The sequence below is a fragment of the Lagopus muta genome, chromosome 28 (assembly GCF_023343835.1).
Source record: "Lagopus muta isolate bLagMut1 chromosome 28, bLagMut1 primary, whole genome shotgun sequence".
NCBI classification, from domain to species: Eukaryota; Metazoa; Chordata; class Aves; order Galliformes; family Phasianidae; genus Lagopus; species Lagopus muta.
Window position 1 is genome coordinate 9,853 of NC_064460.1, and position 243,793 is coordinate 253,645.

A 243,793-nucleotide genomic window follows, 5' to 3' on the forward strand; every position below is an offset into this window, starting at 1 on the left:
GATCCTCACAGTGTGAGAAACAGGTAGGAAAGCTCCCTGTCACTCCAATCTCCTGCAGGAGCTCATAAACATGAATCAGATGTGAAAAAAAAGGACAGCAGAACCCTCCAAATTCCTGGCGTGCCGTGAAGGGCTGTGTGTTACACTGGAGTGAGAAAAGAAACCAACCAACACAATTTTATTGAGTTTCAGACTGAACCAAGAGAACAAGGCTGCGTGCTGCTGCTTAATGCCTATTCCCCAGTTATTCTCTTATGAACAGTAACTCAAACATGATTTTTTCTTTTTGTTTTCCTCCAAGAAAGCAGCTTGCTGTCCCTTCCACAAAGCTGATTCACCTGAGCGCACACGGGGCATCTCAGTGTGCATGGCCACATTCTGGTGGCGACGTGGACACTGAGACTTGATTTATGCTTAGAAAGTCCTGTGTTTGTTAGGCAGAAGCTAACTGCTTGCAGCTGGGAGCCTGCTGAACCAGTGCAGTGTTCAGGAAGGAGCAGCTCAAACGTTCCTCCTGCTCTGCAAGACCTGGAGATGTTTCTTCCATCTTTGCTTTATTCCTCCTTCATGCAAAGGCAAAACTGGAGCTGTCAAGATCATCTAGGGAACAGTATGAGGACTAACAGATTTGGGTGTGAGTCTAACCAATCTAGGACCAGAGTTTAGAGACAGGTTGTTCATTTGGTGCTCATTTATTGTCAATATCTACCCGCCCCTTTGTAACCAGGAGTTACTTTGTGGAGCCCTTTTAATTGACGTGCATAAAAGCAGTGATGATGGAGGCACATTTGAAATGCTGAGCACGACGACCGGTTGATTGCTGTGTCCCACTCTGTAACCTCACCCTCTATGACCTCCTTTATTTTTTCCCCAATTGCTTTTAGACCCAAAACACCCCAGAACATATTAGGAACGTTCTCGATACGGGGTTTCGCTTTCATGTAATTTCCTTTTGTGTTTCTTCAGCATGTTCTCACATTTATTCCTCCAATTTGTTCTCCAGCTCATCTTTCTTGTGTTATTCTTCATTTATACTGCAGAGTTATTAGGGACAAATTCAGCTCACCCCATAAGCAATTATGGTGAATGTAAGAAGCCCCAAAAGCTGGAAGAGCTCTTAAAAGCCCAGCACTATTCAGCCACCTGTCCTTATCAATACATTCCTCTCTCCTGCCACAGCTGGTGACAGCTAACAGTAAGAGGTGCAAGCAGTCACAGGTGATAAGGAGTTTTCTCCCTCTTGAAAAATGCTTTTTGTTTAACTGATTTTCATAATATTTGCATTAAGATCCAGGTGCAGCACACATACATAGATTTAGCGAATCAGCACGGTGCAAGATGTTTGAAAATCATTTATTTTTTTGGCCCAGGAATGACGTGCGAGCTAGAATCTCATAGCAATGTACATTAATTAAAGCCAGAAATGCTTAAAAACGAGAGCTGGCAACGCAAAGTAGGAAACAACGCGGTAATTCTTTAACCACAACTGTTGTGGATGTTTGAGTTGAGACTGATGTTTCTTTTCCTAGAATTGTGGTGCTAAGCAGTAAGGGCAATGCACCATGATCCTATTTCCAGCAAGTTATCAATTCCCTTCACTTGACATTCTGTTCAGTGCTCAGTCTTAAACATTCACAGGCTTACCGGACTCAAACCCTCCTGCATCCAATGGGAAGAAATGAGAACCTCCACGACCTGAGCAGTAGGTAAAAAAAGTAGAAAGTAGATCAGTTAAGTGTCTGCATTACCTGGATGGACCTCAGAGAGATGGAATGTTTGCACCACGCGAGACATCAGTTCCAAAGTCAAAGGATACAAAGGAAAGAAGTGGGCAAAAAAAATCCTTGCTGCTAACTGTGAAATAAATCGCTTTTTGTTTCTGAGTTCACACCCAATCAATGGATCCTTGCTGAGAAATGATAAAGGAAGGGAGGTGAAAGAAAGGTGCCTGATGTCCCTGTGAACTGGGGCAGCTGTGACTTCTATGTCCCTGACAGGATTATTGGCTGCTACAACCAACAAGAACTTAAACACCCATCCTGTGTCAGTGGGCATCATCACCACCATCCTCTTTAAGCACTGAGCCAGTGCCACGTCTCCTTTTATGCAGAGGCTGAGTCTGTGCTATGATTTTATATTCAGCTGATGGACCAAAATTCAACCCAAGCCGCAGAGTCCATGCAGGGAACAGAAGAGCCTCAGCAACTGAGAATTCTAGACACTGAAAGCCTTTTAGGTAATGTAGGCATGTCTACTGAAGATCTCAAAAGACACAGCAACACGTGTAACCATTAACATCCCTTACCTCTGGACTCAGATTGATAAGGAGATTAATAATTCATCTTCTCGTGAGATAAAGCACACTGAATATGGCAGCACTTCAGAGCGTGCTCTAAAGACTGGCTGCAAGCAAATCACCGGGTGGTGGATCTCTGCGTTAGCAGCAGGTACAGAAGGTCAAGAGCTTTTTTGATAAACGATCCCTGAGCTGCTTTTGGGTTTCATTGTAGGTGTTTGGACCGCAGTCTGGCCATGACACAATCCAAACCTTTGCTTTTGCTCTCTGTTCATCCACGCTGTGCAACAACTGCCCTGACCTGGGGGACCGAGAGCAGCAAAATTCTGCCTGAAGATTAAGGACACGCTCAATGCTGCTAGCAGGCAACTTACAGCACCTTTCGTCAAAAGCCAGCTGGAAGATGGATCCAACACAAGGGGAATCCTGCCCCACAGATCTCAAGCCCTTCCCAAGCTGAGTGGAAACACTCGGCCTGTCTTCATCGTCCAGCACAGAGCAAAGCAACCGCGGCAAGCAGCCGATGTTCTTTGCAGCTCATCAGCCCTCTGCGCTCACACACCTCCATGCTTTTGGTCCCTCACACTGGAGATGTGCAGCTTCGGCTCTTTTAAATGCTGCTTCAAGCCCAGCTCCACGCAAGCAAAGCATCACAGAGAAATGCATCTTTCTGAAGGAGCGGTCGGGTGAATCTTGTGTGGGAGGAAAGTTCTCATTTCTAAACAGACGAGGCGTTGCTGTGTGCACGAAGCTGTAGTCTGGCCAGGCCAGAGAGCGCTAAGAAAGGGTGAGGCAAAAATAGCACAGGCTGATTCTGAGCATGCAGGAAGTTCATCACTCACCACAGAGTGAGTTCCCAGCACGTGGCAACGTTCTGTGTGCCTCCAGATTGCGTGTAGCCCTCTGTTGGTCGTCTCTGTGGGCTGATGCAGGGCCAGAGCTCCCGGTGGCTGAGTTCCTCCATTCTCAGAGCAGACAGCAGAACTGCAGCCGTGGTCCTGCTCTGCCCCTTGACTTCACCATCAGCCCTACATCCAAGCAGGGACACGTTCTCAATTGTGAGCCCAGAGAAAACGTTTTGTGGGGCAGAGGAGTGGGGAGAGGCGCTAGTTTACTTCTACTGCAAGGAATGAAACTGCAGTGCTGTTTCCTTGCGGTGACAACGGCAGCGATAGTGAGTGCAAAGAAGTTTTCTGCTGTTGGAGTTCTGCAGGTGATGGAGAGCTGCACTCAAGGCTTTGGGTTGTTTGCAGGCTTCTCACTGCTGGGATGCTCCCTGGAGGGTGAGATTGGGCTGAGAATGCAGTCTAAAGAGTAAAGGAGCAGTGGGGATATGTGTAAAGCACAGAAGAGATGCCCTGCCTGGCGCAGAGAGGTTGTATTTGAAGGGATCTTGTAAACAAGATGGACAGTGATTGATTACACAGTTTGGCAGTGGCAGGACCAAGAGAAAGGTTTTAAAATAGATGTGGGGTGATTAATGTCAGACGCTGGGAAGACATTCTTGATTCAGTGTGTGTTGAGGCACTGGCTGCCCGGAGAAGCAGTGCGTGCCCCATCTCTGGAGGTTCTCAAGGATGGAACGTAAGATTCTATGATTCTATCTAGGTATAGATAACTGTATTATCTTTAAGGTCCCTTCCAAATCAAACCTTTCTCTTTTATGACTCTGTGAAAGACCAGGGGTGGTCAGCAGTCTGGAAGAGACAGAGCAAGGAGGACAGCTGACCTAAAGAGACCAAAGTGACACTGCATGCAGAATGAGGCCATGATCAGCAAGGAGATGTGGGGAAAAGAGGGAGAAGGGAGAAGTTTCCTCCCTTCAGGAAACAGGAAACGCGGACCATGCTGAGGGCTCTACGTGTCCTGAAATAAAAGCGGTGTCTCTGCTGACGCAGTAGATGCACCATAGGCTGCATCACAGCCTCTCGCTGTGAATAACTCTCCATCAGCCGCAGAAGCACCACAGGACACGTCCGAGGCTCACAAGACAAACCTGTGACCATCTGCACCCAGCTCACAGCAAAGCAGGCGCCGGGAGAAGAGATCTCCAAAAGATGTGGGTGCAGATGGGATGGGCAACGCCGTGTCCTCGTGTCTCTGCCCTCCTGCTGCTGGTGCTTGGTGAGCTGGGGAGCAGGGAGCCCTGCCTGGAGCAGGAAACCCACCAGTAATATTCTTGGAGTGGTGCTGAGGGTGAAGATGAGTAGGAACGTGTGTGTAGGCATGTATGAATAATCTGAGAATGAGGAATGCTGTCTGAATTTGAATTTGAGGAGATTGCATCCGGAACTGAAAACACATCTGGACTGGGCTTAGATATGCTGAGAAGGAGATGGAGGAGAGGCAGTATGCAAAAACACAGATGAGATTGCTCCTACTCCGCAATGGGGACATGGGCAGGGACACGTGGGTGAGCAGGACAGTGTCCCTCTAACCAAAACCCTCTCTGTCTCATGGTGCAGGTACTGGTGGGAGCACACAGAACATCTGCAGCTCCGGGACTGATGGTGAGTGTGAGAATGGGTCCAGAAAATGAAAACATCGTGGGGGAGGAGATGGAAAGAGAGAAAGGAATCTTTCCCAATGAATTCCCAGTGTCCACCCCTGGAGTGCTGGTTGTCCATGCCTTGGGATACAAGGTGTTTTTCAACTACTGATGCTGGTGGAATCCCTGTGCCATCTCTCCAGGTGTTTTCCAGGCTCCTGTCCTGTACCTTAACGCAACCAGCGCTCAGGAAGGGGACGTTGTCCTGGCTCAGTGTGTTCTTCAGGACCAGTTTCCTGCTACCCCGAATTGTCTTCTGCAAGGATGGGTTGGAGGTGTACAGCATGAAAGCCCAGGAGGGCAGGGTCATCAACTCCATGCTGCTGAGCATCACTGAGAGAAGCAGTGGGACTTACAAGTGTTTGTACGAGCACAGGAATGAGAAAAACTGGCCGAGGAGCTCCGTCCTCAGTGCTCCCCGGGACCTGCGTGTCACAGGTGGGACATGAGATCAGGGCGGTGGGGACACAGGTGGGACTGAACATCCCATGTGCAGCAAGAGATGTCATAGAGTGGGGTTGGTTCTGGAAGGATTCCCTTCTCCATCCCACGCTGCAGAAATGGGGCTCTGCAGTGCCCAGGAAAAGAAAGGACAGATAGGGGGTGGCCATGGAGCCTTTGGAGAGGGGTAAGGATGCTTCAAGGACTGTTGCAATATCTTTATGAGCGTATGGAAGGGAAATTGGAGCGATTTCCAGGAGTGAAATCGTTCCTTACTGTGTGAGGAAGAAGATGATGCTGCGGCCATGGTGTGGGGATGGCCAGGTGTCGGTGTGCTTTGGGGTCTGGGTGCCCCCACCTTCAACAAAGCCACCAAAAAGAGCCTTTAGATGACGGCAGGAGGGGAAAAACACAGGATGCAGTCTGGTAAATTTGATGCTGCCATCCCATCTAGGCAGGGCAACATACTAGTCCTTTCTTATCCCCAAGGGCAAGGAAAGAAGAGGGCTGTGCTGCAGTGTCATACAATGCACAGCTGCATCTCTGCCATGCATTTCTTGATCCATCATAGTTTCCATAATCGATACCCATGTGGGAGAGAACCTGCATCGTTCCACGTGTCTCAGGGGCAGAGCTGGCTGAGCGGACTCCTGCCCACGGCTGCAAGCTGTGCCCCTAACAATGCATTCAGGGGCTGTGTTCATGCAGAGGTGAGAGTTCAGGGGAGATACTCAGCCCATCCATTTGTGCCAACAGGCCACGTGTCCGGCTCCACGGAAGGGACAGCAACTGCTGGTGAGGCTTTCCCCTTTACTCCTGCAGTCCCCATGCATCCCAATCTTCCCTCTCACTCTCCTTTGTCCCCATTTTGTCACTGCGTCCCCAACACGCCCCAGTGTCCACATCACTCCCTTCGGACTCAACTGCACTCCATCAACCCCAAGCTCTCTGTCCCCACGCCTCCAATCTGTCCCCAGACCCCAACAACCAGCAGGCCTCCGCAGTCACTGCGGTGGCATTGGTGACTGTCATCCTCCTCCTGTCTGCAGCGGCCTTCTGGACCGTCAAGAAAGGTGAGGGCTTGTGGGAGCTGTGAGGGATCCACGAGGCTGTCACAGCTCTGATGTGGGACATTTCTTCTTGCAGGTACCTGCAGGGAGAGATGCCGAAGGTGAGCAGTAATGGCCTGGTCAGGGCTGGGGGATTCAGGTGCAGCTGGGACCCTGCGCAGGGCAGCATGATCTGCGGGTTCCCCCAGGATAAGATGGGATTTCCATCCTGCTGAGGAAGAGAGCATTTCCTCATGGGAATATTTCCAACAGAACATGGGCACCTGGTGGATGAGAGATTGCCGTGGGTTTGGATCGAACGCAGTGCCCTAGGAGGCATCATTTAGTGAATATCCCACAGCAAACACACAGCCCAAATCCATTTCCCTTTCCTCTCCAGGCAGCAGCACGTTCCCAGCCAGCAGATGGAAGCCACTGACTATGGAGAACTACACTGTGAGTGCTGGGCACCCCTTTTCCATGGGGATCCCCTTCCCATGAGCTCCCATTTGCGATCCCACCAGTTCCTTTCATGATGGGACTCGCAAAACTATTCATCAAGGGAGAATTTCCCCGTGCTGCTTTCATCCCAGTGCTTGTGCTGACAAATCCCGCATGCATGGTGGATCTCTCAGTTCAGACTCTGCTGTTCACCTTCTTCATTTTCTCCTCCCTGTGGTGTTTGTTTCAAGCCCAGCCCAAGGCTCAGCCCCACACTGGAGGATGCTTACAGAGACAGGGGTGGGGAAGTATCTCAGAGGTGGCTCTGCAAGTGCAGGCAGCAGCAAAAGGGAGGATGCTGTGGTTGGGGGCAGGGGATGTAACCCCACCACGCGTGCACCTTGCTCTGCTTGCAGCTCGAATTTCATTGCAGAGCAGCAGGCTGAGATGTAAAGAGAGAAAATGCCTCCACCAATGGGAAAATGCCCCAAAGCCCATCATCTCTGCTCCTGCGTATCTTCCTGCACAGAGTGGGCAAACGGGGCTGGGCAGTCAGAGCAGAACCCATCATCTGCTGCCCAAACCAATGGTGGTTCTCCCCTGTTCCCATATTGGTTCTGAGCAAGCACTCACGGTGTATTTTTTCCCCCACAGATGCCACCGTTGTCCACTATCAAAGGGACAAGGTGAGTTGGAGTCCTTCCCCCTGGAATTGAAGTGATACGCTCCTCAGACACGTCATGGTATTGTTTGTACACCTCCTCATGCATCTCCTGCTCTTATGTTCCTTCTGCTTGCAGAAAAATGGCAAATCACGAGATACTTTTTCCAGCCACACATCACACTCTCCTCTCTGACTTCTGCAAACACCTCCCCCTGTTGTGTAGAACTGCAGCCCCTTGTTGCTGCTGCCAGAATTGCGCGGTTCCTCCTCGGAAGCTCCAGAAATGGTTCTATTGGAGGAGTTGGAAGAACATTTCTGAGAGTTGGAAAGAAAGCAAAGGGGGAAAATCTTGCCAACAATTATGAAGAAGAGGCAATCAAGCAAGGAAACTCTGCCCCAGATGTGCTCTTATTTTTGCTAGCTGTCTCCTGCCTGCTTCCTCCTGCATGCGTGGCTCCTGGTGCACCTGGAGTCTCCTCGTTCAGGGCCTGCAGGCTGTAGCTGCAGTAATTGGGCTTTCCTTTCCCCTCCAGCCTCCTGTGAAGCAGATAAATGACAGCAGAGCCCTGTAGGCTACAGCATGGCAAGGGCACTGGGACTGGGTCACGGCCACTGTGTTTCCTTGCACAGGGCTCCTGGGGTGTAACGTGGGGCAGAGAGTATTTATGGGCTTTGCTCTCATGTTACATCTGGCAGAATAAGATTTATGACTTGCTTATGTACATAATGCCTGCAATGTTAATAAAACATCAGAGATACACCAGAGTGGGACATAATGATGTGTCATGCAAATCCACAAGCTGCACTTTGCTGCATCATCAATCTCAACCACAGTCTTGAATCAGAGGAATCACGGAGTGATGAGCTGTGGTTATGCATTACTGCTGTGGCTTCAGGTGGAAGAAGCTCTGAAGATGCCCAGGCTGGCTGTGTTTTGGTACCTGCAATGAACCTGAAGCGCAAGGATTCTGTCACAGCCCTGTGCACAGAATGTCGCTCTCAGGGTGCATTCAGAGAGAATTACACCAGATTCGACTGGGAAGACTAAGGGAATCTTCTGTGCCTCTGTGTCACAGACTGGCTTTGTCCTGTCACCGTGTCTGTGACTGATTAAACAGCAGAACAGAAGTGAAAATGAAAGCAGAAGCAGCAGCGGGCTGCGCACCCACCTGTGGTCTGATTCTGTATGCTTTGAAGCTGAGTGTTTGTTTGTGAAAGGCTCCGTGAGGTTTTGGGGTTTCCTCATCTCTTGGGCAATGTCATGGCAGTTACAGGACTTTACATGGAGCACAAATTCCTCAAAACGACATTGAAATTTGCTCACACGGGGCCAGATGAGCCTTATGTGTTCACAGGTGTGTGCATCAGGGCTCATCAGACTCAAACCCTCCTCATCTAACGAGGAGAAATGAGCACCTCTGAGACCTGAGCTGAGGCAGGTCAGTGAAGGTGCAGTATTGCATCTCAGAAGGATGAACGTTTCCAGCATGGGAGGCGCAAGGGCAAAAGCCAACGAACACAAAGGCGATGAAGTGGGCAGATGTTTAGAACAATCTTTACTTCCTGACTGTGAAATGAATGACTTCTTGTTTCCTAATGCACACCCAACCAATGGATCGTTGCTCAGAGATCTTACAGAATCACAGAATTGTAGGGGTTGGAAGGGACCTCCATGATCATCGAGTCCAACCCCCTGCCAAAGCAGTTCCCTACAGCAGGTCGCACAGGTCGGCATCCAGGCAGGTCTTGGACATCTCCAGAGCAGGAGACTCCACCACCTCCCTGGGCAGCCTGTTCCAGTGCTCCTCACCTCACTGTACAGCAGTTCCTTCGCACATTGCTGCAGAACTTCCTATGCTGCAGTTTCCGGCCGTTTCCTCTTGTCCTGTCTCCACTCACCATTGAAAACAGTCCGGCCTCGCCATTCTGCCCCCCACACCTTAGATACTGATAGACCTGGATCAGGTCTCCTCTCAGTCTTCTTTTCTCCAGGCTGAACAGACCCAGTTCACTCAGCCTTTCCTCATAGCAGAGATGCTCCAGGCCCTTCACCATCTTCGTGGCCCTCCGCTGGACTCTTCCCAAGAGATCCCTGTCTGTTTTGTACTGGGGAGCCCAGAACTGGACGCAGTGCTCCAGATGAGGCCTTACCAGGGCAGAGCAAAGGGGGAGGATCACCTCCCTCGACCTGCTGGCCACGCTCTTTGCAATGCAGCCCAGGATGCCCTTGGCCCTCTTGGCCACAAGGGCACACTGCTGGCTCACGGCCGACCTGTCGTCCACCAGGACACCCAGGTGCCTCTCTACAGAGCTCCTCTCCAGCAGCTCATCCCCCAACCTGTACTGGTGCATGCAATTATTCCTCCCCAGATGCAAGACTCTACACTTGCTTTTGTTGAACCTCATCCGGTTTCTTACTGCCCAGCTCTCCAGCCTGTCCAGGTCTTGCTGAATGGCAGCACGGCCTTCAGGCTGTCAGCCAATCCTCCCAACTTTGTATCATCAGCAAACTTGCTGAGGGTGGCCACTATCCTCTCATCAAGGTCATTGATGAAGATGTTGAACAAGAGCGGACCCAGCACCGACCCCTGAGGAACACCGCTGGTTACAGGCCTCCAACCGGACTCTGCACCACCAACATCGACCCTCTGTGCTCTGCCACTCAGCCAGTTCTCAACCCACCTCACTGTCCACTCATCTGTCCCACGCTTCCTCAGCTTTGTTATAAGGACGTCATGGGGGACAGTATCAAATGCCTTGCTGAAATCAAGGTAGACTACATCCACTGCTCTCCCCCCATCCACCCAGCCAGAGACAACATCATAGAAGGCCACCAGGTTGGTCAAGCACGACCTCCCCATGGTGAACCCATGCTGACTGCTCCTTATCACCTCCTTTTCTTCCAGTTGTCTGGAGATGGCATCCAGCACAAGCTGTTCCATCACCTTTCCAGGGACAGAGGTGAGGCTGACTGGCCTGTAATCACCTGGGTCTTCCTTCTTGCCCTTTTTGAAGACTGCAGTGACATTGGCTCTCCTCCAGTCTTCAGGCACCTCCCCCGTCCTCCAACACCTCCCAAAGACGACCTAAAGCGGCTCAGCAATCACCTCTGCCAGCTCCCTCAGCTCCCGTGGATGCATCCCATCGGGTCCCATGGATTGGTGAACATTGGTGCTGCCTCGGTGCTCCTGGACCACCTCTTCCCTGACAGAAGGGAGGTCTTCCATTCCCCAGACCCTCTCACTCACCTCCAGGGTCTCGGATTCCCAAAGGGGAGCTTTCTCACTGAAGACAGAAGCAAGACAGAATACAAGAAGGTATTGGAGACAAAACCATGAAAGGTATCTGGAGGACCTCCAAACTGTGCTTTGATGCCCTGCTGCTGCCCTCTGGCAGGACAGTTATTATCACCAACCATCTCCATCCTATGTCAGTGCGCTGTTCATGGGCACCAACATCTCCAGCAGCATCTTCTTCTTTGCGCTGAGCGAGTGACTCACGTTCTTTGAAGTAAAATCCATGTTAAAATTTTGCATTCTGCTGATGAATCAAAATTTGGCCCCATCTGCAGAATCCATCCGTGAAAAGACTCAGCAACTGAAATTCTAGACGTTGTGTGAAACTGTAAGCCTTGTGGATAAGTCAGGCAGGTTTGGTAAGGAAGATCTCAAAAGACACAGCAACACTTGCTACCAATTAACATTCCTTATCTCTGGACTAAGGTTGATAAGGAGATGAATAATTCCTTTCGTCTTGAGATGGAGTCTGGCCAGGCCAGAGAGCACTAAGAAAGAGGGATGCAAAAATAGCACAGGCTGATTGTGAGCACGCAGGAGGTTCATTGCTCAGCACAGAGTGAGTTCTCAGCACACGGCAATGTTTTGTGGACCTACAGATTGCACCTATCCCTCTGTTGGGGGAATCAGCCTCTGCCCAGGACTTAACCTCCTTGTCTCCTCCATGTCTTACCTGCCATAGGAGGGAAGCATCCTTGTGTTGCAATTAGATGCAAAGGGTTCTTTGGTGTTACAGAGAGGAAGAGTTGGATGTCCACGGCCTATAATCAACACTGAGCCTTATTTCAGAACTAAAAATCTATTTCAGCTATTGTCCATTAGGAAAGGACTCCACATCTTAAGTCTGTAGATCAAAGGGAGTGAACTCTGAACAGTGGAACTGAAATGAAGACCGAAATATTAAAGATTAACTCCTGGTACAGCTCTGCCTGAAGGTCAGCTGCTGTTTTATTGTAATGCCAGTACTTTCTTGTCAAGGTGCATTGTAAATGGAGACTCTTTGTCCTTGGGTCTTGGCAGATATCACTGAGAGAACTTGGTTTGAAACAGGGGTGACTTTGAAGATCATGCCTTTGAATGCAGGTGCTCTTGGATTTTCATTGGACTCACCTCTTAATATTACCTCTCACAACCGTTTCTTCTTTGAAATGTGATGCAGCAAGCACTGTTACATGGGTTGATAGTGACAGGACAAGGGAGAATGGCTTTAATGGTTTTAAATGGTTTTAACACAGGGGAGATTCAGGTTAGATATTAGGAGGAAGTTTTTCACACAGAGGGTGGTGAGGCACTGGAACAGGTTGCCCAAGGAGGCTGTGGATGCCCCAACCCTGCAGGCATTCAAGGCCAGGCTGGATGTGGCTCTGGGCAGCCTGGGCTGCTGGTTGGCGACCCTGCACATAGCAGGGGGTTGAAGCTTTTCAACACAGGCCGTTCTATGATTCTATGAAGTTTTTTTAGCCTGCCTTAGAAACAAAACTGAATTTTCTTCAAGAAAGAGAAGAGAAGAAGGAGGAAGAAAAAGGCTGTCCTTGGTGTCAGGGAGTACTCAAAAGTAATACAACATAGCCCGACAGGCTGCATCCACCAGGTCTGAGGGAGCTGGTTGATGTCATTGAAAGACCACTCTCAGTTATCTTTGGAAGCTCATAGCAGTTTGGAGAGAAGGAAGAGAGCAAACATCAACTCCAACTTCAAGGAAGGCAGAAGGAAGACTCAGGTAACTACAGGCCAAACCTTTTCATCACAGGCCCTGGAAAGGAGCTGGAGAAACCCCTCTCCCAAACAGAACAAGAATGTAATTGAGTGCAGTCAGCATGGCTCTGTGAAGGGCGAATCATGCCTTATTAATCTGAAAGGCTTCTACACAAACTTGGTCGATGATAAGAAAGCAGAGGGAGCTGTTCACCTGCTCTTGGTGATAGGCTTTTGATCCTGTCTCCTGTATTATCCTCGTGGAGATACTGAGTGGAACATTCAGTGAAGTGGAAATCAGTTGAACAGCCAGGCTGTGTTGGATTTTCATGCCCGTATAAAGGGGAGAGGATGACTTTCATGTGGAGCAGGTTGATCTTAAAGGACTGCAGCCACTGGAAAGGACCCACAGTGTGGGGAGAGGACCCACAGCAGGGAAAAGTGTGAGGAAGAAGGAGCAGAAGATAATAATTTGCTCATTCCCTGTGTCCTGTGCCACTCAGTGAGGAGTGGGGTTGGGAGTAAAAGGGTGAAACTGAGCCCAAGAAGGGCAGCAGAAGTAAGAAAAGTGTTGGTTCAATTTTGTCTCTGGTTCTCACCACTCGTATCTGTTTTAATTTGTGACAAATTGAATTTTCACCGGAGTGAATCTGCTTTATCTGCTGTGACAACTGCTAAGTGAAGATGCAAAGGGTTCTTTGGTGTTACAGAGAGGAAGAGTTGGATGTCCACGGCCTATAATCAACACTGAGCCTTATTTCAGAATTAAAAATCTATTTCAGCTATTGTCAATTAGGAAAGGACTCCACATCTTAAGTCTCTTGCCTTTATCTCAATTCATGACCTTTTTCATCTTCTTTTCTGTGTCTTGTTGAGGAGGGAGGAGTGGAAAACAGCTGGGTGGGCATCTGGACAAGACAACAAACTGGGAAGAATGTCTTTCACACCAGAATTGTCCTGTTGCCACTTAGATATACCTGGAAAGGCAAATGGGAAACTGATAAAGCTCAGAAAGAGGAGGAACAAAGTCCAACCAACGGGGAAGAACGGCCACAGATGGCAGCACCACCTTCTTTCATGTGATCCACAACTGCCTTTCTTTCAGTGCCATGTGCTGTTTATATTTAACTGTGCAGTCAGAGTTCCAGATGAATTTATGAGTTCACCGGTTTCTGTACAGGTAAATTCTCATATATCCATTTCTTTTTTTTTTTTCAATTTCCTTCTGATCTGCATCTTCAAATTATGCTTCCATTCGTTGGCTTCTGTGGATGAGACTCCTATTTTTAAAATAGTTGTATTTGGTTTAAAGGCGGGACTCATCTGTCCGAATGACTCCACCTGTGGTTCAGCTGACATTTGGGATGCTCGGCCTTTGTCTTGAGACCTGGTGCTAAATTCCTTCAGCAGGTGACTGTACTGCCACCCCAAAATGCAGCAAATGTCGCATGCACGTCTGTGTAAAAGTCACAGGATGGGGTTAGGAAGGGAGGGAGGATAAATACTATGGATAAAAGCTCATTGGATGAGATGAGGACAAGAAATGAATGCGTTCATTATTGTTACTACTGGCACTGGCTCAGTATAGGGGGGATTAGTGTAGTTTATTGGTAATTAATTGATAGAAGACTGGAGAAAAGTGAACTAAAGCAAACTAAAACCACCTTCCCCCCATCCACCCAATTCTGCCTCGTCCCCTCAAGCAGCACAGAGGAGTAGGGCAAATATGGTGGGGCAAAACACTTAGAGGAAAAAGCCAAGCGAGCTGACCGAAGGTTTGTCACCATACATTGTGCACAGCAATAAAAGCTCAGAGAAAGGAGGAAAGTGAAAGAGTTGATGGTTAAAGAAAAATAAACATGCGCTGAGCAAGGCGTCAGCTACTCAGGTGCAAACATCCTGCCAGCAGGAAAGATCAAGCAATGGTATAGAATCAATGGCTATGTTTTCATCATGTGGTTTTGTTTTGGCCACTGCTTGCTCTAAATTACCTTTCAGGTCAGATTTAAAAGCTCTGCAAGAAACATTGTGGCAGATGAACAGTCCTGAGATGAGTTGTTTCTTCTGTGTTCTGCTTCTGCTCCAGATGGCTCGTGCAGGTAAATGCCTCCTCCCTGTAATATCTGAGAGCTTCTCCTAAACAATCAATCAATCAAACAAACAAATGCATTTTAAGCAGTGCAGCCTTTTGCATTCCTGTATCCAGGCGCTAGGGGATGCTCTCCAGTTCTGGAAGTGGTTCATGGCTTCCAGCTGCGTTGGAAATATCCAAAGAATTTTCTAGGACCGTTTCTCTGATGAAGCAGATTTTTTATTCGCCGTTGCAAGCAGGAGAGCCCCGAGAAAACAACGGTTCCATCTTGTATCCCTATTGCCTGACGCTGAGCTCTTTCTGCCCTGGTTCCTCATTGGCTGAGTGCTGCAGGTTCACACTCTTTCTCGACTCTTCTCTAATCATACAAACACCGGGTAGATGCGGTAGACACAAATCTTTGCTTCTCAAGCACACGCGTCTTAATTGGTTAATTGACTTCTAACAGTTGCAAGCATTTTGGTGATGACTTTTCTGATTACAGCTTTACAACAGAAACACAGAGTCTTTTAATTCTTTAACCCCCCCTCTAACATTGGTTCCCCTTCACACTGGGTCGTTCTGGTCGTTCATCCATCCTTGCATAGAGATAAGGAGGATAGAGGGGAGCATCTTGGAGTCTGCCTATGGCATTCTAGCATTTCCACAAAGCGAGACAGTTCTGCTCTGCGTAAAGGCCCTGACTCTCGACAGTCTGTTAAATATGTTGTATTTCCACCAGTCTAATGAGCAGCCTTACATGTTTCCTATTTCAGGATACTGTGCTCATATCGTTTAGAACCTTCAGATTATTTGCAGCATGGTGTGAAAGCATCCATCAAGCAATTTAGTGATTACATTTCTAAAATATGTTACTAATATGTATGGTATTCTTACTTTCTACATCAGCTATTTCTAAGGGCACGTTACGGCTTAATTCTTTATTATTCATACGTTACTGATGAATTCTTATGTTAATTCTTAATTCTTTAGATCAAAGATTGTCCTTTTTAATGTTCAATGCAGAAACAACACTTTCATTTCCCACAGCTGTCATTTCCTTCTCCTGGAAATGAAGAGTTCAACCCCCCTCTTCTCCTCACTCTACCTCTACCTCTACTCTACTCTACCTCTCCTTCTACCTCACTCTACCTCTAACTCTACCTCTGTTTAATTCATCCCAGCTCCACCATTCCAGCTCTCATTAACAACAGTTTCATTTTTGTATAGCAGAGCAAAAGAAAACACAGATTCAAAGGAAGGATTGGATAAGTTCCTATCAGCAAAATCTATCCAATGCTTCTGTAGACAAACGTGACTCGGGAGGTCCGTGCTTCACTGGAAGACAGGAGAGAACAGTGTGGGAATGCAACCAACCACCTGCTTGCTCTGCTCTTATCTCCTTGTGGAGTCACCCTACACTGCCTGCACTGGGAGGCTGAATTTGGTTGCCTAAACCATTTAATGCCATGTGAGGCCCCCTCCTTTTCTGCAGAAGGACGCGGGAGTCCTGTGGGTTTTGACTGAATCCTGCTTTGAAATCACAGCTGAATGCTTCAATGTAGGCTTCTAAATTCAAGAGTCTAACTTTTTTCTTTTTTTTCCTGCTAGAAACCCTTGATGTATCCAAATTGATTGAAGCGAACCACAACCTCCTCATAGGTGTCACTGCTTTAGTCTCCGTTCTCCTTCTCATGGCCATCATCATTGCGTTCTACTATTGCTTCTGTCCAGGTACGGGCATTTTCTCCCAGCATCTGCAGCTTGTATGTGCTCCAAGTTCTGCTGCCCTCATTCCATCCTTATTTACACGGCATCCAGGTGGAGATGTGAAGAGTGAAGCACCCAGACCATACCTTGCCCAAGTGTGAGGAGTAACTGCAGATGTTTGGAATCATTGATCATTCTCCCCTATCCTTCCTTATCACTGTTGGGTTCAGCTCATCCACGTGGTCCAGAGCCATAAAACCTGGCTCTGATCTTGGCAATGCTGGTCATCTCCGAGGTGCTGACCTTCACGCTCCTCCCTCTGCACCAAAATGTGCTTGTTATTTTTTTTTAATGGCTTCAGCTTCCTAATGAGAGGGAAAAGGAGCGAGAAGAGAGTACAACTACATCGATTTCCATTCAGTAACACCTATTTGATTTGTTTGAATCAAGCTGTCCAAACCCAAAACTTCCAGACACCAATATTTTATGGGAAGTTTAACATTTAAGCTTTCACTTCCACTGTGGAGTTTTCATGCTCTCTCTTTCTTTTCTTTTTTGTTTTCTTTTTCTTCTTTTTTTTCTTCAGTTAATCGTTCAAAGGATCCTGAAGGAGATCCTGAAAGAGGTAAAGCGTAGGTTAGAGTAAATGCTGATGATTACAGATGTCTTCGTTGGTACTTGATTGTGCATCTGTTTGGAGTATGCATTTCGGAGCTGCTATGGGACCATAGGGTGCGACCCAAATGTGATTCCCAGATGCTGTAAGTAATGAATTAAATTGAGAGCACGAGAGATTTTGCAAGTTTTGAGGTGCCTTGTCTAATTTCAGACCGAAATACAGGGTCATCACCGATATCCAAGACTCATTTGCAGGAATGCAAACACAAATGTCATTTCAGGTGTCTTAAGATACTGTTTGCCTTCTAAGAAGATCTGTGCAGCTGTCTGTGTGCCCCTGGCACACCTAAGCCTCTGAATATCTTTGTAAGGGAAAGTGAATCCAGGCCCACACACCCATTTGCCATCAAAGGGCAGCTCAAGGAGGCAGCTCTTCTCTCCCAGGGCAGATCAAAAGAAAGGGGAAGAGGGAAGATGGATTCTGGGAGCTTTCGTTGGTGCTAAGTCGAATTTGAATGAATGCTCTGTCTTAGCAGTCAAAAAGGACTGAACCCCGTGGGTTCCTTCCAGCTCAGGATATTCTATGATTCTATAAATCACTCGTGGAGCTGAGAATCCATCCTGGGTGTTCAACTGAAACGAGCACATTGAATTTTTCAACTAATATTTTTTTGTTTGGATGGGCACAGGAACAAGAACACCAACCTCTGCTCTTCTTTATTTCCTCTCTAGGGTCACTCATTCCTGACAATTCTGAAGGTAAGAGTTATGGTGCACAGAGTAGTAAAAAAATAATGTCTATGCCTTATTCGACTGCACCGTATTCAACCTCTAATGCAGGATCTCAGAAGCCAGTTTGTAAGACTGCGTGTGTCTTCCATTCAAGTTAATATTGGCATGAATCTCCACGGCTCTGCCATCTGCCGGATCTGCTGTGAGAGCAACACCACTGTAAAGGTGGTGAAAGAGTGATTTTTGTCAACTACCTCTATTTGCAAGCAGTCACAAAGGAATTTTAGGAAAAGCACTTTTCTGTTTTCTTTTTTCCTTTTTCTTTTTTCTTTTTTCTTTTTTCCTTTTTCTTTTTTTCTTTTTTCTTTTATCTTTTTTCTTTTTTCTTTTTCCTTTATTCCTTTTTTCTTTTTTTCTATTTCCTTCTTTCTCTTTCCTCTTTCCTTTTTCCTCTTTTCTCGTTTTTCTTTTTTTCTTTTTTCTTCTTTTTTTTTCTTTTCCCTCCCTTCCTCCCTTCCTCCCTTCCTCCCTTCCTCCCTTCCTTCCTTCCTTCCTTCCTTCCTTCCTTCCTTCCTTCCTTCCTTCCTTCCTTCCTTCCTTCCTTCCTTCCTTCCTTCCTTCCTTCCTTCCTTCCTTCCTTCCTTCCTTCCTTCCTCCCTCCCTCCCTCCCTCCCTCCCTCCCTCCCTCCCTCCCTCCCTCCCTCCCTCCCTCCCTCCCTCCCTCCCTTCCTTCCTTCCTTCCTTCCTTCCTTCCTTCCTTCCTTCCTTCCTTCCTTCCTTCCTTCCTTCCTTCCTTCCTTCCTTCCTTCCTTCCTTCCTTCCTTCCTTCCTTCCTTCCTTCCTTCCTTCCTTCCTTCCTTCCTTCCTTCCTTCCTTCCTTCCTTCCTTCGTAACCCAGGGGCTTTGCACTGACTGAAAGTGCTTTTGATCTTTTGCAGGAAATACCCCTGCAGAGGAAGGTAAGTTTGTACAATCTCTGTGCAGATGTGTGCTAACAAAATAATGTGCAGTCAATGTTTCTAATATCGACACCTCGCAGCTCAGAAAGATGTTGGAGGGGCAAAAAGGAATCTTGTGCAGCACCTAGGCAGACAGGCGCATCAACCAGCCAGACTTTTAATCCTTTCTTTCTGAGTATTCCTCCCAAGTCCACCTCAACAACTCCCTTCTATCATCAGAAAGTCTGGGAAGAAAACACTCTAACTCAAATGCAGTGTCAAAAAGCAGGCATTCCTTTTAATTCAGGACACATACCGGGCAACTTGGCAGATAAAGCATGCTTGAAACTCTTGGAGTTCAGGTTCAACATTTAAACAGTAAAGACATGCAACATTTTTACCAGAAATGATGTACATATTCATTATTTTTTCAAGAGCTTTTTAATGTATGCTGGTGTCTCTTTGGGCATACGTGGTGCATCTCATGGTGCTGTATGACCACCTACTTCCTTATTTCCGCTTTAGATTCTTCACAGTGAATTTTGGACTACCTTCAGCTTTTTTCCCCCATTTGGCAAATTTCCAGTTTGTTGCGCCATAATGAACAACTTTTTATCTTGCTACACCATAACTCAAAACAAATTTACATGAAACACCCGGTGGATACAAGGGAGCTCCCAGTACATACTATTGGGATAGATAAAAAGTGGTCGTTGTGGCTTCAGTGAAGCAAGGATCACGCAAAACAATTCACATACCAAGCAAAGCTAAACTGGAAAATCTTAGAACAAGCACACATGAAGTCCTTTTGGCAAACTAATTTATCTGTTCTTAAACAAATGTGTGTAGTTTGGTTGGTTTTCTTTTTTGCTAAACAAGCCTAAATGAAAGGGGAAAAAAATCCTGTAAAAATGTCCTAGAAGAGAAGGAATTCAGACAAAACACCATTGTAGACAACTCAGGAGGACATTGCTGGCTTCTGGGTTCATTCTACAGGCAGAATCTTCCCTTTCTCCCCTTTAGGGACACATCTCAGGTGAGACAGCACTTGGCTGTACAGAGTACTTCCCCATGAAACTTAGAAATCCCTATAGAGTAATTCCCTTTTTCTTTTCCTTTCACATTCTTGGTTCCTGCACATGTGCTGCTGACACTGTAATTATCACAGGTGATCCAAACGAATCTGTGATCTGTTGCTGAAATAAACAGCATGATTCGTTACACTAGCCATGAGAGCTCTCATGGAATAGAACAAGGCTCCTTAAGAGTGGCCATGTGAGTCCACTCAGACACGACTGGACTTACAGCACAGACTTGAATAACTACCCCTTAATGCAAAAGTGGGTTGCCTGAGTCCATTACACAGTTGAATGGTTTTAATTAAAAGTCTGAATAAACAAGTCAAAGACCAGGAAGAATAGCCAAGTAATCTGGACATGATAATGACTCGCCAGAATTATTTTCCAGCTGCAAACCCTTCCTTCCCCACAAGGATGGGACTATGAAGGGGCTGCTCAAGCAATCAGGTTCACATGCGTTGTCCTCAACATCTGGAGCGCCTGACTCTTGGAGGTTGAGGAGTCAGCATTCATTGTTTGCAGTAGGGGGAACTGGAGGAGAAAACAAAAATGATCCAGTGAGCCTCTGGGACCTCTATCTTCAGGGGAAGATTGGTCAAATTACTTCAGGGTTTCAAAGCTTTTAACATTTCCCCCAAAGAAAGCAAGCAACAGACATGTAGGAGCCCACAGGTACAGGCCCTTGGAGCTGTCATGGACATGAAGTCTCTCATGGGCAAATCCAGGTGACTCTCTCACTCTTCACATGGTTTCTTTTACTTTTCCATTTCTCCATCCATTCTCTTAATAGTTGTAATACCTTACAACAACACAATTCTGCAACTCCTTTTCTCAGTATTTCCAATTGTCTCATCCAAACCTTGTTTCATTTTATCCAGTGAAGGCTTATGCCATTGACTTCAGCTCATTCAGGCTTATTCCTGTGACTCCAGCTCAGCTGCCTGATCTCTAAGATCATGGCATTGCCATTTCAGGAGAATTTGGACGGAGAAGTGCACCATTTTCCTGTCTTTTCTCCTGTCTGCTTACCTGCTTTGTCCTGAGCTCTCCAGGAAGCTGCAGAAGGAAAAGAGACAGAAGGGTTTTGTGAATCTCATGCACAGTTGGGTAATTGTAAGCCTGTCTTCTGCTTCCTTCTGATGTGCAGTTATTGCCATCACTGTGATTTTATCCATGGCGTGATGTTACCTAAAGCAGCAGTACATATTCCAAGAAAACAAAGATTTTAAACCACTTACCCAACTCAGTTTCTAGTGCATCTGAAAGAAGAAGATATTGTCATTATTTTGGAACATATTCTAGTTACTAACACCAGTAATCATTGTAGAGAGTCTTCTCAGTTTTACTTTTCGACTCTGGACAAACCCAGACCTCAACACAAGCCCTCAACACAAGCCCAGTCATGAGAAAAGTTTCAGGAAACTCTCTTTCAAGCGAATTTTCAGCAAATAAATGAGCATTTCAGAGACTTTAAGGAAGACTCTGCTAGCTGGTAGCTTCTGATGTAGAACTATAATCATAGATTAGAGTTATGCCTCATCCATTCTTAAGAAAGAAGATTGTGTTCATACTTACATTAAAGTATCAGAAAGAGAGAAGCTTAAACAACCTTTAGCAAATTGTTTAAAATGCTGCATGCAGAATTCCAAAATGTACTCCCACTTATCTAGACGAGAAAGAAGCCATTTTAATCCAGGGCTGAAACCATTCCCTGGGGAATGTAAAGGGCAAACAGCCACCTCGATACTCATGCAGACCTCACATTTGTGAGCACACAGCATTGTTTCAACCAGGCTTTCATTCCTTACCTGAATGGCATGAACCAAATGATCCATTTTAAATACAGCTTGTATTGCAGAACTGAAGAATCTTTGTCACTTTGCAGTTGTCTTGCATTCCCTGAACACAAGTGCTTTCATTTTCCCTACTTATACAGATAGTGGACTTCAGTGGCTTGCTCACTGAAGTTGACAAATATGAAAGACTGAACTTCAACCCTAGGAAATTACTGCCCTTTGGTCCAAAGGATTGCAGGAGATACCTGAAGGTTTGATTTTCCTACACACCTGGGTCCAACGTGCAGCAACACGTTTGTGTTTCAACCACTTTCATACCTTTGCAGAACAATTCATATGCTATTATGATTTTCTGGCAATTACTGCATTAAAATGGAAAACAGCATCAACAGGAGACAGAGAAACCAGAATCAGTAGTTGCCTAAGTCCGTTATCCTTGAGAATGATTTGTAATCAGAAATATGAATATAGAAGTCAGAGACCAAGTAGGAAATTGAAGTAAGCTAGAAACGCAATGATTTAATTACACCAGATTTATTCAAATCCTGGTTGTAGCCCTGCCTCATTAATTCCCTTGTGATAGCAGAAATCCTTGACCTTCCCTGGGAACAACTCTTTTCATAGACCTTACAGAAATTTTTTGTTTCTGAACTCTACCGCTAGATCTGATTTGGTTAAAAACGATCAGAGTAGCTTAAAAAGCCAGAAAGGTGAAGGAGACTGGAACGCTTTATGTTCAGAATCCTGATTTCCACAGCCATGCTTTTGCTTAAGGAATAAATGCATAAATAAATAAATGAAAGCAAACAAACCAACAGAAAAAAGAAAACAAAAAAAAAATCCAGTAAAATCAGAATCACCGAAGTCCAAAAATGAGTAAACTTCCAATGTGGTTGTTTTCAGATCTTGAATGGAACATAAAAAGTATTACATGAGAAAACACACTTCCAAGATCTAGGCATGTCAACAAAGAGAGCTCAACATTCAAATATGTGATAGGAAAAACAAAATAAAACATACTAATAACAATATACCTAACAATCTGTTCATTATATACTTGTAAGTCTTATTGCAGCGCTTTCTGGCTAAATGCTGGTTGAAGAGAGAGCTGGTTTGCACAGGGGAATGAGGAGGAATATCTCTACCTTGTTTGCCCCAGTGTATGGAAATGGATCGGGAGGCAAGATGATATTTTTGTCTTTCAGCATGAATTCTGACATTTACATTTTTCCCAATCAGTCTGGTCAAGCCTCTCTATCCTATTGGACGTCAAAAATGCAATCACAAGTTTCCCTGGTAATAAAGATATAAGGACAAAGGTTCAAAACTACCATATCCCTTACATAAGTCTTAAGGTTCGTTCTATTCAGGTAAGAAATTATATTTTTTCTACAACCATAAGGAAAATCTCCTGCATTTACAATGATACTGGAATTAATTGCTGTAGATTTAATGGAATGCACTGACAGACATGAACCTGCTTGCTGTAGCTGCATTGTTATTCGGGTGGGAATGCCTCCCTCTGACTTGATTTTTATCAGTTACTGGAAATGTGAGAAAAAGAAAACCACACAGAAAGGTGGAGGAGAGCAGGAAATGTTTTGTCTCCAATTAGTGAGATTTAAAGACATGACACCACTTAATCTTTACTGAGTACATGATGAGTGTGGATTAGTTCAGCAATGACTTTGAAAACCAAGTTCTTTGCAGGAAGTTGGAAAGAGTTACCTTTGTTAAATCACAAGTTTCTCCTTAAAATGCTCATGGAAGTCAACGGGGAGATTGGTATAGGAACACTTTGCTTAGGAAGTTATCCATGAAGGTGGTTCCGTTTTGTTTTGTTTTTCATTAAGAGAGAAAGAAGAGAAAGAGCTTTTTGCTACAAACAAAAGATAAAATAATGTTAACTTCTCACTGATTGAAAATATAGCCAAGGAAGGTAATGGAGTTTCTGGAAGACAAAGGTAAGCATGGACAACTGAACAGAGCAGACAAAGATCATATTGCTTTTGAATGATTTACAATAGGTAGCTAAATTTGATAGATCTGTTAAGACAGATGCTCTGCAAGTGTCATTGCCTTTGACTGCATGCAACACAATGTCTTCATCTTTGTTCATACTTTTCCTCATTATATTACATGTGCATTTATGCCTGTTATTTTACACTGAACACACGCAGAGACCAAAGGAGTCCCACAGGAATTTCACCTGGAAGATTTACTTTCGGTCGTGTTGATGATTAAGAAACCTGGATAATGTTGGGTTTCCCGTCTTGGATGTTGACACCTTTTCAAGTTCTGGCTTTTCAACACTTATCATGCTTGATTACAGGTAAAATAGTTCAATTTTAAATATATTTCATTTTAATTGTGCCTAGGTTGACATAAAAGAAATAAATAATGAGCACACAATTTATTTCTTTTTTACTTGGTTAACTTCTAACTAAAAACACCAAGAATGGCCCTTGTACAATCTGATATCTGACAAGGTAGTCAAGACTGGAAGATAACATCAGCCAGTAGGGGACTTACAGACTTTCAATCAGGGAATGGAAGCCAGGTGGAATTCAGCTCTAGACTTCTAGATGTAGCCAACCATGTCATGCCTGAGAGTATGGGCTCAGCTCAGAGATTTAGCTGTTTATCTTCAGCTCTCTAGAGGCAGATGTCTACATAAAAGCTCAGTGTACAGGATTCCACTCAATTACCCAAATTCTGCGTACTGCAGGCTTTTCTTCTTTGAGCATGGATGCTCCAAAAGAGAACAGCGTAATGGAATGGAATAATGCCAGTGCTTCTGTGTAAAGTTTATTGATCCTGAAGAAAGTACACAGGAGAAAGTTGATATTCATCTATTAAATAGAGAGGTACTCATATTGTTGGGGTGAGCCAGCTGGTTCAATCACTAGCAAGCTCTTATCACTGGGAATGGATGGCTGGTACAGTGTCCATCCTGGGATGGACTGAAGTGCAGGCTGAGGCACTTTACTTGTGTTATCAAGCTAACACAAGATCTTTCTCTGGGCTAGTCACCAATTCAGGCTGTGATCTGTGTTTTTACACATAGCCAGCATGTATCCTGAAGTCACTTCTACCAGTCCTGATGTCTGAGGTCATGAAATGCAAGTGTTCAAGAAACTCTACTGTGTTCAGTGAACAAACTCACTCTTGACTGTAGAATGAATGGAACAATTAGCTAGAGCTTAATTGACAAGGTATTCAATTAAATGATTGACATGGAGGTGGCAGATCAGATGCACACACTATCACTTTCTAAAGGATACCAGGTACCACCATCTGAAAAACTGCATCCCACCTTCATTTTTTCTGTCCTATAGATCCTGCATCCTGTGTTGGATCTTTGACAGACTTTGTCAGTTTTCATCTTTTTTTTCATGATGTCTCAGTTTCCACTTAACGGTCGTGAACTTTCTTAAGCTCGTCTTCAGAAAATTGAGGAATGGGAATATTGTTCATCTAAGCACCCTGCCATGCTGTTTTCTACTTCTGTTCTAGATTTCTCTTCTGTTGATAGTGATATTAGGTCAATTTACTGACTGATGTAGTGCCAAGTAAAATATGATATGGACAAATGAAAACAGCTGTCATTTTTACTCTCCACAGGTCAGTTTATTAGCTCTTCTCGTCGTAGTTCCATCACTGGAGTCATTGGAGAAGGGGTCATTTTGCCTTGTTATGTGGTAGCAGAGAACATTCCTGAGATATTCTCTGTCCAGTGGATATTTAATGGACAGTCTGAAAAAATAACAGTGAGCACATACCATGGAAAAAATAAAAATGAAAAGCAAGATGAGAGATATCAGGGCAGAATAGAACTCTTCCACAGTGAATTTAAAACTGGAAACATGTCTCTGCATTTGAAGAATATCAGAAGTTCTGACAAAGGATTGTATACCTGTGTGGTCTCTTTCAATGATGAGCACCATGATGAGCTGATCGAACTGCAAGTAGCAGGTTAGTGGCTCTTCTCTCACATTATTCAGAAATGGAGATGAACAGAAGCATGTATGTCCACCACTGACAGAGAAATGTAATTTTAATGTAATTTGATTGATAAATTTTCTCCATGGAAGAATGTTTGACTTGTGTTCGCTTTCTCTAAATAAATGCCTGTCTCTGACTATGTGAGGACAGATTTATCTTGAGATACCAAACACCAAGCATCTTTATGTGATCTGGTTGTACAATCTCCTTTCAGGTTCAACGGAAGCCTAGACAGCAAGTTTAGAAAGCTCTGTTATTATTCAGCTAAATCTAGGTTTCTACTCTGCAATCAACCATTATTGAACCTATTGTCCAGTCTCTCTCTATGATGATGTCAATTGGGATATCAATCAATTTGTTTCATCCCAGTACCTCACTGCTTCCCTTGCCCATATCAGGAAAACAAAGCAGTGGACAATGCTCCTATTTATTTTTATTTCAGTATATTAATAGGTACCATCTTCATAGGTAGCTCTTATTAATGTGGTTGGCTTAGAATTGGGCACATTTCTCCTTTCTTTCTCTGCTACACTGGATCCAATTTTCCTTAAATCACAGAATAGCAGAATGGCGGGGGTTGGAAGGGACTTGATGGATCATGGATCTCCAACCCCCCTGCCACATGCAGACCCACCAGCTTCCCCATTTAATGCTAGACCAGGCTGCCCAGGGCCCCATCCAATCTGCCCTCAAATACCTCTAGAGATGGGGCATCCACAGCCTCTCTGGGCAGCTGTTCCAGCACCTCACTGCTTTCTCTGTAAAGAACTTCTCCCTGACGTGCAACCTAAGTCATCCTTCCCTCAACTTAAAACCATTTCCCCTTGTCCTGCTGCTGTCTACCCTTTCAAAGAGCTGATTCCCCTCCTGTTTGTGAATGGGCATAGTGGCTTCTAAAAATTACAGCCAGATTCTCCTGAAGATGTTTTCATAGTTAATTCCAGAGGAGGCAAAGATTTAATATCTATGTAGCACTGTAATTTAGTCATCTGAGTCCGTGAATATAAACAATATGATGTTATTTTTATTTTTTTCTCTATGTCAGTACAAATTTTACTTGAAATACCTAACCTGAGGCTCTAATAAATTCTGTTTTCATGGACAGATTGCACTAGTTGTTCACAGGCTTCCTGTAATTCACCAATTTTCTTCATATTATGAGGTTTTTATATTTTTCACCAAATACGGGGAGATTCCACTGGCAACATTATAAGAATATAAACTTACAAGTATGTTTTCTCCTTAGCTAAAGGTGGTGTGCCTTCCATTTTCCTGAGGAGTCCCAGGAAAGAGGGCATTGGCCTCACCTGCCATGCAGATGGGTGGTTTCCTAAACCTGAAGTGATTTGGTTGGATGGCCAAGGACAGATCAGGAAGGAACTATCAACCACAAAAGTTTTGATGATGCCTTCAGGCCTGTACAGTGTCCTGAGTTCCATGAACCTAATACCAGGATCTGACATGGAAGTCTCCTGCAGGGTAGTTAACAATGTCCTGAAGACAATGAGCGAATCCCGAGTGCTGATTTCAGGTGAGTGAGCAGAGTCATCTACTTGTGAGATCAAAAAGATAGGAAAAATGGTGTGGGTCCCATTTTTATGTCACGAGCTGGCCCAAAAATATAGTCCCAGAACCACTGTTGGACAAAAGGTCTCGAGAGCTGCAATCTTCTGCAACCTTTATTTCTAGTTTATTACACAGTCTTTGTGGCATCCAATTTTCTCCTTCAAAAAAAAAAAAAGACTCAGATATTAACAAAACTTCGTGTTCCCTGGTTCACATTGAGAGATGTCAGTGGACAGCGCTGAATTAAAATGAATTAAAAATCCAACTGTATGTACGTTTGAAAATGACATTTTTCCTTAGTTATGGCTTCACATTCTACAGGATTTTATTACCTAGACCATTACCAGAACATTTGATAAGATTTGCACAGATGGGCTTCACAGAGCATAGCTGAAAACAAAAGCAAAAAAAAAGAAGGAAGTGTTCAGGAGAGGTGATAGTTTCAATATCTCACAAATATTTTTATTCCAGTTTTTAACCTTCACTCTTATTAATACATACCTTACTTTTTAATCATTGTAGGGTGGACCATCTTATGTTTTCCTGTGCTTTGTAGCACTTCACACATCTTTCTTTGTTGGGTAAATAGACAGGCATTAGGTAGATTCAAGCAAGACTCACAGGGCTGGAACCCAAAAAGAACTACAAAGGCAATGTGCAGTCTGGAATGGGAACCAGAGTGAAGGGTAGTGCTCTTGAAGAAGTGTGCAAGTAAACTCCCTTTCAGGATGGCATGAAGAAATCCCAGAAAATTGAATGTGGAGAGACTTAGGAAGAGACAATAAGAAAGAGAGAAAGAAAGAGAGGAAGAGAGGAAGAGAGGAAGAGGGAAAGAAAGACAGAAAGAGAAGAAGAGAGGAACAGAGAACAGAGAAGAGAGGAAGAGAGGAAGAGAGAAAGAAAGAGAGAAAGAAAGGAAGAAAGAGAGGAAGAAAGAGAGAAAGAAGGAAAGAGAGAGAAAGAAGGAGAGAAGGAAAGAAAGAAGGAAAGAAAGAAGGAAAGAAGGAAAGAAGGGAAAGAAGGAAGGGAGGAAGGAAGGAAGGGAGGAAGGGAGGGAGGGAGGGAGGGAGGAAGGGAGGGAGGAAGGGAGGGGAGGAAGGGAGGGGAGGAAGGGGAGGAAGGGAGGAAGGGAGGAAGGGAGGAAGGGAGGAAGGGAGGAAGGGAGGAAGGGAGGAAGGGAGGAAGGGAGGAAGGGAGGAAGGGAGGAAGGGAGGAAGGGAGGAAGGGAGGAAGGAAGGAAGGAAGGAAGGAAGGAAGGAAGGAAGGAAGGAAGGAAGGAAGGAAGGAAGGAAGGAAGGAAGGAAGGAAGGAAGGAAGGAAGGAAGGAAGGAAGGAAGGAAGGAAGGAAGGAAGGAAGGAAGGAAGGAAGGAAGGAAATACTGAGTCTTGCTCAGTACTGATGACTTCTTCCTTCTTTAAATCTCCTGCTTTGTAGTCAGTTCAGTATGAAATGCGACACACTTGTGGGGAAAAAAGAATTCCTTCAGATTTATGAACTACTCGAAGCTTTCTCCACATCTCAAATTTGGTACCCACAGAAAGACTCTCCCTGAATTACTGCTCCCTTTGTACCAGATATCTTCTTCAGCAATTTTATTAGGAAAATCAAAGAAAAATACAAGCTCACCATCTCCTTGACTACATCCTGAGTTACAGTTGCTTTTATTTAACTCATTAATATAATACAACACCTTTTTGTTCATTTTTGTAGATATTTTCTTCCCCTCCATTTCAAAATGGCCGGTTGCCTACCTGGTAATTTTATGTGCCATCGCAGTCCTAATTTGTGTTGTATTTTTTAAGCTAAAACGTAAGTATTTCTTCATACATTCTTTCAAATAGTGCACAGAAGTATCATATTGAAATTCATGATTGCAACAAAAGCTTACAATCAAAATGACCAGTGATTATTTCATGAGTGAATTCAAGAAATTGAACAATAAAAGAGTGGGGAAGTGCATGGGCTGAACAAGTGGTAAGACACATTGCGTGTCCTTACCTCAGACAACGTTAGATCTGATAAGGATTGCTCTATGAGCTCAACTACATGTCTGAGAACCTCTCTGTATTCATTAGGGACACAATTCCAGAGAGTTACCCATGTCACTAGAGAGAAATCAGAGAAATGATCGCTCTCAGTGTTACTCTTCAAAAGTCATTTTGTTCTTTTTTGTTTGTTTCGTTGTTGTTAACCAGGTAACCACAGGAAAACAATTAATGCAGGTAAGAGACGATGAAGATGAAGAATATGACACTTTGTAAAGCATATGGATTATTTATATTTAAATAAAGGAAATATTGATGGACTATTTAGTAATTGTTATAGACAAATATCTTAGTTTTTCACTTTAGTTCTGCACCACTCAGTGTAAAAACATCTTGCATGAGCTTTTTTCCATACGTATTTTATAAACAGTCTGCTCCTGCTTTCATTAAGCCCTAGTCATTCCTGTATGTGGACTGACATTTGACTAACATTTTCTATCATTCCTAGTTAAACTGCCTATCTAATCATGCATAATTAAGGCATCAGAAGCATTCCTCAGATTCTTTAATAACTAGACAGTGATGAGGTCTTTCCTCAGGCTCCTCTTCTCTAAATAAACAAAGTGACTTCAGCAGCTCTTCATACATCTTCCCTTTTGTGTGTGTAACTCTATTAGAAGTGATATCCCCCTTGGTCTGGAAAAGTAGAGCTAACCAGGAGCCTTAGAAAATATACCAGGTTAAATTAAATTTAACTTTTAACCCCACTTATTTCTATTTACACTTAAAATTCACTATTGCAGAATAAGCGGCGTACACAAGAGTAGCTAACACAATGATCTGCTTGTCTCTGTTTTTTAGTACAATTGAAGAAAACGATGGAAGAAGGTAAAATCCCTTTGCATTTGTAATGACGTTAAGTTGTTCCAGTGCCTCAGCAAATCTCCTATAAAAAACTTCTTCCCTATATCCAGCCTAAATGTCTCTCTTCAGGTTTGAAATGATTTTTCCTTGTTCTGTCACAGCAGACCATGCTAAAGAATCTGTCCAGGTCTTTTTGATAGCCTCCTTTAGATGCTGACATGCCACTCTCAGCTCTCCTAAGAGCCTTCTCTTCTCCAGGCTGCACAGCTCCAGCTCTGTCTGTCCTTGTAGGGAGGTGTTCAATGTACCAGCAGCACAAATAAGTTGTCTTTCCACCTTGCTCAAGTTTTATCAGTTATCTACCTCTAATACAGTTAAAATACTGTGATCCATTCACGGGTGAATTATTTGGTTTCCTCTGGATTTACACCTGCTCGAAGCAGTTGACAGTGCAGTGAAAGTAGCCAAGCTCCAAGGACGCCCAAGGACACCATGCTATGTGATTTTGCAGTTTGCATATTGGTATTTTTGAGCCATTCTGCCACGGGATACATTGGTGTCTGTGTATTGTCTCTTCCAGAACATGAACAACTGAAGTTGATGTTAGGTAAGATGGTTTTGCTGTTCATTAAATACGATGCCTTTGCACTAAAGATGGAGAATTGTCTGATTTTTTGTTTGTTTGTTTGTCAGTTGGTTTTGATGTGATTGATTACTAGTCTTGATAGTGCTTTTTAATTTGAACAAGGGATTTAAATGAATTGGATTATTCTCATGTGAAAATATCCAAAGGTAATAAGGAAAGGCTAAGCACTGTAGATTCTGTGTCCTAGTTGTAAAGCAGAATAACATTAAGAGTGTTTTTTCAGAATATTTACTCAACTTTAACAGTGAAACTTTATGGAAAGTCCATACATATAAAACATAATAGTCCACTTAGTAAGTTCATATCCAATAACTATCACATTTATGTGTGTTTTTTTCCTTTCTTTCTGTCTGCTGAACTGATTAGAACAAGAGAAAGCCAAAAATCGAAGAGGTAAATCTCATTTTCTTCAATAATTGAGGATGGATGCAGTTTAGGCACAATGGAATAAATTGCTTTATTTAATTATCTTGGTTTTAGTTTAAATGACTTCTTGGATGTGTTAGTAGAGATGATTAGATGGTAGAAAATTGATGATATTTACCTCTCTACCTTCAAATGGAGTGTATGCTCTGCCTGTTATCAGAATCACAGACTTGTAGGGGTTGGAAGGGACCTCCAGAAGGAAAGAACAGGCATGTAACTATTATGTTATTTTCACAAATGCTTCTTGTTCTTGTTGCTGTTGTTTTCCTTGAGTTCTTGTATCACTTATTTATGTTCTTATTTTTCAGAAAAATCCAAACTCAAAGGCCGCTTTGGTAAGAAAACACACTTTATATACACCTTACAATCCCATCAAGCATAGAAACAATAATAAAATTCTTCAGATGAGTTTGTCAGTGCCATCCCAGATTGTGAAATGGAACAAATATGGTGAAACATCCATCTACAAGGTTCTGGTTTTTTCTTTAAAAAAAATAATCTCACCATGGTTGCTGTCCTGATGCTTTACTGTATGACTAGCCTAAACTACTTTTTCTTGGCCACAAGTTTTCCAGGCCTAACTTCACAATAAAGATCTGGATACCATTGATTTCTAATGGATTTTATCCTATAAAAGGACTGCACTAATGGAGATGAGCCTCTCTCACTGATATGGAGAAAGCTTTGAGTAGTTCACTACTGCTGAAACTCACCACCCATCGCCTCACTGTGCTCACAAACACTGTTTGGTCTCCATAAACATTCAGGGAGCATCAATGAATGTCAATAGGGTGCAATTATTTCTTCATGGAGGAATTCAATTACACACCCTTGCTTCATACGCGTTTCTGCGTCAGATGCCAATTTGTCAGAGTGCCCCTCTGCTGCCATCTGTCACATGGCAACAAAATGTAATGAATTATTGGCAAGAAGGTTCTACTTCCATTGCCATCTCACCAACACACGCCTCTGACATGGTCAGCCAACAGAATAAAGTAGTAGACATTACCTTCAGAGCAATCCTCACAAAATACATATTATATATAAACTTATCTTCATACTGCATGCACTTGTTTTTCACTTTATTTCATCTTTTTGCACCTGACTCCACAGGCTTAGGGGACAGCAGGTCTTTTATTCAGTCTCTGAACCAGTTGCCACAAAAAATATTTAGAGCTGCTTCAGTCAAATTGGTGACATTACAGTTAGAAACTGCACTGGAATGACATGCCAAGGTTTTAGTAGCAGGGAGTGCTGCAAGATAGACAACAGTTTCTTCCAGTCAGCTAGAACAGCCTGCTGACTTGAATCTGCTACAGAAAGCTCATGAAAACAAGTAGATGGAGCACTCTGCAGCATTGTAGCATTAATGCATTTCCTGGAGAGAAAAAAAGTCAGTTCCAAACTCTTCTGGTGAAGCAGCAGTCAAGAAATCTTGCCCAAATCTCTTCTTATGAAAGGCTCCCACCACTAGGCTTTTAGGCAGAATCAGATTTATTCTGATATAATTTTGGCCTTCTGTCTTCTGGAGAATATATTTCAGGATTGTGTGAAAATCCAGAGCCTATTAGGGAGCTTGTTTTGGATTCAACTGCTTCCAGAACGCCCACAGAAATAACCTGGCCACTCAGCACAAAGTAGAAGAACCCTTCTAAGGATGACCCAGACCTGTCTTATCTTCTCAGGAAGTCAGGCATCCTTATCATGAGAGCAGTTAAAAGACACATCCAGACCAGACTTGGAGTACAAGAACATATCTTTCTGAGAGCAAAAAGAAGCCCAGAGATAAAACTAGAATTTTCCTTGAATAATCCCATCTAAGCTGTCCTTCAGATGTCCCTCACCTGCTTTACTAAAGGGTTTTTCAAGACATATCTGAGGAAATGCTGTGTAAATGCAGACCTGATGGAGTCTGGAGGACAACTTTGTGCCCCTCCCTTTGGAGCACTGATGCTGGTATGTAAATAGCATGAATAAAAATGTTCCTCACTACGGCTTCCAGAATTCTCTCCTATTTCATGCCCTAGGGTTGTTCTGTTTTGTAAAACTATAATGAAAATATAAAAAGAAACAAGTGTTATTGACTGAAATATCTTTCCCTTGCAGGTAAACTGAAAGCTGAGCTGGGTAAGTCATTAAAAATGATAACAAGATGAAGAATTGTGGAGTTAAGAGGACCTAAGCCAAAACTGATAGAGAATCAGAGGTGACAAGAATTGTATGGGGGTAATTTTTGCAGTACATTCGTTTCAGAAGTCTGCAATTGCCAATGGAATAATAAAACCCTATCATCTCTTTCCTTTCTGCAGATTTCTGGGAAGCCCAGAGCTATGCAGGTAAAACTGAAAGGAAGGAGTGTACAAAAAAATTCTTTGACCAAGTTCCCTTGAAATGACAATGCTGTGATCTTAGAAATTGAACATCTGAGCTGGAGTCATAGGAGCAGGCCTTCACCTGGCTTGGTTAGAAGGCAATGAGGCTTGTGACTATTGTATTATTTAATTTTATATTGTATGGAGAGGGAGGGAATCACCTGGAATTGCCCACAAGAGAGAACACCATGGCTATGACAACTCCAAGGTCCTGTTAGTTTGTATGAGATTGATTCCTGCCCTGTTAGGGGGAAAGGTTTCAATTCCTTGTCAAATCATGCCAGGACTGCTCAGATCCTCAAATGCTTCAACCCACCTCACCCTGAACATAGAGGTCCCTGAAGCACTGTTATCTCATTTTCCCCTCCAGTTCCCATTACTGTGAATCCTGAATGCCAACTCCTTGAGATCCAAGTGCCAGGAGCTCCAAGTGTTGAGGACATTGCATGTGAACCTGCTGACCTGAGCAGCCCCTCCACAATCCCTGTCCTGGTGGCAAAGGAAGGGTTTGCATCTGGGAAACACTACTGGGAAGTGGATGTGGGCCAGCAGCAGGACTGGATGCTGGGGGTCATAAGGCAGAAAGGGAAACGAGAAGAGCAAGAGACACTTGGTAGGGAGGACTACTGGGCTCTGCAGAAATCCAGGGGAGACATTTTCTCTATCAAGGGAAACATCAGTTTTGAGAAGGAGGAGATGAATGACTCAGTGATTGGTGTGCTTCTGGACTTGGAGGAAGCACAGATAAACTTTTACGAAGCTCATCAGATGTCCACCATGGTAAAAATATCTATAAGTCTCGGAAAGGAACCTACAGAAATGTTTTTCCCATTTTTATCCAAAGGAGGAGAGGCAGACGCACCTGTTATCCACCCAGTATTAACCCCCGTGCCTTTGGAGCCACTGTAAAATGAGATGTTGAATAAAGAGTCTTATAGAATCCAAGTGGGGTTTTTTTGTTGTTGCTTTTTTGTTTGTTTGTTTGTTTGTTTTTAACTGCAATTTTTGTTTGTTTATTTGTTTTGTATTTTAAGTGGTCAGGGCAGAGGGGAGGAGAGGTAACATCATCTTAGGATGTCATAAAATAAGGAAAGTAGGATTCAAGGAAAAAAAAAACATGGGAAGAAAAGACAAATGGGGCAAAAATTCAGCATTGCAAAGTAGAAAAAAAAATCAGTTTGAAGTGAAATAGCTTTTATCTTACTTCTCAACTAAAAGAATACAAACAGTTTCTGACTTTGGTTGAGAGTATTCTCGAGATTGGGTGTGAATTCCAAGTCATGTATAAACCACCACAAAAAAACAAAGCACCATGGTAAGTCTGTCCAGGCAAAGAAAATAGAAGACTGGAAGATAGCCAATGTCACTTCAGTCTTCAAAAAGTGCAAGAACGATTATCTAAGATACTACAGGGCAGCCAACTTCACCTCCATCCCTGGAAAAGGGATGGAACAACTTGTTTTGAATGTCATCTCCAAGTAATTGGAAGATAAGAAGGTTATCAGGAGAAGCCAACATGGATTCACCAAGGGGAAATCATGTTCCACCAACCTGGTGGCCTTCTATGATGCCATCACTGGATGATAGATGGGAGAAGAACAGTAAATGTTGTGTACCTTGACTTCAGCAATTGACTGTGTGTCACACAACATCCTTGTAATGAAGGTAGCATGGAATAGATGAGTAGATGTTGAGGTGGACAGAGAACTGGCTGAGTGGCAGAGTTCAGAGGGCTGTGATCAGTGGCACAGAGTATTGTTGGAAGTCTGTAACTAGCAGTTCTCCAGGGGTAAGTGCTGGATCTGGGCTTTTTCAGTATCTTCATCAATGGCCTGGATGAAGGGATAGAGTTGACCCTCAGCAAGCTTGCTGATGACACAAAGCTGAGAGGAGTGGCTGACACACCTGAAGGCTGTGCTACCATTCAACAGGACCTGAATGGACTGGAAACTCTATTCTTCTTCACTGTTGTTAGGAGGAGGAGGGTTCGCAGCAGTAGGAACACTGCCTGCCTGCCAGCTCCCCTCCACTACCTGTATGCAGGGTGGGGTGATGTGATCCATGTGGAGCCTAAACTGGCTGCCTAGATCTCAGGGCCGATAGGAACTGGGATCACCAATCAATCTCCCTCTCACATTTCCCTCCTCATCCCCTCCACCTTCTCCTTCAGGTCAACCACAAGGCTGAGTGAGTCATTTACCTGGTTGTATCTAACACAAGTGCTGTCTCCATTGTCTAACACTGCAAAGGCCAGGTTCTGGCACTTCACTGCAGCCAGAGACATGTGCACTAGGGTGTTGTTTCAGTACCTCAGTCTGAGTTCCCACATTTTTCTTAGCAGCAGCCTTCCCATGTATGCATAGGACCTAGACAGGTCTTAGTCTCCACACTTTTCCTGGCAATAGCCTTCCACCAGGGTGCAGCCCCAGCAAACCAGCAGACTCACTAGCAAGGCTAATCGCCCTGGCAATGCTCATCTCACATCAGCCACTCTGGTGAGAACTGCTGGGCTGCTCTGTTATCTCAGGGTTCCCTGGATGAAAGAGCCGACCAAACCCCCCTGTACCTCATGATCAGTCACTGCTGTTCTGGCCAGGACAGTTCTGAAGCAGCAAACCTCAGCAATCAAGGTACATCTGTGTCTTTCTGTCACTCTGTATCCTGGTATGAATTTCATGATCAGGCTTTGAATAGCATCCTCAGAATGTATGCCAACAAGACAAATAAAAAGCTCACTTTGCTGAAGCTTATGATTGTGTTCGTCTTCAAGGGCATCACGTTGTGTAGGTGATAAAATACAGCAGCCTCCTATGTGATCCATCAGTGATTTGATTGTGAAATAAATCCATAAACTGTTTCAACTCTAAGGGTTTACTGCCTCTATGTAACCCCAGATCCATACTGTATGACAAGTAACCACATTATGCCCTACCTATTTAAAAACTGACCCCTTTTTTTTGTGTGTTTGAGTTTTTCTGGGATATTCTTGTTCACCCATGCAGGGCTTGTGGACTTCCCTGCTCTGGGTATCTCCCCAGCTTCAGTCAGTCTGTAAACCCCTTGGAAGTTTGAGACATAAGCAAACGTAAGTGGAAAATAGTAAGACGTGGGCAAATAACAGAAAGGAAATTATTTATTTCTATTTAAACTGTGGTTACACTGAATTACAGGGTAGGATTTTTCACACTTGGATTTATGTAGATACTCATAGGCACTAACCAGAACTTACAATATGAAAGAAGAACACTTTTTTTTTTCTGTTTGATGTAATATATCTCCTAATTCTCCCAAAAGTTGTGCTATTCATTTGTCAGAAACTTTCACTGAATGCTTCTTGTGATCTTCCTTCACATACTGTTTGGTTCTCCAATTGCTATTACGATTTTACATGTTTTCATTTCATTTCATACTTGGGATGGTCTGAGTAGGAAAAGACCTTTAAAGATTGTCCTCTAAACTCTGTGCCGTGGGAAAGGACAACTTTACCTTAAAGCAGGTTGTTCAGTCTCATCAAACATGATTTAGAACAATTCAATTGACAGAATTTAGACTACTGTATAAAATAGGTAAAGAATTACTGAAATACAAGCTTCCAATTTCATGGAACTGCTGGGACTTTTTGAGAATCCCTTCTGAGAAAGACACTCCATAAAAGTTCAGAAAGGAGAGCCTTCACTGACTGATTGTGAGCAATTGTAATTAGAAGGAAGTCTGGAGTGGTCTACAGTGCCCAGAGTGAAGCAGGAAGTTTTGGCACCTTGATTCTGGTAAGTGGAATATGTCAATCATCACTGGTTGGGAATTGAAGGACATTGAAACACTACAAAGCCCCTCATCCATGCTTCAGGTTTTCTACTGGAATAAGGGGATAGGAACGACTTCCATACCATTTTTAAAGGATTGTTGGACTAGACAGTTGTGGCTTTAGTAGGAAAAATAGCAAAATCCTAATAATTCTCTATTTGGTATCTGTGGATAAAATTTATCAGACCTTTTAGACCCTTAGGAATGACAGACTAACCCTTGCTATGCTTTAATGCCTCTGGAGAGGAACAGGAACTTCAACCACAAACTGATCTTCATACCTACAGAAATGGCATGGAAGATACATATGAATTGAACTGAAGAAAAGCAGCATGATGTGACTGATGCAGATTTGACTATATGAGTCTGATGTGATCTGCTTTTGGACATCTCCTGGATACTGGATTTAGTTCCATGTGACTGAGGTGGGAAAAAACAGCCAGGGGCTATCAAATTGAAATCTTGCACTTCCTGCTCTGAAAAGACATTTCAGTTCCGCACACGAGTCTTTAATAAAACTCATGTTTTATAAGGAGTTCACAAGGATACTGAGTGCTATACTCCATTTATCAATGTGATTTCTAGCGCTTCTTTCTGCTGTCTCACAGCAGGAATAGCAAGCAGTGCTGAAAAATTCTGGTACCAACAACCTAGCCAGATTCCACTGGGAAACACAAAGGTGGGGATTTTTTGACAACATATCAGTCTCATTTCATAATCTGTATTTAATCATACATTCAATCATCATCATCATCAAACCCTTGCACGATTTTCAATGGCTCAGTATCAAGTGCTGAGACACCAGAACCTGTTGAGAAGAAGGGAATGAATTTCCTTTCCAGTCTGCTATCACCAATACTGGTAAAAGTGTACAAAGCTGATTTCTTTTTGGCATTATAAAATGAGAGCTTGTTGGCAGAGATGTCCAGGAAGATCCCAATCTTCTGTGGTCTACCACTCACTGTCACACGAGTCCAAGGATCCGTGTGGGCCCAATACTCTTTCCCATCTGTTAACCCTATGACCCAGAAGCCATTCTTTGGGGACAGGTTCACAGTCCCTTTACGAGCCACAGACTCAGAAGCAACACCCAAGATCCAGTTTCTTCTCTTTCCAACATCCACTTCCCAGTATTTTCTTCCGGATGTGTATCCTTTCTTTGCCAACACAAAAATGTTGGAATCAAATCTCTCCTCCTTGCTGGGTACCTGTCTGATCACACCGGTATCATTCACGCTCTTCCCATCTTCAGACACTTCCAGTCTGGGGTGAGCCGTGTCAGCATTCAGGGTGACATCAACTGCAATGATCAAGTCATGTTGTAAGTAGCAAGAAAACACAAGGTCTGGTTTACTAAGGCTTTCTTTACTTTGTCCTTACTCACATCTTACTTTCCCTCTACTCAGGGTGCAGTCAGTAGCTAATTGCCTCAGGGTATCCTAGCTTCTCCCCTCTCATTCTCCCAGGACCCTTCATTCCCACAATTGAAGTATGTGATGAAGTGCCTGGCGGACAGAAGACCCTACAGAGGTATCTGGACCAGCTGATTGCTGGGCTGAGGCGAATAGGATGAAGTTCAACAACCCCGAGTGCCAGCTTCTGCACTTGGGCCACAACAATCCTAGGCAACACTACAGGCTTGAAGCAAAGCGTATGGAAGACTGTGTAGAGGAAACAGAATGGGGGTATTTTTTGACAGTCAGCTGAACGTGAGCCAGCACTGTGCCCAGGTGGCCAAGAAGGCCAATGGCATCCTGACTTATATCAGAAATAGTGTTGCCAGCAAGAGCAAGGAGTGATCATCCCTCTGTACTCAGAGCTGGTGAAGCTCTACCTTATGGACTGTGTTGAGTTTTGGGCCTCTCACTGCGAGAGAGACATCAAAGCCCTGTGGCATATCCATAGAAAAACAATGAAGCTTTTCTATGGGGTCTGGAGCACAAGTCCTAAGAGGAGTGGCTGAGGGAAGTGGAATTATTTAGTCTGAAGAAGAGGAGGCTCAGGGAAGACCTTATCTCTCTCTACAACTACCTGAAAGGGGGGTTGCGGTGAGGTGGGGGTTGAGCTCTACTCCCATGTAACTAGCAATAGGACTAGAGGGAATGGCCTAATGCTGTGTCAGGGGAGATTCAGGTTTGACTCTGTGAACATCTCCTCTGAAAGAATGGTCAGGTGCTGAAACAGGTTGCCCAGGTAGGTGGTAGAGTCACCCATCATGGAAGCACTCAAGTGTTTACACGTTCTACTGAAGGACATGGTTTAGTGGAAGCAATTGGTGATAGGTAGATGGATGGACCGGATGATCTTAGAAGTGTTTTCCAACCTTGGTGATTCTACAATTCGATGATTCTATGATACTTGGCCTGCTATTGAAACCATGATGCCCACCCAGGGTGCATGAACTGCAAGGCATTCTAACAGGGATCATTTGAAGAAAGCATTCAGCATCAAGAAAGACTTTGTGGGCTCAAACACGTCTTTGAATTTCTCTTGACCACACTCAGATGATTTGTGGGTTAGAATTTAAGAGTGATTTTCACTGGCGCTATAACAAGGAAATATTTCTTCCCTCCTCTCACCCAGCTAACCTCTGCACGTTATAATCACTGGACAGGCCTCTAGCAAGGTGCAATACTGTGAAATAATCCCCTCTCACTCCAAAGAGGGCAAAGAGAGGAGTGTGTTACAGTGGCCAATGCAAGCAGCCACTATTGGCTACACACAGCTAAAATGCCTCCTGCCAAGCATACATAAGGTCTTTGGCAGTGCACGAGAAAGAAAAGAGTTATCAGACATTCCTTCCTCTGAGCATGTTGTCTTCCATACAACTCTGCACCTGGGCTGGATTTGTATTTCAGAGGCGCAGCCAGGCTCTGAGAATTCGTGTCCATCATTTCCTTTCTGCTTACCTTTGTAGCGCTGCATTTTGAAAAAACCTGTGAGAAGAAATTAAAGCAGACAGTTAGTGGATTTCTCAAGGCATGATGGCCTCAAGTATAATGAGACACAGTCTGAGCTGCTGACTGAAAGTGCAGTGCTCTCCTACATGACATGTTAGTTCTGTAGTTGGGTAAGCGTGTCAATCCGCCATAGAAGGTGAAGTCTCAGGCCATTGGGAGGCTTGGTCTTCCACAGCAAAACTGTAACCAAGCTTAAATTCAAGGTAGGAATAACTAAAGGTAAGAAAAACAAGGTCATACTTGTGGCATGGAAGGAAAGGGTACAGAACAAGGGACATGATTTGCAGAGTTATCTCAATTTGTCCTGAATGCAGACGATCATATTTAGGAATGCCAGGAGCACAGACTCTTCCTAACTAAATCATACTTGCAGCTGAAGCTTCCTCAATGAAACACTTATCCTACCATCCCTTAAAATCTGCTGCTTGTCCACTGTTGCTTCTGGCTTTTGATTCCTCTCAGAACGTGCCCCCACGCAGAAGAAAAGAGGAATAAAATCTAAGCACCATTTTCTAATTACCTGCCTTATGTGGCACCCAGACCCACTCCACCTGCTACACACACATGCTTTTATCAACTCTCAGGTCTCAATGTGACTCAGGGTGAGAAACCTCATTCATATTTAGATCTTATGCTTCTAGACCAAGAGGCCTGAAAGACAACTGTAGACACACATTCACTGACCACAGGCAGGATCAATAACCAATTCTGGAGAGACAAGAATAATTCCTTATGTGTGTATTTTTGCTTCTTGGCACTTGGCACAGAGTGCTTGCATTAGATTCCTGGGAAGTCTCTGGAGGATAAAAAGCTGCTGTGAGATCGGCTGAGGCTCTCATTCTTTTTCCCTTAAGAAGTATTTGCTGAAGGAATGAAGGATTGGCCAGACCACTGATTTTTGCAGACTCCATTTTGCAATGGAGAGTCTGCCAGGAAAGAAAGGTGACTCTCCAGCATCAGACTTTCCAGATTTGTTCAAGATAAACCATCTAGATGGCGACCCGATAGCAACTCTGACTACATGTAATAGAACTTCACTATACAGAGTATGCTACTCATCGTCGTCAAACCCCTGCACTATTTTCTTTTGTCAATCTTCTTGTGATCTTTTAAGGGAGGAATTTTTGAATAGAAGAAAGAAGACAAGAAGTTCACGGCAGGGAAGAAGGGATAGGGAACAAGGAGATGAAGTTTTTAGAGGGCAGCCTCTCAGGTTTCTCACACAACAAGAGCAGAGGAGTTCTTGCTGAAATGCTCTTCCTGATGATGGACCACCCTGGGCCATCTGCAGGTAGTGTTATTCTCCAGTCATCAGTAGGGATTTGTGTCTCCTCATAGCAAAGGAAATTTTATCAGTGTAACACTTGTCTTAGAATGCCCTAAAATCTGCTTGTTGTCCACACTCAATTCCAGCTTCTGATTCTTCTAAGGATGTGTACCATAATAAATAGAGGAACAGTTATCCATTACTCTGACCCAGGCAATGTTCATCATCCCTTCTCCTCCCCATCACATCTCCTAGCACACACAGTTCTCTCAAAGTGTTGTTTCTGTTGGAGGTGACAGGTAGCTGAGACAGGTAGTTTCTAATTGCAATTAATGATTCAGATTGGATATAAAACAGAAGTTATTTTGCAATAAGGGTAATGAAAAACAGGAACAGGTTGCAAAAAGAGGTGGCATTTTTTGTGGACATTCAAAATCAGGCTTTACTGAGCACTGAGCAATCTGATGGAGTAGGAGGTATTCTTCCTCTTTGCAGAGCCTTCCTGGGTGAGTTATCCAGAGTTTCTCTGGACAGCCTGTGCCAATGCCTCACTATCTTGTGAGTAACAATTTTCCACCTAACACCAAATCTAGATCTCCCCTCCTTTAATTTAAACCAACCTCCTTGTCCGATCACTACTGGGCTGTGTGAAATGTAGGACACCATTTTGTGAGCTCTCATTCATTACTGAATGAACTTCAGTTCAGAAAGGAGAAATACATCTCAAAGGAATGAATACCAGAATCACAGGGTTTGGAAAGAACCTCTAGAGGTTATCAAGACCACCCCCTGCCAAAGCAGGTAACCTACAGCAGGTTGCAGAGGTAGGTCACCAGAAGGGTCTTGAATATCTCCGCAGAAGGAGACTCCATAACCTCACTGGGCATCCTGTTCCAGTGCTCCATCATCCTAACCATGAAGAAGTTCTTCTGCATGTTAGTACAGAACTTCATATGTTCCAGTTTTAGGCTGTTACTTCTCATGCTGTCATTACACACCATCAAGAAGAGCCTGGCCTCATCCATTTACCTCCACCATCCCTTCTGATATTTATAAACATTTATCAGATCCCCTCTAAGTCTTTTTTTCCCCAGGCTGAACAGACCCTGGTGTTCTTCACCAGTTGAGTGTGGTGTTCTTCAAAGTGGAGATGCTTCAGGCCCTTTATCATCTTGGCAAGACCATGGACAGAAAGGGGGCACTCCTCTTACAGTGATGAACCTCCCAGGGTAGAAAGGCTTCCCGAGGGAATACTTGTCCTATGACAAAGCCGTCAAGCGCTTTGCCAGTCTCTCCTATAGTCTCTCACTGAGCTCCTGCCAGCAAGGGAATCTCAGAGTCTTCAGCAAAGAGCAAAAGGAGTGCTATGTCATCGCCTTGGGTTGTTGTAAGAGGCCAAATAAAATATACAGCACACAGAAAAAAGCATGATGAAAACTCAGATTGCACAGTAGATTCAGTCCTGTTGAACAGTTTTACCATCTGTGGAGATGAAAGCCTGCTTAAGGATGGCCGTGCTCATTGGACTGGTACTTCAGAAAGAACAGTGTTTCCTCAGACCCAGAACCCTTAGACCTTTCACTCTTCTGCCCTCTAGGTAGCATCTGAGGACATTTCAGCATCTGAAGGATAGCAGACCCCAATAGAAAAAAGGGACATTCTATACCAGATGGCATCTTGCTCGGCTAAGGTAAAGAAGGAGGAATGGCAGATGTTCCTGCTTATGAATGAATGGAGAAGGAATGGCAGATTCCACGTTCCTGCTTACGATCTTTGCCTGCCCACATTAAATTAATAAAGAATTCAGGCCTTTTTTTTTTTTTCCTGGAAATGCCTAAAATCTGTCTGCCAGTGGGAAGTAGACAATTAATTCCTGATTTTCTTTGTTGTGTGTGCCCACTGTTCACCTGTTAAATTCCCTTCTCTCAAACATGATGTTTCCTCTTCTTTACCATTCCAGTTCTCCCTCCCATCTCTTTAGAGGAGACTGACTGAGGGTTTATGTGCTCATAGGAGATCCAACACAGGGAGATGAAAGCCCGCTTGGGGGTGGCCATGCTCACCTCCAGGGTTCTCCACATCCAACAGATTCTCTTCAGACTCAGACCTTTTGGGTGTATTCCATGCTTTTGGTACTCTTTCCTCCAGGTCTGCTCTGAGCATCTGAAGGCCCTCCTTTGTGGACACATGCATGCTCTCCAAACCTTTCTGCAGGGCTTGCACATTCTCAGAGATACTCTGAAGGGTAGTCCAGGTGTCGGTCGGTTCCTTCATGGGTGGGATTGCATGCTGGGTCGTTATCAGTTCTCTCTGCAACACAGCCAGTTTCTGGCTCAGAATCTTCTCCATTTCCTCCCTCATGGATTCCACGACCTCTGAGGTGCTCATCTCCACTGTCCTTCCTGTGAAGAAAGAAACGAATCACTGGAAACTAACACTGCCTCTTGTCGTCTGAGGAATATTCTGTACAAGCAGGAAGTACCTTTTCCTGTAAGAAATGTCAAGGAAAGCAATCTTTCTGTTTTAGTTCCTAAGTGGACATTCACGAGAATATGCTGAAGCCCAAAATATGGCCTTCAGAAGCTCTTTTCAGCAGTATGGGGACACTGTAGATTGCAAGAATGTGTAGAGGGAGAGGAATCCATTTCAGGTCTTCTGTTCCTTATCCAGTGGAGGAGATGAGGGGAAACCAAGTGCCTGAGCCAGAGTTCCTTCTCTCCGCCTCCATCAAGACCAATCTGTCTCTCATGCGTACTGCTAAAGGAAGGAAATCCTATCACATGGTCCTAGGCACACCTGCCTGTACCTAGGCAACTCTGGATGGAAGAGGACAGAAGTGAGAACAAAATTCCTCCTCTGCTGCATTGATTTCGATTGATTTAGTGCCAGAGAGATGAGAAAAGGGCACGGGCCTTGAGATTCTGTCTGAAGACTTTACAGAGTCTGTCCAGGCAGAACAGATGCTAAGAATTGCCCTATGCCATCTCCTCAAGCCACAGTCTGTGTACTGTGGGATAGAAGCCTCTTTACTGATTAGCAGTATGAGTTTTGAAAGGGAGAGATTGTAGCAAGTTAAATAGGCTGCAGATGCGAAAGCCCCATCAGGGTCCTTCACAGTGTGTAAGGAGCACTGAGAGCTCCTCAAACACTCTCTGTCGTCCAGAAGAAGGAGAGATGAAGGACTGTTACCACCCGCAGACTTGTCACCTGCATGGAGATTTCTCAGAGAAAAAGCACACAGGAAAAGGGCTGGCAGCCCTCTGCTATCACTGAGAAAATGCTTTGGGCTCGCTCACTGTCTCAAACTTTGAGTTTAGGGAGATTGTCCATGTTATGATGGATGTATCACTCATTTTCCTCAAAGAGATTTTAATGGTTCTATGTATGAAGTCTGTGATGCAAAGAGATGTTTAAGTTCTTCTGAGCAGTGCTTACACATATGCAACAGCCTTTCTGGTGGCATGATGATCCTACGGTGTTTGCCTCCCTGCATTAAAACTATGCACAATTTAGCCCTGCCTTCGTGGAAACACCTGAAATCTGCTTGCCAGTGTGAAGTAGACAAAGAATTCCTGATTTTCATTGTCGTGTGTGCCCTCTGTTCACTTCACCTGTTAGGCCAGTTTCTTGCTCAGAATCTTCTCCATCTCTGCCCTCGTGGATTCTTGGCCCCATGAGGTGTTTGTCCTTCCTTTCAAAGAAAAGAAGAGAGACTGGAAGCTGACACTGCCTCCTGCCATTTGAGGCCTTGTCTCTCAGAGAAGGTAGTGCATTTCATGTCAGGGGAAGAAATCTTTCAGTTTTAGTTCCTTAGCAGACATTCCCTACAGTGTGCTTAAGAGCAAACATGGCCTTCAGATGCTCTTTTCACAGAAAGGAAACTCTGTAGAGGGCAAGAATGTGTAGAAAGGCAGGAATCCATTAGTGTTCCTATTCTCTGCTCTGTTCTTTCTCTAGTGGAAGAGGGGAAACAAAGCTTCTGAAGCTTCCTTCTCGCCCTCTCCATCTAGACTGATCTGTCCCTTGTGTTTATTGCTCCATGGAACTGAATCCTTCCTTGCAGTTCAAGGCACACCAGCTCTGGATGGAAGAGGACAGAAGTGACAACAAAATTCCACCTCCACTGTATTGATTTGAATTGATTGAGTGCCAGAGGGATCAGGAAAGGGTACAGGCCCTCAGATTCTGCCTCAAGATTTTGCAGAGTCTGTCAGGGCCGAACAGAGGGCAGGAATTGTCCTGTGCCATGTCTACAAGCCATAATCTGTGCCATGTCCACAAGTCATAATCTCATATCACTGTGGCATAGAAGGCTCTTTGTTGGTTAGCAATTATGAGTGGTGAAAGGGAGAGATTGTAGCAGGTTCCATAGGCTGGAGAAGCGAGAGCCCCAGCAGGGTCCTTCACAGTGTGTAAGGAGCATTGAGAGCTCCTCAAAGACTCTCTGCCTTCCAAGAGGAGGAGAGATGAAGAATTGTTACCACCTGCAGTCTTGTCACCTGCATGGAAGTGGGGAAACCAAGTTTCTGACCTGAAGTTCCCTCCCTTCACTTCTCCCTCTACATCTTTTATTCTCCCTTGCTAATTTCCCAGCATTGCTCTCCCTAACTTACAACTCCCAGCCTCCTGTCATTGTTTTTCCACCAGACAACAGTGATAAAGCCAGACTGTTAACAGCATGAAAAGGCTGCTCCTTTTTCCTCTTGTCAGCTGAGGACCTGTAGGTCTTCCACCAGCTAGAGGATTTTTAGAAGTAATGATCATGTCTCCCCTGCCTTCTTGTGCAAACCAGAATCCATCCATACATAGAGTAGGTTGCATCTGACACCAGTGAGCTGTGACCCTCGTAAAGGAGTGGGGAGGTGGTGGAACATCACCCCAGATGCAGTGTGTACTGTGCAGAGGAGAAAATGGGATCTGCCAGACTCTGGGGTGCCTTTGGCTCCCAACCACAAGCAATACACTGCTAGAGAACAATGTGTCTGACACCAGAGAGCTGTGTTCCTCTGACCACAAGTGTTTCCCTCAGGAGGCCATGCCTTCTGACTGGGACCAGGAGGGATTCTCCCCACATCTTGCTCACACCCCTCAGGGCTCACTCTGATACAGCCCTCCTGAGACATTCCAAGTGATGACCAGGAGCAGGAGAACTGGGATCCAGCATACTAATCCTGGGAACCAGTGGCTAAACCTGGGTTGCAGATCCACCATGGTGGGCAAAGAACTTCTTTCAGTTACCTCCTGGTTACCTCTTTCCAGAATTACTGGATTTTCACTCCCCTTGCTCTGCTTGGAGAAGTTTGCTTGGACTCTCCTATGTGAATCCACGCTGCTTTCCTTCTGGGATGATTTCTCAGGCACGTGGTTTAAGGCTGAAAAAGAAAACGACAGCAGCATGGTAAACATTTAACAACAGTGTCTGACTGTTCTGACTTGGTCCATTCCACTTCCCTCTCTGTGTTCATTCTGTTTCCTGAAGGTCTGAGAATGAGCAAGCATCTGTGGAGTGCTTCAATTCAAATCTGTGGCTGTGGTTAAACTACAACAGCAGGCCACCAGGAAAGAGCAGGGGCAGGAAAGGGGCACGTCCTACATGCCAGGAAGGAAGAGATTCAGCACAGTCTCAGCTGCCCGGTCAACCCTGGCACAGATCACTACTGGCCTGCCTGGCACACCTCTGTGTTATTCTCCTTTCTTCAAGTCATTTGCACCCAGATGTTGCACAGGACAAAGACCTGAAAGGAAGCCTTTGCAAGACGCAATGACTGTCTGGTACGAGAACAAATCACTATCCCTCTTTTCCATAGGTCACACCTCCTGGAAGTAGAGCTTGTCCTTCCCTCTGGGGTTCCCTATTGCTTAGTGCTCCTTCTCTTAGGATCCCTCAGCCACTCACGGATCACGGAGTCACAGAATTGCAAGGGTTGGAAGGGACCTCTAGGAATCATGGAGTCCAACCACCCTGCTAAATCAGGTTCCCTATTGTAGGTCACTCAGGTGGGTGCCCAGATGACTCTTGAAGATCTCCAAGGAAGAAGACACCACCTCCTCTCTGGGAAGCTTGTACCAGCGCTGGCTGTAAAGAAGTTCTCACTGCAAAGAAGTTCTTCCTCCATCTATTTGTGTGGCACTTCCTATTTGCCACGCTTAGCCACTGCTCCTTGTCCTATCAGTACACACCACTGAAGAGTCAGACAGACCTCATCCAATTGCCTCCCACACTGCAGATATTTCTAAACTTTGATCACACCCCCTCTCAGTCTTCTCTAGGCTGAAAGTCCCAGGTCTCTCAGTCTTTCCTTGTACGAGAGATGCTCCAGGTACTTTTATGATCTTCGTGGCCCTCTGGCTGGACTCTATCTAAGAGATCCCTGGTTGTTTTTCTTTTGAACTGCAGAGCCCAGAATTTGACACAGTACTCCAGATGTGGGCTCACCAAGGCAGAGTAGAGGGAGAGGATCACCTGGCTCACTCTGCCAGCCACTCTCTTTTAATGTACACCAGGATACCCTTGGTCTCCTTGGCCACCTCTGCTGGTTTGTGGCCAACTTGCTGTCGACCAGGACTCCCAGGTCCATCTACACAAAGCTCCTCTCCAGCAGGTCATCCCCTAACCTGTACTGAGGCATGCAGTCATTTCTCCCCACTTGCTTTTGTTGAACCTCATTGTGTCTCTCTCCAGCCTGCACTCCCATCCCACCCAGGAGACCTGCTGAATGGCAGCACGGCCTTGTGTTGTGTCAGCCACTCCTCCCAGCCTTCCTTCTCTCATCAGCAAGCTGCTGAGGCTTAACCATCTCTTCACCCAGGTCATTGATGAAGGTGTTGAACAAGACTCACAGACCCAACACTAACCCCTGGGGAACACTGCTAGCTACAGCAGCATCTGAGCCACTGATCACAGCCCTCTGAACTCTGCCACTCAGTCCGTTCTCAATCCACCTCACTGTCCACTCATGTATCCTGCACTTCCTAAGTTTCATTACAAGGATGTTGTTAAAGAAGCAGTCAGGCGCCTCGCTGAAGTCAAGGTACACAGCATTCTCTACTCTGCCCTTATCTACCAAGCCAGTGATGACATAACAGAAAGCTCCCCGGTTGGTGGAGCACGATTTCCCCTTGGTGAGTCTGCACTGACTACTCCCGACAACCTTCTTCTCTTCCAATTACTTGGAGCTGGCTTCCAGAACAAGTTGTTCCATCACCTTCCCAGGGAAGGATGTGAGGCAGACTGGCCTGTAGCATCCCAGCTCTTCTCCAGTCGCTTGACCATTCCTGACAGATTGATAGATGCAGCTGACTGAACAGAAATCCAGGATGGGGGAGCAATGTGAGCTTGGACCTGCTGGTAGGGAAGGATCAGCCTGGCCTCTCCAAGAACTGCTGCTTCATGGCATTCAAATGAGCCCTTATTCATGACCACAGTCCATGGGTTCCGGAGGCACTGCTGAGCCCTGTTCCAGCTCTCAGCCCTGAGAGTGAAGCCAGTTCATAAACACACCCTGGAGAGAACTGCAGATGCCTGAGCTCTATGATCCCACAGAGCTGGGAGATTTAGCATAGGGTTGGAAGAGATGTGGCCAAAGAGATGGAAACCTTTTGATTAGCCTTGACAAAGTTGCAAGTCGTTGCTGACACTTCTGGAAAAGATGTCCTTGCTGAGTAAGATCTGGATGAGAAGTGTGATCTGTGGGGCTACATGGCTGGAGTAGGATGTGCCTGACAGCAGAGAACAGCGCCTCTCTGACCCAGTGCATCTCTCTTAGAAAGCCATGCTTTCTGCTTGAGACCAGGAGGGGGGCCTTACCACGTCTTGCTGAGAGGGACAGGTCCCTCAGGGTTTGTTTCCTTGCATTCTCATAAATCCCACCCAAGATGTTCTGTGGTATGAAAACAGGCTACAGAAATGTGATCCAGCATACTTACCTGGAGGCTCGAACACCTTCTTCAGATCTTGGATCCCTTGAGGCTGTATCTGGGTTTCTGGATCTTAAGTTCAAGTGAAAGAGAAAAAAAAAGAGCAAATGTAAGAAAGTTGTTTTCACTCAAGACACCCATAAATATATTAAATAGTTCTTGCAGTATAAGGCGTCATGCGGACACTTCAAGAAATATTTGCTGCTGTGAAACAAAGACCTCACCACCGTACTGTGAGGTTTGAACCTGGATTGGAACCCCAGTAATGCTGTCCTGTGCTGTCAATCTCCATGAGCTGCCATGCAGTCCAAGCGCCACAGTGCATGAACCATCCTGGGAAGGGATCACAAGCCTTGCTCTGCCCCTTCCATTCCTCCCAATGCATGAAGTGATTGCTCTGCTCCTGCCCTTCTCCTCCCTACAACACAGCTCTCCCTCTCACTTTGGTGGGATCTGAGGAAGTCAGTTGTGTTTTTCAGGCCTTGGCTTGGGCTATGGGCTTTTGCCTTTTCCAGCAAATAGTGCAAGTGCTTGGTTTGGGAAGGAGCTCAGGAGATCTTCAGTGGATTCTCCTGGTGAAAGGAGGATGTATCCTGACTTCTGAGCACCTAGCTTAAGGCTTTCTCCAATGTGGTGCTAAACACTGTTAAGATTGGTAGTTTGGTGTCACTGCATCAGTGGACAATGGAAGAGCCTCTGATGTCATCTGTTTTGAATTCAGTAAGGCCTTTGGCGTGGTACTCCACAATAACTTTCTCTCCAAATTGGAATGATATGGATTTGATGGGTGGACAGTTCGATAGAGAAAGAGCTGGGTGCAGGATCGAGTCCCAAGAGTGGTGGTCAGTGGCTCAGCGTCTGGATGGATGTGGGGTGATAGGTGGTGTCCCCCAGAGGCCGGTGCTGATACTCTTCATCAGTGACATCAGCAGTGGGGTAATGCACACCTCAGCAAGTCTGCTGACGACACCAAGCTGTGAGGTGCAGTTGACACACCAGAGGGACAGGAAGCCATTTTGAGGAACCTAGACAGTCTTGCACCTGAGTCATCCCCCAATATAAACTAGGGGATGAAAGGATTGAGTGCTTCCCTGCTGAAACAGACCCTGGGGTACTGGTTTATGGGAAGCTGGATAAGGACCAGCAAAGTGCCCTTGCAGCCCAGAAAGTCAGCTGTATCCTGGGCTGCATCAAAAGAAGCGTGGCCATCAGGTCTGGAGAGGTAAACCGGCCCCTCTACTATGCACTGGTGAGGCCTCCCCTGGCGTACTGCATCCAGATGTGGAATCCCCAATACGAGACAGTCAAGGACCTGTTGGAGCATATCCAGGGAAAAGGCCACAGAAATGATGGAATGGAACGGAACACCTCTCCTACGAGGTCGGGCTAAAAGAGCTGGGCTGTGCAGCCTGGAGAGGAGCACTGGAGAGGTGCAGCCTGCAAGATGCCCTGATAGTGGCCTGTCAGTATTTAAAGGGAAGCTTAAAGGGAAGAAAGCAACAGACTCTTCAGCAGGGTCTGTGGTGATAGAACAAGGGGAAATGGTGTCAAGCTCAAAGAGGGTAGACACAGGTTAGACAGAAGGACAAAATCTTTTACAGTGAGGATGATGAGGCACTGGAACAGTTTGCCCAGAGGTGTATTTAAAGCCCTGCCCCTGGAGACTTTTATGATGAGGCTGGATAAGGCTCTGGGCAGTCTGATCTGGCTGTGGTGTCTCTGTTTGTTGCAGGGGAGTTGGACTAGATTGCTTTCAGCGGTCCCTACCAACTCTATAGATTCTATTGTTCTAAGTGAGAAGAGGTCAGATCTCCATCACGCAGTCCTATTGCATATGGGAAAGTCCACAGCCATCCAAGTGCTAAGTCAGCACCAAGCCGAGATGGAAGGAGATGGAAGGAGATGGAAGGAGATGGAAGGAGATGGAAGGAGATGGAAGGGGATGGAAGGGGATGGAAGGAGATGGAAGGGGATGGAAGGGGATGGAAGGGGATGGAAGGGGATGGAAGGGGATGGAAGGGGATGGAAGGGGATGTAAGGGGAACTCCAACCCAGACGAGGAAATTGCACGTGCTTGTGGTAGGAAAACTGTGGGGAGGCGGTGGAACATCACCCCATATGCAGTGTGTACTGTGCGGAGGAGAAAATGGGATCTGCCAGACTCTGGGGGAAGTCTGAGAACCAGTGCCTTTGGCTCACAACCACAAGCAAAACACTGCCAGAATAGGATGTGTCTGACACCAGAGAGCTGTGTTCCTCTGACCACAAGTGTTTCCCTCAGGAGGCCATGCCTTCTGACTGGGACCAGGAGGGATTCTCCCCACATCTTGCTCTCACCCCTCAGGGCTCACTCTGATACAATCCTCCTGAGACATTCCAAGTGATGACCAGGAGCAGGAGAACTGGGATCCAGCATACTAATCCCGGGAACCAGTGGCTAAACCTGGGTTGCACATCCCCCATGGTGGGCACAGGACTTCTTTCAGTTGCCTCCCGGTTACCTCTTTCCAGAATTACTGGATCTGCATTGCCTTTGCTTGGCTTAGAGAAACTTGCTTGGACTCTCCTATGTGAATCCACGCTGCTTTCCTTCCGGGATGATTTCTCAGGCACGTGGTTTAAGGCTGAAAAAGAAAACAACAGCAGCATGGTCAACGTTTAACAACAACAGTGCCTGACTTTCCTGACTTGGTCCATTCCTTGAATTTGAAGGGTGGGCTGTTTGATAGAGAAAGAACTGGGTGCAGGATCGAGTCCCAAGAGTGGTGGTCAGTGGCTCAGTGTCTGGATGGATGTGGGGTGATATAAGATGCCCCCCAGAAGTCGGTGCTGGGGGCTGATACTCTTTAATATTTTTGTCACTGACATTGATGGTGAGGTCCTGTGCATCTCAGCAAGCTCGTCCTCAGCACAGGGGAGGCATAGATCTTTTGGAGTGCAATCAGGGAAGAGACATAAAAATGATTGAGTGGAATGGAGTAGAAGACATCTAGAGGGCAGGCTGAAAGAGCTGGGGCTGTGCAGCCTGGAGAACACTGCGAGGTGACCAGATAGTGGCTTTTCAGTATCTAAAGGGGAGCTACAGGAAAGAAGGGGACAGACTTTTTATCAAGGCCCTGTGGTAATAGAAGAAGGAGAAATGGTTTCAAGCTCAAAGAGGGTAGATTTAGGTTGGATAGAAGGAAAAAATCTTTTACAGTGAGGCTGGGTAAGGCCCTCCATAACCTGATCCAGCTGTGGTGCCCCTGTTCATTGCAGGGGAATTGGACTAGTTGGCCTTCAGAGGTCCCTTCCTACTCTGAGGATTCTGTTATTCTAAGTGAGAAGAGTTTAGGTCTCTATCACACAGTCCTATTGCAGAGGAGAAAGTCCACAGCCATCCAAGTGCTAAGCCAGCACCAATTCCAACTCCTGATGGAAGGAGAATGAGGAGAACTCCAACCCAGATGAGGAAATTACATGTGCACGTGATGGGAATGCAGCCAGGAGGTGGTGATACATCAGCCCAACTGCAGTGTGTACAGTGAGGGACTGCCAGACTCTGATGGCAGGAGGTGAGACAATTCCCAAACTGCAAAGAGTGCCCCACAGAGGGGGAATGTGGCAGTGAGTTGAGTAGTAGGGCCAACCCTGAGGTGAGGGTCCAACATTGCGTGCACAGTTCTTCTCCCAGCCCCAGTTACCTCTTTCCAGAATTACTGGATCTTCATTCCCCTTGCTCTGCTTGGAGAAGTTTGCTGGGACTCTCTTTGATGAATCCACTCTGCTTCCCTTCTGTGGGGGTTTCTCTGGCCCATGGGTTAAGGCTGAAAACGCGAGCAACAAGGCAACCATTTTACAACAACCATGCTTGAGTTTTCTGACTTAGTCCATTCCGTTTCTCTACCTGCATTCATTTTCCCTGAAGCAGGTTTGAGAGTGAGCAAGCATCTGTGGTCTGCTCCAATTCTAATCTGTGGCTGTAGTTAAACCACAACAGCAGGCCACCTGGAAAGAGCAGGGGCAGGAAAAGAGCACGTCCTACGTGCCAGGAAGGATGGGATTCCGCACAGACTCAGTTCTGTCCAGGCACAGATCACTACTGGTCTGGCCTGGCAAATATCTGTATGATTCACTCTTCTCCAGGTCACGATGTGCCCTCTGGGACATCTACACTTAATTGTTCTGCAGGACAAAGACCCGCAGAAGCAGTTTGCAAGAAGCAGTGTAGGGGGCAATGAGAACAAAGGAAAGTCATTATTTCCCATGGGCCACATCTCCTGGATGTAGAGCTTCTCCTTCCCTCCTGGGCATTCCCTATTACTTAATGCTCCTTTCCTGAGGATCCCTCAACCACTTGTGGACCACAGAGTCACAGAATTGCAGGGGTTGGAAGGGACATCTATAGATTGTGGAGTCCAGCCTCCCTGCTAAATCAGATTCCCTACAGTAGGCCACACACGTCGGTGTCCAATCAGTTTTGAACATCTCCAAAGACTCCACCACCTCTCTGTTTGCTGGAACACTGCAAAGAAGTTCTCACTATAAAGTTTGTCCTCTGTATATTGGTGTGGAACTGCCTATATTCCTTTTTTTAACCACTTCTCCTTTTCTGATAAGAGCACAGAATTCCAAATGTGGCCTCACCAGGGCAGAGCAGAGGGGAGGAACACGTCACTCACTCTACTGCCCACATGGAGTTGACTGTTCAGAACTCCAGGATGGAGGAGCAATATGAGCTGAGACCTGATATTAAGGAAGAATCAGCCTGGTCTGTCCAAGAACAGTTGCTTCACGGCATTGAAAGCAGCCCTTATGCACAGCTCCCCTCCTGGCTTGCTTTGCAGGGCCCTGCTCCAGCTCCCAGAACTGAGAGTTAAGCCAGTTCATAAACACACACTGCACAGGACTGAGGATGCCTGAGATCTTTGGTCCCACAGAGCTGCAGGACTTAGCGTACAGCTAAGTCATACTCAGAGGGACAGACCCCTCAGGGCACATTTCACTGCACTCTCACACGTAACAGCCAACATGATCTGTGATATGATAATAGGCTACATAAATACGATCCAGCACACTTACCCGGAGGCTCAAATTTCTTCCTTAATTCTACCACACTGCAAGAATTTTGCTGGGATTCTGGATCTTCATGTTCAAATGAAAGATGCAGAAAAGAGGAAATGTAAGAAAGCTTTTCTCAGTGAAGAACCACATGAACATGCTGAGCAGCTTCTGTGAAATAACGCGTCATGTAGGCAGCCCAGGGGGAAGGTGGTTTGCTCTTCACTGCCACTACAGTTTTTCCAGTGGGGAGAGGATAATGGGATACATCAGACTCTGGGCAGAGGGTGTGATCCACATCTCAAACTGCAGAGAAAGCTCCACAGAGACGGGATGCGGCTGTGTGGTGACAAGGGCCAACCCTGGGCTGAGTGTCCTGCATGGGGGGCAGAAGTCCTCTCTCAGCTATAATTACCTCTTTCCTGAGTTTCTGGAATTCCTTTTCCGTTTCTCAGTTTGGAGAATCTTCCCTCGTTTCTGTTATGTGAATCCATTCTACTTTTGTTCTGAGCGCCACGCTCCGGTACGTTGCCGAAAGCTGGAAAAAGCAATCAGGGTTTTAATCAACAGTCATAGGAAAAGCAATTTGTACCCATAGCTATTGGATCAGGGATGCCTCCAAGGGGATCATAAACTCTTCCTAAGGCTTCATTTCCTTTCCAGTAGGGAACACAGCAAATACATTCTGTGAAAGTCCGATGTTGGTCTGGTCTCACTGAATTGAGTGCAGACTCCTTTGTGTCACTGCTTTGGTGTGAAATACAGAACATGTATTAACAGTTCCAGTGACAGAATGAATGCCTTTTTTAAAGCTTCAGGCTTCTTATGCCATTAAAGAGTTTAGATTGTACAGTGTGATCTTAGAAGCCTCTTTTCCTCATGAGACTCTTCTTATTTATGCATCTTTAGCTTGTTAATGTCTGGTTCCTGGTCTCCGCATTGCAAAGACAAAAGATTACTTCAAAAATGTGTATTTGTGACATAGACTACCAAAACTACGTTTGGCAACAAGCACTCTTTGCATACTGTCATTATCCATAAGAATTATACCGACTCTCCGTGTTGACCTTACCACTCTCATGTATCGTTATAGCAGACGCAGAGAGAGGAAGTTCTGCAATGCAAAATGAATAAATTAAGAAATATGGAAACAAGAAAGAATATGAGTAGAAAAACCACCTTGCAGACAGCGCGTTGAATACATCAGAGAATTTCCAGGGGCATTTTTCCCACGCTGTACGTAGAATTCTTGCCAGTGCCATCATAGCATCTTTAACATAGTCACCCACTCACACTGAAACCTATTGAAATTAATTGCAGTGCTAATTACTTCATTCTAATTGGGTGAAATTAAGACACGGCGTTGCTAGGACTGGGAGATTCATCCTCTGTGCTGCCCTTCCCTATGATTTTCTTAGCATGATTTTGCTTGGCTGTTGTTCTCTGTGCTTCTGCCTTACTCTCTTGGGACACAGGTGTCCTGCTGTACACCCAGGGGAGGGCAGTCACATCCCCCATAGCTGAAGTGACCTGGGATGATGCTTCTGTGAGCAGAAGAGGGGCAAGAGGTGAGAGGAAGGCCTTAGATGCGCCCCTGAAGTCATGGGCTTTTCATAGTATCCCAGGTTCTCTTTCTCTTACATCGCATCTAAACACACAAGAAACTCCGCTCTTACCTGGCTCCCAAGACATCTCCTGCTTTCTGCTTTCTCCAATCCTTTTCTAAAAGGCCAGTCTGCAAGACAAGAGAGAAATATCTTTCAGAACCTCGTGGTTGCCACGGGCCGGGAGAGCAGCAGGCAGAGTCAATGGGATGACCAGATGCTGGTCACTACCACACTTTGGGGGCAGTGCAGCTGTCTGATTATCCTCACACTCACACAAATGGTCAAAATGCCAAACACTTCCGGCATCTGCAGGATGCAGCAGGAGGCGCCTGACACCTGCCACTCTTTTCCACCGAGGCAGAGAATGAAGTCATATTTCTGCCTTTCCCTTCAAACTAATTCCAGTTCTGGAAGTGATCCTGAGCAAGCTATTTTCAAAGGACTGTAGCTTGTAGGCCTGGACTGGCATCACCAAGCCAATCTATCCAGTTTCCCCTCCTCTGCTAATCAGGAAGGAAAAAAGGACAACAAAGCTCCTCATCGACACAAAGAGAGGAAAATTACTTTTCAATTCACGTCGTGGGCAATACAGATTCGGTTTAGAAGAAAAGCCCAAGAGCAGGCAAGAGAGACTTTGGACTACTGGGGCAGTTGGTTAGCGTATCTGAGGCACAGGTAGTGCTTTCTTCTATCCTTGCATCATCTTAGTTGACCTCCTCTCGACCCATTCCAATATCTTTCTTGTGCTTGGGGCCCCAGGCCAGGTTGCAGAACTCCAGATGGGGCCTCACAAGACCTGAGTAGAGGGAGAAAATCACCTTCCTCTCCCTTCTGGCCACCCTTTTTGTAATGCAGCCCAGAACACAGTTGGACTTCTGGGCTGCAAGCACACACTGCTGGCTCTCTGGCTTATGTCCAGCTTCTCATCCATCAGGACCCCAAATCCTTCTCCATAGGGGTTTAACACAATTAAAGAAAGCTGCATTCCTTTAGACTACATTCCTCCTTTTTCTTTTTTTTCTTTTTTTGGTCCATTCATGGTCAGAAAGGAACAACAGGTCGCATAAAACACTCGGCCTCTTGAGGGATTTTTCTTTTTCCTGGCCACACAGTGATGCGTTCTTAAAGAATAATGCTGGATTTATATAAGGGTACAGTAACTCACCTTGAAAGAGTTCTCACCTCAGTGGTGTTTCTTCTCAGCTGAGCTGGCTTTCACTTGAACTAAAACAATGCAGTTACAGGAAGCATATGGTGTCGTTGGACTTTGTGCAGTTACAGGAAGCTCATTAAAGCTGCTCAGATGTCAGCCCTCGACCCTTTCACTGCCAGGCAGAAAAAATTTTATCACACTGGGCAAGTCTTGTTCCAAATGTAATTCTTGCTTGAGCGTTGTGCCTCTTTTTAAGGAATGCCTGCTTGTACTGTGAGGAAGAACATTTGCAGGACATACAGGATGTGCAGGTGGAGTTATCACAGATATGCCTCTGGCATGGATAACATATGAATGGCTCCTACACAGTGCGGGTTGATCCCTAAGAGAAAAAACAGCTGTAATTGCAGGAATAGTTCACCCCACTGATATCACATAGGACAGAGATCACTTCCTTGGAAAGTCCTTGAGCAGACACTGAAAAAAGCACAAACGAGCTTCGCAGAAGGAGAAAAAACCATCATTTATTCCCTTTTCATAGCGTAGAATCACTGAACCACCAAAGATGGTAAGGACCTCCAAGATCATCCGCTCCAAACTTCCACCTACCGCCAATATTCCCCCATGTTCTGTCCCTTCACAGAACATCTAAGCATTTCTTGAATGCTAAGCATTTCTTGAATGCTTCCTTGGGTGGTGACTGCCACCTTTGTGGGCAGCCCATTCCATTTTAATTGGAATGTCTGCCACAGAAGCTAAGAGAATTTATTTCACAACTCCTTGGGGTCACAGTAATTCTGTATTCCTAGCTGTACTCTCTACCCCGTACAAACACTTTGCTCACTAAACAGATGCGTGTAGGGCAAAAAGCAAAAGCATTTGTTGTTTAATATTGCAGAGTACCTGCTATAAAATAGGGCAGTCTGACTTTATATGCTCAGGAGGTGTTTGTTTTCTCACTTCTGCAAAGAGAGTACAGCACAATCCTGTACACGTGCCTTTTGAATGGTTGTTAGAAATAATGAAGTCTTGAAACTACAGTTTCATACCAAGTATCTGCAGCATAATGCTATTGGGGATGGGAGGGAGGTCTTGTTGGGAGCTGCAGGGTCAAGTATCACAGAATCACAGAATTGTAGGGGTTGGAAGGGACCTCCAGAGCTCATCGTGTCCAACCCCCTGCCAAAGCCGTTCCCTACAGCAGGTCGCACAGGTCGGCATCCAGGCAGGTCTTGAACATCTCCAGAACAGGAGACTCCACCACCTCCCTGGGCAGCCTGTTCCAGCGCTTCGTCACCTCACTGTACAGCCGTTCCTTTGCACATTGCTGCAGAACTTCCTATGCTGCAGTTTCCAGCCGTTTCCCCTTGTTCTGTCTCCACTCACCACTGAAAAGAGTCCGGCCTCGCCATTCTGCCCCCCACACCTCAGATACTGATAGACCTGGATCAGGTCCCCTCTCAGTCTTCTTTTCTCAAGGCTGAACAGACCCAGTTCACTCAGCCTTTCTTCATAGCAGAGATGCTCCAGGCCCTTCACCATCTTGGTGGCCCTCCGCTGGACTCTTCCCAAGGGATCCCTGTCTGTTTTGTGCTGGGGAGCCCAGAACTGGACGCAGTGCTCCAGATGAGGCCTCAGCAGGGCAGAGCAGAGGGGGAGGATCACCTCCATCGACCTGCTGGCCACGCTCTTTTTAATGCACCCCAGGATGCCATTGGCCTTTTTGGCCACAAGGGCACCCTGCTGGCTCACGGCCGACCTGTCGTCCACCAGGACACCCAGGTGCCTCTCTGCAGAGCTCCCCTCCAGCAGCTCATCCCCCAGCCTGTACTGGTGCATGCTGGTCAAATGGTCAAGTAGTAGACCAGAAAACTTCCTTCACACACTCCAGATGTTTCCTGCAGTGTGTACTTGAACAGTTGCCCTTCATCCTATATGGGAACATTTTTATGAGCCTCATCACTAGTAATTAAGGCCGAAGTCCGCAGTGCTTAATGCTGCCTGCATTATTTAGTTATCTGTGTATATTGGGAAGAGAAATCTGAAACCAAGAAGCAAAACTGAAGCTGGCAGTGATCACTGCAGGGACAGGTTTACTTCTGTATGTTTTCTTTCTTCTCATTTAATTAAGCAACGTTGGTGAGTTTTGTCTGGCAAGAAATAATGACTGGGTGTTTGATTTGAAGAATGGCAAGCAGCTGACTGTGCTCAGGAGGTGAAGAAACAGCCTGGCAGTGTAACTCATGTGGGAGCTGGTGGACAGGGCAGCTTGCTTCATTTGAAGTACTGACTCTGACAGTGAGTTACGTGCCACTGGTCACCCAAACATCATTGAAAACATTGCCAGAAATCTCAAGAGGTCTCCGTGTTTGGACTGAGTTGGCCTTTTAGTTCAGCTAGGCTGCAGGACAGTGGGTGTAGAAAGCTTTATTCAGCTAGTTCACTCTATGCTGAAAAGAAGTGCCTGGAAGTAATGAGGCTTATCAATCTCTGACAGCATTTTCTACACCAGGAGGAGGACCATGACAAAGGGAATGGGTGAGCTCTGAGTTCAGGGTGTGATTTCTCTACCCAGATGTACATCAGTTCTAAGATGACATCAAAGCACTCTTTGCATACTGCTGACTGTATGTTCTACACGTCTACTGATGAGGTGGGACCAGAGAAACACAGTTTTCAGGTTTGCTCCAAGGTGGATAGAACCAGTCTTAGGAAATCCAGGTCTTTTCCCAGTTGCATTTGAACTGTCAGCAAAAAAACATCCCTATAAATTTTCTTTATTGCTGTGCTCTAAACTGTGTTAGAAGAAAAGATGAGAAAATGAAGAAAGAAAATGATGGCCAGGTATCTTTAAGAAGTGTAACATTTTTTGCATCTATTCTTTTGCTGTTTTCATCTGCAGTAGGAGAGGCCTGAATGTCCTGCGCTTGAAGCTTGCACCACACTTGACAAAGTAACATTAGGCAGTCAGAACATCCTTTCTGCAAGTGTTTTGCCTATGAAATAGAAAGATAAAGAATCAGAAATCATTAATCAGTTAAAATCTAAAGAAAGAAATTAAAAACTAGTGAGCAATTGTTCTTTGTATGTCTCTGACCAAACACCCCAAGGAGTGAATACCATTTTCCCATACCAAGAATGAGTGGAAGTCTTATAAATTGTACAAGTTATTTTGTTGGGGGTTGCTTTAGTGGATTGCTGCCTTTTGTGATGGCATCTTGGTCAAAGCCTGGTTTGGTCATTCCCAAGATGCTTATTATCCCACTAGCTGTGTAGGATGAGTTCCCTGAAGTGAAGGTGCATAATGTCACCGCTCTGCTTCTATCAGTGCAAGCCCTCTTCTGGTTCTACAAGAGCCCAGGCAAGCCACCTTTAGTTCACTCTCACCCTTTGGCAGCAGAACTAAGATTTCTTTGAGCTTTCAGGATGACCTTCACACCCCACACTACTTTAAACCCAGGCCAAGTTGTGTTCTTCCTCTTTTTATCCCTGCAAACATGCACAATTTTCGGCTATCTCCTCTGGCTGTTTGTCCCTGGTTCTACCTTCCATGTGTTTTTTTTCCCCATCTGAGCTCAGTCCGGCTTGCCCCATTTTGTCTCCTTCTGCCCATTTCTGTGCAGGTAATTTTGTGTTATCCTTGTCCTTCGTAGAGGTTCCTCCTATTGGATTGCTAACTTTTCTGGGACACTTCACCCTTCCTGCCAGTCTTCCATGTGATCCTACTTAGCAATCACTATTAGAAAGGATTACCAGTGCCTGGTACTCATTAATATCTTCTGCTTTAGGTAATCACAATAGCTTCTGATCAAATGGTTGATAGTTGGGATTAGATTCAGTTATGAGGACAAGAAGAATTTATTGGATCAGAGGTTTGTAGGTATCCAACATCTCCCTGGATCAGAACTCCAGATCCTTTTTCAGATTTGGAAACACAAATCAAGGCAGTTGTCAATGTTCTGACTTCCCTCACATGAAATCTTGAGTATGGACTTGAAAAGCAAGAACTGCTTGAATCTGATCTGCTCTACAGCATGCAGAAAGTGAATCAAACGAACTAGATGAACTAGCTGAAAATCAGCTGAAATGTCCCCTGGAAAGGAGATTTCCTGTGCTGGAAATTATCTATAAATTAAGCTTTTCTGTAGGAAATTGTGTGGCTAGAAAAGTTAGAGAATGTATCTTCAGTAATTTTATCTCGTGACCCAGAGAAGAATTTTTGACAGGAAACAGACAACTTTTGAGTTAAAATGGAGAGCACTGGTGTTCAATACTATGGAGTGTGAGGTCAAATTGGGTGAAATTGGGATTACACCGATCAGTCAACAAGGCTGCGTATCGATTGGCTGTGTAGCGTCCTGGCACTTGTATTGCTAGATCATATTTATCAATATGAAATCACTCTGATCTGCTTTCCTGTACATGACAGTTCTTTTTCTCCACTATGAAGTGAAGAAACTGAACTGGGGAGAGATGGGCAATTCTCATGGCCATTTCATGTCGTGACCCATGTGTCGCGACCACGACTCTCAGGGTTTGCAGATACAAAGCAGGGAGAGTGATATCAGACAAATAACTGGAAGGAAAAACAAACAGAGGGGAGGGGAAATCCTTGTTAGGCTGTAAGACACAAAGAGTGCAGACAGCAAGCTTTGAACAATATCTGGGCTTTAGCTTCCTTAACACGATCCTTAGCTGCATGAACAATATCTCCGTGTTCTTTCCCAGTTTCCTCTCCTTTCTTCTACACTCTGTAGGCTTTCTTTTCTTGCTTGAGTTTGGCCAGGATCTCCTTGTTAACCCATGCAGGCCTCAAGGCATTTTTGCCAACTTCCCCTACCCTGGGTGTCCCTGATTGAACAGCTGAGGACCTGCAGAGGCTCCTTCTAGCCTTAATCATTCTGAAAACCCCCTGGATGTTTGCAATACTAACAAATGAAACCAGACAACAGTAAGACCTGTGGACAAATATCTGCAAAAAGGAGATCATTTATTGCTATTTAAACTGTGATTACATGAAGTTATGCAGTAACATTACCATACTTCATTCAAATTCTAATAGACATGAACGTGAACATTCAATACTACAAAAGAATATATTCTGTGTGCTTGGCATAATATCTTTGTCTCCTAACTTTCCATGCCTGCTGCTGGGCTTCTGCCAAAAAAATCTGCTATAAATTGCTCCTCATGATCTTCCTTCACACAGTGCTCTGCTTGTTATTACAGTTTTAGCTGCTTAGAATAATTTGATTCGGAAGGGGCCCTCAAAGATCGTCTCGTCTAACCTTTGTGCCATGGAAATGGACATCTCCCCTCTAGAGCAGGTTGCTCAAATCCTATCAAACCTCAGAACAATTCTGTCGATAGAGCAGTCACAGCTGTTCAGGGTAATGTCTTCCACTGTCTCTCTATGATCACTGTGAAGAATTCCTTCTTTATATTCATTCTAAATGTTCCCTCTCAGGATTGCTGGAATGCCTTCTGAAATAAAGGGAAACAGTTACTGAAATACTTGCTTTCAATCTCATGAAAATAATGGGATGTGTAGACAGTTTCTCTTGGAAAATACAAAATCAGGGGCTTTTTTTGACTACAGTCTGGTCTCACAGTGTGCATTTTAGTCATACAACCAGTCATCATCAAACCCTTGCACGATTTTCAGTGGCTCAGTATCAAGCGCTGAGACACCAGAACCTGTTGAGAAGAAGGGAACAAATTTCCTTTCCAGTCTGCTATCACCAATACTGGTAAAAGTGTACAAAGCTGATTTCTTTTTGGCATTATAAAATGAGAGCTTGTTGGCAGAGATGTCCAGGAAGATCCCAATCTTCTGTGGTCTACCACTCGCTGTCAAACGAGTCCAAGGATCCGTGTGGGCCCAATACTCTTCCCCATCTGTTGACCCTATGACCCAGAAGCCATTCTTTGGGGACAGGTTCACAGTCCCTTTACGAGCCACAGACTCAGAAGCAACACCCAAGATCCAGTTTCTTCTCTTTCCAACATCCACTTCCCAGTATTTTCTTCCGGATGTGTATCCTTCCTTTGCCAACACAAAAATGTTGGAATCAAATCTCTCCTCCTTGCTGGGCACCTGTGGAGCTTGTGAAGTGGGCTCACATGAACCTTATGAGATTCAACAAGATCAAGTGCAAGGTGTTGCAACCTGCTCACAGCCATCCCAGAAGCGTGTACAGACCGAGCAAAGAACTCACTGAGAGCAGCTCTGCACAGAGACAGCCAAGGAAAGCTTGGATGGGCCTTGGGCAACCTGATCCAGTTTCTGATTTAGTGGGATGCAAAACTGCCCACACTGGGGAGCTGGAGCTCAACGAGCTTTAAGGCCCCTTCCAACCTAAGACATGTTTCAGTGAGATGTAATGCACACATGAGGACGTGTTTGAAACAGAAACCTGTTGCTGCACTTTGGATCTAGGTGGGTAGGGAAATCAAACCTTCAGGTATCTCCTACAATCTGTTGGACCCAAGGGCAATGATTTGCTATGGGTGAAAGTTCAGTCTTTCATACTAAACAACTTCAGTGAGCAAATTACTGAAGTCTGCTCTCTATGGAAAATGGAAATATTTGCGTTCACATGAGAACAGCAAAGTGACAGAGACCCCTCAGTTCTGCAATACACACTGAATTTAAAATGGATCATTTGGATCTTGGTATCCAGGTAAGGAATGAAGGCCTGGCTGAATCAGTGTGGGACATGATTTACATTTCCCAGGGAATGATTTCAGCCCTGGATTAAAACGGCTTCTTTCTCGGCTGGATCAATGGGAATGCTCTTTGTCTTCTGCATGTGGCATTTTAAACAGTTTGCTAAAAGTTGTCTGAGGTCCTTTCTTTCTACTGCCTTCATGTAGATATTAAGACAGTCTGATTCTTAAGAATGGATGAGGCATAAGTCTAATCTATGATGACAGTTCGACATCAGAAGCTACCAGTTAGCAACTTTTATTAAAGTCTGCAAAATGCTCATTTATTTGCTGAGTTGCTTGAAAGAGAGTTTCCCAAAACTCTTCTTAGGACTGGGGTTGTGTTGAGGTCTGAAATACGCTGATTCTCAAATACATTTTCACATACGGGAGAAATTTACTTTGCTCTTAGTGTGTCAGAAATATAGACTTTTCATTTTCCATTTTTCTTCTCTTTTTTCTTCATCTTTTCCTTTTTCTTTTTCTTCATCTTTTCCTTTTTCTTTTTCTTTTTCTTTTTCTTTTTCTCTTTCTTTTTCTTTTTCTTTTCCTTTTTCTTTTCCTTTTTCTTTTTCTTTTCCTTTTTCTTTTCCTTTTTCTTTTTCTTTTTCTTTTTCTTTTTCTTTTTCTTTTTCTTTTTCTTTTTCTTTTTCTTTTTCTTTTTCTTTTTTTTCCTTTTCCTTTTCCTTTTCCTTTTCCTTTTCCTTTTCCTTTTCCTTTTCCTTTTCCTTTTCCTTTTCCTTTTCCTTTTCCTTTTCCTTCTCCTTCTCCTTTTCCTTCTCCTTTTCCTTTTCCTTTTTTTTCCTTTTCCTTTTCCTTTTCCTTTTCCTTTTCCTTTTCCTTTTTCTTTACCTCTTTATTTTCCTTTTTCTTTACTTTACTTCACTTTAATAAAGAAAGATGCATGAAGTTACAGCTGCAGTTTTTTATCCTTTTAATTCTTTCTTCTTTCCTTCTGTCAAGATCTCAGTAAAGCTAAACCTACTGCCTAGTGATTAGTAGGTCAATAGGAAGAGCAGTGTATGAATGCAGTTACAATCCCTGGCAAGACATTCTGTGCTTGCAGTTTCTCGCTTCCATTTAAACTCTTTAACCTCTTTACTCTTCATGATTCCCCTTTTTTATAAAAAATTATTTGTTTATTTATCCATTTATTTTTGTTAGAAAATAAAAATGCATGTTTGCCTTCACAAGTGAATGCTATGCATGTTCTTCAAGCTTATCTCCATGTGCACAGTGTTACTACTATGCCCTAGAGAAATCAGTCCCTTCCTGTGCAGAGATAGGAGAGGCTGTACTGGAGTAGTTTGGATTGGATTAAATTTATTTCAGAGGTTGTATGGAAACCTCTGCTTGGGGAAAAGCAATTACATGTTATGTTAAAAATATATGAAGATTGAAAAATGTAGATAGACTCTTTAAGTTTACAGTTCTAGAATTTGCATGTCTATATATTCCCTTTTATTTTTTAGAGTAACCTGATAAGTTCCATTTCATTTTTCCTATTTATTTCTCTCCAAGGAGTTCTATCTTATGAGTTAGGTAATAGAAACTACTTCTACTATGCATACATGCCAGGAATAATCATTTGAACTCCAACACGTGGCACTTAGGTCAGGAATTTTCCAAGCTGAATGCATGGTTCCATGGCAAACACATCTGTTAGTGCTAAAATACTACTCTATTCAAAAGGGAAAACGATGGGAAAACTGTTCCTTAGTCCTTTGATATTTTTAATATTCATGCCTTCCTCTGCAAAGAAAATACAAAGACAAGCCCCATTATTTTTCAGTGAGTAAGAGAATTCACATATGGAATTAGAGTGCAGATTAAATGTTTTCTAGCGAGACTTAGAAATGAAGGCACATTTCATGTGACAAGTTTGCCTTAAAATTTCCCCTGCCTGAAGGTAACAACCATACATCCTCCGGTGTCTGTATTTATTCTGTCTTCATCTACAAAAAATAACTAGAGTTTTCCTAAACACAAGGTGTCTTTTAGACCCTTCGGGGATAAGGCTGTAAAACACCCTTCTGATCCATTCTCATGTCTTTCTAAGTCTTTCAGAAATACCTCTCTCGGTCTCTGCAGGACAAGTGGAAGTCTTAGAATCTAAACATAAGTCACAGACTTCCATTCTAAACAACATATTCATTTATTTTCCTTATTTTTCTTCCATGAAACTTAAGCATTTTAAAGGGTTTATCTTTGTATCACTCCACGTACTTTGATATCTATATAAACATACGCCTTTCATTCCCAATTCGGTCTTCTAATTTTCTGTTCCATACTTGGAAAGATTACAGGCATGTGGTAAGATTTGGCCGTGGTTACTGAAGGCATCCAAACCTGTGTGGTGATGGCTTCCAGATTTCAGCACACAGTGAATCTTCACATTATAATTTTCCTACAGATAGTTCATTTGATCAAAGGTAAGTCTGGGTTTTCTTCTAATTTGATTTAAATGGTACTATCATTTCCAGAGCTGATGGGTTGTTCTAGAACTTAAAAACAAAACAAAACAAACAAAACAAAACAAAACAAAACAGGAAATGAAAGAAATGAAGAAATTTATTTGTGTGTTTTCATATAGCATTATACATAGATTTACTGATTTCTGAGATTGTTTCTTCAGGGAGCTTTCTTTTTTTCTTTGCTTCGACTTCTTTTCTCAGCTCAGCTGGTCCTGTCACTTAATTGGGCTCAGAAACCTACATTTCTTTGGGTATTGTCCACTTCTGAGTGATGGAGTAGGAGAGTAAAATCTGCAAAGGTCTGCTAGAATATTTTCCAATAAAAATCAAAATTAGCTATGCCTAATTTTCATAAATGACCATATTTCAACAAGTATTTGATATGAAATCTCTTTCCTGTTGTGTGTTTCATCTATAAAGGAAGGTACACAAGTGAAAATATGATTGGCATCTGATATTAGGTAGGCATAAGCTTGCCTTTTGAATTAAAGCTTTACATAACGAGCCCATCTTTCTTCATGGTAGTATGCCATTTCTGCCTCAGAATCTGTCTGCAAATTAAGCACAGTTTTTCCAATAACCCTTCCCTGAGGTTACCCTGCATTCTGAGTGGGTGAGTGATGGTGTTGAACAACGGCAGAGGACAGAAGAGTCTTCTTCCACTTACAAAACTGACATAGAATCATAGAATGGCTTGGGTTGGAAGGGATCTTAAAGCCCTTCCAGTTCCAACTCTCTGCCATGGACTTGTTGTCATCTAGATCTGACTTGTTGTACTAGATCAGGAGGGCCATCCCAAACCGTCATCAAGTAACTCCACAATTTCTGTGGGCAGCACCTCACCACCATCTCAGTGAAAAATTTCCCCTTGATGTCTAATTGAAATCTCACATCTTTCAGAATAACTAGTCCTATCACTATCAGACTGTGTAAAAAGTCACTCTCCCTTCTGTTTATAAGCTCCCTTTATGTGCTGGAAAACTGCAATGAAGTCACAAACGAGCTTTTTCTTTTCCAGACTTAACAAGGCCATCCCTCTCAGCCTCTTTTCATGAGAGGTGCTCCAGTCCTCTGAGCATCTCTGTGGCCCTTTTCCAGACTTATTCCAACAGCTCCACATCTTTGTCATGGTGGGGGTCCCAGGTTTGAGCACTGTACACCTTATGAGGCCTCACATAGTAGAGGGGGACAATCCCCACCCTGCTGCTACCCCTCTGTCAGTGCAGCACACAATGTCTTTTGGGCTACAAGTGCACATTGCCGGCTTCTTATCCACCAGAATCCCCGAGTCCTTACCGTGATGGGATTTCTTCCTCTCCATTTGTCTGATCTCATCAGCGCCCGATTTCAAAGTAGGAAATTATTGAAATAATTCTTGAGATAACATCCTGATCCACAGCATTTCCTGATACACTGATTTCTATCAGAACGGAAGACCTACATTCACTAACTGACATTACTGCTTCCTGTACAAAATGCTAATGAGAACATCTGTGGCTGGCAAGATTTACATCTACATCTTCTTTCAGGTCAGTTAAGAATTATACCTCCTTACGATCCTGTGCTTGGAGTTGTTGGAATGGGAGTCACCCTGCCCTGCCAGCTGGAAGCCAAGACAATCTCAGAGGGAGTACTTGTTCAGTGGACATTAGTTGGAAATCCTGTAGACTATGAAGTGGCTACCTATGATGGAAAAAATGCACAGAATCCAGTAAAGGAGAATAAGGCATACCTGGGCCGTACAAATTTTTTTCTGAGTGAAGTTACTAAGGGGAACTTATCCCTTCACCTGAAAAATGTCATGGTCTCTGATAAAGGGAAATACATCTGCAGTGTCTTTTTGGAGAATCAGTACAATGAAGTGGTGGTTGACCTGAATGTGGCAGGTGAGTGGAATGTCTTTTCCAAGGTTCCAAAACCTTCCAAAAAGGTGCTTTTGACTTCTTACTCAGTGCAGTTGTGTATCTTTGGTAAGGACGATGGGGCTCTGTTAGCCATGAGGAAGACCAGCCTCCACTCTGGTAGTCTTCCTTCACTGACATCTGGACACTAAAAATATCTTTTTAACATTCTCTTACATGTGGGTATGAAAATGTGCAAAGGGAGTAGGGCTGAATGCTGCAATAAAGCAAACCTATTTATGTAGAAGTGAGGCAATTGTAGGCTAGCTGAGAGGGTATTTTGTGTTTCAACCCATTTCTGTTGCCCCATCTTACACATCACTTTTCTTGTCCAGTATTCCAGCTGTAGTCTCATAATAGTGTCATCCAAATCTATTTCAACAGCAAAGTTTCTGCTAGTCAGTACTGTGTCGTGATTACTCCTTTTCATTTTTATTTCAAATTATTTATGAAGGTATCAAAAATGTCTGAAAAAAAATTCTTTATCAGCACAGGAAGAGACATGGTGCATACAGGCATCTCCATCTGTTCAACTCACGCAGCGTGTTTATGGACAAATCTGAGGAAGACCTTTCCAACATGGGCTGCTCAGTCAGAATATCTCATTGCCTGTTTGTTTCTTTCCTTCTCTACAGCTCAAGGCAAGGACTCTGCAGTTCATATCGATGGCCACGTGGATCAGGGCATTGGCGTCACCTGCAAGTCCCAGGGATGGTTTCCACAGCCTGAGGTAATTTGGCTGGACAGCAAAGGACAGATACGGAAGGAGAAAGTGGTCACACAAAGACTGCAGACTTCTTCAGGCCTTTTTGATGTTGTCAGTTCCATGGCCCTGGAACCAGGAACTGACATGGAAGTCTCCTGCAGAATAGTCAATGATATCCTCAACACAGCATGTGAATCACGAGTCCTGGTTTCAGGTAAGTGAACTCCAGGGCTGATATTTATGAGAACCAGTTTGCTGGCTGCTGTCCTTCATCTCTCCATTTTTCCCAGAGAGATTCTGGATATCCAGAGAAGACATAAATGGCAAGTGCTGAGATGGATAACGTTATAAGAATTAAAATTACATATTACTCATTAAGTTCAGAATTCACCTTATCAAGAAATATTAGCCAATTCTCATTTATCATCACGTGGGAGCACTGAAATGATTTGGAAAGGGAATGATTTAGAAGTGCCTGTAGGAAAAGGTGAAGGTCTGCTCTCATCCTCTTTCTCTCCTTGACAACAGCATGATGACTCTGCACAACAGCAGGTGCCACCCTCCCATTTGGATCTTCATTTCAAAAGTAAAGCAGAAGAATCCTTTTTTTTCCATCTGAAATAGCACTATAGACAGTTTTTCGTTCCCAAAAACTTCATCTATAAGGACAATAATTAAAATAATGTCCTCAGATGGATCACTCAACACATGCTTCTTACAGAAAGGTGGCATCTCACAATATATGAGATGCTCTGTCAATTTCTCTATCTGACAATGCACCGTGGAGAATGGGAGGGCAGCCATAACTGCCACAGATGGCAAAAAGAGTCCCAACGTGATACAGTGCAGCAAAAATTATAGCATTAAATTCACATGCCTTAGACACTGGCCATGTCCTAGACTTTTTTTCACAAACATTCATTGAAAGGAACACTGTTTATATTTTACAGAGGTCTTCTTTCCATCCACTTCACCTTGGATGACCGCATTCCTTGTAATTACGTTTTGTGCTGTGGCTGTTATCGCTGCTGCAGGCTGCAAGCTGAAGAGTAAGTATTTACACCAACAACAGCTGATATGGAAGTCGTAACCACACTGCAAAGTGCAGTTAATGGAAAATGAAGTGCCATTTCAATATCAGCGTGAGAAAGAAAGAGACAGGAATGAGATGGAGAGAGGAAAAAAGTGATAGGTGTGTGAGAGTGAATGCACAAAACATCCTTAACAAGGAGGTTGTTTATGAGATACAATTTTAAGTGATCACAAATGATAAATAGGCACTGAATATGCGCCTCATCTTTAGAACAGTGCTTTTTTGAAAATAAAACTCAAATTGGAATTATACTATGATTATTTAAACAGATTTTTTTTTTCTTGGGAAAATAATTAAAATTCTTCTTCCTTTTCCAGTTCATTATACAAGAAAACAAAAAGAAGGTGAGTAACAAGGGGGCTAAGTGAACCCACACAATCCTACTTTGGGACAACAGCCTCAATTTTTGAGCTAGCAACAGTCTCAGAAGCATTTTCATAGATTACTGTTCTGATAAGAATGCAGGAACAATCAATACTGAGACATTTCAGTTTTGTAATGCACCAAGGTGCATTGCCTGTTTTGTCTCATCAGCTACAAGTACCACCACTGCTGCCTCAGCAGGGAGTTGGGCTTCCACCACTCTCAGGCAGAGCTAGTTGTCAACACAGACAAACTCTTCTCTCTAGTGTCACAATAAAGCCAACAGTTTCTGTAGCTTCACAGGCAAAAGCAAACTGTGTTCGTTCAACAGGTCCCAGAAACAAGAAGTTGTTGCATACTGATGTGTCAACACCAAACAATGAATCCAATATGAATATGTATCATAAATAAGCCTGCCTTCTTGTGTAAGGAAGTTCCTTCTGCCCACAGTATTTCTCTAAACAGGAGATAATTGCAGGGATTCTTTTGTGAATGCCTGAGAATATTCCTGTTCCAGTAGCTCATGTTTCTTCTAGTATTTTTAAGATGCTCTTCTACTAAAAATACTCCCCTGTTATAATGTTTTAGTTGTTGTTCTGCAGAACTCATGGGCTCAACTTCCACTGAGCATTTCAGATTATTCTATTCTGGTTGTTTTTTTTTGTTTGTTTGTTTGTTTTGAGATGGTGAATATTTAAATGAATAATTAATGTGACAATTTTTGTTGTCTGCTGTTTTATTCTTAGAAACAACGATGGACGAGCTCAAAAAGAGTAAATACTCCTTTTCTCCTATTGTTAGATGTGGTCACAGAGAGAATAGATTTCAACTCTATGAGGAAATCATTACTGGGGAGAAGAGCTGGTGGGAGGAGGGGTGTGTGGATTTCCTACTTGAAATCTAAGGGACATGACAGGTAACTAGATGAGATTGAGATATTCAACAGGTAGGTGCCTTAAAGAGGCTGTATGGATATCATTTCATCCCTCTTACTGGTTGTGAAGTTGTGTGTTGAGTTACCAGGTTGTCATTTGGCTTCTTAATTGCCATGCAGCATACCCTTCTTTTGCTCACCAGGTAGATTGGAATAATCACAGTTGGTCCTATGTAAACAGATCATGCAGGAATTAGCATTCAGAACAACGAGTAATGTCTGTTTTACAATTTGATACTGTAACATGCAATGATAATCAGATGTCATCTCTTTCAGACAAAGAGGATTTGGAGAAAGACTTAGGTAAGAAGATGGTTTTGAGAGTTCTTCAACTACTTCTGGTCAGCAAGCTATTTACGTCCCCAAAAGAGCAAATGAGATGTAGAACATTTTGATATGAAGTTCTTCTGGATGTGACTGTTTCTTTTATCAAATGTTGTTGTGACCTGCGCTGATGGTTCATCACAAATCCAAAGATTCAAAATATCATTATGATCCATTTTCCATGAACGTTTTGGAGCTTTTGTCATTGAGTGCCATGGCATAAATTTTAAAGCATAGCTGATCATCCTTTGAACTTTTTTTTAAAGAGCAACTGTTCAAGTCAGTAATGTTTGCTTTTCTTTTTCTTTTTCCTTTGGTATTTTCTGTCTGCTGGTCAACTTAGACTCAGAGAAGAGGACACGTGATGCAGGTAAGGAAATACTGCAAACAAGATAGTTTTGATGCATTCTTAGAAGTAAAAGGGAAAGAAACTCAGCTATTTCAGTAAAAATCAAGGCAGCTTGTTTCTAGTTAAATGGTTAATGCTTACATTAAATGGCTATGAACATTATTATACAGCATGGCTATGCTTCTAGAAGCCCTGAGATACTTTCTTTCCTCTCTGTAATCCACCCGCCTTGAGTTTTGCTGGCCATACAAGAATTTCTTGAAGCTCTAGTTTATGGCTCCTGTGCTTTCTCCCTTCTTGGTCAAACCTTTAACATATTATTGACAATATTTGCCTGGTGAAATTTAAAGGAAACATCATTTCAGTGTTGAATTCTCAATGTGTGAATTATCTGCATCATACTCAACTCTGAATCCTCATCTCCTCGAGATTCCTTCTCACTTATTAAAGCCGTTATTTTGCAGGATGCTCTTCAACGAAACAGTGGCTTGGTAAGATAACAACTATAAATCTTACTCTTGTGAACCTTACAAAAAAATAAAGTACTCAGACCAGTGTGAGGAAGCCACACCTGAGCATGAACAGACAGCACCGACCTCATCATAGTTCAGATCTCTTTCCTCCTTCAATACAGATGTCAAAGAGGCATGCTATAAGATTTTCCTGAACTGTGAATAATCCTTCTTGCCAGAAGCTGCTATACCTAAAGCTAGGACAGATCTACAGGCAACCATAACGTGCTATGAATTGTTTCATTACAAAAAGATCTGGTGGTACTGGTGCATAGAAAGCGGGACATGAGCCAGCACTGTGCCTACACAGCCCCAAAAGCCAACTGTATCCTGGGCTGCAGCAAAAGATGCACCTCAGGGGAGCTGATCATTTCCCTCTACCCTGCGCTGCTGAGGCCTCACCTGAGGTACTGCGTTCAGATGTGGAGCCTCTCCTGCACTAATTCAAAACATGCTAGTATTTACATGTTGTGTAGCTTGATGTCCTGTGGTCTGGGTTTGTCCAGCTTTGAAAAACTGAACCACAACACAGACAAATCTCATATAAAGATTATTGGTGTCAGTAACTAGAACATCCTTTCAACAGAATACATTTTAATAACTAGAATGTATTTTTCTTGCAGACATACTAGAATGTGAATTGGGTAAGTGGTTTTAAAGCTTTGTTTTTCTTGGAATACGTGCTGCTGCTTTACGTAAAGTCAACCCTTGGGATGAATTTCAGTGATGGCAATAACTGCACAACATAAGGCAACAGAAAACAGGCTGACAGTTGTGTAACCACACAACAGATTCACAAAACTCTTTCCTCTCTTTCTCCTCTGCAGATTTCTGGAAAGCTCAGGACAAAGCAGGTAAGCAGACAGAAGAAAGGGTAGGAAAATGGTGTATTTCTCTGTCCAAGTTCTCCAGAAATGACAGTGGCATGATCTTAGAGGTTGGCCAGCTGAGCTGGAATCACAGGAATAAGCCTTCACTTTAAATGGATAAAACAAAATGAGGCTTGGAGGTGACCATTGGAAACACCGAGAAAAGAAGTTGCAGAATTGTGTTCATGTAAGGACTGAATGTATAATAATAATAGCAATAATAATAGCAATAATAATAATGATCATAGAATCATGGATTATGGAATGGCTCAGGTTAGAAAAGACCATCAAGTTCAAACACAGCCTAACCAAGCTACCCGAACTCTAGCAACACTCCTCTAAATCATGTCCCTGAGCACCACATCCAAACAGTTTTTAAAGACATCCTGGGATGGTGACTCAACCACCTCCCTGACATAATGGAAAAGTGAGAGAGAGTCATTAATTATAAAGCGTGTGACAGACAGTGAGAATCACCTGGATTTGTCCTCAAGAGAGACATCATGGCTATGACAGCTCCAAGGGACCTGTCGGTTCCTACATGTCTGTTTCTTGCCCTGTTTGGGGAAAACATTTCAATTCCTTGTCAAATCATGCCCAGGTTACTGAAGCCCTGAAATGCTTCAACCCATTTCCCACTCCAAAGATATGTTCCTGAAACACTTTGCTCACTGGGTCATTGTCATCTTCCCCTCCAGTTCCCTTTACTGTGAATTCTGAATGCCAGCTCCTCAAGATCCAAGTGCCAGGAGCTCCAGATGTTGAAAGCAAAGCAACTGAACCTGCTGACCTGAGCAGCCCCTCCACAATCCCTGTCCTGGTGGCAAAGGAAGGGTTTGCATCTGGGAAACACTGCTGGGGAGTGGATGTGGGCCAGCAGCAGGACTGGATGCTGGGGGTCATGAGGCACAAAGGGAAACAAGAGGAGCAAGGGATACTTGCAAGAGGGGACTTCTGGGCTCTGCAGAAAACCAGGGGAGAGGTTTTCTCTATCAAAGGAAACAACAGGCCAGAGAAGAAGGAAATGAATGACGCAATGATTGGTGTGCTTCTGGATTTGGAGGAAGCACAAGTCTACTTTTATGATGCAAAGAACAGAAGCCAAGCATTGAGAATATCTATAAGCGTTGGAAAGGAATCTGCAGAAGTGTTTCACCCTTTTCTATCGAAAGGGGAATTGAGATTCATGCCTGTTTGTCATCAAAATATTCCTGTTCCATTAACGAATCCATAAATTGCACAGAGAATTGTCTAGGGAAGGACAGTTCAGTCAAAGGTAAAAGGGAGAAATCACGAACAAACGTCAGAGTAATGTAAAACAAAATGAGAAAGAAAGACGTAGATAAGAAAGGCACAAAATTCGAGAGAGGACAAAAGAACCTGTTAGGATTATTAGGTTGGAGCCATATTCAGAAAACCCTGGTTAGTTGATTGAGTTCTTGTTATTGAGTAAGAAAGTCTCAAGTTTACAAAACATATTCAGTTCCCAGAAGAGACAGCTGTAATTTAGGAGGTGCTATATAACCTGTCTTTCCACCACTTTGCTGCGGGAGGAGTTGCATCCATGCTCATTTCCAATTTGCGTTTAAGTTTGTTGGAATCCATTTAATTAGGCAAGCCCAATTCCACTATAATTGATCAAGAAACTAAATAAATGTTATCTGATGGAAAAAACATATTTAAACATATTTTCTTTCTTAAGCACATTAGAACATTTACGGTTAGATACAGTGATGTATGAGCTATGGTGTCAGCCAGTGGAGTGAAGGGTCCTACTGTCAGCAGGTAGATGGCCTTGTGGGCTCTTAGCCTGGGATGGTGCCTATGGGGATTGTTGTGTGTGGACTGGGTGCAACTACTGGAGTTAAGCCAAGGGTGTCGGCCACAGATGTGGGATCAGCTACAGGAGTGAGTGAGGGTCCTGGTATCATGGTTGGAGAGTGGTCTCCAGGACTTGGGAGGGCACCACGGTCTATGAACCCAGAGTGCCAGACACTTGGCAGATCAGTGAGTGGTCTGGGGGTCTGCTAGTGGAGTCAGGCTGAGCTGTAGGCTGTAGAACCGCTACTGAAGTGAGCAGGGAGGGCCCTGACGTGATGTACTGGAGCAAGTGGGGGTCTTCTACTCCCAATCATAGGAAGAGACTAGTCTGTTTTCCCAGATACTGGTGGGACTGGTGTGAGTGAGACAAGTGTCTCCACCCCAGAGGCAGAAGTAGGGCACTGGGTTACAGCCCATGAGCCTGGAGTCACCTGCTGAGTGCATCAAGTATATGCATCATCACCAAACAGATGTGCGTGGGATAAGCATGTGTATTGACTCGTAAAGTTTAAGCTGGAACAGCCTGTAAGAAGTGGGAATCCTGAAGTCTGAGTCAGGTGATTGGTTGGTGGGTTTGTGCTGGTACGCCCAGGGGAACTTGCAAACATGGTGTGCTTGAGAGACAAGTCTAAGCGTGCATGTTGCAAGAGAACTTCAAGATGGGCTACATGGCAAAGCAGACAACCCTTAATTCCCCCAACATATGGGAATCAAATCTCTCCTTGCTGGGCACCTTTCTGTTAACTGTTATGCTCTTTCCATCTTCAGACACTTCCAGGATGATCTGTGTCAAAGGTGTCATTAAATGCAATAAGGTAATTTCTTAAGCACTAAATAACAGGAGGGCTACTGCTTTTATGCTTTCTATTGGTTGACCCTCTGCATTTATTCCCCTGCCTTGTTATGATCTTCACTCCGATAGGTCCTGGGAAATTTCTTTGCCCAGGATGTCTCCATCTTCTAGCAACCTAAGTTTCCCTTTTCCCTTGTCTCTCACCTGCTGTGTACTGAGGGTCACCAGCATGCAACAAATGCAGAGCAACTGGCAGAGGGTGTCTCTTGATCAACGACATGAAACATCAAGGAAGAATGTAATGAAGCCTTGCACTTAATCGTTGAAATTGTACAGTGGCAAGCAGAGAATAAGAGTCACACTTTGGATCACAGCTGCTCTGCACAAGAAGAGAGGAGAGAAGGCTGAGCGTTCATGACTGTGCCGGGCAGCAGCTGCTGCCAGCCATAAGGATAAGGGATATCAGGGCAACTGACATGCCACTTCCAATTCAATCACTGAATTGAACACATTCCTGACACTCTCAATGGAAATCCAGACTGTAGTTTGTTCTGTTCATTATACAGACAGCAGTATGTTCACTGGCTGCGTAGAGTTTCTTGAATATCCTGTAATTGTGATAGTCTGATATATTGAACATAACAAGACTTCAGTGCCAAAACTGGGATCACTCGGTGTTTAAGTCAAGCTGCCCTCAGCCCCTCTGATTTTTGTGGACAAGCTAGAATACAAAGGGATTTATATTCACCCCAACTTCTTTAAGGCAACACTAGCACATTAGGATCAGGTGTTCTAACAGCAGTAGACACCAACAGAGTGAAGTAAAGATATTCTTGCTCTGGCAGAGGCTATTCTGAAAACTGTGTGAAGGAGACTGTGCATGCATCCTAAAATAGGTTCTTGAGCATGTATCCATTCTCTCCTGAGGAGAGAAAAAGATGAAATCCATGAATCTAGAAATAGCAGGAAGGGCAGGAGAGGTCAACAACAAATTCATTGACATACAAGCTTAGAAATCTTCATCTTCATGTATGAATTCAGTCTGTACTCACTAAAATTGAGAGGATATTAGTACCTTGTAAATTCTCCTGAATACTTTTTAGACCACATACCAAACTGAGGAAGGCTGGAACATATTCCACACCATTTCCAAGTGAAAGGACTTTCTGCAGAAAGAAATACTGATGGAAGGTCAGTCAGGTCGTTTTCAGTAGGCACTTTGTTTTTGCAACTGATATACAAGGATCTGCCATGACTGGTGATCATCTAGTATCAGAAGTCAGAGGTATTCTTAAGCAGCGTGGTTTCAGCTCATCAGAAAGCTCTCCCACGCTAGGACACTAGCCAACTTTGGCACATAAATGTCATGAATATTTCCTGTGATTACCAGTGCACAGAAAAAGAATTCATGCTCTTCCTCACATCTGATGGAATGATCTCTACACAGCCATACAGGCATAAAGCAGTTCCTGTGCTTAGAAAACACTTGTGTAGGTTCATAGAAACACCTGGAGACTCTCTCTACCCATTGACTAGTGGCCTGAAGTGAGAGTTTTCCTGCAGAAATGGCTCACGGAAGACTTAGCAAGCAATGGTGAAAGAATTTTATATTTCAACTTGGTGGCACAAAGCATGGGGCTGAATATAGTGTACTCGGACCTCAGACTCACTTTTCAGTCGTTAATTAACTGTACATTTTCACTTCAATCATTCACTTGTAATCATCATCAAACCCCCTTGCAATTCTTAGAGGCTCAGTGTCAGAATTGGTTGCAGATGAACCTGTTGAGAAGAAGGGAAAAAGCTTCACATTCTGGCTGTGATAATTAACAAAGCTAAAAGCATACATCATTTTTTTCTGATGAACATTGAAGAATGACAACTTCTTGGATGAGATGTCCAGGAAGATCCCAATCTTCTGTGGTCTGCCACTCACAGTTAAACGGGTCCAGGGATCCGAGTGGGCCCAATACTCTTGCCCATCTGCTAACCCTATGACCCAGAAACCATTCTGTGGGGACAGAGCCACTGTCTCTTTCCGAGTCACAGTCTCCTGGGCAACACCCAAGTTCCAGTTGCGCTTCTTTCCAACATCCACTTCCCAGTAATGTCTCCCCGATGCGTAACCTTCTTTTGCCAACAGAAAAGTGTGGGAATCAAATCTCTCCTCCTTGCTGGGCACTTTTCTGATCACACCGGTGTCTGTTACACTCTTCCCATCTTCAGACACTTGCAGTCTAGGATGAGCTGTGTCAGCATCGAGGGTGACATCAACTGCAATAACAAGGCAACTTCTTAAGTACTAAATAACAGGAGGTCGATTGCTTTGAGACTTCCTATTGGTTGATCCTATGAATATGTATTTATTCCCCTGCCTTGCCTTGATCTCCACTCTGACAGGCCCAAGGAAATTTTATGCCCAGGATACCACCAACTTCTGGCAGCCCAAGTCATCTCCCTTCACCTTTGTGTCTCATCTGTGACATACTGAAAGACACCAGCATGCAACAATGGCATGCAACACAAAGGAAAAGTGTAAGGAGATTATAAGCTTTTGATTAAGGAATCGTTCAACAGTAAGGAAAAGACCAGACAATAAGAGCCCTGCTTTGGAACACAACTCCTCTTTGAACAAAACCAGAATCACAAAATCTTCTTGCAAGGGAATGAGGAATAATTCCATTCACCAACGCTGCATGATAAATTCAGCAGGTTTGTGTGCACTTAGCAGTAGTATTGCTCTAGATGAACACCCTGAAACAAACCACCTTCTTATACAGATCAAACCTCTAATTTTATAGAAGAAACAATTCTGTTATATATCCCAGAAGAACAGAAATCACTGAAACATTTATAGGCCAGCAAATGGATAACTAAAGGATTCAAAATCAGTTCTTTCTCTTGTGCTGTTACTTACAGAACAAGAGGCCTGAGAACAAATGGTTACTCAAGAGCTATACCAAAGCTTTAAGAGGTGGGATTCAGAATGTATTTTACTTACCTTTATGTCTTTGTGCACGCAATAACTCTACAGGAAACAAAAAAAGGAAGAAAAATGTTTTCAGGAAATCTAGTCTCCAGTGACTTAACAGCCCACGCTACTGGCAGACCATCAAGTACTTCTGTTATTGCTTGCCTGTTCTGCATGTAAGAAGGCCATTTTATGATTATCATCTTCCATGACAAAGGACAAGAATATTTGAAACCAGGAAAGCATCAGCTGATTACACAGAAGTGTGTTATACTTAAACAGTAAGTTCAAAACTTCCATGAGATCCCACACAGCTAAAAGGAAGAGACAAAACCTACTGTGTCCGTGACAGAGCCCAGAGTCTACTTCTCTGGAGATACTCAAAAGCCACAAGGACGTTTTTCTGTGCAACCTATAATAGGAAACCTGCTTTAGCAAGAGGACTGGGTGACCTAGAGGTGTCCTTTGTAAGCCACACAGCTCTGTGATTCTGAGATCAGTTTTGAAAATTATCACAAGCTGCAGGAGAGAACAGCCCAGGAGATAAGGAGAAACACATCCAGGTGAAGTCCTCCCTTCAATCTTGGCTTTGCAACATGAGCACTCAAGGACATTCAGCACTTAACATTCACTAAACAGATTCTGAGAGAGTGCTGAAAGGCAAAGACAACACAAACAGTAACTCCACAGTTAGGCTGAGGAAACACTTCCAAAACAAGCAGATAAAAATACATTACGCAAGTGGTCCAGACTCCTCAAAAGTAACACACAACATTCACACTGGCCACCAGAAAGCAATGAAGTCCTGACCAATAAGAGAAAATCCATGTGGTTTGGATGATATTCTTGAGACCAACCCAGGAGATGACAAGCACCACTTGGAACACTGAGAACTGGGGAGGTGGTAGGCTCAATCATAGACCTGTCTGGAGACACTTGGCATTGCAGGAATAGCCCTCTTTGCTATCCCCAAGGCCTTATCCCAATAGAAAATGCCTGAGGGCACGCTGAGGGATTCAGATTTATTTGCACTGAGGTTCTCTGCTCATTAAGGGCAGCCAGCGCAGAAAAAGACACAATGTCAGTAAAAAATGCAAGGGACCCACAGTACTGCTTCCTTGGATTTCCCAACCCAGCAAGGAAAAACACAGCATTCAGGAGGTGCCTTACCTCATGCCGTGCCATACTGGCCCACACACCCCTCACACTAGAGCCAGAATAATTTCACCACTCAAAGCGTCGTTGTCAACCACAGGAGAACAGGCTGCCATGGGCCAACCATCACTATCCTTTGAGTCGTTGCCATGCCTCAACAGTCCCTTCTCCATTCTCATTTGCTCCAAAAACTCCAACACACAAATCGCCATCACCAGCACAATACCATGACAAATAAACCTGAATATTGGTGGAAGGGATGGCTTGCCAGGCTACAGTCCCACTCACCATTCTCCTTCTTCAGAGTCTCTGCAGAAAGATAAGGAGGAAGGGGGGAACACCTGGGTTAGCACCCTATCGCTCACAAATGCCTGGGAACAGTGTGGGATGCCTTCAACAAGGCACCCTCACGCTACATAAACACAGTTGTTTTGCTCGAGATTCCTCACGCACAGAAGCACTGGGACATTACGTTGCATAAGCTCACCTTTCTCTGCATCCTCCTGTTTTCCGCCTTGCTTCAGGAGTTCCTCTGAAAAATACGTGTGGGGAGAAGGAAGAGACCTCAGCATCTGTCCCAGCAAGGAGGCAATGCCAACCGATGGTAAAAGGTCCCCATGAGCTCTGGGCACAGCAGCACCCAGCTGCAGTGCTGACACAGTCCAACGGCCCTCCATGCTGCTCCCCACGTCTCACGGATGTGGTCCATGCACTACCAAACGTGGAATAACCCACCCCCACGTGAACATCCCTGCACCTGCTTTTCTACACCACACAAGCAGCTCTACCAGGCCTCCGCGTGCATCACTGAGGGTGGAATTCCATTCCCACGCGGCCACTTGTTGCCACAAGCTACTGAGTTAAGGATGGACACTGCAACAGGGCTCTGGAAATCTAACACTGGCAACTCCTGAGCATTAGTAATCCAAAGCATAGAAGAACATCCCAGCAGTCCTGCTCATTTGTGAATGTGTCAGGGAACAGCCCAGGAGACCAAGGTTAGCAAAGCCCAAGGGAATTCATCTTGCCCCTTGGGTCTTTGTCCCATCGTCACACAGCTGCATAACACCATTAAGATACAGCTACCCCAGTCCTGTACTTCTGACATTGTCCTGAAAGGGAAGCAAACCATTAGCAGAATCTCCCCAGCTGCACTGCTCAGCTTCCACTCCAATTTTCAGTTTACCAAAGCCATTGAGCAAACGGCACGGAGCCCAAACTTCCCCGTGGATGACAGCTCCTTTCTTTTGGGATACAGGTCATCACAAGGTAATTAACTCAAACTTCACTCAGCAGCACTGCCATCCACTCTTCAAACTGCCTCCACATCTGAACAAGGTCGCAATAGTTTACAGAACTTTCCATCAGTTCTGATATTTGTAACATGTGGGTGAAATCAACTGAGGTGAAGCAGGCCTATAGCCAAAACCTTCTTCAACCATCAGAGTCCCGGTGCCAGCACTCAAGGATATTACTCTATTAACATTCACTTACCAATCTGCTCTTGACATTGCGCTGAAAGGCAAAGACACCATGATGAGAAGCTCCAGAGTTGGGCTGCAGAGCCAGACACTCAAAACAAAGCTCCCAAATGCATTGTAGCACTGGCCAGAGGACACAGCCCTGGCAAAGGCAAAGCTGAAGAACACCAGCTGGAACAGGGAGACTGGGGTGGAGGCCGACTCAGTCGTGCACACGTGTGGGGACACCTGGTATGGCTGATATAGCCCTCCTCACCATCTCCAAGACCTTATCCCCATTGGGTTTGCATGTGGGCAAGCACAAGGACTCACCATGCTTGGCACGGAGCTCCTCTGCACAGTCACCGCAGCCACCACAAAACAAAACAACAAGTTAGGCCCAAGATCCTCATGTCCCAGGGGGACTTCCCACACTTGCCAGTAGCAGCAGGTTTCCCTAGAGGGACTTTGGCTCACACCCCGATATACCGACACTCAACTCCCGCACCATCTGATTTGGAACCATGCCACCAACAGTAGCCACCACTCAAACAGCAGCAGACAGGGCTGCTCAGGGCTCCGACCTTCCCACTCCACCCTCTCCAGCTCATCTCTTCCAAACACTCCAACACACACATCCCCATCACCAGCACAACACCATGGCAAATAAACCTGAATATTGGTGGAAGGGATGGCTTGCCAGGCGACAGTCCCACTCACCATTCTCCTTCTTCAGAGTCTCTGCAGAAAGATAAGGAGGAAGGGGGGAACACCTGGGTTAGCACCCTATCGCTCACAAATGCTTGGGAACAGTGTGGGATGCCTTCAACAGGGCACCCTCACGCTACGTAAACACAGCTTGAGATTCCTCACGCACAGAAGCACTGGGACATTACGTTGTATAAGCTCACCTTTCTCTGCATCCTCCTGTGCTCTGCCTTGCTTCAGGAGTTCCTCTGAAAAATACGTGTGGGGAGAAGGAAGAGACCTCAGCATCTGTCCCAGCAAGGAGGCAATGCCAACCGATGGTAAAAGGTCCCCATGAGCTCTGGGCACAGCAGCACCCAGCTGCAGTGCTGACACAGTCCAACTGCCCTCCATTATACTCCCCACGTCTCACGGATGTGGTCCGTGCACTACCAAACGTGGAATATCCCACCCCCACAAGAACATCCCTGCACCTGCTTTTCTACACCACACAAGCAGCTCTACCAGGCCTCCGCGTGCATCAGAGGGTGGAATTCCATTCCCACGCGGCCACTTGTTGCCACAAGCTACTGAGTTAAGGACTGACACTGCAACAGGGCTCTGGAAATCTAACACTGTCAACTCCTGAGCATTAGTAATCCAAAGCATAAAAGAACTCTGTCTTCCCTCCACACACTTCCTTTTGCACACTCTTGTCTTGGCAGGCTCAATCACAGTAGACAAGTGTCAAGTCTGTAGACACTTGGCATTGGTGGAACAGTCCTCTTCTCTATCCCCAAGGCCTTATCCCAATACCAATTGACTGAGGTCAGCAGAGGGACTCACCATACTTGGCACAGAGCTGCTCTGCCCAATCAATGCATCCAGAGCAGAAAAAGTCACAATGTCAGTTACAAATCCAGACATCCCAGAGCACTGCTCCCTTGGATTTTCCAACGCAGCAAGGATCAACATTGGATTTTGGAGGTGCCTTGGCTCATGCCATGTTATGCCGCCCAACTTACCCCTCACACACTAGAGCCAGAATAATTTCACCACTCCTTGCCACAGCATCAAAGACAGATGACTGGGTTGCCAGGGGCCTGGCCATCTGTAGCCTTTGAATCACAGCCATCCCTCCACAGCCCTTTCTATGCATTCTCATTTGCTTCAAAAACTCCTCCACGCACAACACCATCACCAGCAGCACAACGCCATGACAAATAAACCTGAATATTGGTGGAAGGGATGGCTTGCCAGGCTACAGTCCCACTCACCATTCTCCTTCTTCAGACTTGCTGCAGACAGAGAGGAAGGGGGAGACACCTTACTTAGCACCCCAGCATCGACAAAGGCTCTGGGAACAGGATGGGAAGCCCTTCGTTGCAAATGCCTGAGGGCGAGCAGAAATACTCACCATACTTGGCACAGAGCCCCTCTGCCCAGTCCAAGAAGTCACCAAAAAAGGAAGAATCCAAGTCAGGTCCAGACCCACAAAGGTCCCAGGGTGCTGCCTGTTGGAGCTGCCCACCCCAGCCACGTACAACAAAGGCCTCTGGCAGGGAATTGGCTCGAGTCCATTCACACCCCTCCTCACAAACCTCTCATTCTGAATGGGATCACAAGTCACCTGCTCCAACCATCACTTCCCCCTGGCACACAGGACTCATCCGGGCCCACGCTCTGCTTTCTCTGAGCAGTCCTTTTTACACCCTCATCTCCTCCAAAGTCTCCACCAAACTCATTACAACCTCCAACAGAATCACACATCCTAACAGCCTGCTGAGCAGTTGCAGGGGTAGCCAGCAAAGAGACAGCTCCACTCACCAATCTTCTTCAGGGTCTCTGCAAGAAAAAAGGAGGAATGAAAGAGTACCTTGCTTAGCACCCCATCTTCAGAAAGACTTGGGAAGAAGTGTGGGAAGCCTTTGACAAGGCACACCAACACTACACCAACATTACATTATGCTGTAATTCCTCATGCACAGAGGCATTGTCGCACTGTCCTTCCTGTACATACCTTTCTCTGCATCTTCCTCTGCTTTTCTTTGTGCCAGCAGTTGCTCTGAAAAAGAGATCACTCTTATCTGCTCCAAAGTCTCCACCAAACTCATTACAACCTCCAACAGAACCGCACATCCCAACAGTCTGCCAAGCAGTTGCAGGGTTTGGCAGGAGTGAGACAGCTCTACTCACCAATCTTCTTCAGGGTCTCTGCAAGAAGAAAAGAGGAAAGGATGGAAATGTTGCTCAGCACTACATCGTCCAGAAAGACTTGGGAAGAAGTATGGGAATCCCTCAACAAAGCACACTCACAATGAAGGTGTAGACCTTCATTATTCAAGAGAACACTCATGCACAGTGCCACTGGGGCACTATCCTGCATGCACTCACCATTCTGTGCATCCTCCCCTGCTCTTCTTTGTGCATGGAGCTCCACTAAAAAAGGGACACAGATATTGGTGAGAGTAATGACACCTTTCTTAGCAACCCATTCCCTAGAACTTTAGGGAAAAGGATGGGATGCCTTCAGCATGGCACGCTCATCCTCCACCAACCCCTTTCTTAGTCAGGGTTTTCCCATGCATGGTGGCTTTGAGGTAACACCTACATCACATCTCAATTGCCCTTTCTTTCCGGTTCAGACCAAGACTTAAACCTCACAGTCCCCTATTTGCTCTGTCATGGCATATACTGTACCTTGGGCTGCTTGCTCTCAATGTCCAGTGCTTAAAAACTTGACACAGGAAAAATGCCACTGAGAAAGAATTCCAGTCAATATTTGAGTCCTAATATCATAAGCACATCCTCCCATCTATACCAAATGCACAATAGGGCACAGAAGAGACCTGAGGCCATGGAGAGAACAAACCTTTGCACATTCCTCATTCTAATATGGAACTCACTCCATGGCCATTCTTCATTATTACACCATCAACACACACACTGATTTTTCTCTCGCTGTGTGCTAAGAAGAAAATACATGAAAAATAGCACCTCAGTGGTTCCTTACTTCTCAGGGAATGGTAGTCAATTTCCCTGGAGTTTTTTCCATAGTTGTTCCACCTCACCTGTTAGATCTGCATTTATTAGTGTGTATTCTGGCCAGTTTGTGAACTGTGGTCTCCTGCCACAAATTTCTACAGACCCTGACAAATGTGTACTGTAGCAGGAGAACAGCCTTGCCTCAGAGATGAGGACAGCCATTCTGAGCTCTCACTTCAGTCCACCAAATAAACATATGTCCCACATACTCATTGTAAACCAATCCACTCACTCTACTGCATTCTTCCCTCTGTGGTCTGTGATATCTGACACTCATAAGGACCTTTCCTAACAAAGGACTGGACATTTTCTAGAGGAAGGGAAAGTCTGTGTGCAGCTGTATACCTGCCTTCCTTATATTACTTTGGATCTTCCTCCCTCAATGAGGTCTTTTGGGACAGTGGTTAGAAGGGAAGTAGCAAAAGCTTTTCCCAGCACCATGGTTGCAATATTATTTTAGGTCGCTTCTCAGGAAGGTCCATCTTAAAAGCAAACTCCTTAAAACTTCAATATGTATCAACCCTGCAATTTGCCAGAAACTGAGATAGATATCCCAGCTATCAAGTCGTCTCACACCTGAATGTGAAATACACATCTGTACTTAAAAGACAAAATAAAATAAAATAAAATAAAATAAATCAAGAAAACTCAGTTGTGTCAATGAATGGATGCCAGAGGATCATTTGGAAAATCTGTAGTACAAATGCTAAAAATGGAACTACACTGTTACTGTCATGACAGACCTAAAAACATGGAATGTTATGGCCCCAAAGATGTCAGATTTGCATCCTTTTTTTTTTTCCACATTTACACAAAATGATGCAGATATTGCTTCGTATAAAATGCCCCAGAGGCTTTCTTAGTGTTCTTCAGCATCATTGGCATTCTCAACAAGCAGAAATCATATTCTCTCTTCTGCTGCACACAGGAGACAATTTTTACTTTTCTCCAGGTAATAGTAAGCTTGTCAAACTACATAATTTCAATTTCAGTTAAAATATTTGCACACGAAAATTGGTTTTGGTGAACTCTAGAACTCTACACATTAGGAAGGAAAAATGAGAGTGTGAAAAGATACCCAATTCGTAACATCTGAGCAGACAGATGCCCAGTTAATAAGGAATGTTTCTGTAGTTCGTTACTAAGCCAGAAAAGAATAAATAAAAAGGAAATAAAATAAATAAAAGGAAAGATGAGACAATGAAAAAGGTATTTCATTTGAGAAAACCAACTTCAGAATGTCTGGGTGCTAGAAACACAAAGGACTGGAGAGGCAAAGGACAACATTGTTCTGTGAAGGTGAGGGAAGATGTTGATTTTGGAAGATGGAAAGCTATGGGGTGCATCTGGAAGGCGGAAGCCACTCCTGAGTGAATTAATTAACAAAAAGATTCTCTTGAAGGAATCCAGAGCTGTGAGTTTCTTGGAAAGAATGAGTTATCTCCAACATAGGATGTCTGTGCCACTTGGGAGGACAATAGAAGGTCGGAAGTTCTGGGTGAGAAGGCTATCAAAATTTCTCTGCTACGAACTGTAAACTGGGGGCTCTGGCATGGTGGAATAGCTTACCTATTGCAATAATGAAGCAAAAGAGATAAAGAATCCAGAGCGAGTCATGGTTTCCTAAGAAAGGGAGAAAAAGCAATTAAAAAAAAAATGATAAACAATTTATTGCAATGTAATACAGGTGTAGAGTGGCAGTGGAAGTCATCTAATCTGTGCCATTTGGACATGGTTAACAGAAGAACATTTTTTAAAATAATTACTCATCTGGGAGAGTGATGAGGACCACAAAATATTTTAAAGAAAGCTTAGACATAGCACTGAAGTTTTTGTATTATACCACTTCTTAAACACCCTGGAGATAAACGAGGAAGGAAATATCTGGGAATTTTTAAATTAATGTTGATTTTGCAATCATGTCTCCACTGTTATTCAAGAGCCTGCCTGTTTAGCAGACTGTTTCTGAATCGAGTAATATTGCTGTAAGTGATACCATAAAATTGCTCTATCTTAAGTTGAATTTCAAAGCTATGACTGAGTAGAATTAACAGAAGATGGCCTGAGCGGTCCTTTCCAATATTAATGATTTCATGCTTCTATGATTCTGAAGGAGCTCAGCCCTAGCCTTGCTGCTCAATATCATCTTTCAGTCAGAATAATTCTTAAAGAGCTTAATACAAAAGATCTGTCAGCATTGAGAAGTAGATATTCACGGTGGGAAACAGGATAGATGCACTCAGCTGAGGAACCCACTGTCTTCCTGGCTTTCCTGGCATCCCTTGGTGCTCTTCCCTTTGCAAACAGAAGTTGGATAGTTCAATACCGTATCTATAGAGCTACTGATTTTCCCAGATTATTGAGCAATAGCTGTCTGAATTGAGCCAACTGTTGAGTGTTGTTGGAAACAGGGTGAAATAATTCACAGCATTAGGCCCATCCTTCTTATTAGGGTAGGATAATGTGAGAAGAAGGCACTTTTCTCCAACATAAAAGGTTTAAATACAAGAAATAAATCTTAATTGCTGCATACCTGACTGCTGAACAATATGTAAATAGGATTCCCCATTAGTTGTCAAGTCAGAAGGTGCTAGATGTCTACCATGTGTCTCATCAGAGCTTTCTATTGCAAAAATATTGTACTTCTCCTCTAGGATGCTTGTCTTGGTCAATGAAGATAGATGTTCTCCTGGGGAGATACCAAAATAGCCTTGGGATTTACACAGACACCTCTCATTTGGCTCTTGTACATAGAAGTACGTACAGTGCTTGGCTTTTGCCTAATTATTTCATTCAAAGAACCTGTAACAAAGGCAACTGATCACTCTTGCATTGGGCATAACACAGAAATGACAAGTACAACAAGAAAGAGATTTCACAGAGCACCCACAGCTTTGTTGCTGCTTCATCTGCCATGAAACACATCTGGCCTTTGAGCATTAAATTTTAAAAATTTCAGAAGCAACAGGAAGAATTTTTATTTTTTCACTTGCAAATGTGTAACTTCCTGCCTGAACCAAGACAGATTTTCACAAAAAGCTTTTCAATAAATTCAGCACAAATAATAGAAATTATTGGCTAGACATTAGGAAAGCTGTATTTGTCACTGTTCTCCATGACTGAGCTGGCATTTACAGTAAAAAAGAAGACTCCCTTGGAATCACACTATCTTTTCCAGTTTCCTGAGTGCAGGAACCCTGCACACACAGAAAAACACACATATTTACACTGTTAAAAACGAGTGAAATCTCTGAAACCCTTAATTTGTGGGTGGCATCCCGGCCCACATCAAAGCTGTTAGGAATACAAGGTCTTTAAGGTCCCTTCCAACCCAAAATGATTCTAGGAACCTACCAGCTCGGTTTATCTTTTCTTTGATGAGCATAATGACACATTTCACATCTACGTCATCACAAGGAACTGCCACGATGCTTTGTACTACAAAAAGATCTGTCTCACTCCAGGTGATGCTGGTCTTGATCTCCATATGTTTTTTGCCTCCTCCATAGGTTGTCCAAATGACTTGAGGCTTTGGGTACCATCCTTTTGAATTACATGTGTAGCGACACAAGCTCTCCTCTTGCTGATCCTTTACCAAAGCTGGTTTGTTCCCTATTGCTGTAATGGAGTTATTGAAATGAGGGACAGAAAAAATACTCTGCATAACTCCTAAGTAAGTTATATAAAAGCAAACAGAAAAAAAAAAAAAAGAAACAAATAAATCTGAAAGTGTCAATACACTGCTCTAAATATTCATGGCACATAGGAACTACCATACATGGCCAGACAAAAGGGTCATTTAGTTAGAATCTTACAAGGAAAAGCACTGTTGTGAGACACCACACATGGTGAACCACAGGGAAGCAGGAACAGGAAGGGAGGAAGGGAGGAAGGGAGGAAGGGAGGAAGGGAGGAAGGGAGGAAGGGAGGAAGGGAGGAAGGGAGGAAGGGAGGAAGGGAGGAAGGGAGGAAGGGAGGAAGGGAGGAAGGGAGGAAGGGAGGAAGGGAGGGAGGAAGGGAGGAAGGGAGGAAGGGAGGAAGGGAGGAAGGGAGGAAGGGAGGGAGGGAGGGAGGGAGGGAGGGAGGGAGGGAGGGAGGGAGGGAGGGAGGGAGGGAGAATAATGCCAGAGCACAAACGCCTATCAGTACTGACACAGGAATACTGAGCATCATAATGCTGTTCACTGTTGCACTGTTTTCCCACACGACAAGCCACAACACCTTGCTCCTTCTGTACCCAGACCTTAGACAGTCAGACCTGAAGCAAGGTTTTCCAGCATGTCTTGCCTTAATTCACTGTGGGGAAGATCTCAACTGCTGAGCAAGGTATAGACAGAGCAAAAGAGTCCTGATGGGAACTGAACTAAGCACGGTCATAGCAATCTCCCTTCTTACCTATAATATCAAGGTGAGTGACAACCTCCTGGGAGACAGCGTTGCCACTTACAGCACAAAAGTACACCCCGCTGTCAGCTATTTGCGCTTTTTGGATAGTCAGGAGAAACCTTCTTCTCTCCCAGCGCCCTTTAATCCTGCACTGTTCTTCATCCTGGCACTGTTCCACCTCCCCATCCAGGCTGGAGGAAGAGCAGAGTGGAGCATCTCTTCCCTTTTCCTCTTTGTACCAAAGCACACTTGCGTTGGAGGGGATTCTGGGAGTCAGCTGGCAAGACAGAGTTACTTGCTCACCAACAAGGGCAACTGAAGGATCAGTGGTGATGGTGATAGATTCACCTGCAAGGAAAATGTGGGAGCATTGATTTTCTTTGCAAATATAACCATTCTAAGGATGGAAAAATTAGACAAAAATTCTCGGCATTAGGTTAATCCAAAACAAAAATATACTTTCTAGGCTAGAATTCTTCAGTCCCCTTCAATGATAAGGAGAGTATTGAGTCAATTTTAGGAGCTCCTTAAGCCACATACACACGTTAGAATTTCCACCTTTCCAGGTTTTACTGATGTCAGTCATGTTAGACAGTCCTGGAGAACAGGGGCATTTGAGACAGGAATTTTTTTTCAGGCAAACAATAGGTGAAATTACTGGGAGGATTATAATTGAAAGCTCAGTGACCAGTGAGCAAATTACCAACACGAGTTGCAAAGATCTGTGAAACAATCATCACACCCTGAAAGCAATCTGTACAGGCTTTTGTTCTTCACTCAGTCTGGCTATGGGACCTGTGAGACACTGACTGTGCCTCTTCCATGTTTGTGATGCGACAACATCTTTTACTCCCTGAAAACCCAGAGTGGGACTGAAGTGTCTCCCATCATTTGAGATGGCCAGTGCTGTCCCAAGCCCCAGTCTAGACTGTTTCAGACAGGATCTACATTACGTTTCTTCCATCAGAAAATGGGAATATGACATGAAGTGCAGGTGTGATATCTCAGGATAACTGACACTGAACTGTACACTAAGATGTTGTGCCAAAGTAATAAGCAGAACTTTGGTTTGATATTGCAAGTTGCTCTAGGCCATTTCCTGGTGGATGCATGTGCGTGTTGGCAAGAAAACTGGGGCTGGAACAGTAGCATTCATTATCTTGATCTTTCCTTGTCCCTTGAAAGAGTCATTTGGAGACCTACCTCAGAAACTTCATCACAGCAAGTTTTAATGTGGTTCAAATCAATGGTTTAAACTCTAGCTAACTCCTGACCAGAAAGAATCAGTCCTGGGTTTAAAATAAATAATGTAAGGGTGACACAGAGATGAAGGTAAACTCCCATTGGAAGCATATGCCTACACCAAAGTCAGATTTCGCTTATTGTCTCTCCACAAGGGGCTTTTCGCCATGGACAACAACCCTCTAGTGATCAGCAACTAAGGTAGTCCTCAGAAGAAATATTTAGCTTGGTGTCACTGTCTTTTATATGCTAATGCAGGAAAATAAAAGGTGCTTTTCTCTCTTCTCCTTTTTTTTTTCTTTTTGAGAGAGAGAAACTGAGAGAAACTGAGAGAAATGGGAACTAGAACACAATTCCTGCCTATTCCATAGCTTCTGCTTTCTTCCTTTCACTGATTCTACTGATCTTACATATCGTACTTATTTATATTCTACAACTGTATTGAATCACTGGATAGAATACATTTTGTCTTACCTGTAAGCCACACTGCAATAAGAAAACATGTTGGAATACTCAAGAACAGGACTTCCCTCATATTTCTTGGGCGCACACGCGATAGAACTTCACAAACTGTCATGTTGGGCAAGTTGTTTATAATCCTCCTGGAAAAGGCTGACCTGATATGAGAAAAAATAAGAATTCCTGAGAGGAACAAATCGTAAACAAATGAATATTCCTAAAACAGAATCACATTCTTTGGCAAGGCACTGAGGTCTTCATTGCTATTTAGCATGTAGAGTGGGAAATATTCAGTACATCTTTGGATGATAGTCATCCAAAGTGCAAAACATGTGGTTTGAACAGAGAACTTGAATAAAGAAAATGCCATAAGACTCATTTGGGCCTTTCCCACCTCCTCAAGTTCCACCATTTTCCAATAGACAACGAAGAAGGAATAAAAAAGAAAGAAGCATACGTAGGATGGAACAATCATGTCATTTAGTAGAGCTCTCTGTGGATGTATTACTTACCAGCTGAATTGCTATTCCCTTACATTATTCTTACCAAAACTCAGACCACACCATGGGCCCCACCAAGGGTTTAAGAAGATTAAAATTCTGATGACATATTGTTGTATTTTCCTTCTTGGCCTTGGAATGGCAAAGCATTTAGGCCACCTGAAAGTGATTGTCAAGCATGAACTTCTCAGCCACAGAACTGCTCTACAGAACAACTACATCTCCTGAGGCCAAAGTTTGGCAATTTCAAGCAGGAAATACTTTTTTGCTTCTAAACAGTGCAAACAAAATATACAGCCCTTAGAATACATGGAGTTTTTCCCTCATCATAACTGCTGGTGATCTGAGTTTGGCATAAACTACAGACTCCCTTTTTTGTCTCCGCTGAAGGGATTCTTGCAGCTCCATACTATCCTAGGAAGAAATCCACGAGCAAGATGGGCAGCACAGGCAGAGTCTCAATACCCTCCCTCTGGCTGCATCCTGTAATCCCTGGGGTTCTTTTCGGCACTAAGAATTGGGTTGGTCACATGGTGCTCTCAGTTTTGTCATTGTCAGTGTCTTAAGTGCAATAACGACCCTGTAAAGTGCCTTAACGACCCTGAGTGCTCTCACCTCCAGCCATGCTTTCTACCCATTGCTTTTGGAAATTCAAGCTTGTGCCATGGACTGTAGCCCTGTTCCAAGCTCTTTCTTCTTGACAGACCTTGGACCTGTGCTGTAGGTAGATTGGGTCCTGGGCAGACCTTGAACCCAGATTGAAGCTCACTGCCAGTCCTGTTCTTACACTGCCAGGCTCTCATGCTACGCATGGGCTGCAATGCATCACATGCTCGTGTTGGCTTCATTTACAAAATGGAGCTGTGCTTCATGCTTCCTCACCTACCTTGATTCTGCAATGTTGTGTCATGTTCTGGTGCAAGATTCTCAGAGCAAGGAGCCAGTGGTGACTGAACTACCAGCAGCCACTCCTTTCTTGCAGCTCCTCTCATAGTCTCATTAAGCCCATCACCCTGTCTCCCAGCATGCCCCACTCCCTATGTCTATGGTTATGTTATCTTGCACCTGCGATCTATCTTTACTGCCATGAGTTTGTACTCTTGTCCTCTTTCAATGAAAAGTGTAAGTGAAGTGCTGAAGGGTAGCAAAAGTACGTTAGGGCAATAAAGCTGAATGTTGTAAGGAAGCACCAGAGGTATACACCATTACTCATAAGAGTACAGACTTCAATTTAAATGCACAGAGGAGAAAAGGGAGACAATGCAAATATCCACAACACCACTGAGGATACTAATCAACCAACAAGCATGTCAGAATAACGCATTCCCAATTAATTCCTTCATGTTGTTTCACCAAGCACCAAAACCGTACACAGCTGCGTGCTAAAAATGATTAACTATATATAGACAAGCACACTGATCCACCTTTCGATTGCATGTTTGCACTTACCAATTCTTTGCAAAGTTTATATGTATTTCCAGAGTAGCAGTCCAATGAATAAAACTGCAGTAGAAGTCTCACAACAGTTGATTAACTTATATAAATATTCTGAGGCTTAGTTATCAGATATTCACTCTTTAATCTTATTGAAATGTCCTCTACTTTATTCCTTGTCAGTACTGCACTCCCAACACATCTCTTGTGAAGTAGTAAATAGAACACAGCTAGCCAAAATAGTAGCTAAGTTATATTATCTTGCTGTATTCATTATGTGTCTTTTCTAGCATTAAAAAGTCTCGTGCTCTTACCTATCAGTAGCCTCTAGACCAGTTGTTAAAGAAAATACCAGGAACAAAGAAAATGTCTCAAGTCACAGGCTGAAGTGGGTGGAGCAATTCTAAGCAAATAGGAAAATGATAAAGAAATGCCTCTCACTTGTTGGAAAACGAAACCAAAATAGCTGCAATGTGATAGATAATTAAAATTAAAAAAAAAATCAAATTAAATTAAAAAGACAAAACAAACAAGATTTTCTTTCTGTGTGCTGTGTGCTTTTGGCAAGGATCTAGTAGCCAAGAGGTCTCAGGTGTGAGCTCATGGTAGCTGATACGGTTCTGTGCTTTGGATTTAGGATGTGAATAATGGTGATATAACACCAGTGTTTTTGTTGCTGCAGAGCAGAGCTTACATTGGGTCACAGACATTTCAACTTCCCTCACTGTCCTCCAGCAATGAGCTGGGGAAGCACAAAGTGTTGGGAGGTGTACAAAATGGGAGCAGTTGACCTAAACTGGCCAAAGGGATATTTCACACCATATACCATCTTGATGATCAAAAACACTGGGGGATGTTGGCTGGGTGGTTGGAGCTGCTCAGAGACTGGCTGGCCTTTGGTCACAAGGTGGTGAGCAATTGCTCTGTGCATCACCTTTTTTGCAGAGGAAAGTTGGTTGATATTTTGTGTCTTCCCCTCCCCCTTCCCTTCCCTTCCCTTCCCTTCCCTTCCCTTCCCTTCCCTTCCCTTCCCTTCCCTTCCCTTCCCTTCCCTTCCCTTCCCTTCCCTTCCCTTCCCTTCCCTTCCCTTCCCTTCCCTTCCCTTCCCTTCCCTTCCCTTCCCTTCCCTTCCCTTCCCTTCCCTTCCCTTCCCTTCCCTTCCCTTCCCTTCCCTTCCCTTCCCTTCCCTTCTCTCTTATTTTGTAAATGTACGTACGTTTACTGATTTTCCCTTCCTTTTCTGTCTTAATAAATTGTCCATGTCTCAATCCAAGAGTTTTACCTTTTTGTTCAGATTCTTCCCCATTTCACCTGGAGACAGTGAGCATTTTGTAATTCCATTTTGAGTTCCTTCAGGACTTGCCTGTGACACCACACAATTCTGGTTACTTATTGATATCTTATTTCTCCCAGTCCATTCCCAGTTGATTTAAATTTTTTCTATCATTTTCAGTATTGTTTGCAAGGCTGTCTTAAAATTGTTCCTTTTGGGGATGTTTTTTTAAATATGTTTATGAGCTTATGGACTTTGCTTCTGATTTTTGGTTTCTTTTATGCTGTTCCTATGATATATTCTAAATTTCCCAGGGATTTTATTTTTAGACATATTTCATTTCTGTGTGAATTGTGATGCACATTTTACTAAGGTTTCCAAAGTAATGCATTTCTAAGAGTTTCAAGGCAGCTTGTGGGTTCCTTCCTTTCTGCTCTGTACCTTTAGGGACTTCTTCGTCTGTTTTTTTTGTGTGTGTTTTATTTTTTTAAGGTCGTATGGCCCATTTTAACAGAGTTCTCTTCCTTCACATTGATTATCTGTGTGCTGAACTTACCTGATTTGTTTTGTCAACTGCAGTGTTAAACACTGATTGCTGTCTGGTCACAACTTTGGAATAGCTCTCCAGGCTGCACTTCTCCAATGACGTTCTGATCACCAGCCACCTGCAATCTCATTGTTTTTGTGTTTGCTTGTTTGTTTGTTTTGTGGTCTGTTACCATATCTATTGACTCTACTACCTCCAATGATAAACATCTCATTTGTATAGTGATATTCCACCAGACTGGATTTACATTTGAACTGCCCTTGCGGATGAATTGCTGTTTCTCCTATTTCAGCATCATTGGGTCTTAAGAATTCATCTCATATATAGTTTCAAGATTTTCCATCTCTCAGAAGTAATTCCTTCATATGAAGAGCAAGACCATCCAGTTCATAGAATCATAGAATGTGCTGGGCTGAAAAGCACCGCAGTGATCATTGAGTTTAACCCCCCTGCTACGTGCAGGTTGCCAACCACCAGACCAGGCTGCCCTGAGCCACATCCAGCCTGGCTTTGAATGCCTCCAGGGATGGGGCATCCACAACCTCCTAGAGCAATCTCTTCCAGATCACCACTGCTCTCTGTGTGAAGAACTTCCTCCTAATATCTATCCTGAAACCTCCCCTGTGTTAGTTTAAAACTATTCCCCCTTGTCTTATCACTATCCACACTTGTAAGCAGCCATTCCCCCTCCTGTTTATTCACTCCCTTCAGGTACTGGAAGGCCACAATGAAGTCTCCTTGGAGCCTTCTCTTCTTCAAGATGAACAAGCTCAGTTCCCTCAACCTTTCCTCGTAGGAGAGCTGCTCCAGCCCTCTGATCATCTTAGTGGCCCTTCTCTGGACCTGCTCCAAGAGCTCCATGTCCTTCTTGTACTGGGGGCTCCAGGCCTGGACGCAGCACTGCAGAAGGGGCCTCACAAGAACCGAGTAGAGAAGGATGATCACCTCCCTCTCCCTGCTGGCCACCCCTTTTTTAATGCAATCCAGAATGCATTTGGCCTTCTGGGCTGCGAGCGCACACTGCTGGCTCATGTCCAGCTTCTTATCCACCAGGACCCCCAAGTCCTTCTCCTCAGGGCTGCTCTCCAGAAGATCTTCCACCAGTTTGTATAAATACCTGGGATTGTCCCAACCCAAGTGCAGCACCCTGTGCTTAGCCTTACTGAACCTCATTAGGTTTTCATGGGCCCACTTCTCCAGCCTGTCCAGGTCCCTCTGGATGGCTTCCCTTCCTTCCAATGTATTGACTGCACCGCTCAGCTTGGTGTCCTCTGCAAACTTGCTGAGGGTGCACTTGATGCCATCGTCTGTCATTGATGAAGATGTGAAGACCGCCGGTCCCAAGATCGACCCCTGTGGTTGTGACCGGCCTCCACCCTGACACAGAACCATTGATCACAACATTTTGGCTGTGTCCAGCCAGCCAGTTCCTAATCCATCAAACAGTCCATCCTTCAAATCCACACCTCTCCAATTTATACAGAAGGATGTGGTGGGAGACCATGTCAAAGGTCTTACAAAGTCCAGGTAGATGACATCCACCACCCTCCCCCTGTCCACCAAAGTCGTCACTCCATCATAGACAGCTACAGGTTGGTCAGACATGATCTGCCCTTGGTGAAGCCATGCTGGCTGTCTTGAATCACCTCTTTATCTCATATGTGCCTTAACATAGCTTCTAGGAGGATCTGCTCTATAATCTTCCCAGGCACAGAGGTAAAGCTCACCGGCCTGTAGTTCCCTGGGTCTTCCTTTCTCCTTTTCTTAAAAATGGGAGTAATGTTTCCCTTTTTCCAGTCACCCAGGACTTCACCAGACAGCCATGATTTTTCAAATACAATGGAGAGCGGCTTGGCAACCACATCAGGCATCTCTTTCAGAACCCTAGCATGGATATCATCTGGCCCCATGGACTTAAACACATTCAATTTCATGAGGAGGACTCAGACTTGTTCCACCATTACAGTGGGACAGAAACCACTCACGACACCCTCACCCAGAGGCTCATGGTCCTTGCAGACGTGGGAAGCCTAACCACCTGTGAAGACAGAAGCAAAGCACTCATTGAGTACCTCAGCTTTTTCTATGTCTGAGGAAGCCAACTCCCCGTTACCTTTCATCAGAGGGGGAACACTCTCCTTGGCCTGTCTCTTCCTGCCTATGGACCTGTAGAACCCCTCTTTGTTATCTTTCACATCCCTCACCAGGTTCAGCTCCATCTGCTACACAACTCTGCTTCCATTTTCTGTGCATTTCCCTCTTTTCTCTCAGTTTGAGCTGCAGGTCCTTGCACAGCCACGATGGATGCCTGCCTCCCCTGCTCGACTTCTTCTGCTGGGGGATGGAGAGCCATTGGACTCTCAAAGGGTGTCCTTAAAGAGCTGCCCATGCCCTTAAGGACAGTTTCCTAGGGGATCCCACTCAGCAGTTCTTGTGCAGCCAGAAGTTTGCTCTCCTAAAGCACAGGGTCCTAGCTCTGCTTTTTGCCAGGCCCACATTTCTCAAGATCACAAACTCCACCAAGGCATGGTCGCTACAGCCCAGGCTGCCTCCAGCCTTAACCTCCCTAATGCTCTCCTCTGCATTAGTGAGCACCAGGTCCAGTGAGGCTTCACCTCGAGTTGATCCATCTACTACATGGACCAGGAAGTTATCCTCAACAGACTCCAGGAATCTCCTGGATTGTCTGCCACCTGCCACACCGCTATCCCAGCAGATATCTGGGTGGTTGAAATCCCCCATCAGGACAAGAGCCCGTGAGCACGACACCTCCTGCAGCTGAAGCAAGAAGGCCTCATCAACAGGCCTCCTGATCAGGTGGTCTGTAGCAGACCCCAACCACTACATGCCCTTTGCTGGACTGATCCTTGATTTTTATCCACAAGCTCTCAATCCAATCGTGGCTGTTCCTCAGACACAGCTCTTCGCAATCTATCCACTTCCTAAGGGCAACTCCACCACCCCTCCTACCCTGTCTATTCCTTCTGAAAAGCCTGTTGTCCTCAATCAGTATTCCAATCGTGGGATTCATCCCACCATGTTTCTGTGATAGCAATTAGGTCATACTTTCCCAATTGCACCACAGATTCTATCTCCTCCTGCTTATTACCCATGCTGTGCTCATTGGTAATAGAGGCACTTCAGCTTAGCTATTGGCCTCGTTGCCTTCTCAGAGGAGCCCTCCCTAGTACCTCCAGAACAAGTCTGGGGTTTTCCCTTACTGTCTCCCAAGGTGACAGCGTTCCCACGTGCTTCTCTGTCACCTAGTACACCCCTTTCTCCCATCAAATCTAGTTTAAAGCCCTGCTAACCAGCCCAGCCACCTTGTTCCCAAGAATATTTGTGCCCCTTCTAGTCAGTCGGCTCTCATCTGCCATCAGCATTTCCCCTTTCTCAAGGCTGCATCCCAAGCCATTGTACCCAGAGCCCTGAGTATGGCACCATTCGCAAAGCCATTCGTTCAGCATGTCCGTTTTGTGTGGATCCCAGTCACTAACTGAGAGGACAGAGGTGAACACAATTTGCACTCCTGATCCTTTCAGAAGTCTTCCCAGAACCCTGAAGTCCCTTTTGATCACCCAAGAACTTCTTTTGCCCACCCCTTCATTTACAATGTGGAAAACCAGTAGAGGATAATAATCAGAGGGCTTAACGAGAAGAGTGATGTTCCTGGTGACATCTCTCACCCAGGCAACACACCTCCATCTGGGACGGATCCGAGTCGCGTATCAGTCCCTTTGTTCCCCTCACAAGGGAGTCCCCTGTGACAACGTTTCTTTTTTTCCTGACTTATGTTGTAGCAAAACAGGGAGCAGACTGACTAGCCTTGGGCAACCTCTCCTGCACGGATAGACTTCCACCAACATCCACATCCCCCAGTACCTCCAGCTCCAGAGCCTCATACCTGTTATATAAGGACATCTGGGAAGGTGAGACAGGCTGAGGGGCAGCCAGCTTGCTGCCCTAAAGAGGGACTTGTTTCCATCCCTCATCTTTGAGGTCGCCTCTTCCCACCTGACTGATGATCCCCCACTGCTTGAGGAGCATCTCCCCCACACCCTTCCTGTAGGGATGGCAGAGTGCAACTCCACCAACCGATCCCCTTCCCACAATCCCAGATGCTGCTCAGCCTTTCTACTTCCTCCTTTAGCTCTACCACCAGGCTGAGCAGATCATCCAGCTGCTCACACCACACACAGTTGGTATCCCAGATGCCCTCCTGTTGCAGTAACAGGGCCAGGCATTCTCTGCAGCCTGAGACGTGAACTGTGGCATGGATATTCATGCTTCCTGTCTGAGCACAGACATTCCACATTCCTTTTAGCAGCAGCTCACTGCTGTATGGTGACCATGACTGCACCTTGGTGTGTCCAGAGGGCAACGGCCTGTTAAGTGACCTGTTAAGTGCTAAGTGCTAGCCCTCCTCCTATATGGCAGCTCCTCCAAAGCAGCTAACCTCAGCGATCAAGTTCATGGTGTTTTCTGTCCATGGGAAAAAGTTTCAGATTCAGATTTTATCTTGGAGATTTTTTGAGAAAGTTTACTGTGGGAATAGTTGATTGAATTCATCATTTTCCATCAGTCTGTGGACATTGGAACTAAGGTAGCTGCTCCTGAAGAAATGTCTTCAATTTATTGTGTTGTCCCACAATGTCAGAGGCAGGTGTTGGTGGGACAGCAGTAGAGGTTGAGCATTCCTGTCAATATTCCATTCAATTCTGTTTCCATGCGACAGATGGCAGCAGAGAGTCAGTTCTGACAAAATGACATCTGGTATGGAAGTGCTCATGAAGTGACGGTGTGTAATTCCTCCATGCAGAAAAAATTGCATTCTCTGACATTCATCAACACTTGATGAATGTTTATGGAGACCAAATGGTGAATGTGAGCACAGGAAAGCAGTAGATGCATTTCAACAACTCCTCCATAGCAGCTGTGAAGTAGTGATCACCTCCGCTGGTGCAGATTTTATTAACACAGCATGAAGGCTCTTGATCATTGCTGGCAAAAATGCAAAGCTAATAATGCTGACTATATTAAAAAATAGTGTTTTGTAGCTGAGAATTTGCTCTATCAAAGAGTGTTATTGTTATATTATTTTTTTAGCTGTTGTAGTTTCCGCAGAAATAAATAGGAGGCATTACTTTCACAGTGACTTACATAGATGATTTTTAAGATCCTTTCCAACCCAAGCCGTTCTATGTTCAGCCATTTTCAGGAAAACAGCTCACACCACACTCATCAGTTGTTCCCATCCCTTCCATGCCTTTCATTTCTCAGTTGGACAATTTTTCAAGGCACTGATCACTGTGAGTAGTTGGGCCATGTTGTACCTGGACACGTACCACGTCACTAACTCAGTGTCCTGATTTTCTTCCAGTTATTCAATCAAATTTTATTTAGGGGGGTTTTAAACTGAGCAAAAGTATTAGGACTTAGATAGTTTTTTGTTCGTTTTTTTTTTTTGATGCTGGCTTAACCACAATTTGAATTGAAGGTGCAAATTAGGTCATTTAATTCTAGCTGCGTATACATGAGTTCAAAATGCATTATGCTTCCACATTCAGTCAGTTGAATATAACTGTTGCTTACAAATGACTATATCTGAGTTTGTTAGATGAAAATGAATATACAGTAAATAGTACAAATACTGAAATAAATATGTAGCACTTAGGTTTTTTGTGTTTATTTCTTCTTATTCCAGACAGAATAAAATACAATTGCAATGTCTGATATGTTTCAGTTTTTACAAAATGAGCTCTTACAGCAAGATGACTCCCTCTGAAGTACTTCAGGGACTATTTCTTCCTTAACCATAGTTTTTAAAGATGAAAATACATTCTTTTCTTCTTCTACATTTTTGCATCCTCTCTTATTCACCACACTGTTCGTTTATTCATCTCTTTCTCACTCTATGGAAGAGAGTCCTAGGTCTGTGGTTTTACAGGTCGTACCCCCAGCCATTCGCCACTCGAGTCTGGACTGAAGAATGGATATTGTTTCCCAGTAAACTCAAAGTAGACAGACCCAAGAGGGCTCATTTCTTCAACATTGTAGAACGAAAGCTCAGAATTTTCCATATCCAGGAGAACACCCACCACACTGCACTGTTTACAATCACTTACATCCTCCCCACCAGTTAGTATGTATTTTCCCTGAGAATACTGTAGACTGAATAAATTATTCTCTGGGAATGAATTCCCTGTGCTGTTCAGTATCATATTCCTAATTTTCTCACTCACCACTCCCAGCTCCCATTGTGATTGGTTCCCCACCTCCACTTCCCAGTAATGTTTTTCGCATGGAAAACCTTCAGTAGCTACCACCATCGCTTTGAGGGCTGTCTCTGTCTTGTTTGAGGACTTTACCCTCCTGTTGTCATTACTAATGCAGAGGTTGGGGTGTCTGCATTTCTGATCCAGAGTGATATTAACTTGAAAAAGAAAAAAATCAAGCAAAAAGTAATTACTTCTGATTTTCAGGAAAATTAACAAAAATGTCAAAGGCATAGAATACAGAAGACAAATAGTAAAATAATCAAATAAATAAGTAAATTTATACACCAGGAATGTATCCGGATTTTCCTGGGACAAAAACTCAATAGGAAAACAACCTACAGTGGGACATGCCTTTTCTCTGGTTTCATTGTGGCTTAATTAAACCATCAGCACTCATATTGACTCGTCAGTTTGTTTTTTGAGTTGAATATAAAGCTGAATCTCTTGAAGTCACATAACATTTAAAAAGGTCTTAAATGGAACGAACAGAAATGATCCATTTCAACTCATGATTTTGAGAACAGTGTAAATGGGAGATGCCTACAAAAGACTGTGTGCCTGTTTCAACAAACAGGATTAATATTTTCCCCAAATTATTACATCCTGTGAATTTTTTGTGGCAAGAATGGTAGATATTTGTATGTGCATGGAAGAACATGAAGTTAATGGCAGATGAGTATTGGCTTACCTGCGTTGCTACGAGCTTTCCTGAACTCTGCAAGAAAAAATAAATAAATAAATAAATAAATAAATAAATTTAAATTACTGTAGTATTAACATACCTGATTTTGGAGCTGTTACAAAGAAGCAAGAATGGCTGAGGTTGGAACCAACCACTGGGTCCATCTGTACAACCCCAGTGCTCAAACAGAGGGGGTTGTCCATACCATAGACTCACAGAATCATAGAATCAGCAAGGTTGGAAAAAACCTCTTAGACCATCCAGCCCAACCATCCACATATCACTAATATTTCTCACTAAACCATGCCCCTCAGTACAACATCTAAATGTTTCTTGAACACCTCCAGGGTTGGTGACTCCCTTTCATCCCTGGGCAGCCCATTCTAGTGCCTGACTGCCCTCTCTTGAATAAGTATTTCCTTGTGTTCAGCCTGAATCTCCCCTGGCACAACCTGAGGCCATTCCCTCTTGTCCTGTTGCTAGTCACATGGGAGAAGAAGCTTCACTACTTCACCACAACTGCCCTTTGGGGAGTTGTAGAGAGTGATAAGGTCACCCTTAAGGCTCCCATTCTCCAAACTAAATAATCCCAGTTCCCTCAGCCGCTCCTTATAAGGCTTATATACAGACAGACCACTCTGTCTTCATTGCCCTGCTCTGGACACGCTCCAGGGCCTCAGTGTCTTCCTTGTAGAGAGGGGCCCAAAACTGAACACAATATTCAAGGTACAGCCTCACCAGTGCTGAGTACAGAAGGTTGATCACTTCCTTGTTCCTGCTGGAAAAGCTATTTCTGATACAAACCAGGATGCCACTGGCCTTCTTGGCTACGTGAACATATGGCTGGCTCATGTTCAACCAAGTGTTGATCAGTATCCCCAGATCCATTTCCTCTACACAGCCTTCCAGCCATTCCTGCCCCAGTCCTGTAGCGCTGCCTGGGGTTGTAGTGGCCAAAGTGCAGGACCTAGCACTTAGACTTGTTGTCCTTCATCCCCTTCGCCTCAGCCCAGCAATCACCCTGTCCAGATTCCTCTGGGCCCCTGTAGGGCTTTCCTATCCCCAGGCAGATCAACACATCCAGCCAACTTGCTGTCATCTGCAAACTTACTGAAGGTGCACTCAGTGCCCTCATCCATGTCACCAGTAAAGATACCGAGCAGGACAGGCCCCAGTACTGACCCCTGGGGAAGACCACTTGTGATTGGTCACCAGGTGGATTTAACTCCATTCACCACCACTCTCTGTCCCTGGCCCTCCAAACCAGTTCTTCACCCAGCAAAGAATGTATTTTTTCAAGCCATGTGCTGCAGCTTCTCCTGGAGAATACTGTGGGAGACAGATGACTTTTGAACATCTACAAGGAGGGAGACTCCACGACTTTTCTGGATAACCTGTTCCAGTGCTCCATTTTGATTTAAATGTTTTGATAATTGAAAAGGTGACAAAATTCATTTTCTACTTGCAACTCACTGAGTTCATTCCGGATGTTTTCTGAAAAACAGAGAGAGTTATGTTATAGCTATGTATGGCAAGGTTCTCCTGTAGAATCTCAGCTAATATGAGTATTTCCAATACTACATTATTTGTGACTCGGCCTATGACTCAAGAAAGGATGCTAGTGTAACTTCAGAGTGGAGGTTATCTAAATCCAAGCTAGTCACCTGGGCTGTCTGTAGAGTCATAGAGTTGTAGAATTGTTTGTGTTGGAGGGGACCCCTAAAGTTCATCTAGTCTAACTCTTCTGCAGTGAACAAGGGCATCTACACCTAGATTAGGTTGTTCAGAGCCTGGTCCAACCTAACCTTGATTGTCTCCAAGGGCGAGGCATCCACCTCCTCTCTGGGCAACCTGTACAGTGCTTCACCACCCTTACTGTAACAAAATTCTTCCTTATGTCCAATCTAAATATCCTATCTTTTAATTTGAAGCAGTTTCCCCTTGTTCTGTCAAACAGGCGGGACTCAGTACTCCGGGTGAGGTCTCATAGCACAGAGCAGAGGGGCAGGATCACCCTCCCTCACCCTGCTGGTCATGCTGCTTTCGATGCAGCCCAGGAAACAGTTGGCTTTCTGGGCTGCAAGAGCACACTGCTGGCTCCCATCCAGCTGCCATCCACCACTACTCCCAGGTCTTTTTTGACAATGCTGTGCTCCATGCTTACCTCCCCAGCTTGTATTGATTGTGGAAGTTGCCTCAACCCAGATGCAAGACCTTGCACTTGGCTTGGCCCATTGTGAGGAGGAAGAGATGGGTACATCAGAAAATTTACTTTCTGCTGTTTCAACCACCTCACTCTCGAATGTTTTCATCTGTCAGTGTGGAAGCCAAGACTATTGCCTAAGCCTTAGTGTCCCACTTGTAAGGATTTACAGGGGCTGTGGATATGCTTCACACCACCAAACAGAAATTTTATATAGCCAAGAGTCAAACTGCATATAAATGTATGTTTGTGTGACTCTATAAATATTATTCCTCTTTTTAAATATGTCAGTTAGTAGAAAGAGACTTTTTTTCTCAGTTACAGAAAAAAAACATTGAAAAAATTGAACCTTTGATGGGCTCCATAAATGATACTCCCTTACTATGGAAATAGATATACCAGGGACCAAGATTGTGTCTTTTTTTTAGGGAACAACTAAGCCTCAAAGCATGAAAGAGAGAGGGAAGTGCTCAAAGCATGAAGAGAGAGGGAGGAAAACGGACCTCTAGTCTTTTAAAGATCTCAAAATGTTTCACTAGTCAATTCTAAAATAGCATTTCTGATCAAACAAAACTTTAATAATTAAGGACTTTTCGAAGTAAACATTATCCTTACCAATTCTTTTCTTTGCATCCTCATCTTCTACAAAGAAACAAAATTAAAAGCCCATGAAAAGTTAGGAAGACTTTTAGGAAGATAGGTGAATTATGCTGCACTCATAGAATTATAGGATATTAGATTTATAGAACACTTTATATATGGGACTAATCTGTCTGTATGTGTAGAACATCTAAATAGATATAGTTATATACAGGTAACTATATTTAGTAAGATAGATAGATGCTTTTTATATAGATACATAGGTATGTATATATACCTATGGATAAAAAGAGGGATGGTGTTTATACATACATGTGTAACACAAAATTCAAATTATTTTTTTGTTGGATTAGGGAAGTTAACCTTTGCAAGTTATAAATTCTTAGAGTGTTTTCCAATTCTGTTGTTCAAAATGCATGAAACATCACTATTTTATTAGAATAATGTGATAAAAGTATAAAAAAGTAGAAAAGTGGGAAAAAAAATATTAATTTACCCTTCTGAAATCTTGTCTTTTGCTCTTCTGAAGAGTAAAGAAACAAAGCATAAGTAACAGTGAAATTCATTTCTCAAGAAGAAAATTGACAAGATCTGACTGAGAATTTCAGCAGTGAAGAGTGTTTTCATTTTGGGAAATGAGGCCTATTATTAAGCTCAGAATAAAATGTAAGACACACAAGCAGGTCATCAAAGCTGATAAGGTAAATTGTCTGCTGGAGACAACTATCCCTGTTATTTACTGTAGAAGGAGTCCAAATGATTAGCTTAGATATATAAAATCCATTGGCTAAAACCAGGTGGTATTAATATTAACTGCTATTACTATCTTCAAATAATTGAAAATCTGGGAAAGGAAGACATTTTCACTGTGGACCCACTCTCATGATCCTTTTTTTTTCTTTTTTTAAATGAAAAAAAGGGTTCTTCTAACAATCTTCAAAACCAACATAACAAAGAGAAGTCAAAATATGCTCTTACCCCATTTCTGTTTGAGTTTATCTATGTCTGAAAAAGATTTTTATTAAATATTAGAAAACTACTTCTTTTCCCTCTCTGATACAATTTGCATGTCCAGCAAACTTGCTGTACAGCATCAACACAGTTTGCTGGCTTTGTATTTATACAATGTAGTCCTAGTTGGTAACAAAGCTCCTAGATTTTTCATAAAGAGTTCAGAAAACTATATATTTTCTTCTACTTTTCCAGGCTCTGGAACTGAAATCTTCTTTTCCTTATAAATTGGAACTAATCATGAACAACGATCCCAAATCAAGAATGTATTAAATTATATTAATTCACTGATAGAGCAATTTGCAAGCTCAAATACTGACCAAAAATACTTCTCAAGCCAGATGCTCTTAGGAATTTATCTTTACATGGATAAAGGGAACTTGATGCAAAAACAGTACAGCTACAAATATCTCCTGAGCTCAACCTTCAGCTATTCCTAAAGAATTATATGTTTATAGAGAGAAATCACTATGAAAAAACACTGTCAGACTTACCTTGTTGAATTTGCTCTCGTGCTTTTTCTGTGAACAGAAATCAATACGCTTAGATCCTAAAAAAAATCCTCCAAACGCTCAGCATTCAGTTTTAAAGACTACACAGGAGTGATTAAACCGCAACGACTTCTATGGATATTTGTACGAGTGTATTTGCATTACATTTATATACATATGTACATAAGCTATTAGTTGGTTTTACTAGGGAGTAGACTTAAAAATAAATTATTTTTTTCATAGTCTCAGTTTAAACAATTGCAGTACAGTCACTGACAGAAACAATTTCTTTTTCCCAAGTTAAACTTGCCTCATGCAGCGTTTGAAACAAAAGCAATAGATATAAAGCACAACCAATTTGACATCAAGCCTTGTTTTCTCTGCTCATGAACTCCAGAGGTCCTTTCAGTCTCTATGATTCTTTGAAAAGCAATGAAAAACTTTCCAGCAATGATACAAATTTCAATAAAACTTTCTGAGGGCTAACTCCCAATTTTACATATCTAAAACATTCATGCTTGTATGCAAATTTCTGTATAGTTTCTGGATAGCAGTTCAGTTCCTCAAGTATAGCAGAGAAAACAATTCTTTTATTTAGACTTATCATTAGACTTATCATTAGCAGACACTGAATTTATTCTGTGTCTCTTCTGTAAGTCTGAACATTAAAACTACTCAGAAATTGATGAAAGCATTCATCCAAACCACCAGGTTCTTAAAACAAACATTAAAAAAAAATGACCCAAAACAACAGAAAACAGAAAGAACAACAATAAAACAAATTGCTCAGCATTATGAATGTTTGGATTGTTTAGAATGAACGACCACCTTTAGGCCAAGAACCTTAATCTAGCTTCACTGTTCCTGTAGTCATTACATAGTAAAGATTTCCCCCACTACAACTCAGAAGGATAAGTTTGGTTCCTGCTCTGAACTGCAATCAGATATCCATCACTGCTGCTGAGAAAGATGTAACTGTCTGAACTAAGTCATATAATTTTCTCTTTTCTTTTGACTGACTTTTCTATTGCAAACACTTTATAAGTGTCCAATTTTCACATGCAATGCATTTCTTCACTGAAGATATTCTACTGCTTTAAAGAGCCTGGACATGACAGCTAGGGAAATGGTCAAAAAATCATTTTTCTGGGAGTGGAAAACTTCTAGATACATGGTTGGTTACTGTAAGAAAGCCTGCCAAGGTTATGCATGCAGGGTGATCAGCAACAAAAAGAAATTAACTGCTTCTTTCCACATTGACAGACAGTACATAGATTGGCCAAACCTAAATTCCAGTCTTTAGAAAGCTTTCATTAAACAGCTTTAGAAATACAACTAATTAACTCAATTGTTTATACCACTGGCTAACTGTGTTTATACTGCTGTCTCTATTGATGATGAAAAGTGGTATCAGTATTACTTACCTGCACGAGTGATTTCCTTATTGTTATCTGAAAGAGAAAAAAGGGGTGGAGAGGGAGAAAGAAAATGTTATCCAACCTTCTTCCCTGTTTACTTGTAGGGTTTCACATGAAACCTTGGATATTCTATAGTGGTCATGTGTATTGTTTGGTAAAGAAAAGTTATTTCCAAAATATCTTGTTTTATATATACTTTCCACTAAAATTACAAGAAATCACTCACAATGCAATGAATAAAATTAGTGATGCTAAAAGAAAAGCATCAGCCAGTGTACTTCATTGGCAACTGATTTGTGTTGCTAAACTGTCTTAGGAACTGTTATATAAAGCAATAAAATAGCTTGCAAACGAATGGAACCAGTGGATATCTTTGGGTATGGTGACATATTTCAAGTATTTGAAAGAATTTTACTATTTCAGTAATGAGATTAATTTGAAGTAATTATTTCACTATAGTAATGCATTGATTTATCTTCTAAGGCATGATTTTATAGGTTTATACTCTAAGATGTCAGAGTAGTTTACAGTTGCTTAAAAAAGGAAATAGAATGTGAGAAATGTAGAATTGTAGAAATACTTTGAAGAGTCAAGGCTGAAAAATCACAGGTGTGATTTTCCATTACCCTGCACAATTCCCAGATAATTATGAATAAGATGGCAATGTTTTCAACCAGACTGCATGTGGCATTGTAAGTGGAACTTACTTCTGATTTTATAAAATGCAGCGAGGACCAGGAATATGCTCAGGAGCAGGATCACAACAAAAGCCGCCAGCCAAGGGGAGGTGGAAGGAAAGAAGGCATCTGCAAATTATTCAGGGGATCAGTTATCATTTTTCTTGCAGAACCAACTGTTGATGTACTCTCTGTTCATTGCTGATGTCTGGCTTCAATAGTTTAATGGCCATTTTCAACAAGGCAAACCATCAGCATAAGCCTGGAAACAACCTTGAGAGTATCACGATCCAGAACAAGATAAGATCATGGCTCTACTTGGTGAAATCTCAAAGTTGTATTGTCAGGCTCTTATAAAAGCTTTTAACAAGGCTAAATATATAGCTGAGTTGGTAACTGCTTGTGCTGAAAGTGTTGTATGTGTACTACACTGCATATGCGTTGTATGTCTGTAGCAATATGTTGTAACCACATTTAATTTTACTGGGAAGGCCAGAATAAAATAATAAATATTAATAAATAATACTAGTAGTAATAGTAATATGATTAATAATAAGGTTAGCCACATTCCAATCAAAAAATCATCTCTGTCAACAACAGCTGATTTACCATTACTTTAGATACCGCACTCTGAATCACTTTTGGAGAAGTCTGTTGAACTCCTTTGGATGATAAAAAAACAAACAAACAAACAAACAAAACTTTTTTATGTGTCTGAAGTGAAACAAAATGAATTTGGATCAAAGTTTTGCATTCATAGACACACGTAGGAGCAGTTCACCAGGACTTTCATATCGCTGAGATATTTTGCTGTGTCGTCAGAGGTTTGTCTAACCCACACCAAGTGTTATAGCAATAGAAAAAGAAGTGGAAGAAAATGAAAGGGAAAGAGAGAGAGGTGTGACAATAGCTTTCCCGTCCCTGAAATTGAGAATAGGCACCATCTGATAACAGCAGTTGATTTTCCCCATGCAACATCACATCCATGGAAGGATATTTTTGTGTTTTGTTTGTTTGTTCCTGTTTTAGTTTGTCGCACAAGGAAGCTAATGGCTGCTCAGAGGAAAGCAAAAAACAAAAAATAACAGCAGCAAAAAACTGAACCAGCCAACAAATAAAAAAATTATGGAAGAAAACTGTTTACTCTGTACCACTACAAATATGTGTTCCTGGGGCAATTTGGTCTGCATACGTTAGCTCACTACAAGCTGGAAGCTCATACTCACCTGCAATGGCAACTGAAGATTCTGTTGATGTTTTCAGTTGTTTATCTATAATTTTGCAGGACGCAGAGTTTCCAGATCCTGCTTTGAGAATGATGGAGCTGCTGACAGTGGCAGTGCTGGTGTCAGCAGAAAGAGGAGTTCCTGTGATGTTGTCTCCTCTACTGTTTGTCCACAACAGTTGAGCTTCAGAAAACAACCTTTCAGATAAACATTTGAGTCGAATGCCTCCATCCTCATAATCATCCACAACAAGCAGTGGATCATGGCCAACACCTATAGAGGAAATGGATAAGCAGGTAATTTTAAAGGGGAGTCTTCGAGAAGTTTTGCATTTATGAAGTCCTAGCAGCAGTTTGCCCATTGAAGCTGCAGCCCTTATCATACAACTTTAGCAAGTATTGCCACAGCTCTGGTCAGCCAGATTGTAGAGGACAAGTCTGAGAATTAAACAACATGAATGAGCTGGAAATAGAAGTTATTAAAAGCTATCTCTTTTTTAAATGACCAGAATCAAGTACTCATGCAAAACTGCCACAGTAACAGTTAAGATAGGGTTAGTATTAGAGTTATGATTTAGGGTTTAGAATTACTGTTTAGGATGGAGTTCAACTTAGGGTTTAGGGTTAGAGTTAGGTTCAACTATCCAGGTTAGTTGAGTATATTCATCTCATCAAATTTTAGCTGTTCAAAATATATGCATTTCACTGAGGCAATCATTTTGTAGAGAAAATGCACTCCCTACAGAGTGATTAATTCCTTTGGAAGAGTACTATAGGATAAATTAATTATGTTATGCCTGTCTCCTATCAACTACACAAAGTCAGATACAACTGAGCACTCAGATGCTCAGTTTTAATACCCACAGTTGAGCACACTAAATCCCAGAACATGCATCTGTGTTGCCTGAAATTCAAATAAATCATCTAAAACTGGACCTTCTGGAGAGGAAAGGAGTTATGGGTGTCATCCTATGTATTCATAGTCTCATAAAAGAATTCGGCACAGAGGGAAATTAATCCATTACAGAGCAAAATTACCTGCAGTGGGCTGGAGTCTAGATGCCAACACCGAGATGAAGATGGCTGCTGTCAGCTCCATACCTGTATGACAGGGAAAAGTCAATGTCTAAAGGAAAAATAAAGGATGTGGGGGCCTACACAGCTGAGAGATTTGGGATGGCCCTTTGGATCTGATGGCAAAGATGATACTGATTTAAAGCAGAACATAAAATCTGTCGTATTTAGAAATATAGAGCTATGGTATGAACACTGAAGTCTCCTAAATCTTTATTTCTTGAACCAGGAATATATATTGTTTCAAGACAATGAAATTATAAACACAGCAACTTTTCTTGTTTTGGGAATCCAACTCTAGCCATGGAATTCCATAAATATCCCTAACAAAGGATAATCTAAACATATATTAAATAAAGACATGCTGCTATTGGCATTTTCTTCAACTTCTCTTTGGATCCATTTTGGATAAAATGGAACCTCTCCTTAGTTCTAGCCCATCCAAACTCCCCTGAGGATTTTTTAGAGATTCCCCTGGTCATAATAACTAAGACCAACACTTTTTCAGCATGCCATAAGGTCACTTTTATAGCAGAAGAATTCCATATAACCAGAGGTAACTCTTTTTCTTCACTAACTGTAAAGGGAGACAGAAAAGCCAAACAAGCTTAGAAGCCTAACATTTAGCTATCTCATGATATATGGCATGAGTCCTACTTTTTGAAGAGAAATATAAGTCCATTAATAAAGCCATCAAGAATGTGAAAGTTTGACACATTTTTGACTGCTTTTATTAAATTAGTCTTTTCATTCCTTTGGATGTTCACACACTGTTTAAAGGTCTTTCTCTGTTGTCAAGGTAACTAGAGATATTTTTTTTCACTCTTATTTTTTTTGTATCATATCTATTATGTAAATTTTTTATCATATCTATCTCTCATATTTATCAATCTAATAGAAACACAAGAGGTGAGATGCGTGGGAAGAAATAGGAAAAGAAACTGTGCAATACATTGGGGAGGGGGGGGTGAGGAAAAGTAAAAAAAAAAAATGCATATAGCAAAAAAGCAATGAAAATAAACAACAGGGATTAAAGTGCCTACCAAGTCATCCTTCATGACTATCCTTGCTGTGGCATTGACACTGAAAGGACAATAGAGAAAACTCTGGAGTGCACCAGCTACAAGCAGGGACAAAGAGAAGGATGAACATCAGAAATGAAAGTAATGCCTCACAGCAAAGAAAGATGACAAAATGGAGGAGAGGATTAAGGGATCTGTTCCCATTTCATGCCGTCAGTCACATCTGAGTCTTACCAAAGGGACTGTACAACCACATCTCACTTGATGAGTGTGGATTTCCCTTTGCTAAACTTGATTTTGAGTCCAGAGCTAACTCAAAAAGAAAGTATGTCTTCAAGACAGATAGTCTAGAAGATATGGTTGAGGTTTTTACTGTGCCTAACAAACAACAGTTCACCATATAAAACCACACACAAAACATTGCTCAGCAGCTCCCAGGTATAATCCCAAGAGATTTTTTCATGGTAACATCTGAAATATCTGCTAATCAAGTCAATACAATACAACAACTGCAGGAGACAGGAGAATTATTCAGAGCTCTTACCTACACAAGCATCTAAATAAGCTACTAATTGTGTCAAAGAGAAATACAGACCTGCATTTCAATAGTACTGCTTTAGATTTCCACAAATGCAGCTGCACCTTACTGAGATCCACATGCAGGCTCTTAAATCTGTCGGCAGTGCTCAGAGGGATTCTGACACCTTTGGACTTTGGACTGATCAGTTTTCTTGATCATAAAAAGGAAGTTTTTATTTCCAAAGGTTACCTATCAACCTTTGCAATGCAGCAAAAGGAAGGTGGGAATTAAAATAATAGGTGTGGCAGGGAATTTACACTTTTTGTAGTCAAACAGTCAATACCTCTATGGAAGGTAAAAGGAAGTATAAAGTAGAAACTTCAGATAAAAAAGGTTTCTAAAATGTTGAGGAAAATTAACTCCAAGGAATAGAGTTAACCAATGAATTTCTTATGGATACAACAGGATATTGCTGGCTGTTGGCTTTCCAGGATGCAAGTGCACACTGCTGGCTTATGTCCCTCTGTTTGCCCATCAGAACCCGGAAGTCCTTCTCTGCAGCACTGCTCTCTATGAGTTTTTGTACCAGTCTTTACTCATGTCTGGGATTTCCCCTATCCAAGTGCAACATAAAATCATAGAATCTTTAGAGTTGGAAGAGATCTTTAAAAGTCATCTAGTCTGACTCCCCTGCAGTGAATAGGGACATGCACAGCTAAATCAGGTTGCCCGGGGCTTGGTACAGGCCTTGAAAGTCTCCAGGGATGGAGCATCAACAACATCTCTAGGCAACTTGTTCCTGTGCCTCACCACTCCCACTGTAAAAACATCCTGCACTTGGTCCTGTTAACCTTATTATTTTATTTTGTGCCCACTTTTCAAGCTTGTTCTGGTCCCTCTGGATGCTGTCCCTTCCTTTTAATGTATCAGCTGCCTCATTTAAATTGGTGTCATTGGCGAACTTGTTGAGGGAGCCTTACATCCCACTGTATAGGTCACTGATAAAGACTATGAAAAGCACTGGTCCCAGGGTGAACCCCCACATGAACCTAGAGTTGTTGACCACAACGATTTGGCTGCAACCATCCAATTTATTCCTTATCCACTGAATAGTCCACCCTTCAAATCCATCTCTTTCTTATTTAGAGATAAGAATGCGATGTGACAAAGAAAACACTTATTTCTTTGAGTACCTGAGATGACCCTATCTGATCCTGTTCTATTCTCAAGAGCCTAAGGTAGCAGAGAGATACCTCAGTCAAACCTCAGTAAGAGAGCCTGCTGCTTGAAAAGAAAGCACCGATGGGCTTTTGGGTAAATGTGCATTTCTTTAAAGGGAATGTAGGTGGGGTGAATACAAAACAAATTCAATAGCAGAAGTAGTGTGAAAGTGTTTCAAACAGAGGAACACACTAAGATATATTAGTACTTTAGGACTTTAAGCTAACTGTGGAAAAATCACAGATCATATGTTTGAAATAAGAATTACATGAAACAATAGAAGTGACTTCTACAAGTGTTTTGTTGGTTTTTTTTTTTCTTCTGTTTTTCTTTTAAATGAGCTATTTGTTAAACAGGTAACTTCCTCAAGTGGAAGAGAAAATCAAATATTTAGATGATACTATTTGCCTACATATATTATCTCTTTATTATCTATTACAAAAGAGAAGCTGTTGAATAAGATGGCACCCAAACTTAGAAGAAAGATGTCAGTCATCAAAACCTGACTGAAAAAGCCACTCAACAAATGTTTACAACTGAAAAAGACAAATGAACTGCATAGCCCTAAAAAGAAACAGAATAAAGTTGTAATAATTGATGCAGAATTTACACAAGACCTAAGAACTGGTTCTTTGTTAACTCTTGGCAACGTAGCGTTGATGCCTTGTCTCAGACACCAACCAGATGGTCTCACCAAAATGTAGTTGTTAACAAACGTGTGACTATGTCCTGTGCCTTTCATCACCTTCCCAAACTTATGTTTGTAGAGTTCATACTTCACTCAGGCACATTGTCTAAGGGATATAGTCTCTACAATGACTGATGTCAAACACAGATGTGCATGAATTAGAACATGATGTTTTAACACGAAGGTTCAAGCATCATATTCTACTAATCACACATCTTTCTCTGTGCAAAGTATTTTAAATTTATTTATGAAGTAATTTTTTGCAACTGTAGTGTAGAACTTTAACTTCTTCATGCGATCCATTAGTGCCTCATACTGCCAGAGCTGCAGAAAAGAGAAGTGAAAGCAAACAAGTGAAAAGTGTTGAGATGTGAATTGTTGATGGGGAGGCTGAACATGTCCTAGTGTGTGTTCACAACAAGGCACAACAGGCAAGGTGAGGACTTGGTGATGTATGTCATGAACTCCATAACTCGCTTTCAAACATATTCCTTGAAAGTTGTTAAAGAAACTACAATTATTTCAGGATGATTTGATCCTATATTACACTCTGCACCATTCTTGGGCTTAAAAAAAAAAATTGGTGATTTCAGTTACTTTACTATATAAACAGCTATGAACACAACCTTTGCAAGATTTCTGTGAGCTCTTATTAAATGTAATTGCCTTCTTCATCAAAGGCAAACAAGGGGAATCACACCTTCTACATGGAGCCAGGAATTCACTGGTGGTTTGGTACAGATTTTAGTGGTTCACTGAGAATACAAATTTTGACATAATCACAATAATATAAACAGTTACAGCCATGGTTATCCAATTGCTACAAGAAAAAATAAAACTTAGAAGTGATATACAAAGAATTCCTAGAGTCTGTCTTTTTTTTCTCTGGGGTTATGTCAGCTTTTCATATCTCTCAGGGTCTCACATTTAAAACTACACAGTCATCCCTCAACCTCAAAGAAAATACAGTGTTAATTGGTTTTCTTATGCTTTTCCCATTTGTTTACAGCTTAGCTATTTGAATTCCACCAGGTGAAAGTCGCATGAGCACTAGAAAATCATTGCCATACTTCTAACAAATAGTTATAGCTATTTCTCATATTGCAAATCTTGTAGCCTGCATGGGTGCATTACTGCAGAAGCTGCAACTGTTTACTAGTCTGTACCTTCTGGACCTACAAGGGTACGGTATACAGACATCACAGCTGGATAAATCAAATAAAACAATCTACAAAACATTAAATTGTTGGTCGATTCAGTGGCTTTCATGTGCAAAATGGAGAAAACACCAACAAGATGGGACAGGATGCCTGCCTGAGTTGAACTTCATGAGTAAATCCTCTGCCCCCAAGGGAGAACAGAGCATCTGGCACTGGATGAAACAAGGGAAGAATAAGACATCAGTATCTACACTACTGCTGGTATCTGTAAGGACACCAGAAGGTAATATGATTCCGCAAAAAGTTTGGATTATTTATTTCTTCATCCATTTTTACCTGCTGAAGTTGAGTTGGACTCATCCAGACTCCACATTTTCCCTCCAAGCTTTCAAGCTTTCCAGATCGTTCTAGAGGAGCCGCACAGAGGTTTTTCTTCTAAGGTAGCACAAAATGAACATGATCATAGCAAAGGAAAATCCGTTCTTCACTGTGATGGAAAGACACACACACTGCACTTCCCTCTTTTTTTTTTTAATGTGCACACAGAAATAGTTCAAGTTTTGCAGCCCTGGTTATGTGCTCTGTATGTGTGTTTATATAAGTCTCTATGTATTAATATATACACAGTACGTATGTGTATACACACGCAGACACATCCTTGATGTCAGATCCTGTGCATGAAATCATCTGCATGCACTTGCCCTCCATGGAAGAGGAGAATGAAGAAAAGGATGAATTTAGGAAAGAATCAATTTAGGAAAAACATGAGCGACATTCCACAGATAAAAGTACAAGAAATAAAGAGGTGGGATCTGCCAGAATGAAACTGCTTAAACTCACAAGATCTCAGTAACAGAGTTTCTGAGGTGCTAAGAAACAAATATCGCTGGGAATTCCAGAAGAGGTGGCTGCTGGGGCTTGGCTTATGCTGCCTGTCTCATGATGAGGCCACCCTGACCTTTCCCTGAAATGCATTTTGTTTGTATTAATTCAGCCTCTTTGTGGCTTTTGCTGATTTAATGCACAGCTTTAGGGTCAGGCTTTATCATACTCACTCGCTGGCTTACATGAGTGCCAGAGGACTCTGCAAGAACCTCAGCAATGAGATTGGAAACATCTACAAAGACAAGCTGATATGCAACATATCCATAGGAACTATGTTTACCCTGCAATAACATTTGTATAGTGTGTACATCCTATATCTCCAGTACAGTTTTCTTCTCTGAAATCATGCTGTAGCAAACCACAAGATGAGTGATTTCTATTTCAGCAGCAGTGCTGAAGAATGCAGACCTAAAGTTTAGGGTTCCCTGAGTTGCCTGTAGGGTTTTGAGTAGGGATAAGGTTTGGACTGGCTGTTGTTCAAGATAAAAATGTTGAGAAAAAGCTGAGGATCCCCATGGAGCTAAGAGTTGCAGCTAAAATGAGAAGGAGGACAAGTTTCTGAATGCTTATATCACTGAGCAGTGCAAGAAGTAGCCATGTATGGGGGAAAAGTCACATGTACAGATCCATGAAAGAAAAGGCTTCATATGGAATATCTCAGGCAATAAAAAATGGGTGTAATATCACCATAAGGTCAAGTGTCTATTTTTTTATAAGAAAAGGATGTTCTCTCCTTTGAGTATGATGAAAAGTACAAAAAAGAGAGACATGGTTGGAAAAGACTCCTTCAATCATGAAGTTACACAAAAACCAGTGTGACTCTACCTTACCAAATATAAATATGAGCTGGTATGACTATGTGCCAGTAGAATACTCACTTCATTTCTCAACCAAGAAAGGGAACTCTTCAAATACAGTGAATTTCTTCATACATGATATGCACTGCCAGATCCTGAGGCAAGGGTGAATAGAAAAGTTTAGGAAGACATTTGCAGATGAGACATTGGCACCTCTGCTGTTCCAGCTTAATGCAGACTAAACCAGATGATGGGTTTTAGTGAAGCAAGATCAGTTGTATGTTATACCATAGCGATTTAGAAGTTCAGTCTAGTCTTTGCACAAAGAAAAATGCTGTGTTACAGGACAGGAACTGTCTGTGGGTGTGACGTGGCCTCTGTTTTCCTAAAAATAACTGAACACTGCATGGCTTGAATTACCCTTCCATGGATAGGAACAACTTCTACAGCAGGTTACTCAAAGCCCCCATCTAACCTGGCCAAAACCTTCACATATAGATTTTTATAGACATTTTAACAACTCCACAGAAATACTTTGGGGGAATCAAAGGAATGGAAAGACCTTTGCAGATCTTGGCTTAGGGATGGTTCTGGGATTTGTGTTTCCCCAAGCCTCTGCAGAGCCCATAGCAAAACCTAGCTCTTTACTTGTGCCAAAATACAGCTTGTTCAAAAATCACAGCCTTATTTCCTAGGACATCCAAGCTGAGACACCTTGGCAAGGCTCCAGGTTTGGCCAGATACTACCATTACCTGCTCCATCCCTGGAGACGTTCAAGGTCAGGCTGGATGGGGCCCTGAGCAGCCTGATTCAGCTGTAGATGTCCCTGTTCATTGCAGGTGAGTTGCACTAGATGACCTTAAAAGGTACCTTCCCACTCAAATGATTCTACATGGTATACTCACCAAGGAATAGTTGTTCTATGAGCAGTGAGCACTGCTTTCCATACTGGTTGAATTTGCTCATCCACACTGAGATCTCAAGCCATGCTCTGTTCTAATGCACTACAGTCAGGTATCTTTGCTCATATCACACACTTCAAATGTTTGCATATCTTGATTAAATACTTGCACTCAAGCCATATGTGTCTCATACTACGCCTAGCATGATGCTCCTTTCCTTCCCAATCTGTTAATCATACAAATGTAGCTCAGTGCTGCAGCACTTTGTTGCAACAGATTATGTCATACATCCTGAGACGAGCTTAGGAAAGGGTGCAACAAACTCCACTCCTCCAAATAAACCAATCAGGGTATTTCCAAAGGCAGAGGGAGATACAGAAGCAAGGGCATGCAGAACTGCCCCACTGCTTGGCCAATGGCCAACTGGTTTCAGTGAGGACAGAGAAGATATATAGGGTTATATTAAAGGTCAAAATGAATAGGACTGAAGGGTAAACAAAGGAACTACAAAGCCAATTGAAGTAAATAGTAAACAGAAGGCCCAGAACACAAGCTGAAAGAACAATAGCTGCTTGAAAAAGACATCTTGATCGAAAATGTGAAATAATAGTGTAGAGTAGGGAGTTGAATTGGCATCTCTGACATAAATTTGGGCATGAGGACTTAGTGGCTCTCTTCAGAGTCAGGCAAGGTATTGCTGATATTTCACCTAGAGCAGAAAAGCTTGTCCATTGTTATTTTGATATCTTGTGGGATCTTCCATCTGGGTTCATGACTTCTTTGCTATGGTCCCTTTGCATTGAGTTCTAGGTCTTACCTTTGAGACAAACCATGAAACAGACCAAAACTGAATACAGAAAACCTTTGCATCATGCAGGTATTTGGGAGGTTAAATTAATTGGTCTTTATTAACCAATTGGTTAATTGGTCTTTTTCATTTTTCCCCTATCTGCATACGGGAGTTTGGAGAATTACTAACTGGAAGAGGAAATACATATGCACATAAAACTGTCAAGAGGTGGACCTTACTAAACCACAAGCAATAAAGAATACTGAAGAGATGAACTGGCTACTTAAAGGAGGGCTTGGAACAGAGTGGGGCAAGGAGTACATAATCAATAAGATTAGACTGAAAGACATGGGTTTATTTCTTCTGAAGAAGAGGAAGCAAAGGATGATGAAATAACGTCATAGAATCACTTGAAAGTCAGCAATAAAGATCCAAAAGCTTCTTTGTCCTGTTCAAGCAGAATCCCGTAGACCAGATGTGTCAAAGACATGTTAAGTCAGATTTTGGTTATCTTTGAGGATGGATACTCTACAGTATCTGTGAACAGCCTGTTCTTGTGTTTGACCTCTCTCACAATTAAAAAAAAAAGAAAAAAAAAAGAAAAAAAAAAAAAGTGTTTTCTTGTATTCCTTATACTCCCCATTCTTAGACTCCCAGACAGCATTTGAGAACTGAGCAAAGAGGCAGTCATAAGTGCCATTCATTTTTTCTCTAAGGAGTTCTTAGAGGGAGTTTATAAACAAAAGGGAGATTTTTTTATATGGTCTGACAGTGATAAGGGAGAATGGTTTTGAACTAAAAGAACTGAGATTCGGATTAAATATCAGGAGGACATTTTTTTACACAAAGAATAGTGAGACACAGGAGAATGCCCCATCCCTGGAGGCATTCAAGACCAGGTTGGATGGGGCCCTCCACAGCCTGATATAAGGGATGGCACCAGTCAACAGTGGGGGGTTGGAATTGAGTGGGCTTTAAGGTCCCTTTCAACACAAGCCATCCTATGATTTTAAGTCTTCCCTGGGCACTGCCTGGTCACAAGTTAAGTCCTGCAAGTAGAGTGATGGTTTCAGAGAGGTGAAAAACAACTTTATTTTTGCGAAAACACCGACAGAAGACAAATGATCAGGGTCATTCTAGCATGGTTTATTTTTCCTTGACTCTTTGATGAACAGAAGAGCATGGGAGGAGAGGAGCAGTATGAGGAGATGTAAGGAAGCAGAGGTGGCTAGTGTTCTGAGAGGTGAAAAGGGAGAGACCAGTTAAGGGGAGGAGTCAGAGCAAGGAATATTTGTCATTTACCTCTGTCTCTGTCCCTGCAGTACTTTCTCCTGCCCACCCAGCCAGTCACCAATTCTAAGCTCTTTATCTCTCCTCCAAGGACGACATTTCTGCTCTACCTTGCTCATCCAGGCTTGCAGGGGTCAGATTGTACAAGTTCTCTGCTGTTGCTATGGGACCACCAGGAAATCTTTTCCCCTCTAGGCATGCCTATATCAGCAGTCTGTCTGCCTTTGCTGGAACCAGAATAGAAACGGTGCTTTTCCTCCTGGTATGGATTTGTGGTAAGTTTCCTCCTTTGCTCCCGGAGAATGGAGTTTCAGATATGGTCTGATAAATGGTGCTCATGATGAATTGACCCCTCTCATATCCTCATTGGTGTTTTTTAGTGTGGAGAAGACAAGGATCTGGGGAGAATTTGTTGTCACTTTTCAATACTTAGAGGAGACTTATAAGATGGAGACTTTTCACAAGGGCATGTAGTGGTAGGACAAAAGGTAGTCATTTTAAATTAAAAGACAGTAGATTTATGTTTGATAAATGGAAGAAACTCTTCACTGTAAGGGGCATGAGGCACTGGAACAGGCTACTTAGAGAATTTGAGAGTCCTCCATTCATGGAGGTGTTCAAGGCCAGGCTGGAGGAGGTTTTGAGCAGTGTGGTCTTGTGGGAGGTGTCCTTGTCCAATGGCAGAGGGTTGGGATGAGATGGTCCTTAATGTCCTTTCCCAGCCAAGACATTCTATGATAAATTAAATTTCTGGTGCATGACCTTTCTGAGGCAAGAAAATACAGCATTAGACATCATCATTTGGCTTCCAAAGATCACCTGGAGATTTAGAGGCATTATGAATGCAAATATTCAGATACGAATCCTGAGAATAAATCAAGCATAGGGACATAGCAAGCATAAGGACAGAGCTTCCTTTAGTAGATTTCTATAATCCAGAATGTAATCCTGTTTTCTCTGCCTCTCTTCTGCACTCATAGACTGGATTTGAGCCAGGACCTAAGAACAAATAAGCATAGCATGCCTCTCTGTCAGTGCCAGTGCTTAGTGTAGCTGCATTTATATCCCGTAAACCTGCACAGTCAAATCTTTAAACAAAAAGTAGTAAAATAATTGGATAAGGATTATCTGGAGACAGTGGCATTGTTGGCTTTTGGCTTTTGTTGTTTTTTTTTTCTTTTTTTTTGGCAAACTGACACAAGTTAAGGCTGCTTCACAGACTAGGATGAAGAAAGGGTAGGGTGAGAATTGTAAATGAACAAGGAAAATAATTTGGCAATTTAAAGCTTGTAAGGAAACTATCTGTGCTTCCCAGTAGCGTAGAAGAGTGAACCTGGCAAGCTTTTATATAGCAGTCCTTGTCATAAACCCTATGGTGTAAGTATATAATGCTATGTGAAGCAGCATCAAATACCAAAGACGCAGACACAATTTAAGCACCAAAAAATGTCTTTCTGAATAAGGGAGAACTTTGGCACCCTCTGCCAGGCTTGTGTCCCCATAGTAGTCTGGAGTTTTGTTACACTCATGAAGACTGTTCAGGGCAGTTCTGGCAAGTGTTTTTGACAGAAATCATAAATATTTTTCATTTGATGTTGAAATCCTAACTTGTACTCTAGTAAGTGAACTAAAACTTCCTTCCATAACTTGCACAATGCAAGGACTGATGTAACTCAAAAGGAGCATTCATGGTCTTATGCACGGAGCTCCCTGCTGCACAGGGATGATGCCAAAGTAGCTCAGATTACAGCTCTGGGACACACTGTGACCTCCATCCCCTTAGGGACCATATCCAGAGATTTTTCTCTCATGGCAAATAATACAGCCTATGGTTTCTGTGGTGTGGAGCTGTCACATCAGACGGTGTGTTGGGACTCTTCCATAGCTGAAAAATTGTCTGAGAAGGACAAGTTACTAGGGACCCCATGATCAGGACGTTCCTAGGTGACAAGAAGAGCTTGCAACTTCTTGTAAATGAGCAGAGATTAATTAGACTTCCTAGAAAAATCTTTGTAAGACAGCTGCACCACAAATTAGCCAGCAAACACTTCTTTCCATGCTCCTGCATGAAGCACCAACGGTTAGTATGTCAGCAATTCTTCCCCAGCCACATCTAAAATGGCATTATTCCTACAAGAACAAGCTGTTTCATTCTCCACTATCAACCAAAAGCTGTTTTGTGTTCATTTTCTACCTTGACTTTTTTTCTGATCCAGGTGTTGCCAACTCAGCTCCCATCAGACTCGTAGATGGCCCCAACCGCTGTGCGGGGCGGCTTGAGGTGCTTTGGAAACAGCAGTGGGGAACAGTGTGTGATGATAGGTGGGACCTATCTGATGCCATGGTCGTATGCAGGCAGCTGGACTGTGGGAAACCACTGTCTGCTCCTGGCTCGGCTCATTTTGGTGAAGGAACTGGTCCTATCTGGCTGGATGACATGGAATGCAATGGTACAGAAGTTGACCTTTCTGCATGCAGGACCAGACCTTGGGGGGAGCATAACTGCAATCATGGAGAAGATGCAAGTGTTGTGTGCTCAGGTAACTCATGTTTCCACCATTCTCTGCAGAGTGCTATGTAGAAAGAGGCTTTTAAGCATGTTTGCAAAATTTTATTTTTCAGTGCCACTCTTAGGATTCAGATCATACATAGATGTCTGTTTTAGAACTAACCCAAGCCAAAGACAGTGTTACCCATCTCAGTTCTTTTGGCAGTTAAACTGATTGATGGTGATGCTGCTGTTCTGTTCCTGCTGTGCTCTGCTCTGCTTCTTATTCCTTAACTATAGAGTAAATGAGGAAGGAAGCTGAAATGAATTTCACCTGGATGCACAAGTTTTCCGTGTATTTTATGGCTAAAGTAAGTCATGGGAGTTGAGCATTTGTGTCCTCTTTCCATTTGTATTTTGAGTCAGTGCTACCAGTGAAAACATTTATTATCCAAAATGGCACTGAGATGAGAAATTCAGCTGTGGGCCATTTGTCTTTGTGACACGTCTGACCTGGATGTGACAACATGGTGTTGATGAATGCTAAGCAACAGAAACTGGATGGGGAAGATTTGATGGCTAACATTGTGGTTAATTGGGAAATGAAACATAATTAAGTGGCACACAGGTTGCAGGAAGTTGACAGGTGATTTGGAGGTGGACGGGCTGCCCATTGCCCTCTTTCATGACACTGTTCCAAAGACTGCTCCATTCAGTGAACAATGAACCAGGTTTCCAAATTCACATTTCCTGATTGGTCTAAAATGGGATTCAACTCCATATTGAGACTTAGATATACCTGTGGAATTGCCAGTGCTGCCAATGACCAGAGTGGACAATTGAATCAAAACAAATGAGACACCATCAACTAACTAGAGAGTACTAGAGAGCTGTTTCACAGCTGCTAAAATGGCATCATGGCTGAAACACACCACTCACCACCTCACTGTGCTCACACTCACTATTTGGTCTTCTTAAATCTTCGGCAACGATGAATGTCAATGGGTGCCATTTTTTCCGCATGGAAGAATTCAAATGCTCCTCTTTGCTTCATACTCACTTCCATGACTGATGTCATTTTGTCAGACTGATCCTCTGCACTCATAAAGCAACAAAATATAATGCAATATCGGTGGGAAGATTCAACTTCTACTTGCATACTACCAACATTGGCCTCTGATCATAGAATCATAGAATTGCTCAGGTTGGAAAGGAACTTCAAGGTTGTCGTGTCCAACCACAAAAGGATGTTGTAGGTCAACATAAACGGGAGGCATTATTTTCGGAGCAAACATCGTAAAATATCAGCACCCATCTCTCAAGGAGAAACCAAGAAGTATGTAAGACATATGGGTGTCTTGATCTGCTGGCAGCAGCCACCCTTGGTGTAACATTACAGTGTGGATTTTGCTCCTGCTTTGTAAAGAATTTCAAATCCAATCTGTTAATCTCTCTGACTGGGAAGTCTGAAGCCACAGAGAAAAAAATCAGAATGTCTTCCTCATCTTGTTTTCTAGTTCTGGACAATAATAGTGGAGAATTTTTCTTCCCTTCATTCCCTACATGGTCTTTCCTTGTGCAAACCCTGATCCTGCTTTTTGGTGGTGGTGGTTGATTGATTTTTTTCTTGTTGTTTGTTACTTTTTAATGCAGGAAATAGTGAAGCTGTTCAGCTGCGATTAGTGAATGGTACAAATCACTGCTCTGGGAGAGTGGAGGTGTTTTATGCCCACAAATGGGGAACGGTCTGTGACGACAACTGGGATCTAATTGATGCTGAAGTTGTGTGCCGTCAGCTGGGCTGTGGGACAGCCCTATCTGCTGCTTCCTCAGCTTATTTTGGCAGAGGATCTGACCCCATTTGGCTTGATGATGTTATGTGTAAAGGAACTGAAGCTGCCCTGTCTGAATGCACTGCAAAACCTTGGGGAAAACATGACTGTGGGCATGGAGAAGATGCTGGTGTTGTATGCTCAGGTAACTCTCATCCTGCATGACACACGTGAGTTTTGTGGGATCTGGAGATATGCTGGAGATGCTGTAGGGAAGCAACACTGCAGGGAGCACAGTTCCCTTTGCAAAGAAAACTCCTGTGCTCAAGGGAACTAAAATGTAGAATGTGGTTTGCACTAAAATGACTTGCATCTTCTTGGTATTAAAAATTTTCCACTGCATAAGCCACTGGTAGAGCAGTGTTGTTGCAGGAATTATTTATACACTCCCACAACATAGCACATGGACTGTGATGCTTTGGTAGAGAATATTCTTCCACTGCTTTCAGCAGTCTCATCATCTCACTGTTCTATCAGTGGATTTAGTTCCTTCTTAAGTATCCCCTAAACTGTTTCATTAGACAAGGTGCAACCATGGCCCATGTCGTCTCTCCAAGTGCATTAGTATCAAGTCCTCAAAGACAACCATCAAACCAAGGTCCCACCTTCATGATTCCCAGAGCCACCCACTGCATCCCAGTTCTCCAGCTGTCTGGCCAAATGGAGGTAGCATATTCCAAGAGATGTTTACCATTAGAAATTTGCAATTAGCTCAGTTATTACTAATACAATGATTACTTGGACATTACTGGAGGTAGAAGAGTCTGTTTTCCGCAGCCCAATAATAATGAGGCATTAATAAGACTGTCAACTTCGTAGCCACATACAGAGGCTCTCCTGACTCTCATCCCCCAGTCTTTGCTTATCTTCAGAGTTCCCCTTCCCAGAATGTGAATCTTAAACTTGTTTTGTTAAGCTTCATGCAGTTGGTGGTTGCTCTCTAATTTTACAGGACCTCTCTGTCAAGATTTCTGTGAGTCAACATCTCCTCTTAGTTTAGTACCATCTGTGAAGTTAGTATGTATTCAAGTCCTGCATCCAAATCATTAATAAAAGCATTTAAGAGAATTGACCCCACAGTGGAGCCATTGGGAGCCTGAATAGTGATGCTGCTGAACATCTCATGCTGTGATGATGGAAGAAATGCTTGTGCTGCTCCCATGTGCAGAATTTTTCCATGTCACAATCCACAGAGTGTCAATGAACACACTGTGTTCATTGACAAATGGAGAAAAGACAAGCCAGATTCTGCATGAGATTCTTCCCTAGCCTTTATTTCTTTTCCTTCCTTTCTGTAGGTTTTGCAATACCAGCCCCGCTCCGATTAGTGGATGGATCAACCCAATGCTCTGGGAGAATCGAGGTGTTCTATGGCCAGCGCTGGGGAACTGTGTGTGATGATGGCTGGGATTTGGCTGATGCAGAAGTTGTGTGCAGACAGCTGGGCTGTGGGAAGGCCTTGTCAGCTCCTCATGGGGCTCACTTTGGGCAAGGATCTGATCAAATCTGGCTTGATGATGTCAGCTGCATAGGGACTGAAGCTGCCCTCACCACATGCAAAGCCAGTCCCTGGGGAAGCCATAACTGTGACCATGGAGAAGATGCTGGCGTGGTGTGTGCAGGTACCCTTATAAGCATTAAAGAATAAACTATCTTGGGTCATCCTGGGGCCAAGGTCCTTTGGCACTAATAGATGCTTGCAAAAAAAAGCATCAGAGAGGGCTTCAAAATGATGTGGCTACATCCATAGATAATTACAACCTGTCTTTCCTTATGTCGGTCTTTTGAATGGGGTGCTTCCAGGTGGCAGTTTGCAACCACAGATAGTGGTACACAGAGGGAACACAGATCATTGTGAGGTGTGTTCTCATATCACTTACTCTACAATCCAATAATTGGGTTATTCTTCTTATAATGTAAAAGAGAAGAGCATGTGAAGTGTGATGAGCATAATTGCATAAGTCAGCCACAGCCCCAACTGACCAAGTTCTCAAGTTCCACCATTCTTCTTTCTCCTGTTTCTCTTCCTTAAGAGATTAAGGAAACATTAACAGAAATGTTTCTGTTAAGGATGGCTGTAGGTCTTCCAGTCCACTGCTCTGCCAGTCCTGAGCAGTTCCCATCAGAGGCTGCTTAGTTTGAGAGGAGGAATTTATCTTTCAAACACTCAAAAGAATCATAGAATCATAGAGTGGCTTGGTTTGAAAAGGACCCCAAATATCATCTAGTTTCAACCACCCTGTTGAGCAGGGTTGCCAACCACTAGACCAGGGTGCCCAGAGCCACGTCCAGCCTTGCCTTAAATGCCTCCAAGGGTAGGGCATCCACCACCTCTCTGGCAGCAAAATGAAGAGATTAAATTAAAAATGTGGGTTGACTTCACACCTGGGAAGAAAATACAAACTTCTGGTCAAATTATTCTTTCTTGTGTCACAGCTGTCCCAAGACAGATGCTGCTGAGCACTTAAATGTGTATAATAGACCACACTGATTCTGTCCTTGAATCTTACTGCTGTTCAAGGAATATTCCTCAACACTCAATATTAATTGCAAACGTTCACCCAAGCAAGAACCCCTGCTCCAAATTCTTCACGCTCAGCATCAGCAGATCTTTACACCTTCAACATATGCTATTGTCAGCCCTCAGTCAACTTGTGTCATCCAGAAATTGCTGATCCCAACAGCTAAGAGTCCATTACGCAGCCTTAATGTAGGCATGCCTGTGCTCCTGCAGCAATGTTATTTCATTGGTTCCTTCTATGCTCAGCTTACCAGCCCACATGACTCGCTCTGGTCTGTTTTACCACAGTTAACAGGCTGCAGGCATAACTGTCATCTTCTGAGAAAATAGAGGTACAAACAGATGGCTGATTTTTAGGTGAGACTAGCCAAAGAGAGAGAACCAGAGACCACTATTCTATGGGTCAGAAGCTGCTGCAAGGATCTACTGGTCTGTTATGGAAAAAAAAGAGCAATGTCCATGCCACACCACCGCTGCCCAGACATGATCAGCATGGACCAAAATATGAAGGAAAGCACAGAAAACTGATGTCTTCACTATATCTCAATTACAGGATTTGCTGAGCTTCTTCCAGTCCGGCTGGTGAATGGTTCAAGTAACTGCTCTGGAAGAGTTGAGGTGTTTCGTGAGCAGCAATGGGGAACCATCTGTGACGACAGCTGGGATTTAACAGATGCTCAAGTGGTGTGCAGGCAGCTGGGCTGTGGGGCAGCAGTATCAGCACCTGGCTCTGCTCGGTTTGGACAAGGAACTGGACAAATTTGGTTGGATGACGTGAACTGTGCAGGATCTGAAACTGCCCTTGCTGAGTGCCGAGCCAAGCCTTGGGGAGACCACAACTGTAACCACGGAGAGGATGCTGGTGTGGTGTGCTCAGGTACTACTAGTGAATGCCAATGTATGTGGGGTACAATGCAGCCAGTGTGTTCGTGGCAGGGTGCTGGTAGATGTGGGGTCTCCTCAGAACAAGGAGGACGAGCGATCCTCATGCAGTTGTAGGCTGAGATGAAAGGAGAGTGGTATGTTGATGGAAAGGCTGTATTCCACCTGGACAGCACGGCTCAAGATAATAGGGAAGGGATGTGAGTCATGGAGAAGGTCTGTGTTCTCCCCTTGTGTCCAGGACAGTTCTGGAGCCATGCTGCAGGGAGCAGCTTGAGCTGTCAAGGGGACTAAAATGCTGTGGATTTGGATATTGAATCCTGATGGTTGGGTATGTCAGGGCACTCCCAACACTCAGGTACCACACACATTTCTGTATCCTGTTGTTGAGGAAGAAACCTGCCGTTTGCCGCCAGACCCCTGTGAAGATTGTTTGGCTCTTGCACAGCACTCTGAGACATGTAATGATCCCAAACATTTTGCACTTGTATTTGGTGCAGGTACTGCTGAAGCAGCTCCCATCCGTCTTGTGAACGGTCCGAGTCATTGTGCTGGGAGAGTCGAGGTGTTTCATGACCAACAGTGGGGAACCGTGTGTGATGATGGCTGGGATAAAGCAGAAGCCAATGTTGTGTGCAGGCAGCTGGGCTGTGGGGCAGCAATATCAGCCCCTGGCTCAGCTCGCTTTGGACAAGGCTCTGACCCCATCTGGCTGGATGATGTCAGTTGTGTAGGGACAGAGGCTGCCCTCTCACAGTGCCGGTTGCAGGCCTGGGGATCCCATAACTGCAAACACGGAGAAGATGCTGGTGTGGTGTGCACAGGTAACTCCTGCCTATGCCTCTGTGTTACAGGGGAGGATTTCTTTTTCCATGAGGATAATTGGTGTGCCAGCATAGCTGCAAACTGTGTCTTGATGATGATGTATCTCTGTCATCATATGGGATATGGGAAGGGAAGGGAAGGGAAGGGAAGGGAAGGGAAGGGAAGGGAAGGGAAGGGAAGGGAAGGGAAGGGAAGGGAAGGGAAGGGAAGGGAAGGGAAGGGAAGGGAAGGGAAGGGAAGGGAAGGGAAGGGAAGGGAAGGGAAGGGAAGGGAAGGGAAGGGAAGGGAAGGGAAGGGAAGGGAAGGGAAGGGAAGGGGGAGGGAAGGGAAGGGGGAGGGAAGGGGGAGGGAAGGGGGAGGGGGAGGGGGAGGGGGGTGAGGTGGGAAGGGGAGGGGGGTGAGGGGGGAGGGGGGGGGGAAGGGGAGGGGGAGGGGGGGAGGGGGGGAGGGGAAGGGAGAGGGAGAGGGAGAGGGAGAGGGAGAGGGAGAGGGAGAGGGAGAGGGAGAGGGAGAGGGAGAGGGAGAGGGAAAGGGAAAGGGAAAGGGAAAGGGAAAGGGAAAGGGAAAGGGAAAGGGAAAGGGAAAGGGAAAGGGAAAGGGAAAGGGAAAGGGAAAGGGATGGAATGGGATGGAATGGAATGGAATGGAATGGAATGGAATGGAATGGAATGGAATAGAATAGAATAGAATAGAATAGAATAGAATAGAATAGAATAGAATAGAATAGAATAGAATAGAACAGAACAGAACATTTGAGTAGGAAGGAAGTCACGTCTTGGTCTCCTACAAACTATATACTCCAGTGTCCTCAGCCACTTGTTGCATGCCTTCCAGACTTTGTAAGAACTTTATTGCCCTGCCTTGCATGCATTCAGTACCCTAACCTTCTTTTTATATTGTAGAGGCCAGAAATGTACACCATATTTAAAGGAAGGCTGCACAAACACTACATAGAGCAGGAATGGCACTTCTTTTGTCTGGCTGGCTCTGCTCTGTGTATTACACCCCAAAACATGGCTGCTAGCGCACACTGCTGCCTTCCATTGGGCTTGCTTTTACCAGTGCCATCAGGTCCCTTCCTGCTGGACTGCTATCCAGCCACTCACCACACAAGCTGTGAGTGAATGCAGCATTGCTCCATCCTAGATACAGCACCCAGCATTTCCCCTTGTCCGTGTTCTGTGTTGCCGACTGCCCAGTGCTCCAATGAATCTAGAACCCTCTGTAAGACCTTACATCCCTCTAGAGAGTAAATATCACCTCCCAGTTTAGTGTCAGCAGCAAACATGCTTAGGATATCTTTCATGACTACAATGAGATCACTGTTAAAAATGTTGACTGGAACTGGCCTGTAGGATTGAGTGATGGGGAACACTGGTGGTGTTTCGGATGAAGCACCAGTCACTACAACTCTTTGAACAACCCTTCAACCATCAACCCTGAGGCAGTTCATCACTTGGCATAGCAAGAACCTGTTTACCTCACAGATGGACATTTAGTCCAGAAGGATGCTGCAAGGGATGGCAGGGAAGGCCTTATTTAAATCCGGAAGGATTACATCTGCTGCATTCCCTTCATCCACCCAGCAGGTGACCTTATCATAGAAGGACACCTAATTACCAAGGCAGGACCTTACCCTTCATAACCCATATGGGCTTGCTCTATGGCAGCTTTAAAATGCCTTTCAGTAGCGCACAGGAATAGCTTTTCCATATGTTTTCCAGGGGCTGAGGTTAGACTGACAGGTCTGTTGTTTCCTGGGTCATCTCTCATCCCCTTTTCCCCTTCATGATGGGTGTAACTTTGCCTGGTTTCCAGTCATCAGGGACCTCCCAAGACTCCCCGACCTTTGATAAATTGTGCTAACTCATACTGTATTCCTCTTACTGACATTCAGCAGAATATGGTACACAGTCTGTTGTGTCCATAGTTTTGAACTGGCAAAGACATGCCAGCATCAGGCAACAGAATAAACTAGGCCCTCTCTGGCATTATGCATTTGATCTTACTTTTTAATCAGGCCAGCAGCAACTCCGTAACACGTATCCCTCCCCTCTCTGTCTTCTTCAGATATACCAAGAGAAGCTCCACTGAGGTTAACAAATGGGCCAAACCGCTGCAGTGGGCGAGTTGAAGTTTTTTATGGCCATCAGTGGGGCACCGTGTGTGATGACAGCTGGGACATAAGCGATGCTGAAGTTGTTTGCCGGCAGCTGGGCTGTGGGAGGGCTCTGTCCACGGCAACTTCGGCTTCTTTTGGAGAAGGGTCTGGCCCTATCTGGCTGGATGATGTGAATTGCACAGGAGCTGAAACTGCCCTTTCCAAATGTGAAACCAGTCTGTGGGGAGCCCACAACTGTGAGCATAGAGAAGATGCTGGTGTCCTGTGCTTGGGTAAGTCTCATTTATTCTGCTTTCTGACTGAGGCGTAAGGTACATGGAGGGATGCTGGAAATGACAACAGGGTGCCCTCTTCCCATCTTATAACTCTAAATCCAGAGTACTGAAAAAAGAAAGTGCATCTGGTTGGATGTGTGCAAATCCAGCGGTGTTTCCCTTATCTCCCTATTCCCAAACTCACCATGGTATTGTGGTGCCGCAGTCCAGTGCTTGCTGTGCTGAAGAATTCAATTCTGGAACACTTTCCCATGAATTCAAACTTGAAACTCCTTTCTGTGTGCTACAGATAAGTCAGATAGCATTGCAGGACTGCTGTGAGTCACCCTGTTATTGAGAGCAGTGCACAACCAGTTGGGTTTCTCTTGTTTCACTCTCAAAACATCATGACATGCTCTGCATTTGTTGTTTTCCCTCTTCAACACAAAAGGTCTTGCAGAAACGTAGTGATGCTACTTGCCCTTCCCCTGTCCTTGGTAAAACCATCTTCAGCAGATCAGTTTTCTTTTCCCAAAGTTTTTCCAGTGTCTTCTGTGAAACCTCTACAGATCAGACAATTTCCTCAAAATTGTTGCACTGCGCTTATTTGCCACTGGAGGGAAACCCTGACCTAACTACTGCTTATAGAATCTGCAGTCTCTTGTTTCTTTGTCATGCACATTGTTACTTATTCTTTGCATCTACCTCGTGATAAGAATGTTCTATCCCTTCTCAGCCCCTTCATATCTCCTTCTGGAGAAATGGTTTTGAGCCGCTTCTTATCTCCCTCCTTCTTCCTGGTTTTCTCCTTGGCTGCTTGACATGATTTTTCTAATCATTCATCGAGCTGAGGCTTTAGCAGTAGTGATTCACACTGAAGGTTTGCTTTGGATATCTTGTAGACAGCACTCCCTTTTATACTAAGCCATGTATTTCTTGGGTCAACATGGCACTTCAGGGTTTCACTCTCAATCCTTGAGAAGGATTTGTGAAGAACTGTCATGTAGTTAACTCTTCTTCATCTTATGTTCAGTCATTTTATCCCCCCCAAATGGTACACTTTTGAATTGTTCTCACTGGAGATTACCTGTTTCTCTACAATTACTTATCCACATCTGGAGAATACCCTGCGGATTTGCTGTCTAAGCACAGATCCCTTTCTGAATTCATCACTGTCCTTTTGCAGCCAGTGAAGACTTAGCACAGCACATAGCAGGATTTTCCCCATCCTGATGACATGCCCAAAGCAGATGAAAGGATGTGCAACCCAATCATGCTGGTTTCCTTCCAATGATTACAAAGGGAAATGACTCTGCTTTGTGGAGTTGTAAAAGGGTGGGTTCCCTTGCTAACACAACTTGTTTTGTGTCATCTAAGATGTCCTGTGATGTCCCATCCAATTTCTAATTGCAGATACGGAATAATGCCCCCCTCCCAAGGTCCTAAGTCAAGTCTGCCAGACTCACTGGATGTCTGGAGTTCGCTGGACATGTCACATACTGATGAGTATTAATGCTAACGAAAGGAATTAAGCCACTGAGAGATGAAGTCTGGCTGAGGTCAATCATACCCCCGTTTTGTCACCATGTTCCTGGCTAGTGTCTTTTCCCTTGGGCATTGGCCTTTCCTGCATCTGCTGCCTAGGCACTGCTGTCTTCTTGGTCAAAGGCAGAGAGAAGGAGGCTTCAATCCCCTCATATTTGGGAGTGAGAAGCAACAGGACATTTATTTTCGTCAGTTTGGGCCAGCACTACTTCCTGACCTTTGGGTCATGTGTGAGGAAATCCAATAGCATTGAACTTTCTTCTCAATGCTTGTCCCTGGACGTCATATTAATGCAACTAGTGCACACAATGTTTCCTGATGTGCCTGGAAGGAATGTCTTTGCCAAAATAACTTACCTTGTTTTTCCTTTGTGTTTCAGGTGTTCCAGAACCAGCTCCCATCCGGCTGGTCAACGGTTCAGATTTCTGCTCTGGGAGAGTTGAGGTGTTTCATGAGCAGCAATGGGGAAGCGTGTGTGACGACAGCTGGGATTTAACAGATGCCCAAGTGGTGTGCAGGCAGCTGGGCTGTGGGACAGCAATGTCAGCGCCTGACTATGCTCATTTTGGACAAGGAACTGGACAAATTTGGTTGGATGACATGAACTGTGCAGGATCTGAAACTGCCCTTGCTGAGTGCCGAGTCAGGCCTTGGGGAGAGCACAACTGTAACCATGGAGAGGATGCTGGTGTTGTGTGCTCAGGTACTGTTAATTCACATGATCACAGACCTGCAGAGGTTGGAAGGGATCTCTGGAGATCCCCCTGTTAGAGGAATTTTCCAACAGTAAATTGCACAGGAGAGCATCCAGGAAGGTTTTTATTATCTCCAGAGACTTCACAACCTTTCTAAGCAGCTTGTTTCAGGGTTATGTCATGCTCATCGTTGAGAAGTTCTGTCGCATGTTCAGACAGAACTGCCTGACTTCCAGTCTGTGCCCACTGCCCCTTTTCCTGTTGCTGGACATGACCTAAAAAAGCCAGGTCCCAATCACTGAAACCTGCTCATCAGATATTTGCAAGTGTTGATAAGATCCCTGCTCAACCTTCTCTTCTCCAGGCTGAGCAAGCCCAACTCCCTCAGCCTGTTTCCTTAGGAGAGGTACTTCAGGCCTATGAGCATCTTCATGTCATCCAGGAAATGCTCCAAATCTCCACATCTTTCCTGTGCTGGGGATAGCAGGCCTGGACGCAGTATTACAGATGGAGCCTCCGGATAGCAGAGCAGAGAGGGCCAATCCCCTTTCTCCCCACTACCACCCCCAGTTGATGCAGCCCAGAGGACTGTTGGCTTCCAGACTGTGAGCACTTAATGCTGATTCTAGTTAAGCTTTTCACCCACCAGAACCCCCAAGTCCATCTCTGCAGCCCTTCTCTCAATGAGTTTTTCTCTCAGTCTGAATGCATATCTAGGATTGCCCTAACCAAAGTACAACACCCTGTGTTTGGCTTTGATTAACATCATTTGGTTCCTGTAGGTTGTCCATGTCCCCGGAGTTTCTTGTCAACACAGGAAACTTTTGAGGATTCGCGCTCATCTTTCTGACCATGTTTTGGGTTGGTTTTTATTTTTTTTTTCATAGGTATTACAGAACCAGCTCCCATCCGGCTCGTGAACGGTCCGAGTCATTGTGCTGGGAGAGTCGAGGTGTTTCATGACCAACAGTGGGGAACCGTGTGTGATGATGGCTGGGATAAAGCAGAAGCCAATGTTGTGTGCAGGCAGCTGGGCTGTGGGGCAGCGATATCAGCCCCTGGCTCAGCTCGCTTTGGACAAGGCTCTGACCCCATCTGGCTGGATGATGTCAGTTGTGCAGGGACAGAGGCTGCCCTCTCGCAGTGCCGGTTCCGGGCCTGGGGATCCCATAACTGCAATCATGGAGAAGATGCTGGTGTGGTGTGCTCAGGTAACTCCTGCCTGTTCCTCGGTCTCAAAAATTTTGGGAAACCTGGAAAAATGATTTTCAGACTCAGTAGGAGGTATTCTCTGAGTTCAGGCTGCTCCTAATGTCTGCTGTCAGTCATTGTGGTCTATAAATTGATTCTTGTGTAATCTGCATGGCCCTGATCATGGTCCACAGTCACCACCAGAATCTGGGTTACCATGATCGGACCTGCATCTGATAACTGTATCAAGCTGAGTCTCCTGTACCTCAGCTTCTGAAGGATCCTGGACTTTTTCCAGGGTTGAAAATGATCCCAGAAACATCCCCACTGAGTTTCAGGGATCCTAGTACCTGAACCTGGATTATATAGTACAAGATACAGTGCTATATACAGCATACAATAATACATAGTGGAATGCCCAACAGAATGCAGACACCTACATCGGATTTCCACTCTTCTGACATGAGAGCTGAAGAATGGCAAAGAGTCCCCAAGGCGATTCAGATGGGAAACAGCAACCAGCTGGAGGTTGCCAAATATATCAATTTGCATGGGTTACATCTGTAATATCCATAGACAACATTAGATTTTTATTCCTGAGCTTGGCAGGGCAGATTGCTCTTTATATGGAGCAAGAATGGTGTTCAGTGTCACAAAGTTGTTCAGTAAACTCTTGGAAACGTGTCTGCTTGGAAGGGATGAATCAGTATCCTCCTCAATGTGCTGAAAGTCAAGAAGGAATTAATCTTTCTACAAGTCTTTACATGGGCTCCCTTAGATATAGAAAATCCAGGCTTTTGTCTAGGATCAGATGACCACACTTGAAACTACTAAAAGAGATTAAGTGAAGAAACTCCTGACCATAGCTTGGCTACTCAGCTTGTACTCAAAGATGGGGACATCATTGAAATGTACAAAGTGGAGATGTATTTAATCATTATGACCAGCATAGTCAGCAGAAAGGAAGATTAGCCCCATCTTCATACTAAACCAACACCTCATCTGTGTGTGTGAGATTGGTTCATTGCACACCAGGTAACAAACATGTCTTGCTGACAACGAATGGGAATACAGCAATCTTGAGTCATAAGCAAGAATTTTCAGCAACCCAGAGCATGATGGAGAATATGAGGTTGACTATGGGAGAAGACTTGCCCTCCCAGAACATCCTCTTCATCCACTGGGCACCTTGGTTGGTACAAGGACACTACTGCGTGTCTACTCTCAGCAGCTTTAGGGTTCAGCTGCAGGGTATTTATGTGTGCATTTCTCATTTTATCTTGCTTTATGTGCAGGCAGTGCAGAAGCAGCTCCTCTCCGGCTGGTGAACGGCCCTAGTCGTTGTGCTGGGAGAGTCGAGGTGCTTCACGGCCAGCAGTGGGGAACAGTGTGCGATGACAACTGGGACCTGAGCGATGCTGCGGTTGTGTGCCAGCAGCTGGGCTGCGGAACAGCCGTGTCAGCCCCCGGATCCGCTTATTTTGGGCAAGGCTTTGGCCGTATCTGGCTGGATGATGTGAAATGCTCCAGCAGGGAATCAGCGCTCTCCAAATGTGCAGCAAGGCCTTGGGGAGTCCATAACTGCAACCATGAAGAAGATGCAGGCGTCGTCTGCTCTGGTAAGCTCCATGCATGCCCCACCATGCAGGGCATTTGTAGCAACTCAGCCTCTCATCTGGGTTTTGGGTTTGGTGGCTCTTCATTCTTTCACAATCATAGAATCATAGAATCATTTGAGTTGGGATGGATACTTAATGTTCACCTAGTCCAACTCCCCTGCAACAAACAGAACTGCTGAGCTAGATGAGGTTGCTCAGATTATGGTGCAACCTTCAAATGTCTCCAAGCATGGGGCATCCACCACCTCTCTGAGCTACCAGTGACTGTGCTTCTCTGCCTTCATCATAAAAAGCTGTTTTCTAATATCCAATCTAAATCTGCCCTGCAGTAGTTTGTTCATTCACATCTCTTTCTCAGAGATGTTGCCATGGGACGATGATGGAGACGTGAAGTTGGATCTTGGCATTTTGAGGGATGATTCCCATCTCTCCACATTGCTACTTATTTTTGCTTTTTGTGCTTTTGAACTATCACTATCGCTATCCGTTACATGCTTGTATTGCCCAAAGAATCTGTGAATGCCCCATCCCTGGGGATTACAGAAGCACAGAACCACAGTATTATAGGGATTGAAAGGGTTCCCTAGTGATCACCAAGTCCAACCTCCCTTCAAAGCAGGATCCCTAAAGCAGTCTGCACATGTAGGTGTCCAGGTGGGAGATGTTGAAGGCCAGGTTGGATGGTGCACAGGGCAATCTGATCTGATGGGCAGCAACCCTGCCCATAGAAGAGGGCTGGAACTCAATGGGTCCCTTCCAGCACAAGCCATTCTATGATTCTATGATTCTATGATTCTATGATTCCACAGTCCTATTTCTCTATGATGGATCTGATGATCTTCATAGTCCCTTCCAACTCATGCCATCCTATGATTCTATGATCTTTCAGGGGCCTTCCAAGCCAAGCCATTCTGGGATTCTAAGATTTGATGATTCAGTGATTCTTTAACGTAATTATATGCATACTACTAACTTTAAGTGGCCTTGCAGGGTAAAGCAAGCTAGTTTTACAGGTCTGGATTGTATGTATTTCTTTCCAGGTGGAATCTAAACATTGCAGATGCTCTAGAGTGGAGAAGAGAGATGACAGTGCTGGCAAACGTGTATGACATTTTTTCAACCCAAACAGAAGACATCTTTGAAGGACAGAGTGCACCCAGTACAGAAGCCAATCACGACACTCAGATCTATCTCACTGAATTGTAAGCACCAATCTGATGTGCCCAAATCAGGAGCATTGATGGTCCCCTTCAGCTGATAAAGAGATACGGGCTTTTGAACAGATGTCCCACGTGCATTTCAGTGTCCTTCCTTTTCTCCAGATCCTTCCCCAACTTCGTAGCCCACCCTTAGGCACACTCTAGTACTTTTATATCATAGAGCCCAAAACAGCACAAACACTATTTGAGGTAAGGCTGAACCTCCAAGATTGGGGCATTCACAACTTCTCTGGACAGTTTCATCACTCTCTGAGTAAAGAACTTCCTCCTAGAATTAAACCAAAATCTCCCTTGTTTTACTTAACTTTCATTCCCCTATGCCCTAGACAAAAAGATATCCATGTCCCTTCCAGTCTTAAACCTTCTGTAAATCTGCAGCAAAAAAGTGTGGTGGGAACTTATGGTGTCTCCTTTTTCTAATGTAAATAAGCCTTGAGGAACCAGAACATTTGCCCAGCCCTGTGTTTTTCTTCCAATTTTTCTGCAAATTGTTCACAACAAGGTTGCATTACTTTCCATTGGCACCAGCTCAGGCCATGAATTCCTCTTCCTCCATTCTGCTTCCTTATACTCACTGCAGATTTTGTGGTCCTTCTCCACCACACTCCATGCACACTTTGTTTTTCTGCTCTTGAATTCATGCCCATGCTTTAGGGACCTCCTCAAGATAAGGCCTGGTGGCTACCATACAGACCTGGGATTGCAGATGGTCAAACCAGTCTTGTTGGTGATCTCAATTCCCATGCTCCAAAACTGGGGTGTGCCGAGGAGGATCTGCTCAAGGGCTCTGAACTTCTCCATGGGGTCAGAATGTTGGAAGATGGAGAGGAAGGAGAGCTCAGAGACTGAAAGCCTGAAGGAGAAATGTAATAGGGGCTGAGGGTTTTGTTCATTTGGGATGGGGACATTTAGCAGAGAGCAGCTTGGAGCCAAGCCACACTGAAGCAAGTTGTCACATCAGTCTTCCAAAATCACAACAGATGAAACAAGCTGAGATGGGCAGCAGACAAGTTAGACACAGTTTGCTGATTTCTCACTGGAGTAGTGGGAAAAGTATAGGAGACAATCCAACCCTCCATTAACTGGAGATACCCCAAGGAGCTTGATCCAGATGGGAATCCTCTAAGTCCCACATCATGTCCCACAGGATGTGCTGGTGGGTGGGGAATCCCAGGGCATCTCAGAACAAAAGGTCCTGGTGTAGGTTGAATGGAGGAGACAAAACTAGAAACTTCTGCAAAAATGAGGTGGTTGGGTATGGAGATGTGGTCCGAAAGAAGAGGTCACCAGGAGAGGGAAGCAGCAAGCAACTAAATCAAAGTTAGATCCTCTCCTGGAAGATACAGAGACACAAAGAGGAACCTTTACCTGGTGTGCCCAAATTGTGTAGAGGAGGAGAAGAAAACTGTTGTCTCCTGAGGAAACAGGGCTATGGCTGGAGTTTCCTGGGTCTGCCCTGCTCTGCAATGAGCATCCAATCACACTCAGGACAGGCAGACAGGGTGAAGCAGGAGGTGTTGCCCAAACTGTGAAATGCACCCTGCACTGCTTCTGGTGGGGACAGAGTTAATTTCCTCCCCAGCAGTTCTGTCATGCTAGTGTTTGGATTTATGATGAAAACAATGAAATGAAAGCACTCAGATGCCCTTGTTGCAGAGCGATGCTTGCACAGAGCCAAGGACTCTTCAACCTCTGATACTGCAGGAACTGGGTGGGACAGGTGACCCCAAATGGTTCAAGGAGGTATTCTATACTATGATGAGCTCAGCAATGAAGGATGAAGAAAAGAAGGAAGGGAGGAACATTTAAAATTACGGTGTTTGTCTTCTCCATTAACCATTATGCAGGATGGAAATAACTGAAAATCTGCCTGCTGTTGAGAAGGAATGAACTAATTCCATATTGTGCTTTGCTTGCACATGCAGCTTTGGCTTTACCTGCTAACTTCTGTTTCAGCTGGCGAGTTTTCTTGCCCATTCCTATTCATTTCTCTTCCCCATCCTTGCCAGATGCAGTGTTAGGGCAACAGACCTGTACAGGTCCTACGATGAAAAAGCAGGAGAACAAAGCAGCTGCAGCCACCCAAGGCAGGGGGGCTGGATTTCCAAGTCTGGTTTCTGACTACTTTCCCTGCAAGAAGTGAATGAGGAAACCAGTTCTTGTGTTTGCCTTCAAACAAAGAGTCAATGTTTGCACAGCTCTGATGAAGCTCTACCATCAGCTGTCCTTGCAAATCTCCATCTATCACTGCCTCAGTATGAGCATTTTAGCATTATGTATATATATATATATTTACAAACAGCTACTTAGACTCCATTTTGGGGAGGGTGGGGAGATCACTTGAATGTTTTCCTTTTTCCTTCTCTATTCCCTTAAAAATTTAGGTGCCAATTTAACTCTTACTGAGAGAACTCTTTCTCCCATAGTTTTCTACTGATGGGGCACAACACACTTTCAATGGAAACCTTCCCCTTGGCTATCAGACAATGCAAAAGGAAGGGAAAGGGATGAAACCTGGGTGCCTCTTCTTTTCACCTTTGCTGCTGGAGGGCTCTGAAATGCATTTCCTGCATATATGGGATGACTTATTTTGATGCCAGGGACAGAAAGTCCATGCTCCCTGCATGGAATATCAGGGAGAGGTGGGTGAAAAATGCAACAAAATAAAGGGTAAGAAAACATATATATATATTTCCATTAAAATCCAAGGAAAATTAAGTAGAATTGCCCACAGCTGCTCAGCATGCAGGGGAGCACTCTTTCCATGAGTCCATTGCACAGCTCAGTGCTTGCAGCATGCAGCCAGAAACACCAGGGTATTTTCTGTTGTGTGTAGGATGGGATGAAGCTATGCCAAAAAAAAAGAAAAAAAAAGAAAAAAAAAAAGTAGAAAACAGTTTCCATTCTTGGACCAATCACTGCAGAGACTGCTGGAGTCACAGCTCAATAGCTCTCTCTAAAAGCATTGTGTTCCCTAGTAGATGAGTTTTCCTCTCACAATGTAACACAGCTTTCAATGCTGGAGCCAAAATACATCAAAATAGCAAGGGATAATACTTCATAACAGCACTGCTGTTCATTTGCTGGGGTGAAACTCCTGAAGCTTTGAGGAAAGGATGAATCCAAGACATTTTCAGAGGGGATGAGAAGCAGAAAATCACAGCAAGAACCATGCAGTTGTGCTGGTGCGTGCTTGTTTCAAGATGCTTTGCTTCACACACATGCATGTCCAACTTTTGGCTTGCCTGGGCCGCACTGAGTGAAGAGAAATTGTCTTGGGTTGCATATACCTGAGTTGCTCTGAAAGTAATGCTTCTTACCTGTATTTACCTGGAAATGACCACTGGTACAAAAATCATAACAGCACTATTTGTCAACTTCTCAGCTACAAATCACTACTTTTAATACAGTCACCACTGGCTATGCATTTTCACAAGCTATGAACAAGGACCTGCATGCTGTGCTCATAAAAATCTTCACAAGCAGATGTGACTGCTGTCACTGTCATCACTGCTGAAATGCCTTATGGTGAAATCCACCACTGCCTCTCTAGTCAATCCTCACATCCACTAATTGGCCTCCATAAATGTTCAGCAAGCGTTAATGAATGTCAGTGGGTGCCTTTTTGTTCCACATGGAGGAGCTGAATATCACCCCTTTGCTTTATTCTCACTTCCATGTCAGACACCATTTTGTCAGAATGCCCCTCTGCTGCTATCTATCACACAGCAACAACATTTAACAGAATATTGGTGGGAAAGTTCAATCTCTACAGCCATCCCACCAACATCTGCCTTTGGCATCATGCTCCAAAATATTAAACCACGAGGCATTACTTTTGGAGCAGCCCTAATAAAATATAAAATACAGTTAACGTATGTAAGTAACAGAACATCTTAATTTTTAGCATTTTTATTAAGATATAAAAGAGAGTAACAAAAACATGAAACTAGTGAGTTCTCACAATGCTCATCAGAGATTTCTGATGAAATGCTGCTCTTCCTGTCCTTCATTCTTGACAACAGTTGCTCACAAATGTGCATATTGCCAAAAGTGATGGCATGAATAAGGTATGACTGTGAAGCAGGGGATATTTTTCTCTTACAACATTCTGGTAAAGAGATGTGACCAATTTTTGAATTGAATGTGGGATTGCAGCTCAGCATATTCCATTTGAAAATACACACATTTATGTCAACAGAAATGGAGTTTTAAATGTACCTAGAATCTCCCCGTGCCCTTGTTTTCATCCCAGACAGTGTTAATAGCACACATCTGTTGGGTTAGTGCCCAACATGACCGCCCATGTCATGACTCTGTTCTCCAAACCCCTCCTTCTGCATTCACTTTGAGGAATCTCAGAAATGCTCCCATGCCTTTCACTCAGACTGCTGTGGGCATCAAGATTTATGATAAACCAGTAACATGCATAATCACCAGACTCACAGACACCTTTGCAAATACAAAACGTCAGTCTCCTCAGCACAAGAACAGAGCAGGGAAAGTTTTTGCAGGTGATTTCAAGGATGATTCAGCTCTTTGAGTGGAGTTTGCTAAGAAGCAAAGCAGACACAAGATGTGAATATGCTCCAAGGAGGGAATAAAAAGAAATGCAGGAGAAGAGGAGAGGAGAGGAGAGGAGAGGAGAGGAGAGGAGAGGAGAGGAGAGGAGAGGAGAGGAGAGGAGAGGAGAGGAGAGGAGAGGAGAGGAGAGGAGAGGAGAGGAGAGGAGAGGAGAGGAGAGGAGAGGAGAGGAGAGGAGGAATGGAGGAAGTGAAAGCAGGAGGATTTTGAGAAGCCACGCCAAAACCAGACAAGTTTGCCAACATCCACAAACCCTAACCCTAATCCTAACTCTAATGATAACCCTTAACCTAAGTCATCCCAGCCCTCACCCTAACACTAAACCTTAACCTAACCTGAACCTTAACTTTAACCCTAACACTAAACTTAACACTAACCCTATGCCTAACCCTAACCCTAATTAATCATAACCCCAGACCTAAACCTAACCCTAACCCTAATTGGACATCACCCTAACCAAAACCCTAACCCTAACTCTAATTCATCCTAATGCTAACCCTTATTGAACCTAACTTTAACTCTAATCAGTCCTAAACATAACCCTTACCCTAACCCTAAACCAAACCCTAAATATAACCCTAACCCTAACCTTAATCAGAGGATACCCACAGTTAGAGTAAGTTTTTAGAATTGCTGTAACTGTGCAGCCAAAATCAGCAGCATACTCATATTGCCCCACACTGCACAACTTTTAGGTGAGATCAGTGAAAATTAATTAGTTAATTAATTAAAATTAAAATTAAAATTAAAATTTATTTTCCTTTCAGTTCCAAACCTGATATCGACATTTTTTGGTACTTTATTTACTTTTTAATTTCCACTCGATCTCTTTGGAGAAGAAGCAATGGGGTGATTGCACATGCTCCTTGGACATGAGAATTCTGCTTCCCTCTAGCATGAATACTATTTCTTCTGTGAGCTTTGGCTTCTCTATAACAAATTAATTAATTAATTTTAAATTAAAGCAGTAATTTAAATTAACTCCCTTAATTGATTTAAATGAACTCTTAAATGAATTACTTTGAATTCAGGTTTCACTGGACACGGTTGTGGTTTCTTTCTAAATTCTTAAACTTTTTGTTCACACATCATTGTTCTGCTCTGAAAGGTTAGCGAGCATTAAATCATTCATAGCTCTCAAATGCTCCTAAATTTCTGTTGTGATATAAAAATCAGAATTTCCAATAATTACATGCTGATATTTTTACTTGAAAACATTGGCAATTTTAGTTTTTTGCCTTTAAGTTCAACATAGAAAAACCTGGCTGCAGTTTAATATCTTTTTATTTATTTATTTTTTCCTTTTCCTCCAGCAGCGTGGATGATATATTAATAAGAAAAATTCAAAACATCTACAACTTATTGTTGTCTGTTTCAGTGTTCGCTATCCCTTAACTCACCAGACAATGTTGATAGTATTTCAATGCCTTTAAATGTGATGAAACATGTGTTTCTAGAATAGACATGATGAATTTATTTTTAAAACAACTATATATACTAAATGAATATGTTTACAAACCTACTAATTGCACAAGTTTTTAATGATCATTGAGACTAGCATAGTTTCTCTTTGGAGGTAGGCAAGCCTACAGCTGTTAATTAGCCACCAATTATAAAAGGTCAGCCAGGCCTTCAGGTGAAGATGTGGAGACTCCCTTGGACTGCAAGGGAAAAACAATTCTTTGTAATGTTTTGCAGCTTTCCTTGTAGCTTTTAGTTTGGTTGAACTTGTGTCTCAACACTGAGCAACAGAGGGGTTAAGTGAATTTATCACTCCCACTTACCTGTGGTTGGTTAACATTCCTCTGTGAAGTGTTTAAACATTTCTTAATCCCATTTTCTCCTGTTTGCTTTGAAAACAATACATGGTCAAAAGGGAAATCACTGTTTTAGTTGTTTGTCCTAAAAACCACCTCTCTTGTGCACTCATATTTACTACTCAAAAACTTTTGACATGCATTATGTATTTTATTTACTTTTTGATCTACTTAATCAGTGCATTGTGTTACACAAAGTTGTCAAACTACTTTTTTTTTTTCCCCCAAGGAAAAACTTACTGCATCCCTTCCATTTAGAAAATACTTTTATTTTAACATATGACCACGTGGCTGCCTTTTTATAAGAAGTATTTCTTGCATTTTGCTTGCTTCTAATTAATAGCATTAAACAGCACTATCTGTTTAATGGTCTGCAGAGAACATAAATTGCTCACTGGGGGAAGAATTTCTTTTCTTCCTCTCCCTTTAATTCTGTTCCAAAGGCTTCTCATTTGACTAAAGAGAAAGGACCTTCAGCTCATGAGAATAGGGAGTCTCAAGTGCTTGTGGGCTTTTCTGAGCAGCTGTGGGATATATAAATGGTAAGAAATGCAGATGCTGCAGGAGGAAGCCATTCATGGTTTGTTTTTATATTTTTGAAGGAAAATGGAGAGTTCTACGGGAAAACATAAGGGCACAGAAGAAAAGTGTGGCCTTGCAGTGGATTTGGGGCAGAGAACACACGGGACCAGCTCTGCTCACTGATTTACAGGAAAGGGGTGGCTGTTGGACTTTGGATCTCGTTAATCATTGCTCCAGAATGGTGCAATAAGGAAACCATTTCCCTCCCCTTTTGATTCTCTCTCAGCTTCTGGAAGAAGAGCAAAGCTGTATTTTGTGTAGAAAACGAGAGCTTGGTTTTTCCAACTGCCTCTTGTCTCCCTGGTTGTCCAGGCTCTTACTAAGATAGCTGCTATGCACCCATCCCAGCTGTGAGGGCAGGTAAACACATGAGGCAGCAAGGGAGGGGGGGTTGAAGTTGACCCCTTAGCAGAGATTTAGCCAGCGGGCTCCTTAAATGCCTTATGTAGTTGTTCATTTGGATCCCCATAAGGAAGGATTGGAGAGTATTTGAATGTGTTCTCGTGTAACACAGAGCTCTTCTGATGACTGGGAGATGGAATTGCTCCTCTTTGGGACTGGTTATGGGGGAAGACATTTCCTATCTGGAGTTCAGTGCTCTATCCCTTTCTCTCCCTGTTACAGGCCTGCAGAGCTGCAGCACCCAATTCCCATCCCAGCACGATGCCGGTGCACTACGTGACGTACAAAGGCATTAAATTCCCTCCAGCCTACAACTCCGTGCACAGCTTGAGTTTTGCCCACAACGAGTTCCTGGTGCGGGACGATGACGTCTTCAACATCACCTACCCTAAATCTGGTACCACGGGGATGTCCAAGGGAGGACAGAGAGGCTGGGAGAGTTGTTCTGGATAGGTTTTGTGGGGAGGTCTATGGCAGAAGGTCTGTGGGGTTGTGGGAGAGTTCAGCTGTTGTTCAGAAGGTGAATCTGTTCTTGTGATGGGAACAGGAATGCTTTGGGTGAGAGATATATGTACGTATATATTTATAGCACAGTGGTTGTGCATGGGCAGGAGGCAGTTTCTTCAAGGTGAACAGACTTGATGGTGACATTGTTGCTGAGGTCCAAGCATCCTGAAGCCCTGGGCAAATCCCTTGCTCTGTATTTCTGTTGTACCTGGTAGGCACCGTGTGGATGACTGAGATCCTGAGCCTCATTCGCAGCCAAGGCCACCCCAGCTGGAACCAAACTGTCCTCAATTCTGACCGCATGCCTTGGTTCTCAACCCGCCTGGGTCTGGAGGCAGCCCTCAGCTACCCTTCACCTCGCCTGCTGACCTGCCACCTCCCCAGGCACATCTTTCCCAAGTCTTTCTCCCATTCCACTGCCAAGGTGGGATCATAGAATCCAACATATATCCAACATATCTGCTGTATATGCCCTTGTGGGGTGGGTGCTCATGCAGTGCCTGAAGGGGAGCCTGGCAGGACCATTGCCCATGCAATGCCCATCTGGGAAACATTACAATGATGGACCTTGGATGAGGACCCTTGTAGGGCATCCTACACACCCTCTGAATGGAAATATGCAAGTCCCCATCTCACATCTGCACCTTTGGATACTCTGGGGAACCTCCAGTGGCTCTAAGGAGCCTATGTGTTCCTCAACCCTTGCCTGAGGTCCACATTATTGTATCTTGCACTGAATTGATCCTCCTTTGACAGACCCTTCCATTTACAGATCTACCCCAGTGCCGTTGCCTGCAATTTGTCTTTCCCTTCTCTGAGCATCTTACTCCTGTATGCACTCTCCCCCAGGTTATCTACACCCTACGGGATCCTCGAGACGTTGTTGTCTCCTACTTCTACTTCTGCCAGATGTGCAACAGCTATGAGGACCCTGTGTCCTTTGAGCAGTTCTTAAGGGACTTTCTCAGTGGAGAGTGTGAGTGTGGTTTGTGCTCTCTCAGGGCATGCTGGGGCTTCCTTATCACCTCTATATCTCTACAATCTTTTCGTATGATCCACTGATGATGCCTCTGAAACAGAACATCCTCTATGAGAGAGGTGAAGTGCTTAGCAAGGCACAAAAAAGCACACAAATTTGATTTTTAATTTGCCTGCCTTCTACTGATTTCATTTTTCTCTTGGAAATCTTGACCAGCAGACCCCTTCCATTCACAGATCTACCCCAGTATCATTCCTTGCTATTTGTCTCTCCCTTCTCTGAGCATGGTCTGTGTCTGTTCCTACTCCTGTGCTTGCAGGATGAGGAAGCAGCACTGTCTCAACAACATCTGTTTGAGCAAGGAAACAGCAGCAGAAAGGTGGCTGGAGAAGACCCCATTGCTCATCTGCAACAGCTGAACCTCCCAGTCACACCTAATTTCAGGATGCTGTTGCTCAGTTTTGCATCTTGTCAACTTCCTGCTGCCTAATGAGGCCCTTCCTCTTCCCTGCACACCTCATGCCATGCCATGATCACCCCATAGGCTTGTGCCTTCTGTCTCCCATCAGTGCCCCATGGCTCCTGGTTTGAACATGTCCGAGGCTGGATGGAGATGAAGGACAGGGAGAATTTCTTCTTCATCACCTACGAAGAGCTGAAACAGGTAGTGATCTTGGCAGACCCACTTGCTCCAAATGTGCTGATGCGTCACCTAGGTGGTAACAGGCTTATTCTGTGTCCCTAAGGACCTGCAAGGCAGTGTGAGACGCCTCTGCCATTTTCTGGGACAGAATTTGGATGACGATGCTATCTCCTCAGTAGTCCAAAACGCCTCCTTCACAGCCATGAGGCAAAACCCTATGTGCAGCTCCATCTTGCTCCCTGCAGACATCATGGACCAGACCAAAGGCCAGTTCCTGAGGAAGGGTGAGTAGAGAGGTCCCCATCGAAGTGCTGGGTTTTGTTGTCCCCTTGGCAGCACTAGAGAATGAGGAGGACACATCACAGGCACTAAGGTTAAGAGAACTGGGTCTGTGGGGATGGCTATTCATTTTGGACAGCTCTCAGTGTAGTGATTGCACCCAAAAACTGTGCAGGAAGGAGTATTGTACAGTGGTTTGTGCTCTGAAACAGAAATATTCCTTCCTCAGGCATCTGTGGGGACTGGAAGAACCATTTCACAGTGGCACAGAGTGAGACCTTCAACAGAATCTACCAGGAGAAGATGAGGGGTTTGGACGTGGCTTTTCCTTGGGACAGAGACCAGGATCCAGATTTAACTGAGACCATCTGAGTAATGAGTATCTGCCATCTATTGGCAACAGGGGTAATGGGTTGCTGTTGGACACAGGGAGTTGGATCCAGGAGTACAAATGGCTGCAACATGTTGGGGTACAGTTTGCTGCCAAGCCAACTGTGTGCTTTATCATGGGTATTTAACAGCTCAGCCTTGTCAGTGAATGGGAAAAATGTGCTGCAGAACAGGAACTACCTAGAGATCATAGCCAAGTGCATCACAGATAGTCAGACTTGTAAAGACTTTTTAATGTCAAACACTAAAGAAGGACTTAGGGATATCAAAGAAGGGGAAGACCTTTTGTGCATTTTGGCTCAGACACGGTTCTGTGATGTGTGTATCTCCAAGCCCTCACAGAGCATACAGGGAAATCCAGCTCTTTGTAAGTGCCAAAATACAGCTTGTAAAATACCCACAGCTTTACTTCCTGGACGTGCAGCCAGAGTTGCTTGGGCATGACTCCAGCCTTTTGCAGACACCACTTGATCTATGCAGCCATAGAAACTTATCCTATGGACAGTGAGCAGTGCCTTCCATTTTGGTAGGACTGGCATGTCCATGATGTGCAGTGTCATAGCTAGATGACCTGACTTAAGGAAAGACTACTAATGCTGTTGTAGACTAACTTGCCTTTATGGTGCACCCATTCAGGCCAATCACGTTCTGCTTAATGATCATCCATGTGGGGGCTTAGAAATAAAGGACATGTGGCACAGCATTAGACAGTGCCTACAAAATCATGGTCAAAATTGTTTTGTCTTACATAAAGTACAGTTCAATTACCTAGTTCATGTGCTGATTGCCTCATTTATATGTTTGCATTCGAGCTATGTGTGATGCATTCTATACTAAGCATGATATTACTCTCCCACCAGCCTGCTAATACTGTGGGTTTGGGCCACTGCCTTAGCTGGACTTTGTAGAAGCTGGTTATCAAGCAGCTTGTGGGGCAACAGGCCATGTTCGTATCCCAATAAAGATGACTTAAGCGCTGTGTGGTGTCTCCAACATCATTCAGTGCATATGGCACCCACTTGGACTTTGGAGATATTAAAACATTAGATAAAGGCTAGGTACGATGAGCTATGGTGCATACAAAGGTCTTCAGTACAAGACCCCAGAAATGCTTTGCTGGCTTCAAGAAACAAAATTTTCAGCCTCAAACCCCTTTACCAGCAGGAGAAGAGTCTAACGAAAATGCAGCAAATACAGGTGTTCACCTCATGATTGCTCTTTCTCCTCTTAACTCACTTCTAAATGCAGAGCCCTCATGAACACATAAAAACTAAAATCTGTGCTCATGGGAAGTGTCAGGTGCTTTTAAGGTCTGCAGAGGGAGAATGCAAGCAGAGCATGACTCACTTGTGTCGGGTTATATCTCCTCATATACATGGAGACCATTGTTGGGATATTCCAGTTCTCCCCCAGTTCTGATGGAGAAAGGAATAATGTCTCATTTTTTAAAATTGCAATGCTAATGATACTAAATCTGGATCCTCAGAACACAGTGATGATGTTATTAGGAGACAACACGGACGCTAATTATCTTTGCAGTAACTGATCACCTGGTTAAAGAAACAGGAGGTCTTTGCTGTCCCACGTTGATAACAAACTGATAATGATGATGCTAAAGCAGCCAAAGTCACAGCGTTCCTTGGTGTGAATGCACTGGACAAATCAAATGTGTGGCTGCAGTAAAATCAAGACACTTAGCTTTTTTTCATGCTTTCCTGAGGAGATGCATCAGAGCCGGGGTCTGACCCACCTGCTTCAGCACAGGGTCCTCTGTGGGATGCATCATGGAGATCATGAGAGACAGTGGTCACACCTGTAATTTCCCATTGCCACTTGAACCCAAATATTAGGTCAGGCATAGAACAAAATAGAATAGTTCAGTAGGAAGGGACCTAAAAAGATGATTGGGCCCAACAGCCCAATCTCTTCACAATTAACTAACCACTGAAACATACTGTTATGGGCATTATCCAAATGCTTCTCATCATAGTTTTGGCTGGGAAATTTGTATATCCATTTTATGTACTATTTCTCCATCGATCCTTGTACAGAGCTCTGTTCTGCATTTTTGATGAAAATAGTGCTGATTCCTTACTGGTGTTTAAGCTGCTGCTGAGCTTATGTTTTCATCCACCAAACTGGCATTCTTATCATACAAGGAGATCAAGTTAATAAAATAGGACTTCACATGAACCTATGCTGGCTATGGTTGACTGGCTATGACTGAAAGGAAATCTTCTTCAACAGCAGCAAAACAATGTTCTCCATTACTTTTCCAAGGACTGAGGTTAGACAGACAGGTCTGTAGTTTCCCAGATCTTCCCTTATGCCACATTCCCACTTTGACTTTACTGGACTGTTGAGATAAATCCATTTATAACATCTGCTGATTCCTTTGGAACTCTGGAGTGGATCTCACCAAGCTCCATGGTCTTATGAACAACAGGACCCTTACAATTTCAGTGGCCACAGAAAGAAAATCGCTGCTCCCTTAATCATGGACCTGAAACTCACAGTCCATCACTTGCATTTTATATCCAAGATTCTATTAATACTGTAAATAGAGATAATAAAAAATAGTTTCCTTCAGAACAAGCAAATCAGGCCAAGGTTCTAAGATTCAGTGTGATAGCATGGCATATGGGATCAAAATCAGAGAGGCAAGGGTGCAAAATGAGATAGGTAGAGCAAAGGGTACAGCAGGTAGCAACATTCTGTTGCAAAACCACATTTACAAGATGGGAACGAGTAGGGAAAGAGTTTATCAGCAAAGCAGAAAGGACGGGAAGATAGTGAAAGCGTGTGCAAACTGTGCTGAAGTTTTGACTTATTTCCACTTCCATTTTTGCTAAAATTCTTCCATTATGACGCAACTAAAATAATGAAAAAGATGGGTGACAGGTTGAAATACTGAACGTACACTTAGGAAAGACAGGTATTTTGATGTGAATTTAAAATCACAATTAAAATCACCATTAAATATTTGGGGAAAAGGCAATGTTCATCCTTAACAGTGCTTGTGAGATGGGGAGGTGCCAGGTTCTGGTTGGTTTTATCTAATGTATGTGTTTAGAAATGAATGAATGAATGAATGAATGAATGAATGAATGAATGAATGAATGAATGAATGAATGAACAAACGAACGAATGAGAAAGAGAAAATGTGACCAAGAGAGGACAGAAGAAAGGGAGAGAGGGAGAGAAGGAAGAACGCAACTGTAGATAATTTTAGAAGATTCAGTCTAAATTCAATTCCTGGAAAATATTGAGCAGAAAGCTAGTGCTTCTGTTTGTAGTCCCCCAAAAGGTAACATACTAAGAGTCATCAGCAAACATCAGTTTGTTGAATTTAACTATCAAGCAAGCAATCAACTCTACAAATACGAAGCAGGAATTACTGGCCAATCTCTCACAGGCAGACAGAAGCTAAGGATCAGTATCAAAGCACAGCTGAATCAATAAAATGTGGGGATTGTGAAAACAACAAACTTCACCTGAAACGTCTGTAACAAGAAGTCTCATTTATGTTTACAATATGTGACCCTCATCTCAGCAGCTCTGAGACCTCTCCTGCACATCAGTGACTGGATGTAGGCATCAGCCTTCAAGAAAGGTGTTTGCCAGCTGTTGCCCAGCAGTTGGCCTGCTTCAGACCAACCATTATGGAGGCAGAGCGCAGCTGCACTGAAGTGGTTGTGATGATACACAGACTTGCTATGAAATGCAATATGAACATGAATGATGTGTTACAAACAGTCCCTGGGCTGCACAGTCTAAGCAGAGGAGTGCATCACAGATGAACTAATTCTTCAGCTTTTCCATCTAATGCACACTCTGGGTGAAATTCATCTGTAGCTGTATTTTCTTGCTGGACGTCTCCAGTACAGTTGTCTGAAGCTATAAAATGAATTCAGCCAGCTCTAAGGGGTGATAGATGATGTCTGCTGAGCATGCAAGCTATCTAAATGCATTTTCCAGGCACAAAAATTTGTCATGAGGAAGATCCCACACATGATAGAAGCATCATCATATCCCTGCAGCATCGTGTCTCTACCTGGCCATGGGTGATCCATCCCCATGGATGGACCTGGGAAAGGAACCTCATGATGTTGGGCAGAGAGGATCCTTATGATTTTCAACGTGGGCAAGGATGGAGTCCTCCAAAGGGGGAGGAATAACTGCATGCATCAGTACAGCGTAGTGGAGGAGCTCTGCAGAGAAGGACCTGAGCATCCAGGAGGCCATGAGCCAGCAGTGTGCCCTTGTGGCCAAGAAGGCCAATGGTATTCTGGGGTGCATTAAATTGAGTATGACCAGCAGGCTGAGAGAAATGATCCTCCCCCTCTACTCTGCCCTAGGAGACCCCATCCAGAACGCTGTGTCTGATTCTGAGCTCCTCTGTTCAAGGCAAACTGGGAACTACTGCAGAGTCCAAAAAAGTGCCATAACAGTGATCATGGACTGGGGCATCTCCCCTAGGAAGAAAGGCTGAGTGCCCTGGGACTATTCAGCCTGAAGAAGACTGAGAGGGAATCTTAACAACATTAATTAATAGCTAAAGGGTGTCAAATCACTTGAGTGGATGGGGCCAGATTCTTTTGGTCATATCCAGATACATGACAATGGGTACAAACTGGATCCCAGAAATTTCCATCTGAACATCAGGAAAACTTCTTTATTTGAGGTCACAGTGCACAGGAACAAGTTTCCCAGAGATGTGGAGGAGCTTTTTTCTATGGAGATATTCAAAGCCAACCTTAACACTTTCATAGAATTGAAAGGGACCCTTAAAGATCCTCTCGTCCAACTCCCCTGCAATGAACGGGGACATCTACAGCTCAGTCATGTTGCTCAGAGCCTGGCCCAGCCTGATGTTGATTGTATTCAGGGATGGGGCCTCCACCACTTCTCTGGGCAATCTGCTCCAGTGCCTCACTGCCCTAATTGTAAAAATAAAAATAAAAATAAAAATAAAAATAAAAATAAAAATAAAAATAAAAATAAAAATATTGTATCCAATCTGAATCTCCTCTTTTAGTTTGAAACTATTTCCCCCTGTCCTGTCAAAGCACACGCTGCTAAACTATCTGTCCCCTCTTTTGCAGTCTACTCTTGGGAGCCCACATTAGCAGGGAGATTGGACAAGATGGTTCCTTCCAGTCTCTATGATTGTGGAACTTGCTACTTGCCTCTTTAGCATCCCTAAGACCAGGAGAATGAACTGAACACTGAACACCGAGAAACAGTACCACAGAATTTCACAAACATTACCCTCCTCTTGGGACAAATATGAGAGAAAAAATGGGAGCAAAGAAAAAACTCTTCTTAAAAGCTGCTGATTTTTCCACCAGAAAATGGTTCTTTTGTTTTTGAATTAGTGGCAAGGTATGAAAGTCACTTTCCCAGCTCTGCCTTGGCACTGGAAGGTAACTCAGAATTCCATGTTTGCTTCCATCCCTGCCTTTGATGGTCCAGAATGAGCTGAGCTGAGAGGATTGTTTGCTCATTAGATTCCCAAAACAGTCCAATTTCACAATCCTACAGCCTACGTACGTGATGCTAATGGCACAAGATTCCTGGCAGAGGTTTGGCTTTGCCAAGTTGCTGAGTCAGGGGGAATGGAGGCAGGATTTTGGATAGAAGGGAGGAGCCAGGGCTGTAGGGAATTCTCAAATACCCCGTTTCTTGGGTACATGTCCATGTCCTCTCTGCAATGCTCTCTGTGACCAACATGAGGCTCATCCTCCTGTCATGTCTTTGGGGTAAGTGGAGTTCTTTTTTCTTTGCATCTGTCTTGAAATACCTTTGCCAGTGGTCTCCTCTTCCGTTATTGCTTTGTTTCTTTAGCACAAAGCAAATGTGACACTGCAAGGAAGTGAAATGCAGCTGGTGGTGTCTGCAGTGAGCTGAATCCTCCTTCTCTCATTTAGATGCCTGCAATTAGTCATTCATCTGACAGCTCAGTGTAGATGCTCAGATCCCCTCTCTGGAATCTCAGACATCCACAGCTGGACAGCTGGGTGCTGCCCCTACCAGACACCTCAAGTGCTCATTCAGCACCTGAATACCAACCCTTATGAGAAAACTGCACATGGCTGGGTTCCCTGCCCTTGTTTCTGTTATGTAGAGCCACAGCATCTGTAGGTTTCCATGCGTCAGAGACAGGAGCAGAACTAGAAATATTAATAATATCTGAAAGAAAGCCAAGTGGAAAATGGATTATGCTAATGCCACTTGTGGTGTCAGCAATGCTGCCCTTGCCTGAGGCTTTTAATCATTGCTTGGGACCTTGCCAGACTGCCACATTTAGGAGCAGAAATTGCTGTTTGCACTGAGCCCTTTTTTGCTGCTGACCTTCCACAATGCACACAAATTTCCCTTCTCCTGACTTCCCAGGACAAATAGATCCTGGCAAGCTCTGCTCTCCTTTCCAGGGTTTGCTTCAGCTTCTGTCCAATTCCCAGAGAAAGCAGTAGTCACTTTGAACAGGTTTCCATTTCAAAGACACTTCGTTGCATGACCCTATGATTGTTAGTGCCCACATTCCATTTCACCAACCCTAGGATGGGAGGGGTATGTGTCATTTCACTGGTTATTGCAGAAGCCTAGATAATTTAGCTGCCTGGAAAACAACTCAATCTCATTGGACAATGGACTATGGATGAATAGAATCTCAACTGCTCTTTTATATCATTTCCTCATTACTTGCCTAAATACTTAATTTTTTCCCAGTGCACACATATTCACTGATGTACACATACATTTGCATTTTCTTTCTTATCTGATCTCTCAGTCACAAAGGTCACGTGCACTGAGACAGGGAAAACCTTTGGTGGCAGGATTTGGGTGGCTGAGAACAATGTTGAGCTCTAGTGGTGCTCTTAGTAGTTCATCTATTACCTGGTATCTTTCTTTCCTGAATCTCCATGCTTTGTGAACCAATTGGACACACACTAACATCCTGTATTTTTTTTAATTTCAGCTTCCCTTGCAGGAGTCCTGCTGGCAGGTCAGTATTTGTATCAGTCAGTGGCATTGTGAGTGAGCATTCAGTTCGGTCATAAAATATCATGCAGAATGATGCTGTGCTTAATCAAGAGATTCCAGTGTCCTACTCAGAACAAAGAGAAGTTGGTCCAAATCCTTTTACTGTGGACAATAATTTTTCTCTGTCGAGCACATTCTCCTGATCAGCCAATTGAGAGGACCTGACTCCTCTACTTCCTCTCTATGAGGTGCAGATCTCTGGGTGAAAGGAACAGTAAAGAGTGAAATCACTGGTAAAACAATGACTATTTGAGCAAAGTTAAAACACAAGTTTTAACATCCTCAATACTGAAGTCTGATCTCAATCATATGAATATCCTCTCGACTCCTCCATGAGCAAGGAAGAAGGTGTTTCAGGTTTCAGACCCTCATTCATGTTGGTCTGAGTTATTCCGCCCCAAGATTCATGCAAAAGAATGATGATATCTAGCGATACTCTCTATCTAGAGATAGAGATCATGGCAGAGATCATGATTTGAGGATCAGTGATTGAGGGGCGAGTCTTGAGAGGTATTGAGTTGCCTCCTGGGTTCAGTTTTCTTTACTGTGAGAGTGGTGAGGTGCTGAAACAGGATGTCTAGAGAAGTTATGAATGCACCATCCATCCCTGGAGGTGTTCAAGGCCAGGCTGGATGGGCAGCCTGGTCTGGTATTAAATGTGGAGTTTGGTAGCCTTGCATGTGGAAGGGGGGTTGGAGATTCATGATCCTTAAGGTGCCTTCCAATCCTGGCCATTCTGTGATTCTGTGATTCTGTAAAAGTGCCAAGGCTGAGTAATTGAGCAGCTCCTTTCCAGTCCTAGACACTGACCATAACACATACATACATACCACTGGTCAGTAATACCTGTGTACCTGCGAACTCTGCCTCTAATTGAAGAAATTCAACCCTTTCCTTTGGGGAAGGATGAAAAATCCTCAATTCTCTCTTCCCTGCTAGTAGTCCAGTGCCTTGTAGCAGCATCTGGCCTTAGTCCTGGGGAAGCTCACCCAATAAGAACACTGGGGGAGTTTTGGGGTGGCTACATTTCACCCATTACAGCTGAAAATGAACCCTATGGTTTGTTTTTCAGGATGGACTTCTGGTCATATAAACACATGCAACATTTAGCCATTCTCAAATCAAAACCATGTTTCAATCAAACTAAGATTTTATATGCTAAATTTGGCAATAAACATCTTGGTTTGGAATTAAATAAAGGCTATATGGGAAGGAAGCGCCCTCTTTCTCATTCCCTGCTTTCATCCTGGGACATCTTTTCTCTCCAGATGTAGACAGCAGCATACTTGATGTTCGCCTGGTGGATGGTCCAAACAGATGCGCTGGAAGAGTCGAGGTGCTTCACAATGATGTCTGGGGGACTGTTTGTGATGAAGGTTGGGATTTACGGGAGGCCAGGGTGGTGTGCAGGCAGCTGGGCTGTGGGACAGCATTATCATCCCCCAAGAAGTCAAAATATGGAGAAGGGAAGGGCCAGATCTGGCTGAGTGATTTGGACTGCAAAGGGACAGAAGGGTCCCTCTCCAAATGCAAGTCAAAGGCATGGGGAGAGAACGTCTGCAACCACGTGGAAGATGCCAGTGTGGAGTGCTCAGGTAACCTCCAGAACTCTTCTACTTTGTGTCCATTCTGTCTGTAGAAAGCTGTAGAAAGCTGTAGCCACCCAGTTAGGAGGTTACAGATTCAGAGTGACTTTGTTGAGCTCTATCACCTTGAGCCAGAGAAGCTGTATCACATGCCCTACAGAGCTGGGATTGGAGACATTTGGTCTTCTCCCTCTTCTGACAACCTTCATCCTGGTTTTATTTCTCCACAAACCTTTCTTCTTCTAGCCAGAAGGTAGGAGCAAAGCCTTTGTCAAGTGTTAGGAATGAGCAGAGAGTTTTGATACACTGTAGGAGATCCTGCTTTCTCCGGGTGGTCAGGGGCACAGAGACTTTTCCAAAACTTCTCCCTGGCTTGTTTTGTTGCTTTTTTGTTTGTTTTGTTTTTGTTGTTGTTTGATTATTTATTCAATTACCTATTTATTCCATTTTTAGAAACAGAAATACCTGAGCCAGGGCCACTTCGTCTGGTGGGAGGCCCAAACCGATGTGCTGGAAGAGTTGAGGTTCTTCATGAAGAGCAGTGGGGCAGCGTGTGCCATGATGAATGGGATATCAGTGATGCTCAAGTTGTGTGCAAGCAGCTGGGTTGTGGGGATGCAGTGCTGGCCCCAATTGCAGCAAAGTTTGGGCGAGGAACTGACACCATCTGGCTGGATGATGTGAACTGCACAGGGTTGGAAGCATCTCTCTCTGAATGCCAGGCAAGGCCGTGGGGGGACCACAATTGTTACCATGGGGAAGATGCCAGTGCAATTTGTTCAGGTAATCTTTGCATTCTCCTTTTGCTAGCAATGTGTTGGGATGTCTTTCATATGAAAGTGGGTACAATCTTAGACAGGAACAAGGGCTTACTACATAGTACTCCCCAACTGCTGCTGCTGTTGGTTTGCAATCCTTGCACCATAGAAGAGGGTTTCAATTTGGTAGGCTGTCTCCTCACTGTGGTGCTCTCTGTCATTTTTCTCCAGCTCAAGCTAGAGGTTAAGGTGATCCATAAGCATGGGAGGGAGATGATATGCAGCAGGTGCATAAACATGCACATGCATAACCTTCTGCCTTCCTGAGCATGCCCTCTCTGGATTTGCCCACAGATTCAGGGATCACCATCTCCACTTCAGTTCGCCTGGTGGGAGGCCCAAACCGCTGCTCTGGGAGAGTTGAGGTGCTTCACAACAATGTCTGGGGGACCGTGTGTGATGACAACTGGGATTTACGGGAGGCAAAAGTGGTGTGCAAACAGCTGGGCTGTGGGACAGCCCTATCAGCCCTGCCGGAGTCAAAATACGGAGAAGGAAAAGGCCAAATCTGGCTGAGTGATGTGAACTGCACAGGGACAGAAGGATCTCTCACTGAGTGTGAAGCAAAGCCCTGGGGAGAGAATGTCTGCAATCATGTGGAAGATGCCAGTGTGGAGTGCTCAGGTAACCATCTCTGACCCCAACATGGCATGTGCTGAGCAGTGGGCTGGGCAGATCCCACCACACATCAGCTTGAAACAGGGTTCATCCCGAGCCCCTGTAGAAAGGGCAGTAGAGATCTGTGTATATCTGCTGGTGGAAATAGGGACATGGCTGATGAACTCATCCCATCACTGACAGCCAGCCTTGTGATGCAGTGGTGACACATGGATGTGGCATGAAATCTTCTCCTACCTGAGACCACTGTGGTCCCTTGTCCCACCTGTGTCCCGAAAGCTTAACAGTCTCCTTGAGTCAGTAGAGCCTGCAGCCATTCATGAATACCAGGAAAACCTCTTTCTGCCTTTTCTCCACAGTGCTTTTCTGGGTTTTCTGCTATTTTATTCCCACACCAGAAAAGCACAGGTACTCTTAGAAGAAATCCCTTGGCATATCTCCATTGTGTTCAAACGCCTCTGCATGCTGTCCACAGGCAGTGAGGGATGCTCCCTTAACCTTTATTTTCTCGGCATTTGTGCAGAGACAGATATTTCTGAGATTGGACCAGTTCGGCTTGTGGATGGCCCAAACAAATGTGCTGGAAGAGTTGAGGTTTTACACGAGAATCGTTGGGGTAGTGTGTGTGATGACCACTGGGACATGAAGGACGCCAAGGTGATTTGCAAGCAGGTGGGCTGTGGGTCACCACTCTCAGCCTTGGGAGGTGCTCGCTATGGCCGAGGGCCAGATGTCATCTGGCTGGATGATGTGAATTGCGAAGGGACAGAAGAAAGCATCTCTGACTGTAAGGCAAGGCCATGGGGTGAACACGACTGCTATCACGGAGAGGACGCTTCTGTTTTCTGCACAGGTAGTTATCCATCCCTCTGACACCTGAACTGATGTGGGGACAGAGAGAAATAGTTCTGGCAGATACAGCAGGCTGGAGTGTGGAGGACAAAAGGAGAATCCCGAGGGAATCATGGGAAGGTTCTCCTTCTCAGGATTGTGCCTTTGGAGTACAGCAGGGAGCCATAAAGAATAGGAAACATCTGGATAAGATGGATGTAGTGGACCAGCTGGCAACAGCAGAGCACAAAGACAACCTGACCGTGGGATAGGTCACAGGATCACAGACCACTGTTAAGATAGGTTCCCTATATCAAGTTGCACAGGAAAACATTCAGGCAGGTTTTGAACATTTCAGAGTCAAAGGAGACTCCAGAACTGGACACAGTGCTCCAGATGTGGCCTCCCCAGGGCAGAGTAGAAGAGGACAATCACCTCCCTCTGCCTGCTGGCCACACTTTTTCTAATGCACCCCAGGATACCACTGGCCTTGGCTGCAAGGGCACACTGCTGACTCATGGCCAACCTTTTGGCCATCAGGACAACCAGGTCCTTCTCCACGGAGCTCCTTTCCAGCAGATCATCCCCTAATCCGTATTGTTATTCTTCACCCCACCTCCTAAAGTTCAGGACTCCACACTTGTCCTTATCAGTGCTCATAATATTCCTTTCTATCCAATATTTCAGCCTTTCCAGATGTCATTGAATGACACACAGTCATCTGGTGTGTCAGCCACTCCTCCCAGCAAGGGAAGGCAGAACAGTTTCTGGGATAGGAGGCAATGACAAGCATCTCTGGAAAGTAGGAAAAAGACAGATGGAACTTTGTTTGGGAAGAGAAATCTCCTTGTATCATCCATACTCAAGAAATATTTAAGTTGAATGCTCCAAAGCCTCTGTGACTCTAAATCCTCACTTCTAATGTTCTTTCTCTTAGGAGAGAATCTTGGACAGGCCCTACATGGGTGAAAGAAGGAGCCCTTCATGGTCTTCAGCTAGTTGTTGGGCTTTAGGTGTTTATCAGACCCACACTGTGTGTCAGAACCACATGGTTCCCTGGACCAAGCAGTGTGTTGAGCACTGGGTTGAGAGTCTGGTCTTCATGCAGCCACATTCTGGCTCCCATAGAAACTTGTCCAAAGGTCTAGCATCCAGTTTCTTTGCCAATATCCACACGTACATGGATATAATCTAAACTGTAGATCTTCTTGTAGAGCAATGTCTGTATCACTTTTGCCTGCAATTCTGGTGCAGAAGAATTCCTGAGAGGAGATTTCACTTACCCCATCCCCTTTCTTTGCAGTTAACAAGAATCTGGAGGAGACAGAAACATCGTGAATGCCACACTGTCCCCATCAGACTGTGCTCACCTTGTCACGTGAGGTGGGCCAGCAAAGTTCAGTTGAGAAGAATGGCAGAGATGTTACAGAAACTTTCATCTGCCACAATGGAACTCAGGGAATGACAAAACCATTCCCTCACCCTTTGAATGATCAGCAAGCTCAGTTGTAACTCCACCGATGGAAAAGATGGCATTCCCACAAAAAGCAAATATCACAAAGTATCAATAAACTTCCCCTAAATCTGATGTTCTGTCTATCTCACATATTGCTTATGGACCTCAGGTGACAGAGCACATATCTGGCAAGAATATTTCTCCAACATCATGAATACCAAGGTCGTGGAAGTATCTATGCTGAGAAACATTTACTTCTGGTGAGATTCAGTCCTGTAAGGAGGCCATCCGTAAAATCATTGGAAAGGGTATTACACAGGGCAAGCTTAGTTTATAGGTTCGTTTACCCTTCCTTATAGAGAATCAACTGCCTCCTTAGGGAAAAATTCACTCCTTTTCCTCTCTCATTTTTTGTACAGGCTGAAGCTGGCCCTTCACAGGCGGACAATTTCCCATTTTGGGGATGTCCAAACAAGCCTTGATGCCTAACACAAGTTATTATCATCTTTTTTGTGTAATTTGATGCAATATGCTTCATGCCCATTAGCAAAGAACTAATGTTTTGTCATAGAAAAACAAAGAGCCAGGGTCTTCATCTCAATATTTACAGCCAGTGCCTCCAAGCCAAATCAAGCTGTTTTTATGGGCAGGTGACATTACAGCCTGTACTGGTTTTATCCTGGACAGAGTTCCTATTCTTCATAGTAGCTGTATGGTGATGTGGACTTAGGATGTGAATAATGTTGGTCAACCAGCAGTGTTGTAGTGTCACTGAGTGGTGCTTGTGCAATGCCAAGTCCTTTTCAGCTTCTCAGCAAGGAGCTGGGGGTGCACAGGGAGTGAGAATGGGACAGAACCCAGACAGCTGATCCAAATTAGCCAAAGGGATATCTCACATCATATAGTGTCACACTGAACAGTCAAATGGGGGGGTGGCTGGCTGATGGGGGACCACAGCTTGAGGACTGGCTGTTCATCATTAGAGCAGAAACAAGGTGAAGCTCATGGTGATATGACCATGACACAGAGCATCAGACAGACTCACAGGAGCAAGACAGAAATTTCATTTATCTACAAATACATTTTGGGGGATTAAGGTGAGAAACAGCATAGAAATGGTTTAAGGCTTGGAGGGAATGTTGCAGAGGGGCAAGAGGCTCAGAGGGGAGGTTGCATGAGGAATTCATGACAACAGCTAAACCTCATCTGTAGGAGGGCACTGGCTACACAAGAGAACCTCAATATATATAACATATCCGCACCACCTGAACAAGAAAGCTTTCATAGACTAGAGGCAATATCATAGGGAGAGGATGAAGTGGCATGGGAACTGTGTGGTCTCTAGGGCAGAGACATCTGACAAGAAATGTTGCAGAGCAAGTGTCCACTTGTGTCCTCCAAATATTCCCTCCATCCCAGAGAGAACATGTCTTGAAACTTAATTTGTGGCAGGCAATAAATTAATTTACAGTCAGTAGAGTGAGAGAAACTTCTGAAGTTGGCCTGAAGTTGCTCTGTGTGACTGCCCGTATCTCTTTATCAGCTGAAGGGGACCATCAATGCTCCTGATGTGGGCACATCAGATTGGTGCTTACAAATCAGTGAGATAGATCTGAGTGTCGTGATTGGCTTCTGTACTGGGTGCACTCTGTCCTTCAAAGATGTCTTCTGTTTGGGTTGAAAAAATGTCATAGACGTTTGCCAGCACTGTCATCTCTCTTCTCCACTCTAGAGCATCTGCAATGTTTAGATTCCACCTGGAAAGAAATGCATACAATCCAGACCTGTAAAACTAGCTTGCTTTACCCTGCAAGGCCACTTAAAGTTAGTAGTATGCATATAATTACGTTAAAGAATCACTGAATCATCAAATCTTAGAATCCCAGAATGGCTTGGCTTGGAAGGCACCTGAAAGATCATAGAATCATAGGATGGCATGAGTTGGAAGGGACTATGAAGATCATCAAATCCATCATAGAGAAATAGGACTCTGGAATCATAGAATCATAGAATCATAGAATCATAGAATCATAGAATCATAGAATCATAGAATCATAGAATCATAGAATGGCTTGTGCTGGAAGGGACCCATTGAGTTCCAGCCCTCTTCTATGGGCAGGGTTGCTGCCCATCAGATCACATTGCCCTGTGCACCATCCAACCTGGCCTTCAACATCTCCCACCTGGACACCTACATGTGCAGACTGCTTTAGGGATCCTGCTTTGAAGGGAGGTTGGACTTGGTGATCACTAGGGAACCCTTCCAATCCCTATAATACTGTGGTTCTGTGCTTCTGTAATCCCCAGGGATGGGGCATTCACAGATTCTTTGGGCAATACAAGCATGTAACTGATAGTGATAGTGATAGTTCAAAAGCACAAAAAGCAAAAATAAGTAGCAATGTGGAGAGATGGGAATCATCCCTCAAAATGCCAAGATCCAACTTCACGTCTCCATCATTGTCCCATGGCAACATCTCTGAGAAAGAGATGTGAATGAACAAACTACTGCAGGGCAGATTTAGATTGGATATTAGAAAACAGCTTTTTATGATGAAGGCAGAGAAGCACAGTCACTGATAGCTCAGAGAGGTGGTGGATGCCCCATCCTTGGAGACATTTGAAGGTTGCACCATAATCTGAGCAACCTCATCTAGCTCAGCAGTTCTGTTTGTTGCAGGGGAGTTGGACTAGGTGAACATTAAGTATCCATCCCAACTCAAACGATTCTATGATTCTATGATTGTGAAAGAATGAAGAGCCATCAAACCCAAAACCCAGATGAGAGGCTGAGTTGCTACAAATGCCCTGCATGGTGGGGCATGCATGAAGCTTACCAGAGCAGACGATGCCTGCATCTTCTTCATGGTTGCAGTTATGGACTCCCCAAGGCCTTGCTGCACATTCGGAGAGCGCTGATTCCCTGCTGGAGCATTTCACATCATCCAGCCAGATACGGCCAAAGCCTTGCCCAAAATAAGCAGATCCGGGGGCTGACATGGCTGTCCCGCAGCCCAGCTGCTGGCACACAACCGCAGCATCGCTCAGGTCCCAGTTGTCATCACACACTGTTCCCCACTGCTGGCTGTGAAGCACCTCAACTCTCCCAGCACAACGACTAGGGCCGTTCACCAGCTGGAGAGGAGCTGCTTCTGCACTGCCTGCACATAAAGCAAGATAAAATGAGAAATGCACACATAATGCCCTGCAGCTGAACCCTAAAGCTGCTGAGAGTAGACACGCAGTAGTGTCCTTGTACCAACCAAGGTGCCCAGTGGATGAAGAGGATGTTCTGGGAGGGCAAGTCTTCTCCCATAGTCAACCTCATATTCTCCATCATGCTCTGGGTTGCTGAAATATCTTGCTTATGACTCAAGATTGCTGTTTTCCCATTCGTTGTCAGCAAGACATGTTTGTTACCTGGTGAGCAATGAACCAATCTCACACACACAGATGAGGTGTTGGTTTAGTATGAAGATGGGGCTAATCTTCCTTTCTGCTGACTATGCTGGTCATAGTGATTAAATACATCTCCACTTTGTACATTTCAATGATGTCCCCATCTTTGAGTACAAGCTCAGTAGCCAAGCTTTGATCAGGAGTTTCTTCACGTAATCTCTTTTAGTAGTTTCAAGTGTGGTCATCTGATCCTAGACAAAAGCCTGGATTTTCTATATCTAAGGGAGCCCGTGTAAAGACTTGTAGAAAGATTAATTCCTTCTTGACTTTCAGCACATTGAGGAGGATACTGATTCATCCCTTCCAAGCAGACACGTGTCCAAGAGTTTACTGAACAACTTTGTGACACTGAACACCATTCTTGCTCCATATAAAGAGCAATCTGCCCTGCCAAGCTCAGGAATAAAAATTTAATGTTGTCTATGGATATTACAGATGTAACCCATGCAAATGGATATATTTGGCAACCTCCAGCTGGTTGCTGTTTCCCATCTGAATCGCCTTGGGGACTCTTTGCCATTCTTCAGCTCTCATGTCAGAAGAGTGGAAATCCGATGTAGGTGTCTGCATTCTGTTGGGCATTCCACTATGTATTATTGTATGCTGCATATAGCACTGTATCTTGTACTATTTAATCCAGGTTCAGGTACTAGGATCCCTGAAACTCAGTGGGGATGAGATGTTTCTGGGATCATTTTCAACCCTGGAAAAAGTCCAGGAGCCTTCAGAAGCTGAGGTACAGGAGACTCAGCTTGATACAGTTATCAGATGCAGGTCCGACCATGGTAACCCAGATTCTGGTGGTGACTGCGGACCATGATCAGGGCCATGTAGATTACACAAGAATCAATTTATAGACCACAATGACTGACAGCAGACATTAGGAGCAGCCTGAACTCAAAGAATACCTCCTACTGAGTCTGAAAATCATTTTTCCAGGTTTCCCAAAATTTTTGAGACCGATGAACAGGCAGGAGTTACCTGAGCACACCACACCAGCATCTTCTCCATGATTGCAGTTATGGGATCCCCAGGCCCGGAACCGGCACTGCGAGAGGGCAGCCTCTGTCCCTGCACAACTGACATCATCCAGCCAGATGGGGTCAGAGCCTTGTCCAAAGCGAGCTGAGCCAGGGGCTGATATTGCTGCCCCACAGCCCAGCTGCCTGCACACAACATTGGCTTCTGCTTTATCCCAGCCATCATCACACACGGTTCCCCACTGTTGGTCATGAAACACCTCGACTCTCCCAGCACAATGACTCGGACCGTTCACGAGCCGGATGGGAGCTGGTTCTGTAATACCTATGAAAAAAAAACACCAAAACCAACCCAAAACATGGTCAGAAACATGAGCGCAAATCCTGAAAAGTTTCTTGTGTTGACAAGAAACTCCGGGGACATGGACAACCTACAGGAACCAAATGATGTTAATCAAAGCCGGGTTAATCAAAGCAGGGTGTTGTACTTTGGTTAGGGCAATCCTAGATATGCATTCAGACTGAGAGAAAAACTCATTGAGAGAAGGGCTGCAGAGATGGACTTGGGGGTTATGGTGGGTGAAAAGCTTAACTAGAATCAGCTTTAAGTGCTCACAGTCTGGAAGCCAACAGTCCTCTGGGCTGCATCAACTGGGAGTGGTAGTGGGGAGAAAGGGGATTGGCCCTCTCTGCTCTGCTATCCTGAGGCTCCATCTGTAATACTGAGTCCAGGCCTGCTGTCCCCAGCACAGGAAAGATGTGGAGATTTGGAGCATTTCCTGGATGACATGAAGATGCTCATAGGCCTGAAGTACCTCTCCTAAGGAAACAGGCTGAGGGAGTTGGGCTTGCTCAGCCTGGAGAAGAGAAGGTTGAGCAGGGATCTTATCAACACTTGCAAATATCTAATGAGCAGGTTTCAGTGATTGGGACCAGGCTTTTTTAGGTCATGTCCAGCAACAGGAAAAGGGGCAGTGGGCACAGACTGGAAGTCAGGCAGTTCTGTCTGAACATGTGACAGAACTTCTTAACGATGAGCATGACATAACCCTGAAACAAGCTGCTTAGAAAGGTTGTGAAGTCTCTGGAGATAATAAAAACCTTCCTGGATGCTCTCCTGTGCAATTTACTGTTGGAAAATTCCTCTAACAGGGGGATCTCCAGAGATCCCTTCCAACCTCTGCAGGTCTGTGATCATGTGAATTAACAGTACCTGAGCACACCACACCAGCATCCTCTCCGTGGTCACAGTTGTGCTCTCCCCAAGGCCTGACTCGGCACTCAGCAAGGGCAGTTTCAAATCCTGCACAGTTCATGTCATCCAACCAAATTTGTCCAGTTCCTTGTCCAAAACGAGCACAGTCAGGCGCTGACATTGCTGTCCCACAGCCCAGCTGCCTGCACACCACTTGGGCATCTGTTAAATCCCAGCTGTCATCACACACAGTTCCCCATTGCTGCTCATGAAACACCTCAACTCTCCCAGAGCAGAAATCTGAACCGTTGACCAGCCGGATGGGAGCTGGTTCTGGAACACCTGAAACACAAAGGAAAAACAAGTTAAGTTATTTTGGCAAAGACATTCCTTCCAGGCACATCAGGAAACATTGTGTGCACTAGTTGCATTAATATGACGTCCAGGGACAAGCATTGAGAAGAAAGTTCAATGCTATCAGATTTCCTCACACATGACCCAAAGGTCAGGAAGTAGTGCTGGCCCAAACTGACGAAAATAAATGTCCTGCTGCTTCTCACTCCCAAATATGAGGGGATTGAAGCCTCCTTCTCTCTGCCTTTGACCAGGAAGACAGCAGCGCCTAGGCAGCAAATGCAGGAAACTCCACTGCCCAAGGGAAAAGACACTAGCCAGGAACATGGTGACAAAATGGGGGTATGATTGACCTCAGCCAGACTTCATCTGTCAGTTGCTTAATTCCTTGCCTGAGCATTAATACTCATCAGTATGTGACATGTCCAGCGAACTCCAGACAGCCAGCCTCCTGGCAGACTTGACTTAGGACCTTGGGAGGGGGGCATTATTCCGTATCTGCAATTAGAAATTGGATGGGACATCACAGGACATCTTAGATGACACAAAACAAGTTGTGTTAGCAAGGGAACCCACCCTTTTACAACTCCACAAAGCAGAGTCATTTCCCTTTGTAATCATTGGAAGGAAACCAGCATGATTGGGTTGCACATCCTTTCATCTGCTTTGGGCATGTCATCAGGATGGGGAAAATCCTGCTATGTGCTGTGGTAAGTCTTCACTGGCTGCAAAAGGACAGTGATGAATTCAGAAACGGATCTGTGCTTAGACAGCATGTCCACAGGGTATTCTCCAGAGGTGGATAAGTAATTGTAGAGAAACAGGTAATCTCCAGTGAGAACAATTCAAAAATGTATCATTTGGGGGGATAAAATGACTGAACATAAGATGAAGAAGAGTTAACTACATGACAGTTCTTCACAAATCCTTCTCAAGGATTGAGAGTGAAACTCCGAAGTGTCATGTTGACCCAAGAAATACATGGCTTAGTATAAAAGGGAGTGCTGTCTACAAGATATCCAAAGCAAACCTTCAGTGTGAATCACTACTGCTAAAGCCTCAGCTCGATGAATGATTAGAAAAATCATGTCAAGCAGCCAAGGAGAAAACCAGGAAGAAGGAGGGAGATAAGAAGAGGCTCAAAACCATTTCTCCAGAAGGAGATATGAAGGGGCTGAGAAGGGATAGAACATTCTTATCACGAGGTAGATGCAAAGAATAAGTAACAATGTGCATGACAAAGAAACAAGAGACTGTAGATTCTATACGCAGTAGTTAGGTCAGGGTTTCCCTCCAGTGGCAAATAAGTGCAGTGCAACAATTTTGAGGAAATTGTCTGATCTGTAGAGGTTTCACAGAAGACACTGGAAAAACTTTGGGAAAAGAAAACTGATCTGCTGAAGATGGTTTTACCAAGGACAGGGGAAGGGCAAGTAGCATCACTACGTTTCTGCAAGACCTTTTGTGTTGAAGAGGGAAAACAACAAATGCAGAGCATGTCATGATGTTTTGAGAGTGAAACAAGAGAAACCCAACTGGTGGTGCTCTGCTCTCAATAACAGGGTGACTCACAGCAGTCCTGCAATGCTATCTGACTTATCTGTAGCACACAGAAAGGAGTTTCAAGTTTGAATTCATGGGAAAGTATTCCAGAATTGAATTCTTCAGCACAGCAAGCACTGGACTGCGGCACCACAATACCATGGTGAGTTTGGGAATAGGGAGAACAGGGAAACACCACTGGATTTGCACACATCCAACCAGATGCACTTTCTTTTTTCAGTACTCTGGATTTAGAGTTATAAGATGGGAAGAGGGCACCCTGTTGTCATTTCCAGCATCCCTCCAGGTACTTTACGCCTCAGTCAGAAAGCAGAATAAATGAGACTTACCCAAGCACAGGACACCAGCATCTTCTCTATGCTCACAGTTGTGGGCTCCCCACAGACTGGTCTCACATTTGGAAAGGGCAGTTTCAGCTCCTGTGCAACTCACATCATCCAGCCAGATAGGGCCAGACCCTTCTCCAAAAGAAGCCGAAGTTGCCGTGGACAGAGCCCTCCCACAGCCCAGCTGCCGGCAAACAACTTCAGCATCGCTTATGTCCCAGCTGTCATCACACACGGTGCCCCACTGATGGCCATAAAAAACTTCAACTCGCCCACTGCAGCGGTTTGGCCCATTTGTTAACCTCAGTGGAGCTTCTCTTGGTATATCTGAAGAAGACAGAGAGGGGAGGGATACGTGTTACGGAGTTGCTGCTGGCCTGATTAAAAAGTAAGATCAAATGCATAATGCCAGAGAGGGCCTAGTTTATTCTGTTGCCTGATGCTGGCATGTCTTTGCCAGTTCAAAACTATGGACACAACAGACTGTGTACCATATTCTGCTGAATGTCAGTAAGAGGAATATAGTATGAGTTAGCACAATTTATCAAAGGTCTGGGAGTCTTGGGAGGTCCCTGATGACTGGAAACCAGGCAAAGTTACACCCATCATGAAGGGGAAAAGGGGATGAGAGATGACCCAGGAAACAACAGACCTGTCAGTCTAACCTCAGCCCCTGGAAAACATATGGAAAAGCTATTCCTGTGCGCTACTGAAAGGCATTTTAAAGCTGCCATAGAGCAAGCCCATATGGGTTATGAAGGGTAAGGTCCTGCCTTGGTAATTAGGTGTCCTTCTATGATAAGGTCACCTGCTCAGTGGATGAAGGGAATGCAGCAGATGTAATCCTTCCGGATTTAAATAAGGCCTTCCCTGCCATCCCTTGCAGCATCCTTCTGGACTAAATGTCCATCTGTGAGGTAAACAGGTTCTTGCTACACCAAGTGATGAACTGCCTCAGGGTTGATGGTTGAAGGGTTGTTCAAAGAGTTGTAGTGACTGGTGCTTCATCCGAAACACCACCAGTGTTCCCCATCACTCAATCCTACAGGCCAGTCCCAGTCAACATTTTTACCAATGATCTCACTGTAGTCATGAAAGATATCCTAAGCATGTTTGCTGCTGACACTAAACTGGGAGGTGATATTTACTCTCTAGAGGGATGTAAGGTCTTACAGAGGGTTCTAGATTCATTGGAGCACTGGGCAGTCGGCAACACAGAACACGGACAAGGGGAAATGCTGGGTGCTGTATCTAGGATGGAGCAATGCTGCATTCACTCACAGCTTGTGTGGTGAGTGGCTGGATAGCAGTCCAGCAGGAAGGGACCTGATGGCACTGGTAAAAGCAAGCCCAATGGAAGGCAGCAGTGTGCGCTAGCAACCATGTTTTGGGGTGTAATACACAGAGCAGAGCCAGCCAGACAAAAGAAGTGCCATTCCTGCTCTATGTAGTGTTTGTGCAGCCTTCCCAGGGGTCGGTGCTGGGCCTGTCCTCTTCAATATCTTTACTGATGACCTCGATGAGGGCATCGAGTGCACCCTCAGTAAATTTGCAGATGACACCAAATTGGCTGGAAGTGTGGATCTGCCTGGGGGTAGCGAGGCCCTACAGAGGGATCTGGACAGGCTGGAGAGCTGGGCTGAAGCCAATGGGATGAGTTTCAACAAGGCCAAATGCCGGGTCCTGCACTTCGGCTACAACAACCCCAGGCGACGCTGCAGGCTTGGGGCAGTGTGGCTGGAGGACTGCGTAGAGGAAATGGACCTGGGGGTATTGATTGATGCTCGGCTGAACATGAGCCGACAGTGTGCCCAGGTGGCCAAGAAGGCCAGTGGCATCCTGGCTTGCAACAGAAACAGCGTTGCAAGCAGGAGCAGAGAGGTGATTGTTCCCCTATATTCAGCACTCGTGAGGCCACACCTCGAGTACTGTGTCCAGTTTTGGGCCCCTCACTGCAAGAAAGATATTGAGGCCCTGGAATGTGTTCAAAGGAGGGCAACAAAGCTGGTGAGGGGTCTGGAACACAGGGCTGATGAGGAGAGGCTGAAGGAGCTGGGAATGTTCAGCCTGGAGAAGAGGAGGCTCAGGGGAGACCTCACTGCTCTCTATAACTTCCTGAAGGGAGGTTGTAGTGAGCTGGGGGTCGGCCTCTTCTCTCGTGTCATCAGTGATAGGAGCAGAGGGAATGGCTTCAAGCTACGGCAGGGGAGATTCAGGCTGGACATGAGGAAGTATTACTTTTCAGAAAGGGTGGTCAGGCACTGGAATGGATGCACAGGAAGGTGGTGGAGTCACCGAGCCTGGGGGTGTTCAAGGAAAGGCTGGATGTTGTGTTGAGGGACGTGGTTTAGTGGGTGCTATTGGTAAGAGGTGAACGGTTGGACTGGATGAGCTTTCAGGTCTTTTCCAACCTTGGTGATTCTATGATTCTATGAACTGCATGGTTCTTGCAGTCATTTTCTGCTTCTCATCCCCTCTGAAAACGTCTTGGATTCATCCTTTCCTCAAAGCTTCAGGAGTTTCGCCCCAGCAAATGAACAGCAGTGCTGTTATGAAGTATTATCCCTTGCTATCTAGATGTATTTTGGCTCCAGCATTGAAGGCTGTGTTACATAGTGAAAGGAAAACTCATCTACTAGGGAACACAATGCTTTTAGAGAGAGCTATTGAGCTGTGACTCCAGCAGTCTCTGCAGTGATTGGTCCAAGAATGGAAACTGTTTTCTACTTTTTTTTTTTTTCTTTTAAGGCTTGGCATGGTTCCATCCCATCCTACACATAATAGAAAACACCCTGAGGTTTCCAGCTGCGTGCTGCAAGCACTGAGCTGTGCAGTGGGCTTGTGAAATGGCTGAGATGCTCCCATGCATGCTGAGCAGTCGTGAGTAATTATACTTAATTTTGCTTTGATTTTTATGGATAAGTGTACAGATATATATTATACACGCACATATATATACACATACATACATATTTTTATATATATGCTCTCTTACCCTTCGTTAAGTTTTGTTACATTTTTCCCCCACTTCACCCTGATGTTCTTCACAGGGAACGTGAGGTTTCTATCTTCAATATCATTTCCCAAATATGCAGGAAATGCATTTCAATCCCCTCCAGCAGAAAAGCTACTAAATAAGAGGCTGAGGCATCCAGGTTTCATCCCTTCCCTTCCTTTTGCATTGTCTGATAGCCAAGGGGAAGGTTTCCATTGAAATTGTTTGTGCCCCATCAGTAGAAAACTATGGGAGAAAGAGTTCTCTCAGTAAGAGTTAAATTGGCACCTAAATTTTTAAGGGAATAGAGAAGGAAAAAGGAAAATATTCAAGTGATCTCTCCACCCTCTCAAAAAAAGGAGTGCAAGTAGCTGTTTGTAAATATATATATATATACCAGTTTATATATATATATATACATATATATATACATAATGCTAAAATGCTCATACTGAGGCAGTGATAGATGGAGATTTGCAAGGACAGCTGATGGTAGAGCTTCATCAGAGCTGTGCAAACATTGACTCTTTGTTTGAAAGCAAACACAAGAACTGGTTTCCTCATTCACTTCTTGCAGGGAAAGTAGTCAGAAACCAGACTTGGAAATCCAGCCCCCCTGCCTTGGGTGGCTGCAGCTGCTTTGTTCTCCTGCTTTTTCTCGTAGGACCTGTACAGGTCTGTTGCCCTAACACTGCATCTGGCAAGGATGGGGAAGAGAAATGAATAGGAATGGGCAAGAAAACTCGCCAGCTGAGAAAGAAGTTAGCAGGTAAAGCCAAAGCTGCATGTGCAAGCAAAGCACAATATGGAATTAGTTCATTCCTTCTCATCAGCAGGCAGATTTTCAGTTATTTCCATCCTGCATAATGGTTAATGGAGAAGACAAACACCGTAATTTTAAATGTTCCTCCCTTCCTTCTTTTCTTCATCCTTCTTTGCTGAGCTCATCATAGTATAGAATACCTCCTTGAACCATTTGGGGTCACCTGTCCCACCCAGTTCCTGCAGTATCAGAGGTTGAAGAGTCCTTGGCTCTGTGCAAGCATCGCTCTGCAACAAGGGCATTTGAGTGCTTTCATTTCATTGTTTTCATCATAAATCCAAACACTAGCATGACAGCAGCTGCTGGGGAGGAAATTAACTCTGTGCCCACCAGAAGCAGTGCAGGGTGCATTTCACAGTTTGGGCAACACCTCCTGCTTCACCCTGTCTGCCTGTCCTGAGTGCGATTGGATGCTCATTGCAGAGCAGGGCAGACCCAGGAAACTCCAGCCATAGCAGGCTGAGATGCCCTGGGATTTCCCAGCCACCAGCACATCCTATGGGACGTGACTGGGATTTAGAGAATTCCCCCTTGGACCAAGCTCCTTAGGGTTAATAGAGAGCTGGATCGTCTCATCAACTTCTCTCACTTCTGGTGAGGGGAGGGGAGGGGAGGGGAGGGGAGGGGAGGGGAGGGAAGGGGAGGGGAGGGGAGGGGAGGGGAGGGGAGGAGAGGGGAGGAGAGGGGAGGAGAGGAGAGGAGAGGAGAGGAGAGGAGAGGAGAGGAGAGGAGAGGAGAGGAGAGGAGAGGAGAGGAGAGGAGAGGAGAGGAGAGGAGAGGAGAGGAGAGGAGAGGAGAGGAGAGGAGAGGAGAGGAGAGGAGAGGAGAGGAGAGACGCCATGGTTCTTCAAGGCTTATTGCTGTAGTGTCTGGGATCACAGAATTACAGGTTTGAGACTGAAAGGAACTTTTTGTCTAGGGCAAAGAGGAATGGATTTTAAGTAAAAGAAGAGAAATTTTGGTTAGATATTAGGAGCAAATTCTTTATTTATGATGCACAGGATCAGGCTGCACGGAGAAGCTGTGGATGCCCCACAGAGGTGCAGCCTCACCTCAAGCACTGTTTGTACTGTTTTTATTTTTTATTTTACTGGTTTTTTTTATTTTGTTTTACTCTTCCTCTGGGGGCCATTCCAGTCCCACAGGGTCTCCAAATCACAAAGCCACACGCTCAGCCACGCGAAGCAAAGTTGGATCAGGGATGATAGAAGAACAATGTGGCCAAAGAAGGGGAAAAAAGTCAGTGAAAGGACAGGAAGGAACAACACGGCAGCTGCTGAGGTTCACCGGTTTGCTCCCGCCCCGCCAGCCCGCTAATTGCGCATGCGCAGCCCCGCGTATCGCACAAGTCGTACGCATGCGCCCTACCCACATCGGTTCACGCTGCGTTACGCTCTCTGCTACCGGAAGTGGCGTCACGCTCGGCGCAGCGCGGCCGGAAGTTGGCACGGGGGAGAAGGCGCCGTACAGCGGCGCCGGGCGGATGTGAGGGGGGGGCGGCGGAGGGGCCCGGCTGGGGTGGCCCCGGGTGAGTCTTGAGGGAACGGCTTTGAACTATAAAATTTATACTGGGAGGGTCTGGTTGTACGTCGGGGTGGGAGCAGTGAGGTGAGAGGGGCAGTGTTGATATTAGGTAGAAACTGGGCGGGTCTGGTTGTAACGGGGAGGGGGTGAGATGAGGGTCCATGTTGCTGCTGCGGGGTTGGGGCGTACGGAGGCGATCTGGCTGTAATGGGATGGGGATGGCGCTGAGCTGAGGGCCCGTGGTGATGCTGGGGGGGAGTGGGACACACAGGGATGGTATGATTGTAATGAGATGGGGGTGGGGGGTAACGATGGGATGAGGACCCGTGTTGGTGCTGTGGGTTGTCACAGCTCCGTCTGATCGGGATGTGTGAGATTTCAAAGTCACTCTTGGCTAAACGGAGGTGAAATGACAGCAAGCAGTCAGTTAAATGTTTATTTGTATCCCAGTGTGACACTTAGCACAAGATGCAGAGGTTGTATGGGCATATATGAGTCACTGTTAGAATCACAGAATCATTCAGGTTGGAAAAGACCTCAAAGATCATCGAGTCCAACCATGACCTAACCATACTACCCTAACTGTTACAACCCTCTGCTAAGTCATGTCCCTGAACATCACATCCAAACAATTTTTAAACACATCCAGGGATGGTGACTCAACTGTCATTCTGGGCAGCCCATTCCAATGCTTAACAACCCTTTCTGTAAAGAAGTTTTTCCTGATATCACAAAATCACAGAATTGTAGAGGTTGGAAGGGACCTCCAGAGATCATCGAGTCCAACCCCCCTGCCAAAGCAGGTTCCCTACATCAATATACAACCTAAACTTCTCCTGGTGCAACTTAAGGCTTTTCCCCTTGTCCTGTTAAAAGATGTACTCTCTACATTCCAGAAATAGATGCTTACTTACACTAACTTCATGTATATATAAAAAAAAATTCAACTCTTCTGGTACACAGTAGAATTGAATGAAATGCACTCGGTGCAAATGACATCAATTCTGAGCATCAGTCACAGGAAGTAGTGACAGGGCAAGAAGTAATAGCCTTGAGTTGTGCCAAAGGAGGTTCAGGTTGGAAATTAGGAAAAATTTATTCTCAGAAAGAGTGGTTAGGCACTGGAACAGGCTGCACAGGGAGGGGTGGAATCATTGTCCCGGATGTTCAAGAAAAGGGTATGGCACTGAAGGACACCTATAGTGAATATGTTGGTGATGGGTTGATAATTGTACTAGCTGATCTTAGAAGTCTGTTACAACCTCAATAATTCTATGAAAATCCTTTGCCACAGTAACAGGATTTGGACCAAGGTGTCTGAGTACCACGCTTGAATCTTTTGATTATACACAGCATGGTTTTGTGTGGCATTTTATGACAGAAGTGAATGCTCACTCACAGTTCCACTGACTGATACAAATACTGACCTACCAGCAGAAATCTTGCAAGGAAAGCTGGAATAGAAGAAATATAAGATGTTATTGTGAGTCTAAGTGGTTCACTAAGTATGGGGATTCAGGAAAGCAAGACATCAGACAAGAGATGACACACTGAGAGCAATGCTACAGCTCGTCATTGTTGTCAGCCTTCCAAGCCCTGCTGCCAGTGGGTTTTCCCTTTCTCAGTGCATGCAGCTTCTGGGATCAAGAGATAAAGGAAGAGATAAAGGAAGAAAAAGTGAGTATACACACACACACACATACATATAGGTGTGTATACTGGGAAAAATATATTTATTTGGGCAAGTAATGACGAAATATAACAGCACAGTTGGGATTTCCCTCCTCCTCTCATCCATACTCACAACAGCGAGTTGTTCTCCAAGCTGATTAAATTACCTAGGCTCGTGCAGTAATCAGTGGAATGATGCATACCCCTCCCATCCAAGATATGGTGAATTGCAACATGGACAACTCTGATTATGGGGTTCTGCAAAGAATTGCTTTTGAGATGGAAGCCTGTGCAAAGTGGCTACTGCTTCATGTGCAGATTGGATAGATGCTGAAGCAAACCCTGGAAGGGAGAGCAGAGCTTGCCAAGATCTGTTTGTCCTGCGAAATCAGGAGAGAGAAACTTTGTATGCATTGTGGAAGGTCAGCAGCAAAGAAGGGCTCAGTGCAAACTGCAGTTTCTGCTCCTAAATGTGGCAGTCTGGCAAGGTCCCAAGCAATGGTTAAAAGCCTGAGGCAAGGGCAACATTGCTGATAGCACAAGTGGCATTAGCATAGTCCATTTTCCACTTGGCTTTCTTTTACATATTATTAAGATTTCTAGTTCTGCTCCCGTCTCTGACACATGGAAACCTACAGATGCTGTGGCTCTACATAACAGAAACAAGGGCAGGGAACCCGGCTGTGTGCAGTTTTCTCATAAGGGTTGGCATTCAGGTGCTGAATGAGGCCCTTGGAAGTGACTGGTAGGGGCAGCTCCCAGCTGTCCAGCTGTGGATGTCTGAGATTCCAGAGAGGGGATCTGAGCATCCACACAGAGCTGTCAGATATGGATGACTAATTGCAGGCATCTAACTGAGAGAAGGAGGATTCAGCTCACTGCAGACACCACCAGCTGCATTTCACTTCCTTGCAATGTCACATGTGCCTTGTGCCATAGAAAAAAAAGCAGTAATGGCAGAGAACAACTGGCAATGGTATGCCAAGATAAAATCAAAGAGAACAGAACTCCACATACCCCGAAGACTTCGCAGGAGGATAAATGTCATGTTGATTGCAGAGAGTACTGCAGGGAGGAGGCAGGACATGCACCCAAGCAATGGGGTATTTGAGAATTCCCTACAGCCCTGGCTCCTCCTGTCCATCCCAAAACCTCCCTTCATTTCCCCTGGCTCAGCAACCAAACCTGGCTCAGAAGCCAAACCTCTGCCAGGAATCTTGTGCCATTAGCAGTAGTCTACGTGATGTAGGCTGTAGGATTGTGAAATTGAACTGTTTTGGGAATCTGATAAGCAAACAAGTCCTCTCAGCTCAGCTGGTTCTGGACCGTCAGTGGTGGAATGGGGGCACACAGGGATTTTGTAGCTAGAATAGAGTACTAGTTCCTAGGTATAGCTAGAAAAAGAAATTTGGTCCCTCAGCACCACACACAGAAGCCTTTTTCCTGGTGGTGTTAATTTTCCTGATCTTAGAGATGCCAGGTAGGCAAGCAAGAGGCTCCCACAGTATCACTCAGAATCACAGGGATTGTGAGGGACCCTAAAGATCACCTAGACCAGCCTTTTTGCTAATGCAGCTTCCACAAGGTATACTGAACATGAAAGTGTAACGCAGATTTTGAATATCACCAGAGGAGGAGACTCCACCACCTCTCTGTTGAACTTGTTCCAGTGCTCTTTCACTCTCAAAGAATCTTTTCTTCGTGTTCATATAGAGCTTCCTGGATTCAATCTGTGCCTGTTGACCCTTGTCGTGTCCCTGTGAGGTGCTCCAGGCCCCAGTCATCTCTGCTGGACTCTCTGCAGTAGTTCAGGGAAGAGCAGAGGAGAAGGGGAACCTCCCTTGCCCTTTTAGCTAAACTCTGTCTAATGCAGCCCAGGAAGCCATTGGCCCTCTTGGCTGTAAGAGTACACTGCTGACTCATGGCCACCAGGACACCCAGGTCTTACTCTGCTGAGCTCCTTTCCAGCTGGTAAGCTCCTAACTGCCTGTATGCTGTTATTCCTGCCCAGGTGTAGGACTCTGCACTTGTCAAACCTCATAATGTTCTTGTCTGTCCAACTCTTCAGCCTATCCATGTGTCACTGAATGACATCACAGCTTATCTGGTGTGTCAGCCCTCCTCCCAGAAAGGGAAAGCAGAGCGATTTCTGGGGTTGAGGCAACAACAAGCATTTGTGGAAGGCAGGAGGGGGACAGCTGGAACTGTGTTGGAGGAGAGACACGTTTCTGTTTCACCCACCATTTCCCATGCTGAGGATGTCCAATCAAGACTTGGAGTCTAACACAGATTATTATTATTATTTTTATTGTTATTTGTTGTGCTTTTTACCCATTAACACAGCATGAGTGCTTTATCCCATCAAAGCAGGGTGCTAGAGTCTTCATCTCAATATTGACACTGTCTCTAATTTGGTCAGCCACGTCAAGCTGTTTTTGTGGGCAGGCAAGATGACAACCTGTACTAATGTCAGCTAGGATAGAGTTAACTTTCTTCATAGTGGCTGCATTGTGCTGTGCTGTGGATTTTGGATGACAATAATGTTGGTCACACACCAGTGTTTTAGGTGTCACTGAACTGTGCTTATACAATGCCAAATACTTTACCTCCTTGACAAGAGGCTGGGGGTGCATAGGGAGAGGACAGGACAGAACCAAGACAACTGATCCAAATTGAACAAAAGGGTCCAATCATACATCACACGGTGTCACACTGAACAATTACACAGAGGGGGTGGTTGGCTGGTGGGTTGACCACTGTTTTGGGGACTGGCTTTTCATCATTAGAGCAGAAACAAGGTGAAGCTCATGGTGATACAACCACGTCACAGAGCATCAGACACACTCACAGGAGCAGGACAGAAATGTCATTTATCTACAAGGGGGATTAAGGTGAGAAGCAGCACAGAAATGGTTTAAGGCTTGGAGGGAGTGTTGCCAAGAGGCTCAGAGGGAAGGTTGCATGAGGAATTTGTGACAGCAGCTAAACCTCTTCTGTAGGAGGGTGCTGGCTACGCAAGAGAACCTCAATATATAACATATCCCTACCACCAGAACAAGAAAGCTTTATGGACTAGAGGCAATATCATAGGGAGAGGATGAAGTGGCATGGGAACTGTGTGACCTCTTAGGCAGAGAAGGCTGATTTGAGATGTTACAGAGATTCAAGCTGACTTCAAGTACCCATTTATGTCCTCCAAGTATTCTCTCCATCCCAGAGAGAATATATCTTGAAACTTAACATGTGGCAGGCAGACAGTAACTTAATTTACAGGCAATAGAGAGAGAAACTTCTGAAGCAATTCAAGGCAAAAACTGACTTGTTCTGTGTAACTGCCTGTCTCTCTTCATTAGCTGAAGGGGACCATCACGCTTCTGATTTGGGCACATCAGCTTGGTGCTTGCAATTCAGTGAGATAGGTCTGTGTGTCAGTGATGGGCTTCTGTCTGCATGCTCTTTGGTCATCAGAGATGACTTTCGTTTGGACTGAAGGAATGTCATACACATGTTGGCTGGCAGTGTCACCTCTCTTTTCCACACTGGACCATCTGTGATGTTTAGATCACAGCTAGGAAGAAATGCATCGAATCCAGACCTGGAAACCTGGAAACCTGTAAAATTTGCTTACTTTACCCTGCAAGGCCACTTGAAGTTGGTAATTGTGTGTATAGCCGTGTTATAGAATCACTGAATCCCAGAATGGCTTGGTTTAAAAGAACATTTAGAAGATCGTAGAATCACAGAGTCATAAAATCATAGAATGACTTGCATTAGTAAGGTAGATATGGTACTCAGGGACAAGGGTTAGTGGGCATGGTGGTGTTGGATTTACAGTTGGAGTAGATATCTTAGAGCACTTTTCCAACTTTTGTGATTCTAAATGGAATCGATAGTAGAAAGCACTACCACTTGAAATTGAAATGAAAATTAGCAGGTAAATGCTATCAGTAGAGTCAGTTGAGGTGACTCTGTGTCCCACAAAAGAAATCGGTACTGCAGCAAAGACACACTAGCCTTGTAGATGAACCACTTAGCACTCATCTCTGCAGAAATGAAATAATTGTCTTGTGCTTGTGTGCATGTGAGCTCCTTGCACACCAAACTACAGAACTCAGGCTTTGGGACAGTGCTGGTGACATTAGTGACTGGAATGGCAGCATGAGCACAGCTTTTCTATTTGTCATGCTGCAGGATGCTGTAAAAGAAAACAGAGAATCACTTTGGTGAAGAATTCCAAACAGGTTATCCCATTAAAAAGAAGGATAAATTCATTATACCTTAATTTTATGTTTAGTACCACTACTGTTCAGGTAAGTGGACTGCAGGATTTAGTTAAAAGTCACAAGCATAGCATAAGGAGATGGTAATTTGCCCAGCACAGTTTTGTATAGCTGTGGTGTCAGACATTTTCTGTAGGTGAAGCTAAACTCATTTTGTGAAATAAACTATTTTCTATTGCTATCAATCCTTTTGACTGGGGATAATATGGGGTTTAAAATAGTGATTTAATTCCTTCTTGTATTGCTCAGTTTTGCACTTCCTTGTGCAAGGAATGTGACCTATTATCCTTTCAGCTAATCAGTAGTTGGGCTTGAGAATAGTCCTCACCTGCTGGTTTTATGATACTTAGTCCCTTAAGCAAGCCAAAGACTACTTCCACTTCTGTGAGTGTGCATAAAAATCTCCCAGATCATTTACATAGTCCAGTATAACCAATTTACCATGTAAACTGTAGACTTTTCCCTTTATCAGTATGTGCTTTAGCAGCATTCTCTCTTCACCATTTAAGCCTATACTGAGGCTGTTGGAGTACCTGCATTGTGTTTGTAGGGGGTGCTGCTGAGGGCTGAGTCTCAGTAGCTCACAGTGAGGGAGCTGCTTTACTGCATATGAAACCCTCACCCATAATCAGGACATCTGCCAGTGATTTAGCACCAGATTCCCCACAAAAACGAGGTATGTGGCATCTAGAGTGTTCTTCAATTAACAGTATATTTTTATTCCTGATAGATAGGCATATGATTTTCTGTTTTTGTGCAACTCCTTTATAGAGAGCAGTCAGTCCTCTTTAGAATTGCTTCTAGTAAATTAAAAGATCTTCCAGGTGGCACAGGATGACCCTCATATATTTTCTCAACTTGCTTAGCTGTTCAGACTAAAGACAAAAGTCACTTCTCTTCAGAATATCATTATTCTGTTTCTTTAAATTCTGTTAAGTTAGAAAGTAAGTAGCCACAGTACTGCTGCCACTTCCTTCACTTTTTTAGGGGAAGTTGCTTTAATTGGATCTTATTTTACATTGGTGTAATTTCAGATATTTCAAGTTAAACTGTAGAAGTTGAGTGTGTGCAGAGTAAATAGTTGTGGGTGAGAGGGATGGTTTATTGTTTTCCAAATCCACTATAACTTCAGAAATCCCACCTCATGCCACAGCAGAAATTGGATATTGTGGCACATTATTAATTTTGCAGGATCAGATGTTTGAACCGAAAGACCTGATGCCAAGGTCATCTGTTTAAATTACCAGTGCCTCCGCTTGTTGTACCACGTTTTTCCTGTTGGGCTGCCACTAATGCTGCTCCCAGTGCTGCACAAACTATGGCTTCCCCTTTTCCCTTCCCTCAGGCTAAATTAAAGCGAAGTGACACTAAATATTGATTAAATTTTATTTATATCGCCCTGCTATACTTTGCACAAGACACACAATGCAGAGTGTGTATGTATTCATATGTCTATAGCTTATCGGTGATAAGCTGTGATGATATGCCTTGCATTACATTCTAATGCAAGATGAAAAGAGAGCATGGAGAGGGAAAGAAGGACTAGATAGGCAGGGAAGGAATTTGGATTTGGATCACCACCACCTTTGTTTCCAGCATAGTCTCTGGTCTGGTAATATTCAGGTGGCAGATGCATACTTGACCACTGAGTTGTAATCCTTTTTGTTTGTTGCAAAAAGGGGATGTTTCATGTGTGTATCCATAATTGGTATGTAAGATGGGAGTAGGTGGGATTCAGCATTTGTGAATACATGGGGGGGAAGGGCAGTGTCCTTCCCTCTCATTGGATATGAAGGCAGAGAAACTGTCCCTTGTCACGTTGGTCACTTTGGCATCTCTTGCAACAAGGGAACTTGCCTAAACATGTGGGTAGGACTGTCCATCCTCTGATGTATTCTGCTCTCTCTTTGACAAGCATTTTTGGTTCCCTAATTCAGGCTGCAAATTCAGCACACAATTTCTGTTCCTTCTTCGCAGCTAAGCAGTGTGTCAGTACTTGAGACACTGAAGTTCTGGAGGTTTTCTGCAGACCTTTATAAACTGCAAACTAAGCATGCCATTTCTGTTCATGCTTCCTTGCTAAGCACTGCACTAAGGGTTGGAACATTTAAATAATTATAGAGATTTTCCACAGGAATATGAAGGAAAGATTGGGAAGTACTGGGAGGGTCTGGTTGTAATGAGGATGAGAATGAGATGAGGGCCCATTTTGGTACTGAGTGGCACTGGGGCATACTGGGACAGGTTGCTTTTTGTAGCAAGAATCATCATAGAATCATAGAATGGCCTGGGTTGAAAAGGACCACAATGCTCATCCAGTTTCAACCCCCCTGCTGTGTGCAGGGTCACCAACCAGCAGACCAGGCTGCCCACAGCCACATCCAGCCTGGCCTTGAATGCCTCCAGGGATGGGGCATCCACAACCTCCTTGGGCAACCTGTTCCAGTGCTTCACCACCCTCTGTGAAAAACTTCCTCCTAATATCCAACCTAAACCTCCCGTCTTAGTTTAAAACCGTTCCCCCTTGTCGTATCACTATCCCCCCTCTTTAACAGTCATAGCCCCTCCTGTTTATATGCTCCCTTCAAATGTTGGAAGGCCACAATGAGGTTTCCCCAGAGCCTTCTCTAAGCTAAACCCGCCCAGTTCCCTCAACCTTTTTTCATAGGAGAGGTGCTCCAGCCCTGTGATCATCTTAGTGGCCTCCTCTGGACCTGCTCCAAGAGTTCCACATCTTTCTTGTGCAGGGGCTGGACTCAGACATATAGGAAAGGACTGGTTGTAATGAGATGGGGAAGTGCAGTGAGATGGGTGGGTCTGAGTGATGCTGGGATTGATTGGGTTGTATTGGCTGTAAAGAGAGGAGGAGAAGAGCAGGTCAGGGGGAGATTGTGTTGATGCCAGGGTGGGACTGGGACACGCTGGCTTATGGAGTTCCTTTGGGAGTACTGTGATGAAAGATCTCTGTTGGTATTGAAGGAAACAGGAACATACTGGAGAGTTTGGACTGAAATGATCCATTTGCACTGAGGAGGAAAATGAAAACAAAAAACAACAGCGACAACAACAACAAAAACAGCTGTTCCTTCCAAGTTGTAGTGGGAGCTAATTCATCTTAAACATTTTGTCCGTCACTGCTTTGTTTTGCTTTGCACTTACTCCAGCACTGTCCTTTAACATAAGCTATTCTCCATTTCAGACGTGTGTCCTAGCAACGTCCTTAAATTATTCTTTTCTTTCTCTATTACATATTCTTTCTCTGATATATACCCTTGATTATATCTATAGACTGGTCATTCCTTCTCAGCTTCAGATTACATCTAGTAGCCCGTGGGCGCCCAACTTTTTGGCTTGCCTGGGCAACGCTGAGTAAAGGAATTGTTTTGGGATGCTTATATGTAGTTTGCTCCAAAAGTAATGCTTCCTACTTATGTCCATATGGCAGATACAGCGAGCACAGTAACTACCTGATAAAGCAAATTCTCAGCTATTGAACAATATTTTTCAACACAGTCACCACCATTAGTGGTGCACTTTGGCCAGCAATGAACAAGAGCCTGCATGCCATACTTGTTAAAATCTGTACTAGCGGAGATGATCCGCCATAGCTGTTGTCATTGCTGAAAATTGCCACCCAGTGACTTGCTGCCCTCACATCCATTATTTGGTCTCCATAAATGTTCAGCAAGATTTGTTGAATGTCAGTGGGTGCATTTTTTTTCCACGTGGAGGAATTCAGTGATGCACTTTTGCTTTTTATGCAGTTCTTTGTCATATGCCATCCTGCTGCCATCTGGCAAGAGCATGTAATGGAATATTGGTGGGAAGGTTCAACCTCTGCATCCATCTCACCTACATCCACCTTTGACTTCGTGGGCCAACATACTAAAACAGGAGGTTTTACTTTTGGAGTAGCATTCGTAAAATTTGAATATAGTTGGGTAATGTATACAAGAAACAAAACTTCCTTTTCTGGTGTTCACCAGAGATTTTTTATGAAATGTTCCTCTTCCTGTGCTTCATCCTTGATAATGGCTGCTCACAAGTGTGGGGACTGCCAAAAGCAATGGCATGAATAAGGCATGGCTGTGAAGCAGGGAATATTTTTCTAACAGTCTGGTAAAGAGATGCAGTCAGATTTTTGAGTTGAATATCTGATTGCAACTCTATATATTACATTTGAGAAATATATTTATGTTGACTGAATATGGTACTGCAAATATTTTATATAACTCATATATACACTACATTATATATATAAAATACAACCACCTGTGCTGTGTTTTCAGCCCCAGGCAGCATTAATAGTTTGGTTGATGCCAAGCAATGAGTACATGTTCGGCCACTTGGTGGGGAAGCGCCACCACCATGATGTCATGGGGCACTGTGAGCTGTTCTGGGACACATTTGACCCATGGCTAGTGCCTGCAGCAGCCCAAGCTCTTGTTCCATGGGTTACCTGACCCACCCTCATGATTCTCTCTGTTTCTTCTCCACCTCTTATGCAGAAAATCAGCTTTGCACCATTTTCTAAAGAAGTGCTTTTCACTTTTTTTTTTGCTTGCTTCCTGCATTGGGAACACCTCTCCAACTGCATGTCGATGCTTTTCTTCACCTGTGCTCACCTGACTCTTCTTAGAGGTTCTCTGCTTTAGTAGTTCTGCTTCAACAAACCCTTTCTATTTTTCACTTTGCCCCTGGTGCTTTGTTTTACCCCTTCAATAAAACCACGGCCACTTTAACTGTGTACATGACCAAAACAAAAGTGTGTGGCCACCTGCTTGATGTGGCCACATAAATTTCCCACCATGAACATCCACATGTATCGCCAAGAGTGAACAGTCCCAGAACTGTGTGTTTGAAGCCTAACAGTGGCAGTGGTGGCCTGGAATAAATCAGCACTTCACTTAGCTCCATTCCCCATTAATGTCACACTTCATGTCCCTTCTTTTTTGAAGAAGAAATTTGAAATGCCTTGGAGGCGTTATCCGATGGGAAGATGCTATCTCAGCAAGTGACTGTCTGGATTCAGATTTCTTCTCATTTTGTTCTTCACTGGTTTCCTTTGCCCCTAATCTGATTTACTCAAACTCACATCTCCTTTACCCTTTTCTGTTCATAGTATCTTTAACAAATACCTTTTTCTCCCATCTCTGTCCCTATTTTCCTTTCATCATATAATTAACAATTACCTTCTCTCCTAATTTCAACTTGCTACCTTCATAAACTAACCCAGATTTCCTTCACTTTGTCTTTTAGGATTTCCTGTCTCATTTGTCCCCCACTTCTTCCCGAGTTCCCCTTTTTATGGCACTCTGGTTTGCAGTGTGTATAGGGACAAAGCTTCACACTGATCATTCTTTCTCTGTGGCAGTGAAACCAAATCTTGCACTGAAACTCAGCTCTGTTGTGAATTGTTTTATTTTGTTTTTTTCTTGTAACTTGAGCTCCAGCAGGGGTGGGAGGAGCAGACAATAAGTACTTTTCCCTGGAACACTTTTTATTCATTTAAGCTCTTACTATTAATGGAACCACTCTGTTATTAATAACATTGTGTTTGCTCACAGCTCACCCTGCCTGAAGTTCCATCTTTGTGCCCAGAGTTTATCAGTTCTTGCAGATTCAACACCACCGACAGTCTCTGGATGTCGATCCCTGTGATTGCTCCTGAAATCCTCTCCACTGCTTCCTCTTATCGTGATATCTCATGACTTCAAAGGTGAAACTGGGTCTTTCAAATTTGGCTATTTGCAGATTGCTTCTCACTTTAGACAGCTGCTCATTATGCACTTGCAGGGTGTGATTTCATGTGTTGTTACAGCTGTACAAGGAGATCGATCATGTTTCATCCTTGTTTTCCTCCCTGACTTATCAGTCAGGTCTAAACTGATCTCTGTGTGGCATCTAGATTGGGACAGCAAAGCCAGCCTGCGTGTCTGTGACTGCATCCCCAGGCTTTCTTCCTGATAGAGCCTTTGAGACAATGACTTTGAGCCCCAACTCTGGCAGCCGCATTGGCTGTTGCAGAGGCTGAAGGTCACTTTGTCCTTACTGGAGACACTAGCTCTCTGTACAAGCCGCACACTGATGTCACAAACGCCATTCTGCCTGAGTTCCTTTAACAGGAGGTAGTGGAGGGTTTGGATGGAGCCTAGAGAAACAAGGACCAGAAAGAGATGTACAAAGAAAGATAAAGTCTGAAAACTGGCCGACAAACTTGTGGAAGTAGACAAGCTGTTGTTGTTGAATCCACAGAAGCTGACAAACTCAGGGTTGACTTTGTCTAAGGGCACCAGCACATGTTGGTATCCTCTGAATGCATCCAGAACAGTGGCTTCTCGTGGCAGACAGCGTGCAGGGTTGTGCAGACACCCAGTGAGACCAAGCACAGACTGAAGAGCTTTGCATACCCTGCCTGGCAGCTACTGGTAGCTGGTACAACTCCCAGCTTGTAGGTATAGTAGTGAGGCTTTCAACCACTGCTCCAACCAATTAGACACGGGCAACCTTGCAAGTGGTCTGTGTGGGTGAACTGATTCAGTGTCTAATAATAGGTTAATGAGTTATAAGGTTTCCAAGAAGTATTTTTGATGGTTCACCACTAGCACCTGCCTGCCAACCTGAAATGGCTGACAGATTTTGCAGACTCTCTGTACTCCTTACACGTGGGCTTATCTCTGACCTGCCTTCCTCCACACTGTCTTCATAGCCCTTGTTTTGTAGTTCTGCTCCCCGATGGCTTTCATCTTATCCTTTCCTTATTTTTGCAGAGCTTCCTGTCGGGGTTGGCATCCAGCATCTGGAGCCATGGAAGAGCAGCCAGCTTCTCCCGCTTCTGATTCTCCCTTTTCTCTGCGGCGGGTCTGCATTTCTGAAGATGAACCTGAAGATGAAGAGCAGGAAGAAACTCCGGAGGAGGATACAACCCAAGTACAGATGGAAAAAGACTCCGTGAAGCAAGACAGGATTGGTTCTCCTCGATGTTCAGCACGGTGCTGGCAAGGACGAGGTTCTCTTATCCCACAGGGCATGGAAAGCCCAGGCGAAAGGGTGGGAGAGGAACCTGAGGAGCTGCAGCCATGCAGGAAGCACCGGCTGAACCTGAAGCCCAAAACAAGCCTGGTCCCAACATCTCCAGGAGAGGGAGAAAGAGCTGAAGAGCCAGGGCCCTCAAGGGGAAAGAGGCTGCGCTTGATCTGGGGCCAGTCCAGTGACTTCCGACGGAAGAAGAATCTTGGGGAGAATGGGTTGGAGGAAGCTCCCATGTTGTCACAGAGCAGCGAAGAGGAGGAAGAGGAGGGAAAAGCTTCTCGGTCTTGCTCCCCTGAGCCACCTCTTCACGGTGATGCTCGTCCCAAGCCAGATTTTGTGCAGCTGATTGATGAGCACGGCATTTACTCCACGGCCAAGCTGGTATTGGGCAGCGCGGCGGGTGAGCTGGAGGAGGCAGCAGTGGTGCTGCCCCCACACCTGAAGCGTGGAGCAAGCGGGGCCACTGAGTTTGAGATCCGTGAGGTGATTGTGGACGAGAAACCCTTCCAGTGTGGTGTGTGTGAGAAAGCCTTCAAACGTGCTTGGGAGCTCTTCAGCCATGAGGTTGTGCACAATGAGGAGCGGCCTTTCCGCTGCGATCTCTGCGAGGCTTCTTTCAAGCGACACTCGGACTTCAAGAGCCACCGCTTGGTGCACACAGAGGAGCGTCCCTTCCGATGCGAGCTCTGTGGGAAGCGTTTCAAACGTTCTTCTAACCTCCAGGAGCACCGGCGCATCCATACGGGTGAACGTCCCTTCCACTGCGCCTGCTGTGACAAGAGCTTCAAGACACCCTACGAGCTGCAGCGTCATACCCTGACCCACTGCACCGAGAAACCCTTCAAGTGCGCAGATTGTGGGAAGGATTTCCCCACTTCCAATGCCCTCCTCCTGCACCAGAGGCAGCACTGCGACGACAAGCCCCACGTCTGCGGTGTCTGTGGTAAGAAATTCACCTACGGCCACAGCCTTAAGGTTCATGAGCGTGTGCACACGGGTGACCGGCCCTTCGTCTGCCCGCTCTGTGGAAAAGGTTTCAAGCAGTCCAATGCGCTTTCCTCTCATGAACGTGTGCACACAGGTGAGCGGCCCTTTGTCTGCAAAACCTGCGGGAAGGCCTTCAAGCAGTCGTCCTACCTCGTGATCCATGAGCGGGCGCACACTGGGGAGCGACCCTACAAATGCGAAGCGTGTGGGAAAGCCTTTGCCCGCCCCTCCTTGCTGCTGCAGCACCACCGCGTGCACAGCCAGGAGCGGCCCTACAAATGCAGCTTCTGCCACAAGTTCTTCAAGGACTTGGCCTACCTGGCAGTGCATGAGAAGGTGCACACAGGCGAGACCCCCTACAAGTGCAGTGTCTGCGACAAGGGCTTTGCTCATCCCTCCAACCTGCTGCAGCACCAGCGCGTGCACCGTGATGGCTGAACCAGAGCAGTGTGCATAGCATGAGTGTTTTGAGGCCAAGAAGCCTGAAGCAAGAAGTGAGCATGCTACAAGCATGCGTGCAGCCCCAGGCTGGCCCACTTACACAAGCAAGCCATGTGTGGAGGACCTGGAGAGGAGGCCAAAATGTGGGTGCTGCTGCAGGTCTTCTCCTGACCCCCATCCCACTGGGGCCTCTGCTGCATGGCTTCTCTCTGCCAAACCCTGACATACGTTGCTCTCTCCTGCTTCCAACAAAGTGATCTCACAGGAGTGGTCGCTGAGACTCCTGTCCCCCGACCTGCAGGAAGGTAAAGTGCTGTTCTCAAGCACTGCTGGCTGCAGACTTGCTGGTGCAGACTTGCTGGTACAAGCTGAAGCTTGTGGTACTGTGAGTCTTGTGCTATAGTGGCTTGCAGAGGCGAGCTGCTTTGACCAAGGCTGCAGTGCAGCTGAGAGATGACATCCAGAGCTCTGACAGCACTGTAGGAAGTCCTGTATTTAGCTGATACTAAGGAATGCTTCTCTTCTCCTCAGTGTTTCAAGAAGAGCTGCCCAGTCATCCCTGTAAGTTCCCATAACTCAGCCTTGCCCTGCAACAGGCCCCATCAGCATGTCTGCATTAAGCTTGGAGTTACATTGCTGTTCTCCTTGAGTGCAAGACATGGGCTGGGAGCTCCTGGATATCCCCTTATTGTAGGGGTACACTGAGTCTTGCAGCAGAAGGAGACAGTGCTGTCAATTTTGGAGGAGAATAAGTGCATTGGTGTAAAGTATGATTGGGAACAGCAATGCTTGAACACCTCACATTTCTTTTAGAGCATAAATGTCCCGTCCATATTTCACTCTGCTGCTGCTGATCAGGTTGATGACAATAACGCCCTTTCCCCTGCTGTGCAGGGTCCACGCTGGCATTTTGCTGGTACAGAAGGCTGCTTCCAGTGTTCCAGCATTCCACTGGCTGCAAGTTGTGTGTTCTTAAGCTTTGGCCTCGAGGCACAAGGGAAGATTTGGGTGACCGTGGGGAGCCAGAGTAGGGAAGAGGGAGTGCTGGTCCCTATTATGTCGCTGGTGGAATGCTGGTGGAGTTGATGGGGGAGAGGTGCTGAGCCACACAATAGCCACCTCACCTCTCCCACTCTGGAGGAAAAAGCCTGGCATCTCAAGTTGGAAAGACTTACCCTCTTTTCTGTGCCATGGTGCTTTGTGAGGCTGTTACGAAGCAGAAAAGGGGGGATACACAAATTGTTTGCAGGATCTGTATGAGGAAGCGGAGAGCAGAAAACCAGCCTTGGGTCCTCTTTGTTTCCATACAGTGCATCCCTAGTGGCAGCACCAGATCTAGAGCCACCTGAGCTGCTGCTGAAATCTGAATTTGTTCTCTTTGACTGATAGCTGCTGCTGGGCAGAGGGTGGCATGTAGACCTTTTCTTGTAAAAGCAAGACCCAAGTCCCTTGGGGCACCATCAGAGTCCCGTCCTCACATCTGAGCCGCTTTGGAGGGACCTGGTGTCACGGTCACCTTCTTGCACACTGGGTCTGTGGGACTGGAGGTGCCAACCCTCAGACTCCTCATGGTCCCAGTCCTACCCTGTCCCCATTTTGTACGGTTTGAAAGCAGGTGTACACTCCTCAGCACTCTGCACACTAATTAAAGGATGGTTATTTAATGCTGTCTCTTGTATCATTGCTGGTTTTAGGCCACTTTTAAATCCCTGCTTGCTTGTGGGGTTTTGAGGTGATCCTGGTGGCTAGTTCACCGGTTGCTACTAAGCCTGTGTGCAACATACTCAGTGCTTTACACATCAGCATTCACAACCCAGATCACCTGTGCATTTTCCAAGTACTGAGGTGGAGATTGGAGGACGAAGATGAGACTTGCTCCAACAACCTGCACCCAGTTGTTGCATTAAAGTGAGGACACATCTTCCTAGGAATAGATGCTCATGAAGTGCCAGTGCAGACCCCATATCTTTATGCTGTATCCACGTTTCCCCAGGATTCAGCCCAGATGTCCCATTACAGCCTCTTCTTGTGGCACCTGCATCAGAGTGCACATGCTGTGGAGCTGCCTGTAATGTTTCTGCATCTGTAACTGCATTATATGCCAGATCCCTTCTGCGTCAGATACCTAAAAATAACTCCACTGCCACTTGCTGCCTGGGTAGGTGGAGCTGAATCAAGCACATCAAGCCTTACTAGCAGTCAATGGAGACCTGAAGTTGAATTAACTGCTAAGGCCGTTAAAGATGAGCTGGGGTATCCAGCTCCTTTTTTTCTTACAGACTATCCCAAATGCCAGTGTCTGGGGTCAATGAAAGCATCTCAGGTGTCACTGATTTGGTGCTCACTGCACTGTGCTCTCCATGGAACTCAGAAAGATTTTTTTTTTTTTCTGGTGATTTAATCTTCAGAATGGCTATTATCAGACACCTGTTTTGAACTAGTTTTTCTCATATGCTGCATTCATGTGTCACCTGGTGATGACAATATGACTAACAGTTCAGTAATTAGCAGGGAAATGAATGGCCTCACTGCTGAAGGAAATTATTTCTGGTTTTCTGCCACCTGGATATCCTGCAGAACACTCGGGATGACCTCATGTTTGCTTTCATGTGAGATCTCGAGGACAGGTTACCTGGAGTGAGAAGCCAGAGTCAGAAGGTTTGCATGGGGTTTATTTTTTTATTATTGCTCCTAATGTCAAGACTTTGATTTAAGAAGGACAGTTTATCCATGAACTATCCTCCTCTAGATGCAGTTGATTAATGTATCTCAGTCCCTTAATGAGTCACTGTATTTGCAGATGCAGCACCCATAGCATGTCTGTGTAGCTGGCTGCTGTCTGCATTCTGCTCCAGATCTTTATCACATGGCTAAGTAATGAAGGCAGTAAGGCAAGAGGAATTTATTTTGCTGTATATGGTTTGTAATCTGTTGTAAATAATGAATATAGCTGATACATAGATTAGCACTGATGAGCATTGGAAAGAAACCAGCCCTTCCAAAGTTGGAGATAGGACTGGACATGTTCAGGCATAACCTACCCATACTGCCTTGAGCTGGCAAGACTGAAAGAGGCAGAATGTTGCCATGCTGTCTCCCTCTCTGTACCCAGTCCCCCTTGGTAACCTGACAGCATTTAACATTCCACGAGTCACAGTAGTCACTGAGGATCTTGCAGACGAGGCACAGTAGTCACTGAGGATCTTGCAGACGGTGCTGTCTGCCATTGTTCAGAGTATTTGTTCTGTCTATCTGAAACACTTGAGACAGTGCTCTAAACAACTCACACTCGGTAGACCATTGCTTGGAAGCACTTATCTGTTGTGTTTGAGATGCTATCCTTGGTCTTCCTAAATGTCTTCTGGAGCTGAATTTTTTTCACATTGGGCACTCTGTGAAAGCACCTTTGCAGATGCGCACCTGGATGTGTTCATACATCTTCCTTTTGAATGCCATTAGACTCTTTCCAGTGTGTCCATGTCTTTTGTATTGGCCAATCCAGAACTGGATCCAGCATTACAGTTGCACCCCCACCACTGCTAAATAGAGGGGAGGAATTGTCTCTTGACCTGCTGACAATACTGTTAGCTCAGCCAAGAATACAATCTTGTGCCTGGTATAGACAAGAAATGGGGGCTTGCCTGTGTTTGCTAGGTTGAGGAAGCCACCCAATGCAGGAGGCACCAGGCAGCCCTGGCTGGCTCCCCCGCAGAGGGGCGCAGAGCGTTACATGTCACAGCATTAATGCTCACCACAGCTGGAAGGGCTGGGGACAAACTTCTCCTTTAATTTGTTAGCAGTTTTAGTCCTGTTTCAGATTCCCTGCTACTCTGCTCAGCCTGATGTCAGGCTGCATGGCCACCAGGCTGTCCTACTGTCTGGTACATGCCATCAGAAAACCTCTGAAATTGACCTGGATCAAACAACCTTCAGAAGACTTTGGATAGCTGTTTTGGGCTCCTGAGTATAAGTCATTGGTACAGACTGTTTTATAAATGTCCAGCCCATAAGCTGTGCTTTGCAGTCTCCTCGAAAGCATGTGAGGGCTTCCTGCAGTTCTGCAGAAGCTTAAGGGAAAAAGCATTTGCTCTGAAAAATGAGATGCAGGAGGAAAAGAGGAATGAGCTTGGCTGATGACCCCACAATGTGGGCTGATTGTGCTGCTTCTGCAGAAGGGATTGTACCAGCATCACAAGAGAGCATCTTCTCTGATGAGCTCAGTTGTCTCTGTATCAGCATCCTTGTGGAATTGTCCTTCAGCTGGATGGTAGATGGCTCCTGCAGTCTGGAAGGGCATTGCAGAGCCACCTCGCTCCCTGGGACATTTAAGGGCTGCAGAGCAGATAAAGGTAAGAACATACAGCTGTTGGTTTGGCAACCACTGAACCCCTAGCCTGTGCTGCATCACCGGGTTGATGTACAGGGATAGGGGCCTTGAACTAAGGTGAGGGGACCCACCTGCAGCTTGGCCTGCTCCAGTGCACCTGCTCTTCAGGTAGAGCCACAGCAGGACCCCGCTCACCATCACCATCAGGATGAGCAGCGCTACCAGCGCAGAGCAGGACGATGGAGAACCTGTAGGGAGAACCCAGGTCAGGATCCCACTTCCAGCCAGCAACAGAGATGGGAGAAAATCTGACACCAAACAGCCTCATACCTCAGCATTTCAGTGACCAAGAAAGGCTTTCCTTAGACTTTGTATTAACCCACAACTAATCCCTTTCTGATCCAGTTTGTGCTGCCTGTGATGCTGTGGTGCCTGCAACACTGCACTATGCCCTTTGTGTGGTTTGTGCCCCACCTAAAATCATCTCCCTGGGTATCTGATAGGCAGTAGGCTTTGAGAAAGCTTTCACATTCCTCAGTCCTGCTGTGCTGATAACCTTGCAAGGCTGCCATCACCTCACTGGTGTTGTCCTCTTTATTATATGGTATCCAAGACTATGGATAGATAAGAAAGGCATACTTCTGACCCCATCCATCATTCCTTCTCTAGCCTATTTCAGGAAAGCTGTCAGGGGTGCCCAGAGAGTCCTTGAGGGCTGAGAAATCTGAGCTGCAAGAGGAAACTGGACAAACCAGCTTCTTCTAAGATCAGAAAAGCATCTCTGATGCTCCAACCAGTGAAATTTGGCTTCATTGTTTGTAGAAAACAAACAGTGTCCACCAAGGAAAAGCTTGTTCTGACAAGGATGTGCCACAACCTTTATACATCTCCTTTTGAAGTGAAAGGGCTGCATCCACCCTTTCAGCTTCTCCCCCCCCCCCCCCCCCCCTCTGCTGGTGGGCTTTATGCACTCACCTCTTGGCTCCGTGCATACCACACTGGCTGCCACGCGGTGCTGGCACAGCCCTGGGCCAATCTTGCTCTGCTGACACTCCAGGAGAAGTGACTCGCCACCGCGGCATTGCAACCCCTCCAGAAAGATGTAGTTTTGATCCTGGCTGACCCGGGTTCCTGCGCTTTCAGCCTGTGCTGGTCCACAGCCCAGCTGCTTGCAAACCACCTCTGCCTCCAACGAGCTCCAGCTTTTGTCACAGATGCTGTACCAGGTGGCGTTGTACCGAACCTCCACACGCCCTGCACAGGGGCTTGAGCTGTCTCGCAGCCGCACTTGCAAGGGGTTGGTGCCTGTAGGGAAGAGACAAAGGGTAAGATACATGTGCTTTGCATGCCCATGCACTCCAGTAGGTATGGATAGGAATGCAAGATGCTGCCTATGTGCTCTTTGCATCTTTACCGTGCATGAATTTCCCCTTGCAAAAGCATCCACATCATCTTATGCATCTGCACATAATGTGATGCTGTCGGATCAAGTCAGAGCTGACTACATCCCAGTGCGAGGAAAAGTTGTGCAGAACCTCTGTGTTCCCAAGCATGCTTCCAGCATCATCCCTGTAATCACCTGAGCACACCACTGCTGCATCTTCCTCGTGGTTGCAGTTATGGTTTCCCCAGTTATTCAGTCTGCACTGGGAGAGGCTGGCTTCAGTGCCACTGCACTCCACATCGTCCAGCCAGATGGGATCAGACCCTCCTCCGAAGTGAGCCTTGCCTGGAGCTGATGCCGCTGTCCCACAGCCCAGCTGCCGGCACACCACCTTAGCACTCCTTAAATTCCAGCTGTCATCACACACTGTTCCCCACTGCCTGTTGTGAAACACCTCCACTCTGCCAGCACAGCGATTCGGGCCATTCACCAATCGGATCTGCATTTCTTCCGTGGTGTTGGAGTCTTCTGCAAGGGGAGATGTGCGGTTTTCTGTTGAAGAGAAAATGAGGAATCTGTCACTATGCATCGCTGAAAATAAAAAAAGGAAGAAAGGAAGAAAGGAAGAAAGGAAGAAAGGAAGAAAGGAAGAAAGGAAGAAAGGAAGAAAGGAAGAAAGGAAGAAAGGAAGAAAGGAAGAAAGGAAGAAAGAAAGAAAGAAAGAAAGAAAGAAAGAAAGAAAGAAAGAAAGAAAGAAAGAAAGAGAGAAAGAGAGAAAGAGAGAAAGAAAGGAAGTGCTAAGAGTTGCTAAGGTTCCCCCTGACTAGAGGTGTGTTGTAGTTTAGCTAAGCACCACACATGCTCACTCCCCTCCCCCCCCCCCCTTCTCAGTGGGATAAGGGAGAGAATTGGGGAAAAAACAAAGTAGAACTTGTGGTTTGAGGTAAGAGCTATTTACAAAGATAGAAAAAAAGTAGAGGGGAAAAAATATATATATATTCCATACAGTATGGATTATCCCTTTGGCCAGTTGAGGTCAGCTGTCCTGATTCTACTCCCTCCCAGCTCCTTGTGCCCTTCCAGCTCTTCACTGGCAGGAGAGTACAAGAAGCTGAGAAAACTAAAACATCCTTGACTCTGTACAGAACTACTCAGCAACAACTAGAAATGTCTGTGTGTTATCAGTATTTCTCCCTCAAAAAAACAGCACCGTAGCAGACACTATGAAGAAAAGCTGCTCTGTCTCGGCTCAAAATAAGACAAGGTTCAACCTCTCAACCCTTTCTGAGGAATTCATCTCACCTAGCTGTGGAAGTAGGGCTCAGTTCCAGCTTCAGACCCTACAGTGTTGGTATAATCTCCATGCAATTATGTGAAGCAGACAAAAGTGCCAGTGGGGACTTGGCTGGTTAGTAGGGGGAGTCAGACCCTCCTGGGAGCCAAGACCAATGCTAGATTCACTTGGTGCCATGTGCAATTCCTATTTGTTGGTTATGAACTGAGCATCTTGGCTTCCTCAGCTTGGCACAGGGTTCATTGCCTGCTTTGCATGGTGGCCTGGGCTAAACTGGAGATGAATCCAGCCAAAGAAGAGGTTGCCCTGTTTTGCAGAACTCAACTGACCTGAGCAAACCACGCCAGCATCTTCTCTGTGGTTGCAGTTATTCTGTCCCCACGGACGGGACCGGCACTGGTGAAGAGCATCTTCAGTCCCAGCACAGTTCACATCATCCAGCCAGATAAGCCCAGTGCCTTGCCCAAAGCGAGCCCCCCTGGAGGCTGACTCAGCCCTGCCGCAGTTCAGCTGTCGACACACCACAGTGGCAGCCTGGAGGTTCCAGCCGTCGTCGCACACCGTGCCCCATTGTCCATCGTGCAGCACCTCCACTCTCCCAGCACAGCGGCTGGGGCCACTCACTAGGCGGATCTCTGCTGCCTCCACTGTGTTATTTTTGTCTACAAGCAGAGGTGGGTAATGCAGTGTTTAGAGGAATAGCTATCCAGGGAAACTTTCTGGCAGTAGCAAGGGCAAGGGCAAGGTGAATAGTAACCAGAGCATAAACTTAGGGCAGATGCCTGGCCTTGGCAGAAGGCATGTTTGCAGTGACATGCACCAATGCCCATCTTCAGCATTTTGACTCAGTACCCTGTAGGGATGGAAATAAATTCCTTTCACTGTGCCTTACTCTTCCTCTAGGGTCCTGCAGGTCCCACACAGTCTCAGTGCAGAGCAAAGCACGAAAGGATATCAACCTCCTACACATTTAGCCACAAAAACTGAAGTTAGAACAAATATAAAATTAATAGATGTGTGCCAAGGTGGGGAATAAAACAGGTGAAAGGTCTAAAGGGCAAAACATATATGTTCCCTTGGTTTGTTAAGCCACGAGTAGACTGAGGAAAGGCCTCATGGCTGCCTGCAGCTTCCTCATGAAAGAAGAGCAGGGGCAGATGCTGATCTCTGCTCTCCGGTGACAGTGACAGGACCTGAGGGAATGGCATGGAGCTGGATCTGGGGGAGGGTCAGGTTGGGCGCTAGGAAAAGGTTCTTCACCAGAGGCTCATGAGCACATGGCTTTTGGGTAAGGGAAATCCAACCCATGCTATTCAGGAGCCCCATATCTGTGAGTATAAGCATCACCTGAGCACACAACACCAGCATCTTCTTCATGTGTGCAGACGTTGACTCCCCAGGGTCTGGCCCTGCACTGTACGAGAGCATTTTCTCTCCCAGTGCAAGCAACTCTGTCCAGCCAGATGGGATCCACCCCTCGTCCAAAGGAAGCTTGTGTTGTGGCTGACACCGCTTCCCCACAGCCCAACTGTCTGCACACCACCATGGCATCATTCATGTCCCAGCCATCATCGCAAACAGTTCCCCACTGCTGGTTGTGAAACACCTCGACTCTACCAGAACAGCGATGAGGGCCATTCACCAGGCGAAGAGTTGATGTGTCATCTGACAACACTGCAAAATGTGGTGGGGAGACCATGCATCAACACCAGTGAGGTGGGGAAAAACATCCAAGGGAGAGCTTGACCACCATCTGCCTGAGCATCTGCAGGAGTGAGGTGTCCAGCTGTTTGTAGTATGCGGACACCTTCATGTTCAAAGGATGATCCTTTGGAATCATTCAGGTGGCTGAGCTCTGAAACAGGTTGCCCAGAGTGTTTGTGGATATTCCATCCCTTGAGGATTAGAAGGCCAGGTTGTACAGGGTCCTGGGCAGCCTGATTAGTGGGTGACAACCCTACCCATGGTAGAGAGCTGGAACTGGGTGGTCCAACATCCCTTCTAACTCAAGCAGTTCTGTGATTCTATGATTCCATGAAAAGCCTCCAGAATATGGGCAACCTACTCTTAGTGGATCTACCTGAGTGGTCCAGTCAGACCACATAACTTCCAGAGTCTCTTCCAACCTCAACCATTATGTGTGATTCTGTGATTCAGTGCCCCTTGTGATCTTGCTGCCTTGTCGGGTGTGCAAGGACAACTTAGAGAGGGAGTTCACCCTAAGACACTCTCTTTACGTTATTTACATTGTTATGGGTATCATCATGGAAAAAAGCTCTTCTCACTGTCACAGAACTGTACTTTTCTTGCACCATCCTGCTCTAGTCCTCCCGAGGTATGTTGCGTATCAACCTGTCTCCAACAATGTGGCATCCATAGCTCACCTGAGCATTCCACACCGGCATCATCCATGTGGGTGCACAGTTGGATTCCCCATGGAGACGACAAGCATTCTGAAATGGAACTTTCTGTCCCGATGCAGGATACTCTGTTCATCCAGATGGGATCTGATCCCTGGCCGAAGTGAGCCTGGACAGGAGCCGAGAGAGCAATGCCACAGCCCAACTGCCGGCACACCACTATGGCGTCATTCATGTCCCAGCCGTTGCCACACACGGTCCCCCATCTCTCGTTCTGAAACACCTCCAACCTCCCGGCGCAGCGGTGTGGACCATTCACCAGCCGCACTTTGGCTGTAATCTCTAATTGTGAGTCTGAAAATGTGATAGGAGTGATAAACCCTCCAGGAAAATCCTGCACTCCTCTCTCAACCCCTCAAAAATACACAGATCCAGGACTGGCCTGCTGCAGCATCACCATGAAGGCAGTAAGATGCAGGACAGAACCCATCACCAACTTGACCCCAGTGGTGCCCTGTTTTGCAGAACTCAACTGACCTGAGCAAACCACGCCAGCATCTTCTCTGTGGTTGCAGTTATTCAGTCCCCATGGACGGGCACGGCACTGGTGAAGGGCATCTTCAGTCCCAGCACAGTTCACATCATCCAGCCAGATAAGCCCAGTGCCTTGCCCAAAGCGAGCGCCACTGGGGGCTGACTCAGCCCTGCCGCAGTTCAGCTGTCGACACACCACAGTGGCAGCCTGGAGGTTCCAGCCGTCGTCGCACACCGTGCCCCACTGCCCATCGTGCAGCACCTCCACTCTCCCAGCGCAGCGGTTGGGGCCACTCACTAGCCGCAGGGAGTCGTTTTTTGAGGTGTCTGTCACTGAAAACACAATCCGGGATAAGCCCTTGGAGAAATTCATGCCTGTCCCTACCTCCATGATTTCCACCTTTGTCTTTTCATGTAGGGAAAAGTGAACTTGTGCAATTCACTCCATGGATGTACACAGCAGTAGGACAGTCCAGACAGCTATTTCTGGGCTGCATCATGTGCTGCTCAGCTGGAATAATAGGTCCTGTCCTTTAAGATGAATCCATCCTTTAGGGGCAAAGATGTTGGGCTTGGAATTAATTACAACCCAGGTTTGGAGTTAGTCATGATGTTCGGCATAGTGATGATCATTGGATAATAGGACTGTAGAATCATGGGATCATAGTGTCATAGAACCATAAGAATCACAGAATCATAGAACGGTAGGACTTGTAGAACCATAAGAATCGTAGAATCACAAAGCCACAAGAATCATAGAATCATAGAACCATAAGAATTGTAGAACCATAAGAATTGTAGGACCATAAGAATCATAGAACCACAAAACCACAAGAATCATAGAACCATAAGAATCATAGAATCACAAAACCATAAGAATCATAGAATCATAGAACCACAAGAACTGTAGAACCATAAGAATCGTAGAACCACAAAATCACAAGAATCATAGAACCGTAAGAATCATAGAATCATAGAACCATAAGAATCATAGAACCATAAGAATTGTGGACTCATGATTCATAGTGATAGAATTATAGAATCGTAGAACCACTGGATGTTTGGGGTTGGAGGGGACCCTCAAATGTCATGTAATCCAACATGCTTGCCATAAACAGGAACATATCTCACTAGAGCAAGTTGCTCAAAGCCCCATCCAAACTGACTTCAAACATTTCCAGGGATAGGGCATCCACAGCTTCTCTGGGCAACCTGTTCCAGTGCTTCACCACTCCCATCATGAAGAATGTCTTCCTTATATCCCATCTAAATCTCCCCTCTTAGTTTAAATCCATTGCTACATGTCCTGCCACTGCAGGCCCTGGAAAAAAAAGTTTGTCTTCTAAGCCTCCTTTATGTATTGGTAGGCTGCATGGAGGTTGCCATGGAGCCTTTCTCCAGGCTGAACAACCTCAGTTCTGTCAATTCTTTTGTTGTAGGCTAGGCACTAGCCCTCTGAGCATCCTTGTGATCTTCTCTAGACTCTATCAGGTCCATGTGCTTCTTGTGCTGGGGACTCCAGACATGGATGCAGCACTGTAGGTAGTCTCACAGGAGCATAGTAGCGGGGGACAATCCCTTCCCTCCCACTGCTGACCACACTTCTTGTTATGCAGACCAGGATACAACTGCCTTTCTGAGCTACAAGCACACACTGCTAGCTCAAATCCAGAGCAGGTCCTGCCCCTGTAGGGAGCAGTCCTGTGAATCCTGGCAGTAGAGCAAGAGGGCCCCCGCATTGCCTCCAGTAGTGCAGAGCCTTCTATGAACTCCAAGATCCTTGAACACAGTGCTGGCCCCTGTAATTCCATGCGTTGCAGGACTTACCTAAGCAGACCACACCAGCATCTTCTCTGTGGTTGCAGTTATTCTGTCCCCATGGACGGGCTTGGCAACGCGGGAGTGCATCCTCGATCCCAGTGCAGCTCACGTCATCCAGCCAGATGTACCCAGTGCCTTGCCCAAAGTAAGCCCTGCCCGGGGCCGACATCACTGTTCCACAGCCCAACTGCCTGCACACCACCTTGGCATCGTTCAGGTCCCAGCCATCATCGCACACCGTCCCCCACTGCCCGTTGTGCAGGACCTCCACTCTCCCGGCGCAGCGGCTGGGACCATTCACCAGCCGTACATCAGCTGAGCTCAAGTTTCCTGCATTTGCAGACACCCCAAGGAAATTCATGCATGCATGATTGCAGAAAACCTCCTTCAGTCCCATCCCATCTCATCCACATGCATCCCACATAAACATCAGGGTAGCACCTGCATTAGAACATTAAAGACAAAAGGATTTCCCCCCCAGAAAGGGCTAGGCACTGCGGATTAATCACAGGGGTAAACCTCAGATTTTGCCAGGTGTGAAATTTGGCTGAGAGATGCTGCATGGGGGTTTCAAGAGCAGGAGAAGCAAATAGGAGAGGTCTGCAAAAGGAGCATGCCTAAGTCTGCCCCATGCACCGCATTCCCTCTGGAGAGAGCCATAAGATTGTTCTGGCTTAGAGGAGACCTGTAAACATCATCTAGTCCCCTGCAGGGACATCTTTCTCTGGAGCAATTTGCTCAAAGCTGAATCCAACCCAACTGGACATTTCTAATGATGGGGCATCCACAACTTCACTGGGCAACTTGTTCCAGTGTCTCACCACCGTCAACATAACAAAATTTCTTCCCTTTATCCACCTAAATCTACTCTCTATTAGTTTAGAACCATTGCCCCTTGTCCCATCATTACAAGCCCTGGTAAAATGTCTCTCAGTCTTTCTTATAAGCCCTGCCTCCTGATGACCCCAGGTCTCACCTGAGCACACCACACCAGCATCTTCTCCATGATGGCAATTGTGGACACCCCAAGTCTTAGCTGCGCACTGTGAGATATCATTTTCCTCCCCTGTGCAGCGTACTTCATCCAGCCAGATGTGGCTGTGTCCCCACCCGAATCGAGCCGATCCCGGGGCTGACAGCGCAGTCCCACATCCCAGCTGCCGACACACCACCGCCGCGTCATTCATGTCCCAGTTGTCATCGCAGACTGTCCCCCACTCATTGTTGTAAAACACCTCTACCCTCCCAGCGCACTCACTCAAACCATCCACCAGCCGAAGTGTGGAAATATTGGAAGTCCCCGAGCCTGAAAAACACGCAGGAATAGGCATTATAAAGGTTATGCTCATAGGGCATAAAATCTAATGAGCTGGAGAAGGATGAACATCCCTTTAGTCTGTCTAGGGGGTGTTGCTGCAGTAAGCTGCATGATCTAGGTTTACTTGATAGTTACCTACTTCTTGGACTAGAGGAAATGGCAAAGGACATTTTTCTATTTGTTGTTTGTGCTTTCCTCACTGCTGACCATCACACTGATCTATCCATGGAGGTTTCTCTATCAAGACAAGTATTAAATAGCTACAGTGTGTGTATCATATTACCCTGGCATATTCGAATGCATCTTTCCATATTTATCCTCATGACCTGGCATTTAGCAGCACTAGAAGTCACTCTGCATGTTCTTAACCCAGGGTAGGGAGGTGCTGCATCTGCTGCCAACCAAAGAAGCATTGTTTTACTCTCCTGCTACCACTCCAGGAAGACTGCAAGTACTTTTCCCCAGGAAAAATTGAACACCCCTGGACATCTTCAGATATTAAGGTGTGCCTTAAGGTGCTGCTTTTTCCTACTGCCCACGTCCCATTCTCCACATTTGTCTATGTGTCCAGTAGCTGTCTTTTTTAACACAGTTTCCACCAGTCTGAGAGGTCCTGGACACAAGAACTATACGCCAGCTTGCCCTCGTACTGTTCCCAACCCTCAGCTTACAAGTTGGGGCTTGATCCATCTGCAAAGAAGGCACTCAGTGATGATTACCTGAGCACACAACACCAGCATCTTCCAAATGGCTGCAACTATAGAGTCCTTTAGGCTTGACTGGGCATTCAGTGAGGGTAGCTTCTGTCCCAAGACATCTCACCCCTTCTAGCCAGATGGGGCCAGACCCTCGCCCAAATGAAGACATCCTCGGAGCTGACACCGCCGTCCCACAGTCCAGCTGCCGGCACACCACATTGGCATCGTTCAGATCCCAGTCATCATGGCACACTGTCCCCCACTGCTGACTGTGAAACACCTCCACCCGTCCAGAGCAGCGGTGTGGGCCGTTCACCAGCCGTAGGGCTTCTGGGCTCCGCAGGTCTGCATCTGAAAATATAATCAGTGTGAGAATAGATCATGGCCAGAAATTCCTGCCTGTCTGGTTGCCAGTAACATTGTGGATCTCTCCATCCTGCAATTTAGCAAGTATTGTACTTCTTGCATTGTGCTTTTGCTAATGCCACACATGCACGCATGAACAATCTTTAGATCAAGAGTGTTTTGCCCATGCCCTACATACTGGCCAAGTCCTTGCCACGTATTTGAAACTGAAGTCATGCTTTATGGGAAAAGATCAAATCTGGAGTCTCTAGACTGTAGATACACAGGTGCTGAGATGCTTGAGAGTGTTACATCCACATCACCTTATGCACCAGCAGCACGCACAGTCTTAGCAGCATGAAAAGAATGTTCATCATCTTCTCAGCATGCATGCTGAGATGTCAGTGTCAATCACAGCAGACAGGTGAGGACTGTAGTGAAACAATCTGCTTATGCCACATGAAGTGTCTGCTTCATTGGTAGCTTCACTCCAGCTAATTCTCCACCACCCTTAATGGAGGGTCCATGTACAAGGTGCAAGCTGGCACATGTTGTTTTTCATGCTTCCCCTCTCCTGTTTCTGAATCTACCAATGAGAAAGGCTGGGTATTATTGAGTGTACTACCCTGATAGAAACACAGAAATTCCTGCATGCCTGACATGGTGCTCAAAGAGGACAGTTTCTGTCCCAGTTTGCCAGACGGGGCCATATCTTTATCCAAAGTAAACTGCAGCAGGTAGCGCAAAGGCAAACACAGCTGATCAATGCAGAGAGCCACTAATCACTCAGATAAAGGTATTGCATAAAAGCAGCCCTCTGCCTGCCCGCAATACATGCACCTTTTCCCTGCTTCATTTTTGTCAAGAGAGAGAGTGCTGCATGGGAGAAGAGGAGAAAGACATTAATTACTGAAGGTAATTGCAAGGAATAGTGTAGTAAAGAGAAGGGACTTCCCAGGAACTGTAAGTAGCATGGCTGAGGAATAGTGACTGGAAAAACATAAGCAGAGTAGCTGCCTGGACATACAGCCCTGCAGCATCAGGACTACTTGTGTTTTCTCCCAGTTCAGACAAGATAAGAGTTGAATGGTGAATTTACAGGGACAAGAGGCATGACCTCCCAAGGAGAGGGCTGATACCTGACTCACCAACACTGACCTACAGCCTCAGAGCACACGACACTTGCATATCCCTTGGACTTGCAGCTCTGGGCTCCCCAGAGCTTCACTTTGCATTCAAAGAGGGCTCGCTCCATCCCTATGCACTCCACGGCGTCAACCCAGGTCAGATGAGGTCCTTCCCCAAATCTGGAAGAGCTTGAGGCAGAGCGTGCTGCCCCACAGCCCAGCTGCCTACAAACCACATAAGCTTCAGCCAGGTCCCAGCCATCAGCACAAACAGTTCCCCAGCGCTGGTCATGAAAAACTTCAAGCCTTCCAGAGCATTTATCAGAGCCATTCACAAGGCGGAGATCTGCTAAGTCAGAAATGCCTGATCCTGCAACATCAGAAAAAATAAACATGTAAGAGGACACCTTCTGTTCTGTGAAACCTTGAGCTACCAGAAATGCATTTGCACAAGAGGCTGAACAGCTTTGAGGGTCAAGGATGCACTGACAGTGAGAGATAGGGACAACTTTTAGATGTGACACCAATTAGGTGGAAAAAAAAAAAAAAAAGAGGAGTTGGTGCCCAAGGCTTGTTTAGAATGGGCTTGGGCAATATGGTTTAGGCTATTTGACTGATGAGAAGCTGCCAGGATTTGTGCTGAATAACACCAGTCAAAAGCATGCCAGAGATCTCATTGTGGAGGTGCCAGCACAAATGGGCTATAGCCATTTAATTTTCTTGAGCTTTATCAGAGTATAGGTGCTGTCCTCCATCCAAAGGTGAATGACGAGGGATTGATTTCAAAAGTCTCCATACTGGCTGCAAATTGTTCTTGAATCACAAGCCCTTACAACCACATGGAATCACCAATTCAAGCTTCAGGAATGCTTGCTGCTGTGTGATGTTTACCTGAGCACACCACACTGACAACTTCATGATGATAACAGTTGTGGATACCCCATCCCTTGAACTTGCATTCAGAGAGGGCAGCTTCTGTCCCTGTGCAGTTGACGTCATCCAGCCACATGGGTCCCTGTCCTTGTCCAAAGTAAGCCCTCGGTGGAGTTGATATTACCGCCCCACAGTCCAGCTGCCGGCACACCACTGCAGCATCCGAGAACTCCCAGCTGTCATCACACACCGTTCCCCATTGCCCATTGTGAAACACTTCCAGTCTCCCAGCACAGCGACCCGGGCCGTCCACCAGTCGAATTGGAGCAAAACTGGAAACAACTGAGCCTGCAAGCAGAGAAGCAACTCAGTCAAACCCTGAACATCCATTCAGTTTCTGTGGAGAAAGATGAGGAATGTTCATTTTCATTGGCAGTGCTTCACAGAGCATTGTGGTTACATTGCCTCTGAATCCACAGCACTGTGGAGACACTCGTTGAAGGATCTGAGAATATTTGCTCCAGCAGAAAGTTGGATAAATCATAGAATCACAGAATCAGAGAATCACAGAATCAGAGAATCAGAGAATGGCTTGAGTTGAAAGGGACCTTAAAGATTATCTTCTTCCAGCAGTAGCCATCTTCCATCCAGTGGGATGGTGGAAGAGGACCTGGCCATATCAGAGCAGCTAGTTTATCCCAACCCAGTCCTATGCACTGAAACCCACCTGAGCACACAACACTAGCGTGCTTTCCACGGCTGCAGCTGCTCTTTCCCCATGGGCTCGCTCTGCATTTCGTAAGAGATGGTTCCGTTCCCTCGCAGCTCACATTGTCCAACCACACACGCAGAGATCCAGCATCCAAGTGTGCTACACCTGAGGCTGACAGCGCTGTCCCACAGCCCAGCTGACGGCACACAACCTCGGCATCCTTTTTATCCCAGCCATGGTCACACACAGCTCCCCACATCTCCTCGTGAAACACTTCAACTTGGCCAGCACAGCGATGTGAGCCATTCACCAGTCGGAGATGAGCAGGCTCTGGGATGATCGAGTCTGCAAATATCCAAGAGTGTTATAAATGCTGGAAATTTCCTTCCGTAAATCCCTTCTACATAATTCCTTCCATGCTTATCTGCTTACACTTAAGCTTCTGGCTCCTCTTCCAGTCACTAAAAGGCAAGGAGGAGGGGAGAGTAGGAGGGCTTCTCTCTGTAACACAATACTGCTCCCACCGCTTGCACTACGCAAGTTTCTAATCCCCACTCCCACCATGAAAAGCTCACTGGAGAGTTTATTTGCACCAGACTTTCCCCCTCGGTGTTATTCTTCCTGTTGTTGGACATGGTCAGTCTCAAAGGTTCACGGGGAAGGTTGTCTGCTGGAATTCCTCCCATCTTCCCAAATAAACACTTTGGCGTGGGAGGAAGGGACCCTCTTCATTCACCAGCTGCAGGACAAGTTTAGGGTGACCACACTGACTACTGATGCTGAAACCAGGTCCCAGCTCAGCTTTCCATGTGGCATGGACCACATGTACCCACATCTTCTAGCAAGCTCCCTGACTTCCTTCAGAAGTGAAATGCAAGAAGAGCAGCACTCACCTGAGCATACCACGCCAGCATCTTCCCAGTGGTCACAATTAGTGATTCCCCATGGCTTGGCCAAGCAGGCAGATAGTGAGTACTCAAACCCTGTGCAATTCACACCATCCAGCCACACGATTTCAGACCCTTGGCCAAACTGAGCCTGTCCAGGGGCTGACAGTGCTCTCCCACAGCCCAGCTGCCTGCACACCACATTGGCGTCCAGCAAATCCCAGTTCTTGTCACACACAGTTCCCCAATGCTTGTTGTGTAAGATTTCAACCCTGCCAGCACAGCGGCTTCTGTAGTTCACCAGCCGGATCTGGTCACCCTCTGCATGAAATGAAAGAGCAAAAAATGGGAGAAGAGTTGGCACCCTGCAATCCACAAGTGGTTTCGCAGCATGGCAAGATTATCATGACACTGGAGCTGATCATTTCATTTAATGACATCAGGCTTATGGACATTAGGCTCATTTCATAACCATGGAAAGGACGCCTGAGACCAGTGGACCCCAGCACCTTCTGACAGAGGGGCAAGAATATGGAACCTGAATCTTCCCATTGCAACCATGCCAAGGGGAACAGCAAGAGTATCTCCAACCCGCAGGTGTCCCTCAACAATAAGGAAGCCACAGATGGCATATTATCTGCTGCAGAGGCAGAGAACTAAGGTGATGAACCAAGCATCATTCCTCCCATGTCACTCACAAGGTGGTTACCTGAACACACCACACCAGCTGATGTCCAAGGATGACATGTGCTGTTGCTCCACTGTCTTGTCTTGCATGTAAAGAGGGCACTTTCTGAGCCTGTGCAGTTTATGTTGCCTGGCCACATCTGTCCGGATCCTTGACCAAAATGAGACCCAACAGGAGCCAACAGTGCTTCACCACAGCCCAGCTGCCTACACACCACTTGAGCCTCAGCCATCCCCCAGCCATCATCACACAAAGCTGCCCAAGTGTTGTTGTGAAAGACCTCGACCCTGCCTCTGCAGCGAGTTGAACCGTTGACCAGGCGAAGCTCCATTGAAATAGAAATCCCTGAATCTGTAAATGAAAAGAGAGAGACATGACTGTTTGATGGAGTTGTGCATCCTCTGTGCGTGGTGAGCTTGCACCAAAAACTTCTTTAGCAGCTTTTATGGCACAGAAAATGGTTGAGACAGACATGGGAATTCAATATTTAAGGATGGCTTGTAAGAAAGAAGAAATAATACTATTTACAGGGCGTGCTATGAGAGAAGAGGTAACAGCTTTAAACCAAAACAGGGCAGACTTCAATTAGATGTAAGCAAGAAATTCTTCACTGTGAGGAAGGTGTGACAGAAGAACAGGATGCCCAGTGATGATGTGGATAAACCATCATTGAAAGTGATCAAAGTTAAGTTAGACAGGACTTCAAGCAACCTGAAAATTCTCCCTGCCCATGACAGAGATGTTAGACTAGATGATGTCGGAAGGTCCTTTCCAGACCAAACCACTCTAAAATTCTATGAACACCTGCAGAAAGCTTTGCATGGTATAGGTTAGTTGTCCCCAAGACAAATATGTGTAGGTGCGTGGTAATCCATGTTTGTGACTGCAAATGCCCATTTGAATCTGGGGAATCCCAGACAGCTCACTTGTCTTACAAGTCAGCAACAGTGAGAGGCAGCAGAGATAGAAGACATTCCATGGTAACTTGCCTGCATGCAGCACCAAAAAGTGACACTGTAATGAGCGCTCTGAGAACATGCTCAGTGCTGTTGAGCATTTACAAGATCCCTCACAAAACTCTGAAATATTCTGTATGCTGTCATTTAACCTTTAGATCTGAGTGAGAGTTACCTGAACATAGCACTCCAGCATCCTCTCCATGGTAGCAGTTGTTGACTCCCCATGCACTTGCCTTGCAGTCAAAGATGGATTCCTCTGTACCAGTGCAGTTCACCTCATCCAACCAGATAGTATCTTGGCCTCTCCCGTAGTGAGCTGCTTTAGTGGCCAGCACTGCTGTTCCGCAGCCCAGTTGCCGGCACACCACATTAGCATCATTGAGGTCCCAGCCATCATCACAGATGGTGCCCCATCTTTGGTCATGGAGGACCTCCACTCTTCCTGCACAGCGGCTGGGGCCATCGAGCAGCTGGAGCCGACCGATCTTGGAGATGTGGGATTCTGTAGACAACACAAGAGGAATGGTTGTGGGCCACTTGTGTACAATGAGGTACAGCAGGAAGGGGGACAGGCATGGCATGGAGGTCCCATACAACAGGCTGGTTGTGTCTACCTGAGCACTCCACGCTGGCGTCCTCCATATGGACACAATTGTGATGTCCCCACGGCTTGGCCTGGCATTCGGAAAGGGCAGCTTCTGTCCCTGTGCAGTTGACATCATCCAACCAGATTGGTCCTGTTCCTTCTCCATGCCGAGCCCCTCGTGAGACCGACAGCACCGTTCCACAGCTTAGCTGCCTGCACACAACCTGGCCATCATGGGCATCCCAGTTGTCACCACACACCGTCCCCCATATCCCGTTGTGGAGCACCTCCACTCGCCCAGCACAGCGGCCATGGTCACTGACCAGGCGGAGTTCTGCCAAGTCTGAGGACGCAGAACCTGCAGAATCAAGAGGGAAAAGAAGTCTGGAGGTGTCATCCTAGGGTAGATGGGGCTCAGCTGCTCACTTATTTGAGATGCCTCTGCCCCCTGGTGTTGGTCGGAGGAGAGGTTTCAGAGAAACTGCTGACTATACTACTACTTATCTTCAGCTTAGAGGAGTCTGAAGAAAGACCTCTTTGTAGCCCAAGGGAAGTGGTCATAGCTCCAATCTTGTCAGTATTCAAGAAGAGCTTGGACAACACTCTTAGATATATGATTTAACTTCAGTTGTCCTGGATAGAGCTAGAATTCATGTCCTTGCAGGTCCTTTCCAACTCAGAATATTCTGATCCTACATGGCCAAGGAAACCTGACATGGCCCTGCGTATCTGTTTATATGCATCTGAGTCCCATCCTACTGCTAGGTTGGGGTAATTCCAAGCACAGATACAGGTTGAGTGGAGAATGGCTTGAGAGTAGCCCTAAGGAGAAGGATTTGGTGGTGTCAGTTGTTGAAAGTATCAGCATGAACCATCAGTGTGCTCTTGCAACCCAGAAAGATACTATATCCTGGGCTGCATCAAGAAAAGCGTTGGGAGGTGATTTAGACTAGATATTAGAAAGAAATTCTTTACTGTGAGGGTAGTGAGACACTGGAACAGTTTGCCCAGAGAGGTTGTGGATGCTCTCTTGCTAGAAGAATTCAAGGCCAGGCTGCATGAGGCTGTGAGCAACCTGGACTAGTGAGAGGTATCTCTGACTATAGCAGGGGGACTGGAACTAGATGATCTTAAAGGGTCCCTTCCAATGAAAACCATTCTGTGATTCTGTGATATATGATTCTATGATTTCTCTCATTACTAGAGTGTGTCCAGAGAAAGGCAGCAAAGATGGTAAAGGGTGTAGAGGTCAATACGTATGAGGAGCAGCTGAAGCCATTTGGTTTGTTCAGCCCAGAGAATACTGGGGGAAGCATGGTGGCCAGCAGATTTCTCATCAGGGACAGGTGCGGATAATTTTGTTGATATCAACAGAACCCGAGGGAAGGCATGGAAATACATCAGGGGAGAATCAGGCTGGGTGTTTAGGAAAAGGTTCTGCACTAGAGTGAGGAGGGCTTGGAACGGGCTGCCAGGAGCAGTGATCACAGCCCTGAGCTGAGGAAGCACAATTAGTGTTTGAACAGCAGTCTTTGATATATGGTTTAACTCCTAGCCTGACCAGTACTGAGTGAGGAGTGAGTTCCTTCCAACTCGGGATAATCTATGACTATAACTGGTGATTGTATTCCTATTCATGCCCTGGGCTCCCTGAGGCAACACTAACAGTCCTGAGTGTTTGTAAGCTTTTAAATGCCATCTGTGTATCTAAATGCCTGAATTTCCTCCTCTGAATGCCAATATGGATCCCACACCCCAGGAGTTCTCTCGCGGCTCATGCAATAGATAAACGGTTGTATAACAGCTACACACTGAGTTTGGAGAAGTGGAAGAATTCTTATTCATGGGAAGGTTTCCTCACTCTGCAAGACCTGCAGCAAAACATTGCCTCTAGTTCCTTATGCGTGCTTAGCACAAGCAGTAACAAAGTGGAGCAATAAGCTAACTGGAAGTGACTAATGCAGAGAGCCTAACGGTCAGCATAAAAATAAATGCTGAAGAGGAATGTGCTTGCATTCTGTCAAGAGATTTTTGACCATGGATGATGATTTCCAAAGAACTGAGGCACCAATCTGTGCTCAGCTCCAGCACTGTACTGCTGTTCCCAGAGCTGAGTCATAAGCTGTGTTGGGATCTGGTGCCTGCGTGTTCCCTCACCCAGGTGCCCCATCTTCCACAACTGCTGAAATCTGAGCAGCTGAATGCCTCGTCCTCCTTTTATCCTTCTTCTACCAGCACAGAGCAAGGGGTAACACTGTCCACCTAAAATGGGACCTGCCTTCTGCAGGGGCACATCACTCTGCTGTTTGCTTTCATCTGCTGGTTCTCTGTCTCAGGCCTGAGTTAGAACACTCAAGGAAGACCAATCAATTCCAGTTGGGAAAGTGCAAGTATTTCCCTAAATCAGTAGAGAGTCAAATATAACACGTGGGAGGTCACAGAGAGCAGAAGGAGGAAGAAGCAGTGTAGAAATCAAATCCCTGCATCGTTCTTAGACACGAGCCAGAAGTAGGGAGCCGTAGGCTTCCTGAAAAGGACAAACTGTCCTTGCATGTGTAGGCTGGATTAGCTCAGCTCTTTAATTTATGAGGGCAGAGAGTAAGAAAATGTCTTTGCAAAACACCGCTAGAATTAACTTTGAAGATGAGTCTGAAATGGATGCACTGCAGGCACTCACTTCCCAGACTCATGCTCTCCATTCCCCATGCACATGGGCATTGTGCTCCCTTTCCTCATTTTCACTAAAAACTACCCTCTCAAAAGCAATAACAAATCAACCTCACAGCCTAGACTTTGCAGAGCTGGTGTATTGCTTGGTATTTTTCTTTCATTGCCTTGGGCAGAGAATGAGAGGTCATGGCTACCCTAGGCAGTCCCAGCCCAGATGACTCCTATATGCCTAGCTGCCTGTACTGACAGAGAAAGCACCTTCCAAGTTTCATTTCCTCTAAACATGATCCGAAAAAGAGGGATGAGCTGAAAAAGCACTTAAATAGTGCCCAGATCAAATAACCCACTTCTGCTCTGAGTTGTGGCAACTTGAAAAAAGCCCTAGGTCCCTTCTTAACCAATCCCATAACAAAGCCTGCATGGGGACATTGCTCTTACCCATCCTACCCCATGCAAATGAGAGTTGAGTTCACCTGAGCCCCCTGTATTCTGCTATACCAGTAATTGTTTGCATTCAGCCCTGAATAAACCAGGGTTAAACAGGATAGATAAAAACATCTCTCCTGACTCCAAAACCATCACAAGATATTCCTTCTTGCCCCAGATAATAGAACCACAGAAACATAGGATCATAAAATCATACAGTCATAGTATCACATTATTCCTTGGGTTGGAAGAGCCATTAAAGCCCATGTAGTCCCAACAGCCCTGCCATGTACTCTGGGCAGCCAGCACAACGCTAGCTATCCTATTTCCTCCTAACACCTCACCTGAATCTCCCCTCAATTAGTTTAAAGCCATTCAGTCTTCTTCTATCACTGTCAGAACATGACAAAAAGTGGTCTTCATGTTTATCAGCTCCCCTTATGTACTGGAAAGACTCCGTGAGCTGTCCCCTCAAGAAGTGAATCCCAGTACCCTTGACCAGCCTGTGCTGTACTCCAAGAAACCCTGGATCCCCACTCCCACTCCACTCCCTCTACAGGAGCACACATTGCGCATGGGATCCCTGTGGTCAGAAGCAAAGCATCACTCACCCCAAAGGCACACCATCAGGAGGAGGACCCCCACACTCTTGGCTCCAGTGCAGGTGGGTTGGTTTCTGCCCCAGGGGAACCTGGGTGAGGGATGGAGTGCACCAGGCAGCCCCATGTTCACACATCCATGGGCTGGAAGCTGGAGCAGCACACCCTGCTGAGGGCCAGCAGCTGAGTGCCAGGTCCCACCGGCCAGCTGGGAGGGACAGAGAGGAACTGGGGCAGATGGGAGTGACAGGCATTTCAGCAGCAAGCCCTCTTCCTGTTCCCTCCTTTGCTCTGGGCTTTTCCCTGCTTTGCCAGCCCAGCTTCCTCTGCCCCTTGGTCACTTGGGCTTTGTGTGAATCTGTTCCAGCAGGTGACCCTCTGCTCCATGCCACAGCCTGCTCCTATCTCCAGGTTGTGAAATGGAGAGCTGTTCCAGGAACGTACAGAGCAAACACAACCCTCTCTGCACCCTGGTCCCGTGTTCTACGTGCCAGCCCCAAGGGCATCTCCGTGGTCCTGCTGTGCCATGGGTACAGCACAAGATGACTTCTGATGACCTGAATCAAGCTTTCATGTACAGGAGTTGGGGAAATTCTGCCTGTTTTGTTTAATTAAATGTATCTGACTAGATTTTGGGGGATAAGAGTGCATCAACTGCAAGAAAATGAACGGTGAAATGTTGAAAATGCCTTTTAGATGTAGTCTGGATACTGCATGACACTGAGCTGGCCGGAAAACACACTCATGCCAGAGGGAAAGGGGGAAATAAATATACATATAAATACACTTGAAGAAAACTTGTATTCTGCTCCATAAATTTCCCCTAACCAGTGTGGATTCCCACTAGAACAATCAACATGGCCAATGGCTAAGGCATTTGTATAAGTTCACTGACTTTCGGGTTCAGTTTAAAAGAAAATGGACGAAATTATTCTTTTACTCAATAGAAGAATCAGGCAAGGCGCAGGAATTTTCTGGGGTTTTTTTGTCTCCCATCCCTTGCAAAGTGCACAACCTCTTGGCATGCAATTTTGCCAGGAGGGGGTCAGAAGCATGCTACTGGGAGAAAAGAAAAAAAAGAAAAAAAAAAAAAGAAGAAAAAAAAGAGCTTGCAGAATCGTTAAATTAATGCCTCTTGTTGTTCCAAATGGGGATGTTAAGATTGTGGTGGGTGCTATGCTAGTGGTGCACTGAAGATAGGGATGAGGAAGGATGTGGCTCCAGTAGGAACAGGGTGGAGAGTTCTTGCCCTGTGTGTACAGAAATAAGAAATGAAACCAAAGCCAGTTATGGGAGAAGGATCTAGCATGACCAGGATGATCTCAGGCTGAATTGAAATGTTCAGCCTGGCAAAAACCAACAGAGTTGTAGAGAAGATAGTAGGACGAATAAATAAGAGAAATATGAACTTCAGGGACATGCTGAGGGCTGCAGAGCAAAAGGAAAAAGATGTATATGAAACAAAAGTAAAGCACTAGTACAAGAATGGTGGTGAACAGCTAGAAATGTATCCAAGCTCATAAAAAGAAGAGTAGTTGAGAAAGGCAACTGCTTTCTGTTGTAACAAAACTCAGTGTGCCCAAGGACTTTGTTCCCCTGCTCTGTCAACAAACAGGACAGCAACAAAGAAATTCCCGACACTGACCATCTCAAAAATGCTATGAACTGTCCTAGCCTGACACGGCCAGTGCAGCTGTGAGCGAGAGTGCTTCTGTTTTCGTAGCTTAGGCAAATAGCTGCTCTGAAAGTGAGTTGTGCTTCTGTGTCCCTTCTGTCCCTTTTGAATTTGTGTGCTGTGTCCTATGGGAATTCTGAAAATCCTTCCTGAGATACTGAGGTCCTTGCCCAAGCTCAGATCTAGGAGGTGCTGATCCTACACATTGGAGACGTGAAGAACCCTCAGTAATCCAAGCTATCTGATCTGAACTTCCCTTAGTAATAGCAGGGCATGACTCAGGGGTTCTTTGATACATCTTCTGCCTTGAGGAATGCAAGCATGTTCCTATTATAAAGACATTTTCTAAACTGTGAACATATTTTGTGAACATATACACACACAGAATGATGCTGATAGTTGATGCTTTCCTTATACACAGGCTCCAGTCCTTTTCTCAGGCAGTTACTGAGACTGAGCCTTCCATTTTCCCCTAAACTTTGGGACAAGCAAGGCTGGAGGACTAGGTCTTCCAAGGCAGCCAGAAAAAAAAAAATGAAAGGCTCATATGTTAGCAGGGGATGTTTTTTTTCCCCAACCCTGTGTTCACATTTCTGCCATCAAACTGTGAACCTCAGAGACTTGCTAGGAACATGCGTGAACCCTTTCCCTGTTGAGGAAGAAAAGTCTTTGGGGCGGAAATTTATTTAGGGGAAAATAAAAACACACAAAAAAATGGGTTGGTATTGGAGCTGGCCCATCTTTGTTGATGATCTAGATGAGGGCAACGAATGTACCCTCAGTAAGTTTGCAGATGACGCCATGTTGGCAGGAAGTGTCAATTTGCCTGGAGGTAGGAAGGCCCTACAGAGGGGTCTGGACAGGCTGATTGCTGAGCTGAGGCCAATGGGATGAGGTTCAACAAGACCAAGTGCTGACCAAGGCTGTGCTGCCATCCAGCAAGACCTAGACGGGCTGGAGAGTTGGGTTGGGAAAAATTCAATGAAATAGAACAAGGGCAAATGTAGAGTCTTGCATCTGGGCAAGAACCAGGTACCAGTATAGTCTGGGGACTAATCTTTTGGAGAGCAGTGTAAGGGAAAGGGACCTGGGAGTCCTGGTGGACAGCAGGATCACCATGAGCCAGCACTGTGCCCGTGTGGCCAAGAAGAACAGTGGCATCCTGAGGTGCATTAGAAGGGCTGTGATAGGAGGTTGAGAGAGGTTCTCTTCCCCCTCTACTCTGATGAGACTGAAATATTGTGTCCAGTTCTGGGCCCCTCAGTTAAAGAAGGGCAGGGAACTGCTTTAGAGAGTAGAGCGCAGAGCCACAGATATGATGAAGGGAGTGGAGCATCTCCCTTACGAGGAAAGGCTGAGGAAGCTGGGTCTCTTTAGCTTGAAGGAGACTGAGAGGTGACCTCCTTAATATTTGTAAATATATAAAGGGTGAGTATCGGGAGGATGGAGCTAGGCTCTTCTCAGTGACATCCAATGATAGGACAATGGGTGCAAGCTGGAACATAGAAAGTTCCGCATAAATATTAGAAAAAAACTTCTTCACAGTAACGGTAACAGAACACTGGAACAGGCTGCCAAAAGAGGTTGTGGGGTCTCCTTCTCTGGAAACATTCAAAACCTACCTGGATGCATTCCTGTGTGTCCTGATCTGGGTGTGCCTGCTCCAGCAGGGGAATTGGACTAGATGATATTTTGAGGTCTCTTCCCTGACATTCTGTGATTCTGTGAGTACTGCACTTTGGCCACAACAACTCCAGGCAACACTACAGGCATGGGGCAGAGTAGCTGGAAGACTGTGTGGAAGAAATAGACCTGGGGGGGTTGGTTGATACTCGACTGAGCATGAGCCAGCAGTGTGCCCAGGTGACCAAGAAGGCCAATGGCATCCTGGTTTGTATCAGCAGTAGTGCAGCCAGCAGGAGCAGGAGGTGATGATCCTTCTGTATTCAGCACTGGTGAGGCCACACCTCAAGTGCTGTGTTCAGTTTTGGGCCCCTCACTACAAGAAAGACATTGAGGCCCTGGAGTGTGTCCAGAGAAGGGCAACAAAGCTGTGAGGGGTCTAGAGCACGAATGTTATGGGGAGTAGCTGAGGGAGCTGGGATTGTTTAATCTGGAGAAGAAAAGGCTCAGGGGAGACCTTATTGCTATCAGTCTCCGCATGAATCACGGGGGGCGTATTCTGCGTAGCATCCCAGACTTACAGGGCGTAAAGTGCCCCGAGGATAACTGATCTGCCTGTTAAAGGCAGATGTAACAAAGGCATTGAGGACCTCAGCTTATTTCTTATCCTCAGTGGTCACATTCCCTGCTGCATCAAGTGAAGGATGGAAATTATCCTTGGATCTGTTCTTACCGTTTACATGTTTGTAAAAGGATTTCTTGTTCTCTTTTACTGCAGTGGGCAATCTGAGTTCAAGTTGGGCTTTTGCCTTCCTGACTTCCTCCCTGCATTCCTTAGCAACTTGCTTGTAATCGCCCCAAGTAGCCTGTCCCTTCTTCCAGAGAACATAGACTCCCCAGACAGAATGTCTGGGGTTGGAAGAGGCCATAAAGATCATTTTTTCTTTGGCTTGGCAAATCTTCACCATAAACTGGTGCAGCTTGTGGTCATTTCTTCTCTCCCTTTTGGCACTGGGACATTCCACTCTTCCAACCATGGACCCTATGGTCAATGGTTTTGGGATCAGAATTGGCTCTGTGGGTTGATCCATTAGGAATGGAATCACACACAAGCCATTCTTTGTGGCTAGCACAATATCTTACCCAACATCAGTAATTTTCAGACTCCTGTATCTGACCTGACTATCTATTACCCTTCCATAGACAAAGGATCCATTTTTCCATCACGTTCACCATGCGTAGACTTCAGGTTAAGTCTCAACGTATCCCAGAATACATAAATAATATTGCATTCTTGTTCTTACAGGTTTCAGGATTTTTTACTAGAATTCAAAAATTGGATTGAATAAATACAATGGGTGAGGTACTTCATTCTGGAGAGGCTTTGAAGCGCATTGTTCATTTTGCAACATTAGCTACGTACAGTTCAGTAGAGCATCCTGCTCACTTCTTCCTGGTTCAGGAAATGATTTCCACAGGAGATTAGAGGAAAAGGTGTTATCCCTGTTGGGGTGATGGAACAAGCAGGATTGTAGGGCTGGGAATGAGGGTTCTGTGCAGGCAAATGGTGTTGGGATGCTGGAGTCTACCTGGAGGATCATCCAAGGTTTATCATTTTGAGAAGACCTTTTTTGGAGACTGAAGGACTTATGGTGCTGTGTGTGGTCAAGGGTGAAACTGGGACCCCAAGAGGCTCTGTACTGTGAGCCAGGGCTATGGGCACACGTGATTGGATTGCTAGAGGAGATCTTCTTTGCTCTCCTCTTAGGGCGGTTCTGCTCCTCTGATTCCACAGAACAGTGTCTCTGCTGCTTTCTGAGGTCCTGAGAGCCTTGCCTTCAATATCAGAAGTGTGGCTAACTAAGACATCCCAGCATTCTCCATTTTCCTTACACGTGACTTGTCTGCAAAATAAAGGAGCAGGATAGTGCACAGAAGGTACAAACCCCAATCCCAGAAATGCATTCAAAAGCACAATGAGCCCTGCAGGGAGACCAGGAGCAGTGGTCCTGCTCTTACCCAGGATGCGTCCAGCCTGTCTTCTACATCTCACTCCCAAGTACATGACCAACAGGATCCCACAGAACATCGCCACCACTCCAAGAAGACCTGACAACACTGTGCAGGAATGCGTAATGTCTGCAGAAGGAGTTCAGCGTGGAGGAGTTTGGTTAGATAGTTGGACCCATGCTCTCTTTTAGAGTTTCTTCTTACCCTTCATTTTTTCTGCACATTTTTGGGAAATTTCAGTATCTTCCATCACAACTTTCCCTGGGGCTCAGGCTCCACCCTGTCAGCTTATCTTTGCTGAGTGCATGGAACCCTACCTTGGACTAATGGAACCAGGGGAGATCTCTGCATTCTCAGACACCCATGGGAGACAGCAGGGCATTACAGAGCCCTATTACAAATAGGAGACTACACATTTGCAGAAATCAGAGCCCACTGGAAATTGTCTTGCCTAGTCTCAGCCACATCTGCTGAAATGCATTCTCCTAATTAATACCACATTAATGTCTACAACTACTTCCTTCAGGTGCGTCTACCCTATCTAATGGTTTCTGGAAGCACTTTTGCCCATCTGGAAAGGAGATAAAACCAGGGCAGGAGGTTTGAGGTTTAGGGAGAATGGCTATCACCCCATGTCTTCTGTACCATGGCTAAGTGGGACCTCTATCTGTCCTAGAGACCTAGTTCGACACTAGTTCAGACAATAGTTCAGACTGGTGCCAACTGCAGTAGGATGATGGAGGTTCCTAGCACTCACCTTTCATCTCTGTGCACACCACACCAGCTGCCATGCCGTGTCTGCACAGTCCTGGGCCCATATTTCTCTGCTGGCACTCCAGGAAGAGTGATTCTGTGCCACGGCAGCTCAGCCCCTCCAGCAAGGTAAGGTCATGCCCTTGGCTGAACTGGCCTCCAATGGGTGCAGACTCTGCTGGTCCACAGCCCAGCTGCTTGCAGACTACCTTGGCCTCCAGCATGGTCCAGCTGCTGTCACAGACGCCATACCAGGTAGAATTGTACAGAACCTCCACACGCCCCGCACAAGGACCAGGACCATCCTGCACCCGCAGCTGCAAGGGGTTGGTGCCTGCAGTGGAGAGCAGAGAGGGGAGGTGATGTCCTTGGACCCCCCACACTCCTGGAGATGGAGAGTTTGGAAGGAGAGTGACATGAGCACTAGCACAGAAAAAATGCTGACAGGTCAGGTTTGTGCTTTATTGACAGTTGCATGGAAGCAGAGGCTTGTGAGGAATAGCACGCATACAACATGTATGCCAGCACACTATCTTGCACACACACACACATTGGCTCACATTTCATACGAGTATTCAACTAGAGACATGCTTTCTGACTTGCTCTAGGTCATTTTTTTCAGTGTTCTGCTACAGGCAAGCAACAATTCAGCAGCACCCATTGCTTAGAGTTAGGCTTACTGACCTACTCCAATGCCTTGCATGAGATTCCTCTATAAGCCACATCACTCGAGGACTAGTAGATGCAAAATGGGAATCATGGGAGATCCACACTGTTCTAGGGCAGCCAGACACTGAACTCTCCTGTCTGGGAGATGTGCATCTTGATTTTTAACAGGGCTTTGCCCATCACAAGGTGCTGTCATTGCTAGAGTGACTGTAGGTTGAGTCAGTATAAGTTGGATGCACAACTCCTTGCAAAGGCGTATTATTAAACACCTTCTGAATGTGCAAAGGCATTATAAAGCATGCATAAATGGCTCACAATCAAAGAAACTTCTCAGAAGTCACCTATTACAATACTGCATCATTCTCAAGGTGTTTATGGCACCTTTCTCTCAAACACACATACACTGAATTCTTCCTTTCCAAGGAAAAGACATGGAACTTCCTAGATACAGAGCTGAATCAAAAAGTGGGATGGGGAGGCTCATTTCTGCCCTGTGTGTACCTGTAGTTGAAGGTGTCTGATAGCACAAGGCATTTTAATTCTACAGGCAAAGGTGAAATGGAATTAACAGTTCAATTCAGATAAACTAAACAAACAAAAAAAAAAATTGAAGAAAATACCAGCAGTGAAGTTAATTTCTTATCAGGCCAATTTCCCTGTAGACGCGATGGATTCCCTACCATCTGACTTAAAAATTAAGTTGAATAGCTGTCCCAAAAGTCTGCCAAAAACTGATGTGGGTCATGAAGATCCCAGCCTGCTATGTGCAAAGTTATGACTGAAGATAAGACTTCCTAGCCTGTCAGTCTTAAATATGTTCACCTGCAGAACTTTCCCCCATCCAAAAAATAACAACACAGTTTCCTTAGTGCTGGAACAGAAAAGGTGGGACAGTGCAGGCTGCTCCTGATCCACCTCTGAGGTGGGTTCATCTAACCAACAGTTGGAGTCTTCAGTGCAGAATATTCTCTACATGGGAGAGAGACAGGACCAGGCTCCTAAAAGTCCCTCAAGGCACTACAGGAGCAGAATTCATCTCTCCATAACATGAAATCTACAAACTGGCAAGCAACATCTTCCAGTCTTGTGCACATGTTTTGGTACCTTAAGGCATCTTAAGGAGAATGAAGCATTGATAATTGAGGAATGGGGTCCTGTCCATGTGCAGGCAGTGGGGCCTAACTAGCAACTCAGGTAAGCAAATGTCATCTGCTTTGCAGTGTCTCCAGCCTGAGCATCTCTCCAGCCACTCTTGACTCAGTTAGCTGGATAAACTCTGACAGTGTCCGAAGTCTGGCCAGCTAATCCCATGAGTAGTCCTACAGATAGACCTACACTTGGTATCTTGATCTCTAACCAATTTAGGAAACATAAGATGTGAAGATGTGACATTGCTCAGGGTCTCCTGGCCTGGAGATGGAGTTAGGTTGCTTGCAATACCCTACATTGTCTTGGATTGCATATGGCTCTCAGACATGACTCAGGACGTGCAATCAACCTCATGCTCCTGCCTCAGTCAGGATATACCTGGTAGGAAGCATCTACACCAAAGCAAATGAATGCTATAAAAGGAATGGCAGTATTTCTGCTGCACTCCAAAAGAGGAAAGAAGGAAAAAGGAAAGTCTGTCACAACCCTTGGGCAGAACGATGTCTCTGTGTCCAAGCCCATAGCCCATAGAATTCCCATTGGATGGGGACACTTCTGGATATCCCACTCTTGTGCCCATAGTGTTACCTGTGCACACCACACCAGCATCCTCACTGTGACCACAGTTGTGTTCTCCCCAGTTGCTCAGTGTACACTCCTCTAGGGTGGACTCTGTTCCTATACAGTGAACGTTGTCCTGCCAGATGGGGTCTGAACCTTGCCCAAAATGAGCCGAGCCTGGTGCTGACATTGCCATCCCGCAGCCCAGCTCCCGGCACACGACTGCAGCATCCTGTAGGTCCCAAGTGTCATCACACACGGTCCCCCACTTCTGGTCATGAAAAATCTCAACTCTCCCAACGCAGTTGTTTGATCCATTCATCAGCCTCACCAGACGGTGCTCTGAAGTCTTTATGTCTGTATAGGGAACAAAGTATACATTCATGCTTGCTCAACAGCTACGGCTCCAAGGGATTAAACCATGGGAAAACTAGTACTACATCCTTCAAGATGCCTAGGGAGCACATTGTCAAAGATGTCTTGGGATTTTCCTCTCATCTACTCACATAAAAAGAGGAGGCACTGGAGACAAGTTTATGCAGCTAGAGTTATCAGAAAGGGAGTTATCAGAAAGGAGAATAATTCTCTTTGGGTGGATCTTTCTGCACATGGTCTTTCTTACAGCTTGCTGAGGTCTTGTAGAAGGAAGGGCATCACCTGGTGTGGCATTCACAATATTCTCTGATTCTATTTTATTCTTCACCATTTGTGGCAAAGGCAGTTGTCTGAATAAAAAGATGTGATTTGATTGTTGCTGCACCAACCCTGCATAGTAACACAGCATGGCCTGAGTTGGAAGGGACCTTAAAGATCACCTAATTTCAGCCAGTATTTATAGATAGGGCTCACCTGAGCACACCACACCAGCATCCTCCCTGTGGGTGCAGTCGTTGGATCCCCATGGCCTCCTCTGGCACTGAGAGAGCGCAGCTTCTGCCCCCGTGCAGTTCACGTTATCCAGCCAAACACGGCCAGAGCCTTGCCCAAAGTGAGCTGAGCCTGGGGCTGAGACAGCTGTCCCACAGCCCAGTTGCCGGCACACCACTGTGGCCTCACTCAGACTCCAGTCATCATCACACACTGTGCCCCACTGGTGGTCGTGCAGCACCTCCACACGCCCCGCGCAGTGGCTGGGGCCATTTGCCAGGCGCAGCTGAGCTGGTTTTTCAGTGACTGTGCCTTCTGGTGGCAAAAGGGAGAGAGAAACATAGAATGCCTTTGGTTAAAAGGTACCTTCATGATCGTAGGATAATGGGATGGCTTAGTTTGGAAAAGACCTTAAAGATCATAGAATCATAGAATGGCTTATATTGGAAGACATCTTAAAGATCATCCAGTTCTAAATGCCTGCTGTGGGCTGGTTGTCACCCAGCACATCAGGCTGCCCAGGGCCCCATCCAGCCTGGCCTTCAGGGTTGGGGCATCCACAGCTTTTCTGGTCAGCCAAGGCCTCTGAGTAAAGAGTTTCCACCAAAAATCTAACCTAAATCTCTCCTATTTTACTTTAAAACAATTCTCCCTTATTCTGGGAATATTAGACTGTGTAAAAAGACTTTCTCTGTCTTTCTTCTAAGCCCCTTTTACGTACTGACATGTGTCAGTATGATCTCCCTGGGCTCACATAGCCCAGCTCTCTCAGCCTGTCTTCTCAGGGGAGGTGCTTCATCCCTCTGATCATCTCTACAATGATGCTGCCAGTGTATTAACACAGGAAGATTCAGAGCTGTTGAGTAGGTGCACACAAAGCAGTGTAGCCTCAGAGCCCATCCACATTAAATGTGTGAACACTGAACTGTCCCCATAAACTTCTGCAATCTATTTCTAACAGGTCCAGAACCTGCTGTAATGGCTTGGAGATCTCAGCAATCTCCAAAGGAAGAGGCTTTCTGTTACACCCCAAGGAGTTCTGCTAAGAAGTCCAACATGACACTTTGCACTAGAGAAGAGAGGACAATGTCACCCTTCTACCAAGGTGTCTGCCATCCATCACTTTGCTGGAGCTTTGAAAATGGTATTAAGCCCTGGAGAAACGCATCCTCCTCTGAACTTCTGGTATGCCAGCATGATGTTATCAGAGCTTACCTGCACACACAACTCCAGCATCTTCTCCATGGTCACAGTTATTGAATCCCAGCGGCCTGGCTTGACATTGAGACAGGGCAGTTTCTGTCCCAGTGCACTGAACGTTGTCCAGCCAAATGGGACCTGACCCCTGGCCAAAGTATGCCGAGTTATGGGATGATACTGCTTCCCCACAGCCCAGCTGCCGGCACACCACTTTGGCATTAGTAAAGCTCCAGTCGTCATCACACACAGTTCCCCACTGGTGATAATACAGTATCTCCACTCTCCCAGAACAGCGGTTCGAGCCATTCACCAGGCGCAGCTCTGCAGAACCAGTGCTAGGATCCAGGTTGTGGCTGTCTGAGCCTGCAAGAAGTAAAGAGGTGCACCATGAAAACCCCTTGCCTCTCATTTCATAGAATTATAGGATCACAGAATCATAGACTCATAAAATGGCTTGAGTTGGTAGCATCAGACCCTTGCTACAAGCACATCTGTATGCCATTCATGCTCTCAGCAGCTGAAAAGCTCCCCACATGATCACAGAATAACAGAATGGCTTGGATTGGACAGGACCTTGAAGTGCATCCAGTTCCAAACCCACTGCCATGGGGCAGGGTTGCTACCCACTAGATCAGGCTGCACAGGGTGCCATCCAACCAGTTCTTGAGCACCTCCAGGTATCAGGCATCCTCAGCTTCTCTGGGCAATCTGTTTCAGTGCCTCACCGCCCTCTGAGTAAAGAATTTTCTCCTAACATCCAACCTTAATCTTCTCTCTTTTAGTTTAAAACTGCTTCCCTTGTCCTATCACTATCAGATCATGATTATCTATTGGGACAATTTTGACACAGGGACGTACGATACCCACCAATTGCCTGTACCTCGATAAGCCACCAAATCTCCAACTCTGACATATTTTGTGGTTGCAAAAGATTTCTCAAGCTGATTTCACAATGACAGCGGTTAAAGCACAGGAACAATCTGGTGTCCCTGCTATTGGAAACAGTGAGGAAGTATCTGAATGCCTCCTTTTGGTCCCTCTCTCCTGCCTAAAGTTGTCTTACAGTGCCTGAAAAGTATAATGGGTGGCTTCATCTCTAATGTTGTCTTTTTTTTTTTTCCCCAGAAATTCAACCAATGCAAGGATCCTTCCGATCATGGAGAAGTGTGATGCGCAAAAGGCACCTCCCACAGAAGTGGCTCCGCATCTCAGGACTTTTGCAAGGTGAAATGAGCACTGATTTCCTGATAATCCAGTTTCCGAAACTGGTTTACAATTTGCTCTTTTGCCTACTGGTCTCCATATGGGATGAACCACAAAATATCCAACTGCATCCTCCCACCCTATGAATTCCTCAGGTGTTACTTGAGCAAACCACACCAGCGTCTTCACCATGGTGGCAATTGTTCTTCCCACAGTCATTTGCTCTGCAGTAAGAAAATGCAACCTCTGTCCCCATGCGTTTGACACCATCCAACCGAACAGGTCCAGAACTGCCCTGAATTGCCTGTCTCTGATGGCTGTTGCAAACCTCCACCCACAGGGGCTGGCAGTGCACTGCTGCAGCCCAGCTGCTGGCACTAAAAATTGGCATCGCCCAGGTCCAAGTGGTCATCGCACACCACTCCCAACCTGTTGCTGTAGAAGACCTTGATGTGGCCAGCACAGCGGTGTGATCCATCTGACAGCTGGAGGGGGACCCAGTGGGGAGTGAGCTGCTCTGCAAGGGACACAGCACTCACAAAGGGTCCTGCGCAGAAGATCTGGGAATGCCTATACCACGTGTGCTAGCTTTGTATGGTCTCTGCAACCAGCAACGTGAAGCACTTTTCCTTTGGTAGGCAAATAAAAAAAAAAAAATCCAGATCTAGGAGAGAAAATGCTCTGCGTTTTCCTAATAAAAGACAGTTGCCTTTAAAGGGGATTTGGATGTTTTTTTTTCCTGAATATGTTCAGGAACAAAATGAAAACACTGCAGTGAGTGGATGGAAAATTCTGGATGTATGGAGTAGCTACCAGTCAGCTGTTGCATTAGGTGAAGTACCATCAGCAGGTCAAGAGAGGTGATCCTTCACCTCTGTTCAGACTGGTGAGGGTGCTATGGTTTCAATTCTGGACTCCTCAGCACAGCAGAGACATGGACGTGCTGGGAAACATCCAGTGGAAGGCTACAAAGATGATGAAGGAATTGGAGCACATCTCCTGTGAGGAGCAGTTGGGAGAGCTGGGACTGCCCAGCTTGGAGAAAAGAAGGCTCAGGGGCATCTTATCAACATGTATAAATCTAAAAGGAGGGTGGAAAGAGGATGGATCCAGGCTCTTCTCTGTGGTGTCCATGAACAGGACAAGAGGCAATGGGCAAGACTAGAACATAAAGAAGTCTAAATATCAGGAAGCAATTCTTCACTTTTTGGGTGATGGAGCGCTGGCACAGTTTTCCCAGGGAGATTGTGGATTCTCCTCCTTGGAGAATTTGGAAAGCAGTCTGGGCATGGTCCTGGGCAATGTCTCTGCTTGAGTAAGGGACTGGGCCAGATGGATTCAGAGGTCCCTTCCAATCTCAACTACTCTTTCACTCTGTAATTCTGTTGTTCTATGCTAAGACAGTGAAGGGAGTTGTTTGGTGTGTAGTCTTGTATTTTAATTAGTGATTTGCATGATACTGTATGAAGCCAAGAGCCAGTGGGTGGTGTTCCAGCTGTGCACAAAAATAATGAATTTTGATGGTCTGAAAAGCAAAGAGACATTATTTGGAAAGAAGAGAACATAAAATTAAGTAGGCATGAACAGGAAATAACAACACCTCAGCACCTCAGCTATCAGAGGATTTAAAGCACAATCAGCCATCTATGGTGTGAAGAGCAGCAGAAGTGCCTGCTCTCGTTTGCGTTAGAGGAAAGAGAACTTTAGGCCCCATCTTTGTAAATGAACAGCCTGGCCCTGAAGAAGTGGCCAACACAAATATGCTGTTTGTGATCTTAACAGCAAAAGACTGGTAAGGCTCCAAATATTTCCCAACTACTCTGTGCGAGGAAAACAGTGCAGAGGCCAAAGTAATTATCCAGCTAGTAAGGCCTCCTGCCCCATGCACCATTTTCCCTTCCTTTTTAAAGGCTGACAGGCAAAAGGAGGCTTTGCCAAACCTGTCTGCAAGCCCAATCTCCCCATTCTTGCAGATCACAGATCCCTCTTTCCCCATACACATGTTCTAGTGGGATGCACCTTCTCCCATGCAAATGCTACTCACCAATGAGACATGCCAGGTAGATGAGGAGCCCTGATAAAGCATAACTAGCCAGGGTGCGCTGGACAGGTAGAAAATGTCCTGAACACCCCATGCCACTGCTGCTAGGGCAGGTGATCCTACTAGCAAGAGCTGCAAGCTAAGTGGAGTGATGCCAAAGTCAGAAGTTATATGATTGGTTCCCTGCTCTGCAAAGCCCTGCCCTGTGTTTGCCCTGTGCTACAGCTTACACATGAGGGGAGCACAGGGGCAGACACTGACCTCTGCTTTCTGGTGACATCAACAAGATCCAAGCGAACATCATGGAACTGCATCAGGGGAGGGGAGGATCAGGCTGGATGTTAGGAAAACATTCTGCACTAAAGAGAAGTAGGCGTGGAACAAGCAGCTATAACAGCCCTGAGAGTTCATAAGCTGCTGAGTGCCATCTGTATCTAAATGCCTGAATTTACTCCTCATAATCTCAAAATGGATCCCACACCCCAGGAGTTCTCTTCCAGCTCATGCCGTTCTGTGGCTGTATAACCATACAACAACTGCATGCAGTGCAGATACACACCGAGTTTGGAGAAGTGGAAGAATTCTTATTCATGGGAAGGTTTCCTCACTCTGCAAGACCTGCAGCAAAACATTGCCTCTAGTTCCTTATGCGTGCTTAGCACAAGCAGTAACAAAGTGGAGCAATAAGCTAACTGGAAGTGACTAATGCAGAGAGCCTAATGGTCAGCATAAAAATAAATGCTGAAGAGGAATGTGCTTGCATTCTGTCAAGAGATTTTTGACCATGGATGATGATTTCCAAAGAATTGGGGCACCAATCTGTGCTCAGCTCCAGCACAGTACTGCTGTTCCCAGAGCTGAGTCATAAGCTGTGTTGGGATCTGGTGCCTGCGTGTTCCCTCACCCAGGTGCCCCATCTTCCACAACTGCTGAAATCTGAGCAGCTGAACGCCTCGTCCTCCTTTTATCCTTCTTCTACCAGCACAGAGCAAGGGGTAACACTGTCCACCTAAAATGGGACCTGCCTTCTGCAGGGGCACATCACTCTGCTTTTTGCTTTTATCTGCTGGTTCTCTGTCTCAGGCCTGAGTTAGAACACTCAAGGAAGACCAATCAATTCCTGTTGGGAAAGTGCAAGTATTTCCCCAGATCAGTAGAGAGTCAGATATAACACGTGGGAGGTCACAGAGAGCAGAAGGAGGAAGAAGCAGTGTAGAAATCAAATCCCTGCATCGTTCTTAGACACGAGCCAGAAGTAGGGAGCCGTAGGCTTCCTGAAAAGAACAAACTGTCCTTGCATGTGTAGGCTGGATTAGCTCAGCTCTTTAATTTATAAGGGCAGAGAGTAAGAAAATGTCTTTGCAAAGACGCCGCTAAAATTAACTTTGATGATGAATCTGAAATGGATGCTCTTTAATTTATAAGGGCAGGGAGTAAGAAAATGTCTTTGCAAAGACGCCGCTAAAATTAACTTTGATGATGAATCTGAAATGGATGCACTGCAGGCTCTCCATTCCCCATGCACATGGGCATTGTGCTCCCTTTCCTCATTTTTACTAAAAACTACCCTCTCAAAAGCAATAACAAATCAACCTCACAGTCTAGACTTTGCAGAGCTGGTGTATTGCTTGGTATTTTTCTTTCATTGCCTTGGGCAGAGAATGAGAGGTCATGGCTACCCTAGGCAGTCCCAGCCCAGATGACTCCAGCAAGCCAGGAGATGCTGACTCTGGAAGAGCAGTCACCATTCTGAAACTTCCAGTAGTAGGATTTCCAGAAAGAAAGAAAGTTTTCACTGCTCATGAATTGATCACCAGAGAGGAAGATAACCCAAGCATGTTATAGTATTTTTTTTTTCATGAGGAAGTGATACAAGCTGGTTTAGTAATAATCAGTTAGGAAATTAAGCTTGTACTGGCAGAGAAAGTACATTCCTAGTTTCATTTCCTCCAAACATGATCTGAAAAAGAGGGGAGAGCTGAAAAAGCACTTAAATAGTGCCCAGATCAAATAACCCACTTCTGCTCTGAGTTGTGGCAACTTGAACAAAGCCCTAGGCCCCTTCTTAACCAATCCCATAACAAAGGCTGCACCATGAAATAGCTCTTGCCTCTCCTACTCCATGCACGGGGGAGCAGAATTCACCCAAGCCCCCTTTATTCTGCTACACCAGCAGTTGGCTGCGCTCAGAAGATTTGGCAGGATAAAAGACCAACCGCAAGTGTCTACGGGACCGATTCAGGATAAAAACTGGGCATATTTCCCTCTGCTCTTGTAACACTGCTAAGTCCCAAGTCTCTAATCCTCTGGCAAAATCACATGTGAAGACGTAGGGAGATGATACACAGCTTTGGGAGTTTGGTCTGCAGGGCTAGCCTCACATAAAAACATCTCTCCTGACTCCAAAACCATCTCAAGATATTCCTTCTTGCCTCTAATAGAACCACAGAAACATAGGATCATGCAATCATACTGTCATAGCATCGCAGTATGCCTTGGTTGGAAGAGCCATTAAAGCCCATGTAGTCCCAACTGCCCAGCCATGGGCTGGTTGCCCCCCACTATATCACATATCACACCCATTCAACCTTCAAGGCCCCAGGGATGGGACAGTCAAAGGTACTCTGCGCAGCCCGTGCCAATGCTAGCTATCCTATTTCCTCCTAACACCTCACCTGAATCTCCCCTCAATTAGTTTAAAGCCATTCAGTCTTCTTCTATCACTGTCAGAACATGACAAAAAGTGATCTCCTTCATGTTTATCAGCTCCCTTTATGTACTGGAAGAACTCAGTGAGCTGTCCCCTCAAGCAATCACAGAATCACAGAATGGCCAGGGTTGGAAGCGACCTCAAGGATCCTGAATCTCCAAGCCCCTGCCACATGCAGGGCCACCAACCTCCACATTTAATACCAGACCAGGCTGCGCAGGGTCCCATCCAACCTGGCCTTGAACACCTCCAGGGACGTGGTATCCACAGCCTCTCTGGGCAGCTGTTCCAGCGTGAATCCCAGTACCCTTGACCAGCCTGTGCTGTACTCCAAGAAACCCTGGATCCCCACTCCCACTCCACTCCCACTACAGGAGCACACATTGCGCATGGGATCCCTGTGGTCACAAGCAAAGCATCACTCACCCCAAAGGCACACCATCAGGAGGAGGACCCCCACACTCTTGGCTCCAGTGCAGGTGGGTTGGTTTCTGCCCCAGGGGAACCTGGGTGAGGGATGGAGTGCACCAGGCAGCCCCATGGTCACACATCCATGGGCTGGAAGCTGGAGCAGCACACCCTGCTGAGGGCCAGCAGCTGAGTGCCAGGTCCCACCGGCCAGCTGGGAGGGACAGAGAGGAACTGGGGCAGATGGGAGTGACAGGCATTTCAGCAGCAAGCCCTCTTCCTGTTCCCTTCTTTGCTCTGGGCTTTTCCCTGCTTTGCCAGCCCAGCTTCCTCTGCCCCTTGGTCACTTGGGCTTTGTGTGAATCTGTTCCAGCAGGTGACCCTCTGCTCCATGTCACAGCCTGCTCCTATCTCCAGGTTGTGAAATGGAGAGCTGTTCCAGGAACGTACAGAGCAAACACAACCCTTTCTGCACCCTGGTCCCGTGTTCTACGTGCCAGCCCCAAGGGCATCTCCGTGGTCCTGCTGTGCCATGGGTACAGCACAAGATGACTTCTGATGATGATCTGAATCATGCTTCCATGCACAGGACTCCCCATGCACTAATCCCTCCTCTCTTATGTCCCTGGACTTGTCCCTTCAGTTGGAAGGAGTTGGGGTAGCCTTCCTGCTATAGCTCGGAGGCTCCCCCTGCTGTCCTTGTCTCCAGACTTGCAGCCAGCTCTGGCCCTACAACAGAACTCACAGCTCTCATCTATGGAAATTTATGGACTTGGGAGAAGCCAAACCTTCCCGCTCGTAGTAAATTCCCATAAACAGCCAGCTTAGCTCCTGCAAAACATGCAATTTGACTTGTTTGAAATGATTGTGAATCATGTACCTGTGACTCCATTCAAGATTGTCCTTTGAGATGCCATTTGGAGCTAGATGGAAGAAAGAGTAAATTCACTTTGAGTGCTTTATGCTAAGGTGTGGTGAACTATGTCCTGAGAAAGTTAATTTCTCATTAGGAGCCTCAGAAAAACAGAGTAGAACAGAAGAAAACAAAACAGAATGGAAAAGTGTAGAGGAGAAAGTAAGCGAAAGGGAGGAGAGCCTTAATCATGACCTTTTCTTCATCACGATCCTGCTCAAACCTGCCAGCCCCAACAGCAAGGATGCAGCAGAAGAACAGTGGAGCTGGGGACGCAAAGCAAAGTGAGAGCAAATGCCCGCCAGTAGCACCTTACAGAAGCTCACAGCCCTTGGTGCACTCTATGAACCAGCTGTTGTTCCTGATGCATGGTGATCAGCACTATATACACTATAAAAGAAATGGAAGATCTAGAGTTTTACTTCACAACAAAGTTAAACCCCCCTGTCTTCTCCTCAGCACCTCCCTTAAAGCATACAATTTTTTGTTAGATTGTCTTGGCTACTAAAATGCACAGAGACAACAATTTTAGATAATTTGTTAATAGCTGTACCTGGTGAGGGGGTGGGAGTTGAACTTGATGGTCCTTGTGATCCTGTCAGGCTTGAGATATTCTCTGATTCTATGATAGACCAGAAAAATAAAACATTAAAGGCCAGATATATATTGTACAATGAAATCTATTTTCATCGCATTTCATGGATGCATAGCTAGATGGCAGGAAATTGCTTTATTATTTAATTAATTATGTACTATTATTTTGTTATTCAAAGACAAGCACTTTCAGAAACACTATGCTATGGCTACATTGCAGTCTCCAAATTTACTTGCAAGAACACACATTGAGTAATGAGAACGGTTCTCTTCAAGACTGGGAGACAAGACAAGAGAAGTCTTTGCATCTCAGTATCTTTCCTAATATGCAGCACACAAAATCTCTGAACCTCCCTTTCAATGATGAGCTAAGCTATTGCAAACTGTCTCTAGAATAAAGGTAAAGAAGAGAGCTCAGGGGTAATTCGAGATGGTTGTAGATAACCATTTCACAAATAACAGGGACATAGGAAGCTCATAGCTTTAAATTTTTTTTGTACAAATAGACTACCAGAGTCTGTTGTGACAGGACAAGGGGAAATGGTTTCAAATTAAAAGAAGTGAGATTTAGATTGGATATGAAGATGTTTTTTACAATGAGGGTGGTGAGGCACTTGCACAGATTGCCCAGAGAGATGGTGGATGCCCCATCCCTGGAGACATTCAAGGTCAGACTGATGGGGCTGTGAGCACCTGATCAAGCTGTAGATGTCCCTGTTCATTGAAGGAGAGTTGGACCAGATGACCTTTAAGAATCTCCTCCAACTCAAGAGAGTCTATGATTCTAAGATTCCAGAATTGCTCTTTTGCTGATTAGCTGAAGGACTGGAAGCACAAGGTCACTGCCCAGCCATGCTGGAGCTGAGCTCTTCTAAACCGTGACAGGAAAAAGATGAAAAGGGAACTGTGCTTCCTGCTTAGAGAATAACTCCATGTCAAGATGAGAACCACAGCTTTAGCAACAAGAACAACAACAAAAGCAAACTCTGCAAAGCCTGTCTGTGTTCTAGAGAGGGATCTCTTCATTACCATGTCTTTTTTAGTGTCTCTGGGCCTTAAGGGTGATGAAAAAGGGAGAACGTTCCAGCTTTTCTGTAGGCTTTCCCACCCTTCATAAGCAGCCCATGGACTGTATTATCTTCCAAAACATATATAGTTTCATTTGAGAGATACCACTGATTGGAACGGAGGAGCAAGATGATGTGTAAGTTGTGTAAGTTGTGTAAGTGTAAGATGATGTGCAATGTTCAACCTTGGACATCAGTTTCTTTCAATTTGCAGTTCAGGCTTCACCTTCTAATTTTATTTCTCTGATACATGCTGCAGAAGACAGGCAGGAATCACCATCACCTCTCTTTCCCTGGTGGGATGCAGAGTTATAGGACCTAAACTTGGTATGCCAGCAGAGACCTTGAGAAGCATTTACAGCATGGGATGATAAGAGATGATGCACACTGGAAAACTCGAGGCTACAAGCAACTCAACAATTGTCAGCATGCAGACCTGGATCTGGACAAAAGCAGTCCAGAGAACAAAGACAATAAGGAACAAGGACCCAGAGCAGAGGCAAGGGAAGTATGCAGCCCATTTGGATGCAAGATTGGCTTGCAGATAGATAAGGAAAGACCAAACAGTATGTTAGAAATTTGTTAAAATAGGTGAGTACAGAGAAGGAAGGAAGCAGGAGGCAGAAGGAACTCCATGAACCTTGCACTTACTTAGGAAATATGCTCTGATAAGTGACAACCCACTGCCAAGCTTCCTTGTATCAATGCCATTGATCTTTAGATGGAGTGAAGAGTGGGAAGATGAACAAAGTGAAGAAACCAGGGTGTGTGTAAATAAGCTACCCTGAGAAAGTCTTTTTTCCCTCCTATAATAGAGACCAGGACACACATCCCTGCAGGCATTAATCAAATATTCCTTACATCAGTATCAACTGGAAAATTAACTGTTCATGCAATGTAAGGTTAACACAGTATTACTACTCAAAAAATGCTTCTACAAACCTTAAACACTCCTCCATATAACACTACAGCCACAGACTTGGCCAGAGTCCTGTCTGGAGCTCAGGAATTCACATTCTGGGATGATTGTGTTGACCAAGGTGAATGGCAACTATGGGTCATCATGGTGTTGATTGGAAGGGATCTCTGGGGAGCCCAGGTCTAATCTCCCATGAGTTGATCATGATAATCATGGGCAAATTACTCTAGTGGGCCAGGTGCAGTCTGGAAATATAGGTCTCAGTTTGCCTTGAAGAAAATTCCATCTTCATTCTCTGTTAGTCTTTCAATTCTGAGCAGAGATCACATTACCATGCCCAACCCCTTTTCTAAACCAATGGGGCTGCATTACCTGAACACACCACACCAGCATCTTCACCGTGATTACAGTTGTGTTCTCCCCGTGGCCTGGCCAAGCACTCCAGGAGGTTGTTTTCCGTCCCTGTGCAGTTCACATCATCCAGCCAGATGGCACCATGCCCTCGCCCAAACCAAGCTTTGCCAGGGGCCGAGAGGACCGTCCCACAGCCCAACTGCCGGCACACAACTGCCGCATCCTCCACGTCCCAGCCATCATCACACACAGATCCCCACAGCTGCTTGTGGAGCACTTCCACTCTCCCAGCACAGGAATTTGAGCCATTCACCAGTCGCAATGATGTGGGATCTGAAACAAGATTGACGTGGTTTTTAGAAGCTTTCTTCCATTGTCATATTAATCACATACTAAAGTTTGTCACTGATTTTTTCTCCTTTTCTGACACTTATAACCAAGAAACTTTTCTATGTATTTCGAGCCATTAAAAATGACATGCTTGAAAGCCTCTGCAATGGCCACAGACCTTGCAGTCTAGACAGCTTTAGCACCAAAACACCAGTAGGCCTCTGTGCCCACATGCTATGCAGTCATGATGATCAGGAGTGTTGAATCACCTGAACCTTTGGGAAGGAAGTGCGTGCTCCTGTTCTTATACTTAAATATCATAGAAATGTTGAATATTTAAAGTGAGGTTTTTATCATCATCCAGAACAAGAAAATTTGTCCATACTTACTGGTAAAGAATACAATAGATTTTGGAAAAATCTCTTTCTGATTGCTGTGTCCTTGTGCAACAAGCCCTTCCCTTCTATGCTGCTCTCAGTTTAGCAGCTCTTAGTTGTTTTCTTGATTGCATCACACTTCACTTCTCTCTAAGTCTCTAAGAAAAGCTTCTTTCTTCCCATCATTCAAGGATTTTGTTGTATGTCTCTCACTGCTTTGCTCAGATCCTTCTGCCCATCACCAGCTCAGCACCTCTTGAGTTGCTCTTGTCTCCCACCTCCCCAAGGCTTCACTGGAAATCCAGGCCACTGAATGAACAAGCCTCTGCAGAATAGGGCCCTGAATTCTATGGGTTTTGTGCTATCCAGCATTGTCACACACTTCCTTCCTCCAGCACAGCTCAGTACTCTCCTGAATCATAAAAGACTTTGTGCTGGAAATGACTTTAAGGTCCATCTAGTTCTAACCCCCTCCCATGGGGCCACCCACTACATCAGGATGCCCAGGGCTCCATTGAGCATGGTCTTGAGCACCTACAGAAACAGGGCATCCTCTGCTTCCAGGGGCAGTTCATGCCAGTGCCTCACAACCCTCTGAGTAAGGAACTTCCTCCTAACATCTAATCTAAATCTTCCCTCTTTTAGTTAGAATAGTGAGTAATGCTATTCAAGAAAATACTACCTGAGCACACAACACCAGCATCTTCACCGTGATTGCATTTACTCAGTTCCCCTTTCCTGGACCTGCATTCAGAGAGGGCACCTTCCATCCCTGTGCACTCAACATCCTCCAGCCAAATAGGGTTGGATCCTTGCCCAAAGTGTGCTGAGCCCGGAGCTGACACGGCTGCCCCACAGCCCAGCTGCTGGCACACCACCTCTGCATCATTCAGGTCCCAGCCATTGTCACACACCGTTCCCCATTGCTGGTTGTGAAGGACCTCGACCCTCCCAGAGCAGCGGTTAGAGCCGTTCACCAGCCGGAGCTGGGTTGGTCCTGGAGTTGAGAAAGACACATGCAGGTCAAACACATAAATGTGGAAGATGGGAAACTCACACCGCAGTCAGATGCAATGTGACGTGGAGACTACCACTGGAATAAACGCAGACATTTAATCCCATTCAAGGTATCCTCAGGCATTCAAAAAAAGCATGGTTCATGTGGGCAAATATTTGTGACTGTTTCACAGTGGGCTGATCTGTGTTGGGCATTAATTAGCTGTATTGCCTAGGTCACCCAAGAATTTAATGGAGGTGGTTCAGCCACCTGGTTTACATGGAGGAATCTGAGTGTAAACACATAAGTTTTGTGCTATGGAAACACAAAATGAGAGGATACCTTGGCAGTCCAAGCAGACTAGATGGACTCATGGTAAAGGGGAGGTTCAATGTGCAAAGGGACTTTATGGTACGGTGTAAACATGCATCACTACAGCATCATGCATTATGGAAAGGGAAAGGATGTTCAGAGCCCAATAGACCAGTCAGTGGGCTATGGAGGATAGCAAAGTGGTGGTTGGAAACTGACACTCATTCTTCTAGGATAAAACCTTCACAGTTAGCAGACAACCTGAAATAGGTACCTACACAGAGGCAAGAGATTTAACATGAGCAAAATAAAGTTGTCTCTCCATTACTCTACCAGCATGCTTCCCTTAAGGAACATAGCAAAGTACAGTGTCCATCATTCCTTCCAGCATCACTCCTTCCAGAGCTGCACCACAAAGGAATGCGAGTCTCTTACCTATACACACCACACCAGCATCTTCTTTGTGGTTGCAATTACTCACTCCCCATGGTCTGGCCCTACACTCAGAGAGGGCAGCCTCTGATCCTGTGCAGTTCACATCATCCAGCCAGATGGGTTCATAGCCCTGCCCAAACCGAGCTGCAGATGGAGCCCATATGGCTGTACCGCAGCCCAGTTGCCGGCACACCACTTCTGCATCATTCAAGTCCCAGCCATCATCACACACACTTCCCCATCGCTGGTTATGCAGCACCTCAACTCTCCCAGAGCAGTGATTTGAGCCATTCACCAGCCGGACCTCGGTGGGGTCTGAAATAGAAAGAGGCAGAGAGTATCAACTCATGGCTGTAGACCTTGTGATCAGAGACCAAGCACTTGATATGACACGGAGAGTGAATCAGAATCTTCTAATGGTCTTGGTTGGAAGGGCTCTTAAAGGCTGCAACCCAGTAGATTATTCTCTCCGGGGCCACATCCTGTCTGGCCTTGAACTTCTCCAGGATGGAGCAGCCACAGCTGCTCTGGGAAACTGTTCTGATGGAAGCATTCAAGAAATGTGTAGATCTGGTACTTAGGGATATTGTTTAATCAGCAATATTGGTGATAGGTGGATGGGTGTACTTGAAGACCTTAGAAGTCTTTTCCAACCTTCATGATTTTATGATTCTATGATTGCCTCAGAGATTCAAAGACCCACATATGGGAAGAGCACTGTCATAGGTGAGAAAGGAGAACCAATCTATTGAGCTCCTGCAATGTTAGTACCCATAAGCTCATCAGCTATGAACAGCAGCTACCTGAGCACACCACACTGGCATCTTCTCCATGGTGACACCCAGTGACTCCTTTAGGCCTGGCCCTGCATTTGGAGAGGCTATCTTCTGTCCCTGTGCAGTTGACCTCAGACAGCCAGATGGGACCACTTCCCCGTCCAAAGTGAGCCAAGCCAGGAGCTGCAATGGCCACACCACAGCCTAGCTGCCAGCACACAACGTTGGCATCTCTCATGTCCCAGTTGTCATCGCACACTGTCCCCCATTGGTATTGCTCCAGCACCTCGACTCTCCCAGCGCAGCGACTTGGGCCATTCACCAGCTGGACTGCCATTGGATCTGAAATGAAGAACAGAAAAAAGAAAAAAAAAAAAGAAAGAAAAGAAGAAAAAAAAAATTCTGAAAGAGCTGCTGGAGATGATGTGGAGTTGTTGGAGCTGGTCCAGAGGAGGATGTGAAAATGCTTATAGGACTGGAGCTTCTCTCCTATGATGAAAGACTGAGGGAGCTGGGGGTGCTCAGCCTTGAGATGAGAAGACTCCAGAGAGACCACTTTGCAGCCTTCCAGTATTTAAAAGGAGCTTATAAAGAGAAAGGAGACTGACTTTTTACTTGGGCAAATAATGATAGGACAAGGAGGAAGGGAAACCCTGGAAACAGGAGATCTTGTGAAGGACCATGACTCTTAGCTCCACCATGTAATGTATTTTTTAGACAGGAAATCTCTTGGGACTCAGCAAGGTGGAAGTCCAGTGAGAAGCCATGTGTCTGTTCACTTGAGTTAAAAAAAATGAGCCAGGAAAAATGGGAAAATTGGCAGAGATAATATCCTCCCTGCATCATTTCTTGGCAGGAGGAACGGTATCATCACCCCTTTGCATTCTGAACACCTTTATTCTCAGTGGCAGTGTGGCTCTCCATATACACAGACAAAAAAGATGTGGCATAGACTTACCTGTGCACACCACACTGGCATCTTCCCCATGGTGGCAGCTGTGTTGTCCCCATGACTGGACTGTGCACTCACTAAGGGCAGACTCCATCCCTGAGCAGGTCACTTTCTCCAGCCAGATGGGGTCATAGCCTCTGCCAAACCTAGCCCAGCCTGGAGCATATACTGGAGTGCCACAACCCAGCTGCCGGCACACCACTTTCGCATGCTCCATGCCCCACTCGTTGTCACAGACAGTTCCCCACTGCTCATGATGAAGCACCTCGACTCGCCCAGCACAGCGACTTGGGCCATTCACCAGCCGTAACTCTGTGGGATCTAAAGGTAGGGTAAGAAAAATGAGTTAACAGGGACATTCAGTCTTCTGAAGTAGATGTTTTTCTGAGGCTTGCAGCTAGGTGCAACCATACAGTGTACAAGTGGTGGAACACCTCTCCTGTGGAGAAAAGCTGAGGGAGGTGGTCTTATTCAGCCTGGAGATGAGAAGGCTCCAGAGAGCCTTGCAGCCTTCCACTACTTAAAGGGAGCTTACAAAACAAGAAAACTGACATTTTATGTGGGCAGATAGTGATAGGACAAGGGGGAATGGTTTAAAAATAAGAGGAGGGACTTTGGTTAGGTGTTGCCCTGTCAGCACTCAGACATGATTTTTGACAACCGTGTTTCCCCATCTGAATCAGTATCTTCATTTGGGAGACACTGATCATATTGAGAAGAAGTTAACAACAGGATGCCTTGGAATGTTTCCTATGGGCAACAGCTGCAAGACTCCTGAACATCCATGTTCAAATCATAAACACCAGAACAAGTTTCAAAGTGCTGCTAATGTGACCACATCTCTCTCTGAAAACACATTTAATTAGGAAAGATATTTTTTAAATAACATTTGTTTACTCAAGCAAAAAGAAGATTTTGTGGGAACATGGTGTCACTGTGTCCTTCCATGCTATTTAGTCTCATCTACTAAAGCTCTTTGCAAATGCTGCCTGAAGGCACCCAGATTTTCTCTTCTTGTTCACAAGGATGGCATCCCATTGCAAGCTGGAGGAAAGGGGAAATATCTTTCAATCTTGGATCACCTCTAGAAATCCAGAAGAAACTTGGGACAACATTGTTGGTCAAATGAATCCTCTGAGTGCACAAATTGAAACATTCAGAGCAGCCCTGCATGATGGATGTGGTGAGCCACTTGTGAACTGCTATGTTAAGGTGTCAGAAAGAGGATTAGCACAGATTCATACCCGTATAATCTGTCTATAGATTGCCTACAAGAACAGAGTTATCTCTCAAACATTACTGCTTGCAGTAGCATCACAGACAAAGGAAAATTGTGTATGGAGGGAAGTAAAGTAAAATTAGATGCTAGAGTACCTGCAGAAAAACTTCTCCGTGAATCCATGAGCCGGGCACTTACCTGAACACACAACACTAGCATCTTCATCGTGTTTGCAGTTATGGTCTCCCCAGCGCTTCAAGCGACACTCAGTGATGGCCCCTTCTGTCCCCATGCAGTTCACCTCATCCAGCCACACAGGATCGTGTCCCTGCCCAAACAGAGCTTTGCCAGGAGCTGACACTGCCGTCCCACAGCCCAGCTGCCTGCACACCACCTCTGCATCAGCCAAGTCCCAGCCGTCATCGCACACTGTCCCCCAGCGTTGGTTGTGGTGTACCTCAATTCTCCCTGAGCAGCGGCTGGAGCCGTTCACCAGACGTACTTGTGTTGGTTCTGGAAAGACACAAGTGCCAAAAACCTGGGTGATGGCCCAGGAAGGGACCAGAACTGCCCTGGGACCAAGGAGTCCAGTGCTTAAGTGAATCCCACAGCTGAAGGTTGAAATGCTGCAGATGTGAACTGAAATGAGCAGACTCCTCATAGTTACTCATCTCCCAGAAGTCATCACCCAGTGTAACACCTGCATGAATGTCCCCTCTGAAGCTCCCTGTTCCTTTCCTTTCCCTATCACACACAGCCCATCAAGGAGTTCCTTCCACCTCCATTTACAGGGCTGTCGATATCTACACCTAGGACCATTTTAAAGCTCTTCTGTTCTTGTCTCCACCCATTCCTTCACCAAAAATAGAAAATAAAAAATAGAAAAATGAAAATAAAAATAAATAACAAATGTTTTAAAAGCGTGGATGCCAGCCCTGATAGGGAAGAAGTTAGACTTACCTAAGCATTCAACACCAGCATCCTCTCTGTGGCCACAATTGTGGCTTCCCCAGGCAGTGACCTGGCACAGAGAAAGGGAAGCCTCTGTCCCAATGCAGGTCACGTCATCTATCCAGATTTGTCCTTCCCCTTGCCCAAAAGTAGCCTCAATGGGGGCTGACAGAGCTGAGCCACAGCCTACTTCTCTGCACACCACTTCAGCAGCCATCATGTTCCAGCCATCATCACACACGGTGCCCCAGCTGCCATTGTGGAAGATTTCCACTCTGCCAGAGCAAGACCTTGAGCCGTTTATCAGCCTGACCTGGATCTCACCTGGAGTGGGTGCCCCTGAAAAACCCCAGAAAGCAAAGAATCAGAGTCTTTCTGGGCATGCAGACACCTACAGTGCTTAGGATCAAATGGTCACAAACTTTTCTGGGCATGCAGTCACCTACAATGCTTAAGAGCAAGTGATTAAAAACTACTGGGCATGCAAACACCTACAGTGCTTTGTTTAGGAGCAAATGATTAGAGACATTCTTGGGCAAACAATCAACTGTAATGTTTAGGAGCAAATGATCAGAATCTTTGCTGGACATGCATTCATCTACAATGCCTAGAGCAACTGGAGCAAATGGCCCCGAACTTTGGTGGGCATGCAGTCACCTACAATGCTTAGGAGCAAACGGTAGAAAATATGCTAAGCGTGCATTTGTATATAATAATTAGAAATGACTGAAACTTTGTGGGCATGCATCATCACTGATGTTTAGGAATAACTGATCAGAATCTTTGCTGAGCATGCAGTTATCTGCAATGCCTAGCAGTAACTGATCAGGAACTTTGCTGGGCATTCATCTGAAACATCTTTGGGTGACAAATGTTTTATCTCATCCTAAAGAAGGTGCTAATGGAGAACTGCGTGCTCCAGCAAAGGCTGCTGTTGGATGACTCATGTCTCCGATGCTCTTAGCCATAATGTCTAGACCTTGCAATGTCCTGCACTTGGTTCAAAAGGAGACAATGACTGTGAACATGGATATTCAAAGAGGTGAAAGAGATATAAGGAAGAAATTCTTTACTATGAGGGTGGTGATTGACCAGAGAGACAGTGGATGTGCCATCCCTGGAAGTGTCCAAGGGATGGTTGGGACCCTGGGCAGCCTGATCTAGTGAAAATCAACAGGAGTTTTGAAAATAGATGTTCTTTAAGGTCCTTTCCAACAGAAGCCATTATTTGATTCTGTGATTCTATGACTTCTGTGTTCTTTTGATTCTGTGATTCTGATTCAGTGACTCTGCGGTTCTACAACATTAGCAGGACCTTCTCCCATCCTCATGCTCCGTGCATTCCCAAAGCTCAGCCACTACGAAGGAGGGACAGTTCTGCCCACCATTTAATCCTTTGGCTGTCTCCAGCAGTCGGTGCAAGACAAAATCAATGAATGGTTGGAAGGGACCTCTGGAGGTCATCTGATCCAAGCAAGTCCAGAGCAAGACTCACCTGAGCACACAACACTGACATCCTCTCCATGCCCACAGTTGTGGGTTCCCCAGGGCCGTGCCCGGCACTCGGAAAGAGCAGCTTCCATCCCAGTGCACTGAACGTTGTCCAACCAGATGGGATCTTTTCCTCGGCCGTACCGAGCCCCACCAATGGCAGACAGCCCCATCCCGCAGCCCAGCTGCCGGCACACCACATGGGCTCCTGCTAGGTCCCAGTGGTCATCGCACACCGTCCCCCAGGTGCTGTTGTAGAACACCTCCAGCCGCCCCGTGCAGGAGTCAGGGCCATTCACCAGCCTGATCTGGAGAGGACCCGACACTGACAAAGAGAAAAAAGGGAAGGAGAAGTTAGTGAGGAATCATAGAGAAAAAGAAACTGAGGAGCTGATGGAAAGGAATCTTTACAGTGTCTACCTTCATCCCTATTATGCAGGAATAAGCAAGACACAAACAATTATAATTTTATTATAATTTCAACAGGGACACGTGCCAGCTGGCCCTTGAGCAAAGCCCAGATTTTCCACCTGCAGACAAGAATATAGTTCTTCAAAGCAGGAAATGCCAAAACACGACATCTTGCCAATTGCTTTTTAAGCATGTGTGCTTCAGGGATGAACTTACATGCCTAAATATAATTTAGCAATTAAATGGATGATTTGCAGGCTCTTTGTGGGAGCAATTTTGAGCAACACTGTGCACTCACATGCTGCACTCACCGATCACACCTGGCTTTGTTGGATGAACAGCCTTGACCACAGCACAAGGAACATAAGGGCTCCTTTATTTTCTGCAAACACCTACTCAGCTGTCTCAGATCAGCCTGGTCCAACCACATCAGCCCAATAACAACACCTATTACAGAGCAGGTAATTCCCATTCCTCCTCTTTTTTCAGCCATTCACGCTCTACAACACGTAGCTGAGTCTATCAAAATGGCAGCAATATATTCACTTGGCACACTTGATTCCGCACTTTTCACTTCATTATCTCTATCCACCCTTAGTAATTCACTCTGGTTTCTTTTGACCATAAATCTATGTTTTGGACAACTGGGTTGAACTCCTCTTCAATCCCTGTAAGCTGTTTGCTCATTCTTAATTTGCAACATTATTCTACTGCTGTACCTTTTGCAACATTCACCTTCTAGAAGGTACCAGCACCTCTGAGAAAAACTCAACTCTTCTACAGCTGCATTTGGAGTTTCTGCACCCTACTTCCACCAGTTCCCAAGAAACCCACACAGGTTGCTCTAAGCATGCATCTTATGAACTTGGAGCAATAGTAATTAAGCTGCATAGAAATGAAGAGGAGAACATCATTCCAGCATGGTCTTTCCCAAAACATGGGAACACAAGGCACTCACCACACATCCCTGTAAGGATAAAGAGGATCCCTCCAGTTCCCAGCCAAGTATTTGCAAGCAGCCTCTGCCCCATGGGTTGCCCAGCCAGCAGTAGAAGACTTTTGGAAAAGCTGCTCCCCGCCTGGTGGGATGGAGGAGACAGGCTCTGTAAAAACTGAGCTCAAGTCCACCATCAGCAAATGGAGAGGAAATTCAGCAAAACTCCATGGAGGCAGCTGCAGGAGAATGCATTCCACTTGCTCCCTGGCTTGCTGCTTGTGCTTGCGTAACACCAAGCTGAGTTTCTGAAGGGGAACTGAATCTTCCACTTTCAGCTTTATCCATGGTGATGAGCAAGTGTGTTCTGGGAACACTGTGGGCATTTGGGGTCAGTCCCCTGGGTGAATATTATAAGAGGACAGCAGAGAGAGAGTAGGAGGGTTGCAAGGCTTGGAGGCACATCATCCTGCCCAGCTCTTCTCCTTTCTCAAGATGGAAGAAATGCAGCAACCAGTAGGCACAAAACCATGTAAAAAACCCATGGTATCATCAGCCCCAGTAACTCTTCTTCTGCTTTGGCTTATGCAGGTCCAGTATGTTGACGACCAGGACGCCTGGGTCCTTATCCACAGAGCTCCTTTAAGCAGCTCAACCTCTCACCTGTACAAATGCATGCAGTTATTCCTCCCCTGCTATAGGACTCTCCATGGTCCATGGCCTTCGATCATGTATCATAAGGGACAGGTTGAAAATGGTAGATTTTCAGGTAGATACCAGCTTTGGATTCTTTTTAGGATTCAACCTCTGGAATAGAGATTGGCTTTCTTCCTGCCAGCAAATCTCAGACTCCAAATTCAGTTTTTGGTCTTTGTTTAATGAAAAATGGAGTCCACAGTCTTAACAGGATATGATTTCTTCATACTTACTAAGGTACAAAGAAATTAAATTAAAATTTGCTGTAACCACTTCAGTTTCCAGCTGTTTCCCATGCACAGGACATTGGTTTTGTTCAGCATCTTTTTGCATTTCCCCAATTTCTTTGGGATCAAGCACCTGCCCCATGGCTCCTTGTGCCAATAACAGACCAACCAATCTCTGAAGCTCACAGACTTTCACATACTTGTGCATTACTTTATTTATTATTTTTTTTCACGCAGCATGTTTCCTGTTTGTGCATGAAGATTTCATGCAATGCATTTCTGAAGAGGGCACTCACTATTCAGGGGAAAAAAAATGTGCTTTAAATTACAGAAACGCCTTATAAGACCTGTCTTCTGTTAGACAGGCTAGACAGGCTAGTTAACTCTTTCCTTGCTTAGAGCTCTGTTTGATTTCTGGGGAGACAATCCAGTTCCAGAGAATATTTTGGCTTCATCTGCTTGTTCTATTAATTCTCCAGATTCCAAACTCTCAAATTGAGGCCTCTTGCATTTTCATGCAGATAATCTGTAGAGTTATGTCACAGAAAATCACAGAATTGTAGAGGTTGAAGAAACCTCTGGAGATCATGTAGTCTAACTCCCAGCTAATGAAGCCTTCAGGTGGGTCAGCCACTCCTTCCAGCTTTGTATCATCAGCAAACTTGCTGAGGGTGGGCTCTATCCCTTCATCCAGATCACTGATTAAGATGTTGAACAAGATCGGACCCAGAACTGGTCCCTGGGGAACACTGCTAGCTTCAGAGCTCCAACCAGACTCAGTGCCACTAATCACAGCCCTCTGAGCTCTGCTACTCAGCCAGTTCTCAGCCCACATCACTGTCCACTCATCTAGTCCATACTTCCTAAGATTCATTACAAGGGTGTTGTGAGAGGCAGTGTCAAAAGCCTTGCTGAAGTCATGGTACATAACATCCACTGCTCTCCCCTCATCTACCCAGCAAATTATGGCATTGGAGAAGGCTTCCAGACTGATAAAGCATGTTTTCCCCTTGGTGAATCTATGTTGTCTACTTTTGATAACCTTCTTCTTGCAAAACACAGCAGACACCACCGGAGGCAGGGAATATCCTATGTGGAAAGAAATGGGTTTGAGTGATGCACAGAGAAATGATCTACTTGAGGGCAAATTGCATTGGAAGTAATGGGGAATAATTAAAGAGGAGAGGAATGCTGCATAATGAAATGCAGGTCCTGTAAAGGGATGCAGGTTTTATGATAGCATGCAGTTCTTGTAGTGGTATAAAGGTTTTGAAAACTATTTTGAAAACTATTCTCATCTGTTTACTCTCCAGTAATACTGTGGCATTTGGTCGATGGTTGTAGGGGGTGATGGAGATAGGAAGGGATGCAAGATGATAGCCAAGAAAGAGCATGGGCTGGATGGAAATGGGGAAATATGGGGTTGTTCCAGTTTTGGAGATTCACAGAACACAGGCACCCCTCCTCTGGTTTTGCATGCTGCTTTCGTAGGGGACGGGCTGTGCTTTGTGCTCATTTAACACACTGAAAACAACAAAGCCACCAGGAAATGTGCCCTGAGAAAAAAGAAGAAAAAGAAAAGCAAGAAGAATAGGAAAAAGAATAGGAAGAAGAATAGGAAGAAGAGAAAGAAAAGGGAGGGGAAGGGGAAGGTGAAGGTGAAAGGGAAAGGGGGAGAGAAAGGGGAAGGGGAAGGGGAAAGAAGGAGGGAAAGGCAAAAGGGGAAAGGGGAAGGGGAAGGTGAAGGGGAAAAGGGAAGAAGAAGGGAAAAGGAGAAAGGCAAGGGCAAGGGGAATAAGAAGGGGAAGGGGAAGGGCTCACATACAACATGCAGTTGTAGGTTTGGTAAAAGTGAAATTATGAATTATTATTTGATAGGGGGAAAGAGACGAGAAAATGTAAAAGACACAATGGAAGACATTCAGGGAATTCTATCCTAATCCTAATCAAATTAGGATTGGAAATTCCAGATTCAAAATGCCAGGGACCAGCACAGGAGGTTGAATTCCTGGGAGGCTTGTGAATTAAAGGGGCTGCTGTTACATCCCAGGACACCCTAGAGAAAGTAGA

General features: G+C 44.9%; 12 protein-coding genes across 41 annotated transcripts in view; 6 read left to right on the plus strand and 6 right to left on the minus strand.

Moving 5' to 3' along the window:
• LOC125685563 (uncharacterized) overlaps positions 1 to 9,935 on the plus strand; it is a 13,649-nt gene extending 3,714 nt beyond the window's left edge. For 3 of the 15 annotated variants that reach the window (XM_048928676.1, XM_048928674.1, XM_048928673.1), the window contains 7 exons: positions 1 to 5,282; positions 6,042 to 6,080; positions 6,182 to 6,358; positions 6,432 to 6,456; positions 6,735 to 6,790; positions 7,430 to 7,461; positions 7,576 to 9,935. The exon at positions 1 to 5,282 is cut by the window's left edge and continues 703 nt beyond it. In XM_048928676.1, the coding sequence (XP_048784633.1) occupies positions 4,832 to 5,282; positions 6,042 to 6,080; positions 6,182 to 6,358; positions 6,432 to 6,456; positions 6,735 to 6,790; positions 7,430 to 7,461; positions 7,576 to 7,632 (837 nt within the window). In that variant the 5' untranslated portion in view covers positions 1 to 4,831 and the 3' untranslated portion in view covers positions 7,633 to 9,935. The remainder of the gene's footprint in view (positions 5,283 to 6,041; positions 6,081 to 6,181; positions 6,359 to 6,431; positions 6,457 to 6,734; positions 6,791 to 7,429; positions 7,462 to 7,575) is intronic. The other 12 variants (XM_048928684.1, XM_048928685.1, XM_048928686.1 and 9 more) reach the window with 12 other exon arrangements.
• Positions 9,936 to 18,377: 8,442 nt separating this feature from the next.
• LOC125685573 (butyrophilin subfamily 2 member A1-like) lies at positions 18,378 to 34,148 on the plus strand. Its single transcript, XM_048928703.1, has 12 exons — positions 18,378 to 23,706; positions 24,999 to 25,349; positions 26,626 to 26,910; positions 28,657 to 28,755; positions 29,142 to 29,168; positions 29,793 to 29,819; positions 30,376 to 30,402; positions 30,808 to 30,834; positions 31,176 to 31,202; positions 32,974 to 32,994; positions 33,177 to 33,203; positions 33,610 to 34,148. The coding sequence occupies exons 1-12, from the start codon at positions 23,631 to 23,633 to the stop codon at positions 34,146 to 34,148; spliced, it is 1,533 nt and encodes a 510-aa protein (XP_048784660.1). The 5' UTR covers positions 18,378 to 23,630.
• A 2,245-nt stretch (positions 34,149 to 36,393) lies between these two features.
• LOC125685574 (zinc-binding protein A33-like) lies at positions 36,394 to 57,104 on the minus strand. Of its 5 annotated transcripts, none has more exons than XM_048928704.1 (12): positions 57,000 to 57,104; positions 55,904 to 55,962; positions 55,300 to 55,341; positions 54,643 to 54,765; positions 54,249 to 54,311; positions 52,871 to 52,993; positions 51,689 to 51,811; positions 49,197 to 49,259; positions 46,520 to 46,642; positions 43,334 to 43,672; positions 39,953 to 39,979; positions 36,394 to 38,343 (listed from the first exon to the last, which is right to left on the minus strand). In XM_048928704.1, the coding sequence occupies exons 2-12, from the start codon at positions 55,917 to 55,919 to the stop codon at positions 37,781 to 37,783; spliced, it is 1,605 nt and encodes a 534-aa protein (XP_048784661.1). In that variant the 5' UTR covers positions 55,920 to 55,962; positions 57,000 to 57,104; the 3' UTR covers positions 36,394 to 37,780. The 5 variants fall into 5 exon arrangements, with proteins under 5 accessions (XP_048784661.1, XP_048784662.1, XP_048784664.1 ...); XM_048928705.1 differs by lacking the exon at positions 55,300 to 55,341 and adding an exon at positions 55,407 to 55,528 and having other exon boundaries at positions 57,000 to 57,056; XM_048928707.1 differs by lacking the exon at positions 51,689 to 51,811.
• A 5,792-nt stretch (positions 57,105 to 62,896) lies between these two features.
• Positions 62,897 to 74,454, plus strand: LOC125685358 (butyrophilin subfamily 2 member A2-like). Its single transcript, XM_048928356.1, has 10 exons — positions 62,897 to 63,146; positions 66,035 to 66,127; positions 67,699 to 68,055; positions 68,706 to 68,990; positions 69,727 to 69,825; positions 70,187 to 70,213; positions 70,979 to 71,005; positions 71,443 to 71,469; positions 73,179 to 73,205; positions 73,919 to 74,454. Exons 1-10 carry the CDS (start codon positions 62,897 to 62,899, stop codon positions 74,452 to 74,454), a joined length of 1,728 nt encoding a protein of 575 aa, XP_048784313.1.
• Positions 74,455 to 77,369: 2,915 nt separating this feature from the next.
• Positions 77,370 to 93,567, minus strand: LOC125685543 (butyrophilin subfamily 1 member A1-like). Of its 4 annotated transcripts, none has more exons than XM_048928637.1 (17): positions 93,488 to 93,567; positions 91,255 to 91,397; positions 89,548 to 89,886; positions 88,507 to 88,770; positions 87,686 to 87,841; positions 86,722 to 86,775; positions 84,502 to 84,546; positions 84,304 to 84,321; positions 84,128 to 84,172; positions 83,935 to 83,952; positions 82,141 to 82,161; positions 81,754 to 81,774; positions 81,455 to 81,475; positions 80,448 to 80,492; positions 80,249 to 80,269; positions 78,836 to 78,862; positions 77,370 to 78,108 (listed from the first exon to the last, which is right to left on the minus strand). In XM_048928637.1, exons 2-17 carry the CDS (start codon positions 91,355 to 91,357, stop codon positions 77,546 to 77,548), a joined length of 1,761 nt encoding a protein of 586 aa, XP_048784594.1. In that variant the 5' UTR covers positions 91,358 to 91,397; positions 93,488 to 93,567; the 3' UTR covers positions 77,370 to 77,545. The 4 variants fall into 4 exon arrangements, with proteins under 4 accessions (XP_048784594.1, XP_048784595.1, XP_048784596.1 ...); XM_048928638.1 differs by lacking the exon at positions 93,488 to 93,567 and adding an exon at positions 92,626 to 92,714; XM_048928639.1 differs by lacking the exon at positions 80,448 to 80,492.
• Positions 93,568 to 100,732: 7,165 nt separating this feature from the next.
• LOC125685544 (butyrophilin subfamily 2 member A1-like) lies at positions 100,733 to 112,370 on the minus strand. Its single transcript, XM_048928642.1, has 12 exons — positions 112,270 to 112,370; positions 110,617 to 110,679; positions 109,580 to 109,852; positions 108,384 to 108,482; positions 107,683 to 107,709; positions 106,262 to 106,288; positions 105,735 to 105,761; positions 105,253 to 105,279; positions 104,772 to 104,798; positions 103,427 to 103,447; positions 101,960 to 101,986; positions 100,733 to 101,426 (listed from the first exon to the last, which is right to left on the minus strand). The coding sequence occupies exons 2-12, from the start codon at positions 110,675 to 110,677 to the stop codon at positions 100,921 to 100,923; spliced, it is 1,122 nt and encodes a 373-aa protein (XP_048784599.1). The 5' UTR covers positions 110,678 to 110,679; positions 112,270 to 112,370; the 3' UTR covers positions 100,733 to 100,920.
• Positions 112,371 to 120,091: 7,721 nt separating this feature from the next.
• Positions 120,092 to 159,793, plus strand: LOC125685580 (deleted in malignant brain tumors 1 protein-like). Its single transcript, XM_048928721.1, has 15 exons — positions 120,092 to 120,203; positions 122,145 to 122,468; positions 124,070 to 124,393; positions 125,547 to 125,870; positions 127,323 to 127,646; positions 128,152 to 128,475; positions 130,547 to 130,870; positions 132,777 to 133,100; positions 133,980 to 134,312; positions 135,594 to 135,906; positions 155,634 to 155,947; positions 156,392 to 156,721; positions 157,051 to 157,380; positions 157,898 to 158,227; positions 159,509 to 159,793. Exons 1-15 carry the CDS (start codon positions 120,092 to 120,094, stop codon positions 159,541 to 159,543), a joined length of 4,365 nt encoding a protein of 1,454 aa, XP_048784678.1. The 3' UTR covers positions 159,544 to 159,793.
• LOC125685596 (sulfotransferase 2B1-like) lies at positions 144,302 to 149,498 on the plus strand. Its single transcript, XM_048928846.1, has 7 exons — positions 144,302 to 144,465; positions 144,730 to 144,904; positions 145,230 to 145,438; positions 145,864 to 145,990; positions 146,563 to 146,657; positions 146,740 to 146,920; positions 147,145 to 149,498. Exons 2-7 carry the CDS (start codon positions 144,769 to 144,771, stop codon positions 147,285 to 147,287), a joined length of 891 nt encoding a protein of 296 aa, XP_048784803.1. The 5' UTR covers positions 144,302 to 144,465; positions 144,730 to 144,768; the 3' UTR covers positions 147,288 to 149,498.
• Positions 159,794 to 159,901: 108 nt separating the features above from the next.
• On the minus strand, positions 159,902 to 166,137 carry LOC125685359 (deleted in malignant brain tumors 1 protein-like). The gene is made up of 5 exons (XM_048928357.1): positions 166,122 to 166,137; positions 165,314 to 165,637; positions 164,102 to 164,425; positions 162,499 to 162,822; positions 159,902 to 161,418 (listed from the first exon to the last, which is right to left on the minus strand). The coding sequence occupies exons 1-5, from the start codon at positions 166,135 to 166,137 to the stop codon at positions 161,408 to 161,410; spliced, it is 999 nt and encodes a 332-aa protein (XP_048784314.1). The 3' UTR covers positions 159,902 to 161,407.
• A 6,572-nt stretch (positions 166,138 to 172,709) lies between these two features.
• On the plus strand, positions 172,710 to 188,979 carry LOC125685586 (zinc finger protein 70-like). Of its 4 annotated transcripts, XM_048928783.1 has the most exons (4): positions 172,711 to 172,884; positions 174,175 to 174,557; positions 184,399 to 184,550; positions 185,602 to 188,979. In XM_048928783.1, exon 4 carries the CDS (start codon positions 185,639 to 185,641, stop codon positions 187,286 to 187,288), a length of 1,650 nt encoding a protein of 549 aa, XP_048784740.1. In that variant the 5' UTR covers positions 172,711 to 172,884; positions 174,175 to 174,557; positions 184,399 to 184,550; positions 185,602 to 185,638; the 3' UTR covers positions 187,289 to 188,979. The 4 variants fall into 4 exon arrangements, with proteins under 4 accessions (XP_048784741.1, XP_048784740.1, XP_048784738.1 ...); XM_048928781.1 differs by lacking the exon at positions 174,175 to 174,557; XM_048928784.1 differs by lacking the exons at positions 174,175 to 174,557; positions 184,399 to 184,550 and having other exon boundaries at positions 172,710 to 172,884.
• A 1,190-nt stretch (positions 188,980 to 190,169) lies between these two features.
• LOC125685579 (deleted in malignant brain tumors 1 protein-like) lies at positions 190,170 to 229,100 on the minus strand. 6 transcript variants are annotated; one of them, XM_048928715.1, is made up of 19 exons: positions 227,787 to 229,100; positions 207,233 to 207,562; positions 206,791 to 207,120; positions 205,681 to 206,010; positions 204,978 to 205,292; positions 204,100 to 204,429; positions 203,391 to 203,720; positions 202,531 to 202,869; positions 201,049 to 201,378; positions 199,988 to 200,317; positions 199,018 to 199,341; positions 197,194 to 197,523; positions 196,681 to 197,010; positions 195,644 to 195,970; positions 194,626 to 194,958; positions 193,198 to 193,554; positions 192,594 to 192,923; positions 191,750 to 191,866; positions 190,170 to 191,623 (listed from the first exon to the last, which is right to left on the minus strand). In XM_048928715.1, exons 1-19 carry the CDS (start codon positions 227,899 to 227,901, stop codon positions 191,481 to 191,483), a joined length of 5,670 nt encoding a protein of 1,889 aa, XP_048784672.1. In that variant the 5' UTR covers positions 227,902 to 229,100; the 3' UTR covers positions 190,170 to 191,480. The 6 variants fall into 6 exon arrangements, with proteins under 6 accessions (XP_048784672.1, XP_048784671.1, XP_048784673.1 ...); XM_048928714.1 differs by lacking the exon at positions 227,787 to 229,100 and adding an exon at positions 210,912 to 211,211; XM_048928716.1 differs by lacking the exons at positions 195,644 to 195,970; positions 227,787 to 229,100 and adding an exon at positions 210,912 to 211,209.
• On the minus strand, positions 215,483 to 224,813 carry LOC125685587 (scavenger receptor cysteine-rich domain-containing group B protein-like). Its single transcript, XM_048928786.1, has 7 exons — positions 224,654 to 224,813; positions 221,422 to 221,769; positions 220,189 to 220,521; positions 219,367 to 219,696; positions 216,965 to 217,294; positions 216,217 to 216,336; positions 215,483 to 216,101 (listed from the first exon to the last, which is right to left on the minus strand). Exons 1-7 carry the CDS (start codon positions 224,742 to 224,744, stop codon positions 216,058 to 216,060), a joined length of 1,596 nt encoding a protein of 531 aa, XP_048784743.1. The 5' UTR covers positions 224,745 to 224,813; the 3' UTR covers positions 215,483 to 216,057.
• Positions 229,101 to 243,793: the final 14,693 nt, after the last annotated feature.

Coding starts and splice junctions, on each gene's coding strand:
- LOC125685574 (XM_048928704.1), bottom strand. Junction 51,812..52,870: donor TCCAGTAATTCTGGAAAGAG/GTAACTGGGGCT, acceptor TTTCTTTTTCAG/CCTTAAACCACGTGCCTGAG. Junction 38,344..39,952: donor CAAAATGCAGCGCTACAAAG/GTAAGCAGAAAG, acceptor TGATCATTGCAG/TTGATGTCACCCTGAATGCT.
- LOC125685580 (XM_048928721.1), top strand. CDS start 120,092: ATGGGACCACCAGGAAATCTTTTCCCCTCTAGGCATGCCTATATCAGC. Junction 134,313..135,593: donor GGTGTGCTCAGGTAACTCCT/GCCTGTTCCTCG, acceptor GTGCAGAAGCAG/CTCCTCTCCGGCTGGTGAAC. Junction 155,948..156,391: donor TGCCAGTGTGGAGTGCTCAG/GTAACCTCCAGA, acceptor TTCCATTTTTAG/AAACAGAAATACCTGAGCCA.
- LOC125685596 (XM_048928846.1), top strand. CDS start 144,769: ATGCCGGTGCACTACGTGACGTACAAAGGCATTAAATTCCCTCCAGCC. Junction 146,658..146,739: donor CCTACGAAGAGCTGAAACAG/GTAGTGATCTTG, acceptor TGTGTCCCTAAG/GACCTGCAAGGCAGTGTGAG. Junction 146,921..147,144: donor AGGCCAGTTCCTGAGGAAGG/GTGAGTAGAGAG, acceptor TTCCTTCCTCAG/GCATCTGTGGGGACTGGAAG.
- LOC125685579 (XM_048928715.1), bottom strand. CDS start 227,901: ATGGGGCTGCCTGGTGCACTCCATCCCTCACCCAGGTTCCCCTGGGGC. Junction 207,563..227,786: donor CCTGATGGTGTGCCTTTGGG/GTGAGTGATGCT, acceptor TTGATTCTGCAG/GTTCTGCGTCCTCAGACTTG. Junction 206,011..206,790: donor TGCTGGAGTGCTATGTTCAG/GTAACTCTCACT, acceptor TTTCATTTACAG/ATTCAGGGATTTCTATTTCA.
- LOC125685587 (XM_048928786.1), bottom strand. CDS start 224,744: ATGGGGTGTTCAGGACATTTTCTACCTGTCCAGCGCACCCTGGCTAGT. Junction 220,522..221,421: donor TGCTGGAGTTGTGTGTGCAG/GTAAGCTCTGAT, acceptor TTTTGCCACCAG/AAGGCACAGTCACTGAAAAA. Junction 216,102..216,216: donor ACAGGCTGGACGCATCCTGG/GTAAGAGCAGGA, acceptor TTTATTTTGCAG/ACAAGTCACGTGTAAGGAAA.
- LOC125685543 (XM_048928637.1), bottom strand. CDS start 91,357: ATGACAGTTTGTGAAGTTCTATCGCGTGTGCGCCCAAGAAATATGAGG. Junction 87,842..88,506: donor AGAAAAGATAAACCGAGCTG/GTAGGTTCCTAG, acceptor GTATCTCCCCAG/GAGAACATCTATCTTCATTG. Junction 86,776..87,685: donor ACATATTGTTCAGCAGTCAG/GTATGCAGCAAT, acceptor TCCCTTTCTTAG/GAAACCATGACTCGCTCTGG.
- LOC125685544 (XM_048928642.1), bottom strand. CDS start 110,677: ATGGAGCTGACAGCAGCCATCTTCATCTCGGTGTTGGCATCTAGACTC. Junction 106,289..107,682: donor TAAGGAAATCACTCGTGCAG/GTAAGTAATACT, acceptor TTCTGTTCACAG/AAAAAGCACGAGAGCAAATT. Junction 101,987..103,426: donor AAACATCCGGAATGAACTCA/GTGAGTTGCAAG, acceptor TTTTTCTTGCAG/AGTTCAGGAAAGCTCGTAGC.
- LOC125685358 (XM_048928356.1), top strand. CDS start 62,897: ATGACCCAGAAGCCATTCTTTGGGGACAGGTTCACAGTCCCTTTACGA. Junction 66,128..67,698: donor GATAGTTCATTTGATCAAAG/GTAAGTCTGGGT, acceptor ATCTTCTTTCAG/GTCAGTTAAGAATTATACCT. Junction 71,470..73,178: donor GGATTTGGAGAAAGACTTAG/GTAAGAAGATGG, acceptor TCTCCTCTGCAG/ATTTCTGGAAAGCTCAGGAC.
- LOC125685586 (XM_048928784.1), top strand. CDS start 185,639: ATGGAAGAGCAGCCAGCTTCTCCCGCTTCTGATTCTCCCTTTTCTCTG.
- LOC125685359 (XM_048928357.1), bottom strand. Junction 164,426..165,313: donor TGCTGGTGTGGTGTGCTCAG/GTACTGTTAATT, acceptor TTTTTTTCATAG/GTATTACAGAACCAGCTCCC. Junction 162,823..164,101: donor TGCTGGTGTGGTGTGCTCAG/GTAACTCCTGCC, acceptor CTTTATGTGCAG/GCAGTGCAGAAGCAGCTCCT.
- LOC125685573 (XM_048928703.1), top strand. CDS start 23,631: ATGTTGGGTTTCCCGTCTTGGATGTTGACACCTTTTCAAGTTCTGGCT. Junction 23,707..24,998: donor CTTATCATGCTTGATTACAG/GTAAAATAGTTC, acceptor TACTCTCCACAG/GTCAGTTTATTAGCTCTTCT. Junction 25,350..26,625: donor GATCGAACTGCAAGTAGCAG/GTTAGTGGCTCT, acceptor TTTTCTCCTTAG/CTAAAGGTGGTGTGCCTTCC.